The 288,358-nt window shown below is 40.4% G+C and overlaps 2 protein-coding genes and 1 pseudogene across 3 annotated transcripts in view; all 3 read right to left on the bottom strand.

Moving 5' to 3' along the window:
• Nucleotides 1-52,149: 52,149 nt before the first annotated feature.
• On the bottom strand, nucleotides 52,150-248,072 carry sorl1 (sortilin-related receptor, L(DLR class) A repeats containing). Of its 2 annotated transcripts, none has more exons than XM_072593453.1 (48): nucleotides 247,773-248,072; nucleotides 201,697-201,813; nucleotides 182,343-182,468; nucleotides 175,574-175,735; nucleotides 174,544-174,611; nucleotides 173,558-173,738; nucleotides 162,182-162,283; nucleotides 161,455-161,624; nucleotides 154,259-154,451; nucleotides 153,066-153,183; nucleotides 144,849-144,922; nucleotides 140,895-140,983; nucleotides 140,415-140,593; nucleotides 137,663-137,849; nucleotides 134,284-134,412; nucleotides 133,972-134,057; nucleotides 131,746-131,918; nucleotides 128,453-128,584; nucleotides 126,278-126,369; nucleotides 118,450-118,696; nucleotides 116,634-116,772; nucleotides 115,749-115,919; nucleotides 112,933-113,046; nucleotides 112,467-112,589; nucleotides 110,276-110,395; nucleotides 108,140-108,265; nucleotides 105,526-105,636; nucleotides 104,737-104,868; nucleotides 99,459-99,590; nucleotides 97,233-97,367; nucleotides 94,072-94,230; nucleotides 89,089-89,244; nucleotides 87,255-87,383; nucleotides 86,937-87,060; nucleotides 85,485-85,648; nucleotides 82,533-82,645; nucleotides 81,967-82,071; nucleotides 80,534-80,606; nucleotides 79,457-79,554; nucleotides 77,177-77,285; nucleotides 76,694-76,878; nucleotides 75,603-75,722; nucleotides 73,233-73,397; nucleotides 72,341-72,515; nucleotides 67,633-67,739; nucleotides 62,021-62,213; nucleotides 59,447-59,653; nucleotides 52,150-57,374 (listed from the first exon to the last, which is right to left on the bottom strand). In XM_072593453.1, the coding sequence occupies exons 1-48, from the start codon at nucleotides 248,070-248,072 to the stop codon at nucleotides 57,310-57,312; spliced, it is 6,675 nt and encodes a 2,224-aa protein (XP_072449554.1). In that variant the 3' UTR covers nucleotides 52,150-57,309. The 2 variants fall into 2 exon arrangements, with proteins under 2 accessions (XP_072449554.1, XP_072449555.1); XM_072593454.1 differs by having other exon boundaries at nucleotides 79,472-79,554.
• A 3,199-nt stretch (nucleotides 248,073-251,271) lies between these two features.
• On the bottom strand, nucleotides 251,272-251,380 carry LOC140494284 (5S ribosomal RNA; annotated as a pseudogene).
• Nucleotides 251,381-280,881: 29,501 nt separating this feature from the next.
• LOC140494015 (hyaluronan synthase 1-like) overlaps nucleotides 280,882-288,358 on the bottom strand; it is a 12,236-nt gene continuing 4,759 nt past the window's right edge. Inside the window, exons 2-4 of the mRNA XM_072592948.1 lie at nucleotides 283,512-283,737; nucleotides 282,168-282,300; nucleotides 280,882-281,557 (exon numbers count right to left, since the gene is read on the bottom strand). Of these exons, the coding sequence (XP_072449049.1) occupies nucleotides 280,882-281,557; nucleotides 282,168-282,300; nucleotides 283,512-283,737 (1,035 nt within the window). The remainder of the gene's footprint in view (nucleotides 281,558-282,167; nucleotides 282,301-283,511; nucleotides 283,738-288,358) is intronic.

The raw sequence follows: 288,358 nt of genomic DNA, 5'->3' as shown, positions 1-288,358 counted from the left end.
CCCACAGCTAGCCATTGGTTCCACTGGCATCTTTGTTGGGTAAATTTCCTTCCATCAGCCCTTCTCCTATTATTAGACAATGGAGCTTGCTAGAATTAAATTGTGAAGGAATAATCGCTACTAAGTCTTCAGCTAGAGAGGTTAATGCTTGAGTTAAAAAAAGTAATTCATTACATTTTTAAAATTCATGCATGGGGTGTGAGCATCGCTGACTGGGCCAGCATTTATTCCTCATCCCTATTTGCCCTTGAGAAGGTGACGAGCTGCCTTCTTAAACTGCTGCAGTCCATATTCTCTAGGTTGACCCACAGTGCTGTTAGGGAGAGAATTCAGAGATTTTGATCTAACAGTTACATTTACCTGAGACAAGGTTGACTATATTAACTCTAGGTAAGAGACATTGATGTCTTGTAAGAGACCTGTGATCTATGATTGTTGACTGTACAAACAACTGGAACCACTTAGAACTGACGAGCTCCTCATCATTTATATCTCAATGGACGGAGTTCCTTCAAAGCCTCTAAGTTAACCCTTCCACCGTCAAATTTGAACTAGCACAGGGGAAGCTGGACAAACACAGAGAGTGAAAGAAAGGTTGAAGAAAAATATGGTGCCGGTGTTCGTTGAAGGTGGGGTGGGAGGATGCTCATGTGGAACAGAAACACTGCCATAGAGCAGTTGGACCAAATGGCCTGTTTCTCTGCTGTACATCTATCAACTGGAGTCAGATGCTTATCTGAGAGAGATTATAACAATGCTCAGAATGAAAATTCACAATCTCCATACTTGAATAAATTACATTGTGCACTTATTGTGCTTCACCAACTTTCTGATAACCTTGATAGAAGTCAAAAATAAATATAACTACTTCTTCTCCCCACCCCTATCCCAGTGTCTCCACAACATCAATGTAATTTAGCAGCTATTTAGTCAAAGCGTTTGCTATGCAAACTCTTACCAGTGCTGTGTTCCTCAGCTCCCCTCTGAGGCCCCAATAAACCACATGGAACGCACTGATTTGTAATCTCATCTGTGAACATGATTAAGTGAAATGTCTTGGCAATAGCTAATGGGCTTAAAAGGAATGAGTGCACCAGGTAGTGTAAATAAACAAAACTGAATTCATTGTTTGGAGAACAGGGCTGATTTCCATCAACTTTTTCGTAAGTCCAATTTCCTAAGCGATATGGAAATTAAATTGAAATCAAGCAACAAATTTTTTTGTCATGGAGAAGAGAAACAAACTTCTACTCGAGATAAAGCTGCAAAAATGTCAATTACTGGATAGAAACTTCTTTTTCCAACCCCACTACTCCTCCCTCCTCCCACACTTATCCTCCAGAATGTGACCTTGCTGGGATATGATTCCACCTCCCCCCCACCCCCCCACCCCCCACCCCCACCCCACCGCCGGCAAGTTTTCCTTTACTCATACATCCTCACTATGACCATCATCTTAACGTAAGACGTGGGAGTAACAGATGCTGTATCATGGTTCTAGGTAATCTTTCAGGTGGAAATTATGACACAATTCTTGAGTCTGGTAAACCATTTGGTGAAAGATAATGCTGGAGCCAATCTGTACACAATGTTTACATTCATTTACTGAGCGAAACATACACCACCCAAATCAAAAAAATGCCCAGTTTCAATAAATGCTTTTTGTGTATGGTCAATGAGTACATCACCTCCACCTGTATATAAGTAAATATGATTCACCCATGAAGCAACTAGCGAACTGAAAATGTTTCTTTCTAAAATGTGAAGCATGTGCCTTGATCACCAAGATTGTAACAACCAACATCCATGAGCCATCATTAAGTTAGCAAAATACCCCTAAAATAGTTCACAGCAACAATTATCAATCAAAATTTGACAATGATTTACAGAAGAAAATATCAGGGCATATGGGCAATGAAAATCAGACAGACTTTCAGAAGCGGAGTTGAGAGGGTGGTGCTGGGAAGGCACTGCAGGTCAGGCAGTATTTGAGGAGCAGAAGACTCGACATTTCAGGCATAAACTCTTCATCAGGAATTAGCCACTCAATCCTGATGAAGGGCTTATGCCCGAAACACGATTCTCCAGCTCCTCGGATGCTGCCTGACCTGATGTGCTTTTCCAGCACTACACTCTCGACTCTGATCTCCAGCATCTGCAGTCCTCCCTTTCTCCTAGACTTTAAGAAGCAGATAGACATTAAAAAGCATCTTCAAGGGAGGAGAGAGTCGGGTAGTGAATTTTTGGGAGGAAACTCTGGAACTTTATATCTCAGGAAGCTGAAGGCATGGCAGTCAGTGGTGGAAGAATTAACATTGAGAATGCATAGGAGAACAGAATGGGAGGAGCAGAGAAATTTTGGAGGGTGGTAGCTTTAGAGGAAATGTCCTATACATTGGGGGGAGGCAGGGGGGTGATCCCATGAAAGGAGTTGTAAAGAGTGACTCAATAAATACCTCCAGAGGTAATATAGCTGGTATCAAAGGGCATGAATGCTGTGTCATCAGGCTGTAAGATTTAGCAGCTGAAAGCAGTTGTTACACCCAAGATGGAAGAAAGCAAATAGAAAGGTCATCTTCGATAAATTCAAACCTGTTGACTTTATACTTGTTGCTAATTGAAGAAACTCACCAACTTTACATCTTCTCAAAAATCTCAAACTTGTACGAATAAATGGTATAGACACAAAGTGGAGGAGTGCAGAGATTTTGGAAGCTATCTTCTCCTTGCAACCCCCATCACCTTTCTTTCTTCAGCAAGGTATCGGATTGTCTTGTAAATCTATCCATACCTGCACACTTCAGAAAACACAGAGAGGAGAAGCGATTCAAGACCCCTCCTTTGATTGCAAGGTTAACTTGTCTTCTACATAAATGGATGTGGTAACATAACAGTTCTGTTGCTCAAATGAGCTGAATGAGGCGGAGAAATGGGAACACTGGCAGCTAGAGAATTTATATTCAGTTAATTAAATAAATCTGGAATAAAAGACAAGCTTCAGAAATGGTGGCCATGATACATTCAGGTTGTCTTACAAACCCATCCAGTTCATTAGTAACCTCTCGGAATCAAGAAATCTGGCAGCGTTAGATTCAGGAAGGTGACTCAGTGGTAACTTCTCAAGGGCAGATGAATGGACAATAAATGTTGTCCATCCCGGCAGCACTCCTGCTGTGATTGCATTAAAAACTTACAAGCGAAAAGCAAGCCAGATACGGGCCTGAAGAGTTTTTGGAGCCACCTCTCCCAACATGGTGGCTTATTCAGTTGCTTGGGGATTGTTGGTAATAAAATAATATTTTTGAAATACTGATTACAGGGTTTTTAACACATCAAAGAAAACAGCATTATTACAACAATTCTAAGCACGTCAAATAAAAAACATCGTTTAGCAGCTCCCCCATGTGATCTGACAGTTAAATGTGTAGGTTTGAAAGGCAAGATTTCTTTAAGGTGAGTACTTTGTTGATTGCAGGTATGGGGATGGTTGCAAATCCAACAATTTCGTTCAGTGATTTCCATGGAAGGAAACAGATACCAAAAGGTTTTGATCGTGCCCACTATCCAAAGAAATTTGCCAGAAATGCTTTGTGTTAATATTCAATAAAAATCAGGTAACAATCTGCTTTTTGACACACATACCAAATCTTTCCACATTGGGCACAATCAGTGGTCAGGGCACAAACTGTGCCCAAAACTCCACCTGTTTGAGATGTGCTTTTCCCCTTGAGATTTGGGCCAAACTAATCAATTTATCACTTAACCCAAAATGTGTCAAATGCCAGTGTAACCAATTAGCAATTTAAATTTCACTTTTAAGTTTTAAAAAAATGCTTTAAAAAATACTTGTGATTTTAACAATGGTACAGTTTGCTCCATATAAATCAAAATGGTTTAGGAATGGGAGCTGGGGAAATGGGAATATCAAGGTAAAATCAATGACTGCAGATGCTGAAAACCAAATACTGGATTAGTGGTGCTGGAAGAGCACAGCAGTTCAGGCAGCATCCAACGAGCAGCGAAATCGACGTTTCGGGCAAAAGCCCTTCATCAATTATTCCTGATGAAGGGCTTTTGCCCGAAACGTCGATTTCGCTGCTCGTTGGATGCTGCCTGAACTGCTGTGCTCTTCCAGCACCACTAATCCAGTAAATGGGAATATCACTTGAGTAGTGATCCAGAACCCCAGGCTAATGTTCTGGAGATGTTCATTCAAATCCCAATATAGAAGATGGTGAGGTTTGAATTGGATGAAGATCTGATACAAAATAACCCAAGGGTGACCATGTGACTGTAGCTAATTGTTATTAAAAACCCATCTGGTTCACTAATGTCCTTAGGGGAAGGAAATCTGCTGTCCTCACCTGGTCTGATCTACATGTGACTCCAGATCCAACTCAGTGATTTTTAGCCATGCTCTGGGCAATAAATACTGACTTCTCAGCAGCGACAATGTTCCATGAATAAATTATAAGAAATAAGTGTGTTGGATCACCCAAAGAGCAATTTAAAACAACAAAGCAAAGGACTTTTGCAGAGCCATTTGCCAGTTATAATGAGGGACAGTAGTTAATTTCTTAGTAAATTTGATGAAGAAAATTACATTTTAAATATTCTTGTTAATGTTCTTGTATCTGGAAGAGACAGCTAATTTTTTCTTACATTTCCTGGAAAGTTCAGCTGTAATGAGCAGAATCTAGCCAAGCCGGGGGGTTGTCTTGTAGGTGGGGACTGCCAGTGATACTGGAAAAAACACAGAAACCTGATCTGTACTGAATGTACTCTGCACTTAATATTCCACGTGACTTCATGCAGTTTATGCCAATTTTGGGCAAACAGTGCAGAACAGAAATATCACTGAGTGGACATCCTACCCCGCAGTATTTAAAACTGTTCCCCTTTAAAGTGAAAAATCACACAACACCAGGTTATAGTCCAAAAGGTTTAATTGGAAGTACCCTAGCTTTCGGCGTGCTGCTCCTTCATCAGGTGATTGATACAATCACCTGATGAAGGAGCGGCGCTCTGAAAGCTAGTGTGCTTCCAATTAAAACTGTTGGACTATAACCTGGTGTTGTGTGATTTTTAACTTTGTACACCCCAGTCCAACACTGGCATCTCCAAATCATGACCTTTAAAGTGACACTGTCTTCAAGAGCTATGCAAAATTCTCAGTGATAAGTGCACACAGACTTAACAGTTTCTATTTTAAATTCATTCATTCCACCAGTATTATGTTGTAATGATTTGATCTCATGTACATTTAAACAGTAAGTCTTCTAGCATTTTAAGGAGCAGCTGGGAGATTCAACAATGAGGACTTGCAGTGCCACCACTGACAGGAAACTGCAACTATTGTGTGACATGTTTACATAGGCACTGACTAATGTAGCTACAGATTTAAGAATTTAGAGTGAGAGAATGTTAATATAAAAGAGGAAGATGAAACTGCAGCTAACAAAATAAGATAAAAAGTCCATTCCGATGTAACATTTCTAAAATAGATCTTTTTGCATATTGTTAAAGGAACAATGTAAATCATTGCCTCAAATCTGGACTGGTTTCCACCTGGAGTGGAGAGCACCCAACAAGATGGAAACATCTGGTCATGCAACCTGGGCTTGGCAGATCTCTCTGGGTTATTCTTTATGGGGCAGGGTGAGGAGTCTGTACGTAATGATTCATGAAGCATCGAGATTTCTGTGGGACAAGCTGAATAGGGTGGAGAATGTTTTCTAGTTTGATATTGTTGATATCTAACTCACCCATGTGGACAGTTTAGATATCTCAGCCTTAGAATTTAGAATAGGAGGGATTGGCATAGAATTGGAATAAGAACAGAAATTGCTGGAGAAACTCAGCAGGTCTGACAGCATCTGTGGAGAGGGAACGAGAGTTAATGCTTTAAGTCTTAATTTGACTCTTGTTAACTCCAAAGAAATATTTATCCTGTATCTCTCGCCAAAGGTGTTTCGTTTCTGATCTCCAGCATCTGCAATACTTCGCTTTTATTTGAGTGAGAATTCTAATTGACCAACCAGAGGTTATTAAACAGAGAAACCTCACTTTCTCAATAGACTAGGGATCTAATATTTTAAAGCTAATCGATTTCTTTACCCATTAAATCAGCAGCAGAGCTTAAGATCCCTTTCTTAAAAAGAAAAGAAATTTGCAAGAACTGGGATCAACTTTTAAGGTCTTCAACCGCTTTCCCATTTTTGTTTGAAGGCATGGCAAGCACTGGCGAAATTACTCAGCCCCCAGAGCCTGAGTGACAAAGCTGGACCAACTGCACAAATAATTACTGTTGAAGAGTAAAGAACAGCAACCAAATGAATTTTATTTGAAGCAGAGTAAAGTTGGGAGTTAAATGAAATCGGGAGAGTGCTATCCAGCAGCATTGAGAAAGAGGTGAGATTGAATGCCCTCCCAAATCTTGTGAGGGCCAGCTGTGCTGTTTACTGCATTGAATAAAATCAACTTGCTGGAATATTGTCTGTACTTTCGAATAAATTCATTCTGCCCCTTGCTTGCAAAAAGAGACCCTGATTATACAGCAGGGTATTCTGTGATTCCAAGCATGGCCTCTGTTGAGCACTCTGTTTTTGAAGTCCTGCACTGAATATGTTTATCTGGAGATACAATGATTATCACCCGGTTCCCTGATGTTCCCATGCCTAAGCTGCCAGGCCGCAATGAATGCTGGCTTTATGCGCCCTTGTTGCAGGTGCTGGGGGCATGTAATCACGAATGAATAGAGAACAGATCGAAATTCTCTCCCGGCCTGGCAGAGAGCAGGTCAGGCTTTAATCCTGTGAGAAACTTTAGTTTGTCCTGCTGCCCAACTTCCAAATAGGTTTCATCGGAGAGAGAAGAAACGACAAAAAAGTTAGCTTGGTCAATAGAATGCATTACATATAAATATAAATGTTCCAACTGGGTTATGAGTGGCTATTAAAAATATCATCAGTAACCACCCTTTAGCCTTATTATAATTGCCTCCTGCTCCTACCACAGCAAAAACCTCATTTCCCGAGATCCAGGCAGCTAATCATCATTCAACAATGTACAACATACTGAATCATGGATAAACATGTTTGCAATATTACTGTAGCTTATTCAATATGTACTTACAAATTTGAATGCATTTTACATATGCATATGTGAAGACATACAGAAATATTAAATATGCAAAAAATACAGGCACAGATTTTATTTATTCATATATAAAAAATACATTTATCCATATATGTTGCACTTTTTCAGATTGTGATTGTCAACAGGGACAATGGAACAGGAGGTTGTTACTATGGAGATAATGACAATACGGCACCAGAATGGCTTTTCATGACATCTTCAAGGACCAATGGTGACTTTGCTGTGAAATACCAGGGGTGATTGAGTATTCAGGGATCATGGTTGAGCTGTTTAGAAGCATCGAGGTTCGCACAGTGAACTCGCAGGATTGGATGTGAACTCAGCTTGCTGACTGGTCCAGGTGACACAGTCAGTGTATCATCTACAGGATAAACAAAAGATTCCTTGTTGTGGCCATACTTGATAATTAATATGAACATGTAGAATATAAAGTTGTTAACTGCCGAAATGTGCAAAATGCACATTCTTACTGATGTTAACACAAAACCATCTAATTTCACCAAGGGTCAAATACAGCATTGTACACACGAATCCTCAGGCTCAATCAGACTGACTCCTCTTCCACCGGAAACCTAAACCCAAATCCTTCAGTTAACATCTAAAACAGATTCATTGATCACTTTTCTCATTGTTTTATGTGGGATCTTGTTATACATGAATTGGCTGCTGTTTCCTACATTACAGCAGTGATTTTACTACAGATGCTCTGACTCTTCTACGAAGGACTCTGGGATGTTTTGAAATTGTGAAAGTTGCCATATAAATGTAAGGTGCTTTTTATGCTTCCTCCTGCTGGGTTGAAGAGGCTGTTTAAAAAAGGAATTTTACTGGCTCCTGTGGGCAAGTGCAGAGTGTCAGGTGAAGGAGACTTTTTGTGAGGAGGGTTTTAGATCAGCTGCAGGTTTAGGAGATGGGGAGATGGAGCTTTTCTGCTTCAGTAATGCAATGTAAAAGAAAATGGGATGGATTGGATCATGGAATTATAAAGGAGGAAGAGAGAAGCCATTTTGTTCACCACAATCACTTGTGTTCACTATTTTGCCCACTGATCACCAATGTAGCAGCTATTTGTGACGCAAGATTTCAGTTGTGATGTGATCAGTCAGCTCCTCACTGATTTACTTAGTTTTCAGAGAAAATTTGCCTGTTTTGAACATGCAAATGTGCTTCCCTTTAAATTCCATCTTGTTTATTTAGGATTAGTATTCAAAAACATGTCCCTCCCCTGAACAATATGCCCACTTATAATGTCTTTAGATTTCTTTTTAAGAGGCTGATTCAGTTTAGACACAGGTATTGATTTACATAACATGGCAGACAATTAAATGAGGGCAAACCAAGACAGTGAGAAACATCACTCAGATAGAGGATGTTGACTGCAGTGAGTCAGGGCTTGGAAGAATATCACTTGTCCCATTCCTCAAGCTGATACTTGCAGTTCAGAATCAAACCAGATAGTTTATGAGGAAGAAAAGCTCTCTCTCAGACACACAAAACTCACACAGAGACACAGACACACAGAACACACAGACACACAGTAACATACACACAGACACAAAGAAACATACACACGCCCACAAAACACAGATACACACATCACTCACACATCACACACAAACAAACACACAGAGACACACACACACACAATAACACAGACACATGGACACACATGGAGACACAGACACACACACAACACACACACAACAGAGTGTGTAATCCCTTGCCTGTTAACCCTCCCCAAGTGCATTACCTCACACTTTTCCAGGTTGAATTCCAATCATTACTGCTGTGCCGAGCTGACCACATACACACGAACAACACACAGACACAAGCACAATGCACACAGAAGCTCAGACACACACAACACTCAGACACACAAACAATGCACACACAAACTCAGACAACACAACACACACACAACACAGAGGCACACATAACACACACACACACAAACACACAAAGTACACATACACAAATCCACCCATCATACATCTGCAGAATTTAATAGTGGGTTCTGTATTATAGCAGTGCTGTAATATACCCATCCAATGAATGTTCTGCTGTTGGTTTCTGAAATGCTGTTGTATTTTACTTGCTTTAATGTTTAAATTCTGTAAAACTCAATTTGTACTCAATTTTCCTGCATTTTTAATCATCAAAATAGTGGCTTTCCAACTCCTGGGGGTGAAATGGAGGTATTCCCACCTTCCGAAGCACGGATGGAGGTTTCCTGCTTCTTCATGTGTAAAATGGAGGTTTTCCTGCCTTCCAGCCTAGTATACAATGCACATCCCTGCACCAACTTTCAAATCGATTTCTGCAGCTGCAGTCTTAATAAATCATCCTGCCAAATCCACCGCTTAAATTATGTATCTCCTGATCTTATCCCAGTCTTAAAGTTCTCCTAACTATATCCTTCTTTTAGACTCCATCTTCTAAATCTTTTAAAATGCCCTTTTGTCATCTTAAACCTGCTCGGTAAAAATTGCCAATCCTACAGCCACGATATCAATTAACTCAATGGCCTCCTGACTTTGCTGCAGACTGGTCAGCCAGGCACAGCAGTAATGGATGGAATTCAACCTGGAAAAGTGTGAGGTAATGCACTTGGGCAGGGCTAACAGGTGAGGGTTTACACTCTGAATGGTAGGCCACTGGAAAGTACTGAAAACCAGAGAGACCATGGTGTGTATCCCCACAGATTACTGGAGGTAGAGGGGCAGGTAGATAAGGTGGTTAAGATGATATGGAGATACTTGATTTAATTAGTTGAGGCATCAAATACAAGAGCAGGGAGATTATGTTGGACCTGTACAAAACACTGGTTATGCCACAATAGAGTACTGCATACAGGTCTGGTCACATGTTATCAAAAGCATATGATTGCACTTGAGAGGCTGCAAATGGGATTTACCAGAATTCTGCCGGGCCAGGAGGATCTGAGCTATGAGGAAAGATTGGATAGGCTGGGATTGTTTTCCTTGGAGTAACAAAGTTTGACAGGGGACTAGATAGAAATGCAGAAGATTATTACAGGTGTCAATAGGGTATATAGGAAGGTACTTACTCCATCAGTAAAGAGGTCAGTCTTTAACCAGGGGACATAGATTTAAGGTAAGAGATAGAAGACTAAGAGGAGAGTTAAGGGGATTTCTTTTCACTCAAAGGATAATGGGAATCTGGAACACATTGCCTGTGTTGTTGAGTTAGCCGCTCTCATAACATGTGAGCAGTTTTTAGATATTCACTTGTGTTGCTGTAGCTTCCAGGGCTATGGACTTAAAGCTGGAAATAGTATTAATGTAGTCAGACCTCTGTTGATGAGCATGGATATGATGGGCTGAATGACCTCCTTCTATGTTGATAGTTGTCTATGAGACTCTTGTAACTGCTCCTCATGGTGTCTGCTTGCTATGGCGATGATACTTTCTGTGATCAGAAAGGTGAGATTTGTTTGTTTCACAGCACTGATCTGACTGATAGTTTCTGATATTTGGGCTGCTCTCACTGATGATTTCCTGAGCACTTATGCTATTACTTAAAAAGTAAATAGATTCTGTTGTTGTTAATTCCTGCGTTTTGTTAAATAATGTTCTTTCAATAATTTTATTTGTTTGCAGATTGAAGCAATCACCAAAGGTTGTTAGAATTTCTTCAAATGTATCTGCATCTTCTTTAATATTTTGGCAATTAATAGTAGCGTCAGCGCCAGGGACCCTTCTCTACAGAGAAAGTGCACATAGAGTGAGATCAACATTAAATTTAGAATCTGAGAGGTCCATTCAGAAGTCTGATAACAGAGGGGAAGAAGCTATTCTTTAATCTGTCAGTACATCTGTTTAAACTTCTGTACATTTTGCCCAATGAAAGAGGTTGAGAGAGATTGATGTTGCATTAGATAAGTGCTGATAGCTTTATACCTTGTAATCTTGCATCAAAGCAATATTGCTTTAACTCTGTTGTCTTAAAGTCTCTTCAAACTCTTAACCTGATATAATAGAAATGCTGTTTTATATTTCAATTAATAACGCTTAAAATTCTTTATTATGACATTTCTGGAGTATTTTACTTCTTTCAAGTTTCAAAAGCCAGTAAACAGCAGTTTTGTATCTCTCTACTGCTTGTTGGGTATTTCTCTTTTTAATCTTCAGGTTGGTTGCACCCTGCCTTTTATGGGCAAACTGGAGATTTTCCCAACTTTGCAGCCTAGATATAGTGTCTCCCTGCTTCTTTCCAAGCAAAATGGCTATTTCCCTACCTTTTACTGTCTAATAACAGAGTACATATCTTTCTCTGAATTTTCAAATACATTTCCATGACTGCGGCTTTAATCAAATCTTCCCAGTGAAAGCACAGTTTAAGTCAAGAATGTTCCAATCACTTTACAATCTTCAAATGTTTCTACCTTCTTCTGTTCATCTTTGTGTTCAATTTTTTAAATTACCCTTTTGTTGCCTTAAATATGTCACCTCTCCACAACTGCAGCCTCAAGGTGAATTCATATTCTGTGCCTTGCTCTGTCTACTGAAACCTGTGCTTCATAGAACATGCTGCTAATGAAGGTGATGCTTGTTTGAAAAATATGTTCTGTTTTAACCTTCTATCCTTCCTAGTCTGGGCTCTTGTTATTGTAAAGGATTTCTTTTCTCCTCTACTGACAGGGATTTCTCATTTTAGTCCACACTGCTCCTTTCGATATTTCCTGTGAATTGTCTCCATCCCTTCCCAGTGTGGATAATTTTTATATATCCCACATTGTTTTTCCTGCACCAATAACCAGCTCTGAGGTGAAGGATTCCTGCTGGGGTGCTGCTTTCCCTGAAGTGCAATTCCTGTTTCCCAGTTTCTAGCTGCAGACTGCCTGACTGGGTCCTCTTAAAGTGGTAAACTCACCTTTCTTCTGATTTTCTTTTCTCTGGCATCAAATGGATTTTTGTTTCACTGACCTTGAGATGGTTCAGCAATGATCACAACCACTGAACTCCATGCCATGTGCTACCAACTACTAGTGCGTTGTGGTTAGGGAAAATCCTCCTGTCTATGCTGAGCCCAGGAGCCTGTCTAATTAGCAGTGGTCAACAACAGGCCACTAAGTAAGTTTTAGCAAGGAGGGGCACACATCTTACACATCAAGATTTGTTTTAAATTGCATCATAGTAATAGTTATAAGTTATATTGACTAGGTAATCATAATTATCAGGAGCCAGAGATGACATATCTGTCTCCATCAGGGCCTCATTCTGATATAAAACAAAGAACTGTGGATTCTGGAAATCTGAAATAGAAACAGAAAGTACTGGCAAAACTCAGCAAGTCTGGCAGTGTCTGTGATTCTGTATGGCAGTGTCATATTAGGTGGAGCTTAATGTAACTTCAAAAGTAACTCTTTGGGAGTGATTATCTTTTACAGCACCTTCTGCAGATGATAGAAAATGTGTCTGTTTATGTCTATCCTGAACTCATTTAAGGTTTCAGAGGAAAAATCTCTCTAAATACTCCCGAGAAAAACATCTCACACTAAAAAGGAGGTTCATTCAAATGAACATCAACACAACTGTATAGAATCCCTACAGTGTGGAAACAGGCCCTTTGGCCCAACAAGTCCACACCGACCCTCCCAACCAAACCTGATCCCCATTACTCTACCTTTATCCCTGACTAATGCACCCATCTGCACATCTTCGGATTGTGGGAGGAAACCAGACCACCCAGAGGAAGCCCACCCAGACACAGGGAGAATGTGCAAATTCACACAGACAGTCACCCAAGGCTGGAATTGAACCTGGGTCCCTGGTGCTGTGAGGCAACAGTACTAACCACTGAGCCACCATGTTGCCCAAGTATTTGCTGCAATGTGAACTCACTGACTATATGATTAGAATTAGATTATTTACAGTGTGGAAGCAGGCCCTTCAGCCCAACAAGTCCACACTGATCTTCCAAAGAGCAACCCACCCAGACCCATTCCCCTACATTTACCCCTTCACCTAACATTGTGGGCAATTTAGCATGGCCAATTCACCTAACCTGCACATTTTTGGAATGTGGGAGGAAACCGGAGCACCTTAAGGAAACCCACGCAGACACAGGGGAGATTGCGCAAACTCCACACAGACAGTTGCCCGAGGCAGGAATTGAACCCAGGTCTCTGGCGCTGTGAGGCGGCAGTGCCAACCACTGTGCCACTGTGCCGTGTTTGTGAATAACTTCTCTCTTGTGTTTCCTGAGTGACATTTCCTGGTCTTAAGTTCACCTTTTGTTGATGTGACACCAGTAATGTGATGTGATGCGACACTGTGTAGAATAAAGCAGCAGTGTGTACTACCTACAAGATGCTCTACAGAGCTTCACCAAGTTTCCTTACACAGCACCTTCCAAACGGATAAGCACTGCCATCTCAAAGGACAACGGCAGTAGATATATGGGAACAACACACTGCAAGATCCCTTCAAAGCCACTCACCATCCAGACTTGAAAATCCATCACCTTCCCTTCACTGTTGCTGGATCATAATCCTGGAATTCCCTCCCTAAAAGCATTGTGGGTATCCCTACACCAAATGAACTGCTGTGATTCAAGAAGGCAGCTCACCACCAGCTTCTCATGGACAACTAGGAGTGGGCAATAAATGCTGGCCCAGCCAGTGACACCCACGTCCCATGAATGAATGAAAAGTATATATAGGTTGTTCTCCTATAACACACATTTTGTCAACACGAAATGGCTGTAATGTGACTGGCGAATGGGGGATGCTGTTTCTAAAATGCGAACTTTTAAAACATGTGTTGGGATTAATGCGACTGCATCATTGACACTTTAAGTGCTATTTTTATTGCACGATTCTTATATAGCACAGGATCACACAAGAACGCAACCATCACATTAGAGACGAACTACCTGTGTTATTGGACCAAAAAGCTCTATGTAAGGATGAGTGAGGACTTTGAAAGGACGGAGCTATGGCTGTCACTTCAGTCTCTGAGTATTTGTTAAATGGCTTCCAACTGAACGTTATGTGGATCAGCATATTTCTTTCCATTTTGGTGAAAAACATTTAAAAATATCTCAAAATCAATGCATTTGCTATTTTCTTGTTAAGCATTAAGAACCTTTCTCAAAAAAATGACAAAGGCAGTTAGTGTGTTACAGAGTTTGTCCAATATTGGGATAAACTTAATTATACTCCATTATATTTTGCTCAGTCAAGCCATTCTTTTAGCTTAAACTCCGAAAAAAAATTGCTAACCAACAAATAAAATCAAATACTTGGACTGCAAGATTTGATTGGATTGTATTACAACAATGATAAGGCAATTGGTCAATCAGAACATTGACACCCAATAGCAAATCCTGCCTCTGTAATTAATTGGCTACATCCTGAACAGAGACCGTGGGATGGTTAAAAAGCAACAAGCATTCATCAAGGCCAGAAAAAACTATTTTCCAATTTCATAAACAGTTTTGTGACTGATTTCTGAAATGAGAATTTCTGTCCTCGCACTCAGAACCTGTTTACTGCATGTTTTAGATTATTTCTCTTCTCACTCAAAAATACTGATACACATCCTCATCTGAAAAACTCCACAAAAATCTTTCATAATAATGCCCAAGATTATCTGCACTGACACTGACATTTTGTGAAATTCTGAACCTTTAGATATTTTCTTAGTTATCATTCCAGGTTTTTCAACAGTCCCAATAAAAACATTAAATTTTGTTATGGAGGAGCATTTTTATTTTTTTTTAGAAAACACAAAATCCTAAGTGAAGGGTTGAGGCTGATTATGCAGCTCAAGTCTGGGATAATAGAATAAAAGCATGAGGCTATTCAGTCCTTTATGGCTGTTCTGCTATTCAGTTAGATCATGACTGACTTGTTTCTTAATTCCATCCACACACCTTGATTCTATAACATTTCAAGTCAATATCCAGCAAACATCAAAATCAACCAATCTTAGTTTTTAAAGATTCAGTGGGCCCTCCAGCCTCAATAGTATCTTAAGCAAGAGTTCCAGATATCTGCCTGCATTTCACCCTCACCCCAGCAAAAAAAATCCTGAAATGATTAGTCTGATGATGACTGGGTAACTTTTGTAAATTGTCATTGAAAAAAAAAACACCTGATTTACTAATTCCCCTTTCAGGAAGGAAATCTGCTGTCCTTACCCTGGTTTGGCTAGCAAACCACATAGTATCTAACACTAAAAAACACAGCCCTGTCAACCTGCAAAGTCGTCCTCACTAACATCTGGGGGCTAGTGGCAAAGTTGGGAGAGCTGTCTCACACATCAGTCAAGCAACGGCCACATTGTCATACTCACGGAATCATACCTTACAGACGATGCCTCAGTCACCACCATCACCATCACTGGATATGTCCTGTCCCACCGGTACATAGAACATAGAACACAGAACATAGAACAATACAGCACAGAACAGGCCCTTCGGCCCACGATGTTGTGCCGAACTTCTATCCTAGATTAAGCACCCATCCATGTACCTATCCAAATGCCGCTTAAAGGTCGCCAATGATTCTGACTCTACCACTCCCACGGGCAGCGCATTCCATGCCCCCATCACTCTCTGGGTAAAGAACCCACCCCTGACATCTCCCCTATACCTTCCACCCTTCACCTTAAATTTATGTCCCCTTGTAATACTCTGTTGTACCCGGGGGAAAAGTTTCTGACTGTCTACTCTATCTATTCCTCTGATCATCTTATAAACCTCTATCAAGTCACCCCTCATCCTTCGCCGTTCCAACGAGAAAAGGCCGAGAACTCTCAACCTATCCTCGTACGACCTACTCTCCATTCCAGGCAACAACCTGGTAAATCTTCTCTGCACCCTCTCCAAAGCTTCCACATCTTTCCTAAAGTGAGGCGACCAGAACTGCACACAGTACTCCAAATGTGGCCTAACCAAAGTCCTGTACAGCTGCAACATCACTTCACGACTCTTGAATTCAATCCCTCTGCTAATGAACGATAATACACCATAGGCCTTCTTACAAACTCTATCCACCTGAGTGGCAACTTTCAAAGATCTATGAACATAGACCCCAAGATCCCTCTGTTCCTCCACCTGACTAAGAACCCTACCATTAACCCTGTATTCTGCATTCTTATTTGCTCTTCCAAAATGGACAACATCACACTTTGCAGGGTTGAACTCCATCTGCCACTCCTCAGCCCAGCTCTGCATCATATCTAAGTCCCTTTGCAAACGACAAATGCCCTCCTCACTGTCCACAACTCCACCTATCTTCGTATCATCTGCAAATTTACTGACCCACCCTTCGACTCCCTCATCCAAGTCATTAATAAAAATTACAAACAGCAGAGGACCCAGAACTGATCCCTGCGGAACTCCACTTGTAACTGGGCTCCAGGCTGAATATTTACCATCTACCACCACTCTCTGACTTCGACCGGTTAGCCAGTTTTCTATCCTATTGGCCAAATTTCCCTCTATCCCATGCCTCCTGACTTTCCGCATAAGCCTACCATGGGGAACCTTATCAAATGCCTTACTAAAATCCATGTACACTACATCCACTGCTCTACCCTCATCCACATGCTTGGTCACCTCCTCGAAGAATTCAATAAGACATGTAAGGCAAGACCTACCCTTCACAAATCCGTGCTGGCTGTCCCTAATCAAGCAGTGTCTTTCCAGATACTCATAAATCCTATCCCTCAGTACCCTTTCCATTACTTTGCCTACCACAGAAGTAAGACTAACTGGCCTGTAATTCCCGGGGTTATCCCTATTCCCTTTTTTGAACAGGGGCACAACATTCGCTACTCTCCAGTCCCCTGGTACCACCCCCGTTGACAGTGAAGACGAGAAGATCATTGCCAACGGTACTGCAATTTCCTCTCTTGCTTGATTATGTGGTCTGCTGCTGGTAGACCTCTGCTGGTAGGACAGATCCAGCAGAGGAAGCAGCACAGTGGGATATAGTCGGGAGAGGGTTACCCTAGGAAGCCTCCACATTGACTCTGGACCCATGAATTCTCATCAGGTCAAACATAGGGAAGGAAATTTCCTCCCCATTACCATGAACATCCCCCTTCCCCCTCAGCTGTTAAATCTCTTTCATTTTGAATACCTCTCGGAGGAAGCTCTGAGGGTGAGAATGGACACTGGGTTGGATGTCAATGTCTATCACCAAGAATAGCTTGGCAGCAGCATTACTGATCAAGCTGGCCGGCTCCTAAAGGACATAACTATTAGCGACTATGTGCAGCAGATGGTGAGGGTAAAACATACCTGACCTCAACCTTACCAATCTGCCAGCTGCAGATGTGAATGACAATGACAGTATTGGGAAGAGTAACCACTGCACAGGAGAGACAAAGTCCCGCCTTCACACTGAGAATACCCTCCATTGTGTTGTGTGGCACTATCACCATGCTAACTGGGACAGGCTTCGAACAGATCTAGCAACTCAAGACTGGGCATCCATGGGCCACCGACAACAACAGAATTTACTCCAGCACAATCTGTAACCTCATGGCCCGGCATATCCCCCACTCAACCATTACCATCAGGCCAGGGGATCAACCCGGGTTCAATGGAGAGTGCAGGAGGGCATGCCAGGAGCAGCACCTGGTGAGGTGTCAACCTGGTGAAGCTACCAAACAGCACCACTTGCCAAACAGTATTAGCAGCAAGTGATAGACAGAGCTAAGCAATCCTGCAACCAATGGATCAGACCTAAGCTCTGCAGTTCTGCTACACCCAGTTGTGAATGGTGGTGGACAATTAAACAACTCACCGAGGAGGAAGCTCCACAAATATCCCCATCCACAATGGTGGAACAGCCTGGTACATCGGTGCAAAAGATAAGACTGAAACTTTCACAGCAATCCTCAGACAGAAGTGCTGAGTAAATGATCCATCTTGGCCTCTTCCAGTGATCCCCAGCATTAAAGGCACCAGTCTTCAGCCAATTTAATTCACTCCACGTGTTATCAAGAAACAGTTGGAGATGCTGGATACTGCAAAGGCTATGGAGCCTGACAACATTCCAGCAATAGGACTGAAGACTTGTGCTCCAGAATATGCCATTCTCCTAGTCCGCCCAACAATGTGGAAAATTGTTCAGTAATGTCCTGGACACAAAACACAGGACAAATTCAACCCTACTAGTTACCACCCCATTAGTCTTCCCTGGATCATGAGTAAAGTGATGGAAGGCGTCATCAACAGTGCTATCAAGCAGCACCTACTCAGCAATAACTTGCAGAGTGACGCCCAGTTTGGGTTCTGCCAGGGCCACTCAGCCACTGACCTCATTACAGTCTTGGACAAAAGGGCTGATTTCCAGAGGTGAAGTGAGAGTGACAGCCCTTGACATCAAGGCTGCATTTGACCGAGTGTGGTATCAAGGAGCCCAAGCAAAACTGGAATCAGCGAGCATCAGGGGGCAAATTCTCGGCTGGTTTGAGTCATACCTGGCACATAGGAAGATGGTCATGGTTGTTGAAGGTCAGTCATCTCAGTTGACTGTGAGGATGTAAGTGACGCTGGGAAATTGAGTTGAAAAGACAAAAAAGGAATGTTCAGAGACACAGTGAGTCAAATGTATTCAACAAAATAAACAGAACAATTCACGTTGTATACAGGAGAGAGAAAAATGGGGGATGTGGGGAACCAGAAGGAGAGGAGTGAGAGGGTAAATAATGATGAAAGGAGGTTTAGAAGGAGGGAGTGGATTGGGTGAGAATTTTGAAACTTTAAAACAGCTGACCTTTTCACTGCTGAACACAAACCAAAGAAAAGTGTAAGATTTAAATTCCTTTCAGCACTAAGCTTACTTGCAATTTCAGTCAATAAATAAATAGATAAGTTTGGGTTTAAAAGCGGGCGTTGGCTTGTATTGGTGGCTTAGAAAACCTGCCTGAGATCACAAAGACATATTGATCCCAACTGGCATTTAGCTTCAGCTTTGTAGAAACCTCATCATTCCCAAAGCTCTCTTGGTCTCTTGGTGGGTTTAATTTTTGGGCGGTTCAGTGTTATCTCATTGAGTCAAACTCTATGATTATGTTTTCAATTTCCTCCCTTTTGCTTGCAAATTAATCCTGGTAATAAGTGAGGGAGCTCAGTAGTGCTAGTTTGTTCATCAGGTTTTAACGGGATTGGAATTGCCTCAGTGATAGCTGATTGGCTTAGCCTCATCAAATGAATGGGTAAACACGGAAAAGTTCAAATGTCTTCACAGCTGCAACACGCTCTTTGCCGGCCTGTTATCCTCCCACTTTTCCTATACCTCTCAGAAACCACTTGGGCTCAGTTTGATAAAACTGAACCACCCAATCCCACAGACCCAAGGCTCCTAAGGCAGCACCTTCCAACCCCATGACCACTTCCATCTCGAAGGACAAGGGCAGATACAGATACATGGAAACACCATTCCCTGAAAATACCCCTCCAAACAACTCATCAACCTGTCTTAGAAATAGATCATCATTCCTTCAGTGTTGCTAGTTCAAAATCTTGGAATTCCCTCCCAACCTACAGCACATGGACTGCAGCAGTTCAAAAATGCAGCTCACCACCATTTTCTTGAGGGCAACTAGGGATGGACGGTAAGTACTGACTATCCATGTCCCATGAATGAATAATAATGAGCTCAACACAAGAACTCCCAACCAATTCACATCAGAAAGCTAAGTCTTCAGATGTCCAAGTGGATTTATGGTTAAGATAATGTGGAATCTATCGAAGTGGTCAGCAAGTTAACAGGAGAATGAAATGCTGGTTTGATGATTGATTTGAGTTTGTGAGAATGTTTAACACGTTGTCAATTCCCTGCTGCTGAAGCCAATCACTGATCCTCGCTGCAGCTGACAATGTTGGTGACCTCTCCAACGTTCTGCTACCTCAATTAGACACTCGAGAATAATTCAGGAGAAAGTTCTTCAGTTTATCCCATCTCATATTGACCTTGGAGCTGTCCTGCTCTGTCAACCTTGACCTGCATTTCTTAATTTAAAAGCTCGCATGACGTTGCTAATGGTATAATCTTCTATTTCTGGTTTATCTCTTTTAAATGTACAGTGAAACATGCTGTGTGCCCAAGTCTATTAAGTGTTAATTAATAGCATTGGCCTTCACTGCAGTTAATTAGCATGTTCTTGCACAGTGCATTCATCACCAACACCTTGAGAATAAATAACAGATTTAAATTTTAAATGTACAGCAATCTTAGATTCGTGACTTTTCTCTGCATAAACATCATGCTTTAAAACTATTCCCTTTTAAAAACAAACTTCTACACATGTGAGATGTTGCACTGTCCAGAGAAGGAGGTATTTACTGACTGCTGAGATTGGGCTAACTGATGAATCACTGGGGGTTGAGTGGACTTTGCTGAAGTTGGATGTGAAAGGTATCGTATGGTCCTCGTTCTCTCACAGCACAGACTGCCAGTTAATTCTATCTACCAATTGCAAATGAGGTTCCTATTCTAACTAAAGGAGGGATTTCCATATCTACAGCACCTATCAGAATGCTTGAAAAGCCATGAAGCAGTTAATGAGGTGCTGTCATTGCTGCAGAGCACAGTACATAGCAGGTCTGGACAAACGTGAGAATAACCAGATAATATGGATTAATTTTTACCAACAATTGGGTAATTATCATATCTGGGGAGTTTCATGGAGGGTTTCTTGAGATTGCTCTGCTACTCACCTCATTACATAGGAACAATGCCTTCACAGTGCTGCGTTTGACAACATTGTGCCCACCAACAGCAGAAGTATTTGTCACAACTGAGCCATTCTAAGATTGTCACTGTTGGCATCCTGCCATATCTAAAGTCCCAGGTCAAACGCTGACACTAGGAACTGCCCTCCACAGTGTATTGCTGCACCGTTCCTAAGGGCGTGCCTGGCAAAGGATAGTTGGTGGCCACTTCTTCCATTAGGGACTTGGGGCTCCTGGTGGAGTGGGTGGGAAGGGGGGCAGCTGCAGAGGAGGGTTATCTCTTCCTTCAGGACCACTAGAGGAGATCACGACACCAAAACCTGCCAAGCTGGTCAGGGGCTGCCACCTGGGTCAGTGTCATATTCTGGAGGAACACGCAGCAGCGCAGGACGAAGGTCAACGACCTTCTCCCCTCCCCCATGGTAACTGCCACCATCCTCTCTCTGTTACCTCTCACTCCCTCTATATCTGCCCCTGCCACTGCCACCAGCTCTCACCAAGTCTCATGGTTTACCACTCGCCAGCTCTCCTTTATGAGGGCCAGGCAATTAATGCTGGGCCAGCCAGCGATACCCATAATCTGTGAGTGAAAGTATAAAAGACTCTCACTACAGAATGTAACATCTTTCCTTAGTCACTCTTACTCCCTCACAACGCTAACCCCATGTGCCCTCTGTGCTCTAAGATACTGAAGGTACTGTTTCATCTGAAAATCATCCTCATGTTCTTACCCAGAGCAATGTTGCTGCCCTCATGAATCTTCACCATCCATCTCTTAGCCTCAGAGTGACCTTTAGTTATCCAGAGCTCAAAGCCCCAGGATCAAGTGTTGCCCTCTATCTGTACTTTTGGGTACTGCAGCATTCGCCCGTAATTGAACAATCAACACTTTGTCATGAGGAGCCCAGGTTGATGTTGAGGGTGGTGTTGCGTGGCACATGCACTAGATATCATGACCTATTCTTCTGACCACTCCCTTTAAGTAGGGTATGTAGCCACTGCCCCCCTCTCATCTGCACAAGGCTCCATGAAGGACAAGTCACTGGGTACCTCCAGCACCTCTGCATCATCATGAGGGAACTCTGCCTTAGCAGGTAGCTCCACCTCCACTGGAGGTGGGGGTCCGGGCAGCACACCCCTCATCAATTCCTGTGGAAACTCTCAAGTGTTTCTAAGGTTCTAATGATCCTGTGTGGGCAATAGCAGAAAGAAACAATCTTCTCAGTCACGTAACCATTCAGCAGTCACAGCACACATAAATAACATCCGAGTGACACTCTGTGCTTCACAGCAAATGCTGGGATTCACCGGGAATGTTGAATGATGTGCACAAAATTGGTGTGGCCAGGAATTTTAGACAACACAGGCAGTTAACCCAGAAGGCCCTCACAGAAACATAGAAAATAGCAATAGGAGTAGGCCATTCGGCCTGCTACACCATCCAATTCAATCACGGCTGATCACCCAACTCAGTTCCCTATTCCTGCTTTCTCCCCAGACCCTTTGATCCTTTAGCCCCAAGAATTATATCTACCTCTTTCTTGAAAGCCTTCTATGTTTTGGCCTCACCAGTTCCCTGTGGCAGAGAATTCCACAGGCTCTCCACTCTGTGTGAAGGACATCCTTCCCATATTTACATTGCCTCGTCTGATTAGAATTTTTGAGGTTTCTATGAGATCCCTACTCATTCTTCTAAACTTTAATAAATATAGTCTTAACCAATCTGCATGTCAATCTAGCCATCCCAGGGATCAGTCTGGTAAATGCTCTTTGCACTCCCTCCACAGCCAGAACATCCTTCTTCAGACATGGAGACCAAGATTGCACGCAATAGTCCGGGTCTGGTCTTATCAAGGCCCTGTATAATTGCAGTAAGCCATCCCTGCTCCTGTACTCCAGTCCTCTCACTATGAGCATTAACATACCATTTGTCTTCTTTTCCATCTGTGGCTCCTGCAATGCTAACTCTCAGCGCCTTCGATCTGAGGACACATATTGCAATATGTGATCACAGACAACGTTCTACCTGCACTCTGTGTCTGTTTTCTAATGCTATTGCCCTTTGAAGCACCTCCACTTCCTCACAAGTGGCCCTTGGCACAACCCCAGCTTGCTGTCTCCAATCCCCACAACCAACCTCCCAACATCCCCACTACCCTGTGGTCACCCCTGTTGACTTTCAGGGAACAAACAGCCGGGATTGAGCATGGCTCAGTTGCTGACTGAATTGGAAGGACATCCCTGACAGATGAGTGACCAGGCTGCTGACTGATGTCTGTGCGGCTCCCTCACTTCAGTCCTAGTCCCTGAGACTCTCTGATTCGCTACGCACAACTGACCACTGGCCACACCCAGATTATGTTGACCACTGACCCAGGTGTGTCTAAGTTCTTGCAATAATATTGGATGATACTCTTGACTGACTGTGTGGCACCCCCTGGTTTGAATAATGACTAATCCCTTTAGACTTTCAGACATGGTCATGGGGCTGAAGCGGCTGTAGTGTGTTTACCGCATGAGCTGGTGACAAGTGCAGTAGGTGGGACACTGATGGAGCATGGTCCCATACAGCAACACTGCCTTGACCAATCACTGACTTGGCCAATCACTGGCTTGACCATGACCAGCTGCCTGCCTCTGAGTGGGAGATGAAAGATGAGGAAAGACAAATGTCACAGTGAGGCTGTAAATTCTGAATGATGCAGCAACTTGCAGCAGGGCAAGGCAGAGACACTGTGAGCAACACAGTTGGGTCAAAGTGAGTAGATGTTAAGAGAGGGTGTGAGGAGCCCTGAGATTGAGCCTGTTCCAATTTGGGAGATGGGTGCAAGGTGCCAGGTATCAGCATTGGAATGGAAAGTGTTTGGTGAGCAGTATTGAAGTGCTGTCCCACATCCCGTCTCAGCTGGAGATGTTCTCTGTGAAAGTGCTGAGGCTGCCCAATGCTAACGTCCATGGATGAAGGGCGCAGGAGGTCTCTCCCCATGGAGCGTGCCCTGGATTTTGGGGAACACTGACCAAGACAAAGGCCTGGCAGAGCTTTGACTTTCAGGTCAGGAATGACCACTGTCCAGTTTCTCTCCATACCTGGGAGAATATCGAGCTGCATGTAAATGAGATGAGATTTGCTAACAATAAGATGTTAATGATTACTAATAGCGAGTGAGATTCCACAGTCACCCTTAAAAAAGGGTTGAAAATCAGACTGTGTGTTTTTCTCCAAGTTGAGAATCTCATTACTCCAAAGCTGTCATATTTTCTCAAATGACCTGTCAGCGCCCACATGGTTCAGGGGCTGCGGAAGTTCGCTCTAGTTTCAATACAACATTGTTGTAGGGATAACTATCAGGTCGGATACCATGGGGAAGGTACTACACTGGGAACACTGGTCAAGTCTCTTCACACCAGTGTCAAGATCTTGAACCTAGCAGCTTTCAGGAGCAGGTTAATCAGGGCTGAGACAACTATTGACTGAGCTATAGTTGACACTGTATTCCAATTTACTATGTTAAGTTTTGCATTTGATTATATTATACCTTCATTTCTATACTAGATTAGATTCCTTACAGTGTGGAAACAGGCCCTTCGGCCCAACAAGTCCACACTGACCCTCTAAAGAGTAACCCACTCAGACCCATTTCCCTCTGACTGATTTAGCATGGCCAATCCACCCTAACCTGCATATCTTTGGACTGGGAGGGAACTGGAGCACCCGGAGGAAACCCACGCAGACACAGGGAGAATGTGCAAACTCCCCACAGACAGTCGCCTGAGGCTGGAATCAAACCTGTAGCCCTGTCGATGTGAGGCAGCAGTGCTAACCACTGTGCCACCATGCCGCCCTGCTGTAAGTCATATTGTAAAACCTAACTAAGGCTTTGGTAAAGAGAGAAATTAATCAAGGTTCATTTTGCCAACATGCCTGAGGGATGATGTTATAACCGATAATTATGCATTACTGGAAACATTAGATTGTGAAACTGACAAGTGAGGACCGAACATGTTCATTAACCTTGATTGACTATCATTCCTTTCTGTAAACTAAACCTTCTGGCACTTTGGAACAATCGATCAAGGAAGAACTCCCAAACCAAGAGCCAGCCAGACCTGCCTGTACCTGATTGATTGCCTGTGAGAAAGTTATTTATTTTAATCATTCATGGGATCTTGACATTTCTGGCTGGGCCAGCATTTAACACACATCCATAATTGCTCCTGAGAAGGCGGTGGTGCATTACCTTCTTGAACTTCTGCAGTCCATGTGCTGTGGGCTCACCCACAATGCCATTAGGGAGGGAATTCCAGGATTTGGACCCAGCAACAGCGAAGGAATGGTGATATATTTCCATGTTAGGATTGTTATGGAGCAGACCAAACCTCCTTCAACTCCCACCAGAAGATAACTTAGACCCTAACTTTTATTTTATTTGGAAGCAAGTAAAAGGTGCAGCATTCCAGATGTAATTTAGTTGGTCATCCTACTTGGCTTTAAACAAAACTTACATTATTGTAACATTATAGTTAAAATACAAACAAAAGAATGAAGAATTGGTATTACTTTCTCTAGTGGAAATTTAATAGAATAATAGATTATTTAACTAATAACCAGTGACTGTCTCAATATAGTAACATCCTGCAAACACACCATTGGCAAAGGCAAAGTCAGTAAAATAGATTGTCTCACATGCAACGTTTCTCCAATCCGAGAAAAGAAGACCCTGAGAAAACTCTGGTAGCTTCCACAACCAACTTCAAAACTCCAACAACAACTGACAGCTAAACTAAAACCCGAGCTCTGCAGGAGCCTGACTCCACCCATTCAGGCTGCTTCAATTGTTTCAACTTTAAGAATAAAACTCAAGGCCTCACAAGTGGTTTACTTTATCAGCTTGAAAGAGACAGCTTGGTACCTATGGCTCAAAACCTCTCTTCAAACCAAAGGACAAAATGCCCCTCTTGAAGGTATCATCATAGGATGGTGAGTGGCTTGGAAGGAACTTGCAGGGAGTGGTGTACCCATGTAGCTGCTGCCCTTGTTGTGGGTTTGGAAGGTGCTGTCAGACGAGTTTGAGGAGATGTTCATATGGAGAGGAGGTTGGACAATGATTTGGCTTTGTCTAGTGCTAGAGAGGCTATACATAAGAGATTTATTGACTAGTTGAAGGTGCTAGGTGCCTAACATTCCTCACAGCCTGGGCAAAATAAAAAGATGGAGTTGAGCTCATAATTGAATCAGCCACGATCTAATTAAATGGTACATCAAGCTCAAGGGGCTAAATGGCCTACTCCCTACTCTGAATTTTATGATCAACTGTATCAAAGTCGTGCAGTCTTGGGGTAATTAGCTCTTTTACTGATCAGATCAAAACAAATTGCTAAAGAAGCTGAAAAATTCACTAGGAATTTCCCACATGAATTTTACACCATGTTTTTTTGAAAGTAAAGTATTTTCTAGTTAACTATTCTTTGTTAAGTATTTGTTAATAAGGGGAATTCTGATTTTGGTGCACTGTTCGGTGTTCTCTTTTCAGAATATCGAACAAAAGAGAAAATTAGCCCCGAGCTCTGACATGTTACAAAGCTGCATCATTTCCAAAGCCAAAAATTGTCTCTACCTCTTTTATTGAGTTTTTAAACAATTCAAAGTATTAATTTCCTTTAGAAAGCTCCATTTTTAGAATTAAGTTAACAGCTGATTTATTCTAACATACTTACTGTTGTTATGTGGACTTCTTTGGCGATGTTTATCTATCTGATGTATCTATCTCTGTTCACTCACTTGGTCTTTCCAAGTCCTCCTTCAATCCACCTCTACTTAGCATCAACAAACATGAATAGACAATTCTCTTTGCGTTTATCCAGGTTGTGAATACGTGGTGAAAAGCTGAGGAACTTGATAACATCACTTAGCACCTCTCACCATTCAGAGAACAGATTTTACATCCCTCTTTGTCTCGCACCTATCAACAAATTATCATACTGTATCACCTCCTCATCTTCAATTCTATGGTCCCTCATTTCCTCACGATCTCTTGGGCAGAGGTTTATCAAAAGCCTTCCATCCAACATCCATCAACACTCTCCAACCCATCACATGAATGACCTGTATAAAAATATTGAGCCAGATTGATCAGACATGACCTGCCCATCTGAAATTCACAGTGACTCTCCCTTGTATTTGTCTAAATGCTCAGTCAGCTTATCCCTGAGGACAGACTCCAGTAACGTGTCACAATTGATATTAAACTGATCGGTATGTAGCTACCTGGTTTACCCCTTCCTTTTTAAATGTTGTGGAATGATATTACAATTCCAGAGTATTTCAGTTGTTTCTAATGCATCTGCAATTTCCCACTCTATTTCTTTTAATACTCTCAGATGGAGACTATCAGGTCCTGGAGATTTATTTCTCTTCAATCCCTTTATTTTCCACACCATTATTTTTCAAAAAATCTTGTTTTTAGTTTACACAGCATTTCCTTGTGATTTATTTTTCAGTTCCCTTTAACATCTGGTACTACACTCTGTTCCTTCATTGTGAGAATAAAGATATAAATATTGTAAAGCCTTGAGCCTGGCTAGCTTTTCAGATCACCGCCAGCTTCACTTTCCTGCCATCAAACCCTTGCTTCTCACAGTGTTCAAGAAATCAATTGATCTTAATTTTGAAGATACTCAAGAGTTTTGTCTCCACAGTCTCTGGAGCAGAGAATGGGAAAGATCAAAATGTCGCGTGTTCATTCAACAAGCTTGCCATTCCATTATACATCCTCATTGGGCGGATCTTCTTTTCTGCTCCTTTTAATACATTTATTAAATAATCGCTGCCAACTTTTCCATCTCTCACAAGTCACTTTGTATTCCCAAGTGGCACCATGTTGGTCCCATTGCTTTTTCTTCGTAGCTCGGTCAGTCTGCTGGATTTCTACTTTTCTTCCAGATAAGCCTTTTCTTGTACTATTTCTGACCTCAGCTGCTTAACTATACACAAGGAATTATTTACAAAGACAAGTCTGATGTGTGACCATTGCCACTGGCCAAGAGCTCTGCATCACATTTGGACATCCTCCAACATATTCACCTCACTATAGGCAGCAAGTCCTTTAGCCATCTTTGTCCCAAGCTGTGGAGTTCCTTCCCTAAACTTTTCTGGGCTCTTTTCACTAACTTTTTTGTCTCTGATATTTTGATTACCTGTTCTGTGTTCCCTCTTGATTCAGTGCCAACGTTTGCCCAATGACCCTCCTAGGAATATGTTCCCTAGGTTAAAGTGTACTGTGTAAATGCAACTTGCTGTTGGTGCTTTTTTACAATGGTGAGGATGGGGAGTGGGGGCAAGGAGTTGAAGAGCTGTAAGATTGGAGGTGGTGGACTAACAACATGGGTCTGGAGGAGGAGACAGGAGTAGAACACAGTGAAGTGGAACAGAAACATTCCAGAGAATGGAGTGAATTGGATCCCATTTTAAGACTCTCGTCAATGAACTCATGTTCTGCACAAAGGGAAGATGGCTGCTACAACAATGCAATTCTCTTACTAGATTACATGTTAAATACACCTTATCCTCATCACTTTACTTTTAAATGTAGTTCCTCAGGCAGAGACAGAAGGACCGGTCGAATACATTTGAAAAGATTGCTTGTTCTGTCAGGAGAGAACAGATCTGAGAGCATCAGGTTAACGTGACATTAATGCCCAACTAACCTGCTTTAATTGTCCCTCAGAAAAAGTGGCATTGTAGGCCCAACAGGGATTCATCATCTTTATAATTATGTTTATTACTGTGTGGATGCTTTGTTCTGGTTTCAGGAGGATGTCAAAATTGATGCCTTTAGGCAGAACAGCATTGTCTTTTCACATTGTGTTGTATAGTACGATAGCCAACATACACCATCTTAACTCAGTGCTCCAAAGAAATTCTAACACATTCAGAAACCACAGTCCTTTCTAATTTTAGCTCACTGCAATTTTGAAACACAGGGAGGGGGTGAAGGAAGGAATTGTAGACATTTTCAGGTAGGAAGAATAAAGAATCGTTTTTAAATTCCACATCAAAACATCATTCCATAAATTGGGAAAAGGGGAAGGAAGCAGAAGTATTGATTTGAGGTGTATTTAATGCAATGAGAATGTCAGATGGCCACTAAAAATTAATTTTAAAATCGCACCACTGTCTCTGTAGAAGGTGTCAGGTCGGGGTGAGGTGATAAATTTGAATTAACGCAGGTTTGGAGCAATGTTCCAGAAGCAGGGCAGATGCTGCCACCTAGAGAACTTTTAATAAACAACACTTTAAAGAATCAATCAGAGTCCCCAGTGAGGATTGCAGATCATTGTTTTCAGGGGTTGTTACTCTCACCAATTCAGGTGGACAACTCTGCCACCTCAGCCTTCCTTCCAGAGATTCTGACATCACCACACTTGGCCAATATCAGCGATTCTGAATGCAGGCAGTGCTTTAGGTCAGGAAACTGCTTTTAGAATGTGGCATAGTACTGACGCAGACTGAGGGCTAGAGGAAAGAGACTAGAGCAAGGGTAACTTCCAAGTTACAATTGCATTCACAGCCATCTTCATCAATGACCTTCCCGCCATCATAAGGTCAGAAATGGAGATGTTCGATGGCGATTGCTCAATGTTCAGCACCATTCCCAACTCTTCAGATACTGAAGCAGTCTGAGTTTGCATGATCTGGACCACATTCAGGCTTGGGAAAACATCTGCCAAGTAAACTTCACACTACACAAGTGTCAAGCAATGACCATCTCCAACAAGAGAGAAAACCTCACCACCTCCCCTTCCATCACTGTATTCCCCACTATCAATACCCTGAGAGTTAGAAATTGAACTGCACTCGCGACATAAACACAGAGGTTACAAGAGTAGATCAGAGGCTAGGAATACTGCAGTAAGTAACTCACCTCCTGACTCCCCAAGACATGTCCATCATCTACAGGAACCAAGTCAGGAATGTGATGGAATACTCCCCATTTGCCTGGATGGGATGCAGCTCCAACAACACTCAAAAAGCTTGACACCATCCAGAACAAAGCAGTCCATTTTATTGGCACCACATTCACAAACATTTATTCCCTCTGTTTATTGCTCAGTAGCAGCAGTGTGTAACATCCACAAGATGCATTTCCAAACCCCCAACAAGGACAGGGGTGGCAGATGCATGGGAGGACAACCATAATGACTGCAACAGTTCATGAGGCTGACTCACCTCCACCCTCTCAGAGATAGGCAACCACCACAGACATTGTCAGGAACAGTCACGTCCCAAGAATAATTTTATGTAAAATCTAGAGCAACAACAAACTAACAGTTATAACGATCACTGACATGAAAGGTCTAACAAAAAGGGGTGCATACCTAAATGCTGAGTGATGCCAGCTTTATTTTTAATTGTTGTGTGTCGTGTTTTAATTAGTTTTGCATTGAGAAACCTACTGCATGCAGCTTAAAGAGTGACACAATATCACCCCCTCATGGTGATGAAGCACATTGCATGCTGGAGAGACAGAACATCATGCTTCCTGTGGTTCTAGACATGAAACCTTCCTGTTTCTGAAGTCGGATTAGCCATTGAGTTTTCAATACTCTATCATCGCACCCCCCACCCCCACCACACCTATCTTGTTGCTCAACTACTTAAAGTAGCTGCTGCTTAGTCTTGGGTTTCACAAATCTTGACACTTCTCATCTTAACCATCCAGTATGGAGGTATACAGGTGACTCAGGGCACACCCAAGGCACCTGCTGCTCCCAGGCCAGGCAAAGGTTATGGGTGGAGGCTGCTCTCAGGGTGATAGTCACCTGTTTGCCTGTCTCTCTTTAGCATCCAGTCAAAGCCTAGGGCCTGAGAGAGACAACACAAAGCTTTGCATCATTCTGGGAACTCCAATTATTATTTCTTTTCTGTTCATTCATGGGACATGGACATGACTAGTTGGACCAGCATTTATTCCCCATCTCCGGTTGCATTTGAGAAGATCTTGGTGATCTGCCTTCTTGAATCACTGCTGTGCATTTAGTGATAAATTTCCAAGTCAGAATGGTGAGTGACTTGGAGGAGAACTTGCAGGAGATGGAGTTCCCATGTATCTGCTACCATTTTCCTTCTAAATGGTGGCTCTTGTGCATTTGGAAAGTATTATCCAAGGACCTTCAGTGAATATATGCAGTGCATCCTGCAGATAATACACACTACTGCTGCTGGGTGCTAGTGGTAGAGAGAGTGAATGTTTGTGGGCTGCTTTGTTCTGGATGGTGAGTATTGTTGGAGCTGTGCTCATCCAGGCAAGTGGGGAGTATTTCATCGCACTCCTATCTTGTGCTTTGGAGATGATGGACAGGATTTTAGGAGTCAGGTGAGTTAATCGCCACAGTATTTCTAGCCTCTGACCTGCTCTTGTAGCACCTGTGTTTATATGGTATGTCCAGTTTAGTTTCTGGCCAATGGCAACCCCTCCCCCTTCCCCCCCACCCAAGATGTTGATAGTGACAGATTGAGTGATAGTAATTCCATTGAAGGTCAAGGGTATATGGTTAGATTCTCTCTTACAGAAAATGGTCATTGCCTGGAAATTCAGTGCCATGAATGTTGCTTGCCATTTATCTGATCAATCCTAGGTGTTAACCAATTTTTTTTACATCTGAGTATGGACTGCTTCAGTATCTGAGTTATTGTGAATGGTGCTGCACATTGTGCAATTATTAGCGAACATCCCCTCTTCTGACCTTGTGATGGAGGGAAGGTAATTGATGAAGCAGCTGAAGATGGTTGAGGACACTATCATGAGGAACTCCTGCAGAGATGTCTTGGAGCTGAGATAACTAACTTCCAACAACCACAACCACCTTCCTATGTGTCAGGTATGACTCTAACCATACCTGACACATATCAGGACAATGTTTTTGTCCTGATACCCATTGATTCCAGTTTTGCCGAGGCTCCTTGATGCCCCACTCGGTCGAATGCAGCCTTGATGTCAAGGGCTGTCCCTCTTACCTCCCCTCTGGAATTCAGCTCTTTTGTCCATGTTTGAACCAAGGCTGTAATGAGGTCAGGAGCTGAGTGGCCTTGGTGGAATCTAAACTGGGTGTCACTGAGCAGGTTATTGCTGAGCAGGTGCTGCTTGATAGCACTGTTGATGACCCCTTCCATCACTTTACTGATGATTGAGTCGACTGATGGGGCAGTAACTGGTTGGGTTGGATTATCCTGCTTTTTTACTACAGGGCATACCTGGGCAGTTTTCCACATTGTTGGAATGTTGCAGTTTATTTATAAAAGACACTCCCAAGCTTGGATGTGGCATTGTGATACTACAGAGTGAAAAGTAGCCTTTTCCTTGTGTAATCGGATGGAGAATGAAGGCTGATGTGAGGAGAAGGAGGAAACTGAAACCAAAAGCTGCAGATAGAAGTATGGGACCAAACCAGGAGACTCACTCTATTTTGGATGAAAAGAAAGAGTTGCAAAATGAACTTGAAGGAGTCTCTGACCGCCACACTTTACTCTTTTCATTCACTCCTCAAAACCAGATAAGTTTCTCGATGTTTCTGCTCATGAGGGTATTGAGTTACAGTTATATTGACACCAGCCAAAGAAAGGATGAAACTCATGCTAGTCCCTGTGGATCCCCTATTGTCTTCCCATAATGGAACCAGATGTCATATGGTGACTTTCGCCATATGATGGGTATTGCATGTACATACAGAGTAAACTGCCAAATCCACCTGATCCAGCTCAAATTTGGATTCTTCAATTTTTAAAATTACAGCAATCTTCAACATTCACATTGCAGAGTCCACTTTAAAGTATGGTTTAAAATTACTTTGCAAATGGGTGCCCTGTGCATCAAGCTAAATGTAGGGTTTTCTGAAATTAATAACCTTCTAATGGTCACATTCTATTTTGGGTGGGTTTAAATTTGTTGTTTAGAATTATAAACATTATCTGCCTACACGTGTAATTTATTCACTGCACAAAATCCAGTCTGCTGTCATATTGTCAAATCAAGAATACAGTTCCAAAAGAAGGAATAGGTTTTCAAAACTCCATTTCCCAGATGCAAGTGTCATTGGCAAACCTAGATTTATTGCCCATCCCTAGTAACCCTCAACAAGATAGGAGTGAGCCACCTTCTTGCGCACTGCATTCAAGGGTGCTCCAAGGCAGCAAGTTCCAGGAGCTTGACCTGTAAAAGAATGGTGATGCATTTCCAAGTCAGGATGGTATATGGCTTGGAGGGCAACTTGCAGATGGTGGTGGTCTGTTGCCTTTGTCCGTCACTGTGGTAGAGGTCATAGGTAAAACTGCCATTGAAGGAATATTGGCAAGTTACTGTTAATTTGGACCAGACCAAACCCTCTCAAAATATTTTAAGATAGCCTAGACCCTAACCTTTTCTTATTTTAGATGTAAGTGTAAAGGCATTGCATTCCACATGTACCTCAATTGGTCAAACTAGTTGACTTTATGCAAAACACACTATTTTTATAGTACAGTTAAAATACAGACAAACTAAAACAAAAGAATTGGCTTTGATGTAAATCTATCAAAATGTTCAAAATAATATATAAACAATTACTAATAAACAGTTACAATATAGTAACATCCCATAAACACACCCTTGGCAAATGCAAATTCAGTAAAATTGATTATCTCGCATGCGATTCTTGCAGCAGGAAAACAACCCCAGCTTTTACTGTAACAGAAAGAGGAATAAAAGCTTCAATATCCAGCTTGAAGACTCCAGAAAGCCAAAACTAAAAAAAATCTGTGGGAGTTTTAACGATGATTATTAAATTTTCTGGAAAAGTGCCCAATGGGTCTTTCTATCTTCTCAATGTCTTCCTGTAAGATTACAGCACTGAAACCCACTTCACCTGCATTGATAGCCACCTTGAATGGCTTTGCATAAGTAGATGTAGCTAATATTGGGGCAGTGGTTAACACTGCTTTCAGGCTGTCAAATATCTTCTGACTGTCCTCCGTCCACTGAAATATTGTGTACGTCTTCAATGTCAGTTAGTGGAGCAACCACATTATTAACACTCGGTACAAACTTTCAATAAAACACTCAGTCCCAGCAATTGTACTATTGCTGTCTTCAATGGTATGGGAAACTCCCCAATAGCCTCTGTTTTCACATCTTGTGGGGTAATCTATCCATTCCAATGATGGCTCAGAAATGTGGGCTTTTGTAAACTCACTCTCAGCCAGGTATAGTACCAAGCCTGCCTCCCGAAGTGGATCGAACGATTCCAATAAATTAGATTAGATTACTTAGAGTGTGGAAACAGGCTCTTCGGCCCAACAAGTCCACACCAATCCTCTGAAGAGCAACCCACCCAGACCCATTCCCCTACATTTACCCCTTCACCTAACACTATGGGCAATTTAGCATGGCCAATTCACCTGACCTGCACAAATGTGGGAGGAAATGTTTGGATTGTGGGAGGAAACCGGAGCACCCGGAGGAAACCCATGCAGACACGGGGAGAACGTGCAAACTCCACACAGACAGTTGCCTGAGTCGGGAAATGAACCCAGGCCTCTGCCGCTGTGAGGCAGCAGTGCTAACCACTGTGCCACTGTACCGCCCACTAATGTTGCAAAAATCACCAGGTCATCAATGTGTACCACACAATTGGTTAATCCCAAAATGACTTTATTGGTTAGTTTTTGAAATGTGGCTGGCACATTGTTCATAATAAATGGCATGACTTTAAACTGGTACAGTCCATTTGGTGTCACAAAAGCCGAAATTTCCTTTGCTCTTTCAGATAAAAGTACCTCTCAGTATCCTGTGAGCAAGTCCACCTTGGAAATATACGTTGCTGGTCCCATCTTCTCAACACAGTCTTCCAAGTGTGTAATAGGATATGAATAAGATTTTGTAACTGCATTGACTTTGGGATAGTTCACATAAAATCATTGGGTATGCTCTGGCTTTTTGCACCATTATTATGGGGAAGCTCTAGTTGCTGCAGCTCACTTGAATATGTTGTCTTAGAGCATGCGTTCAATCTCTTTTTGAACCTATGCCAAACTTAGAGGGCTAAATTTATAATGATGTTGCTTAATTTGGAATAGTCTTTCCTATGTCTACATCATGCATAGTCAGATTAGTACTTTGCAGCTTATTCCCAAATCTGTCCTCATGTGATTTTAGTAACTCTTTCAGGTCATTTTGATTTCCCTCTGGAAGGTAAACAATAATTTAGCCCAATTTTTGAGAACTTCCTCATTGTCCAACTTAATTTGAAGAATCTCCACTTCAGAATCATATGAAATTGGTTCTTCATCCAGGTTGTACCCAGTAACATGTTCTTCTTTTGCTTTCCTTCCCTCTAGAATACCTTTTGAGCATATTCACATGACACACACACTGAGATTTCTTTCCATCTGGCTTTCTTATCAAATAATTCACCTCCCTCAATCTCTTTTCAATTTGATAAAGCCCACTAAACCTTGTTTTTAAAAGTTCACCTTTACTGGAATTAATACTAACACTTTACCTCCACTGTGAGGTTTTGTTCTCTTGCCTATGTCCTGTTTCATCGTATGCTGTGCCACTTTCAAATGCTAGGTGAAAGTGAAGACTGCAGATGCTGGAGATTAGAGTCAAGAGTGTGCTGCTGGGAAGCACAGCAGGTCAGGCAGCATCCGAGGAACAGGAAAATTGATGTTTCTGGCAAAAGTCCTCCGGATGAAGGGCTTTTGCCCAAAACATCAGTTTTCCCGCTCCTCGGATGCTGCCTAACCTGCTGTGCTTTTCCAGCACCACACTCTTGACTATTTTCAAATGCTGTCTAGCCAAATCACACTTTCTATTTAACCTTTCCTTAAAATTTGACACATAGTCCAAATATGTGATCTCTGAACTCTGACTCACCAATTTCTCCTTAAATAATTTTAGTGGTCCTCTCATCTCATGCCCAAAAACTAATTCAAATGGACTGAATTTAATTGCTTCAATAGGTATATCCCAAATTGCAAAAAATACAAATGGAATTCCTTTATCGCAATCCTCTTGACAATAAGCCCTCAACATAGTCTTTAAAGTTTGATGCTATTGTTCTAATGCTCCCTGTGATTCTGAATGGTACGCAGTAGATTTAAATTGTTTTATTCCTAAACTATCCATAACTTAATTGAATAATTTTGATGTAAAATTTGACCCTTGATCCAAGTGTACTTCTGTGGCTGCTCTGTATCTAGTAAAAAAAAATTCAGCAATTCTTCTACAATCCTTTTCGCTGTGATACTGCGTAATGGAATGGCCTCTGGAAATCTAGTATATACATTCACTATGGTCAACAAATACTGATTCCCACTTTTTATTTTAGGTAGGGGTCCTATGCAATCAACTAAGACTCTTATAAAAGATTTCTCAAATGCAGGAAGGAGTATTAAAGGTGCTGGTTTTATCACTGCCTAAGATTTTCCAGTTACCTGACATAAATGGCATGTCTAACAAAATTCAACCACATTCTTATGCAGTCCAGGCCATAAACATGTTTTTGTATTTTCCCTAGTTTTCCTTACTCCCCAATGACCTCCTACTGGTAATTTATGTGCTATCTGCAACACCTCCATTCTATAACCCACTGGTAATACAACTTGATGAACTTCGGCCCGTTCCTCATCCACCTGAATATGTGATGGTCTCCATTTCCTCATCAAGACATTATTTTTAAGATAATAACGTTCTGGGATATACTCAGATTCTTCTTCTGCGTATGCTTTTTGATACAACTGCTTTGGTTTTTCATCTTGTTGTAATTCAGCTATTTTTCTGAAGTAAAAATATCCACATTGTCCTCCACCAATTCTTGTTTTTTTCTCTCATCCATTTGATCAAACACCGTTTCTGAATAACTGAACTTCAACTTCCTTACGTTTATTCTTTGATTTCTCCTTCTGTTGCCACCTGAGGCTTTGTGACCTTGTTACAACACAGTCAGAAAAAATCCCAGGATATACTTCCTGTAACACCTCATTTGCTGGTTGTCCACTGGCTTTTCAACCACTGTCACAACATCACTGCTACCTGTGATCCAGCTCTATCATTATCAACGATAAACTGTATTTCTGGAATCAAAAATTTCTCTATTACGCCTACCACTGCTTTTCACCGGACTCTCCAACTTCACTTGATACAATGGAACAGTGCTGTTCTCACCATGAATTCCACATATCACCAACTTTCCTGGCCATACTCCTTCTGAATTACATATCCCCTCAGCTCTCACCAAAGACGACCTGTTCCTGTATCTTTTAGAACCTTAATTTCTTTATCTATTTCTCCTGATATACATGAGTAAACCTTACCCACACAAGTACTTTCCTTAAAAAGAACTGGCATTTTCTTTTCAACCAACCCCTGACCAGATTGTACATTCTTTTGCAGCTTTTTAGCTTCCACTTCTTTTAGCTTCTCCTTTACCACTTCAACAAAACTCACTGGCTTATACTGTTCTTCCACCTCCATCTTCCCAAAGCCTTTTCTGAACAATGAACACTGCAACCTCATGTGTCCTCCTTTATTACAGTGAAAACACCTGAGCTTTTTTTTTTAAAGCTCTCTTTCCCCTTCATGAGCTTCCATTTTACCCTGTGGTAAATTTCTTTACTATCTTCAATGAGATGTCCTTTTCCCTTATCACCTGAGGATTTCTCTTTTCCCCAATTTAAATCCCTCACAGATTGAAATTGACGTCAGAAGCCAAACTTTGATTTACGGACCAACTCATAATCATCAGCCATTTCAGCTGCTAATCTTGCTGTTTTAACTCTCTGCTCTTCCACATGAGTTCTCACTACTTCAGCAAGTGAATTTTTGAACTCCTCCAAGATAATAGTCTCTCTGAGAGTGTCATAGGTTTCATCTATTTTCCAAGCCCTTATTCACCAGTCAAAACTACCTTGTTTGATCATTTCATACTCTAGGTATGTTTGACCAGGTTCTCTCCTTAGATTCCTAAAATGTTGTCTATAGGCTTCTGATACTAGCTCATATGCATATAAGATGGCTTTTTACACCTCATTATACTCTCCAGGTACCTCCTCTGATAGTGATGCAAATACCTCACTAGCTCTACTTACTAACTTTGACCCACATGGTCACCGGCCATTTCATTTGTTTAGCCACTTTCTCAAATGAAATGAAAAAGGTTTCTACATCCTTGTTGTCAAACTTTGATAACTCTCGGACATATTTAAATGGATTCCCACCAGGCCTTTGGCTACAATGGGATTGCTCTCCATCACCATCCTGATCACTCCTCTTACCTTTCACCTTTACCTCCGCCATTTTAATTTGACTTTGAGTTTTCGAGTCCAACTTCTGAAGTTCAAAACTCTCTCTTCCTTCCTGTCTTCTGCTAGGGCATTTCTTTCCTTTTCCTATTCTTTTTCTTCTCCTAGAGTTATTCTCTCTTTCTGCTTTCAATCATAATTCAAACTGTTTCACTTCCTTTACATGTTCAAGCTCTTTTATTTGCATTTGAATTTTAGCCATTTCCAAAGATTCCTATGGTATTTCTGGCAATTATAGATGACAAGCTATTGCTGCAGTTATCTCTCCTTTTCGCATGGACAAAAGCAACCCCGACTCCAGCTTGTCTGCCAATTCCAAAAACTTGGCCTTGCTCACTTTCTGTAAAACTCCCAAAGTGACTTCTTGCATCCCCAGGAAACTCTTAAGTGATTGAAAGAGCCGTTATTACACAAGGCACACCCTGTTTTGAATTGGACTGAAGTGAACACCCAAAAAGAGAACACCAACACTTATCACTCCTTGCTTTCTGTCCAATGACACTTATCACTCCTGTCCAATGATCCTAAACCCAAACTGGAATTAAAGATTTTGATCCCAAGAGCCTCCCCATTTGTTATGGACCAGACCCCTTCAAAATATATTAAGATATCTTTAAAACAAGAAAAAGCTAGAGTTTAGGCTAAGTGTAAGGCATTGCATTCCAGATGCAATTCCATTGGTCAAACTATTTGACATTACGCAAAATACACTTTATTTTTACACTACAGTTAAAATACACACAAAATAAAAGAATTGGCTTACCTGTAACCCTATCGAAATGCTTAACAAAATTATATACACATTAACTACTCCTAATTAACTGTTCTAATATAGTAACATCCTAGAAACATACTGTTGGCAAAGGCAAATTCAGTAAAATACATCATCTCACATGCAATTCTAGCAGCAGGAGGAGATCCTCAACTTTTAGCTGTAACAGAGAAAGGAATAAGAGCTTCCACATCCAGCCTCATGACCTCAGCAACTGCTGAAAGCTAAAACTAAAATCCTGGTTCTGTGGGAGCTTGACCCCACCCATTCAGGCTGCTTCTACTGTTTCCAGCTTTTAAAACAAAACTCAAGGCCTCACATGCTTTATTTTATAGGCTTTGAATAAACTGTTTGTGCCTCTATCTCAACCTTTCTTCATTAAAAACAAAACCTGGACAAAATACACCTCTTAAAGCCATGGAATCGTCACACTGTGTGGATTATACACACTGCAGCCAGTGACGCAAGGAGTGAATATGACACGGGTAAAGCCATTCCCAGTAACTGCATCAGATCTTCCAAAAAATTCATTCCCTTGCTCTTGAACTGCAGTATAGTATTTTTTTGAGAGATATGAACACGTTCCTTGACTGGTTCTGAAATCTGTATATGCATGTGTTTCCATCAAAGACAGTTGGATATCTTTCTCATATATTAACATAAAATCATTGTAACCCTGACTTTTCAAAACCTACAAGTCTTCCTCCACCTGCATCCTTGCCACCTTGTGATCAGACCCAACAAACCACTCAACCTCACACTCTTTGCTTCAATAATCCACAGATTTAGAGGCCAATTGAATATATCTTACCTACCGCCTGCAGGTTGACCTTCTCCTCTTCCTTTAACAGAATCCTGACTCCTGAATCATATGAACTGTGATTCTTTATGATTTTATCCCTGCAACATTCTCTTGTGGAGTTACAAAAACCAAGGCCATCAACAAAATGGTTGCCATTTGTAATCAATGCAAAACCTTTCTAAAGAGTAAGAAATAGGTTGTGAGCAACATTTCCTTTGTGTTGAAGCAGTGCACTCTCCTCCCTATCCTCAAATTTGGAAAATCACAGAAGTATCAACAGAGTGTTCTGGTGCAAGTTCACTATAAATGGTCCATCCAAACTGGATGTCATAGTAAGATACAATACATTAAGGAAATTATGGTGCAGTGGCAGTGTCTCTACTTCTGAGGCAGGAGATCTGGGTTCAAGTCCTACTTGCTCCAGTGGTGTGTCAAACCATCTCTGAGAAGGTTGATTAAAAATACCTGTAAAGGAGACTGTTCAGTTCATTCTCTCTCTCTTATAACACCGAATGCTAACACACAGGGACAGCAGGTAATCAGGAAGGGCTAATGGAATGTTGGCCCTTATTTCAAGGGGGTTGGAGTATAAGGAAGGGAAATCTTACTGCAACTGTACAAGGTGCTGGGGAGACCACATCTGGAGTCCTTTGGCAGTTTGATCCCCTTATTTAAAGGTATTATATTATTTCATTGGAGGCAGTTCATATAAGGCTCACTAGGATGATCCCTAATGTGGAGGGATTGTTTTATTAGCAAAGGACTCTACTCACTGGAGTTGAGAAGAATGGGAGGTGATCTCATTGAAACATATCAGATTCTTAAGGGGCTTGACAGGGTCAATGCTGAGAGGATGTTTCCCCTCACGGGTGAATCTCGGACCGGAGGGCACAGTCTCAGAATAAAGTGGAGCTGATATGAGACTGAGATGAGAAGGAATTTTTTTCTCTCAGAGGGTGAGAATGTTTGGAAATCATTATCACAGGAGAACTGTGGAGGCAGCGTCCTTGTGTATATTTAAGACTGAGATAGAGAGAATCTAGCTTCCATGGGAAAAAACACAGGAAGGTGAATGTGAGGATCCTATCAAATGGTGGAGCAGGCTTGAATGCCAAATGGCCTACTCCTGTTCCTTTTTCTTATGATCTTCTTAAAAAAAACCTTGGTGAGTTGCTCGAGACACAGCACCCGCAGAGCAGAGAGTGGATATTTAGGTTTGTGAATGGGATACTGATTAAACAGATTCCTTTGGCCTGGATGGTGTTGTGTACTTGGAATGTTGTTGCGACAGCATAATTAGCCAAAGAGCAGAGAGGCACACTATAGTCTGCAGTGAAGTGCGGCGAAAATCTAAACAGCCTTCAGCCTGGATGCTTGCAATTGGGAAGGGGAGGTAGGGGGAAGAGAGAAAGCACTGTCCATCAAAAGTTGCAAGTAAATAGGAAAAACTGTTTCCAACTGTGTGGGTTTAATTGGCAGATAAAGCAGTGGAGGGTGAATTAGGAGATTGTTTGTCGGTTGTGTAAAACAACCGGGCAGCCAGAGTTTGGATTCATCTCAGTTACCTCCGAAGCTTCCAGCAGACCACATTCAAATGTTTACAACAAAACCTGTTAGACAAAATCGTAAAATTATTTTTGTAACAAAGAGTTGTTTATATTCTGAAGTGAAGAAACTCTGAAGAGGAGAGAGAAATGTCACACAAACATTGTTCCTTGTTATACGAGGCACGCAATGTTCATTAGTCAGTCTCGGCAATTTGGGATTCCGTTCCTCAATTATAGATTATTTATTACCCCTCCAATGTTACAAAAAGTCAGGCAGCAGCCTCCCTGATTACTGAGCCAGTGCTGTATCCAATGTTTGTTTCATCCTGGAAACTTGCTGATTGAACTCTAAAATCAAAGTCATAGAGACTTTGGCAAGAGATTGTCATTCAGCCGATCATGTCTGTACTAGCTTAACATCGGATTTTTTTTGGTTTTGCTAGTTAGGCTAATGTTTATTGCTTGAATCCTAAGCATGCTGGAGTTGGTAATATCTACTCCCATTTTGCTGAACCCGACTCATGTACCTTTAACAAAAGCAGAAATTGCTGGCAAAATACAGATCTGCCAGCACATGTGGAGAGAAAGCAGAATTAATGTTTTGAGTCCGGAGACTCTTCATCGGAATAGAATGACTTCCAAGAGTTCTAAAGAAGGGTTACTGGATTTGAAATGTTAACTCTGTTTTCTATTCACAGAGGCTACCAGACCAGAGTTTCTCTAGCAACTTTTGCTTTTGTTTCAGATCTCCAGTGTCCACAGTTCTTTGTTCTATTTTCATGTACCCCTTTCTCTACCTTTTGTCAAATGTTAAACAATTATTGTGATATTGAGGGTTTTAGAGGGCAAGACAAACACTCATTGCACTGGTAAAAATATTTTTAGTAACTCTTATTTAAAGGAACCGTTCAATATTCTCCTCTCTGCTTCTCATCTTAAACTTGCACAGAAAATACAGACAAGTAGGAATCTTCCCTTGAGAATCTTGTGCATGCAAGTGCAGTGGATACAGGTATCCTTTATTTTTGTAAATGTACCAAATCTCAACACCTCTTCAGCCTGTTCTCAAATTTAAGTTCTTAGATTGAGTATCACTGTTTAGGTGAAGAAAGAATTAAAGAAAGCTTCATAGTAATAAAAGCAGGAGTACGCCATTTGGCCCATCAAGCTTGCTCCTATTTCATTAAGATCATGGCTGACCTATTCATCGTCTCAGCTCCTTGTACGTGCAGTATCCCCATAATCCTTAATTCCCCTCCCCTGTAAAAACCACTCCCACTAGCTCTTGCATATACTTAATGAAGCTGCCTCTACTGTTTCCTTGGGCAAAGAATTCCATAGATTCACTACTCTCTGGGAAAAGCAGTGCCTGTCTGTCCTAAATCTACTCCCCCTAATCTGATGCCATGTCCCCTAGTCTGAGACTCACCCACTAGTGGAAACAACATGCCAGCCCCCATCTTATCTAAAGTTTATATGTCTTGATAAGATCCCCCCTCAATCTTCTAAATTCTAGCGAGTACAGTCTCAGGCAGCTTAACCTCTCCTTATAGGGTAATCCCCTCATCGCCGGAATCAATCTGGTGAACTTCCTCTGCACCACCTCCAAAGCCAGTATATCAATTGTCTGATGAGGGAAGGGGCCATATTAGACCTGGCATTGGGGAATAAGCCAGGACAGATGGTAGAAATTGCGGTGGGGGATTTCTTTGGGAACAGTGACCACAATTCTGTAAGTTTTAGATTACTCATACACAAAAATGAAAGTGGTCCTAAGGGACGAGTACTAAACTGGGCCAAGGCCAATTATATCAAAATTAGGCAGGAGCTAGGAAATGTGGATTGGACACAGCTATTTGAAGGGAAGTCCACATTTGAGATGTGGGAGGCTTTCAAAGATAGTGCAGGATAGGCATGTCCCGTTGAAGGCAAAGGATAGGAAAGATTCGTGAACCGGGGATGACAGGAGAAATCGTATGACTAGCCAAGAGGAAGAGGGAAGTGTACATAAGGTCCAGGCAGCTAAGAATAGAATGGGCCCTGGAGAAATATCGGAAGAGTAGGACCAGTCTTAAACGAGGAATCAAGCGGGCTAAAAGGGGTCATGAAATAGCTTTAGCGAGCAGAATTAAGGAGCCCAATGCATTTTATTCTTATATAAGAAGCAAGAAAGTAACTAGAGAAAGGATTGGTCCACTAAAGGATAATGAAGGAAGGCTGTGTGTCGAACCTGAGAGAATGGGTGAGATTCTGAATGATTACTTTGTATCAGTGCTCACTGAGGAGAGGGACATGATGAATCTTGAGATTAGAGATAGACGTTTGATTAGTCTGGATCACGTTGACATAAGTAGGGAAGATGTGTTGGGTAGGCGAGAGGTTATTAAGTCGGATAAATCCCCAGGACCAGATGGGATCCATCCAGGTTGCTGAGGGAGGCAAGAGAGGAAATAGCTGGGTCCCTGACAGATATTTTTGTGGCATCCTTAAACACAGGTGAGGTGCCGGAGGACTGGAAGGTTGCTCATGTTGTCCCCCTGTACAGGAAGGATATTCCAGGTAACTACAGACCAGTGAGCCTGATGTCAGTGGTGGGAAAGTTGCTGGAGAAGGTACTGAGGGATAGGATCAATTTATATTTAGAAAAGAATGGGTTTATCAGTGATAGGCAAGATGGTTTTTTTTTTGGGGGGGGGGGGAGATTGTGTCTTACCAACTTAATAGAGTTCTTTGAGGAAGTGACCAAGTTGATAGATGAAGTAAGGGCTGTTGATGTCATATACATGGACTTTAGTAAGGCATTTGATAAGGTTCCCTATGGTAAACTAATAGAGAAACTAAAGTCACAGTGTGTAGGGTATTCTAGCTAGGTGGATAAAGAACTGGTTGAGCAACAGGACACGGAGAGTAGTAGATCAAGGGAGTTTCTCAAAATGGAGAAAGGTGACCAGTGGTGTTCCACAGGGGTCAGTGTTGGGGCCACTGTTGTTTGTGATATACATCTGGAAGAGGGCACTGTTGGTATGATCAGCAAGTTTGCAGATGACACGAAGATTGGTGGAGTAGCAGAAAGCATAAGGGACTGTCAGAGAATACAGGAGAATATAGATAGACTGGAGAGCTGGGGGGAAAAGTGGCAGATGGAGTTCAATCCAGACAAATATGAGGTGATACACTTAGGCAAGTCTAATTCTAGAGTGAATTATACAATGAACAGAAGACCCTTGGGAAAAGTTGATGGGCAGAGAGGTCTGGGAGTGCAGGTTCATTGTACCCTGAAGGTTGCTGCACAGGTGGATAGAGTAGTCAAGAAGGCATATGGTATAGAACATAGAAGAATACAGCGCAGTACAGGCCCTTCGGCCCTCGATGTTGCGCCAATCAAAGCCCACCTAACCTACACTAACCCACTATCCTCCATATACCTATCCAATGCCCGCTTAAATACCCATAAAGAGGGAGAGTCCACTACTGCTACTGGCAGGGCATTCCATGAACTTACGACTCGCTGAGTGAAGAACCTACCCCTTACATCAGTCCTATATCTAACCCCCTTAATTTAAAGCTATGCCCCCTTGTAATAGCTGACTCCATACGTGGAAAAAGGTTCTCACTGTCAACCCTATCTAACCCCCTAATCATCTTGTACACCTCTATCAAGTCACCCCTAAACCTTCTTTTCTCCAATGAAAACAACCCCAAGTGCCTCAGCCTTTCCTCATAGGATCTTCCTACCATACCAGGCAACATCCTGGTAAACTTCCTCTGCACCCTTTCCAGTACCTCCACATCCTTCCTATAGTATGGCGACCAAAACTGCCCACAATATTCCAGATGCGGCCGCACCAGAGTCTTATACAACTGCAGCATGACCTCAGGACTCCGGAACTCAATTCCTCTACCAATAAAAGCCAGTACGCCATATGCCTTCTTCACTGCACTATTTACCTGGGTGGCAACTTTCAGAGATCTGTGTACATGGACACCAAGATCCCTCTGCTCTTCCACACTACCAAGTATCCGACCATTAGCCCAGTACCCCATCTTTTTGTTACTCTTACCAAAGTGAATCACCTCACACTTAGCTACATTGAACTCCATTTGCCACCTTTCTGCCCAGCTCTGCAGCTTCTCTATATCCCGCTGTAACCTGCCACATCCTTCCTCACTGTCTACAACTCCTCCGACTTTCGTATCATCCGCAAACTTGCTCACCCAACCTTCTAACCCTTCCTCCAGGTCATTTATAAAAATGACAAACAGCAATGGTCCCAAAACAGATCCTTGCGGAACACCGCTAGTGACGCCACTCCAAGATGAACCTTTGCCATCAACTACTACCCTCTGTCTTCTTCCAGCCAGCCAATTCCTAATCCAAACCTCCAACTCACCCTCAATGCCATATCTCTGTATTTTCTGCATTAGCCTACCATGGGGGACCTTATCAAACGCCTTACTAAAATCCATATATACCACATCTACCGCTTTCCCCTCATCTACCTCCTTAGTCACCTTCTCAAAGAATTCAATAAGGTTTGTGAGGCACGACCTGCCCTTCACAAAACCATGCTGACTATCCTTGATCACATTATTCTTATCCAGATGTGCATAAATCCTATCCCTTACAATTCTCTCTAAGACTTTGCCCACAACAGAAGTGAGACTCACTGGCCTATAGTTACTAGGATTATCCCTACTCCCCTTCTTGAACAAGGGAACCACGTTTGCTAGCCTCCAGTCCTCTGGCACTACTCCTGTAGACAAAGAGGACACAAAAATCAAGGCCAATGGCTCTGCAATCTCCTCCCTTGCTTCCCAGAGAATCCTAGGATAAATGCCATCAGGCCCAGGGGACTTATCTATTTTCACCCTTGCCAGAATTTCCAACACCTCTTCTCTACATATCTCAAAGCCATCCATTCTACTTATTCGTGCCTCAGTATTCATATCGACAACAATGTCCTGTTCCTGAGTGAATACTGACGAAAAGTATTCATTCAGTGCCTCCCCAATCTCTTCAGCCTCCACACGCAACTTCCCATTACTATCCTTGATTGGACCTATTCCTACCCTAGTCATTCTTTTATTCCTAACATACCTATAGAAAGCCTTAGGGTTTTCCCTAATCCTACCAACTAAGGACCTTTCATGTCCCCTCCTTGCTGCTCTTAGCTCTCTCTTCAGGTCCTTCCGGGCTACCTTATAACTCTCAATCGCCCCTATTGAACCTTCACGCCTCATCTTTACAAAGGCCGCCCTCTTCCATTTAACAAGGGATTCCAATTCCTTATTAAACCACAGCTCCCTCACACGACCTTTTCCTCCCTGCCTGATAGGTACGTACTTATCAAGGACACTCAATAGTTGCTCCTTGAACAAGTTCCACGTATCAATTACGCTCTTGCCTTGGAATCTACTTTTCCAATCCACACATCCTAAGTCATGCCTCACTGCATCATAATTTCCCTGCCCCAAGCTATAACTCTTGCCCTGTAGTACACACTTATCCCTCTCCATCACTAGAGTAAAAATCACCGAATTGTGGTCACTGTCCCCAAAGTGCTCACCTACCTCTAGTTCTAATACCTGGCCTGGTTCGTTACCCAGAACCAAATCCAGTATGGCCTCACCTCTTGTTGGCTTATCTACATATTGTGTCAGGAAACTCTCCTGCACACATTGGACAAACACTGACCCATCTAACGAACTTGAGCTATAGCTTTCCCAATCAATATCAGGAAAGTTAAAGTCCCCCATAACAACCACCCTATTACTGTCACTCTTCTCCTGAATCATCTTCGCAATCCTTTCTTCAACGATTCTAGGACTATTAGGAGGCCTGTAAAAGACTCCTAACAGGGTGACCTCACCTCTCCTATTCCTAACCTCAACCCAAACTACCTCAGATGGCAAATCTTCGTCCATCTTCCTTTCCACCGCTGTAATACTATCTTTGACAAGCAAAGCCACACCACCCCCCCTCTTTTACCCCCACCTCTGACCCTACTAAAACATTTAAACCCTGGAACCTGCAACAACCAATCCTGTCCCTGATCTAGCCATGTCTCCGTAATAGCCACAACATCGAAGTCCCAGGTACCAACCCTTGCTTGCCTTCATTGGACGGGGTATTGAGTAGAAGACTGACAGGTCATGTTAAAATTGTACAACACATGCGGTTCAGCCGCACTTAGAATACTGTGTACAATTCTGGTCGCCACATTACCAAAAGAATGTGGACACTTTGGAGAGGGTGCAGAGAAGGTTTACGAGGATGTTACCTGGTATGGAAGGTGCTAGCTATGAAGAGAGGTTGAGTAGGTTAGGTTTGATTTTTTTTAGAAAAAAGGAGATTGAGGGGGGAACCTGATTGAGGTTTATAAAATCATGAAGGATATATAGACATGGTAGATAGAGATAAGCTTTTTCCCAGGGTGAAGGATTTAATAACGAGAGGTCATGCTTTCAAGGTGAGAGGTGGAAAGTTTAAGGGGGATACATGCGGCAAGTACTTTACACAGAGGGAGGCAGGTGTTTGGAACGTGTTGCCAGCAGAGGTGGTAGAGGTAGGCACGGTAGATTGATTTAAGATGCGTCTGGACAGATGCATGAGAAGGTGGGGAGCAGAGGGATACAGATGCTTAGGAATTGGGCCACAGGTTTAGACAGTAGATTTGGATCGGATCAGGCTTGGAGGGCTGAAGGGTCTGCTCCTGGGCTGTAAATTTTCTTTGTTCTATATCCTTGCTTAAGCAGGAGACTGCTTACATTACTCAAGGTGCAGCCTCACCAACACCTTGTACAATTACAGCAGAACCTCCCTGCTCTTAAATTCAATCCATCTCGCAATGAAAGCCAATATTCCATTTGCCTTCCTGATTATCTGTTGTACCTGCAAATCAACTTTCAGCGATTCATGTACGATCACTCCAGAGTACTTCTGCACAACAGCATGCTGCAGTCTTTCACCAATTAAATAATTCTCTGACCTATTTACCAACTCCATCTGCCAGACCCTTGCCCACTCATTTAACCTATCTAAACCTCTCTGCAGACCCTCCACATCCGCCGCAGTTTGCTTTTCCACACAATTTAATGTTATCAGCAAACTTTGATATGTTACACCCTGCCTCCTCTTCCAAATCATTTATATACATCATGAACAGTGGCAGACCCAACACAGACCCCTGTGGCAACCTGCTCACTACTGATCTCCTTCAAATTCCAATAATTTATTAAAGGAATGTCGCTCTGATAAATTATCATCATTCCAGCAGCCTTGCAAAGCCTTTTTGTGCTTATTCAGTGTGTACACTAAGAACTAGGATAAGGATTCTTTTGCAAAATCAAAAAGCTTCAGAATTGCTGTAATCCATTTCATGTTTAGGGGTGCAAGCCTATTTTACTCTAATCCAATATCACTCCTGTATTTGTTAACCTCTTTAGGTCCCTGGTCACTAACACAATTGACTTTAACCAGCTTTTTTTAGTTCACCTATCCCTCTTGGTAATCCTCCCTAACACTGTGGCTTAGTTGACAACCCCAAGTCCATTGCAATTCATATACCCACATCCAACCTCCCATAACCAAAGCCATACAAGCAGATAATAACGGAGCCTTCAATCATCACCCTTCACGCAATGAAATTCATTACCTAAATTATTTGAGTTTACTGCATCTTGCACCACTTTCAAAACCCTTCAAGACTTCTCCACCCATATTTTGACATCTTCCTCAAATCCTTTCATCGTTCATTACCACTGCATTCCTTTGCTTTCCCAGTAAGTACTGCTGAATATTTTGCTTATGATAAAAGTAAACTACGATAGCAAGTGTCAGTTGTTTATAAACAAGTGTGCAGATTTGGCACTACACTGGCAGATTACCAGCTTTGGACATGAAGAGGAAAACAAGCAGTTTAAGCCAAAATCTAAAACCGCTCTTACCTGGAATAGATTGGCATCTGCTGGGAGAAACACAATGAACTGGCAGGAAGAGTTAAACAAGAGATATCAATTGCAATGCAGATGCTCAGGGTGTAAAGCTCATATGGATCTTGCCTAGTTTGCACTCCTCACAGACATACCTCAAAGCACTTACAGGCCAGAGTTCATGAAAAGCTGCATCAGAAGTGAGTGCCCATTATGGCCGAGAGCCAACTGTATAAGCAGAGATGTGTTTCCAACAAAATGTAAGAATACTTTTCCGCACTTTATTAGAAACAATTCTTTTGAATTTTGATGTTACTGGACATTTACAACCTGTGGAATCTGCCTGAACAGCAAGATCTGAGAAGTTATTTCCAGGAAATATCAAGTTCAGTTCATTTATTCAAAACACAAGTTATAACAAAACATAAATTGGGGCTACTCTCTCTCCATAGAGCCAAGATCATGTTTTAGAGTGTAAATGTGCACATTGGTCCCAGATGCGCACAGAGATTATATTATAGATAGTACAAAACAAAGAAATACCAGACAGGTAAAGACACGCTAAGTCACATTGTCTCATTTAACTGCAATGTCTGTGCTTTATGCCAACAATCTTCTCTGCCATATCCCACACTTCCTCAACACCTGACAGGTGAAAAGCCACATCAAAAAAACCCAAGGACAAATGGAGGAAAAAAAAGAGTCTGGAAAATGTGTATACTATCCAGCTGGATGAGCAAAACTACTCCAGTCTACGGTCCATGACTTCCCTCATTCTACTTTTCCCATACCATGACCTCTGCTTCAGATGGTTAGCTAGGCCAGGTTCCTCTCGAAAATAAGTGTAGCAAATTAACATTCACCAGGCTGCTTGAAATTCCTCTTAAACTGCTAAGTCCATCTAAATAACTTGTCACAATCCAATCCTTCCATGATTTTATGAACCCTAAACAAATTCTACCTGAGGGAAGTATAGTTTCAAAATGCCATATCCAAGAATTTGAGATTATTTTTGTGGTTCTCTGAACTTCTTCTAAAGCCTCAATGTCACTCACTATGGAGGGGGTTAAAGCTAAAACTAATATTCTAATTGAAACTTACTCATGCTAAATGGTACATTCCATCTTGTAGTGAATAGTGCATTGAAGTCAGCCTACTACACAACATTTCAACTGGAACTTCATGATATAACTCTCCCAATGGTTTAGGAGCAATGCATCAACATAACAAGAGTTATTTTCACCAGTCTTCAATTCTACTCCTCATAAGGTAAAATAGTGAGCTTGCTGTTACATCTACTCACCTGCTTAACATACTTCTCCTTTCGCCAAATTAGAGCCCATTTTGTTCATTTATATCTGTTTGCATTTATTTAACCTGTTCTGTTGTTCCAACACCTGCACAAATCTTTGCAAAATCGGCAAACATTACCACAAAACCTTTACCCATGTTTTTAACCAGTTTATAAAGAATTATGGCCCTAACACAGATCCCTGCATTAACAGGGTGAATAACCTATTAAGGTAACTTCTGAAATGGTTTCTGGAAATATGGATGGACGGATGATAAACACAGGGTGATTAAAACATAAAATAAGGCCACTCAGCCAGTCATGTCCATGCAGAGGATCTCGACAGAAGCAGTTCACCCAGTTCTGCATCCATTCCTTTGCCATGTAGCCTTATTTTTCCTTCAGATAATTATCCAATTCTCTCTTGAAACCAATGATTGACCTTCAACACTTTCAAAAAAGAACCTTCCTACTCCCTGAGTAAAATGATTTTAAAAAGATAAGCCCTTCCCCCAAATGGGAACAGTTTGCTCCACCTCCCATCTCCTTGCAGACCCCTCATGACTTTGAAAACTTCTATTAAATCTCCTTTAAATCTTCTTCCCAAAGAGAACAGCCCTACAACATATGCAATCTATTTATGTAACTAAAGCTCCAGATCGCAAATCCCTGTGAATCTTTGCTGTACCTCATGCAAAGCCTTCACAGACTTGGTAAAATGCAATGACCAGAACTGGACGCAGAGGTGTCTGGACTTGCAAAGCACATGCTTCATCATCTCTTCATAAACTCTTAGGTGAATATCATGAAATGGCATATTAAGGCAATTTACAAAAAAAAAGTATAGCAGAGCAATCAAACTTCACATAAGACATATCAAAGGATAAAGACGGACTGAATTAAAGTTGCAGGAAGCACATTAAAGCAAGCAGAATAAATGGATTAAAGCGACAATTGGAAAAATTCCTATAAAAAAAAGAGGGGCTTAAGAGATATGAAATGGGGACATGTTAAATTGGAAGAGGAACTGGTGATCTCAATTTAAATCAATGTAATAGGAACCCTTTAATCCTGAAATTCACTTATTCCCAGTGCATATTATTCCATTGTTTACACACACAATATCGGAATGGCTTTGAGGCAATTTCAATGTTGTGAAACCTTGGTTAACTTCAGGGCACTAGAACTTCAGTGCTCTCATTGCCAATTACAAGTCATGGTCCCCTGCTGGAAAATGACCCATATAGACAATGAGTGAACACATTGCACTGCAGTGATAAATGTTTGAATAAGGTTACTCATGCTCTGTCCAAAGCTGAAGTGACAAATGGTTGCGGTATAATAGACAATAGAACTGCTGAGGTTTGTCAGTTAAACAAAAGCTTACATTTTTTTGAGAAGAGAAGGGGACAGAAAAAAAATAGGGTGGATGAATGAAGTATTAGGAAGTGACAGTGGGAATGAAAGCAGCAGTTGGGCAGGAAACGAAAACATCAAAACATATACAGCAATAAAAGGCAGTAACAGCAAGAGGCTATCTATGACAATGCTTGCTAGTTACTGAACACATTGAAAATTAGAAGACTTGAAAAATTCTTGACCCAAATGAGATTTATTAAGTGAAAAAAATTCACATTTAAAGCACATGGCACCCCTTCCAAAAGTTTACAGCAATTGGTGTTTAAAGAATTCAGAGGTTTGTTACACAATTTGTCCAATATTCTATTAGTGCAAAGTCTCACAGCACAACAGCCTGAAAATCAAAAACAATGAAAAATCGGAACCTGACTTCTTCAGTACCATTAATATGGTTGATTTCTGGCACAGCTATGCTTAATTCAAGATTTCCTTTGTTGCATTTGTTTTTACAAAGAACATAATGTGTCACACAAGACTTATGTAGTCATTATATTGAGGTACCCTCGACATTCCCATGCAAACAAACAGTCTACTGTGCTTTAGTTAAACACTACCAAACATAAAAATAGATCCACAGCAATATTTCCCAAAATTTACATTTTTTAAAAACATTTTCCATTTATACAAAACACCCCATCGTTGTACATTGTGCATTGTACAATCTGCAACTTTGGAATTTGATATGCATTTTCCTTCTCTACGAGTTGAAGCAATCAATTTTTTTTTATAAAAATGAAGCATAACGGACACACCAAAACTTTTTAGGCTCTGGTGGCTGGTTGATGGAGTTGAGCATGTGTATCCATATGTGCAATTCAAACGTTGGAATCATTGAAGGCTGATGCACAAAATTACAGACACTTACGTTTTACTCAGTAAGGCAAATATGGCAGAATGATTAAAGGCTTTTAAGCATTTTCGTAAAACAAAACTCCAGTTTTAAGGCAAAAAATTAAATGAAAACACAAAACTTTTAAAAAGTAGTACCATGTGTTAAAACAAGCAGCCCTGCTGGACTTTCCCTCCATGCACCCAGCAGTAAAATAGTACATTCATGTGACTTAAATAAAATGCAAACAAATTCTAGATCAATAAAAATGGCTCCATTTCAGATAGTAACTATAACACAGACCTAAACACTACCACATAGTGAAGCTAAAGTAATGCAAGATAGCAGGTTGTCAGCAATCACGCGATGGTGTGCCAGCTCAAGAGGAAACACAATTACCAAAACAGCATTTTCTTTTTCCTTCACATAATGCACATTTGGCAAAATTTCACACAAGTTGTGATCAAGTTCAACATTACCAAACAACAGGGAAGTGACCAAGGCTGTGTGTTAGTGTGATCCAAATTATATACTTTGATGTTTTTCAAAAGGGAGATTAATTTAGAAAATTCTTTTGAGACTTCATATTTGTTAATCCAAACAAATCCCACTCATTTGAGCAAAATTATAGTTAAAACGACTTGTCATATGTAAGTTCTTTTTAATAGTTTACAGCTATGCTCAAGAGACAAAGTGACAAAGGCTCTTGATTGACAGTGAAAGTATGAATTACTAATTAGATCAAATCTAATCTTTAAAATCAAGAAACATGCTAAGAGAACCAATTGCAATTCTCTGGCCAATTCTCGATTTGTGACACATTATTTGCTGGTTTGCCAAAATATAATTGAACAGTAAATGCTTTTTCACAAAGAACATTAAAGTTGTTGACAATTCAAATAATGTAAACATACATGAAGAATTACATTACACGGTTAATAGGGTATCAGGGCTTATTTCCAAGTAAAAATAGGATTCAGAACTACTGCAGAACCACTAAAATCTGGAAAAATGGGTCTAAATGCTCCCTTAACAATGTGCAATTATGAAGGAGCATACTGGAAAATTCTGTAATTTGGTTTATGATCAGATATTTTGTTTTGGTCTGACAAAAAGCCAATTGCAATTCAGTTGCTAGAAGAGGGAGGCTTGGAGATCCAACCAACAATGCTTTAAGAACTGCAACCATCATGTGCACTGTAAATTAAGAAGTGACTAGGACAACATACTTTTACAGATTTTGCATTTGGCCTTTACTGGTAGCATAAATGCTTCCTCATACTTTACAGCTGGGGTTGAATAATAGGCAGAGAAATACAAAATTATAGCCCTCTGAATGTTTTTGTGGTGTTGACTCATGGAATATTTGGTCCATTGAAGGGAATTAGTACCAGCTTGCAGCGGGTGGGCAACTGTTTAAAATTTGAAGAACCGTACCCTTCTTTAAATCTTTTAAGACAGTAAAATAATTAAAATTTTACTAATGTTGAAACCATGATCAGAAAATGACGCAGAATTGGAAACTCCCAGCAGCCTTGCAGCAAGATCAAAATTGAAGCTGCACTCCGTTTCTGATGGCCAATCTATCATCATGCCTCTCCAAATAAAACCTAAAGCTTAAAATGAACTCAATCATTTGGCCTCAGTTATTGTTTAATCATGTATCATTACATTTACAGTCTCCATTACAAACTATGGACAATTAAAACCAATTCTACGAAGCTCAATATGTTTGTCAATTCAAAAATATAACCCTGGAATTCATAATGTCTCACTGTAACAAGGTTTGTTTGATTTTTGAAAATGAGAATTACAAAGCATTAATTTGATGCACGCAACTTACGGATGGTCCATGAACTTATTCCAGTTAAAAGGGTATCTTAAATTCACAGGTATAGTCTAGGTGTCGATGTGAATTGTGAAGGAGTTTGGTCAGCATATTGAATTTTGGGGCAGGGCAGAGAGAGAGAGAGAGAGAGAGCGCGCAAGCGCTCGGTTGGCCGTAAAAGAATAATAATAATAATAATCTTTGAAAGAACAGTTCTATTTCAGTTATTAGTTGAAGACAAACAGAACTGGAATATTTATTTTGACCTATCTGCTCATACACAAGTTCCTGGGCTACCGAGAAATCCTACAAAGGACACAGAGACTTTTTTTCTCCCAATTCTGGCTTATAGCCAACCAAAAGAGCTATTGCTCCAATGCCATCAATTAGCGGGCAATTGCAAACTTTTCAGACAACCACGTCTAGCTCAGAAGTGCAACAGACTGGCTTATATGCAGGTTTTGTGGCTGAAGAGAGATTCTAAAAGGTGATTAGATTGAAAAAAAAAACATATTTTGGTTAATATTTTCAAGAGCACATGAAGTTGGATTAACAAAATGAAGGATTTGAGAATACTAAAATATGTCATTTAATGACAGGATTTGACATCTGAGTGAAGACATCAGGAACACACGCAGAACATGAACTGCCCAAGATGGATTGATTTTTTTCTTTTTAACATAAATTTAGGTATCCCTTGAAAAATACAATGTTCCACAATAAACAGTACATTTATTCAAAAGCATTCTAGTAATTGCTATGAAAAAGTCCTTTTACTTTCCTTCATTTTGAATCATGAACCAAATTTGAAAAGGGCCTTTTAAACGAAGGACTGAAAGAGGAATCAAGTAAATTTAAAAACAAAGTTACTGGAACTCATTGAGAGTCGTGTTTTCACTGTTTCTTTTGCTGTTGAAACAGTTGTGTGTGGAAATGGTGTCTTAGACACCATGGCACTGTGGGTATGCGCACAGTGGAGACAGACTGATTGGTTTGTGCAACCGGGACCAGGTGTGGTGGCCAAGAGTCAGCATCATGACAACTCTTGATTAGTTCCTGGGCAGGCAAATAAACAGCATGTGAAGAATACAGTGACAGAAGCCTCCTGACTGAACCAGGGAAACGGTGTCTCTCTCTCTCTCTCTCTCTCTCTCTACAGTGAAGTAATCAAAATCTGGATGATAACTAGTGAACTCCTCTCGCCATTTCCTAAAAGCTACTGCTTCTACCAATGACTGAAAAACTGAACAATTGTGTTAACTGGCCGGGGCCTGCAGTCCAGAACTGAAAAATCTTGGGAAAGAATAAAACAACAGGAGATCAGAAAGGTTTTTTTGTTTGTTTGTGTCTGATTATATTTGTGTTTAAGGAGAATTTCAGCTTGTGGAGTTGTATGTTTTGCTTAATTGTGGTTAGAACCAATCTCTTTGTAATAAATAGCAGAATTTTGTTAGTACAGAAGCCTGGTCAGAACTTTCTGTTAACCTGACTCCATCAGACAGGTAAATTGGGAATTTGAAGGCTCTAATTTAATCTTTAATGTCTGTGACAACACCAAGGCTGAAGAATTGGTGCACTTTCCCAAGTGACACTGGCAGAAGAATCAGTAGCAAGTTACGGAAAATTTTATTTCTTCTTTAAAGAAAGTGAGTTACCATGATCTGATAGGTGCTACCTGAAAGGGTGACAGAAATAGATTCATGGGTAACTTTCAGAAGGGGATGGGATAAATTGTTAGAGAAAAAGAAATTAATGGACTTCAGGATTAATTGGATAGCCCTTTTTAAAGTGCAGCCCCAGGCTCAATGATTTCTTCTGTACAGACTCATTTTAGGATTGTACCCCAGATTCAATCAAGTCAGCAACTGGAGATGTTTTTGTGAAACTGAACTTTGGATATGCATTAACTAGATTAAAATATCATAATTTAATAAGCAGACTATATTTGCAACTTTTCTGTTGTTGGAAATGATTCTGTAACTTACCCAACTCCCTCTTTCTTTTTTATATTAATTATTTGATCTGTTTGCAGTGAAAAATTGAGACAGTTTTAAGTCCAAACAAGGAAGTAGTGAAAATATTAAATGCACTGCCCGACTGAACTACTCAATTTCCATAGAAGATTCTGTTGCATCATGGATCAGATTTTCCCTTTTTGGTACCTAAAACTATTTTTAATTTTGAAGTAAAACCATTTAGCAAATTCAATTGCTGTAATCACTGTAGCAGTTTTAAAATCATTTGTGCAACTTTATTTTATTTCACTAATAATCCTATAGTTTTTAAAACATGATTTAAATCAATATTGATGTCTTGGAAAATCAGATTTAAAATTGAAACCTAATCTTTGTGTATGCAATGCCATCTATAGACCATCAGAAAGAGAAACTGCAGCTGTAACATCCACCAAGCAAATAACCTGAAAATTAAATGGTGCCTGAAGGCGAAGAACACAAGCACAGCTCTGCAAAAGCCTACAGTCAGGGACCAGGACTGCACTATTCATCTTGCAGTCTCACCTAGGTATTACAGCTTACTGCAATAAATTTTAAATTTTGGTCCATATAAAAATAATGTATTGCAACTCAGAAAAGTGCATTTTTAAAAAGGGTTTTTTCTTCCTGCTGCTGAAACATCTTCAAAGAATTCTTGCACCTGCTTGGACGCAGCAAGGTATTCATGCCAGTACCATCGGTACATCATCTGAAAAACCATTAATCAGTGGTGCATCTTCATCATCGCCTAAAGCAGGAAAAATGTAAAAGTCAACTGTTCAGTGAGTGAAAAACAAATCTATAAGAAACAAAATTAAGAAATCCATTCCTCTATCCCTCTCACCAATCTTTTGAGTTCTTCAGTGTCAAAGGCCCCTATTCAAACTGTTTAAGCAACCAGTCTCAGCATCATTTTGTACATATTTTGAACACAATGAAGGAACAATTTCCCAATCTTATTTTACGGCTGTGGCAGAACTGGGGCAGGGAACGTAGCTGCCAGAATACCAGGCAGATAGGCTGAAACCACTAGATATTCTTTCCCATCAACGTGCAGCTGCCATTTTCTGGCAGTTTAATGTGTGCAGCATGTTGGGGAAAAAAGTCTGTTGCTGCTTTACAAGACCTTGCGGAGAAAGATTTGGTAATTTACTACTAAACACGTCTGAACAGTTATTGGCTCACCTGTTCAATGGAACTTTACAAGAATGAAAGAACATGAAGTCCCACACTTTAATTCAACCTTTTGTATGGATTCTAATATCCCTCGTTAAGATCATGAGAGAAAAAAAAAGAGGGGGGCATGGTGGCTCTGTGACTAGCATTGCTGCCTTGCAGCACCAGGGACCCAGGTTCAATTCCGGCCTCAGAAACCCTGTGCTGTTGTCCCAGGGTTATAGTCTGTGTGGAGTTTGCACATTCCCCTCACGTCTGCACCGGTTTCCTCCAGGTTCTCCAGTTTCCTCCTACAGTCCGAAGATGTGCAGGGTCGGTGGACTGGCCATGCGAAATTGCCCACAGTGTTCAGGGTGGGTTAGACATGGGAAATACAAGGATAGGGTCTCAGCCTTGAATATACTCAGCTATATACCAGTCAGGCTCTATTCTGTCTGGCACTATATAGTTCTTCCATTTTGGTTGTTATGACCCTCTAACAGCATTGTGTGTGTATTTATATTAGATGGTCAGTAACGGTTCAAGAAGGTATCTCACCACTACTTTCTCAAGGGCAATTAAGGATCAGCAGCAAATGCTCAGCTTGCTAATTGTTTTTTGAAATTCACTCATGGAATGAGGGCATCACTGGCTGAGCCCAGCATTTATTGCCCATCCATAGTTGCCCCTTGAGAAGGTGGTGGAGAGCTGCCTTTTTGAATCACTGCAGTCCATGTCCTGTAGTTAGACCCACAATGTCCTTAGGGAGGGAGTTCTGGGATTAAGCCAGCCACAGTAAAAGGAATGGTGATGCAGTTCCAAGTCAGGAATGTGAGTAACACCCGTGTTCTGCGAGAAAATAAAAAATCTGAACAAAAGTGCTTCTCCTTGTCAATTTTAAATGAATGCCCATTCATCCCAAGTTTACAACTCGTCTCTCTGGCTTTTATAACCAAGGATATCAGTCTTTCAGCAGGCAATCTGTTTAATCCTTGCAGCATTTTATGGAATGCTCTCTCATTCTTCTCAACAGGGTAGTACACAGACCCAGTCTATTCATTGGAAAACTAAAATCAGGAATCCAAATGAACTTTTGTTCTACCACCTCAAGGCACAGATAGTCTGACTTCTTAACATTTAAGTCAACCTAGAAATGAAACTGGAAAGCTTCTAACAGATTGAGCAATCACCTGGTTTCATGTCAAAATGAATGATATTGTAGAGAATCCAAGGGTTCTGCAAGCAATGGTGTCAAAACCTCTTAATATTCTTTTGCAATAAGTTTATGCTAATCTCAGTACTGACATCTTTAAGTACCACTGACAGTGCAGTATTCACTCAGTGCTGGAAGGAACTTCCAAAACAGATTATGTGCATCCTTAGGAGTAGAGATGGAACCCACAGTACACAGAATCAAAAACGCTAATATTAAACCAAGGCAGGCACAAAAGCAAAGTAAAACAAACAACAGCGCCTTGCACATGCTCTAGGATCCAAAAGTACTTTATAAGCAGTGCCTCAAGATAAACATTCAGCTCATCAGAATACCAATGGAAAACATGGAACACATTAGCAAAGAGCTTGTATCAATAGACTTTTGTGCATAGCTGCGATTAGGATGTTTGATGTAAGCAATCTACTCGTTTAAACTGAGAAAATCCTTACCTAGCTCATCACCTGAAGAAAACACAGCCGATCCTAGCCGAGAATTATAGTGACTATTGGCAAAAGCTGTAAAACTGTTCTGGAGCCTTCGATGACGAACATATAACACTATAAAGCCAACACCTAACATCACCAATAACAGGAACATTACTGGTACCACAATAGCCGCTACATCTGTGGATTTGGGATTGTTGGAAGCTGATGGATCTGTAATTTGGGAAGAAAAAAACAAAATAACAAAATGTCATAAATGGTATTCCAATTTAGAGATTCACCTGAAAAGGACTTCAGTTATTTTTTAAAACCAGTCAATAACATGATCCCAATTGGAAGTAAAAATACAGAATACATGTATAATATGATATTCTACAAATAGTCATCAGGTCAGTCACTAGCTGAAAGCAAAAGGCAAGTTATTACTGAGTGGAACTTTGCATTCTTAAAAAAAAAATGACACCGAAGAAGTCAGCTTCTCTTTCACCGTCATACTGTCCGAACTGCTAATCAATAGTTCTTCCAAATTTCCTGATATTCAAATTTAGTTTTGTTTAAAACATCATCTGAGTCTATTAAGCAAATGCAGATTACCACCAAAGGGTATTTACATTTTAAAACTGTGGCCTAAACTAAAATTCTACTGTTTCTTCCAAGTGCTGTCTCCTAATTATACTGGTGCTCTTATCCCAGGGTTGTAGTATAAACTTGGGAATTATTTTCTAGTTTTGTGTAGTCAACATTCTAAACAAGTTGTTCATAAATCATAAGGAATGAAAATCATAAATGCAAAACACAAATCAGTAGAGACTCAAATCAAACATTATTAGATAGTCAACATCACTTGTGGCTTGATAATCCAACTTTGTAGTTCAAAACCACTAACCATTTGCTTTAAATCACATCATTGTGTCAAATCCCTAACACTATCAAACCATCTTAGACGACTGAATGAAGGCAATATGGATACGTCTTGAGGGGCATCACTGGAAATAATGTCAACTTCAGATGAGCCAGAGGACAGTTCTCCCCTCCACCCAGATCACTGAACAACCTGCTGAGTAATATATGTCCTATTTGCATGGTTTCCCAAGGGCTACAGTCATTCATCGAGGTCAGTGGCTCAATAACCAGGGTGATCCAAGCAGGTACAAAAACTGACTTTTCTATCATATGGAAACTCCAACAGTTACTAGAATGTCGGAAACTCTATGCTGTATAATTAGAAAACTGCATTACAGAAGCGCTCAGTAGAATTATTTTGCTCGATGGAAAGTGCTTACATATAACAAGTGGATTTTGTTCTTTATTGTTCACTTTAGTGGGGTGCGGTTTTCAACAGATACGCAACAAATCACAAAAGGTATGAATAATATACAAAATGCGAAGTGAATTTTCGGATGTAGAAATTGCAAAGCTTTCCCAAATAAAAAATGGAATATGTGTGATCCAACATTAAGCAATTTTGCAAAAACTGGCCAAAGATGCAATGAATCTGTCTGTTTAATCAAACACAATACATTTTCTTGCCAGCAAGATTTAACAGATCCTGGTTGAAGCTTAAACAAGGAATGAGTTACAGTTATGTAGGGAACACTTCATTGAACTAAGATTTGAGGTTTGCATTTGTGTCAGTAGTTCAAAATAGATGTGTGAAATGTAACAAACCTAAAATCAAAATGAGTGGTTGACCAGGGAAGGAGGGTGGAAGAGAGAAGGTCAGTGAGGAAATCCTGACAGATATTGATAAATTTAAGACAGAACATTAAGATTATGACCCAAAACTATCTAGGATCAAAGCAGTAAGGAGTGTAGTTGAGTAAAACTTCTGTCATTTTTAATTTGCTGAAAAGTAAAGAATGAAAATTCCTATAGTCTAAACTAAAATGAGAGTTAACATTTAAGATAAACAGAGCAGATACAATCAAAAACCTCTACGAGGGCTAAAATCCTAATCAACAACCCACAGATGGGGGCAAAGGAACACACTTTGTTACTGTTCTCTCTAAAGGCTCAGTTAATTGTTGCTCAGCATTAGTGTGATTTTAAGTGGAGAGAAATAAAAAGACAACTTGTTTTTAGAAAGTACACGTTAAAATAAATTCTAAAATAACCGGATGGGAACATAAAAACTAAATTTCATTCCCTTAAGACTTCTTGTTGAAAATAGATCTAGCAACTAAAAAGATAACTGTGAAACCAGGACATTTCCTTCATGACTACGAGATAGTATTGTACAGCAAGGTCTAGGCAGGAGACCATATAAAAGGTCTAAGAATACCAATTTAGAACAAAATGAGATCCAACATTCATGTGTTAAAGGGCACAAAACACATAGCATTTCAGTAAAAATTCTACACAGAAATAACAATTAAATGTTCTGGTACAAGAACAAAGCAAATACTGTCAAATGCTCAAGTATCCAAATGCATACTTGGCTGGGTGTAGGAAAATACAGCATCATAGCCAAGTATTATTTTAAATGCATATTAGACTCTTGCCTTCTAGGCTAACTGGGAATTAGTTTAATGCTGTATAGTTGGGTTCAGTGGTTTAGTTATCAAATTTTCATGACCTCACCATTTCCAAGTTCATCGTACAGCAGGGAAGCAGGTTCGCCACAAATCTGCCCATTGTACAAACATCTGGCTTGCACTGTGAATGTGTAGTTATGGCCAGGCTTCAGATCAGAGATCTCGAAGATGTTTTCCGTTGTATTCCCAAGGCATATCGTTGTATTAGTCACATGATCAAACATGTGGATTTCATATCCCTGGAGGTCAAACAAAGGACAAAGTATTAAGTTATGTGTTTTCTCTCAGTGCCAGCCTTCAAGAGATTTTGCAGGTTCACGTGGCAATCAACAGACTTCCTACCCAAAGCGCAGAAGCAAAGGCTTTTGGAAATCTCTGCAGCCTATCAAAAATGTTGAACAGGAGCAGACAAAATTTATGAAGTGAAATTTAGTGCTTTGTCACCCAAGGGAAACACCTTTAAAAACACTATGATAGTGCAGATGGGAAACAGAACAAAAAGGCTCTTTTCTATTCCCCATATAGAATGTCTGTCCCAGACATAGGAAAGCTCAGATTTAGGATAGAGACTGGAACGATGCAGATTCATTCAACCTATATTTGTGATGAAACTCCATTCTTGAGCACCAATTTTAGCCATTCCTGTGATTATTTTTTAGAAAAACAAACATTATGAGAAATCATACAAACATAACCAACTTAACTATATTACGGGCACGTATATACAACCCAAATAAACTACGAGCAAAATATTTAGAAACACAGATTAGATCAGTGCCAATTCAGATACTGTTTTGCAACAGATAACTGTTATTCAATAGCTCAAAAGGCTGATTGCCCAGAATGGATTACAATAAGAAAATGTAGGATTGGTCCTGCTTTCCATAAATTAGAGAACAATTACTATCCACGTGCAGTCAAACTACTTTCATTCTCTAAATGAAAAGTGCCTATGATAATATTTTAGGTACTTCGGAAAAGATAAAATCAAACTGGGAACCAACAAAAAAAAAGCAAAGAACAGGTACAAGACTGACATCCCAACAATTTTTACTCACTGCATTGGCTAATCAGCTTAGCAGCTCTCCTGGGTTTGAGAAAACAAATTTATTTTAAACTTATACCCTTTTTTCTTCTCTTGCCCTACTAAAAAAAAATTATTTGGGTAAGTTTCTCAGTAACTGAAAAACAGATCATTCAGGAATCACTTCACTGTTCCTATGTCAGATTTAACCCTTTTAGATGATCACCAGTCAACAGGAAGAGGAATAGTAGATTCTTCAATTAGCTGTGATACACTCCTCACATTCATTCACTCCATTAGCATCAATGAAAGCAGGGAGAAGCAGCCCTTAAAAAGATAATCTATTTTGGAAATTCATTAAATCTTCTAAAATATAAAATATCTCAATGACCACATGGGAGCTATAAACCAGAAACACTTCTTTACAAAGCTTTTATTTAGTCATCCAGCATATTACTGTTTACAAAAGAGTAATTAAGTGTGCTGAATTCCATTCAATCATTGTAAAGAAGAAATGCCCTCGAGAGAATGGTTATTCTGCAACACGGATGCAAGAGTCTGACTCATCCTATACTATATGTAATTCACTGATTCATGCAGAGCTGTTAACACTGGGGAATGTTAGCAAGAAGATTTATAGCTAAGAGAGTGAGACAGATCACAGGTCCATAAAAATAAATGGCACTCTGATTTAAAGAGTGAGGGATCTCAAAATGTGTTGCTTGCAAACAGACAAGTATCACTGCAGAAGAATGCAATTTTTCGGTGGAAAAGATTGACATAAGACTGTTGCTTTAATATAAAATATAGGCACTCTTGAAGACAAAAATAAAAGCACCAACTTTAAGAATTTGAAGATAAAAGATAACAGAAAAATATGTTTTTGAAAAAGGCTTCAGATTCAAATACAGCATTGTTCAATTTTACTGGAACTTCCTCATTGCAGCACTATGGCTAGGCTGTAGTTTCATTAGAATACTGAAATCAGACTTCAAATGATGGAAAGAAAAACAAACAAACAACAGGGAGCAGAATCAAGGGGAAGCAGGTTTAAAAAGAAGCTCGTGAGTGTGTAAATAGATGCAAGAAAGTGCTCCAATCTGGAAATAGTTTTGAATGGTATTTAGGACACAAAGTAGATTTCATTTTTTAAAAATATTTAGTGCTGCAAACCAATGTCATTCACTAACAGTACATCCTTCTTTCATTCTATGTTTTAAAAATTTAATTCTCCTTGTGGAGAATATTTCCATGAAATGTTATTATTTTATAAAAGGCAGCCATTCAGCCTATCTGAAAGAGTTATCCACTTTGTCAATTTCCATTTTCATGTTTCACATGCTTTAAATATTCCTTTTCTTTACCAAATTTTAACTACTTCATTCATTGCATTTAATAGGAAACATTTCCAGAAGCAGTCATTAAGACATTATTAAAACCTGTCTCCTATATGCAATCTTTCACCCAAATAGTTACCTGGCATTTATCATGTTGTGCCATGATCAACTATCGAACAACTGTGTGGCACTTTAGTAAATGCCATTTAAAACATCCATTAATTTCGTCTGTCCATAAATTTTTATTTCCACAAACTACTCATTTGCATTTTTTCAGATGTTCTTGCAAATCTATGCTGACTGTCCTTCTTGAACAGAGGTGTAGCATTAGCACTTTGGTGTTTTGTTTCCTATCCAAAGAGAGTTTCCATGTCATGGAAAATTCACAGTATTTCTTCAGCTAGCTCGTCAGCAATTAAAAGGTACAGTACGTCAAAATCAACATAGTGTTTCTCAGCAGCACCTCTGCATCCTTCAGCAATTTGGTACCACCACTGGGGAACAGTGGGCAGATGGGACTTCAACAAGAGACAGGAGGAAAACAGTCCTCATCTCTAGATGTTCCAGCAATCTCCAGTGAGTGGCTTCAGAATAGCTAGGGTTTGCAAGCTGTGGGTGTTTTAATTAGAAAATAACAGGGCGAAGCAATAGATTCGACAATTGATAATTCTGATTGTGTATCAATCTCTTAGGGAACAGAGCATCAAAGAAACAGTTAGATTTTGGATGTAGGTTTGCTCGCTGAGCTTGGAGATTCATTTCCAGACGTTTCGTTACCCTACTAGGTAACATCTTCCGTGGTCCTCATGCAAAGCATTGCTGAAAATTCCTGCTTTCTATTTATATGTTTGAGTTTCTTTGGGCTGGAGATGCCATTTCCTGTGGGGACGTTATTTCCGGCGAAGTCACTTCCGGTTCAATTTCTCGGGGGGGGGGGGGGGGGGGAGGGGAGAAAGAGCGGTAGATGGGGTCTAACTCGATGTATTTGTTGATAGTGTTCTGGTTGAAATGCCATGCTTCTAGGAATTCTCACGAGTGTCTTTGTTTGGCTTGTCCAAGGATGGATGTATTGTCCCAGTGGTGTCCTTTCTCATCTGTATGTGAGGATACTAGTAAGAAAGGGTCATGTCTTTTTGTGGCTAGTTTGTGTTCATGTATCCTCGTGGCTAGTTTTCTGCCTGTTTGTCCAATGTAGTGTTTGTTACGGTCCTTGCACGGTATTTTGTAAATGACGTTAGTTTTGCTCATTGTCTATATAGGGTATTTCAAGTTCATTAGCTGCTGTTTTAGTGTGTTGGTGGGTTTGTGGGCTACCATGATGCCAAGGAGTCTGAGTAGACTGGCAGTCATTTCCTAGATGTCTGATGTAGGGGAGAGTGGCTCGGGTTTCTGGACGTGTTTTGTCTGCTTGTTTGGGTTTGTTGCTGAGAAATTGGCGGACTGTGTTCATTGGGTACCCATTCTTTTTGAATACACCGTGTAGGTGATTTTCCTCTGCTCTGCGTAGTTCCTCTGTGCTGCAGTGTGTGTGTTGGCTCGTTGAAATAATGTTCTGATGCAGCTTCGTTTGTGGGTGTTGCAATGATTGTTTCTGTAGTTCAATATTTGGTCCGTATGTGTTGTTTTCCTGTAGACGCTGGTTTGAAGTTCCCCATTGGCTGTTCGCTCCACTGTGACATCTAGGAATGGCAATTTGTTGTTGTTTTCCTCCTCTTTAGTGAATTTTATGCCAGTAAGGGGATTATTGATGGTCTTGAAGGTTTCCTCTAATTTGTTTCGTTTAGTGATGACAAAGGTGTCACCCACATAGCGGACCCAGAGTTTGGGTTGGATGGTTGGGACAACACATCCATCAGAGACAAGCCAAACAAAGACACGCATGAGAATTCCTAGAAGCATGGCATTCCAACCAGAACTCCATCAACAGAGTAGACCCCATCTACCACCTCCTGAGAAAAGGAATAGGAAGTGATTTTACCTCAGGAAATAACATAACCAACCCAAAGAAACCCAAACATATAAATAGAAAGCAGGAATTTTCAGCATGTTACCTAGTAAGGTAACAAAACGTCAGGAAGTGAACCTCCAACCTCAGCGAGCAAACCTACATCCAAAACCTCAACCTGAGCTACAAATCTTCTCAAAACTCGGTAAAACAGTTCAATATTTTATTGGAATAAAAAAGGTTCTTTCATGCAACAATCCGACACAAGAAAATCGCAATTCATGCTGTGCTCAAAAGTCAGGGTGCAACTAAAATTTTACCAATTCTTTGTAAGGGCTGAATCTTAACAGATTCCAGAAGATAAAAAGGCAAACTCACTGCACCAGTCACTTTCCCAAGTTACACTAATGTGGGATTTAATGGGGTACATTTATTCAGACAGTAGCTAATCAAAACTAAACATGCTAATCATGTAAAATTATCACTAGTGGAACATCCCTAAACACAACTGCTCTGTACTCCTGGAAAATTCAAATCATCAATGCAGATGTTAAATCAAATCAATTTGAGTGAAAATGTGCAAAAACATTTTAAAGCATTTTTTAAAGCATACCAGAATAAATTATCAATGTGACCATGCATACTTGGCTTATTTTCCTGAACGGTTTGATGCTGAGTATAAAAGCAAGGAAGTGATGCTACGTCTCTGCAAATCATTGGTTAGACCACATCTGGAGTATTGCATTCATTCTGGGAACTTTATTTAAGAAAGGATGTTAAAGCCCTATAGAGGGTGCAAAGGAGATTTACTGGATTGATACCAGGAATAAGGGATTTCAGATACAAGGAAAAATTTGAAAAACTAGGCTTATTCTTCTTGGAGCAGAGAAGAGTAAGAGGTGACCTTATTGAAGTGTTCAAGACTATGAACAATTTTGATAGAGTAGAGAAGGATATTCTGTTTCCACCAGTTGGTATATCAGTAACGAGGGATTCACAATTTCAAGAATGTCAGCAAGAGAGCTCGGAGTGAGATGAGGAGAAACTTCTTTACTCAGAGTTGTTAGGATTAGGAATGTGCTGCCTGGGAGAGTGGCAAAGGTGGATTCCATTGGAGGTTTCAAAAGAGAGTTGGATTTATATGTGAAAGTGATGAATTTAGAGAGCTGTGGAGATTGGATTAGAGGATGGGACTGGCTGGGTAGTTCTTTTGGGAGCTAATAAACACATAATAGGTTGAATGGCCTCCTTCTATACTGTAAAATTCTATGATTCTATAATTCTAATTCAAATTAAAAATGGAGTTAGCTCAATATAAATAGCAGCAATGTTTGGTCATATTTTACACTCACCCTGCTGTCATTGAAGTTCTTTTCTTTCAATTTGAGGCTTTTCCAGAACAGCAGGATGTGGTCTTTCTCTGGTAAGATTTTCAGTGACTCTGGTGCCGACAGAGGAACTGCCACAAGAGAACACAAAATAAAAATATGGATACAATGAGTTATTCAGGCTATCAAAATACCAGAATACCACCAGCTGCCTCCTGCAAACCTCCCAACAGACAGAACTCATTGTTCAGTGCATTCCTGATACATTTTTCAAGCATGTCTGGCCCCTGAGCAACAATCTTGGTCAAATTTCTTTGGGTCATTGTCACCATTCCTGTGGCACATAAACACGAGGAAAATTCAGCTATGCACTGATGGATTTTGAAGTAATTTGGCAGAACCTAAATATTAGCAAGAATTTTGTGGGATCAGTAGGGTTGAAGGTTGTCAATGGTTTAGTCTGTTTTTGCACGCATACATGTAATTAACCCTCTGAGAATTGAAATGTTCTTTGTTTTAAAAGCATACAAGGGTAACACTCTAAACCGAGGGAGGAAAAACTCAGTATTTTCTACGGAGTTCATCATGAATAGAATTAAATTCAAAGAATGCAAGATTGTTTGGATATACCTGACAAGAAATCTAATTTGGTTAAAAATGGGATCTCATCGTAATTTATACTCAGGACCATTTGGAAGCTATCAAAATGTTAACTGTATTCATTGAAACACATCCGCAGAATGCATGTATTCATCTGACACAAAACAGAAAAGGAAAAAGGGAAAAAGAGAGCAAACCACCCAGACCATTCACTGTTGATGCTTGAAAATGGGTGGCGTGGTGGTTAGCACTGCTGTCTCACAGCACCAGAGACCTGGGTTCAATTCCCGCCTCAGGCGACTGACTGTGTGGAGCTTGCACATTCTCCCTGTGTCTGCGTGGGTTTCCTCCGGGTGCTCCGGTTTCCTCCCATAGTCCAAAGATGTGCAGGTTAGGTGAATTGGCCATGCTAAAGTGCCCGTGCGAAATTGCCCGTAGTGTTAGGTGAAGGGGTAAATGCAGGAATGGGTCTGGGTGGTTGTACTTCGGCGGGTCGGTGTGGACTTGTTGGGCCGAAGGGCCCGTTTCCACACTGTACGTAATCTAAGTAATCTATTCTAATCTAAACGTTAAAGTACAAGATGAAATATATGGAATGGCAGAGTATCATTTTATTAAGGATTTGTAAAAATTCAGATCTTTACCAAAGTACCAAATAAAATCATTTACCACCACCATGCTTTACTCAGGTGAAGTTATAAATTGACATCTTACCCTCTACAATGCATTTTACACGAAATATTCTTACCATCCCCAACATTTACTTGCACAAGTAGGTGAATCATTAGTTCCTTGAACTCTATTAACACTACTCCAAAGCAGTTAAAAAGTTCACTGTTTTGCATTTGGCAAAGAGATTGCTTTATGTTCCACTATGCAAAGAAACTTTGGCTTCTATGTAACAACCACTATGTCAGCCCTGCCAAGATCAGAGATTTAGCACACACAAGACTGAACCTGAACCTGAACCTGAGTCCTACTGCTGTTCCTTACAGCCCTCATTTGTTAACATTGAGCTCTGCTATTCCACTAGCAGAAGTATTTGTATCATCTATAACCACAGGTGAGGTGTCAGAGGACTAGTGGGTGGATAATGTTGTGCCTTTATTTAAGAAAGGCTGAAAGGAAAAGCCTGGAGGCTAATAGCATGCTGGCCTTCATAACAAGAGGGATTGAGTATAGAAGCAAAGAGGTGCTTCTGCGGCTGTACAGGGCCCTGGTGAGACCACACCTGGAGTACTGTGTGCAGTTCTGGTCTCCAAATTTGAGGAAAGACATTCTGGCTATTGAGGGAGTGCAGCGTAGGTTCACGAGGTCAATTCCTGGAATGGCGGGATTACCTTCCACTGAAAGACTGAAGCGACTGGGCTTGTATACCCTTGAGTTTAGAAGACTGAGAGGGGATCTGATTGAGACATATAAGATTATTAAAGGATTGGACACTCTGGCAGCAGGAAACATGTTTCCGCTTATGGGTGAGTGCCGAACCAGAGGACACAGCTTAAAAATACGGGGTAGACCATTTAGGACAGAGATGAGGAGAAACTTCTTCACCCAGAGAGTGGTGGCTGTGTGGAATGCTCTGCCCCAAAGGGCAGTGGAGGCCCAGTCTCTGGATTCATTTAAGAAAGAGTTGGATAGAGCTCTCAAGGATTGTGGAATCAAGGATTATGGAAATAAGGCAGGAAGAGGATACTGATTATGAATGATCAGCTATGATCATATTGAATGGCAGTGCAGGCTCGAAGGGCTGAATGGCCTACTCCTGCACCTATTGTCTACTGTCTATTGACCTGTGGGCCTTAGTGGTGGATAAGTTGTCAGGGGGGATTCTGAAAGATAGGATTTACATGCATTTGGAGAGGCAAGGACTGATTAAGGATAGTCAGCTTGATTGAGTCTTTTGAGGAAGTAATCAAAAAGTTTGAGGAGGGCAGAATGGTAGAAATTGTTTACTTTGACTTTAGTAAAGCCTTCAACAAGGTTTCATATGGTACACTAATTAGCAAAGTTAGATCACATGGGATTCAGGATTAGTTTGCCAATTGGATAAAAAATTGGCTTGATGGTAGGGGACAGAGGATGGTGGTGGAGGGTTGTTTTTCAGACTGAAGACCTGTGACCCACAGGAATTGGTATTAGGCCCACTTTCATTTGTTAACTATATGAACAATTTGGATGAGAATTCAGAAGGCACGATTTGTAAGCTTGTGGATGATACTAAAATTGGTGATACAGTGGACAATGAAGAAGGTTATCTAAGATCACAAAGAGATCTTGATCAATTGGGTCAATGGTCTGAGATATGGCAGATGGAGTTAGGAAGACGGGGTGGTTAAGAAGGTGTTTAGTACACTTGGCTACATTGCTCAGACCTTTGGAGTATAGGAGTTGGGACGTCATATTGACATTGAACAGGACAAGAGTGAGGCCTCTTCTGGAGTACTGTGCGTGGTTACGGTCCCCCTGTTGTAGGAAGGATATTATTAAACCACAGAGGTTTCACAAAAGATTTACCAGGATGTTGCAGAAATGTTTTATAAAAATAGGCTGGAAATGCTGGGATCTTTTTCACTGCAGCATAAGAAGTTGAGGTTTTAGAGGTTTATAAAATCATGAGGGACACAGATAAGGTGAATAGCAATGGTCTTCTCCATAGAGTGTGGGAGTTCAAAACTAGGGGGCATAGGTTTAAAGTGATAGGGGAAACATTGAAAAAAAAGTGGCGCAATTTTTTTTTTGAAAAGCACAGAGTGGTTAGTGTGTGGAATGAACTACCAGAGGCGGCGATGGGTGCAAGTCCAACATTTAAAAGGCATTTCCATAAGTACAAGAATTGGAAAAATTTAGACAGATATGGGTCAGGTGCAGACAAGTGGGACTAGTTTAGTTTGGGAAACTTGGTCAGCATGGACTAGTTGGACCAAAGGGTCTGTTTCTGTGCTGTCTGACTATGACTTGCGACTTCAGAAAGTGCTTTGAAGTACAATTTTGTGTGGTGTTTTAAACGTCTTTTCAGCTTTTAAACAGTGTTCTTCTGAAGTAGAACACAAACTAATCCTTGTAGCTAATGTTGGTATACAGATAATTCACTTTAGCTGCATTAAGTCATAAATATTAGCTGTAGCGTTGAGTTCCTACCACCAGACGGCACCAGGCTTTGTTAACATTGGAACTTGGGATGTGCATAAAACATGCAATACCCTGAACGTCTGTCAACTAGCCATCTGCTGGTTTAACTCGGTCCTTAAAGTTCTACTTCAAAGACTTGAGTGCACTTTCTGGTCCAAGACTTTTTTTTAAACATTTATTCACAGGATAAAGGGCATCACCGACTAGACCAGCATTTATTGCCCATCCCTAATTGACCAGAGAGCAGTCAAGAGTCAACCACATTGCTGAGAGTCTGGAGTTACATGTAGGCCAGACCAGGTAAGGATGGCACTTTCCTTCACTATATGACAGTAGTGAACCAGATGGGATTTTCCCAACAATTGACAATGGATTCATGGTCATCATTAAACTCTTAATTCCAGATATTTATTCCTACCATGGCAGGATTCGAACCCAGGTCCCCAAGACATTCCTGAGTCCCCGGATTGACAGTCCAGCAATAGTACCACTGGCTATTGCCTCCTCTGAGCACAAAGAAACAACCACTACACTATGTCTGCATTTTGTGCTGTCTTTTAGAACAATTCTCATCTGCTTGAGCTGATGGCTGAGGTGGACATTAAAAGACCTTGTGGACTTATTTGGCAGAATTCTCCCAGCACCCAAGTCAACATTTTCTCTCAGCCAAAAGCGTCGCTGATTTACTAGCTGATTATCAGTGTTGTTGAGAGAGAAGGTGTGAGATCATGCTATGTTCAAAGAAGCTTCCAAGTTTGCCTGTCTCATAATAGGACTGCACTGCACTGCAAATAAAATTTTTGAATGTAACCTATTTTAAAACCCAAAGGATGCTGGCTGTAGAAATGAGATCTCTATCAAGTCTGCATTAAATTTTACTGGTACAGTTAAGATGTCTGATTGCCTACAAATGTTCAATAGCAATCATAGGGCTTGGGGAGTATATCATCCATCCTTAAAAATATTTTTGTTAAATCAGAGGTCCCACAATTGATCTTACCTGGGTTTAGAGAAACAGTTGCTTCCTTGCTCATGTTAAGCAGTCTGATGACAACACTGTATTTTCCACCTGGTTCCAGTTGCTTCACTATATATTCTACAGTGTTGTTCGTTGAGCTCACTTTGTAATTCTTCTCACTTTTACGGATGGTATCTTTCACAAGGACTGCATAGGTCTGGGTAAGGTTAACAAATATGATCAGTAAACTGCATTTGTGATTTAATTATATTAGTAAGAAACCACATTTCAAAACAAAAATGTGGAGTTAAACACAAGTGTTTAAAGAGACTCAGTTTCCAAGGCTGGATATCCACATGGCATTTACAGCATCACAGAATGAAGGCAGCTCCTGTTCTGGGGATGTAGCCGGCTGCTGACAGGGGTGGCTGCATATGGAGCCAGGAACCACTCATTCCCCTTGGGCAACATTAAAATGCCACTATTAATAGTAAGTCATTTTTAATAAATACCTGTAATGCTATGCAAAGTAGTCTCAAATCACAACATGCTCATTAACCCACTGCATGCTAGCAGCACTTTAGCACACCAAAGCCAACAATCCCTGTGTTTTTCAAAAATATTTTAAACTTTAAATTCTACCCAATTCATGCACATTTCTGGTCTTTTATCAAATAAAGTGTGTTTTTAAGGAGCCTAATATTCTTTAGCAAATATAAAGATGTGAAAAAGTTACAGAATGTGCCAATACTGTTAATAAAAGTAAAATATCTCAAGTCATTTTGGAAAAGAAACATGGGATCCCTGAGCCGGCTTCTCTCCTGTGCCTCAGCTTTAAACAAAGGCAACAGTTTCTCGGTGCAAAGGTCAAAGAACAGAGGCAATCGTAAAGTAAATAAAAACCTTCTCATTTCATCCATGTGAAGGTACTCACTAAACGTTCATTCAGCAGGTCATATGGAGGTTGCCACTTTAGTACAGCAAACGTCTGGTCCTCTTTCACCACATGCAAGTGACGAGGTGGCAATCGGTTGTCAGGAATCATCTTAACAACAATGTATTCAGAGGGTGGTCCGAAATACGGGTTAACAACACGGACCTCGATGAGAAAAGAAGTGAGCTCAGTCAAAGCGCTCCATTTTGAACATCTTACAGTTCACACACAATTCAGATCAAAATTTCTGCATCAAAGTAATCATCAGGAGAATAAAATAGAAAACCTACATTTCAACTGATACTAAGTCAATCCAAAGGTACAGGCATAAATCTGGGCATTAACTGCCTCTCTCATAACATCTTCAAATGTATTCATTAAACACAGCAAAGGTCAGATGGTGCAGTGCCTGCTTTGTTGGTCAGATGTCACATGACACCAGGTTTTGGTCCAACAGGTTTATATGAAATCACAAGCTTTCAGAGCGCTGGTCCTTTGGCAGGTGAAAGAGCAGCGCTCTGAAAGCTTGAGATTTCAAATAAACCTTTTGGACTATAACCTGGTATTATGTGACTTCTCACTTTGTCCACCCCAGTCCAATACTGGCCCCTCTGTACAATGCTTTATTAGTGTAAATCCAGGAGCTATACTCCTAATTTAGCATGGAACATGTGCCAAAGACAAAGGCAACTGTAATGCCATTGTTGCTTGTGTCTGAAAAAGGACATTAGGCTTGTCGCATGGTTAAAAAACAGGGAAGCCTACTTGAGGCCATCTGTGACTGGCTCCACTTTGCACTGCACATGTGGTCAGTAATTTCAGGTGTTTGAAAGCACCCAGTGAAATATTTGAACCACCAGAGTCATGAGATTCAGATATAAAGACAGCTTTCCATGTAGTTTCACAAAAGGACTGTCCTTTGCTGCCCGCCCCATGTACACCTCCCCATGTAACCCTTGCTGCCCGCCCCATGTACACCTCCCCGTGTAACCCTTGCTGCCCGCCCCATGTACACCGCCCCATGTACACCTCCCCGTGTAACCCTTGCTGCCCGGCCCATGTACACCTCCCCGTGTAAGCCTTGCTGCCCGCCCCATGTACACCTCCCCGTGTAACCCTTGCTGCCCGCCCCATGTACACCTCGCTGCCAAGCCCATGTACACCTCCCCGTGTAACCCTTGCTGCCCGCCCCATGTACACCTCCCAGTGTAACCCTTGCTGCCCGCCCCATGTACACCTCTCCATGTAACCCTTGCTGCCAGGCCCATATACACCTCCCCGTGTAACTCTTGCTGCCCGCCCCATGTACACCTCCCCGTGTAACCCTTGCTGCCCGCCCCATGTACACCTCTCCATGTAACCCTTGCTGCCCGCCCCATGTACACCTCCCCGTGTAACCCTTGCTGCCAGGCCCATATACACCTCCCCGTGTAACTCTTGCTGCCCGCCCCATGTACACCTCCCCGTGTAACCCTTGCTGCCCGCCCCATGTACACCTCTCCATGTAACCCTTGCTGCCCGCCCCATGTACACCTCCCCGTGTAACCCTTGCTGCCTACCCCATGTACACCTCCCCGTGTAACCCTTGCTGCCCACCCCATGTACACCTCTCCATGTAACCCTTGCTGCCCCGCCCCATGTACACCTCCCCGTGTAACCCTTGCTGCCCGCCCCATGTATACCTCCCCGTGTAACCCTTGCTGCCCGCCCCATGTACACCTCTCCATGTAACCCTTGCTGCCAGGCCCATATACACCTCCCCGTGTAACCCTTGAAGTTTATTGCTGAGTTTCAAGAACTAATGAACTGAGGTCGTGGCCACATCTGAAACCTGCAGATCGCCAGAAGTCAGACAGCATATTTATCGTGTTCTTTCCACCAGGTTTACTTGGCAGATATAACTTGTTTCACATCATAGCTAATCTATCTCTGAGCTGTTGTGGATTTGAAAGAATCGAATCCAATTTGAGAGACCACAGGGTAAGCATCATGGAGACTGATCCAGAACTTTCAAATCAAGTGTCCATGTTATCAGACTTCTATATAATGGATTCCTCCAGGTGTTCTGGTTTCCTCCCACAATCGAAAGAAGTGCAGGTTATGAGAATTGGCCATGCTAAATTGCTCATAATGTCCAGGGATATGTAGGTTAGGTACATTACTCAGAAGTAACTGTAGAGTAATAGGGTAGGGGAATGGATCTGGGTGGGTTACTCTTTGGAGGGTCACTCTTCGGAGGGTTGGTGTGGACCTGTTGGGCCAAATGGCCTGTTTCCTCACTGTAGGATTCTATGATAACTGTTTCACATCACACAATTTTTTTCTAAAATAGATTACTAATGATACCATGCAATAAAAAAGGATATCTACCAAAAACAGGTACTGTTCATCACTGCTCACAGTCACGGTTAGGTTGTTAATGCTTGATGTTACATCTTTTGGATTTCGGTACAACTCCAAGAATGAAGTAGCAAAGAAAACTCCATAAACCTGTTGAGAAAAGAAGATGTTTACTGTTGAGGAAATTCTGTACAAGTATTTGTTAAAAGAATCTAAGACTTACTCAAAAGTTGCACTGAGGACATAAGGACATCAAAGTAAAAACAAACATCCTAATTAGTGACGGTTATTCTAATTAAGCTTCTGACTAAAATAATAAGCTTAATTAATTTCTGCTGTTATGGGTTTCATTTAAGTATGACAGTCTGCAAACAATTAATGTGGCTTAGTAAAGGCAGCATTAAGGGCAATTTAAATAATAGTTAAAAGTATTTATAAATTCTTCAAATCATATCATGTATCAATATTTACCAGATGTAAAAGTATTTTATTTCCTCAACTCTGGCATAATGCCTGAAGGCCCCAACAGGTCATACAGATCAGTAAACCTTGACTCAATTTCCAATATGGACAGTTAGCTGATTGCAGTAGAGTACAATAACAGCACATTCACATAGCACCTTCCACGAATGGCCAAAACCACTTCATAGGATTGCTACAGAATTAATTAAGATCTAGTTAGGCACAGATACCTTTGAGGGTTGCAGGGCAGGAGAAGATTAAAACAATAAAAAGGAGCAAGACAATGGAGAGACTTGAAAATGAAGATGAGAATTTGAGGCATTGCTTAAGCAGGAGCAAACGTAGTCAGTGAGCACAGGATTCAATACATCTCTATGCTCGAAAGGTCTGCTAATACTGATTATCCAGGGTCTCCACTTTGATGAGGTTGGCAGCAACTGGGAGACCATTTCTGCTGCAACAAAACTTTAGTTTTTAATCTTTTACAAAGATTTATCAAAAAGTCTTTATGTTCTGCATGATTTCAGAGGATCATGAGAAAGGGCTTTTTATGAGGTTTCTCCAGTAACGCTGCGTATATTTTTGAAAGGTCAATAAAAACACTGTACTGACAAATGTATCTACAAGATCTGAATCCTAGAATAGCACAAGATACTCACCACATTCTTTGGGCCATTCCAAGAGCAATCCACAGCAGTCTGATTGATTGGAATTGCTTTAAGTTTTGGAGGAGCTGGACTGGTTCCTTTCGTTTTAATACGTACAAAAGAGATTGGGCTATCGCCAGCATCAGTACTAGCCCAGGTGGAAATCTCATAATTTGTACCAGCAGTTAAATTGGAAACTGTACAATAAAAATGAATTATAATTTACAAGTGTATAAACACAATCTCCTCTAATTAAAAGGTTCAACCATGTATTCAATCAAGAGGCCCTGACAGTTTCACTGTCTTCCCGTTTTTCCATATAAATTAGAAACACTATCAATTTTTTTAAATTAGTAGGCCTTTGCCAACTAGATCACACCTGCTAAAGATTGAACATAATTTCACCCTGTGTCAAGATCTGATAGGCAATCACAAATGTTATGGAATATTGTTTGTATTGATGTGACCTCATGTTTGAATATATAATATACGTACTGGGTAAGTGAATTGGCTCAGCCTTTTGAACTCCATCAACATGCAATGACCGGTTCTCCTTTATATGTGTATCAAATGTCCATGACACATCGACTACATAGCTTGCCACCTGAAAAAGGGAAATAAAAAATAAGTACTACAGCATTTCAAATTTTAATCTATAAGTTACATCCAACAGAAAGATGCAAAACGCTGTGGAACTCCGATACTCCAGTAATTAAATACACCAGTGGTCAGCTGCCAAATGTTTCAGAGAGAAATCAAAATAAGTTTAACTACTTGAAAAAGAAGTACACTGTTGGCACCTTTTATTCCTCTTTAAGTTATCTGGTTTGGATGTATTGCTCAAGGTATTAATAATATCCATGCACGTAACTTTAATTTAGGTCAAATGTCCAAGGTGATTCAAATGCAAGGGAAAAGAAGAGCAAGTATAGAAGCAGTTAATATTTCTTACTTCCTATTGTGAAGCTAGATTCATTATTTATAATCATTGAGAAAAATATAAAATCTTTTTGAAATAGAGGGGACATGGAACAGACGATAAGGCATCATTCAGATAATTCAAAATACATTACAGTAAAGATTGTTAAAGAGAAGCGCTTTATGTGCTGCCATATTTGCTGGTGTATAAATATTCAGGTTACACATACAAGTCCCGCTCAAAGTTATTTTGAATCAACCAGTTTGGTATGACATACATCTGGGGTGAGTGGGACTTGAACTTGTGCCTCCTGGCTCAAAGCACAGAGCATTGCGCCACCAGAAGACTCCAAGACCTGTATATGTCGAAAAAAATTGCTTAAACTTTGTTCTGAATTGTGCAATAATTAGAGTGATTCCTTAGATGGGAGGAATAATGAGTAAAGCGAAGTAGAATAAGCTTCCATTCTCTGGAGTTTAGAAGAATTGATGCATATAACATTAAGGTCTTAAATAAAAACCGACCTGCAGATGCAGTAAATCAGAAACAAAAACAAATTGCTGGAATAGCTCAGCAGGTCTGGCAGCATCTGCGAAGAGAAATCAGAATTAACGTTTTTGGTTGAGTATTCCTTCCTTAAAACTCAGGTTGCTGCCAGACCTGCTGAGCATTTCCAGAATTTCTGTTTTTGATTCTTAAGGTCTTGTTGCGCGTGGTGTAATTTTCTTGCCTTGGAGCCAAAAGCTCCACATTCCAAGTCCCACTCCAGGACGTGATTGTCAAGAAGGGGTGTTCATAATACCATCAAACAGGTTGCATGTTCTCTTGCCCCACGCGAATGGCAGGCAGAGACAACAGGATGGATTTCTGGTTAGCCATGAGATGGAAGTAAATTGGAGCTTCTAGGTGGTCAAAAGCTTGTTGAGAAGTAAATTTTAAGGTACATGTCATGGGATAAAGAGACAGCGTTTACTATCCATAGCTTCAGCCTGCAAAATTGCATCTCAAGCATTGTGTAGGGTCCCACTGGATGGATGGCCAGTGTGGATCAGATTGGTGTCAACAGCACATGGTTCAATTCCTGATCGGGCAGGAGTGGATTCAGGACCTGCCTCCTTGCATGCAGTTTGAGACTTCAACCTATGACAAGCAGCATAATATAGAGTACTTGTAAACCACAACACTGAAACACAATGACCCTTGTTGAGATAAAGTTTTAACTACTGAGTAGATCCTAAACAAACAGCATTACTGCCATTTTTAATTAAACCTTCCAATGAAATCTGCCACTAACTATATCATGGTTTATCTTATACGTCATGAGTCAAATTTAGATGACACAAAACTCCAGCTGAATCTAAACTGTCAGCCATCCCTGCCAGCAGAATAGCAAACCCAATAAATCTGTCTGTGATATACCAAAATTCTCCCCTAGTAACTCCAGCTTAGCTAAACTTATGCAAGTGCATCATACATCATTCCAAACTTGTGCTGGAGCTCATTGCTGATGTTTTCAATGCCTCATAGGAGGTCACACCACTGCAAAATGTGAATAAAAACATGTTTAAGACACCTACTGCTTTACAGTGTTTGCATTTGGCATTTTCTTAGGCAGAGATTTTTTTTTGTAAGGGATTTGGGTCCTTCGCATCTATCAACCATGATTGAATGGCTGAGTAGCCCCAATGGGCTGAATAGTCTGCTCCTATACCTTAAGGAAATTCCATGTAATGCAACATTTGTGGGAGCATTCCCTAGAATTTGATTCAGCAGGATTTTGTTGCAATTGCTGAAAGGGAGTTAGAATATTTACTTCATGCTAAAAAAAAGATAGCAACTTTGTCTTAAAAACTCGCCTGCATAATTTGTACCTTAACATTGGTGTCCATCTGTAATGTCAAGTCAATAGCATCTTCCTTTATACTTGCGACTGTAACTGTTGGCACTGGAATTGCTATTAGAGAAGAAAAGCAAAATCAATATTCACATCTACTTCAACAATTTCAGATATCTATGCTTAGCCTATTGCCTTATGTATTCCTCACAGAAACATGATTGACAAAAGTTTCATGAGCAAAATAAATTGTTTCAATATATTAACAGCGATTTTAGGCCATTTGAAGACTTAAGTTATAACGATGACTTATTCATTTTGTTCGAGTTAATTTCTGGCACTAGAGTAATTCATATTTTTCCCAAAATACAACTCTGAAATAAAATTTAAAGAAACAAAGAGCTTTTTTTTTCCCCAGAAAAGGTGCAGCTGTCATTCTCCCAGCATGCATCGGGTAACAGAGGGTCAAAGCTTACCTGAAGCTGGATGATAGGCTTCATTTCATATTGTCAGACAGCTGCACCTCCACAAGAACTTGCTAGTTTGGAATCACTATTTAGAAAGAGCTAAGGCAAGTCCAGTACATCATGTCAGAGTGGGAGGAGACAATAAACAACTGGGTGGGCGACACGTGGCACAGTGGTTAGCACTGCTGCCTCAAAGCACCAGGGTCCCAGGTTCAATTCCAGCCTTGGGCGTCTGTCTGTGTAGAGTTTGCACATTCTCCCAGTGTTGAATGGGTTTCCTCCAGATGCTCCGGTTTCCTCCCACAGTCCAAAAAAATAATGTGCAGGTTAGGTGAATTGGCCACGTTAAATTGCCCGTAGTGTTAGGGGCAGAGGGAAATGTAGGGGAATGGGTTGCGCTTCGGCGAGTCAGTGTGGGCCTGTAGGGCCGAAGGGCCTGTTTCCACACTAAGTAATCTAATCTAATCTAAACTGGGTATTGGGGTATGCAGGGAAGTAGAGGTGACAATTAAGTCGGCCTACTCCTGTTCCTAATTCTTATGTTTGTTTTTGAATGCCACTGTTACAGTAAAGTACAGTGCATCTTGTAGAATATTACATATAACTGGTATCCACATTTGGAAGTACTGTACCTTGACCTTTTTTTGTCATAATACTTTTGGATTCGCTCCATTTGCCAATCCCATAACTTGTGACAGCTGCAACCTGTAAATAATGGAATAAATGTCATTAAGAATCTGTTGTAATATATGGCTCTACTACCCACTCCAAGCTCGGATTTAAATTAATCCCATGAATAGCTTACAAAACTTAATTGGCAACATTTAATATTAGCATTATCTCACTACTGTCGATCAGCAGACATTATCCAGCTTGGTATGAATAGTCAGTTTCTACACTATAAATATTATACAATGGAGCATCCATTGTAAATTTTAATTCCCCATATGACATTACAAAATAAACATCTGAGCTATGAATTTCAGGAAGTTTACAACTTTGCAAAACTCGTTAAGCTTAGCCAACATGGCTACAGTTCCTAGAGTAGGGATCAGAGATTTATCATAGAACATGGAACATTACAGCACAGTACAGGGCCTTCAACCCTCAACGTTGCGCCAACCTGTGAAACCAATCTAAGGCCCATCTAACCAACACTATTCCATTATCATCTATATATTTATCTAATGACCACTTAAATGTTCTTAATGTTGGCGAGTCCACTACTGTTGCAGGCAGGGCATTCCACTCCCCTGCCACTCTGAGTAAAGAACCTACCTCTGACATCTGTCCTATATCTATCACCCCTCAATTTAAAGCTATGTCCCCTCATGTTAGCCATCACCATCAGAGGAAAAAGGCTCTCAATATCCACCCTATCTAATCCCCTCATCATCTTGTATGCCTCTATAAAGTCACCTCTTAACCTTCTTTTCTCTAACAAAAATAGCCTCATGTCCCTCAGCCTTTCCTTCTAAGGCCTTCCCCTCCATACTAGGCAATATTCTGGTAAATCTCCTCTTTACCCTTTCCAATGCTTCCACATCCTTCCTATAATATGGCGACCAGAACGATATGCAATACTCCAAGAGTGGCCACACCGGAGTTTTATACAGCTGCAACATGAAAGTTTTGGACAGCCACAACTGTCAACCACTTTCGACAGTTCCCACTGAATTCAACTAAAATGCTATCTCATCTCTAATAGCTGCTGAAAATTACTTATTGGCTTTCAGTGAGGCTAGTCACTGATGTTCTCCATATTCGAATCGCACATTGATGTTCTCCAGTAATAGCTGCCTGTATGAGCAATAGTCTAGCAAAGCAGTTACACGCGGAAGGGGGAAAATGACAGTGGAAGGTGGTAAGGAAAAGAGAAGAGAAAAAAAAAGACAGGCAGGAATAAAACCAAATTAAATTTCAAGAACTCCAGAATCAAAACATAACTGCAAAGGTGTAGTCTGCCCAAAACAAAATTTATATTATAATTTGGTTACAGAGCAGAATTCAAGCAGAACAAATTGAATATTGAAAATAGTGTCAGTTGCCAATCCATAACACTTACCCTGACTACATACATAACATCCATCTCAAGATTTCTAATGTTTATGTGGTTTTCAGTGCATTCCAGTGAAGTCCACACATTCGATTCTTGCTTGCTGTACGATACCTGGAGCGGAACAAGAAAAAGTTCTAGGTTTGACGGTATTCTCATCTACAACCCCACAGAAAGCTTTTTCCTTGTAATTCCATTGGAGAAAAAGTATCTAGCTCTGCATTCAGCTTCAAAACTCTTTTAAAGTGCTGCTTTAGATCAGGTGCAGAGTAAAACTTCCCAATTAACAACGAAATGTGTTGAGCTTTCATTAGAGGTCAAAATGGAACCTATCAGCAACTTTCCTAGTATTTGGGACGATGAAATATTCACATCAGCAACGTTATGGTGACATAAACAAAACATATTTCTCTGGGGCAAGAAAAAAAGTTTCACATTTTTAGTTCAATGGCAATGAATGCAGAAACTCAATGCAATGCAATGAGGCATACCCTTGCATTTTCTACTCAAAAACTACAACTAATCAGATATTGAAGACTTTCACAACTTCATTTTCATGATTTGTACAAACTCACAATATACTCCCGAATAAGACCATGTGCATTGATAGGGCGACTCCACTGGCAGGATATAGTACCATCATATATTTGGCTATAAGACAGCTGGAGATGTTGTGGTGGATCCGGTACTGCAAAGAAAAATGAAGTGAACTGATTATTACGTCAGTATGATTTGGCTTCCTCTTTTACTAAACCAAAATCAAGTGGACATATACAAATGTGAAAGTTAAGTAGGATACTATTAACATTCTACCAATACAGGACTCTAATACAAGTTACTGTTACATCATGGCCAATATGTTCCAAGTATTTTAAATGCATAAACACAGATTTCAACTATGATTTCTGCAAAACAAAACAGAATCAAAATAACATGGCCTGACCTGCCACACTCATCTTTACATAAACTTGAGCTCATCCAAAAGTCTGCTGGTTCTGTCAGAACAGGGGAATCCTGCTCCCTCACTGGTGAGCATTACCTATCTCGCCTCTTGGGTTCTGCACAGTCATAAATAAATTCTCAACTTTGATTTTAATTCTTTCCATGGGTCTCATCCCTCCCCCTCCCTAATTTTCTCCGGTCTTACCAAATCTCAGTTGTCTGTGCTTCTCTAATTCTGCCTATTGTCCACCCCCAATTTTAATAAACCAAACATGGAACCTTTAGCTGTCTAAACCCTGGGATATGGAATTCTCTTACTAAACCACTCTCTTCCTTAAAGATTCTCTTAAAACTCTCTCTTTGATCAAGCTATCAATCAACAGTCCTGGTTTTGACAAGATTGAAGTACATTTAAGATTTTATTTCTTTAAGAAAGGGTCCTATGAAATTGCAAGCTGGTTGGTGTAAAATTCAGATCTCTCAATGAAGGTCATAATGCTGAAAAGGTAACCTTGTGAGAAACAAAAATAAGTAACGAGAAAAGGAAAATATGAAATAAGAAAAATAGCAGGCATAACCATCAGGCAAAATATTTTTTGTACTTTCCATCACAAAATCAATGTCTACCTATGGAAAAATAATAATGATACCACAAAAGGTCTTAAGGACAAACAATTGTTTTCTCTTAGGTGGAAATGTTCATGTTAGATCTTAGTTTAGGATATTTTATGAATAGCATGAAGAATGGAAGAAGATCTTCACATAGAAAAATATAAGTACAAATAAGCAATGGAATAAAACTCTAATTAGCTTGTAAATGGACTCTATTAGAGGTCTTATTGTGAAGAAAGCAATTAATGATGACTGACTGTTAACTGCCAATCCTTCTTTAAATTTGGTAGGCTCAATGATCGTTCAAATCATTGCCCTCAAAAATGAACCAGACATGTGCATCTCCTTTTGTGGAATTGAAACAGGGAAAGTCAGTGGCATATTCTGTCTGTCTTCAAATACCAGAGTTGGACACAGCTTCCATAGTCAAGTGTGCCACACTAACTGACAATCCTAAAAATGTCTATCAGTGTAATTCTTTAATTATAAGTCAATCATGGAATCACATCAATTTTAAATGCATTTTAAAAAATCAATACTCCACAAAGAATACTTCAGAAAAGGCTCATAAACTTATTTGAGAACCACATCACCAACTCTAATTTCTTTCAGCAGAATATAAAGTTAAATTGTTTTGTAGTTTGAAAACAGGGGGAACTAGCCATTTGGATACAGAACTGGCTGAAAAGTAGAAGACAGAGGGTGGTGGTGAAGAGTTGCTTTTCAGACCAGAGGCCTATGACCAGTGTGCCACAAGGATCGGTGCTGGGTCCACTGCTTTTTGCTATTTATATAATTGATTTGGATGGGAAGATAGCAAGATAGTAAGTTTGCAGATGACACCAAAATTGAATAGTGAAGAAGGTTACCTCAGAGTACAACGGGATCTTGATCAGATGGGCCAACAGGCTGAGGAGTGGCAGATGGAGTTAAATTTAGATAAATGGAAGGTGCTGCATTTGGAAAGGCAAACTAGGACAGGACTTATATATTTAATAGTAAGGTCCTGGGGAGTGTTGCTGAACAAAGAAATCTTGGAGTGCAGGTTCATTGAAAGTGGCGTCGCAGGTAAATAGGATAGTGAAGAAGGTGTTTAGAATGCTTGCCTTTATTGGTCAGAGAACTGAGTTGAGGAGTTGGGGTGTCATGTTGCGGGTGTCCATTGGTTCAGCCGCTTTTGGAATATTGTGTGTAATTCTGGTCTTCCTGCAATAGGAAGAACTTGAAAGGGTTCAGAAAAAACTTACAAGGATGTTAACAGGTTTGGAGGTTTTGAGCTAAAGTGAGAGGCTGAATAGGCTGGGCTGTTTTCCCTGGAGTGTCGGAGGCTGAGGGGTGACCTTATAGAGGTTTACAAAATTATGAGGGACATGGATAGGATAAATAGATGAAGTCTTTTCCCTGGGGTGGGGGAGTCCAGAAGTAGAGGACACAGGTTTAGGGTGAGAGGGGAAAAATATAAAATGGACCTAAGGGGCAGCTTCTTCATATAGTTAGTGGTATGTGTATGGCATGAGCTGCCAGAGGAAATTGTAGAGGCTGGTACAATTACAACAACATTTAAAAGGCAACTGGAAAAAGTATAGAAATAGGAAGGATGTGGGACAAATGTTGGCAAATGGGACGAGATTGATTTAGGATATCTGATCACCTTGGACAAGTTGGACTGAAAGGTTTATTTCCATGCTATGTATCTCCATTACTCTAGTTTTAGTTTACCATTCATCACAGCTCTTCTGTGTGTCAGGGTCATTGCAACGATTGCAGTGACCTTGATGTACTCATATTCAGAATGCTACAACACACAAAATAAGAACCCATACTAAACATCTGCTTCTCAGATTTCAGCATCAAACAAACTAGATTAACAATATGATTGTGGACTGCATGATAAGGGGTGTGAAACCAGCTCAAGGACTTTTAATCTTAGTGTATTCTGTAAAGAACAGAAGTATTTGGAAAATGGTACTCACAGCCCTCCGGTGTACGCAATATAATACTATCAGTTGGGCTGTAGGTCTTAAGAAGGCAGTGCACTTGTACTTTCAGCTGGTAGGTAGTATCAGGTTTCATAACAGTTATAACAAGAGTTGTTTTGTTACCAGCGTCTAAGCTCTTCCAATCATCACCAACCAAACTATAAGAGAAAGAAAGATCATCACCGAAACGTATACCACCAAGTCCCAGAAATTCTTGATATGTTAGTTACTGTAGGAATGCATCTGTCCAAAATCACTGGATTGCAAATCAAGTACTGAAATTCTCAAATAACATTGACAAGAGGACTTGAAAGTTCATGAATACTCTTTGCAACATTTTCTTAAGTACAAGTTCAATTTCTAGAACTAAAAATAATGCCAAACAACAAGTAATTCAACACTAAAGAACTTCTGAAGTATTAATAAATCCCATAGTTTTCAATTATTAAAGCATGAACAAATACAGGAAGCTGCCCACCTCTCAAAAACAGACCTTTCACATTAACCAGTTTATAAGTATAAACATTTCCCAGAACTATTATATCATTGACCTTGCTCTCCTGATAGCTGCTAGCAATCCATTTGTTAAATGAAACCTCAAAAACTTAAATTTTACTTTGAAATTTGTGTAAAATTAGAACCTCTTCACATCTTTTACAAACATCTGAAAGTAAGTGTGTAAGCCAGTACAGGTAGTTGTTCTAGAACACGATTGTTGCATTATAGAACAATTGCACTTTGGAAACAGCGTTTAAAGTGTTGGTGATATCATCACATTATAGCCAACACATGTTTTAAAAGTTCGTGCTTTAGACACAGTGTCCCCAATTGCATTATAACGAATTTACATTAACAAAATGCATGTTATAGCATAATAAACTGTACAGATATGGCAGCTATTTTGTGAACAGCAAGATTCCACAAAAAAGCAACAATGGTCAGTTCGTCTTTTATATTACTGTTGGTGGGAGCAGAATGATGGACAGAATATCTGACAGACCTTCCAAGAGGGTCACGGGACAACTACAGATAACTACTGGAGTAAATCAGAAGTCTAGTAAGCTTCAGTATCCAACATCCTACTTTCCAATCAAAAGTCAATGTTATACGTGGGAGGAATAGTGCCCGTAGCTGGTCTATCAGAACACATCTTTGGGACTTAAGGTACAGACAACATGGTGGTGAAATTAAAGTTCCAGCCTTCAACATAAAAACAAAATACACCCTGAAGCACATAGCCTAAGTTAACAATATTAAGAAGTTTTTACTCTTATCCTAATAAAAGATTGCAAATTACATCACTATGGGCCCAAAGGTGAATTCTTCATTCAGGTAGTTAAATGCTTGAGAGCTGAAAACAAATGTCAGATCCAGGTCCAGTTTGTACAATCGTTTTGGAAAAGAATGGGGAATGGTGTAAAACCGAAGGAGTTATAGGATTATTACCTGTACAGTACAACATAGGTACATGATGGTGGCAAATTCTTTGGGCTCTCCCACATTAAAGAAATTGCGCCACGAAAATCAACTGTCCAGCGGAAATTTTGAACTTTGTATGATGAACTATCAGCTGAAAATAAAATCAAAAGTATACAGTCAGTGCCAGAATTTTTATAATGCAGTACACAATCAAAATTAAAAATATAACACAACCCTTGAAAACTGGCCATCATGGATAAGTTCATTTCAGACATATAGAAATACCACAACAATCCAGCCCAGATACTGCTTCAAAGTTTCTGAACTTGTTCTTTAGGGAGTTACCTGAGCAGTTCTTCTCATCACTTCTATCAGAGCAGTCCAGAAATCCATCACAACGTTCCAGTTGGCTTATGCAAGTCTCTCCATCCTCACAAACCGTCTCATTCAAACACCGCAATGGAACGTGGGTAGCTAAGAATTAGATTCCAGAAGAATGAAAGAGCTAAAGCTTAACAAACATTAAAGTTTGATGCACTGAAAATAAAACATTGAACACCTAGCAAGCAGCAGGTTAATAAACACTTGAAAGTTAAAAGGCTAACATTTATCACATTAATTAAAAAGTTTAAACATGCAAGTTTTATCTTTCCCTTCCTCTTTCAGAAACCATTAACATCTACATTTATAGTTTTCTGCATTTTTAAACTTGCAATTTTCTACTCATTTCTATTTTTCTAATCAACCTGTTCAGAGATATTCTTACACACCACTGCAGCAGGTGGGTCTTGAATCAGGGCCTCCTGGTCCAAGGGTAGGGACACTACAACTATACCAGAGAGAGGGCTTCGACTCACTTCTACTGAAGAGAGCTTCTTTTAAAAAAAATTCATGGGTTTTGGACACCACACCCCTAATTGCTCTGGGCAAGTTCCTTCTTGAACTCCTCTGCACTCATTGGGGCTCCCACAGTGGTACTGGGTTGGTAGTTCCAGGATTTTGACTCAGCTATAGTGATGAAATGGCAGTATAGTTCCAAGTGACAAGGGGCACATGTGGGTGGTTGTGTTCCCATATATTTGCTGCTGTGTCCTCTTAGATGGTAGAGGTTTGGATGCGGTGTCAAAAGAGTCTTGGCTTTTTTTTGCAGTGTATCTTGTAAATGGTATGCACCATTGCCATGTGCATTGTGGTAAAGGGAGTAAATGCTGGTGGTGGACAGGAAGCTAACCAAGCAGGCCGATTACCCTAAATGATTTCAAGCTTCTGGAGTGTTGTTGGAGCTGCACCTATTCAGGCAGGTGTTCAGAATTCCATCACACTCCTGACTGGTGGGTGTAGACGGTGGACAGCTATTGGGGAGGTAGGAGAGGGGTTATTTGCTGTACAATTTGTAGCCTCTGACTTGTTCTTGTAGTCACAGTATTTATCAAGCTGCTGCAGTTCAGTTTCTGGGCAATAGCAAGCCCCAGAGTGTTGATAGCAAGGGATTCAGCCATGGTTATTTCATTGAACTTTAAGGGGCAAACATTAGATTCTCTCTTCCTGGATATGGTTATGTGTGGCACAAATGTTACAAGTCATTTATCAGCTGACATTGAATATTGTCTAGTTCTTGCCTCATATGGTCATGGTCTACTTTGGTATTGGAGAATTCATTATTAGTGCTTTCACAATTTAAAAACAGATACACCAGTTGACTCTCACAGTTATCTGTATTAATCTCTAATATTATGGATGGTATCTCAGGCAAGAAAACATTTAAACAATGTGTGAAACAGAAGATTCCAGTATAAGATGCATAGTAGTTATTTCTTTGGCTTTTCACAATATAAAATACACTACCTTTCATCCTTATATGCCAACTCACTAACTCAGCTTCTCTGTTACAGGGAAGCAAATTAACAAATCCAGTCCTCCGAAATCAATGGCAAGGTGCATACAGAGACATGATGAGCAAGACAAAATTTGAAACAATTGTAAATCCTTGCATTGTTAGGCGGTTGGGTGGAGGAAGACAGAGGCAGCTGAGAATAGGCTAAGATTTTTGATTAGCCTCGAAACCAACTTGAACATAGATTAATTCCTACTTCTGAAATGAAGTATTTTAAGTAACCTTATTAGCAATTTAACTCAATAGCTTCCAGTGCAGGAAGTTTAATTTGGTAGAAGTACTCACGACAGTTGACTTCATCAGACCCATCACGGCAGTCCCTGTGGCCGTCACACTGCTTCCAGTTGGGGATACAGTTATGGCCTCGAACACAACGGAACTCGGAAGGGCTACACTTTCCAGCTGGATGCACGGTGGTGGTGGAAGTAGTTGTTACGCTTGCTGTTGAGACAGGACAGAATTATAAGAGCTCATAGATTCTATGAAACTTTAATATTGTGTTTACGGGAAGAAAGTAAATTCCACAGATAGTAAATCAAAGCAGGCAGTCTATATTTATAAATAATTAGAAAGCATCTATAGAAAATAATCTGTATTAGATCACAATAGCCCATATTCTCATCATAAGGCATAGGAGCAGAAGTAGACCATTCAGCCCTTCAAGTCTGCTCCATCAGACGGCACGGTGGCACAGTGCTGCCACACGGCGCCAGAGACCTGGGTTCAATTCCCGCCTCAGGCGACTGACTGTGTGGAGTTTGCACATTCTCCCAGTGTCTGCGTGGGTTTCCTCCCACAGTCCAAAGATGTGCAGGTCAGGTGAATTGGCCATGCTAAATTGTCCGTAGTGTTAGGTAAGGGGTAAATGTAGGGGTATGGGTGGGTTGCGCTTCGGCGGGTCATTGTGGACGTGTTGGGCCGAAGGGCCTGTTTCCACACTGTAAAGTAATCTAATCTAAATCTAAAACCATTCAATAAGATCAATGATACTCCTCAACGCCACATTTTGCATTTTCCTATAATCCATGTTTCCCTTACCGATTAAAATTCGGTTTGTCTATCTTGGCTTTGAATAAACTTAAATGACCCAGCCTTGGCAGTCCTCTGTGGTGCACAGTTCTGGAGATTTGCAGCTCACAGAGAAGAGATTCCGCCTCATCTCTGTCTTATAAAATGTGTAACCTCTCATTCTGAGATTATGCCTTCTGGTCTTAGACGTTCCCACAAGGGAGAGTCATCTATTCTGTCAAGTCCCCTGAAAATCTTGTATATTTCAATAAGGTTGCCTCTCATCCTTCTACATTCCAATGAAGACAGGTCCAACTTATCATAAGGCAGTCCCTCCACATCCAGGATCAGCCCAGTGAGTATTCTCTGAATTGCTTCCTCTGCCAGTATACCTTTCCTTACAAAAGTGGCCCACAATAGTTCACAGCATTCCAGCTGTGTCTGACTAGTGCCTTGCATAGTTTTAGCAAATCTTCCCCATATTTATACTCTATTCCTTTGAAATTAAGGCCAACATTCCATTTGCCTTCCCTGTTACCCATTGAACCTTGATGTTAGACTTTAGTGATTTATGCACTAGGACTCCCAAATTCTTCTGTTCTGTAACTTTCTACAGTCTTTTTCCATATAAATAATATTTTGCTCCTCTCATCTTCCTACCAAAGTTCATAACCTCACATTTTTCCACATATATTACATCTGACAAGTTTTTGCCAGTTCACTTAAACTGTCAACATTCCTCTGTCGGCACTTTTCTGTCATCCTCATCAACTGCCTATTTCTGTGTCATCTGAAAAGGAAGCTACAAATTCATGTTCTTTCCTCATTCGATTAATTAATATAATGTAAATAATTGTGGTCCCATCTCTGATCCTTGTGGTATTCCACTAGTTACAGATTGCCATCCTGAAAATGTCCCCCCTTATTCCAAATCTCTGCCTTCTATTGGTTAGTCAACCATGTACTCTCGCTAATATACTACCTCAAAAACCATGAGCTCTTATCTCATTATGTATCTTATCAAACACCATCTGAAAATCCAAATATATTACTCCACTGCTTCCTCTTTATTGATCCTGCTTGTTACCTCCTCAAGTAATTCTAGTAAATTTGATAGGCATAATTTCCTCTTCACGGAGCCATGCTTACTCTTCTTGATCACATTATGTATTTCTAAATGCTCCACTATTAGATCCTTTATAATAAAGTCTAACATATCTCAATAACAGATGTTAAGCTAACAGGCCTATCATTAATGTTTTAAATCTCCGTCACCGTTTAAACAAAGGTGTTTCATTAGCAGTGGTCCAGTCTTCTGGGACTTTTTCAGAATCTAAGGATTCTTGGAAGATTACTGCTTGTAGACCGAGAGGTATTGGACCCATTTCCTTTAACATGCTAGAATGCATCAGAACGTAATATTTCCATGTTTGCAGATGACAAAGTGGAGTAGGAGAGAGAGTTTCTCCTCAGATGGTTGTGGATTTTGTGGAATTCTCTGCTGCAGAGGGCTGTCAAGGCTGGGAATCATTATCCAAAAAGCTGCTCTGTTAGGATGCCACATCCTTGTGCTTTGTAATCCTACATTTCTGCTTTTTGCAAAACCTTTACCCCCCCTACTCTCAGTTGTGACAAAGAGTCACCGGACTTGAAACGTTAACTCTGCTTTCTCTCCACAGATGCTGCCAGACCTGCTGAGTTTCTCCAGCTATTTCTGCTTTTGTTTATTTACCCTTTACCAGTTTGCCTGTGGCTCAGGTAGTAATTCAAAAATTATTACTTTAGAGGTTCTGCTTTTCAATTTAACTCGCAAGTCTTCAGAATATTCTAGCAAAACCTCCTTTCTAGTCATACCAATTTCGTTATACCAACGTAGATGACAACCAATGGATCCCTCCCCTTCCAAGTTCTTTTCCAACCCGGAGGAGATACCTTCACCCTGACACAGGGGAGGCAACACAGCCTTCCTGCTCACGGCTGCAAAGAACAATATCAATTATACTGTCCCCTACCAAATCTATATTCCTATTTCCTCACCTCAATTGAATGGTTCCCTATACCATGGTCAGTTTGTTCATTATCCCTGCAGTCCCCATTCATTTTGGTAGGAATGTCAGAAAAATAGATTATGATCTAAATGGTGAAAAAAATGCAGAATGCTACTGTGCAGAGGCACCCTGGTGTCCTTGTGCATGAATCTCAAGAAGTTGGTTTGTAGGTGCAGCAGATAATTGAGAAGGCAAATGGATATTATCCTTCATTGCTAGAGGGAGGGAGTTTAAAAACAGGGAGGTTACACTGCAGCTGTATGGGATGCTGGTGAGGCCACACCTGGAATAATGCGTACTGTGTTGCTCTTGCTTGAGAAAGGATGTGATGGCACTGGAGGGGGTGCAGAGGAGGAGTAGGCCATCTGGCCTATCAAGCCTGCTCCGCCATTCAATAAGATCATGGCTGATTTTCTTTTGTGCACTCAGCTCCACTCACCCACCTGCTCATGATCACCCTTAATTCTTTTACCATTCAAAAATCTATCTTTGACTTAAAAAACATTCAACAAGGTAGCCTCAATTGCTTCAATGGGCGGCAAACGCCACAGATTCATGACCCTTTGGATGAAAAAGTTCTTTCTTAAATCTGATCCTCATTATTTCGAAGCTATGCCCCCGAGTTCAAGTTTCACTCGCCCTTGAAAACAACATCCTTGCTTCGATCTTATCTGTTCCCTTCATAATTTTTCTCCAAGATCCCCCCCATTCTTCTAAATTTCAATGAGTACAGTACCAGTCTACTCAATCTCTCCTCATAAGTCAACCACTCAACTCCACAATCAACCTTGTGAACCTCCTCTGCACCCCCTCCAGTGCCAGCACATCCTTTCTCAAGCAAGAGCAACACAGTACGCATTATTCCAGGTGTGGCCTCACCAGCATCCCATACAGCTGCAGTGTAACCTCCCTGTTTTTAAACTCCCTCCCTCTAGCAATGAAGGATAATATCCTATTTGCCTTCTCAATTATCTGCTGCACCTACAAACCAACTTCTTGAGATTCATGCACAAGGACACCAGGGTGCCTCTGCACAGTAGCATTCTGCATTTTTTTCACCATTTAGATCATAATCTATTTTTCTGACATTCCTACCAAAATGGATGACCTCACATTTACCAACAGTCTACGCCATCTCACTCACTTAACCTAACCCCATGCAGACTTTGCATGCTCTGCACACTTTGTTCTACCACTCCTCTTCGTGGCATCTGCAAACTTTTACACTCTACACCTGGTTCCCAACTCCAAATCATCTGTGTAAATTTTAAACAATTGTGGTCCCAACACTGATCCCTGAGGCATACCACTAGCCACTGATCGCCAACCAGAAAAAGAAACTTATTTATCCCCACTCTTTACTTTCTGTTAGCAAACCAATCCTGTATCCATGCTAATACATTACTCATAGCACTGTGCACCTTCATCTTATGCAGCAGCCTTTTGTGTGACACCTTGTCGAATGCCTTCTGGAAGTCCAGATACACCACATCCACCGGTTCCCCACTCAATGTCTTCAAAGAATTCCAGTAAATTAGTTAAACATGATTGGCCTTTCAAGGACCCATATTGGCATATGCCCGATGGACAATTTCTATCCAGATATCTTGCTATTTCTTGCTTACTGATGGATTCAAGCATTTTTCTCACTACAGACGTCATCAAGCCTATAGTTACCCGTCTTTTGTCTAGCTCCTTTTTTTAAAACAATCATTTTTGCTGTTTTCCAATCTGCTGGAAAACACAGTCCATTGAGTTTCAAAGTCATGATGTTTAACATCTTATTAACAACTGTTGGCAGTAGCACAAACTGAATAAGCATTCTCACCTTCAACAACATTTTGTAGTGATGAGTTAAAAGTGAGAATGATATAAGCTACAACGTCCCACAGTACACATCAAAAATTCTCAGGATAACAACTTATCTTTTAAGCATAAGCATTTATACTCAATGAGCACTGAGTATTGTCTGAAACTGTTGGGACAAATTTAAAGTTTCCTTGATCAAAACTAATATGACAATATCAGTGCATGAAACAGAATTTGCTTTGTACTTTCTGAAAATGGATAGGCATTTCCAATTCAGATATTGCATAAAAGGCGTTTTTACAAAAAACACATTTAACTATATGCAAGCAACCAAAAAAAGTTCCCAAAGTAGCCAAAATCTTACACACTGCAAAGATGGGCTGCCCATCCAATTTTGATTTACCTGGAAAAGTGGGGCAACCTTCCTCATCTGAACCATCCACACAGTCTTCATATCGATCACACACCCAACTGTTTATAATACATCCTCCGACATTACAGCGGAAGTGGTTGGGACCACAACTCAAGGGAGTCTCTGTTGTACGTTGAACAGGTCCCCAACCTAAAACAATTGCAAACACTTCAGTAACAAAGCATTTAGGCTTCTGATTAAGAAATAAATTCTGGTATCTGAAGTAAAGCAACAACATTAGTTTTCCCTTCTCCCCCATTTGAAATCATCCCTCTCTCTTAATGATATGTCTGCCCCCCTCCGTTCACCAAGTCCCTCATTCATTGCTCAGTTGTGGTTCCATCATCCTCAGTTGAGAGGGGAAAGCAGGAAGACTTTTTTAAAATCATTTGTGGGATGCGGACATCATTGGTTGGCCCAGCATTTGCCTGTCCCTAGATGCCCTTGAAGATATATTGGTAAGCTGCCTTCTTGAACTGCTGCAGTCCGTCCATTGAGAGTTGACCCACAATATCATTAGGGAAGGAATTCCAGGATATTTCCAAGTTAGGACGGTGAGTGGCTTGGAGGGGAACTTGAAGGAGGTGGTGTTCCCATATGTCTGCTGCCCTTGTCCTTCCAGATGGGAGTGGTATTGGGTTTGGAAGGTGCTGTCTGTGGATGTTTGGTGATTTTCTGCAGTGCTTCTTGTAGATAGTACACACTGCTGTTACTGAGCGTTGGTGGTGGAGGGAGTAGATGCTTGTGGATGTGGTGCCAATCAAGCAGGTTGTTTTGTCCGGGATAATGTCGAGCTTATTCAGTGTTGTTGGGGCTGCTAACAGGGAGTATTCCATCACTCTCCTGACCTGTGCCTCATGGATGGTGGACAGACTTTGGGGACTCAGATGAGTTACTCTCTGTAATCACATACGGAACAGTTCAACACATGTCGTAATTTTCTTAATGATGTCTTATGAGAGTTTCTTCCCCAACCTCTACCCCAAAGAAAGTGGTCCATTTCTTTTATGAGAAGAAAAATTACTGCTTTACATCCCATTTGTCATCTTCCTCTGAAAGCACATGCTTGGATAATGCTGACTGATGCACAGTAAGAAGAATTTGATTACATTCTACTGTTCTTTAGATTTCTCCTAGTGTTGTGAAAAATACCCTCGACTCAATCATCAGATTTACTGTGGACATACAATGCACAGAAGTACTATTCTTTAATACCAAAATACTATGAATGAACTGAAATAAACTAAAACAATGGCTAAGGTTTACAATCCAGTTAGTTGAAACACAAGTGCAGAGAATGGATGGGAAGGAAGTTACAGAGCTGGATTTGGTTTTCTGCACTAACCAACAGAAAAAAATTGAAATTCTTTCAAGGTGGAAGGTCTAGAAATATGGAACAACAAACTTAAATCCATTATCTGGACCTTTGCAGCCTCAAAGAAAATAAATGCCCTGAAGAGGGTCCAGTAAAATTAAGTATTCATCGAAGAAGACAAACTTCTCTTTCTTTGCCGATCATTCGTGCCTCCTTCACAGTCACTCATCCTTTTGCTTCTTGTTCCCGCCCTTCAATCAGATAACTGGGCTGAGGATTCGCAAATGCAATTCAATACAGATAAGTGTGAGTTGTTGCACTTAGAAAAGTCAAACCAAGATAGGACTTGTACAGTAAATGGTAAGGTCCTGAGGAACAGAGGGATCGAGGAATATAAATACATAGTTCATTGAAAGGTAGACAGGGTGGTGAAGAAGACGTTTAGCATGCTGGCCTTCGTTGGTCGGGACATTGAACATAGGAGTTGGGACATTATGTTACAGTTGTATAAGTCATTGGTGACTTGGAAGTATTGTGTACAGTTTGGTCAGTCTGTTACAGGAAAGACATAGTTGAACTGGAAGAGTGCAAAGAAGATTTACAAGGATGTTGCCAGGACTAGTAGGCCTGAGTTATTGGGAGAATTGGCCAAGATAGGTCTTTATTCCTTGGAATGCAAGAGGACGTAAGAGAAGGTGACCTTATTGAGGTGTATAAAATCATGAGGGGCAGAGATAGGATGAATACATATTTCCCAGTGATGAGGAATTGAAATGTAGAGGGCATAGGTTTAAGCTGAGAGGGGAAAGATTTAAGGAGGACCTCAGGGGCAACTTGCTCATGCAGACAGTGATGAGTGTATGGAATGAGCTGCCAGATAAGTGGTTGAGGCAGGCACAGTAGCAACAATTAAAAAACATTTGGATAGGTAAATAAATGGGAAGGGTTTAGAGGGATATGGACCAAATGCAGGCAATTGGAACTAGCTGAGTGGGCACCATGGCTAGCATGGACCAGTTTGAGCCAAAGGGCCTGCTTCCATGTTGTACTACTCTATGACTCTATGATAATCATCCAAATTGAGTCACAGGATAAAGAGACAAAAAGTTGAGCAAATAAAGTAAACGGAGGGTCCCTTGTAGTACAGTGGCAGATTCCCTACCTCTGAGCCAGGAGGCCTGAGGTCAAGCCACACCTGCTCCAAGTTGATTAGAAAATATCTATAATGTAAGCTGAAACTTTAGTCCAACAGACTGCTGCTCTGTCAGAGAAGAAGCTAGGCTAAGATCTCAGTTACCTCTCCAAGTGAACACAAGGAACCTTACTGCACAGCTTGAGGATAATAGGGACATTTTCTCAGAATCCTGCCTAACATTCCACCATTAAACCATCTCTATCAAATTTTAGCTAAAAATACTTGGCCACACAGTGAGACCTTACTATCAAACTGACATACATCAGGGCTTGAAACGTAATCTATATGCTAAGAATACCGTAGATGCTAAATAATTATACACACTAACTCAACATTCATAAATAAGTTTTACCCAATTCGTCGTTCCATATTTCTAGACCTTCCACCTTAAACGAATTTCAATGAAAGTGACCATTTTCATTACAATACGGAATTCTGTTATTCAACTGTAATTAATTTGCAGCCATACAGCTAAAGAACAAAATAAAAACAAATCAGCAGCTGTTATGCGGTTATAGGAATGCAGAGGTACCTTCAATTTTTTAAAAATGCAAAATTTGCAAATATTTTCAGTCAGTTTGGAATTGTACATCCCACCCACACCACATGCACACTGTCATTACTTAGAGTGAATGTTTATACCAGGACAGTTTTCTTCATCAGACCAGTCTCCACAGTCATTTTCTTGATCACACTTCCACCACGTTGGAACACAATTTCCATTCTGGCAGGTGAAATGAAAATATCTTGAGCAAGAAGGAGCTTCAGTTGGATTTTCTGCAGCGATAGATGACAAAATAATAACTGATAAGCATTATTTTTTACAGTGATACATAAAGAAAATGATTTACATTGTTGCGACTCCCTTAAAAGAACAACTGCCAATAATGGATCCTTTGATTAGAAAGCAAAACAAATAATTAACTTCCAATTAATGGCCCACTCAAACTACACTTTGGTGAAAGCTGACTGGAGGACAACTAATAATTGCCCCTAAATAGAATCTTCCTTTGCAATGCATGAGAAGTAGACAGGACATTAATTCTCCACATTCCTGGCAGTAAATATCAATACTACACAATTAAAGAATGCATTAAACTTCAACGTTGTACTTCAAATGTTTGAAAGGCTGAGCACCACAATGAGCCTTCTTGAGCCTTAGGTGACTGTGCCAGGGGTTTTATTGTATTCAGACTAACCCAATATTTCAGCACGGTAGTTTCACATTACTAATGGAAACGTTGATTATTGATCTGAAATCGGGTTCATTAATGGCAGCTCAAGAGGCAGATGGGTTAGATCAGTCAATGGGGCTGCAATTCTTCTCACTCTGTTCCAGATTATCTTGCAAGCCCAGCCTTGGACGATAGTACAGACAAGCAACACGATCTTTATCGTGTACATTTTTATCGCTCATTAACCTCCAACAAATCTATTCTGTACACCAAAGTCTGCTAATCATGATCATACATCAAAAACTCTAGATCTTGTTGATAGACTGCGGAAGGAATGGAGCAATGTCTCTCTCAGGACAGTCCGCGCAATCAATATTTACAGATTCTCCAATCAAAAAAATTTTAATAAAGGCACAATTTACTTCACTACGCTGAAAATCAAAAAATTATGAAACATAATTCAACCTTAGTAATGTACCTACTATGGTAAAAACAATGACTGCAGATGCTAGAAACCAGATTCTGGATTAGTGGTGCTGGAAGAGTACAGCAGTTCAGGCAGCATCCAAGGAGCAGCAAAATCGATGTTTTGGGCAAAAGCCCTTCATCAGGAATAAAGGCAGAGAGCCTGAAGCGTGGAGAGATAAGCTAGAGGAGGGTGGGGGTGGGGAGAAAGTAGCATAGAGTACAATGGGTGAGTGGGGGAGGGGATGAAGGTGATAGGTCAAGGAGGAGAGGGTGGAGTGGATAGGTGGAAAAGAAGATAGGCAGGTAGGACAAGTCTGGACGAGTCATGGGGACAGTGTTGAGCTGGAAGTTTGGAACTAGGGTGAGGTGGGGGAAAGGGAAATGAGGAAACTGTTGAAGTCCACATTGATGCCCTGGGGTTGAAGTGTTCCGAGGTGGAAGATGAGGCGTGATTCCTCCAGGCATCTAGTGTTGAGGGAGCGGCGGTGAAGGAGGCCCAGGACCTCCATGTCCTCGGTTAGAGTGGGAGGGGGAGTTGAAATGTCGGGCCACGGGGTGGTGTGGTCGATTGGTGCAGGTGTCCCGGAGATGTTCCCTAAAGCGCTCTGCTAGGAGGTGCCCAGTCTCCCCAATGTAGAGGAGACCGCATCGGGACCAACGGATACAATAAATGATATTGGTGGATGTGCAGGTAAAACTTTGATGGATTATGGAAGGCTCCATTAGGGCCTTGGATAGAGGTGAGGGAGGAGGTGTGGGCGCAGATTTTACAGTTCCTGCATGGCAGGGGAAGGTGCCAGGATGGGAGGTTGGGTTGTAGGGGAGGCATGGACCTGACCAGGTAGTCACGGAGGGAACGGTCTTTGCAGAAGGCGGAAAGGGGTGGGGAGGGAAATATATCCCTGGTGGTGGGGTCTTTTTGGAGGTGGCGGAAATGTCGGCGGATGATTTGGTTGATGTGAAGGTTGGTAGGGTGGAAGGTGAGCACCAGGAGCGTTCTGTCCTTGTTACGGTTGGAGGGGTGGGATCCGAGGGCGGAAGTGTGGGATGTGGACGAGATGCATTGGAGGGCATCTTTAACCACGTGGGAAGGGAAATTGCGGTCTCTAAAGGAGGAGGTCATCTGGTGTGTCCTGTTCCACTGGTCCCCACTATACTGACCTGCACGGTTTAAGCATATTCACAAATGACCAGATTTTAGGCAAGTATTTTCTCCCTCACTTACGGCAATTTGCTTCATCTGAATAGTCTCCACAATCATCGACTCCATCACACTTCCATTCCATGCTAATGCACATCCCATTCAAGCATTTGAAACTGAAGGGGTCACAAGTTCTGTTGAACTCTCCTGTCTGTGCTGTAAATATAAGCATGAACAGTAAAGAGTTAATATCACTATTTATAAATGACAGCCTGCTAGATTACAAAAAAGCCCAATAATCTAAATGTTTGGCATAGTCAAAAAAAAATCACACTGGCAAGTTACAGATCCTAACACTAATTTTGTGGGGTAAAACAATGACTGCAGATGCTGGAAACCAGATTCTGGATTAGTGGTGCTGGAAGAGCACAGCAGTTCAGGCAGCATCCAAGGAGCAGCGAAATCGACGTTTCGGGCAAAAGCCCTTCATCAGGAATAAAGGCAGAGAGCCTGAAGCGTGGAGAGATAAGCTAGAGGAGAGTGGGGGTGGCTCAAAGTGTGTGATCCTATGTGATTCACACCAGGAACAATTTAACCAAAAGAACTTTCAGATTTGCAGAACTACTTTGATTACATACATTTAAACCATTCATATGATTAAAAATTAATTAATTAAATCAAAGTTTAAACAAATAGGTCGGGATGGAAAGATTAGGAAGATTCTTCACTAGTTCCAAAAACCCAGAATGATCTTTCTTTCTTGATTATATACTCTCATATACCTTTAACTTACTATTCTCAAATTCTAGTCTTCACAAAATGCCAAACCTCAAAAGTTTTACCAATCTTGTTACCATTAAAGAACTGCGAATGTTGGAGATCTGAAGCAAAAACAGAAATTCTTGGCAAAATTCTGCTGTTTTCTCCCTACAGGTGCTGCCAGATCTGCAGGGTTTATGTTTTGAGTCCAATGACTCTTCATCAGATGTGCTGAGTTTTGTCAGCAATTTCTGCTTTTGTAAATCTTCCTTAAAAGAAATATTATTTCAGGTTAAAGTCATCCGTGAAACTAATGTTCCCTAGTCTATGGAGTATTTCCAGCATTTCCTTTTTATAATTCAGACTTTTAGCATCAATACTTTGCATTGTGAACTTAATTCTAATTTCTATGCATGGGGAGGGTTTCCCATCTCTCCCACCCTTTCAGGCAAGCTCCAGATACCTACAACCCTCTGGATGAGAAAAAGTCCTCAAATCCCTTACCTTAAAATTGTGCCTTCTGGTTACTGATCCCTCGAACATGGGGAAAGGTCTTTCCCCCATCTGCTCTGTCTCTGCTCCACAGAACCTTGTAATTCCCAACCAGACACCCTCTTTGCCTTCTCTGCTCCATAGACAACAATCCTGGCTGATCTAGTCTCTTTACTGCTGAATCTCTCCATCCCAAGCAACATTCTGTCGAATGCCTTCTGCACCCTCTCTAGTGTAATCACATCTTTTCTATAGTGTAGTGACCAAACTGCAAACAGTAATCCAGTTGAAGACTAATAAACATTACAATTACAGCTCCATCATAACCTCCTTGGTTTTGTATTCAATACTTTGACTAATAAAGACAAGTATCCCAAATGACTTCTTAACCACATTATCTACTGGTCCTACCAACTTTAAGGATCTAGGGAGGTGCACACCAAGTCCCCCGGTCCTCTGTATTTCCAAGGGCCCAGCCACTCAATATGTACACTTTTGCCTAGTTAATTCCAAATAATCACAATTCACTTTCCAGGCTTAAACTCCAGAAGCCGTTGCTAAGCCCCTACATCATCCAGTACTGTAAGGCTTTCCCCTCCTCTCTATTTATCACAGCATTAAAGTTTTGCCTCAACTGCGAATTTACTGACCATATCTCCTACATTCACATCTTCTGCACAGACAGAAGCTCCCTGAGGTTCAGATATTGCTAGCCTGTACAGCCATGATTTGGAATGAGGTGGAGATGTGCTCCCATTTAAAAAGAGATCACCCTCAACTGGCTAAATCTGTGAAACTTTTCAGAAGTTTAGCTGGGTGACTAAGTTTGGCAATGGACTTTCACCTGGGTAAAGCCCAGGCAGATGGAAAAAAGTTATTCCAGCATTTTGTCTTTATTTCATTTTCCATTTCAGATTTACAATTTTCCCCTTTTAAAAATCTGTCTTTTCAGAAAACTAGGTTGTTGCAGGTCCTACATCCCTGCTGGGAAATCTTGAGTGTTACACTCGTGTCAAAAATTGCGATTCAACTATTTTTCCCTAAGAAAAGCTAGAATGGGAAATGAAATTATGTTTTTGAAATTTACTTTTTTCTATGTATTCTTCCAAATTCCAACTGCCCAGTCAGTATTTTACCAACTACCTTTGTTATCCTGGGATAGAACATAGAAAAATACAGCGCAGTACAGGCCCTTTGGCCCTCGATGTTGCGCCGATCCAAGCCCACCTAACCTACACTAGCCCACTATCCTCCATATGCCTATCCAATGCCCGTTTCAATGCCCATAAAGAGGGAGAGTCCACCACTGCTACTGGCAGAGCATTCCATGAACTCACGATTTGCTGAGTAAAGAATCTATCCCTACCATCTGTCCTATACCTACCACCCCTTAATTTAAAGCTATGCCCCCTCGTAATAGCTGACTCCATACGTGAAAATAGGTTCTCATGGTCAACCCTATCTAAACCCCCTAATCATCTTGTACACCTCTATCAAGTCACCCCAAACCTTCTTTTCTCCAATGAAAACAGCCCCAAGTGCCTCAGCCTTTCCTCATACGATCTTCCTACCATACCAGGCAACATCCTGGTAAACCTCCTCTGTACCCGTTCCAGTGCCTCCACATCCTTCCTATAGTATGGCGGCCAAAACTGCACACAATACTCCAGATGCAGCCGCACCAGAGTCTTATACAACTGCAACATGACCTCAGGACTCCGGAACTCAAATTCCTCTACCAATAAAAGCCAGTACGCCATATGCCTTCTTCACCGCACTATTTACTGGGTGGCAACTTTCAGAGATCTTGTACATGGACACCAAGATCCCTCTGCTCATCCACACAAGTATCCGACCAGCCCAGTACCCCATCTTTTTGTTACTCATACCAAAGTGAATCACTTCACACTTACCTACATTGAACTCCATTTGCCACCTTTCTGCCCAGCTCTGCAGCTTATCTATATCCCGCTGTAACCTGTCACATCCTTCCTCACTGTCAACAACTCCACCGACTTTCGTATCATTCGCAAACTTGCTCACCCAACTTTCTAGCCCCTCCTCCAGGTCATTTATAAAAATGACAAACAGCAATGGTCCCAAAACAGATCCTTGCGGAACACCGCTAGTAACTGCACTCCAAGATGAACCTTTACCATCAAGTATTGCCCTCTGTCTTCTTCCAGCCAGCCAATTCCTAATCCAAACCTCCAATGCACCCTCCAAGCCATACCTCCGTATTTTTTGCAGTAGCCTACCATGGGGAACCTTATCAAACGCCTTACTAAAATCCATATACACCACATCTACCGCTTTACCCTCGTCCACCTCCTTCGTCACCTTCTCAAAGAATTCAATAAGGTTTGTAAGGCACGACCTGCCCTTCACAAAACCATGCTGACTATCCTTGATCACATTATTCCTATCCAGATGTTCATAAATCCTATCCCTTACAATTCTCTCTAAGACTTTGCCCACAACAGAAGTGAGACTCACCATCCTATAGTTACTAGGGTTATCCCTACTCCCCTTCTTGAACAAGGGAACCACATTTGCTATCCTCCAATCTTCTGGCACTATTCCTGTAGACAACGAGGACATAAAAATCAAGGCCAATGGCTCTGCAATCTCCTCCCTTGCTTCCCAGAGAATCCTAGGATAAATGCCATCAGGCCCAGGGGACTAATCTATTTTCACCCTTTCCAGAATTTCCAACACCTCTTCCCTACATACCTCAAAGCCGTCCATTCTAATTAATTGTGACTCAATATCACATCGGCAACAATGTCCTGTTCCTCAGTGAATACTGACAAAAAGTATTCATTGTCTCCCCAATCTCTTCAGCCTCCACACGCAACTTCCCAATACTATCCTTGATTGGACCTATTCCTACCCTGGTCATTCTTTTATTCCTGATATACCTATAGAAAGCCTTTTTGTGTTTTCCCTAATCCTACCAAGGACTTTTCATGTCCCCTCCTTGCTGCTCTTAGCTCTCTCTTCAGATCCTTCCTGGCTACCTTATAACTCTCAATCGCCCCAATTGAACCTTCACGCCTCATCTTTACATAGGCCGCCCTCTTCCCTTTAATAAGGGATTCCAATTCCTTATTAAACCTCGGCTCCCTCACACGACCCTTTCCTTCCTCCCTGATGTACTTGGTTTGAGTTTAATGTTTTTCATATGCACAATAAACATAGCTATAGATTATAGTCCATTGTAAAAATAATCTTGAAACAGATATTTGTTCCATATTCAGTTGCACAGAAATGTCTTGTATGGCAAACAATTATTCTCCTTTTTAAACTGCACAATTGATGCTGGAAAGTTTCATAAGTGAACACAGATACTTAGGACTTATACTTTTTTGTTGGGCAAAGCCCATAAAACTGGCATAATATTATACCAGATTAGGAAGTCTTAGATTTGATTCCTGCAGTGTTGAATTTGCTGATATCAGCCAGGTTAGAAAGTACGACACTATAACTGTCTCTAGTCCCCTGGAATGCTCTTGGGCAAGAAAGGTGAAAATGTTACTTGTTTTCATTATTCACCTAAACAGACTGAAGGATTGGTGCACACATTTTACGTGAACTAAAATATAAGTCTCTGATGTGATGCCAACCATAGTTGAATGAAGCAGCTTACCAGTCAGTGGCAAGTTCATACATTATACATGACGCATCAGGTAGCATAAAGCACACCTTTCACATCCCTAGTACGACACTATAACTGTCTCTAGTCCCCTGGAATGCTCTTGGGCAAGAAAGGTGAAAATGTTACTTGTTTTCATTATTCACCTAAACAGACTGAAGGATTGGTGCACACATTTTATGTGAACTAAAATATAAGTCTCTGATGTGATGCCAACCATAGTTGAATGAAGCAGCTTACCAGTCAGTGGCAAGTTCATACATTATACATGACGCATCAGGTAGCATAAAGCACACCTTTCACATCCCTCCACACTTTGCCCCCAAATCCACAAGAACAAGTGACTCACTCTGACTGCAGCTGGTACAGCAGAAATGCTCGTAGTAAGTCACTCTGAAGGAGAGTTTTTTTTGCTATAGCTTTAATACGGTACAGTATTGCTAAATGTAAACCTACAACAGTGTGCATAGTTTGGATCTTCATCTGAACCATCTTCGCATTGTGGAGCTCCATCACACACCATGAAGCTGTGTAGGCACCGACGCTTGTCCTTGCAGACAAAATCCATGTACTGAGAACACGATGGATCTATGAAGGAGACAATTAACCAAATAAAACACACCATAAATCATCAGATTTAATCTTTAAAATTACTAAAAACAGCAACTCGCATTTCCACAGCATTCAAGCAAAAATATATCCCAAAGTTAAAGATATTAGTCACAAGAAAGTTCAACAATTTATCCCAATTGATCCCAGGGGGAAAATGGGGGTCACAAATAACTGCAAATCCCTTTCAGTTTAGGGCAGCAAGCATTATCTAAGCTTTAAGTCAGTAACTGAGTGAATTTAACCTATTTAAAAACAAAAGAAAGGGAAAAAACCTTTTGACCCAAGGATATAGGAACAAGATTTCTACATCAATCCATATTGGGAAATAAATTATACACAATAGTTTAACTTTGTAGAACTCAGGTCAAAAATAATTGTTAACTACAATAATGGAGAGAGATGCCACCCAGTTGTCTTTGAGCAGATGTCTGGCCCTTTTTGCTCATGCACAAACACTCAGGCATCGCTTATGCATGCAGCCAAAATAGTTAACACTCAATTGTTCGCTAAATGCAAGGGATTTTTTGCTTTAGGGAAATACCATGTTCAAGCTCTAAATTTTATTGCTTTGTAGAGTTTTCAAACTGAATTATTCAAATTTAATTACAGCTGAGGAATATGGAAAATACTCACTGCAGTTTTGTTCATCTGACCCATCTGAACAATCTGGTATACCGTTGCAACGCTTGATCATCGCAATACAGCTACCATTGTCACAGCTAAATCCATTACAGGGAGTCTTACCTGCACCAAAGAATGAGAAAAGATGAGAAGATCTCATAATTAATATAGATTAATAATATACAATCATCTCATGTCTTAATCCAGTCATGTCATTCATCTTAAGACATTGAACAGATTGATTAGTACTGTTAGAATACAAGGCAAAAACAATGACTGCAGATGCTGAAAATCAAACACTGGATTAGTGGTGCTGGAAGAGCACAGCAGTTCAGGCAGCATCCAACGAGCAGCGAAATCAACGTTTCGGGCAAAAGCCCTTCATCAGGAATAAAGGCAGTGAGCCTGAAGCATGGAGAGATAAACTAGAGGAGGGTGGGGGTGGGGAGAGAGTAGCACAGAGTACAATGGGTGAGTGGGGGAGGAGATGAAGGTGATAGGTCAAGGAGGAGAGGGTGGAGTGAATAGGTGGAAAAGAAGATAGGCAGGTCGGACAAGTCAAGGAGTTAGTAACTGAGCTGCAAGTTTGAAACTAGGATGAGGTGGGGGAAGGGGAAATGAGGAAGCTGTTGAAGTCCACATTGATGCCCTGGGGTTGAAGTGTTCCGAACTCTGCTGGTTTAAAGGTGGTCTGGAGTCCGTGTGGAATGAGTTGGTTACGGAGGCATGCACTGAGGAAGCAAATGTGGCTGTGGTAGCGAGTTTGTTTCACAACATGGTTGAAGAGCTTCAGAGCAGAGGAAATGACCTGGGAGTTGCAGTGGGAGAGGGACTCCCTGAGATTCTTGTAGAGAGAGGAGGAAAACTTCTTCAAGGCAGGCATCCTTGCAAGAGGATTCGCAGTAGGGTTAAAATCAACAAGGCAAAAACAATGACTGCAGATGCTGAAAATCAAACACTGGATTAGTGGTGCTGGAAGAGCACAGCAGTTCAGGCAGCATCCAACGAGCAGCGAAATCAACGTTTCGGGCAAAAGCCCTTCATCAGGAATAAAGGCAGTGAGCCTGAAGCATGGAGAGATAAACTAGAGGAGGGTGGGGGTGGGGAGAGAGTAGCACAGAGTACAATGGGTGAGTGGGGGAGGAGATGAAGGTGATAGGTCAAGGAGGAGAGGGTGGAGTGAATAGGTGGAAAAGAAGATAGGCAGGTCGGACAAGTCAAGGAGTTAGTAACTGAGCTGCAAGTTTGAAACTAGGATGAGGTGGGGGAAGGGGAAATGAGGAAGCTGTTGAAGTACACATTGATGCCCTGGGGTTGAAGTGTTCCGAACTCTGCTGGTTTAAAGGTGGTCTGGAGTCCGTGTGGAATGAGTTGGTTACGGAGGCATGCACTGAGGAAGCAAATGTGGCTGTGGTAGCGAGTTTGTTTCACAACATGGTTGAAGAGCTTCAGAGCAGAGGAAATGTTAGAATACAGATAAGTGTAACACTGCCTTCCCAAATAACTGAGCACTAATAAAATTGTATTCAATAGAAAAAGCAAATGTAGGTGAATCAAGGGCTAAATGACTCATGTGTATTAGTCGGCATCAATGGTGCGGACGGTTGAGAGCGTCAAGGTCCTGAGAGTGATGATCACCAATCTGTCCTGGTCCAACCATGTCGATGTGAAGGTCAAGAAAGCACATCACCTCTATTTTCACAGCAGTCTAAGAAAATTCAGCATGTCCACAAACACTCTTAATTCTCTCTGTAATTTCAAGATCTATAATTCCCTCCATCCACCTCCCTCTGCTTCTCTGAGACATTTCTCAACTTTTCTCTCTTTGATCTATCTTTAGTCAGTTGCCAAACATCTATGTGGCATGCTACCATACACAATAATCAATACTCAAGTCGAGTACCCATTATATAATTTAAGCAGCCAGAAGCAATTTTGATGCACCTCCTATGTGGAGAGGCACGGTATTGAAATCACGACCTCTGCATTTTTATCTTTGTATATCTTGAATGGTGGAGAAATAGCTCAAACATTTAGCTGTTCTTCTATCAAAAGCGCAAACTATTAACTGGGCCACTGTTTTCGATAAAGAAAATTAGCTATCCAATGTTTCTTTGTCTATAATTTTGCATTAATATACCCCCTTTAAAATAATAAAACATCTCAAGGCTCTTCAAAAGTCTTGATTATTGAACCTCATACTCATACTCAATAATCAAGACTTTTGAAGAGCCTTGAGATGTTTTATTATTTTAAAGGGGGTATATTAATGCAAAATTATAGACAAAGAAACATTGGATAGCTAATTTTCTTTATCGAAAACAGTGGCCCAGTTAATAGTTTGCGCTTTTGATAGAAGAACAGCTAAATGTTTGAGCTATTTCTCCACCATTCAAGATATACAAAGATAAAAATGCAGAGGTCGTGATTTCAATACCGTGCCTCTCCACATAGGAGGTGCATCAAAATTGCTTCTGGCTGCTTAAATTATATAATGAAAACTCGACTAAAACCTGGCTTCAACTGTTACGCCAAATAAAATCACATCATTTTAGAATGCAGTATTAGGTAAAACAGAGAGAGAGAAATATAAGGAGAACAAGCAAAACAACTCTTAAACTTTTACCACAGAGAGTTGAATCTTCATCAGATCCATCACGGCAATCATCATCCCCATCACAAATCCACCTACGTGGGATACAGTGTCCATTGCGACATGAAAAGTTGCTGGAGTCACAGGTATGTTTACTTGCTGTAAAAAAAAACATTGTGAAGCATTATAGCTTCTTCTGATAGGCCAGCAATATAGTAAAAAAATGTGCCGCTGGAAAAGCACAGCAGGTCAGCATCCGAGAAGCAAGGGAGTCGACATTTCAGGCATAAGTCCTTCATCAGGAATGAAGGGTTTACACCTGATACATCGACTCTCCTGCCCCTTGAATGCTGCCTGACCTGCTGTGCTTTTGCAGTACCACACATTTCGATTCTGATCTCCAGCATCTGCAGTCCTCACTTTCTCCTAGGCCAGCTATTACAACCTCCAGAGATAAAATGCATCTCTGCTGTGCAACATGCTAGTTAGATGTTTCTTAGTTAAACATCATTCTTTAGAATTGGAAAGCAGAATTTCGAAAGCTTCATGTTCTACTTGCAATTCTTCAAAATTTTAATTTGAGTAATTCATAAACAAAATTCAAAAAATTGTTTGCTTTGATAATGTTGTTTTTAATTCAGAAAATTAAAAGGCTTTAAATACTAGAATTCCCAACTTAACATGTTTTCGAACACCATATTCATTCGTGCAACACCTCCCAATCAATTAAACTGCTTTGAAAATACCACAAAACACTAAATTATCAAACAATGTTCCTGGACTGTTTACTCCAGAACAATAAAATAAAATTACTAGCTATGCTATATTTCAGCTAATTCACTCCTCTTGAGACTTTTATAGCACTTGTGTTAACACGAAACTCAATCAAAATGCTGCATAGAGTCATAGAGATGTACAGCATGGAAACACACACTTTGGTCCAACCCGTCCATGCCAACCAGATATCCCAACACAATCTAGCCCTACCTGCCAGCACCCAGCCCACATCCCTCCAAACCCTTCCTACTCATATACCCATCCAAATGCCTCTTAAATGTTGCAATTGTACCAGCCTCCACCACCACATCCTCTGGCAGCTAATTCCAAATCCGTACCACCCTCTTTGTGAAAAAGTTGCTCCTTAGGTCTCTTTTATATTTTTCCCCTCTCACCCTAAACCTATGCCCTCTAGTTCTGGACGACCCAACCCGAGGGAAAAGACTTTGTCTATTTACTCTATCCATGCCCCTCATAATTTTGTAAACCTCTGTAAGTCCACCCCTCAGCCTCCGATGCTCCAGGGAAAACAGCCCCAGCCTGATCAGCCTCTCCCTATAGCTCAAATCCTCCAACCTTGGCAACATTCCTGTAAATTTTTTCTGAACCCTTTCAAGTTTCACAATATCTTTCCGATAGGAAGGAGACCAGAACTGCATGCAATATTCCAACAGTGGCCTAACCAATGTCCTGTACAGCTGCAACATGACCTCCCAACTCCTGTACTCAATACTCTGACCAATAAAGGAAATCATACCAAACGCCTACTTCACTATCCTATCTACCTGCGACTCCACTTTCAAGGAGCTATGAACCTGCACACCAAGGTCTCTTTGTTCAGCAACACTCCCTAGGACCTTACCATTAAATGTGTAAGTCCTGCTAAGATTTGCTTTCCCAAAATGTAGCACCTCGCATTTATCTGAATTAAACTCCATCTACCACTTCTCAGCCCATTGACCCACCTGATCAAGATCCTGTTGTAATCTGAGGTAACCCTCTTCGCTGTCCAATACACCTCCAATTTTGGTGTCATCTGCATACTTACTAACTTTTGAACAAGTTAGTAAGTATGCAGATGACACCAAAATTGAAAACCATCAATTTTTGTTTATTTATTTTAAATTATAGCATTAAAGCCTAGTACTGAAACTAGACTCTCCTGTTCATTTTGGAAAGTTTTACAAACAAACATATAGCACTGACCAATTGTATAACCAAATGCACTGACAATGAACTCTGGTACTTTGCTCATCTTTAGAATTTTTCATTCAGCTTAATATTTACCAGAAGTGAGACATCACATTTTCTAGAGAAAACAAAATCCAAGAAACAAAGAAGAACAAATTAAATCCCAGTGAGGCTCACAAAAATAAATGAATGATTACTTACAGGTGCAGTTCAGTTCATCTGACCAATCTCGGCAGTCATTGTCCCCATCACATCTCCAAGATAAGCGTATACACATGCCAGTGGCACAAGTAAACTCACCAGTCTTACAGCTGTTCAAAGCTGGAAGGGTTTCAAAGAAGAAGAATTACAATGCCAATAGTTAGATAAGATTTACGCGAAAACAATACATTTGATATGTTTGCATAAAATGGATTGACCTTTGAAAACAAGAGTTCAGATGTCACAATGTGACTTGACAAGAAACATTTTAGTGTGCAGGTAATCTCAATTCCTTTATAGTAATAATATTTTACCTAAAATGAATTTACAGTCTAATGTAATTCCTTAGCATATTTTGCACTGTAATTTATGCGTATGCAGACAGTCTATTGATTGCCAATAACTAACTGCTTTGGAGAATACTTCCATGCCAAAATCAACCATTAGAAGCTTTGAGAGTCATGCTTCTAAAGAATTAATTCTGTTCAAAGCAACAAATTCTTTGCAGCAAGGGCCCACTTCTATCTAACCAGAAACTAAAAATGTACTTCATGTAAGAAGGTGGAAGTGGAAGCACATTTCCAAATTAGAATAAAACAGTCATGGATATTAGCAAAAATAGCTTCTTACAAAAAAAAAGGTGCTTTCATGAGTTAGCCAGGTTTAATATCCTAAAACTTTGGATTCCAGATCAAATAAGAGTATGCTTCTCTATTGTATGCTACAAAATGATTAGTTGTCTTTCAGATCCGGAAACACAAAAATCCAGATAGTTAATGGCCAATCATGAGGGTAAAAAAAAAACATGGTCGAGCACTCTAATATCTCCATAAAACCTTTGTATTAGTTACCCAAATTTCACTGACTTGGATTGGGATAATATCAGCCCAACTGTATGAACACAATAGCCATCTAGTTTTAGATACAGGTAGTTCTTCTATAACACAATGGTTACATTCTTATGCAGCCCCGCATTATAGAAAAATTGAGCTTTAGAATGTTACAACACAGGTAAACCCTCCTGCTTAATTTAAATTAGCGACACAAAAAATTTACCCCATGCAGTAATCTATGAAAATTCAGGAGACCAAGAACTATTTAAAGTAAAAATTAACAACTTTATTTCTTAAAGTGCAACAGAGAATAATTAACTAATAACTATTTACAACTCCTTCCTCTAACCTATCTTTTACTTTCCCCTTCTATAATACTATCCGGATAAAACCCCGCCAAGAAAGATTTACCAAAAATTCATGTTTAAAAACCAGCCAGCTGTCAAATCTTCCATTTGTATCTTCCTCTGTAGATTTTCTTCTTCTTAGGGATTTTTGTTTCACAGATCATTGATAGGTAAAGGTACCTTTAAGAGAGCTGTGTTTCAGGCAGTCTGTATATGCTAGTTGCTTGGCAGTTCTCCCTTCAACTGTTCAACTTTTCCCAGTCTTATACACAAAGCATCGGATTATTTCAATTTTAAAAATATTGTCAATATACTAAATTCAAACATCATTGGAGGTTGGTATTTGGGGCATGATTGGCTGAATTTGATTTTGTTTTTTTTGTCTCATAGCAACTCACCCAGTGCTAGCTGCTGGACCAAATGTTACACTGTAATTCTCCAGCTCTCAGCATGCTTGCTGAGTCCTTCACTCTCTTAAAGGTACAATACACTTTCACACCTTGATAACAAGAAACAGCGCTTAAAGTGTTGGTGCTGTAATCATATTACAGTCAACACTCATTTTAAAAATTTGCACTTTAGAAACAATGCCCCAATTCATCAATTGCGTTACAGCAAATTTACATTAATGAAACGTGCATTATAGCAAAACAACCTGTACACATATTGAATTGATAATGGAAAGGCTTTACCAATTTCAGTCACAGGTATCTAAGCAGATTGCAATGGAGGCCAAGGTGGAATGGGAGTGCAATGGAAGGGAAAATAAATTCATTCAATTAGTGCAAATTCCCTCCAGTTAGTTCCGCAAAAGTCTGGGTTTGGCTCTCCTAGAGACGAAATGGCAAGTGATTAACCAATCACTTGAACAAGCTCAGGGAAATAATTAAGTGAAATACACTTTCAGTTTACTTGGGATACTATTAAAAGGTACCAAAGTGAAGTGACTGGATGCAGGCATTGCTACAGCCAATTAGGTAAAAGTAGGCTAAGGCTCTTTAAGTCACTTACAGCACTGTTCCTCATCACTATCATCCCCACAGTCATCTTCACGATCACATCTGTATGAAATCGGAATGCACATCCCTGATGACCGACATTTAAACTGAGAGTCAGGATCACAAGCAGCCGTTGCTATGAAGAAAAAAAAGGGGAAAATACTCATGCTTACTAAAAATGTATTCTGTAAGTAATAAACTACAAAATAGCACATCCTGTATCAGTAAGCAGACAAAATCCAGCAAGATAACCAAATGTAATTATTAAAAATAAACTTGCTTGACAACAGGAGTCATGTTCAAGGTAAAGATTAACCCTAAATGAGAGGAAGGATAACCTTAAAAATTAAACAGATGAGATATTTCAATAAATCCCACATCTAACAAACATCACAGTGAAGTATTATGAAATGTGGCATTGTACCACAGAGATAACTGCACAACACTTGGCATGGTCATGAAATTCCAACAGTACTTACGGCAATTTCTTTCATCACTATAGTCACCACAGTCATTATCGTTATCACATTTCCAAATGCTGCTGATACATTTTCCATTGGAGCACCTGTACTGGTTAGGCAGACAAGTATGTTCTGTAATAAAATTAACACATGTTTAAGAAACAGTTGAACAGTTCTAGGTTGAAGCAAAAAAGTTCTAATGTTCTCAGGAAGGCAGAGAAAATATAGATATCAGGTAATTTCAAGCTGCTAACAAGACTGGTGATAGCACTGAATAATAAACAATTCTCTCTGCAAGACACTCTTGCTGTTCAATTATTATGTTGGAGTGAGTAGGAGGAGGAATGGGAATGGCAGCATGGAACAAACAAGGGTAATGCATGCAAGGGAAGGAAGAAACAGCCAGCGAGCGAGCGAGTAAGAAGGACATTCCATCAGTCCAGTTTGCTGCACCGTCCACATCTTTGATGAATCATTTTCAAACAAAAAATAGGTTCCTTCTTCTCAACAAACATTAGTTATTTCACTATCTACAGTACAACTGCTGTAGTAAAAACAGAAATTGCTAGAAAGGCTCAGCAGGTCTGGCAGCATCTGTGGAGAGAAATCAGAGTTAATGTTTTGGGTTGAGTTCCTGAGAAGGGTGACTCAACCCAAAACATTACTTCTGATTTCTCTCCACAGATGCTGCCAGACCTGCTGAGCTTTTCCAGCAATTTCTGATTTTGTTTCCGATTTACAGCATCCGCAGTTGTTTTGGCTTTTTACAACTTTAATAATGGCAGCAAGCAGCTTTACCTTAAACTAACATTGCAACTGTGCAGTAAAGGTGAACTTGGAGTTTAATATATTGTAACCTCTCTGGTCTGAAACTCTTGCTCAGAAATTGTTTGAGTAGATCTTAACTGACCTAGGATTATTTTAATATAGTAGTATGGGAGCAGCAATGTGAAGTTACATGTTTGGACAACTAGATTAGATTCCCTACAGTGTGGAAACAGGCCCTTCGGCCCAAAAAGTCCACACCAACCCTCTGAAGAGTAACCTACCCAGACCCATTTCCCTCTGACTAATGCACCTAACACTATGGGCAATTTAGCATGGCCAATTCACCTGACCTGCACATCTTTGGATTGTGGGAGGAAACCGGAGCACCCAGAGGAAACCCACGCAGACACGGGGAGATGTGCAGACACCCGAGGCTGGAACTGAACCTGGGACCCTGGTGCCGTGAGGCAGCAGTGCTAACCATTGAGCCACTAAAACAAGTTTTATTTGCAAAAATATAGTAAAGCAGTACTTCACTTTCAGGTAAGTAAACATTTATAAATTTCCCAATTCATACACCTGTGGTTAGGTATTTGAATATCATTGTCTTAATTTTCTGAATTGTACAAAGTGAGGTCTGCAGATGCTGGACATCAGAGTCAAAAAATGTGGTGCTGGAAAAGCACAGCCAGCCAGGCAGCATCTAAGGAGCAGGAGAATCAACATTCCCTGATGAAGGGCTTATGCTCGAAACATCGACTCTCCTGCTCCTCGGATGCTGCCTGACTAGCTGAGCTTTTCCAGCTCCACACTTTTCAATTCAGAAAATTTCAAAGTTCAGAAATTACTTAGTCTCACACATTCCAGACTAGAGATGCTTCAGTGTAATAGGATTCTACACTTTAAAGATGCACTTGTGTGTTCACATCTGCATTGCTGTTCTGTGACTTCCAATTGGCACAGATGCAAAACTGACAGGATAAAGGAAAATAGATTCTTTATCCAGGCTACTTCACAGTACTTTGTACTGACATAACTTAAAGACTAGCTCCGCTGCCATCTTTAAATCAGGCTTTCTAATGAGTTATCAAACATTAAACAAAAACCACCTGAACTATGACCTCAGTGAGTTAAAATCTGTCCACATGCCTCTCCCTCCACAATCACAGTGCAAATTAGAGCTGAACAACATATACAAGACATTGCCTGCTCCTAACTGATACTGTAACTACAACTGATTTGAGATTGCTAATTAAAGTATAACTAAATCCTCACATTTGTTGCTTCTTGGTGATAGTGACAGAATAATTCAAAAAGTATATTTTAAAAAATTCTTGTATGGGATGTTGGTGTCACTGATAACGCAGCTTTTGTTTCCCATCCCTAAATACCCTTGAACTAATTGATTCGCTAGACCATTTCAGAAGGCAATTAAGAGTCAATGACATTGCTGTGGGTTTGGAGTCACATGGACGTAAGGCCAGGTAAAGACAGCAGATTTCCTTCCTTAAAAAGAATATTAGTGAAACAGAGCAGTTTTAAAAACAATTGATAGTGGTTACGTGTTCACCATTAGGCTAGCTTTTAATTCCAGATTTTTAAAAAAGTGAATTCAAATCTCACCATCTGCCACACTAGGATTTTAACTTTGGACCCCTGATCATTAGCCTGGGTCTCTGGATTGCTAGTCCTGTGACATTATCCTCTACCTCCCCTAAATGTTACACAAGTGTCAAATTTTTATCCATTGTCTGCATGTGAACAGCAAAAGTAAATAGATGAGTGACATAATTAAGTTCAAATACATCACCCATTGAAATTCAATCCAAATCTTCATAAGAGCAGAAAATGCTGGAAACACCAACTAAGGTCAGGCAGAAATAAAACAAAACTTCTAAAGAAATTCAGTAGGTCTGGTACTGTCAGTGGAGTGAGAAATATAGAGTTAACATTGAGTCCAATGTAAATCCAATTATAAGTCTTCTTTTGAATGGAAAACAAACAGTTCATGTGGTCTAGTAATCAAGAAACATTGTCAGATTGCTAACCACACAATAAGTTCTCACCTTGTTTCACACAGATGTTATTTGTTAGTAAGTAGCCACGCGGGCACTCACAATGAATATCTCCAGATGGCAAAACTGTACTCTTCACTCCCTCAGGGCAAACACATCTCTTACCAAAGGGTTTGGGAAGACAAAGCAAGCTGCAGGTCTTCTCCAGACATGCATTCTCCCCTTTAAAATAAATACAAGTTAGTGAAAACCGCATAGCACTTTTATGAACTATTAATGATGGGTGCCAATTTAATATTCATCAGTCTTTTCTCTCCTTGTGCACACGTAAATTTGTTTCATTTCAATATACATTCCTTCTCTGTAGTAACATTCAGGTATGCCAGACAATTTAGCAGCAGCAGAAATAAAAGCAAATACAGTGAAATGAGTCACTAATAACGATTAGTTAAAAATTCCGAAGTGTCATGGTGACCATGTCTCCATGTCTAGCACAGCCATCCACTGTTTTCAGGAAGCCAGCCTTATAAACTATCCTTATATTCTTCCTTTCTACACCTCCAGTCTGGTCTTTCATCTCACCTCTTACCCCTACTTCGTGACCTGGGAGATCTTAGAGCAGAGTATTTATTTGCCTGGAGATTACACCAATGCAACAGACAGTCAGGTGCTTCACTTGGCATAATATTTCAGTTTGTTAGAAACAAGCGTGTAACTTTTTTGGCTAACCCACTATTCACCTCAAAAAAAAACATGCCATTTCAGTCCATGGACATTAAATGGTCCACTGATAATTTGCTCAGCTTATGATTTCTTCCAGCCAGCTAATTTTTGTGTTGACAAAAAATTCTTGGCCTAAATTCAGCTTCTATTGGAAAGCAACAATATACATAACAATCCAATTGTACAGGCCAGAAACACTGCAATGGCTGCTACCTGTTGTCTTGTCTTTGTAGAAAACCTTCATATCCATGACTCCAGTTAAACCAGTAACCAGGGGTTCCACATCTGAGCCATCATGCTTATTTGCTCTAAAGATGCTCATTTCTGACCAATCATCCCAGTAGATCTGATTCTGAAAACAGAAAAATTATTTTCTTAGTCTCACATTAGCAGGAGCATGCCATTCATTCTTAACAAAAAGAATATGCATTTATTTGAGCATGGTTTCAGTCTCAGAACATCACAAAGTACACTTTATATTTGTGAATCACTTCTGAATTACTGATGCACATTGTGCAATAGGGGATTGAAATGTGTAAAACAGGGTTACATAAACAGTAAAATGGAATGAATATGTGTAGACATTGGTTGAACAAGGAAGGGCGGCACAGTGGCTCAGTGGTTAGCACTGCTGCCTCACAGCACAAGGGATCCGGGTTCATTTCCAGCCTCGGGCGACTGTCTGTGTGGAGTTTGCACTTTATTCCCATGTCTGTATGCGTTTTCTCTAGGTGCTCCGGTTTCCTCCCACAATCCAAAGATGTGCATGTGAAGTGAATTAGCCATGCTAAATTGCCCAGTATGATATCTACTACCATAGCGTTAGGTACATTAGTCAGGAGTAAATGTAGGGGAATAGGTCTGGTTGGGTTACTCTTCGGAGGGTCGGTGTGGACTTGTTGGGCTGATGGGCCTGTTTTCACCCTGTAGGGAATCTAATCTATTTGGCACACTGGGAGTACTCTGTGCTACTGATTGGAACCCAGTCCAACATCTCATCGCTCCATCAATCAGTGAATCAAAATCCTGAAACTCCTCTAAAAGTACATTAAAGTAACAACACAACAGGGAAAGCAGCAGTTCAGTGATGCTTCATCACTGCCTCCTAAAGGGCAATAAATACTGGTCTCACCAGTGACATCCATATCCCATGAGTGAGTGAAACAAGTTGCCAGCATCCTGCAATGCAAAATTCCATCAGCAATGCGCCTATATATCAGGTGAGTTTATTTACTTAAAAGTAATGCACGAGGGAATCTCAAAAAACTGTTCTGAAAATTCTGATACTTATGAAGCTAAACCTGCGCAGATCTCAAGAATAGAAATTGGGGCAAACCAAGAGCTAATTAGGCAAATATAAAATTAATATTTACCACACCTAACCATTTAAATTTTTAAAATGAAATTCAAAGCTTTCATTGCTGTTCTATAATTACTGATGTATCAGGCTTAAACAATTAATGACAGTTGGACAGCAAATGCTTAGATGTTTCATTTCTGTAAAACAGTCTTCATCAAAACAGATTTACTTGTCTGTGACAACTTATGGAAGTTAAAAAGACTGCTAAACAGAATTACAAAGGACTAATTCTACTTGTATTGCTTTTCGCCTTGCGTTCAGATAGACTCAAGAAAGCCAAATTTTAAAGGGAGGAACACTGCATTAGGAAAGTTCACTGATTGTTGTTTGTCATGAAGAATGCATCAAGGAGCTGTTGTCCCAAGCTTTTATTTAAATTTTGAAAAATAGGAACAATGCCTGAACGTCCTTTCTGCTGCAGAGGATAGGTCCCTGCATATGAATACCGGTACCTTCCAGCAAAAGCAACATGTTTCTCAAAAGATGTAATTCCATGATAGAATAGCATATTTTGAATAACCTAGAGTATGTTAGTAAGTACGCTAAATCAAGATCAGGCTTATATACATTCAACATACTTTTATTGGGCCTAAAATTTATAACAAATACAACCTTTGTCAATCTGGTTTGCAAGTGACAATGATAGGCCCAGAATGGCAAATCACATACCTTAAAAACACTAATGGCATATGGATGGGGAAGGTTTTGTATCACAACAGATCTCTGATGACCATTGAAATCTGCCCGTTCAATTCGGTCAACATAGGCTTCAGTCCAGTAGATCCAGGTGCCATCCACTGTAATGCCATTAGGCCATTTAATGCCAGTCATGATGATTCGAGTGACATTAGATGCATCCATGCCACTTCTGTAAATGCCTGGTGCACTATCACCCCAATCTGTCCAAAACATCAGGCTATGGAGGAAGTATCAGAACAGAGAAAATTATTTGCCTCACAATATATTACAAAACTAAACCGAGCTGCACTAACATTTTCTATAGCTAAGAACAAATGTCGTTTAGCAACAACAAAGGAAAGCTACTTGCAATGCAGCTTTAAAAAAAACTAAAAACAATGACTGTCCCCTTCCATTGTCTTTGTTCATAATGACTTGGCAGCATTATGTACTTTTAGTTTTCTATGACATTCAAATTTCAGTAAATATGCAAAATGAGAGGACTTTTAACCTAGATTACTTACTAGAGTAACCACAAGTCTACACACTTCCAATGAAAACAGATGGGACTCTGTGGATCAAATGGACAGATCAGCAACACTTCCACCATATAACATCCTCTAAATCAAGTCATCAAATAACAGCAGGCGGAGACACAATCCCTTGCAGACAGGGAAGTAAATCTGGGGTGCGAGTCTGTCTAAAGTCTAAAGCAGCAGTAATGCAGTTTCCCTGGGATCACTGCCAGTCTCTCATATGAAGCACAGAAACCATGGGCACAAGAGGACAAGTCATGACCACATGTTTTAGCTTCTGCTAACTGCAACAAAATCTCCAGTTATTTACAAGATGGTGTGCCAGGTCACATTACCATTTAATCAAACATGTTTTCCTCATCTGCACTGGCTGTGATTTATGGCAATAGCAGAAAGGAAGGTTAAAATGACAGAGGGGTGCAGTGCAGGTTAGCTTTATATTTCAGCATCTGAAACCCTAATCAAAAAAGATTCTAATAAAATGTAAAAATGGTCTCCTGCAGTGCCCTCATTAGACTCATGCTAAGCAGTGAGTTGAGACCTGGAAGGAGACCCCTGCCTGTTTCCTGAGCCTCGAGGTAAAGCAACACAACTTAAGGGAGGAAGAAATTATTCACATGAGGCGATCCTAACTGAATAACAGGTCTTACTGAAACAATATCCTGTTTCATTCTGCTACAGGATCGCTCTGTCATAACATCACTTTGCATGGTTTGGGGTCAAATTTTGTTTGGTAAATCACGTCAATAAAATGCTATGGGTTATCTGACTGCATCAAAGATGGTATTTAAATGCAAATTGCTCGAGGAAGAATCTTCCTTTTTTGCCAAGTCTAAAGCAAAGCGCAGGGCTCAGAAAAATGGTATGCAAATGAGCTTTATTGTATATTGATACAAGGTCATTCAATAATAATTAAGCTGAACTTCGTAGGAATACCACTTACAGACGCTGCAAGGAAGATGCAGGCACAGAAACCCTATCTGGCAGTGCCAAGCAACTGATTAACCTGTCCTCCAACCAGAAGGTTAGTGTATTTAGCTAGGTTTCTGGTGTTTACTGAAAGAATGGCTACTGGAGTCACCAGGCTGAACAGCCACTGCTCCCAAAACATTGGCCTCAGCAGGACCATCGGTGCACGTGCAATAAGTGTGATGTTATTACTTAGGGAGTGTAGCGATGCTGGTCATGCAAGCATGGATCCAATTTCACCCATGGACGCTTGCTGCTGTAATTAACATCACTGGGACCATCTGTGCATGTGACCAATTTACTGGCCTTCTTTGTAATTATTGTGGAATGATAAGCACAAATGCAAAGATAGAAAAGTGACCATTTATTTCAATGCAAAATTAGTCTATCAGGGTTATTTTGAAAATTTCTGTACATCCGACTGGGAACAAACAATGGGTCAATGAGCTGGAAATTCTACATGAGAAAGCCACAGCAATAGATGGAGGACGGGAAAAATTTCTGGCTGTGAGAGCTGCTCCTTTTTTTGAGGTACTTTAGGTGTTGGAGGTGATTTCCTCGAATTCCAGGAGCAGCAATTACTGTTTTATATGCTGGTGCATTGTTTTGGAACTTTGGAAAAAGAAAGTCAAAACAACAGCAGTTTTAAAAGGGAGAAGAGCAGACAAAGGAAGCATATGGTGAGGGCAGTGCAGGAGACAGAGAGAGAGATAGAGAGAGAATCTGCACAGTTACCGCCTTTGCTGTTTGAATTTGTGGATTGCTGGACATCGGAATGCATCTGGGAAAAGTAATAAACAGTGAAATTCACAACTAATCTTGGAGGAACTGTTGGGCGAAGTTCACAGCACAGAATCAGATAAGTTAATTGTTGTTTTAAGTCTGTCCAAGAGAAAGGCTGCAGTAGTGAGTACAGTGGATTCTTTCTTGATTATATCTTTTTGGAGATAAGTCTCTTGATTAAACTTAAAATATAAGCCATAGCTATTAATTTAACCTGGGGCAGTGTTTGTAGAGGAATAAGACGGTGTCATTTTCTGGGTCTGTAGATTGTGAAGGAACAAAAATGGCCTTTGCAGTGATATGTACTTCTTGTCAGATGTGGGAGATTAAAGAGAGTTTAAGGGTTACTGCTGATTATATTTGCCATAAATGCTGTTAGATGCGAATCTTATCAGATCGAGTGGATCGGTTGGAGAGACAGATAGAAGTGATGAGGCATTTGCAACAGCAACGTATGTGATGGATGGCAGTTATAGGAAGGGGGGGCAAGTCTCAGATGCAGTCACATAGATGGGTTAACTCCAGGAAGGGTGAGAGAAGTCAGCATCTAGGGCAGGAGTCTTTTGTGAATATACCCATTTCAAACAGGTATGCTGTTTTGGAAAATGTAGGGGGTGATGGATTCTCAGGGGAACGTAGCATGAACAGCGAAGTTTCTGGTATTGAGACTGGCTCTAATGCAATGAGGGGTACGTCAGTTTCCAAGAGATCAATTATGTCAGGGAATTCTGTCATCTGAGGTACAGACAGACGTTTCTGTGGCTAGCAGAGAAAAAGCAGAATGGTGTGTTGTTTCCTTGGTGCCAGGATGTCTCAGGAGAGGATGCAGAAAGTTCTCACGGGGGAGAGGGGCTAGCAAGAGGTCATTGTCCACATTGGAACCAACGATATAGGAAGGGAAAAGGTTGAGATTCTGGAGAGAGATTACAGAGAGTTAGGCAGGAATTTAAAAAGGAGGTCCTCAAGGGTAGTAATATCTGGATTACTCCCAGTGCTACGAGCTACTGAGGGCAGGAATAGAAGGATAGAGCAGATGAATGCATGGCTCAGGAGCTGGTGTATGGGAGAAGGATTCACATTTTTGGATCATTGGAATCTCTTTTGGGGTAGAAGTGACCTGTACAAGAAGAACAGATTGCACCTAAATTGGAAGGGGACTAATATACTGGCAGAGAAATTTGCTAGAAGTGCTTGGGAGGATTTAAACTAGTAAGGTGGGGGGACCCAAGGAGATAGTGAGCAAAGAGACGGGTACAGCTGAGAACAGAAGTGAGTCAAACAGTCAGGGCAGGCAGGGACAAGATAGGACTAATAAATTAAACTGCATTTACTTCAATGCAAGGGGCCTAACAGGGAAGGCAGATGAACTCAGGGCATGGTTAGGAACATGGGAATGGGATATCATCGCAATTACGGAAACATGGCTCAGGGATGGGCAGGACTGGCAGCTTAATGTTCCAGGATACAACTGCTACAGGAAGGATAGAAAGGGAGGCAAGAGAGGGAGTGGCATTTTTGATAAGGGATAGCATTACAGCTGTGCTGAGGGAGGATATTCCCGGAAATACATCCAGGGAAGTTATTTGGGTGGAACTGAGAAATAAGAAAGGGATGATCATCTTATTGGGACTGTATTATTGACCCCCCCAATAGTCAGAGGGAAATTGAGAAACAAACTTGTAAGGAGATCTCGGCTATCTGTAAGAATAATAGGGTAGTTATGGTAGGGGATTTTAACTTTCCAAACATCGACTGGGACTGCCATAGTGTTTAAGGTTTAGGTGGAAGGGAATTTCTTAAGTGTGTACAAGAACATTTTCTGATTCAGTATGTGGATGTACCTACTAGAGAAGGTGTAAAACTTGACCTACTCTTGGGAAATAAGGCAGGACAGGTGACTGAGGTGTCAGTGGGGGAGCACTTTGGGGCCAGCAACCAAAATTCTATTCGTTTTAAAATAGTGATGGAAAAGGATAGACCAGATCTAAAAGTTGAAGTTCTAAATTGAAGAAAGGCCAATTTTGACAGTAATAGGCAAGAACTTTCGAAAGCTGACTAGAGGCAGATGTTTGTTGGAATTTGGGAAGCCTTTGGAAAGGAGAAGCCTTCAGAAATGAGATAACAAGAATCCAGAGAAAGTATATTCTTGTCAGGGTGAAAGGAAAGGCTGGTAAAAAAGGGAATATGCTGGATGACTAAAAAAATTGAGGGTTTGGTTAAGAAAAAGAAGGAAGCATATGTTAGGTATAGACAGGATAGATCGAGTGAATCCTTAGAAGAGTATAAAGAAAGTAGGAGTATACTTAAAAGGGAAATCAGGAGGGCAAAATGGGGACATGTGATAGCTTTGGCAAATAGAATTATGGAGAATCCAAAGGGTTTTTACAAATATATTAAGGACAAAAGGGTAACTAGGGAGAGAATAGGGCCCCTCAAAGATCAGCAAGGTGGCCTTTGTGTGGAGCCACAGAAAACGGGGGAGATACTAAATGAATATTTTGCATCAGAATTTACTGTGGAAAAGGATATGGAAGATATAGACTGTAGGGAAATAGATGGTGACACCTTGCAAAATGTCCAGATTACAGAGGAGGAAGTGCTGGATGTCTTGAAATGGTTAAAAGTAGATAAATTCCCAGTACCTGATCAGGTGTTCCCGAGAACTCTGTGAGAAGCTAGAGAAGTGATTGCTGGGCCTCTTGCTGAGATATTTGTAAGATTGATAGTCACAGATGAGGTGCTGGAAGAATGGAGGTTGGCAAATGTGGTACCGCTGTTTAAGAAGGGCGGTAAAGACAAGCCAGGGTTCTATAGACCGGTGAGCCTGACCTCAGTGGTGGGCAAGTTGTTGAAAGGAATCCTAAGGGACAGGATGTACATGTATTTGGAAAGGCAAGGACTGATGAGGGATAGTCAACGTGGCTTTGTGAGTGGGAAATCATGTCTCACAAACTTGATTGAGTTTTTTGAGGAAGTAACAAAGAGGATTGATGAGGGCAGAGCAGTACATGTGATCTATATGGACATTCTTGTCAGGGTGAAAGGAAAGGCTGGTAGATATAGGGAATATGCTGGATGACTAAAGAAATGTGATTTATAAGGTGTTCGACAAGGTTCCCCATGGGAGACTGTTTAGCAAGGTTAGATCTCATGGAATACAGGGAGAACTAGCCATTTGGATACAGAACTGGCACAAAGGTAGAAGACAGAGGGTGCTGGTGGAGGGTTGTTTTTCAGACTGGAGGCCTGTGACCAGTCGAGTGCCACAAGGATAGGTGCTGGGCCCTCTACTTTTTGTCCTTTACATAAATCATTTGGATGCGAACAGAGGTACAGTTAGTAAGTTTGCAGATGACACCAAAATTGGAGGTGTAATGGACAGCGAAGAGGGTTATAACAGGATCTGGACCAGATGGGCCAAAGGGCTGAGAAGTGGCAGATGGAGTTTAATTCAGATAAATGCGAGGTGCTGCATTTTGGGAAAGCAAATTTTAGCAGGACTTATACACTTAATGGTAAGGTCTTAGGGAGTGTTACTGAACAAAGAGACCTTGGAGTGCAGGTTCATAGCTCCTTGAAAATGGAGTTGCAGGTAGATAGGATAGTGAAGGCGGCGTTTGGTATGATTTCCTTTATTGGTCAGAGTATTGAGTTGGGAGGTCATGTTGCAGCTGTACACGACATTGGTTCGGCCACTGTTGGAATATTGCGTGCAATTCCGGTCTCATTCCTATTGGAAAGATGTTGTGAAACTTGAACGGGTTCAGAAAAGATTTACAAGGATGTTGTCAGGGTTGGAGGATCTGAGCTACAGGGAGAGGCTAAACAGGCTGGGGCTGTTTTCCCTGGAGCGTCGGAGGCTGAGGGGTGACCTTATAGAGGTTTACAAAATTATGAGGGGCATGGATAGGATAAATAGACAAAGTCTTTTCCCTGGGGTCGGGGAGTCCAGAACTAGAGGGCATAGGTTTAGGGTGAGAGGGGAAAGATATAAAAGAGACCTAAGGGACAACTTCTTCACGTAGAGGGTGGTACGTGTATGGAATGAGCTGCCAGAGGTTGTGGTGGAGGCTGGTACAATTGCAACATTTAAGAGGCATTTAGATGGGTATATGAATAGGAAGGGTTTGGAGGGATATGGGCCGGGTACTGGCAGGTGGGACTAGATTGTGTTGTGATAGCTGGTTGGCATGGACGGGTTGGACTGAAGGGTCTGTTTCCATGCTGTACATCTCTATTTACTCTAAATGGAACAGCTCTTTCTTGACTAAGGAGGTCTGCAGATACTGAAGCTCCTGCAATACAGTCTTGTGCCACTTGATGGCATCAGTACTTCTGATTTTAAATGTCAGTGCCTGTCAGCCCCCTCTAGCGTTTGGGACATTCAGCCTCAAATCAGTCACATTCACAGATACTAAAAAGAGCAATCCACCCACAGCTAACATTTATAACTTCATTTCCCAATAACAGCCAATGCTAAGAAGTGAACTCTCCACATTCTGCAAGTGTAGCTCTCTCATGAGAAGATACCAGGCTTAATTCTCAAACTAGAGTTAATCTATTTTAGCTGCAGCAGTGCTTTATAACACAGAACAGTACAGTACAGTACAGGAACAAGTCCTTCAGCGCATGATGTTCTGCCGGACATGACACCAAATTAAACTAATCCCTTCTGCCTGCCCTTGGTCCACATCCTTCCATTCAGAGAGCCATGTAGTACAGAAACAGGCCCTTCCTGGCCCAACCACTCCATGCCAATTAATTCTTTGCATGTTCATGCACTTATCTAAAAGTCCCTTAAACACCCCTGTCGTACCTGCCTCCAGACTTCTACCACTCTGTAAAGAAAATTTGCCTCTCACATTTACTTTGAATATTCCCTCCCCAACCTGAAATGCATGTCCCCCAGTATTAAGCATTTCGACTTTGGTAAAAAAGATTACTGACCATCAATCCTATCCATACATCTCAATTTTATACATTTCTATCAAGTCTCCCCTCAGCATCTGCCGGCCCAGATAAAACAACCTGAGATTTTCTCGCCTCTCCTTATAGCTCATACTTTGGTATTCTTTGCTAAAAGAAGGACAAAGTTGGGTGCATGGTTTAAAACTTAAGGGCTGTCCTTTTAGGATGGAGATGAGGCAAAATTTTGAGGGAACACTCTGCCTCAGAAGACAATGGAGGTGGAGTCATTGAATCCCTTTCAAGGTGGAGGGAGATAAATTCTCGTTAGATAAGAGAACCAAAAGGTTATTGGGGGGTAGGTGGGAATGTGAAATTCAAAAGACAAACAGATTGGCCACAAATTTCTACTGAACGATGGAGCAGGGTCAAAAGGCTGAAAAGCCTACTCCTGCTCTTAATTCATGTGCTATAATGTTCCTCAATACTATCATGGATTGGAAGCTATATATGACTATTACTGGTCATTGTTTCTTATTAGAAATTGCATCTCAAAATGGACCTTTGAATTTTTCTGACAAACTGCAATATTAAACACAAGGTTAAGCTCATTTCCAGAAGCTCACCCTTCATTAGGAACTAGCACAAGTGCCCGTGGATGGTCTAATACAGTGGAATTCAGCAGAGTAAGACGAAGGTCTCCATCAGGGTTTGAAACCTAAGAAAATAAATTTTAAAAAGAAACAAATTATTTATCTTTACTTGGACCCAAATATCATTCTCTGCCAAAAGAAGATTTGTAAGAGTAAGTGCTATTATAACAGATTGATACGAAAAACATTGCACTGGACTAATTTACTGGATTTTTTTTGAATAAACTCAATTCAGCTACAATAATAAAATTCAACTTCAAACCACTCCAAAATTAGGTAATAACTAGTTCACGCAGAGTCAATGTTCCAAGTTTGACATTGATAAATCAAATCAGAATACACTGGTTTAATTTTTGTAGAATTTTATGTTAAGGTGAACACTGAAGAACATTCATTAATACTTCTGTTTCACGTGAAACATACTAAAACATACTAAAAGTCCCTCCATACAACACAAGAAACATCTTTACTTTGCAGTAGGATGTGCCATACACATGATTTGCATGTTGCAAACTAGTCATTTTATGGAACAATTTTTAAAAAATGTCAAGTTATATAGTAATTACAATAGAAATTTTGGTGCTGTGGAAGTATATCCACTTAGGATTAGGTTAAAAAAACCCACTAAATATATCGCACTTGGGACTTTGAGCAGTCTGAGAAAACCAATATCAATGCAATCTGGTCATTTTGTGAAAGGTTGAGAAATAGTACTTTTGGCTATGACATTGTTTTGTTTCCTTTCCTGTCTAATAAGGGAACATGATCACGTTTCTAAAACCATATTCAAGGCCACATAGCAAGACAGCAGAGTCTGCTGTTGAGTCATAAAATCCATGGGTCTATTCCACCAGCAGAAAGTAGGGTCTAAAGGCAGAGAAACAACATGTTAGTCGGAGTCTGCACTGCTGACCACTGTTCACAGCTCTTTGTTGAATTGGAGGAATTAAAGGCAGGACCAGATTTGTACTTTGCTGATAAATTAGGAATGTGCTATTTGACTAGCCAGGCTGAAGAAACTGTAATTCACCATAAAATCTCAAACTTCAGATCAGAAAGAGGAACAAAAGGTTTTTTATGTTTAAGAAAAAGTCAGTTATATCTCATTTCAGTTTCTAAACCATGTGGTAGTTCATTCTAATTTTTCTTCACATACTAGCAATATTCAATCATTTATATCCATTCATGGAATATGGGCAAGGTGGCTAAGTCAGCTTTTATGGCTTATCTCGAATTACCCAGGCAACAGGTAAGAATCAACCTCATTGCTAGGAGGTCTAGAATCTTGCATAGATCAGTAAAAATAGCAGATTTCCTCCCCTAAACGACCTTAGTGAACCACATAGGTTTTATAACAAATCAGCTGCCAAACCCTGGTCACCAGTACGGTAATATTTTTGACATACAGATTCTTCTTGAATTCAAATTTCACCATCTGCTACGGTGGGACTCGAACCAGTGTCCTCAGAACTTTATTCTCAGTTTACAGGCTAACATTCCAGTGACACAACCACTATGTCACCACCTCCACACTCGCTCCTCGGACTGATTTAATGCACGGTTTTCACAACTCGCTCAGCAAGCAAATTAAAAAAGGCTAAACTTCAGCTTTCAAATAAATTGCAGTCAATTTAATGACAAACAATTTCACAAAATTACTTGTTTACATATAACATTTTGGACGATAAAGACTATATTGACCTTATTTCAAGTGCACCTTAATGGCTTCACAGAAGTCATACTGATAACATTACCTAGCATGGTGACAAAACGTCTGCATGACAACCCACCAGCTTGGCAAACACCTAACAATCGCAGATCTTAATCCATTACGGAAATGAGAATTAATCTAGCATTAATTATACTATTTGCTGGCATACTATAAATTATGCTGTAAAGTAATTTTACCCAGCCCTTTCATTCACATTACATTAACTCATATCACTTGCAATGGCTTAGTGGATTAATACAATGCCACGTTGCTACCATTGACACTTTGGGTCCTGTTATTGAGATGTTAAGTTATAGGCCAAGAACAGGTTCCATTCAATCACTTTGCCTTATAGGGATGAGCCTTGCTCAGCTTCTAACCAATGCTTGAGTGGGACATTGGCAATAAACAGTGAAATTAAACTACATATTACTTGCCTCGAGTTTCTTAGCTCCTGCATCTATCCAGTAAAGAAGTTTGCTGATGGGATCAAAGGCCAATGCTTCCACAGTTTGTAGATCATCTTTGATTATTATATCCTGGCTTGTGTTTCCATTTAAGCACAAACGCTGTTTAGAGAAGAAAAATGTGATTAGGTACCTCAACAAGTTGAGAACTACAATATAACAAAGCATCACTGGATTACCATAAAAAAGCTTTCAATCCCTTTTGCACATCAGTAACAAATCTTAAAAATGTAAATCCTATGTGAAACTATATTATTAATGCAGAGATTAAACTTATGCCTTGGTACCCACAAGTAAGAGAAAGTCTGGATTATTATATTCATTAGATCCAGAGAGCAGAACTTGAAAGACAAGTTAAATGAAAAGTTGCAATTCAAATTTTCCATCTAACAAAAGGGAAAAAGAAAAATTTGCGGTGCCATACATCTCAAAACAAACTCTAAAATATTCAATTCCATTTCCGGGTGATACTGGGGTTTCAAAATTCAAGGCAATAGTCACGATATCTGTAGTTCAAAACCAGTTTAAGCTTGACGTTAAACTGTGCATGCTCTATAATTTGAATAGGGATTAGCATTTCAAATATGACCAGCATCAATCTCTTAAAACGCAAGCAGTGGCTGGAGTTCAGCTAACTGTAGTCCAGATGTGATCAGATTCCATATGCCCAACTAAGGTAACAAAACATTAGCTACCAATGCAGTTAACGTGTCAACAAAATTCTATATGAATTTCTGTTCATCCAATTGTGCTTTTTTTCCTCCCTTTCTTGTTTTCCCCATTCCTCTGGGTGTACCTCTCTACCTCGATAGCACAGGATCCTCCTCCATTCTCAGATCAACACAACTGTATTTCCTCAGTGCTGCTACAAAACTGATGACTAGCTATGCATGTGTTGACACAACAATGCAATAACTACAGATCTTGTGGTCTCAAAGAACAAGGGACCTTTCACATCTTGTTATTAGGCATGTAGAGTAGTTCAATAAAGTTTTATAGCAGAAAACTTTACTACCTGTAGCATATGAAGTACTATAAAATGAAAGTTTACACAGTCAACCTTATTTCACTCATGAGGGAGTTAAAGGTCTTGCCTCTTAACAAAACTATTATTGATGCAACGTTCTTGACAATATTAAGGAAAGAATTAAAGCCGGTTACTGAAAATCTAGGGTTAACATGATTCAAATAGCGCTGTTAAGAGTCAGGGCTTTGTTCGTGATTTTCTCTTTGCTAGAGGTCACGAGAAGGGCAAATAAGTATACAAATTGACCTAAGAGTTTCTTGACCCCTACTTTTCCTCAGCAACTAAGTCCTGGACAAGCAAGTCCATGAGCAAACCTTCTCAACCGGAGGTCTGTAAATGAGCAATTGACAGCCAGCTAAAGGATTCGACTCCCCACAGGCCAGAAGACTGGACCGCGTGGCAGGTGAAAGAAAAAAACCAACAGGGAAATCAGGATGACGTGCCTGGCATGTTAGAGAAGTTGACTGGCCAGCAGCCTCCTGGGGGGTATGACTCGCGCGGACGAGAAGGTTACTGGACAGCAATGTAAGTCTTTATTTGGTGTTTGATCGGTTAAGCTTTCAAGCAGGTAGGGTTGGGGAGTTATTGCCCTTCTCCACACTCATGCACTAAATGTCAAGCAGAGGAATCTTTTAGGCCACAGGAGGAAGCCATTCAGCTGAACAAGTTTGTGCTAGCCCCAAAAAGGAACAATCCTGTTAGTCCCACTTCCACAATCAAACTTAAACTCCAGGGATCATTTCTTTAAAATGCACAATTTCTGTTGGAAATTACTGACTGCTTTCACTTTCACTACCTTGGTCAGCAGCAAGTTCCAGTAATTATCACTCACTGTGAAAAATATCTTCCTCACACTTCCCTTGCCCAAAATCTAAATCTGTACTCCCTAATCCTGTACCAAAAACTAATGGGAAAAAAAATTCCTTGTCTAATTTATTTAAACCTGCAAAGGACCATTTTTGTAACATTGGAAATTATCTAACATGAACATGCATGATATTTATTAAAGTATTCAAAATGAGTCAATGTATGCAACATTCACAATCAAAATAAATAACTGCCCAAATGTTTCTCCAAACTCCCTCAAAATCTATGCGAGACATCTAACAAGTGATCATTAACAGGATAAAAGATAAAATTTCAGTGTATGATAGCACAGTGGTGCTATTACTGAACTAGTAAGCCCAGACTAACACTCTGGAGAAATGAGTTCAAATCCTACCAAGTAGCTGGGAAATTTAAATTCAAATAGTTTCAATAAATTTTTGACATAAAAAGTTAGTCTCTTAATAAACAAAGCAGATGCCATCCCGCCAATGTGAAAAACCCAATTAGTTCACTAATAAAACCACAAGTTATAGGAACAGAAGTAGGCCATTCAGCCTCTCAAGTGCACTCACCATTCAATAAGTCATGGCTGATCCAACATTCCTTACATTTATGTAACGTTTTTCAGGGAAAGAAATCTGCTACCCTCATCTGGTCTGACCACGGGACTACAGATCCACAGTAATGTGGTGAACTCTTAGTACCCTCTGCAAACCACTCCAGATAGTACTTTACCACATGCACTGCAGCAAATCAAGCTGCCAACTCACTCTCAAAGACAATGTGGACGAGCAATAAAGTGCTTTGCCAACAGCACTCTCAGTCCATGGAAAAAAAAACTAGCTTACAAAAAAAAAGAGGGCATCAGTTGGAAAATATTACATTAAAATATTAAAAATCACAAAAGCACTAGCAATGCTTCCAAATAAATCTGTTGGACTATCACCTGCGGTTGTGTGATTGTTAACTTTGTATACCCCAGTCGAATACCAGCATCTCCAAATCATCATTAAAATATAATTTACTTGCTGCATTAAAATAAATTAGCATGCACCACACACAAAATGCACGACAGCCACTCCCAAGGCTCTTCACCAACACTTTCCAAACTTGAAATCCTTTCCAGACAAATGGAACAGATGTATGGAATCATCGGAACTTGCAAGCTCCCCTCCAAATCATGGACAATCCCAACTTGGACCCAGCACCATTCATCTGTGGTCACTGGGTCAAAATCCAAGAACTATTACCATGTGGTCTGCAGCAGTTCATGAAACTTGCTTTACACCATCTTCAGGGAGAATTAAGAATGGACAATAAATGCTAGCCTTAATAGAGAAACTCACATTTCAAAAAGTCCTAAAACTTTACATACTGTTATACTCTCACCTCAAGACTAGGTGCTCACCTGGATAACATCCTGTGAAATATCTGCCCAATATATGCAGTTGTTTTCATAATCAAAATCCAAAGATACAGTGCCTCGCAGACCCTGAAGTGGTAGTACCTCATCTGTGCCCTTGGAAAGATCATAGCGATGAATAGAGCTCCTTAGAGCATAAAGTAGGAACTCATTTTCCTCTGCAATCAAAAACAAATGTTAATGCCTTAACTATTTAGATGATGCAAAGAGAGAGAATATAAACTCTCCAATAATAAACAATTATAAAAAAGCTTCGTTAAGGATATTACCTTTGTAACTTGTATTCATTCCCGCATGCAAACACTTCGCTTCCTGCTGTTTTGGTTTGCCTCCTTTTATGCCCCTGTAAATGGCCTCTCCTTGGACCCTCCCAAATTCTCATCTACATGCTGCCCCTCAGCTACATTATTTCAAAATAACAGGCTCTTCAGGTACACTGATAGCAATGCTCAGCTCTCCCTCACCTGATCCTTCCACTATACCAAACTATCACCCTGCATTAGTTTGACATCTAATGATGCAGAAGCAGAAATTTTATCCAACTAAACATGGACACTAGCTTCAGCCCCACCACCAACTGCCCAAGCTATCAACTTTATTTGTCCTGACCACACTGGTGTCATGAGTTTCTGATCACTTATCCATTAAGACTGCCTAATCCATTCCCGTAAATTGTCCAATTCAACTATTGAGTCAGCTCATCTACTGCTAAAGTGTTCACCCATATCTTTATTAGCTCTAGCCATCATTGTTTGAATGCTTCCCTTACTGGTCTCCCATCTTCACACTACAAAAAATTGAGGTTAAACAAAATTCTGCTACCTGTTTTCTGAAGTGTACCAAGTCCCAATCACACATTACTCCTGTGCTTGCTGACCTTCACGATTGCCAGCTAGCAACACATGGATTTTGAAATTCTCACTCTGATTTTAAAAGCCCATCATGGTCCAACCCTCCCCTGTCTTGGTAAATTACTCCAGCACTTTGTGCTAGTCCAACCCTAGCTTCTTATGGATACTCCTGATTTTAAGCTGGCTCGTGGTGGTAACCATCCTTTTTGTTACCTTGACCACAAGCTCTGGAATTCCCCCATAAAACTCTGTGGCTCTTGACCTCATTATTTTCCTCTAACGTACCCTTTAAATGCCCACCCTTTGACCATGGTTTTGCTCTCCTGCCCTAATATCTTTTTATGCAGTTGGATTTTAATTATTTTAAATAACACTCCTGTGAAGTAGCCTAGAATATTATACTGCACTGAAAGGTGCTACACAAATGTAAGTTGCTGTTGTTTTTACATTGGCCATTTAATTTCTGCTCACTGACAGTACTCTCAGAAGAATAGGTAAGCTTTCCCTTTCAACTACATTTACAAGACTCTGTGGAGATCCAGTTATTTATGATGACAACAGTAAGAGCACTACCCTCCCCTCATGTAATGACACAAATCTTGCTAACTGTTACTATGTGACCTTCAAACCATAATTTTTTTTCTCTTAATATTTATGTTGGGGCATTTGCAGACTCCTGAACAACTGGAGGAAGTGTCTGTCAATTTTGTCTTGTAAATAGTTTCTGCTCTTCCATGGAAAGCTGGCCATAAAGGTGACGTTCCATTGTTGGTCATGCTGCAATTCTGCCTCATACTTCACCACGTAGAAGTGCAGGATTATTACCCATTGTCTACAGGTAACATCTCATGCATCTCACCCTCCAACTTTCAATCAAGAAAAGACAGCATCTGAGGAGCAGGAGAAGGACAGAAGCCCTTCAACAGAAATGGGCTTCCTGATGAAGGGCTTATGCCTGAAACATTGATTCTCCTGCTCCTCGGATGCTGCCTGACCTGCTGTGCTTTTCCAGCACTACACTCTCCACTCTAATCACCAGTATCTGCAGTCCTCACTTTCTCCTTTCAATCGAGAAATTAAAGCATAATCCAAATATTTAAACTGCTCCATAATCACTTTCCTCCTCCCACAAAATCCAACCTTAGCTAGTTGCTTTATCTCCCGGATATAACAATTACTTTTATGTGGCAAAGTAAAAGTTACATATGAACAAGTGACATTTTGATGACATAATAAGAGTAAACAGCCACTGAACACATTCCATCCAAAGCCAATTTAACCAGCTCTATTATTGCTGCACCAGGTTATTACGTACTATAAAACTTTTTTTAAAATTCTAGGAACAAAAGTGAATGGTTACCTCCCACAGGACAGGGCAGCACTTCACCCTCCAAACGAGCCTCAACATCACCTCCACTACAGGTATCACCTGAAATCTTTCGGTAACTGGAGAAACAATAAAGATACACATCTTTTCACATTTTGACTAACATTAAACCACAAGGCATTTCCAAAACCCATTAAATCCAAAATAAACTAATCTTCAGTCAAGGCTTGAATTATAATAGGAACAAGGCTTTAAAAACTAGTTCATTAGGTGCAAAGTACTTTAGGATGCCCTTAGGTTACAATACGTAACTTGTCAAAGGAAAACTAGTGACTGAACATTTACCCTTTTGTTCGCTTGTATGTGGAGCCAATGGGGCAGGACACAGGGGGTGCATACATATTGCCCGTGAATTCTGGATCAGGGGTGCAGACCTCCGATGAAAAGTCCTCACTCAGCTTGAAACCAAAGTCACTAAAAGGAAATAAGCATTAAAACACATTAATTCACAGGAAATTCAAACGCATATTTAACAAATTATCATATGGAAATAGTAAGGCAGGCAAGAAAAGCTATAAATATGGGATTGGTTGTAAAATAGTCAAAAGGCCATGTAGAAACACTTGGCTTTCAGACAAAAATTATGTATAAATTTGACTAAACACTAGCTCTCACGTTTTGCACAAAAATTAAATTCCAAATCCCAGATATACTCACCGCTACTGATTTCACTTTGCTTTTCCTCAATACTAAACAGGCACTACATCCTACAATTAAATAAAAGCTATCCAAATGGTGTTCTTATATAAACAAATACGTATACAAATACTTATTTAAAACAAACTACTTTCTTATAGGTCTGCAGTAGAATAATTACTTCATAAACAGAGGATGATTTACTCAATTTAAAAGTAATGGGAAGTAATTTAATTCCTGAGAGACTGCCCTCAATTAGATAGTGATGATTTGTACCTCAATTCCATTTACTTACCTCCGTTGTCTATCCTTCCATACCTTCACACAACAAAATAAAACTAAACTGCCGAAACCCCTATTTGATGATTATATTCACATTGTTCTTTAAAAAGAGAAAGTGAATTTCAAATGTCTACACTACTTGGCATATGCAGAAAACTAGTTCCAGTTTCCATTTTAACATAGAATGTACAAGTGAATAATTTTATGATTATCTAATTTGTTGTGCTACACTCACCTTTAATTAATTTAACATCTGTCCTAAAAAAATTACTGGAAGTGATCATTAGGAATATTAAGGCAGGGCACACAAATCTCACTTCAGACAGGCAGAGTCAACATGGGTGTGATAAAGAGAAGTTGTTTTTGACTTGTTTATTAGAGAGTTCTTAGAAGAAATAATAAGCCAATATAGATAAAAAGAAACTTATCAATTTGGTGCACGTGGATTTTGGTATCCTTGTCCAGAATATCAGACTAAGTTAGTATGCTGCAGCACGTTATTAGGAAGGAAAATGGAATGTTGGTGCTTGCTGCAAAGGGAATGGAATAGGAGAGTAAATGATGCTTTGTTGCAGTTTTCCAAAGTATTGGTGAGAACACCTCTAGAGCTTACAGTGTACAGTTTTGGTCTCCTTATTTAAAAGGAGAAAATAGCTACATTAGAAACAGTTCACGAGAATGTTCATTCACATGATTCCTAGAATTATAGGATTATTTTAGGAGTAAGAGTTGGATTGGTTGGGCCCATACCAATGTTAGTATGAGAGGTGATCTTGAAACCAGACCTTGAAAAGGTCTCGACAGGGTAAATGCTGGGAGATTGTGGGAGACACTAGAACTAGGAAGCACAAGTTAAAAATTGGGAATTTACCATTTACAGTGGATTTTCTTTCAGAGTCAATGGATGCTGGGTCACTAAATACTTTTGAGGCAAAGGCAGATAGATTCACAATGAACAAGGAGCCAAGCATATAGGCAGGAAAGTGGAATAGAAGGGCACAAATCAGATCAGCCAGGATCTTATCAAATGACAGAGTTGGTGCAATGGGCCAAATGGCCGACTGCTGCTCCCAATTATATAGCGAGTTCAACATCCCCCAGTCATTTCAAGGTCAACAAGTATCTGGTTTCATAAACTTTCTTGGCAACACACTATTAATTTTCAGTGCTGATGGTCAGCAACTTTTGTCATATTTGTACTAATATGCAATTAGGCATTTGAAGATAAAACAAAGTTTGATAAAATCCAAAATGAGCACCTCATTAAATTATCTTCCTGCCTATATTTCCCTATGCTTTATTGATAGAAGCCAACCGCACACCAGATACAGTTCTGCAGAAAATGACTACCTTTGTGTTTCACCTAAAAACCAATTTTTTTTCACATACCCTAAACAGCAAACATCAGCATACCTCCCCAGTCATGTGGTGGACATTATTGCCAAATCCAACTCTGTCATAGCCTCAATGACCACGCGTACAGAATTCTAGTAGGTCAGTGATAACCCCACAAGAAATCAAACCTAATTTCTGGCCCTGACCATCTGCAACACCCTTGCCATCACCTGCTGAGATCAGCTCCATCAACATAAACCAGAGATCAAACCTGGAGCTTTCATGTGGCTGGTGCCACTGTCCTCACTACCCTGTGGCCGACCACTTCCACTCCCCCCTCCCACTCCCCCAGGTCCTGGGCATCCTCCACCATCGAATCCAAGCCACCTGACAATTGGGCAAAGAACATCTCATCTTCCACCTTGGGACCGTCAACCACACGGCATCAACATTGACTTCACTAGTTTTCAAATCTTCCCTCCCCTGACCTCATCCCAGATCCAAACCTCCAACTTGGCACTGCCCTCTTCACCTGTCCTACCTGTCCATCTTCCTTCCCACCTGTCCACTTCACCTTCCTCACCAACCTATCACTATTATTCCCCATCTGCATCTACCTATTGCCTTCCCAGCTATCTTCACTCCAGGCCCTTCCCCCTATTTAGTTCTCAGCCCCCTTCCTCCTCCACATCATGATGAAGGGCTTATGCTTGAAACATTGACTCTCCTGCTCCTCAGATGCTGCCTGACTGCTGTGCTTTTCCAGTGTCACACGTTTAGACTCTGGCCCTCCAGCATCTGCAGCCCTTACTTTCTCCTAGTAACTATCGTCAGGCAAGGATGATCTATTACTATGAGTAATCTAGATTCAAGTAAATAGAATTTCTTGATAGTTATCAGGGATGTTTAAACCACTACTAATAAACCCATATGTATCCTGAAAGAGCATTTGATGCATTCTGATACATAACACATTCAAATAATGCGCCCTGCCAACAGGACTTTTGCCATAACATTTAAAATATAAAAGTTAAATTAGTTCTTTTCAGGAAGCAACCTACGTCAAGACTAGCAAAAGTCACAATTAGGCAGTCTCCCTTCCTCAGCTAGGAGATTCATTTCATATGCATTATATATCAGAGACTTGCATTAAACCTCTACAAGAACAGGCTTAAGGAAAAGTTCATGATTCATTCACAACATAAATGATTAAATCAAGTAAACAAATGCTCAGGTACTCAGAGAATAAGGTAAAATTGTCATGGATGAATCGATAAATATAAATGATGTTGGTAACCTAGATAAACGGTACGGACTACTACATCTGCAGTCTGATGTAGTTACAAAGCTCATCACTAGTCATGGCTATCTTTTTTCAAAAAAAAGAGAAAACTTGATTTAATTAGTTTACCATTCATAGTCTTCTCTTGTACAGGAGCAGTTGCTGACTGTAATTGGCCTGTCAAAGTCTTCACCATTAAAGCAAGTAGCATGTGGAGTTCTTCGTTTGTAGACAACTTTCCGACCAAGTAAACATTCATTGCCGTGCTCATCAGAGGGAGACCACAGTTTGTAATCAGTCTCAGAACAAGGTACTCCTTAAAACGGGAGAGGTAAAGAGAGAACTTACTTTTTATTTTAAAAACTTCAAATGTATTGTACTTCAGTTGATTCGCAATTGTGAACAGCCCTCTAGATACACAATTCTGTGGCAATGAATTGATCACAGGCTTTGTTACTAGACTGCATTGATACATTATCTGTGGAGTATACTGATCCCCAATGGAGAGTACAAGACAGGCAATTTTAGATAAAGTAGATAAATGTGAACTGGTAGTCAGCCTCTTCCTGTATGGATGCACGACAGCTCCTCACATACAGGCTATTTTGTAAGAATAATAAAAAAAATGTGGAAAGAGATTTATATTGCAGGATTTCATGATCCTTGTTGAGAGCAGAGTGAGTGAATATGTGAATTAAATTCACAACCTCACAATTTCTCCTATTCAAGGACCTGTCAGCAAATAAACATTAATTAAAAGATTAAAGGGTAGACCATGTTATGAAGTTGTAGATGTGTACTGTCTTTTTAAGGGAGTTGAAATTTCTGGTTGGCACAAAGTGTTCTGAAAGATTTTAAAATGTAACAGTAGGTGAAACAAACAGCTGGAGCCATGTTGTCATGATACAAAAACAAATTCAAATTCAACCAGTTTAAATTATGCCCCAGATACCAAAATCTAATCAAATTTGCATTTAGTATTTTAACAACAGCAAAGAAATGAAATGATCTGATGTTTCGGCTCATATAATCGGGCATTTTGAACAGTTGGAGGGAGAACTGCCAAGAAAACAATAAGTATAGACTTCTGGCAAATAGCTCTCTGAAAGGTTCATATGAAAGACCTGAGAAACAGATTACTGAAGAAAAGACAACAGAGGAAAATCTACAGATAAAGATACAAAAAAGAAGATTTGACAGCTGGCTGGTTTTGAAATGTGAATTTATTTTGTAAATCTTAATCGGGGTTTTTAAATCGGACGAGAATTGTAGAGTGGGAAGGTAAAAATAGGTTGAAGAGAAAGGAGTTGTAAATAGTTGTTAAGAAATAAAATTGTTAATTTACTATAAATAGTATCCTCTGGGATAGTTCTTTGCCTCTCAAAATTTAACAGATTACAGTGCGAGGTGAGCTTCTCGGTGTGTTGGGTTTAAATTAGCAAAGGGCTTTACCCTGTGTTGTAGCAATTCTAACACCCTGAAATAGGTTTATCTATGTAAAGATAGGTAGGGAATTGGCCACCTTACTTCTGTTTTGAAGTGCAATCTTCAAAAAAAGCAGATCTTTTATTTTTAAATGGATACAGAAGAAATACTTAAATCATTAAAATACAAAGCAGAAATATAATTTGTTTTGCATGCATTTATCCAAATTTCTTTTAAATGTTGTAACTGTATTTGTATCTACCACCTTCTCTAGAAGTTCATTCCACACATGAAACACTGTAAAAAAGTTACTTGTGCTTTTCAAAAGTCCTTTTTCCTCTCACCTCAAAAAGTATTGAACTTCCCCATCCTCGGGAAAAGATACCTGCCATTCACCATATCTATACCGCTCAATTTTATAAACTTATATAAAGGTCACCCCTCAATCTCCTACCTCCAGTAAAAAAAAGTCCCATCCGTGGGTGGCACGGTGGCACAGTGGTTAGCACTGCTGCCTCACAGCGCCAGAGACCCGGGTTCAATTCCCGCCTCAGGCGACTGACTGTGTGGAGTTTGCACGTTCTCCCCGTGTCTGCGTGGGTTTCCTCCGGGTGCTCCGGTTTCCTCCCACACTCCAAAGATGTGCTGGTCAGGTGAATTGGCCATGCTAAATTGCCCGTAGTGTTAGGTAAGGGGTAAATGTAAGGGTACAGGTGGGTTGCGGGTCGGTGTGGACTTGTTGGGCCGAAGGGCCTGTTTCCGCACTGTAAGTAATCTAATCTAATCTGATCTAATCTAGATCGCCTTATAACTCAAGACTTCCATTCCTGGCAACAATTTCAATATTTATTCAATGTTCAAGAACTGCTTGATGGGGGAGGTAACAAACAGTACCCTTGTTTGGATTTTCTTCAATTTTTGTTAGTTTCTTCAGCAATTCTATTCCTGCTGGCCCCATCTCTCTTCGGGTCATTGTAAGTGATGTCACAATGAAGCGGTGACATTTGTTTTAGCATTTGGTGAAATCTTGGCAATGCTAAAGTTGTTGATTGTTGCTCCTACCCACAGTGTCAATCCCAGCTAGTCATGGCAACAGTAACCCTGTACTGTACATATTTTTCACTTCCAATAATTCAGAACAAAGAGTCACTTCATGCCTGAAAACACATGCACAGCACTGATGAACAACCATCATGAGAAAGCAATAAACGCCTTCATTCAAGGACATCAAGATAAATGCAGAATACTTCACTGCTTTAAATATCTATTATATGATTGTGTAATTGTCTCTGAAAGAACAACTAATAAAAATAACAGACATTAGAGACGTTTGATAAATCCTTTATGTGGGATTAGCAAATATTTAAAGCTGTACTCTCCTTTCCAAACTGTTGAGAAAACAGGAGGAGAGAGTGAAATTTCATTAAAAAGTAGTGAAAGATCAACACAAACTTACCCAATGCCAATGTTGTATTGATCTGTAGTATTAGCCAACTGTGGGACTGCTGGGCATATGACCCAAAGATTGTGAAGACAGTGCTTTTCTCTCCAGGCTCAGTAAGTAATCCATATATAACAACAGTCTTTTGAGTGAAGTTAAAAATCTTCCACGTCTCCCCCTCATTGGTACTGTACCTTTTCATTAAAAGAGATTGCATAAGTAAAACAATGTTGCATTTGGTTGTTTACAAACAGCTAAATAATCTTCCCATTGACACATCTCTACTATACATTAATTTCATACTATATTGGAAAATACAAAAATAATGCTTCAAAAAATACAATATAATCCAAAACTTTAATGAAACGCTACAATAAAAGAAGGGGATGAATAAAAAAAAATTATAAAAGTAACCAAAAGTAAAGATTTTCAAAGAGATAATACTAGTCATTTTCTTAAAAGTTAAAAAAAATACACTGTCTTTGGTTTACTCACTTCAGCTGGGTGGTAGGGGAGCCCTGAGGGATTGCCAATAGGATTCCTCCATGGTCAGCCCAAGAATAATAGTGGGGACCTTCAAGGGCCTGAAGAAACAACAAAAGACAGAACATAATCAAATCATCTTCACAATGCCATTCTCCCCCCAGTTTCACCTGGACGCTCTTTTCCGATCATTCTCCAAATGGGTTTGAGTGGCACTCCTTATACAGGCAACTGGTTGGACAATCCAAACATTCACCGCTTTATAATCATTCACTTCAAAAATGAATCAGGAAGACGAATTAACTGTTCCAGTCTAACTTTCCCACAGGAATGAAGGAAAAATATCTGTTATTCAGGGAAAAACTTCAAAAAGGTCAACAGAAAGACAGAAAAAGAGCTATAAAGAAAAGATAGGACATAGAAAAAAAAAGCACAGAATATAAAGACACATAGCAAAAGTGTCTACAAAAATAAAATGAAAAAAAAGTGACTTAAGTAAACATTGGTCCTTCAGAGGATGAGAAGGTCATTTAGTAATGGGATATGATGAAATGAGCAAAGCACTGAACAGGTATTTTGTATCGATCTTCACTGGAGGACACTAATAACATGCCAGTAATTGACAAAGAGACAAAGGTAGGTAAGGACCTAGAAACAATAATTATTATGGAAGAGGTAGTGTTGGGCAAGCTAATGAAGCTAAGGATAACAAGTCTCTTGGCCCTGATGGAATGCATCTCAGGGTACTAAAAGAGATAGTGGGAGAAATAGCAAGTGTACTGGTGGTAGCTTCTCAAAATTTGCTGAACTCTGGGGTAGTCCCAGCAGATTGGAAAACAGCAAATGTGACACCATTGTTTAAAAAGGGAGGTAGACAGAAGATGAGAATTACAGACCAGTTAGCTTAACCTTTGTACTGGGGAAGATGCCGGAGTCTATTGTCAAGGAAGAAATAGCAAGGCATCTCAATAGAAATTGTCCCATTGGGCAGACACAGCATGGGTTCATGAAAGGTTTAACAAATTCTTTGGAATTCTATGAAGATATTACGAACAAGGTGGACAATGGGGACCCAGTACTTAGATTTCCAAAAGGCCTTCAACAAGATGCCACACAACAGGCTGCTGTGTTACATGTAAAGTATTAACATAGATAGAGGATTGATGACTAACAGGAAGCAAAGAGTGGGGATAAATGAGTGCTATTCTGGCTGTCAATCAGTGACTAGTGGCATGTCTCAGGGATCAATGTTGGGACCACAATTATTCTTAACTTATTCAGAAGATTTGGAGTAGTGGACCATGTGTAGTGTGTCAAAGTTTGCCGATGACCCTAAGATGAGTGTGCAGGCAAAGTGTGCAGAGGACTGTGAAACTTTGCAGAGGTACACAGATACATTGAGTGAGTGGGCAAAGGTCTGGTAGATGGAATACAATGTTAATAAATGTGAAGTCATCCATTTTGGTAGAAGTAACAGTAAAAAGGATTATTACTTGAATGGTAAAACGTTGCAGCATGCTGCTATGCAGAGGGATCTGGGTGTCTTTGTTCATGAATCACAGAGGGTTGATCTGCAGGTACAACAAGTAATTAGGAAGGCAAATAGAATTTTGTCCTTAATTACTAAAGGGGTTGAGTTTAAAAGCAGGGAGGCTATATTGTAGCTAAACAGGGTGCTGGTGAGGCCACACCTCGCATTCTGTGTGCAGTTTTGGTCTCCTTACTTAAGAAACGATGTACTAGCACTGGAGGGAGTGCAGAGGAGATTCACGAAATTGATTCTGGAGTCGAGGGCATTGGCTTATGAGGAGAGACTGAGTAGACTGGGATTAAATTCATTGGAATTCAGAAGAATGGGGGAGGTGGGGAGATCTTACAGAAACATAGAGAGGATGTTTCCATTGGCAGGTGAAGCTAGGAGAAGCGGGCAGAGCCTCAAGATTAGAAGGAGCAGATTTAGGACTGAATTGAGACGGAACTTCTTAACCCAGAAAATTGTAAATCCATGGAATTCCTTGACACTACTTCAGTAGACATTTTTAAAGCTAAGATTGATTTTCTTTTGAACAATAAAAGAATTAAGAGATACAATGAGAGGGTGGGTAAGTGGTGCTGAGTCCACAAAAAGATCAGCCATGATCTTACAGAGTGGCGGAGCGGGCTCAAAAGGGCCTGATGGCCAACTCCTGCTCCTAGTTCCTATGCTCTTGTGTAAGACTCTCACCTTGTTCTAGCACATTAACGTTTACTATAATAGGTTTATGGAAGCTCATGTATTTTTAGACTCTCTGTCAAACATTTGACATAGCAGAGAATTCCAAGACCACGGACGCTGTACATGATAAAGGTAAAAGGAACAACCCATTGATTCAATCAGCATCACTTGTTTGGATGAGTGGGAAAATAAGTAGCCTGTAAACTTTGCAACAATACTCTAACTGATAATTAGCATTTTAGTATCATCTTTCTCATGTCTGGGTTTGGAACAGGAAAAGAAAATCACCAGGTATAGGGAAAATATCAGATTGTTGCTTGAAGTTACCAAAGCAAAAGGCAAAAAATTTTATTTCCATAGCTTCCTCAAGCCTTCAGGATGTTTCAAGGTAGGTACAACTAATTAAGTCTTTTTAAAATGCAGTGAAAGTCTGTCATAATCCAAAACACAAGACTGCTTAGCAATAAAACTAATTTTTAGCTAGCAAAATGAAGATTTAAACAAACATTTACCTATTTTTGGGAACTATGAGACCCCTGCGCTATAAGAAAATATTTTGGATACCAAGTATTATAATATTGGACATCCAGTGTAGCCATTGTTGTAATGTGGAAAATGCAAAAGCCATTCTTCATACAGCAATCCCCCAAAAAGAACAATTTATTTTACTTATTCATAATACAAATCATTGTAAGGCCAACATTTATCTCTCATTCTTAAATGCCCTTGAAATGAGATCATGATCAGATACCACTTTTTCCTGTGGTATTGGTTGAGGCTAAATATTAGCCAGGAGGACTTTGGTCCTCTTCTTTGAATATGTCATAAACACATGTGCCTTTCAGAACAAAATAATTTGGCATTCAGAACCAACTTCAGATACTGTCTAGATTGGTTACTTATTGTTGTTTCATAATAGAGTGAAATGCTTAGTAATCCATATACAGTTTCCACGGTTGTTACCACAGGCAGCGAGAGGTTAGAATCAGTGATAGGGGACTCCCTCAATGTATAGATTAATAATAAATAATAATAATAATAATAATAATAATAATAATACCTATATTACCTCAATCTTTAATTGCAACAATGCAAAAAACTAAAACACACTGCCACATTTTCCACATTCTTTGCCATGCTGCCCTTCTTGGTGGATCCAATTGTCCAAATACAATACTCTGCACAGCCTCTCATTCTGGAACCTTAAATTTTAGGATCTCATTTGCCCTTTCTACCAGCATCACACATGATTTAAAGGTATTTTCCAGTGAAATGGCAAGCTAATCATTCATCCTCCATGTCTCCTCTGGACAATCCCCTCTTCCTTTGTACTTTTCACCTTTTTATGTTCAGTTCATGCCTTTCCATTTTCCTCATAATGAAAGCTGCAATATTTGGCCCAAATTCCTTACTCAGACTCTTCAGCAACTGTTTTATTTCAACCTTACTATTTATGATCTTCTCAATATCAGCTACGATCAAATGGTAGAGCAGACTGGATGGGCTGAGTAGCCTAATTCTAATCCTATATATTGCCTTATGGAATTAGCATGAAATTCAGCATTTTACTGCAATGCTTTCTCCAATATGCATCAAATAAAACAAAATTAAACCACACTTGTTGTAATGTATTAATTGCCAATTCTAAAAGCAACACTTCTGCAATTTTTTGAATGATATAATTTGAAAGTGTTTTCTTTTCATTGCAGTTAGCTTTACATAATAAAACTAGTTTTACAAAAGCACATTACCTCACGCCATCGAGCTCCAGCGCTACTTGAAACATAAACATTTGGTTTGTTTGCCAAGTTCTTGCCAATGGAACCTGTGGGAGAGAGAAATTAGGGAAGCACAAATGAAATCACTGCTGCATCCTTTGATGAACAACAACAGCACAGTCCAAGACAAAATACTTGGTTATTAATGGTTGTAATTTGTGTATTGTTATGTGCACTTTCCTCCAAGCTGACCAAACATCAGGATCAGTACATGAATCAAACAATTAATCTTGGATCAGCACATCTTTAAATTTGGTAAAAACAAGGACCGCAGATGCTGGAAACCAGAGTCTAGATTAGAGTGGTACTGGAAAAGCACAGGTCAGACAGCATCCAAGGAGCAGGAAAGTCGATGTTTCAGGCAAAAGCCCTTCATCAGGAATAGAGGCAGGGTGCCTGCAGTGCCTCTATTCCTGATGAAGGGCTTTTGCCCAAAACATCGAACTTCCTGCTCCTCGGATGCTGCCTGACCTGCTGTGCTATTCCAGCATCGTTCTAATCTAGACCCCACATCTTTAAATTTGCCGAATGTTGCCAAGGTTATAACTGTAATAAAATATCATAGTTAGTTTATAATTACCTCATCTAAACAGAAGCATAGCTTGAACATGAAAACAGCAGGTGGGAGGGAATGGACTTGGTTCCCCATTACTAAAAAATGATAAATTGCTTTGCTGTAGAATTCAAAGCATTTTGTAATTAGGTTGCTGATTCAATATTGATAGCAGCAGAATATTAATTATCTTCTCCTTTGTCTGCCCATGAAACCAAGGAACACAGTGGCAGTAGAGGACAGTGTAGCAAGGAGGATTGACACTACTCTCAACAAAGCACAAGTTCAGATTCTTACGACACCTGCCCAGTGCCACAATTTGGGAAATTTGTTCAGGGCTAGGGATTAACTTGAAGTGGGAACGGTGGGTTGAGTCATCGTGGACCATGTAGATACCAAAGATATAGGCAGGACAAAAGGAAGATCTGCAGAGCCGTTAAGAAGAACTAAGCAAACGCGAGGACTGCCAATGCTGGAGGAATTTAGAGTTGAAGACTGTGGTTTTGGAAAAGCACAGCCAGTCAGGCAACAACCGAGGAGCAGGAGACTCAACATTTAAAGCATATGTCCTTCATCAGGAATGAAGGCTGCACCGAAGGATGCTGAGAGGTAAATGGGAGGGGGGGGGGGGGGGAGATGGGCTGGTGGGGGGGAAATGCGATGGGTAGATGAAGTTGGGATTGAAGATGAAGGTGGAGAGGTTGGAGCAGATAGGTGGGAAGGAAGATGAACAGGTAGGACAGTTCAAGAGGGTGGTGCTTGGATCTGGGATAAGGTGGCTGGAGAAGAAATTAGGAAACTGGTGAAATCAACATTGATCCCGTGTGGTTGGAGGGTCCCAAGGCAGAAATAAGGCCTTCTTTCTCCAGGTGTCGGATGGCTAGAGTTTGGAAGTGGAGAAGGCCCAGGGCTTTCATGTCCTCGGCAAAGCGGGAGGGGGAGTTAAAGTGTTTGGCCACAAGGAGTGGGGTTGTTTAGTGCATATTTCCCAGAGATTTTCTCTGAAATGTTCCACAAATTAGTGTCTTGTTTCCTCAATATAGAGGAGACCACATCGAGGGCAATGGACACAGTGGATGATGTGTGTCTAAGTACAGATAAATCTCTGTCAGATGTGGAAGGATCCTTTGGGGCCTTGGATGGAGGTGGGGGCGAGCTCTTTGTGGGCACAGGTTTTGCACTTCTGGTGGTGGCAGGGAAAGGTGCCGGAGTGGACAGTGGGTTGGTGGAGGGGGAGGGGGGGCGGGGGTGCGCAGCGTGTGGACCTAACAAGGGAGTTGCAGATGGAATGGTCGCTATGGAACACAGACAGGGGTGGAGAAGGAAATACGTCTCTGGTGGTGGGGTCTATTTGTAGGTGGTGGAAAATCGTGGTGGATGATGGGTTGAACCTAGAGGTTGGTGGGGTGGAAGGTGAGGACCAGGGGGTTCTGACATTGTTGCGATTGGAGAGGTGTGGTTCAAGGGCAGAGGTGTGGGAAGTGGAGAAGATACGCTAGAGGGCATTATCAACGACATGAGGGGGAAATTACGGTCTTTGAAGGAGGAGCGCATCTGGTGGAATTGGTCCTCCTGGGAGCAGACGTGGCAGAGGTGGAGGAATTGGGAATAAGGGATAGTGTTCTTACAGGAGGAAGGGTGGGAGGAGATGTAGTCCAAATAGCTGTGCGAATCGGTGGGCTTGAAGTAGATGTCCGTGTTGAGTCGGTTGCTGGAAATGGAAATGGAGAAATGGAAGGGGAGGGAGGTGTTTGAGATGGTTCAGGTGAACTTGATATCAGGGTGGAAGGTGTTTGTGAAGTTGATGAACCATTCGACCTCCTTGTGGAGGAGCTCGTGGTGACGCTGATACAGTCATCAATGTAGCAGAGAAAAAGATGGGGAATGGTGCCAATGTAGCTGCAGACGATGGACTGTTCCACGTACCTAACAAAGAGGCAGGTATAGCTGAGGCCCATGCGGGTGTCCATGGCTACCCCTTTGGTCTGGAGGAAGTGGGAGGATACAAAGGAGAAATTGTTCACGGTGAGGACCAGTTCAGCCAAGTGTGTGTCAGTGGAAGGGTAGTGGGAGAGGAACAAACGGAGGGCTTGGAGGCCTTCATCATGGTGGATGGACTTGTATAGGGTCTAGATGTCCACGGTGAAGATGAGGCATTGTGGGCTAGGGAAATGAAAGCCATGGAAGTGGTGGAGGGTCCCGAATGTAGGTAGGAAGATTCTGGACCAAGGTGAACAGGACGGTGCAGAGGTAGGTTCGGTGGGGCAGGAGCAGACTGCTGTTCCGTAGAGACCATTCCTTGATTGACTCCCTTGTTAGGTCCACATCCCCCACCAATCCACCCACCACTCCCAGCATCTTCCCTTGCTACCGCAGGAAGTGCAAAATCTGCATCCACACCCCGCTCACCTCCGTCCAAGGCCCCAAAGGATCCTTCCACATCTGACAGAGATTTACCTGTACTTCCATACACATCATTCACAGTGTTTGTTGCTCTCAATATGGTCTCCTCTACATTGAGGAGACAGGACACTAACTTGCGGAATGTTCAAGAAAACATCTCTGGGACACACGCACTAAACAACCTCACTGCCACGTGGCCGAACACTTTAACTCCCCCTCCCACTCCACCAAGGACATGCAAGTCCTGGGCCTCCTCCACCGCCAAACTCTAGCCACTCAAGGCCTGGAGGAAGAAAGCCTCATCTTCCACCTTGGGACCCTCCAATTACATGAGATCAATGTGGATTTCACCAATTTCCTAATTTCCCCTCCCCCCACCTTAGCCCAGAGCTAATCTTCCAAGTCAGCATTGCCCTTTTGAACTGTCCTACCTGTCCATCTTCCTATCTGCTACATCCTCCTCTCCAATCTATCACCTTTACCCCCTCCTTCATCTACCTAATGCACTCCCAGTACCTTACCCCCCCAGCTCCACACCCCCCTTCCATTTACCTCTCAGCCCCCTTGGGCCATCCTTTCATTCCTGATGAAGAGCTTATGCTTAAAAAGAAGAGTTAAGTGCCAAGTTAAGCAGAAACTCAAATCGCTGCACACACATGGTAAAGGGCAAATCAGATGAGAGGGGGAAATGCATTGCAAAAACATAATGTCTGACAGAAGTGGGTTCTGGTTCATGAAACATTGACACTGACATTGTGGAAGAGCAGTCTGTACTGATTGGGATGGTCTTTATGGCTAGGCCAGTGTTCCTGCCAACCAAATAACCAAGGGAGTAGAGAATTTTAAAGTAAATAGCAGGCCAAGGGATCAAATTTGTGAAGATGAGGTGCATCAAAAGAGTTAAAATCAAAGAGAAAGGTATTAACACAGGAAATGATACACAGACTGTAACAGGAAGGACAGAAGTGAAAATCCATGAGTAAGCCAAATGATACAACTAGAATTCACAAATAACAAAAGGCTAAAGCTAACAGCTCTGAATACATATAGCATTCAAATCAAAATAAAGACAGGAAGTGCACATAGAAATAAGGGTGATCTGATATAAAACAGGAAATGCTGAAGAAACTCAGCAGGTCTGGCAGTATCTGTGCATAGAGAAACACAGTGTACATTTCATGTCCAGTCTGACTTTTTCAGAAATGATAGCCATTACAGAGACATATCTTTGGCCTGAATCTTTGAAAGGTACAGGAAATTTAGGAAGGACACAATGCTAGGAAAAGGTGCACCATTGACTGTGTTAGCTAATAATGCTATTAGCACAATAGGGAGGGATGAACCAAATTCAGGAAGCCAGGCTGTGAAAACCATTTTGGTAAAGATTAGAAATGACAAGTACATGGAGGAGGTCAGTTAGCTCAGTTGGCTGGATGGCCAGTTCGTGATGCAGAGTGATGCCAACAGCATAGGTACAATTCCTGCTCAGGCTGAGGTGACCATAAAGGATTCTCCTTCTCAAACTCTCCTTTCATGTGAGGTATGGTGATCCTCAGGTTAAACTCACCAACATAGAGTCATAGAGATGTACAGCATGGAAACAGACCCTTCGGTCCAACTCGTCCATGCCGACCAGATGTCCCAACCCAATCTAGTCCCACCTGCCAGCACCCGGACCATATCCCTCCAAACCCTTCCTATTCATATACCCATCCAAATGCCTTTTAAGTGTTGCAATTGTATCAGCTTCCACCACTTCCTCAGGCAGCTCATTCCATACACGTACCACCCTCTGCGTGAAAAAGTTGCCCCTTAGGCCTCTTTTATATCTTTCCCTCTCACCCTAAACCTATGCCCTCTAGTTCGGGACTCCCCGACCCCAGGGAAAGGACTTTGCCTATTTACCCTATCCATGCCCCTCAATTTTGAAAATCTCAGCCTCCAACGCTACAGGGTAAACAGCCCCAGCCTGTTCAGCCTTTCCCCATAGCTCAAATCCTCCAACCCTGGCAACATCCTTGTAAATCTTTTCTGAACCCTTTCAAGTTTCATAACATCTTTCCGATAGGAAGGAGACCAGAAATGCATGCAATATTCCAACAGTGGCCTAACCAATTTCCTGTACAGCCAGAACGTGACCTCCCAACTCCTATACTCAATAGTCTGACCAATAAAAGAAAGCATACCAAATGCCTCCTTCACTATTTTATCTACCTGCGACTCCACTTTCAAGGCGCTATGAACCTGCACTCCAAGGTCTCTTTGTTCAGCACACTCCCTAGGACCTTACCATTAAGTGTATAAGTCCTGCTAAGATTTGCTTTCCCAAAATGCAGCACCTCACATTCATCGGAATTAAACTCCATTTGCCACTTCTTGGCCCATTGGCCCATCTGGTCAAGATCCTGTTGTAATCAGAGGTAACCTTCACTGTCCACTACACCTCCAATTTTGGTGTCATCTGCAAACTTACTAACTGTACCTCTTAAGCTCACATCCAAATCATTTATGTAAATGACAAAAAGTAGAGGACCCAGCACCGATCCTTGTAGCACTCCACTGGTCACAGGCCTCCAGTCTGAAAAACAACCCTCCACCACCACTTTGTCTTCTACCTTTGAGCCAGTTCTGTATCCAAGTGGCTAGTTCTCCCTGTATTCCACGAGATCGATCTCTCTCTCTAATGAGAGAGGTGGCCCTATGTTCTGGTAGGACTTTGGCAAATTTATCTTTTACATACCTGGTATTATATTAGCACTGAAGCTCATATCAATTACTCATTTGCATGATAGGCAGGACATGGTTTTGGATTGACAACAGCATCCTGTTGGTGTAGAAAACCACTTCTTCTCAGCTTACTGCATTGTAGAACCACAGGACAACTAGTTTCACCTGTTGTTCAAACTTAAGAAATCTCCCCATTCTAGGGTAATTGGAGATAGAGCAGGGCCGAAAGTGATAGATATAAGCTCTTTCAGGAATTTTCATGATATACAGCGAGTAACGGTTTGATCACAGCATGTCATCATCCAGTATAATTTTGATGTGCTCTCATGTCGTGTTTACGTGATAAGTAGATTTAAATCTGCATTTAGACACCCTTTATTAAATAACCTGGATTACACCAAGGGTTATTCTGACAACCAATTCCAATTAAAGATCATCATTGAATCATAGAGCCCCTGCTGTGTGGAAGCAGGCCATTTGACCACCAAGTTTGCAGTGACCCTGCGAACAGCATCTCACCTAGACCCACACCTCCACCCGATCCCCATAATCCTGCATTTCCCATGGGTAATCCACTGAGCCCACACCTCCCTGGACACTATGAGCAGTTTAGCATGGCCAATTCACCCAATTTAGCACAGCCAAACCATCAGTCAGACTCAGGGTCATATTTTATTTCTGCTAAAGGTAGTAAGATAGAGTCAACTGTTCTTGCTGCACCTCCAAGCTTGTAATGCCCTAACCAATCAGCACCCTCTTCTCATTCTGTTTAAAATGTTGACCCTTTCTCAAGTCTATTTCTTAAAGCCTGGTTCTAATGAATGCAAAATAAAAACCTTAAACATCTTGTCTCCTTAAAGCAATGTTTAAGTTATGTACTATCAAACACAAAATGTGATCTCATAATGAAGGTGTTACTTCATATCAGCAATCAGATGATGAAATTTTATCAGTTTGAGGGCAGAAAGGAAAGTACATCAGAGACTTTTACTTTATGTAAAAAAGGGCAATTATGAGGATATGAATTCAGAACTAGTTAAAGTGAGACGGCAAATTAAGTTAAAGAATAGGCTAATAGAAATAGAATAGCAGACATTTAAGGGGATATTGCAGAATATACAAAATGGATACATTCCAACAAGTGAGAAAAATACCAAGAGGTTGACTTTCTATCAGTGCTCAAAGAGAAATGTTAAAGTCTGTTTTAAACTTAAAAACAAAACACTGCAAAGAGGGTCCTGTGACATGGTTGTAGTGTCCCTACCTCTAAGGATACCCAAGTTCAAGTCTCACCTCATTCAGAGGTGTGTAATAACATCACTGAACAGGTTGATTAGAAAATATCTATAATTGTGCAAAGACAGGTGACAGGTCAGGAGATTGGACAAAATATAGAAAACGTAAAGAAAAAGTGAAAGGGAGAGAAAAAGTACCGAGAAAGGTAGCCCAAAATATGAAAACAAATATTTACAGAAAGTCTTACTATTTAAAAAGAACCAAGTTAACAAAGTAAGCACTGGTTTTATTTAAAAAAAGTGAAGAGAATTAAAAATGGAAAATAAGGAAATGGGAGATAAATTGATTGGCTTTTACATTGGCCTTCACTATAGAGGATACAAGTAACATATGAGAAGCAAATCAAGTCAGGAAATGGCAGGCAGGGAGGAACTCAGGAAAAGCACAATTAGAAAAGCGGCACTGAGTAAGCTGTTAGAGCTGTGGCTGACAAGTGCTAGGGTCCTGAAGGACCTCATCATGGGATCAAACGAGAAATAGCTAGTGAGATATAGGATGCATTGGTCTGAAATTTTCCAAACTTCACTTTATTCAGAATAGTGCCATTAAACTGGAAGATGTTAAATGTAAATCTTTTTTAATGCAACGTGGTAGAGGAACAGAAAATAGGAAACTACAGACCAGTTGGTCAAAGAGAAGATGTTCGAAAGTATTATTAAATATTATTAAATAGTGGGACATTCGGATAAGTTTATGGTAATTGGCATAGTTTAGTGAAAGGGACTGCAACAGTTTTTTAAACTCATTTGTGGGATAAGGGCACTTCTGGCTGAACCAGCATTTATTGCTGAATAACCACATTGCTGTGGGTCTGAAGTCTGTCAGCCTGACTAAGTAAGGATGGCAGCTTCCTTACCTTATGGATGTTAGCGAACCAGACAGGTTTTTCTGACAATCGGCAATAGTTTCATGGTCATCATTAGATTCTTAATTCCAGGTTTTTTTTTTAAACTGAATTCAAATTTAATCTTCATGGCAGAAATCCACCCTAGGTCATCAGAATATTACCTGGGTCTCTGGATTAACAGTTTAGCGATAATACCACAAGACCATCATCTCCCAGAGTTCAAGAAGGCAGAATATCACCACATTTAAGGGCAACTAAGGACAGACAATAAATGTTGACTGACCAACGACACACACATCCCACAAATCAATAAAATGAAAACATACATAAGAGTCCCTTCAGTAAAACAAACAAAAACCATTACCTGTAGCAATAATCAGGCCTGGTGCTGACTCTTTGGAAAGAATGGGCATTCTGCGGAGCTGGAAGTTCAGCAATTGACTGTAACGCTGTGCTAGGTGGAGTGAACATTCTTGGATTAACTGTAAAGAGGAAAAACATAACCTTCTAAAAGTTCCAACTTCTAGTTTAAGAAAAGCTGAATCATTATGTTTAGAAATTAAACCTGGGCACTGATTGTTAATTGCAATAAGTAATTCAGCCACAGATTTTGGGGGGTGGGGACATTTATTACTTTAAAGGCACTTTATAATGCAAGCTATTGTTGGTCCCATCCACTTCTAGTAATCCCAACTTCTAGTTTAAAAATAGATGAACTATTACAATCAGAAATGAAAACCTTGGATTCTCTGTGCCCTGAATGTTAACTACATAGGACATTCACCACTTTAAAATGTACAATGTGGTGCAAGTTTTCATTGGTGCCATTCATCAGAGTTTACTAACCTGCTACAACAGCAATAGGCTCAGAGCACCTCTGAGTTTGGACAGATAAAAAGTACGAAAGAGAAAAATCAGTCAAGGCAGCTATCCACTGACATGTTCCAAAATATTTTTGTGGGGATAAAGCTTTACTTAAGAATCCTCCCATCCCATCAATCTCTTCCAACAGGCTAATTTTCACTGACAAGGTAACTTCAGTGACAAGATAGAACCATGACCAAAGAACTTTGCATCTTAAAGAGAAAAGGCAAATGACATTACAGCATTATGGTGAGAAACTTGCACAGTGCCACTGTCACTATATCAGTGATCCAGAAACTCAGACCCATACACTGGTTGCACAAGTTCCAATGCTATCAAAGGGTTCGATGGAATGAAAATTCAATTCATAAAAAAATCTGGAATTGAAAGTTAGTCCCAGTGATGGTGACTAAGTCAGTTATCAACGATTGTGGAAAAAATCCATCAAGTTCAGTCATGTCCTTCGGGAAGGACATTTGCCATTCTTATCCAATCTGACCCGACAGTGTGCATCTGAAGCCACAGAATTGAGTTAACTCTTACATGCCTCTGAGCAAGTTACCCAGTTCAAAGACAATGAGGGATGAGCAACAAACGCTGGCCTTGTCAGAAACAGCCACATCCCACTATAGAATAAAATTTTATTAAAAAAGTGCAAATGACGTCTGTGATTTTTTTTTTAACTATCCTTACCTCACAGTCGATTTTAACGCCATCACTGCCAAAGGCTGGTGCCCGCAACAGTTCCCAGGTTCCACCTTTATCAAAAGTTATCACTGATCTCATGTTCTCCTCTGTGTAAGACCCATTCATCTGGGTGGCAATGTAGACACCCCGTAATCCTTCTACACGATGAATGTCTGCAAATGGCTCATTTGCAAAGTATCTGAGAATTTAAGGGAAAACATAACCTTTAGCAGGCAGTGGTGCTTTTTAGCGGATTAGCTTAGCACTATACATATCAATAAATTATCACTGGGATCTGAGTTTTATAATGAGATGCAAGTAGGAATATCAGACGGAGGACAGAAGTAACTGACAACCCTCATTTCAGCAATCTTTAGTTTTGAACAGACATCATAGGAGTTATATGTCAGGGGAATGAGAAAAGAAAAATAGTCAGTCAGTTTGGAGTCACATTTTACTTTGATGTGGCCAAGACAAAAGGGACACAAATTAATATTAATTAAAAGGTGTGTGGGAAATATTACACCTGATATCAGAGCTTCAGCCTTCATGTAAAGACGATCATGGGATAGCTTTCCAGACAAAGTAGTGGACGTGAAAACCCTGAAATCACTGAAAGCCATTAACTGTGCAAGAGGAGGAACTGTTCAACCAAAGACCCTTCCACCGATCACACATCCTCTCCATCACTACACTTCTATCATGGCATTGCCAGCCTCTGACCTACACTTCTAACCCAATTAAAACTCTACCTTCCCACTTCTAGACTCAGCTACTCCAAGATTCCACATAGTTCACTCTCTAAACTTCAGCTCATCCAAAACTCTGCTACACATAACGAATCTTACCTAGATTCCAGTTGTCTATTACCTACGCCCCTGCATTGGCTTCCAGGTCTCTTGCAAGACTTCAACATTTCTAATTTGAAATTCCTACTCACATGTTAACATTCTTCATTAATGAGGGGTGCAGTGGTAATGTCACTAAACTTGAAATCCAGAGGCCCAGACAGTTAGTTTCCTTATCTCAAAAAATATTATTGCCATAGAAGGAGTGTAACAAAGATCAAGAGACTTGTTCCCAGGATGTTGGAATTGACCTTTGCAGAGAGATTGGACAACTGGGCCTGTAATCTTCAGAATTTCAAAAGAATGAGAGATAAAATATTGAAATCTACAAAATATTTAAAAAGGATGGACAGGGTAGATACAGGCAAGATATTTCCCTTGGTTGGGGAATCTAGAACCAGGGACACAATTCTAAAATAAGACATTGCCATTTAAACCCAAGATTAGGAGAAATTATTTTACTCAGAGGGTTGGGAATCTCAGGAATTCTCTACCTCAAGGAGCTCTGAAAGCTCAGTAAAAGCAGAGACATTTTTGATTATTAATGGCATAAAGGGTGACGGGAAATGTTATGGACGAGACGAAACTTCCTCAAAACACGTCAAGATAGCCTAGATCCTAACCTTTTCTTATTTTAAAAGGCAAGTACCAAGCGTTGTGTTCCAAATGCATTTCGACTGGTCAAAATACCAGCCGTGAAGCAAACTACACTTTATTCATACACTGTCGTTAAAGTGTAACAAAAGAAAGAAGAAATTGAAATAACTTAAGACTGTTTAACTACGAAACAGTAATTGTTCTAATATAGTAGCATCCCATAAATGTGCCCTTGGCAAAGACAAATTCACTAAAATAGATTGATTCATAGGTAATTCCCCTGCCCAGGAAGGGAAAAAAAAATCAAAAGACTCAGGGACAGAACCAGATAGAGATGTACTGCAGCTTCAAAACCTAGCTTCAAAGATCCCAGCAACTGCTACGGAAAAATACAAACTAAAAATCCTGGTTCTGTGGGAGCTTGACCCTACCTATTGTTCCCACGTTTTTTTAAACAACCCCAAGGCCTCACAAACGGTTTATTTTATTAACTCTGGAGCATACTGCCCATTACCTCTGTCACAAATATATAAATGCAACTCTTAAAGCCACTGTATCATCACAGAATAGAGTGGGTAAAAAGCATTAAAGTATTCGATGAACAATGATTGTATAAAATGAATCAGTGGACTGGACAGCTTGAATGGCTTACTCTTGTTCTTATGTTTTAACATTCTGGGAACACTGTTACAAATCCCACCATGGCACCTGGTGGAACTTAAACTCAATTCAGCTGGAACATAAAAGCTAGTCATTACGATTGGGTCAACCAGCATCAGTTTTAGTAAGAACCCAAGTTATACACCAAACTGTTCTTTTGGTGAACAAATCTGCCACCCTTAGATTTCAGACCTACTATAAAATGGTCAGCTTTTAAGTGACATCTGAAATGGCTTTGCAAGGTACTAAGTTCAAGGTCAATGATATCCACATCCAAGAAAGAGAAAAAAAACCCCTTAAACCGCTTTTAGCCCTATATTCCTTCCTGAACACCATTTCTTAGACTCTGGCTTTGTGCATACCCGTTTCCCTTTGTTTTGCACTGAAAGTTTTTCCCTAACCCTCCCTTCTCTTTCTCTCACTTTTTGAAACACAAAGGTTTTGTTTATCCCACCTCCTCCGCTGGTCCAGTACCCAGTTTGGTCCAAGCATACCTCAAGTTCCTTGGGGATATTTTTCTACATGAAAGACACTGAAGAAACTGTAACATGTGGTGTCTTTCGATTTGGATAAATCAAGATGAACTGATCTTATGAAGAGGTTTGACAAATTTTCAGCTCACTTGATCTCTTGTTCCCATTACAATCTTAATGTCCACCTGAAAAATCAGGTAGATTTCAGGTGACAGATAAAAAGACTGCATACTTTTTGCTTTTTTCTAAATAAAATGCCAATGACTCACTGCAGTTTAATGCAGATTACAAATATCTTCACTAAAGCTAACAGATACCATCTTGAAAGGTCATATTGAGACCGTTCAGTGCTTCATGTGTGCACCTGGGGGAAAAGAAATCTCTTGCCAATTTCAAATCTGTTGAAAGGAAGGAAAATAAACAGCCTGGTAATGCAGCTTATGTTAAGTACTGCATTCAAACCTCTTTCTTTTGAGTATATAAACAATACAGCAAGATTAAGAACACATTTTAACATCGTCTATTCAGGGTCAGTGGGCAGTTTTCAACCTGGGCAGACAAAAGAGACTTTGTTTAACTAAGTAGCGTGATTACTCTTGCAGTAATTCACAGCTCTACCACAATGACTATTCCCCCATTGCATCACACAAATAAAGCAGATTTAACTTCGAGATTTTGCAAACCCTCAGCAGAGGGGAGGAGTGTGGTGCACGAACAACCATCTGAAAATGAACTGATATAACTGTGGGTCATTTGACAGCTTGTTTGTTGGCTTTAAAAATTCTGAACTCATCAATAAAACATACATCTCTATTATTTGCTCAGTTTGTGCTTCACTGCTAAAATAGCTCAAGCAAAGCTCTTAGGGTCCTGCAGTACACTCAGTTGCAGAAAAGTGCATCAGAACTCAAATGAACAAAAGCCAACTGGTCAAAAAAATGTTATCCTTGGATATCGAACAAGATCAAGACTTCATTTTAATATGATCTACTTACAGGTATAAACATTGGTAGAACGGAAGCTTTAGTGGAAGAATAAAGGAGGCCAGATGCTCCTTAAAATAAATCTAAGTGAGCTAGGAATAGAAATGCACACATTATAGAGCAAGACAGGCTGCAAGGTGATTTTTAAAAAATGCAAAGCAGCATTGGAGTCTATTGCTACAGAATGTGAATTAAACAGCAGAGATGTTCAATTTGTATAGGGACCTTTAGCTAAGCTTAGCTTAGCTGAGTATTTCGTACATTTCTGCTCTTGATATTTTTAGGAAAAGGAAAGAGACACTAAAGACGGTCCAGTGGATGATATCTGAATGATATCTGAATTCAGAATATAAATAACAGGAAAGACCGAACAAAACTGGGGGACTTTCTTCCAGAACATTGAAGCCTGAGGAGTGACCAAATAGAGATCTTTCAGAGATCATAAATTGTGTCCAAAAGGTAGGAAGACAAAGATTAGGTCTAAAAACTGGGGAGGGCAGGGGGGAGGGAGGTCTGGTGGTGCAGGACAAAATCTGGGGGTCACAGATAAAAGATAGTTATTAGTAAATTCAGTGACGACTTGAGGAGAACCTTGTTTATAAGAGTAATCTAATATTTTGAACTTGCTACCAAAAACAAGATAAACAGCAATGATGCATTTAAGGAGAAAACTAGACAATTACATGAGGAAGGAATCAAAAGATACACTGATGGGTCAAGAGCCAAACCTAAATACAGACACGGAACAGACGGATCAAATGGACTCTTTATGCTATACTGTCTACATAGTTCTCTAGATCCACACTACAATAAAGAGGTATAGTATTGTCCTTACTACTGCCTGGTTGGAGGAAAGGAAATTATTTGAGCCAAAAGATTTTGATTATCCAGCCCCAGTATAACTGTACTTGTTTACAGAGATGGGATAAGTATAGGGGGCATGTTCATCATACAGCAGCATGCCAGTATTCAAGGATAGCTAGAATTTCCAGATCCATACTTTATAGAAACCAATCCCTGCAGGAGAGGTATACACAACAAAAAGAATAAAAATAGAGCAGCACATGACCATCCACAAACTTAAACAGTTCTTTTACTTCATTAAAATCTGTCCATTCCACATCAATCCACCCAACAGAATTTTCCAACCTTTAAACTAAATCTCAGCAAATGGAGTCGAAAACAAAAAGTCATCATCAAACCTACTATTACCCAGATGTTAATTTAACACTATTATGTTTTACAAAAACAGAAATCACTGGAAAAATTCAGCTGGTTTGGCAGCAGCTGTAGAGAGAAAATTGAGTTAATGTTTTCAGTCCATTGACCTCTCTTCAGGACTGAACAGATCCTTCAGAACAGACTCTTCTAGTGAAGGGTTACTAGATCCCAAACATTACCTGTGCTTTCTCTCCACAGATTCTGCCAGACGAGCTGAATTTTTCCAGCAATTTTTGTTTTGCTTTTGATTTCCAGCATCCACAGTTTTGTACTTTTTTTAGCGTTTATTACATGCAAACAAACTCCTGCACTACACACAAATACTGACTCAAGTTAAAATGGATTTATATAATTTTCCCATTATTAACTGCACTGGAGTCCTGAAATGTGACGATATCTACATTCAATTACCATTGGTGGCAATGCTTTCAATTGCAAGGGCTTGGGCCCTGGAATTCTCTCTCTAAACATTTTTGTCTCACTGTCATCCTGTAATATACTGCTTGGAATCCACCTCTGACTTAACTCTTGATCATCTGACTCTATCACAAGTGGCTCAGTTTCAGACTTGGTTTTATAATGTACTTATTCAGTGCGATGAAATGTTCATTACAAGGTATTGTTATTCTAATCTTGAACTAACTGCAAGGTGGTATAAGAATGTTTACTAACTCCTTGACCTTTTTCCTGAGAAAATACCCAATATCCACTGCCTACTTCCCTACATGATTTGGTCAGACCAATTAGTTTACTGAAACTAAAATTGTTCATAGCCTTTCACACATTTAATTTCATAACTTCCTTCTTTAAAGCAAGATTTAAGCATTTTAATTATCAGAGGTGTAGTCAAAAATGCACAAGTTTATAATGCAAACTCCATAAAAGAAGCCAAAATTATAAAATTAAATCGTTGTGCTGGCACATTAAGAGACCTAAGGGGCAACCTTTTCAACAGAGGGTGGTACATGTATGGAATGAGCTGCCAGAGGAAGTGGTGGAGGCTAGTACAATTACAACTTTTAAAGGCATCTGGATGGGTACATGAATAGGAAGGGTTTGGGGGGAAATGGGCCGGGTGCTGGCAGGTGGGACTAGATTGGGTTGGGATATCTGGTCGGCATGGACGGGTTGGACCAAAGAGTCTGTTTCTGTGCTGTACATCTCTATGACTCTACTCTAAGCGAAACCAATGTCATTTACAAAATACCGTTCAAGAACTGTAACAAATACTAATTGGATAAACAGGCAGAAAACTAGCCACCAGGATACATGAACATCAACTAGCCATAAAAATACATAACCCACTCTCACTAGTATCCTCACATACAGATGAGGAAGGACGCCACTTCGACTGGGACAACACATCCATCCTAGGACAAGCCAAACAGAGATACACACGAGAATTCCTAGAAATATGGCATTCCAACCAGAACTGTATCAACAAACACATCGATTTGGATCCTATTTACCAACCTCTGAGAAAAAGAACAGAACTGACATCAACCACCCAAGGAAACCTAAACACATAAATAAAAAGTGGGTCACTAACACCAGTGCTTCACCAGACGCTCACTGATGTTACATCGTATAGTGATGAAACGTGTGAAAATGAACCTTCCAGCTCAGCGAGCAAACTTCCATCCAGTATTCAACCTAATTTGTTTTAAGTGGGTCAGGGAGGTGTTGGTGCAAGAGATAATACTTCTATATTGTAACACCATCAATTTGAATTCAATTAATTAGTTATATTTCCATCACCTTGAAAATAGGCTATTCAAGCCATAATAGAACAGGATTGAATTAAGATAGAATATCGCTATTTTAACCAGCATAACACATTTCAAATATAGATCAGACCCTTAGCCAAAATGGCACAATACGGCATCATAAGCATTTTTGGGCAACTAAATTCAAACATAAATGTCACATTTTCTTGTAATACGTAAGCCAAAAAGAAAGTTTACCAGTATGAGAAAAAGAACTGCTCAGTATTCAAAAATTGCTGATAGCACATTGTGCAATCATACTAGAGCAGCTGTGGACAATGTAATTTTAACCAAAGATTCTTAGTGATGTAAGGAGGTGGTATACTCTAGGTCTCATATTCAAATCTGGACAAAAAGTGTAAATCATGCAAAATTTAGGCAATCTGAATGCAGGTCTTTGCAGGCAACATCAAGCCCACAGCATGAAATGGACAATCAATAAAAAAATCTATGAAATATAGCTCTTACATTTTAGAGACGGGTATGTTGCTCAGCATCATCCCACAAAGTCTAGCATTTTTCCTAATTTGTGCTCGGTTCTCAGATTGGTTGCACACAGACAGCATCAAATAAATAATATTTTTCAGTGAAAATGTGCATATGTAATACATGTTTTGTTTTTATCCTTGCAAGCACAAAGGTTTATATACGTACCTCACAAGAGTCGTACTTCCAGCACCTTCTGGACTGTAATACAGTACATTTGCCAGAGAAAGGGAAAATTTCAGGCCCTCTGCTTCAGAGATATAGAGATTGGTCACATTACTGTTGACATTGACACAAACAAACACCTGATCTTCTGACGCATCAGCCACATAATACTCCTGAGGAATGTACAAAATAAAAATTGGATCAACATTGTTTCTACAAACCAAAAATAATATTTATATTTTATAATTTATACTAAAAGGTTTTATTTATTTATTGCGAGAAATATGCAATAGCAGGTTACAATAGTAAAGTAAAGTTGGTAAAGATTTCCTAAGAGGTAAGGGCACAGATTAAACTCTTGCATGTTGGCAAACATAATTAGAAGGAAGAAAGAGGTGAGAAACAGATGAAATAAAAATGGAGAATGCAACTCAATTTCTTAACAAAAACAATCCTGCTCAGTTTCACACCTGCTAAGGTTTTTAAGATGGTGCTTCAATTATGAAACTTTTCAGTAGCACCGTACTGAACAACAAGAAAAAAAACCTAGTAACTCAGGACATTAGTGCATCCATGTGTATTATTAACCATAGTGTGCATAACCTTGTATTTTTGGAATGGCCTTATGTTTTCAGGCAATTATGTTTCTCAAGTCTGAAACAGATTTTCAGCAAAGGACGCATATTAACTCTTATTATTACATTAGATGTTCATATTCCTCAACACTCACCTCTATATGGTATCTTGTGAGGAAGTGCGCTCGTTTCATGGGTGTCCGATTATATGACACCCATAACTGTACTGTTACTGGGTCACTGCTTCCTAGGAGATGCTACAAAAAGAGAAATAGTGGAATTTCAACTACAACTGTAAGGGAACAGTAATTTACCACCCCCCACCTTCAAAGAGATTAACTATAGCAACAGTTATTTTCTCACTGTATAGTTTAATTTTTATTTCAAGACAAAGTAAAATTTCTTGATTGAAACATGTAATGTCACTTGAAAAAGAGTACCAAAACTATTTGGCTTCAGGATCTATTTAGCTGCATACTAACAGAATCTTAGAACCTCAAGTATTAACATTTTTGATGCTCTGGTTCAGCATTGTAGCAGTTTTATAGGTTCAAAAATTTCAAAACAGGATTAAGCAGTAAACAAGGAATAATCACAAAACAAAAATAAAGTTGCTTGGGCTTGTAAACCAAATTGCCATTGTTTCCTGTAGCCTACAATCTCTGCAGGAGTCCTTTGTTTTGGAGGGGTGTGGAGGCTCGATCTTTAGAGGCAGGGTGCGTTTCAGGTTCCCTGCTTTTGCGTCATATTTTCCACTGGGTAGCTGTGCATGGCATAACAGAATTTACTGTACTCTTCTCTATTGAACAGTGCAATGGAGGACACAGTTGAAAAAAAACAGAATACTCAGTAAATCTGGAACACAGTGAGACAAGATTCAGTGTGGATTTCAATGGCAGAATGAGGGAAAAAATGAAAAGGGTATCATCGTTTTGAAATAAAAAGAATAAAAATTGCCTGTTAAGACTTGGAGGTCAGGCAACTCCTGTGGAGACAAACAGAATTAATGTTGCAGCTCAATAACCTTTCTTCAGAACTGGAGGGAAAAAAAATGCAGTTGGCGGTGGTGGCCGGGGAGGGCTTGGGGAAAACAAAAAGAGAAGCTCGGTCATATGGTGGAGGCCAGGAGACCTTAATTACCAAACTATTCCGTGGTCCAACAGCTAAAAAATAAACTGGTCATGAATACACAGTGCAGAAATGAAGGAGGGCTGATGTCCAACAATGTTCCAAGACCCCAAAACACACTGAAGATGTGAAATGTAAAATTAAAATGCTACAATTAGACCCTACTGATGCAAATTACATGGGAGATTTTACAGCACAGTATGTAGCATTCCCACCATAGAGCCACAAAATCCAGTTCATGTCAGAGACCAGCTTCACACTCAGACAAGCTTAGATTAGATACTAACAGCAAGGTAGTTTCCTGGTCAGCCATTCTTAATGCAAGCGGTACCCCTCAAGCTACAGCCTCTGATTACAAGTTCACAACCTGTTTCAGGCAAAATCGAGTTATGGAAACAGATGCAAGCATGTACAGTGTCCATTTCATTTGTCACTAGGTGGGAGAAGGGAAACCTACACAGTAACTACAATATACCTATCTTGCAGAGGTGAAGCATTTACAATATTTTTCACAAAACTATTTCATCTTGCAGCTGATTAAGAATGGCAAGTTTACTCAAACATCAAACAAGCTTGCAACGTCATTAATTCATAACTTGCAGAAGATTGAGCACAGAATCAGTTAAACCCCAATTGAAATTAATCACAACTAAACCACCAGGTGGCACTCTAATGACAAAATACTGTACATTAATCAAACCAGCACTTGCTTCATTTCCTAATAAAGCCAATCTCAATCATGAAAAATAACTGCATCTCAGACTGTTATTGGTGGTTTCATTAGGAATAAAGCAACAAATGAAAAAATAAGCAGCTTGAAGTATCAATCTGCTAGGAAATAAGATAGTTTGCAGCCCAATCTTACAATTGGCAGCCACTTTTATCAGAGTTAAGAATCACAACACCAGGTTATAGTCCAACAGGTTTATTTGGAAGCACTAGCTTTTGGAGCCCTGTTCCTTCATCAAGTGGCTGTGGAATATATGTATCATAAGACACAGAATTTATAGCAAAAAAGTTTAAAGCGTGATGTAACTGAAATTATATATTGAAAAAGACCTGGATTGTTTGCAAGTCTCTCATTTTTTAGAATGAACATGTTGGTTTCAGTTCTTTCATATGTAAGTCACAGAACTTTTTAAAAAGTTCCATTCTCAAGTGAACTTGAGCAATTGGTATCATGTCAGCCCAGATAATGCTCTGAAGGTGCTCTATGTGAGACGGTCTGTGCCACAACGTTCAGACTGATTCTCATCTAAAAATAGATTTAAAGAATCTTACATGGAATCATGCAGTTTTGAGCAAAATAAAATGTAGTTCTGCAAGTACAAATTCACCCCACAAACTTGTGTGCGCGTGCGTGCGTGCGCGCGCATGGGATTTATGAGTGTTTATGACACAATGTATGTATGTGTGTGACTGCAAGTTGTAAAGGGGTATAAGTCTTTGAGAGGGTGCATGTGTGAGCATATGAGGGAGAGCTTGTGTATGAGAGTGAGGGAGTGTATGCGTCTGTAGAAGTGTGTGCATGTATTAGGAGAGCATGCGCCTGTCTGTGAGTGCACGTCTGTCTGTAAGTGAGCACCTGTCTATGATTGAGTGTGGTGCAGTGGGGTCACCTGTAGTGGGACATGAACCCAAGATCCCGGTTGAGGCCATCCTCGTGGGTACCGAACTTGGATATCTGCCTGTGCTCGGCCACTTTGCGTTGTTGCCTGTCCCAAAGTCTGTCTTGGAGGATGGTCACCCAAAGGTCCGAGATCAAATGCCCCAGACCGCTAACGTGTTCTCCGACTGGGAGGGAACATTCCTGTCTGTTGATTGTTGTGCAGTGTCCATTCATCCATTGCCATAGCCTCTGCTTGGTCTCACCAATGTACCATGCCTCAGAGCATCCTTGTCTGCATTTTATGAGATAGACAATATTGGCTGAGTCACATGAGTGCCTGCCAGGTACACGGTGCGAGGTGTCCCTATGCGTAATGATAGTATCTGTGTCGATATGTCTCGCAGTATCTACCGTGACAAAGTTGTATGGTGTTGCCCTGAAAGCCAGGCAGCTTGCTATGAACAATGATCTGTTTGAGGTTTGGTGGTTGTTTAAAGGCAAGCAGTGAAGGCATGGGCAAGGTCTTGGTGAGGTGTTCATCCTCATTGATAATGTGTTGCAGGTCACGAAGAACATGGCGTAGTTTTTCAGCTCCTGGGAAGTACTGGACAATGAAGGGTACCCTGTCAGTTGCAGCCCGTATCTGTCTCCTGAGGAGGTCATGATGATTTCTTACTGTGGCATGTTGGAACTGGCAGTTGATGAGTTAAGCATCGTACCCAGATCTTAAGAGGGCATCTCTGAGCATTTCCAGGTGCCCGTCACGTTCCTCCTCATCTGAGCAGATCTGGTGTACGTGTAGGGCTTATCCATAGGGGATGGCTGTTTTAATATGTTTCAGGTGGAAGCTGGAGAAGTGTAGCATCGTGAGATTATCCATGGGTTTGTGGTAGAGTGAGGTGCTGGGGTGCCTATCATTGATGGAGATGCATGTGTCCAAGAATGAGACAGATAGTAGAGAGTAGTCCATGGTGAGTCTGATGGTGGGATTAAACTCGTTGATATCACTGAGAAAACTACACAGTGACTCCTCGCCATGGGTCCAGAGGAAGAAAATGTCATCAATGTACCTGGTGTATCATGTTGGTTGGAGGTCCTGCACAGAGAAGAAGTCTTTTCAAACCTGTGCATGAAATTTTTGTCATATTGGGGTGCAAATTTGGTCCCCATGGCTGTCCATGTGTCTGGATGAAAAACTGGTTGTCAAAGGTGAAGTTATTGTGGTCGAGGATAAAGCGGATGAGTTGTAGGATGGTGCTTGGAGATTGGCAGTTGTTGGTGTTGAGTACTGAGGCTGTTGTTGCGATGCTGTCATTGTGAGGGATGCTGATGTAGAGTGCTGACACGTCCACTGTGACAAGGAACGTTCCCGGTTTGATTGGTCCATGGGTGCTGAGTTTCTGTAAGAAATCTGTAGTGTCAAAACAGAAGCATGGGGGTCTCCTACACAATGTGTTTCAAGATGCCTTCAACATAGCTAGAGAGGTTCTCACATAGGGTCCCACTGCCTATACAATGGGACGTCCTGGTGTGTTGGCTTTGTGTATCTTTGGAAAGCAGTAGAAGTCACCTATGTGAGAAGCACTTCGGATGAGGGCACGTAGGGAGCTCTGAAGGACTGGATCCAAAGTCCTGATCAATGTCTTTAGCTCATGGGTGCACTGTTTGGTTGGATCAGCTGGTAGTTGCCTGTAGTGTTCCTAGTTGTCCAGTTGTCGGTACACTTCCTTGGTGTAGTCTGTTCTATTCTGAATGACGATGGCTCCTCCTTTATCTGCTGGTTTGAGAACAATGTTGTGATTGGTTTTGAGAGCATGGATGGCGTTGCGTTGCGATGCGAATGGGTGATGTTCTGCTCTACCTTGTGGGTGTAGCCAATGAATATATATTTATATATTTCTCGACAGTTTGAGTATACCTGGTAAAAACAATGACTGAAGATGCTGGAAACCAGATTCTGGATTAGTGGTGCTGGAAGAGCACAGCAGTTCAGGCAGCATCCAAGTAGCTTCAAAATCGATGTTTCGGGCAAAAGCCCTTCATCAGAAACGTCGATTTCGAAGCCACTTGGATGCTGCCTGAACTGCTGTGCTCTTCCAGCACCACTAATCCAGAGTTTGAGCATACCTGCCAAGGAGTAGATTTGCCCAGCGTAGTTTTGACATTGCACAAAAACAGATGTTGCTAGAAAAGCTCAGCAGGTCTTGCAGCATCTTTGAAGCAAAATCAGAGTTCATGTTTCAGATCCAGCGACCACTTCCTCAGAACTCAGCATGGGGAAATACATTTATTCCCCAATGCACTCTCCATTGTAATGTCTTGATCAAAGACAGTTTTCCAAACAAACAAACAGCAGCCCTTTCTCATGCAACACAAACTGTTGCACCCTTCACAATTTGACATTCTTGCATCTGTCCAAAGCATATAAGATAAAAAATATTCTTTCAATGTCTCCCTTTTCAGCAAAATCAAATTCAGTGCTACCAAGCAATTATTCCTTTCAAGCTTCTTTGCTTAATTCCATCTATATTTTATTAGAATCAACAGCCTTGGTTCAGTGGTAATGATTAAAGCGGAGTAAGAAATTTATAGTTCACTCCAGAGTTAAAAGCACTTTTGAAATATGCTTGGGACCACAAAGTGTCTTATGATATTTTATGTCCGAGAAAGATACTGTTATTGATGTTAGCTTGAGGACAACTTCGAAAGTCTATTAGACTGATACCTAGGGTAAGTACAGCAATTGACTCCAGGAGGATGATTATGCCCCACAGCATTACAGTAGTTAACATACATTTTATTAGCATACAATATCCAATGTTCAGAGGAATAGATAAACATGCTCTGTGACAGAATCAAACTTTCAGCGAAAGCACTCAGCTACAACAATGATTGTCAATTCTAATGCACACTTTGGAACTACCAAATTAAATTTCATTTTTAAACATTCACATAAAATTTCAGCACAGATGGGAAGATATTCATCCTTCTAGCAACCATTTCAAAAAAATCTGGCATTACTTGACTCAATTCAGCAATAAATTGTGAACATCAAATTGCTCAGCGCAATTAACAGCATTTTAACCTTCATTAGCTATTTTAAGTGCATTACATGAGCATTTTAAGGAGCTTGTTTATATTGAATGAATATAAAAATCAGCTAGAGATTTTATAGCTGTTTATCAAACCCTGTGTGCAAGAAGAATAAACCAACCTTTTTAATTAATGAGTCTTTATTTTTGTCCCAAATTCTACCTGACAGGCTTAGAGTATTACTGGTCTAAGTAGATAATTATGCACTGTAATCAGAATGCAAATTTTAATGTTCTATGCAAGCTGGGAATGAAATGGAATAGTACTTCAAGAAACACACAAAAGGAAGCTTAGTCCTTAAATCCACCTTCTACCTCTTTTAAATGGGCATGAAAATATAGAAGGCTTCTGTTTATTCAAAACTGTTCTGAGTTTGACAGTGCCATATAGAAGAAGAAAGTGAGGACTGCAGATGTTGGAGATCAGAGCTGAAAAAAAGTGTTGCTGAAAAAGCACAGCAGGTCAGGGAGCATCCAAGGAGCAGGAGAATCGATGTTTCAGGCATTAGCCTGAAGAAGGGCTTATGCCCGAAACATCGATTCTCCTGCTCCTTGGATGCTGCCTAACCTGCTGCGCTTTTCCAGCAACACATTTTTCAGTGCCATATAGAGCCAAACAGTGAAGAGCAGTTAAAGGGTTGCTAGGAGGCTGTTACTGATTGACATAGTGACCTATATATTTACTACAAGTGCTTTTGTTTAAACACTATTGTAAAATACAAACATGCATTCAGCAGCTAAATGTTCTCAATATCTTTTCTCTACGAACTTGCAAACTGAGAAAACAATATGAGGCCCAAACAAAAATGGTATGAAATGCTGAACCAGTATTTATAGCACTCCCAAGAGTAAATTACTGTGGATTTAATCAGTATGAGAAGATAAAAATAATATTTTTGTGCCACTAATCTTGAAAGTTAGTTTTGTACCCACTCCAGTCCTTACTAGTTATGAAGGAATATTGACAGCCTTGTGAAGTTAGCAGAAATGCAAGTTATGAAGTGAAAGCAGCAATGGTTTCTAACATAAAAAGTCTAAAAAGGAAATGCTAGCAAGTATGTCACATCCTACAATAAACCACTTCTGTAAGTTAGATGTGTTTTTATTACAGCATTGTATTTGCTGTCAACAACTGTACCTGACAAGATGGGCTATGGAACAACATTAAGATGAAAAATCAGCAAGCTCGTACATAAATAAGCTCCAGAGGAGCCAAATGAAAGTTCAGCAAGGGCTTCTCATGAAGTACAGCACATAAACCCTCTCAACTCTGTGTATACAGAAAGAAATGAAAAGTGGTCAAGTATAGAAGTATACAGCTGGAAACAGGTGTAAGCGAGAAAAGAAAGACAGCAAGAACAACTAAAAGTGTTAAAGCTGCCACAAGACCTCCAGCCAGTCTGTTTCCATGAGGGTCATGTGCTGTAGTGATAGCATCCCTGCAGCTGGGCCAGAAGGTTTTGATTCTATTCCTATCCTGTCCTGGCATGTCAGAACATGTCCAAACAGGTTAACGAAAATAAAAATATGCTGAGCACCACAGCTGAATGGGTTAAACTGCTTGCCTAATAAATAGGAAATCCTCAGTTTAAAATCTCAGTAAGTTATTTATCAGGATCTTACAGTACAGTTGCAGTGTTCCTACCTCTGGGCTAGAAAATCCAGGTTTGGTTCCAGCTGCCCAAGATGTATCACGACAAATTAACTAGGAAATTGTTTTCTTCTTGTCTGTTCTTTTCTCAAAGCTCTCCAATGCCTGTTAAAAGCTGTTAGTTGATTCTTGTCCATGGTGTCATGGGCATTCAAATCCTACTTATTACAGGTGAGTCTACAGAATGAACCTTGGTGTGCTAATGGAGCCTCAATGAATCCACATCCAACACAACAACCAAAAATGCTTTCTGTCAGTTTTTAATCGGCAAATAAAGAAATTTGACTGATTTCCCCTCCTGTGGGGGGAGTGATATTGAAGCATCTTCAATATCGCCTTATCTGGAATCTGCCAGTTCTGTACAAACCAAGAACTGACCTCAAGAATATCTGTTTTATGCACTCTGCTAACCACTGCCTTTACCTAATGAATGAACTACTGCTTATTTACAGGTTTTGATTGAATCTTATTTTTTAAATAGCGTGTTTCAGAACAGAATATCAGGCCACATGCAACTCATAACTAAAGAGCAAAACACAAAGTGTAGGTGGTGATCGAAAAATGCTTCATGGTCACAAAGAAACGGAGCAACACAGGAATAACCAAAAACAGGAGCAACAGAATTCTTTCAAAATATCTTTGAAATTCAACTATGAATTGACATCTAATATTTATCTTTGAAATCAGACATTCTAGCATCTCTCAATTTCTGAGTCAAAAAGAAATTCATCAATTGCAAATTATATCTCAGTCCCTTAGTCTTTACTTCTATCCCTCAATATTCAACAAAAAGTTGTTGGCTACAGTATTGAAAATTTCTGACTAATCTGGCATGCAAAACCCCTTAAGGGCGAGTTACACAAAGTTACAAAGCTTACCAATTTCCATTGTGTATGATCCAGCTCAAACTTAAGATCTGGAATTTCCCCCATGGGAAGCAGTTTTGAATTCTATTACTATTTAAGATGCTTTAATCAGATTGCACCTCAAATGGTATAAAAATTCAAGAGAATATGAACTAAATTTATGTACTGGATTAGTGGTGCTGGAAGAGCACAGCAGTTCAGGCAGCATCCAACGAACGTCTGCAGTCATTGTTTTTACCTTACTAAATTTATGTAGCCTGTCCTTTGTTACTCCTGTAAGATCTGGTATCATTTTGGGTGATCTTTCTCTTGAGATGCAATGTTCAAAGCTGAACAGGCAACAATGGACTATTGGGGACAGGCAATGAATGCTGGCCTAACCAACAACACCTACATCCAAAAATACCTAATTTCACCCAAAATAAAGACATAAACAGAAACAGGAAACCCACTATTTACAGCTGTATCGGGCAATAAACATCACAATGATGTGCCAAAGTTTGAAGCTTTAATATTAATGCTATGTAGGTTGCTTTAAAAAGCCATTTAAACATGCAAAATACATAAAATTTTAAATCCCCTCTTTCTGTACCCTTCAACATGCTAAAGCGGATTACAATCAGAGCTGTTAATACTCAGCATAAAATGCTATGGGAGTTGGGAGATTTCAAAGTAATCTCTCCACCTCTTTTTATGTATATCTGTATTAAAGTGTGCAAATTACAAGTATAGAAGTGAAAGGAATTTCAATTGCCAATTTGAGAACCCTTTTAATGCATTCATGTTTAGGCGCTGTATTAACCATGTTACTTCCAGTTTCCACACCACAGAATGCAAAGTCATTAATTGTGAAGGCTGAGAAACTGGACATTATAAAAAAATCAATTTCAAACAGTCCATTTAAAACTGCTGTCTTCCACAGATGCTATTAAAAAAAAACCGCTTCCCCGGGGGAAATTGGTAAGCTTTCCACAAAGCGTTGTACTTTGTATAACTCCTCCTTAAGAAGGGGTTTTGCATGCCAGATTAGTGGGAAATTTTCAGTACTGTAGCCAACAAATTTTTGTTGAACAATGACGGACAGAAGTTCTATGGCCATGGCTCAATCCAGCTATCTTTACCAGCACTGCATTGTACCAGAAACTCCAGAATTGCAGGAAATTGAGGAGCAGGAGGGGGAATTCCCTCTACAAGGCAGCTTCTAATCAACAAAAGATGTCCTCCACACCAGGTTTGCACAACAGGTCACAGTCAGAAACTCGAGAAAAGTTTTGTTAACTCTATTTCTCTCTCCAAAGATTCTTCTAATACCTGCTTAGCATTTTCCAGCATTCTGTTTTAACTCAGATTCTTTCCTTAGCCACTGACCTGAAATTTGCCAACCTGGGTCACCACATAAATATACCTCAGTTACTCAGTTATTGTGAACTCAATTAAACAACACTTGAAGTGATAGTAACTGCAGTAGGCCTACCTACCCATCTTAGTTCTATATTGTGATTTTAGCATTAGAGCAGAAAAATCGCTTGCGAATTTAATTCACAGTTTTAACTTAAAAATTACCTCTTTCATAAGTTCAGTTTTTACTGAAATGCTCCACGATATGAGGCATGGTACTAAAAAATACATAAAAGTTAAATGCTGTCAGCAAAAGTTAAAATAGACTGCAGCCTGGAATAGTTGGCGCAAATTCCTTTTGATAAACAAGAAAGATCGAGGACATCGTAGCAGGTTTATGCAATCAATTAATGAGCTCAGCAAGATGAAAAGCTGTATCAACCTGCAACAAGCTATTAACAGAAATTACTTCACATGGCCGTTCATTCATCTGCTTTACAGATAAACATTTTCACATTCCCATCTCTCTAGCAGCATCCCAAAGGGACCATTCCCCCCCCACAACACTCTACTAAACTCCTCAGTTACCTCCGGCACCTTGTCCCACTACCATACACAAAATTTGAAATAACAACAAAGAACTAGAAATGCACAGTTCTCCATAATACTATTTAGATGCTGACTAACGTGCAGTATATTTCCAGAAAGCAGTTTTTCTGCTGTTTTTCCTGTTTATCAGCATTTGTTATGAGTGTGTTGCTGGAAAAGCACAGCAGGTCACGCAGCATCCGAGGAGCAGGCGAAGCAACGTTTCAGGCATCAGCCCTTCATCAGGAATGAAGCTCATTCCTCATTCCTGATGAAGAGCTGGTGCCCGAAACATCGATTCTCCTGCTCCTCGGATGCTACCTGACCTGCTGTGCTTTTTCAGCAACACACTCTTGACTCTGATCTCTGGCATCTGCAGTCCTCCCTTTCTCCCAGCATTTGTTATGGTCTTACAACTCAATATCTCTTTCTGCAGTTTGTTAACATTAATTCACTCAAAAAAAAAATTGCTGAGCAGAGCAGATAAAATGGGAGGAGAAAAAAAGATCCCATAACATTTGAACTGACTTGCCTTGAACAAAGTCAAAGGGGAAGGAAATATTTCAGCTTGAAGGAAAAAAAAAAGACAGATTTGAAATGAGAACAATTCTACACGTAATTGATGCTTTGCTCTCTCTTCTCAAAGATCACATTACTGGAAAATCTTCAATTGCATTTGAATTTGTTCATACTACAGTTAAGCACCAAAACCAAGGGGACACAGATATGTAGCTCATGGCTGCCTTAAAATCAGACATTGTTCTCTTAACCCACAGAACAAGGCAAATGTAAGGAAACAAAAAGAATAACTGCATACTCTTTGAAACACAATGTGGTTGTACGAATGCTTACATAAACCGGATCTCTGAAACGGTTATATAACACTTATCAGTACTTACAGCACTGTCAATGAGCATTTTGAATACAGGGACTAACACGAAGCACTCACCACTCCAAAAACATTTCATGGATTAACACAGATGTCCAGAAAGGACCACCAATCGCAGAAACAAAAAGTCAAACAATCTCAAACAAGTTCAGATCTTTGAAAGTAAAACACTTAAAATTTTATCACTGGTCTGATCTCATTTGAAAAAAGAGCAGGTAATTTAAAATCTGGAGAGTCCAAAGTTTAGCACAGTTTTCAGTCCTCAGCTTACCAGATTTTCAGCATCAGATCTGTATTTTAATAGTAAAATTTTTCTTATACTTCCCTTTTAAGAGAAAGCTTTGAGAAAGTATATTCACAGGATACTCACCACTTTCTTTGTGGCAAACATGTATTTGTCTTGTAACTGAAAGTCATCTACTCCTTCCAACAGAATCTCACGTTTTTCATCAGTCTGAAAGAAGTCTGTGCTTTTAATGATACTGGAGGAACCCATTGGCTCATGTCGTTCAACATAAACTGTGGTAGACAAGTCATATGGTTCCACACCCCTGGAAAATTAAACACAAAAGTATATCTGCAGTTTCCAAATACTGAATTAGTTTGCATGTAGATTTTGGTCTAGTAACTGACAGGTGCAGTGCCACTAAGAAAGACAGTTTTACAAATGAATAACCACATTCTGAAATTCTTCAGGTTAACCCATACTAAATCACCACAAACTACCTGCGCCTCCCTCTCAACCAGCCACATAGCCTCAGTGAAGACATGGTGGGGAGAGACACATGGTATACCATCACTCTGACAGCCCTGAAAAAGCTAGGGTAAACAAAGCAGACAAAATGTTCAAAGGACTTATCATTAATACATCTTGCCCCAGTTGCAACTTGTTCTCTGCCAAGAACAATTACCAGGCTTAAGAGATCCCAAAGTGTAAAGTTCTCCAGAAAAGCTATGACTTAATGTAAACTTGGCAAAATATTTTTTAAAAAAAGGACCATATCAGGCTAACCTATTCCAAAGCAAATTTTCTTTCAACATAGCAATATCATCTGATTCACTGAATGGCCTTTAAGGGATGGGAATCTGCCATTTTTACCTAGCCTGGCCTACATGTGATTCACAGCAATGTAGCCGACTTTGAACTGCCCTTAGGGCAAGTAGGGATGTGCAATAAATGCAGGTCTACCCAGTGATACCTACATTCCACAAACAAATAAAGTGATATATCTACACTAACTGTAGCCTTACAGCAATGTGATTAAATCTTTACGTTACTTGCTTCAAACTTTAAAAAAACGCCAGTAACATGCACTTTGGAGCATCATTCAAAATAGATTATGTAAATATGCATACCAGTAGAAAGATTTAACATGCTCTTGAATCAAAATCCAAGTTCGTCCAAAGTCATCTGATTTCCAAAGCTGCAAGATAAAAACATACTTCACATTGGACATGCAACACTCAAATAAAAAAGGATCCTTAACAGATATCTTCAATAAAAATCATGAATTGCACCATTTCAACTGTAGTGCATACATCCCAAAGATTCAAATTTCAACTTGGCCTTTTGACAGAAACAAAACTGAGGAAGCAGTGAAAAACACTGGGCAACTTAATCACTCCATTCCTACCAATAGCAATTTTAAATTTGTAAGCATCACACATCTCCCAAGCCAAGGCAGTTATCTTTAAGATGATGATTGAGTTCCAATTGACTCAAAGGCACTGTCTTTTTAACTCCAGGGCTGAGAAAGGAGCCATAGTGGCTTTGCAACCAAAAACACTTAAATCCCAGAAAAGGACTCAAAGTAACTTTTCAACTTTATATTTTGGTTTTAGAGGAGGACTGATGTTTCTCTGGGTCCACAACAAAACAGTGTATCTCAGCTACTGCAGACTTTCTTCTCCTCTCCCGAATGACTTACTGAAAATTGTACCTGCTGGGCAGACTCCTTGTAGCGAATGAGAACGTATATTCCTCACTTCAGGGAGGCTACATGGTTTCCTTTAGCTTCCAAAAAGTATTCAATTTTGTTTTTGAGTCCAATTGCTACACTTACGTATTATATGTTCTTGCTTGCAGGTGAAAGCATTTGGATTAAATTCTACAGAACATCCATCTGTTATAGAATCATAGCATTTTACAGTACAGAAGGAGGCCACTTGACCCAACATGTCTGTACAGCTCCTGTAAGAGCTACCCAGCTAGTCCCATTCCGCAGTCCTATCTTCGTAGCCCTATACATTTGAATCTTTCAAAGATATATTCATATTCTTTCCACTTCAACAGTATGTCTTTGCTCCTTGAACTCTACTCAACCAAGCTAGCATAGCTGCAATCAACAATCCCATAGGTGCAGGTCCTGGCCAAAAATAACAATACCTGTTTGTTTGGATGAGAACTGTCATAGCCCAGCACAAGATTGAAATCCCGACTATGCATAAGAAGATCAGTAGGACTGAATGGAATTTGGAAGCCTTGAATATCGTTGCAAAAGTTGAAAGTGATCCACAAGTAGTGATTTTGGATATCTGCAAACATGTACTAAGAAAACAGAAACAAAACTTATGAATATGTGTATTTTTACCTTTCACAAAATAATCATCACAAAGCAAAAATACATTAACTGCATCAATAAGCTATTACAATGTACTTACTGCTATAATTATTACTAAAATGTATTTTTTTATTTTCAAAAATGGCATTTCCACAATATTGAAATGAGCAGTCCATTAGCCGTAACACTTCAGGATCAAATTTCATAATGCAATATTGTACTTCCAACATTTAAAATTGTTTCTTTGGCACATTTAGACTAATTATATTTAATTTAAAAGCCACTAGAAGTACAAGAGCTCTTAAATGAGTACTTTTAAAATAAGCTATTCTACAAGATTCTTTTTGCTTCCAGTACAGGGGTTTATAAAATCATGAAGGGTATAGATAAGGGTAATGGTAGGTGAGTTTTCTTTAGACTGGTGGATTTCAAGACTAAGTGGCATGTTTTAAGGAGAGGAGAAAGATTTTGAAAAAGACATGGGGGCTTTTGTTTTTTTTTAACACACATTTTGATGGTGGGGTTATAAATACATATTGATGTATTTATATTTATATATATATATATTCTGCAGTGTATAATAAATAGTATCTAAAATAGTAGCTGGTAGAAACTAGTAACTGAAATTTACTAGAGTGGGTGGGGTTCGCATGTGGAGTGAACTTCATGAGCAAGTGGTGGATGCAGGTACAGTTCCAATGTGTAAAAGATATCTAGATAAGTACACGAAGAATAAAAGTTTTGGAGAGATATGGATCAGGAGCAGGCAGTGGGACTAGTTTAGTTTGGGATTTTGTTCGGCATGGACTGGTTAGACCAAAGGGTCTGTTTTCATGCTGTAAGAGTCTGAGTATTGAAATCTAGACAACTACAAAACACATATGGAGTAGAATAAAAGATAAAAAAACATTAATTATGCTGGAAGATATCTCACCAACAATAACTTTTCAATAGCATTTTTGTGACAGTAGTTTCCTCAAAGTGCTCAAGCAGAAATACCTCTACAATTACCTGTTTTGGCAGATTAAATTAGGTTAGATTACTTACAGTGTGGAAACAGGCTCTTTGGCCCAATTAGTCCACACCAACCCTCCGAAGAGCAACCCACCCAGACCCATTCCCCTACATTTACCCCTTACCTAACACTACGGGCAATTTAGCATGCCCAATTCACCTAACCTGCACATTTTTTGGACTGTGGGAGGAAACCGGAGCACCCGGCAGAAACCCACGCAGACAAGGGGAGAAAGTATAAACCCCACACAGACAGTTGCCTGAGACGGGAAGTGAACCCGGGTCTCTGGCGCTGAGTCAGCAGTGCTAACCACCGTGCCACCATGATTTTTAAATTGTTAATACACTATTGGTTCTACTGGGTGTTTTGAAAGACCTATAGATTGGACATCTGCATATTGCAACCGTTTTAGCAGGAACTCCTAGATTCAGATAACTTAATTTTGAAACAACAATAAAACATTCCTCATGTTGAATAGAAAATTATGTAAATATAGGGCTTTTGCCCGAAATGTCGATTTTCCTGCTCCTCGGATGCTGCCTGACCTGCTGTACTTTTCCAGCACCACTCTAATGTAGACTCTGATTTCCAGCGTCTGCAGTCCTCACTTTTGCCTATTATGTAAATGTAGCCAACCCAACATCAAAGTGATATAAGAATTTAATAGTTCTATTTAAAATTTCAGTTACTAGTTTCTACCAGCTACTATTTTAGATAATATTATACACTGCAGAATATATAATATATATATAATAAATACATCAATATTCATCTTTTACCACTGTTGAACACTTTCAGGCTCCGTTTGAATAACTAGATTACTCACATTTTCATTGCACACAAATAGTGTGCAAGTAGGTTGTCATGTCACTGTGTAATTTAGTCATTTCAATTAACTGTGCATTAAGCTCTTAAAAGATAGGAAATTGAAATAAATTTATGGCTTCTTTCAACAATACAAAAGACCCCTCCCCACCCCAGTTGTACTGTCTTCAACCCTCTTCCGTCAGAGTTTGACTACATATATGAACAGATTCAAGAACAGCTTCTTCCCCACAATTATCAGACTTTTGAATGAACCTCTCAAATGTAAACATTGATCTCTCTCTCTGCACCTTCTCTGCGGCTGTAACACTGCATTATGCACTCTGTATGGTACAATCTGCCTGTATAGCATGCAAAACAACACTCTTCACTGTGTCTCGATACATGTAATAACAATAAAATGGCATTCCAGGTGCTACTTAAAATATCGACTAGCAGAATGAAATCCAATCACAAGATGCAATTCTGAAACCAACATATGACAAGCATGCACAAATGAGGTAGCTGAGATAAACACCATTTATGAATGACTAGGCATAAATCTATGAAAACTAAAATAAATTCATTACAAAGATAAACTAAACTGGATTAAGGGCTAAAATTTCAACATATGAGTCTTGGGTCAGGCTGTCACATAGTCATACAGCATGAAAACAGACCCTTTGGTCCAACTAGTCTATGCTGACCATGTTCACAAACTAACCTAGTGCCACCTGTCTGTGCTTGGCACATTTCCCTTCTACCCTTTCCTATTCATGTACTTACCCAAATATCTTTTAAATGTAACTGTACCCAAATCCACCACTTCCTCTGGCAGTTCATTCCACATAGTAACCATTCCGTAAAAAGGTTGCCCCTCGTGCCATCTCCTTTTACCTTAAAAAGACCCCTAGTTTTGAAGTCCACGCCCACCCCCGCCCACACCAACCTTAGGGAAAACAGCTTTGGTATTCGCCTTATCTATACCTCTCATGATTTTGTAAACTTCTATAAAGGTCACCACTCAACCTCCTACATTCCAGTGAAAACAGTTCCAGCTTGTCCAGCATACTTTTATAACTCAAACACTCCATTTCCCAGGAATATCCTAGTAAATCTTTTCTGAACCCTTTAATATCCTTCGTATAACAGGGTGATCAGAACTGCATACTCAACTCCAGAACAGGTCTCACCAACATCATGTACAACCTCAATATAACATACTCAAGGTGGTCTGAGCAATGAAGACAAGCATGCTAAATGCCTTCTTAACCACCCTGTATACCTGCGATGCAAATTTAGAAGATTTACGTACCTGAACGTACCTGATCACTTTGCTCTAAAACACTATCCAGGGCCCTACTATTAATTGTACAAGTCCTGCCCTTGTTAGTTTTACCAAAATGCAAGACATTCACATTTATTCAAATAAAACTCCATCTATCACTCCACAGTTCATTGATCCAATTGATCAAGATCCTTTTGTAATCTTAAATAACCTTCTTCACAGTCCACTATACTACCAATGTTTGTGTCATCTACTAACTATGCTTTCTATATTCTCACCTAAATCATTTCTATAAATGACAAACGAACGTGGACTCAGCACTGATCCCTGTGGAAAACTGCTGGTCACAGGCCTCCAGTCCAAAAAAAACAATCCCCCACCACCACCCTCTATCTCCTACTGTAAAACCAATCACATATGTAACATATTAAAAGATCAAGTCATAACTTGAAAACAAAAGGTATTTTCTCCCAACAGATGTATAAACTATTTATTGGATTTAAGAAAATGTAAAAGCCATTTGTTTGGCCAATATCTACCCATTGCTTGTAATGCAATATTACAGAAAAGTACTATGGTAACCACATTCTCTATTTAAATGTCTGTTTTCAGGGACAACATTGCATTTCAAGACCATCCTCTGAGGCTGAATTTACAATTAGCAGCCCCTGACAAGTGAGTGCACATTTCAGATATTAAAAAAATGAAGAAAGAATATTGCCTCCCAGCTGGTGGCACTTACACAATCAAAGAAAAAGTACAGTATAGTGCACAACGACACACATTCTTCATTCTCAGCTAAATGCCATGGGAAATTTCCAATCTCAGCAAGTCCTACAGGAAAGTATTTGGTCCTTCAAGATGAAAGAGTTTCAGGTTTCCCTTTTCCATATTCTAAACAATAGTCCAAGCTGCCTCATGTTCAATCCTCTGAAATAGAGGGCTATGCTAATATGAAAAACATAATTTAATACTAGACACTAAGGTAGCTAAAAAATGGCAATCATAACCACACTTAATCAAAGATTTGTATACCTTTAACATTCCCTCTACTCATACAGTAATGCCCTTCTTTATAAAATCTTCAATGGCAGACTATTGTTTAGCGTGAACTTAGCCCATATAGAGAATGAAATTGAAAGGGAGAAAGAACGAATGTAAAAAGATAGTCACTGAACAGAGGGTAATTCTGATAATGCAGCAGCCCTTTAGCATTGGAGTGAATGTGCTCAAGCATCTATTGTGGTGCTCAAATTAACAACCTTCTAACCCAAAGATCAGCTAGCTAGCAGAAAATGAAAGATACAAGAGAACCTGTAGTAATTAGGAAAAACAGACAACAAAATAAGAAAGCAGAAAAAGCAATGCCACACAGCTAATTAAATCTATCCTGTATTAATCTATGGATTTAAAAAAAAAATTACCCACTATTGAATCTGAAGTTCCAGATAGTTCTCCAATTTGTCTATACACATTCTCCAGTTTCTCACATCAAACTTTGATCACCTTTCCTTTATCTCTTTCTCTTTTCTCTTTCACGTTTCTCTTTTTATTCCAATTTGTGCAATTTTATTTGCACTGGTCATTGTACGAAAAGGTGAGCTCCAATGCTTTCATGGATCAGATCAAGATCAATAGAGTCAAGAAGGTATCAGGTACTTTCCTCCAATTCTATGCCTTCCTGATTGTGTAACCAGGACGCAGCATGTACCGATATTATATCTTTTAATGCTACTACGTCATCATTTTGCCAGAGGACTTTTTGCCAGATATTTGACAGAAACAGGTCATTCAGTCCAATAGCACCATGCTGTGTTTCTACTTTTCACAAGTTCCCTCCCACTTTTTGCATCATGGGTCCATAACAAAATAAGCTTGCTCCCTAGTCATCTAATTATCAAGCTAGCCCCTAAATGCATCCATCTATTCATCTCACAAGGCACTGAGTTTCACTTATCACCACTGAATAATAATAATTTTAAAAAAGCTTCTCTTGATTTCCTATGAGATTTTAATGACTAGCTAATAGTTACAGCACATTTAAAAATGGAAACACCTTCGCCACACCTACCCAATCCCTTCATTTAAAATAGCTGCCATCAGGTCACTCTGTGGCCTTTACTGAAGGAAACAACCCATTAACTGCTGCACTCCAATATCCACTCCCAATTCTTCCCTGCCTTCTGTATTACTGTGGCTTCCTGCAATTCTTGCACTTTCTGTTGCAGTCCTTCATTCTTGTTTTGCAACCTGTCAACATTCCATAACATTGCAGACAACAAGTCCTGGCAAGATCAATCAGAACCAGCATACAGGAGGGGAGGAATAAACAGTGAGCAGTTGATGAATGAGGAGATGAACTAGTGGCAGCAGAAAGCAAGGTTAAAAGCTTTGGCCTAATTTTACACATGTAAGGTGGATGATTTGGAAACGATTCTCTTAGTTTGTAGGAGAGGTGAAGAAGGGAAAAAGGATATTGAGAACCAGCCATGCAATTCAGGTAAATTTAGGACAACTGCAGTAAATGCAAATTAACTCTTAATGCAGCTAAATAACATACATTTCTAGCATTTCACATATCACTTATCACATTGATTAACAACATCAATAAAGTTATCATCTTGCAGCTAGCCCAAATGTCTTACAAGGAAGTTCACATGGAGGATCCAAAACACAGAATAACAAAGTTTGTGTAAAGATTTGTAACTCAGGTGCCAGATGTCGTAGCTGTAGGTATGTTCGCTGAACTGGGAAGTTGATTTGCAAATGTTTTGTCCCCCGTCTAGGTGACATGTTCAGTGCTTTGGAGCCTCCTGTGAAGCGCTGCTGTACTCTCTCTTCTGGAATTTATTTGGTTCTGTTCCTGCTTTCAGTTGCCAGTTCCGGTGACAAGAACCACAAATTCGACTGGGGCGACACAACAATCATTGGACAAGCCAAACAGAGGACAGCCAGAGAATTTCAAGAAGCATCGCATTCATCCACAGACTCAATCAACAAGCACATTAATCAAGACCCACTATACCAGCCACTACAATGAACAACCAGAACCAGCAACCGGAAGCAGCAGGAACAGAACCAAATAAATTCCAGAAGGCATAGTACAGCAGCGCTTCACAGGAGGCTCCAAAGCACTGAAGGTGTCACCTAGACAGGGGACAAAACGTCTGCAAATCAACTTCCCAGCTCAGCAAACATACCCACAACCATGACATGGAGTAACAGTCAAGAAAAAATTATACTAATAGCTACAAACTTTCTATCAGACAGGGAGGCTGTGCTCAAGAATTTATGGAAATAAATATTAACCCAGGTCTAGAAAACACTTGCAGAGGAATGAAAGGAAGTCATATGATGCAATAACCAAACATCTTACAAATTTATAAGAGCTGTCAATGAACTAGCAAGATATTTCAAATGGTGCCCATCTTCATTTCACAATAATGGCTCAAAATAGTTTGACAATATTACAAGAAATAATCCTTACCCGTTTGTTATCTACTGGACTATGGTAAAACTGAGCAATAACGGTTTGGTTTTTTGATCCATCTTCTAGCTTGAACTTCTCATTGATCCTCTTGAAGGTCTTTCCATAATTATATGAAACGTACACCTGTGGCAAAGAGGAGTAGAATTACATCAAAAGGTGACAGCACAGAGAAAGGTCACTAGGCAAACTGGTCTATGCTCCAAAGAGTTTCCTCCAAGCCTTCATCATCCAATTCCATCACCACAACCTTCCATTAGTTTCTCCCAGTTTCTTTTTCAAGCATCAACACTATTTGCAACAGCTATTTCCTGGAGGTAGCAAATTCCTCGTTACACCAACAGATCATCACCATACAAAAGGTCAACTCTTTCTTTCTCCACAGATGCTACCTGACTTGATGACCACTTTCAAAATGTTCTGTCTTGATATCAGTTTACTCATATAGCTAGCTTTTTAATAATTACTCTACTTATATACTCTGAGAGAACTAAAAACTGTAGTTGTGCAAGCTAAGAATGAACATCTATACATTTCAGTTAGGGTGTGAATATTGGTGGATATGAAGTGTTGCATGTCACTCTGTTTACCCTATTTGCTAGACAGTGAAGTAATGACAGGGAGACAGTGTAGATCATTGTTACTCTTCTGAAACGATCAACAATTTCTGGAAACCACACATGCAGACCGATGATCTTCCAGAGAATGCACCGTGCAGAACACCACCACCACTACAGCCTCCTCCACCAAAAATGCAATTATTATTGTTGAACTAAGAAGAACATCCACTAATACACTCTCTCCCGTTTCCACACCCTACCCACCCCCATGTGGCTTTTACAGCTGAACTAATCAGGTCACATTTTGTAGAAGACTTAAATCAGTGCATTAAAATTCTACATTATTGTTGAATAATGTCACTGGCTCTTTGGAGAATGTTGAAAGGATATTTGATAGAGGTTCAAAGATTCAATCTTGGTTCACTATCAGAGATGATTGATTTCCTGATTGCTGGACACCTGGAATCCCTCTAACTTGTGCCCATGTTCAAACAAACAGGACAGGAACTAAAAACAGAAAACACTGGAGAAACTCAGCAGGTGTGGCATCATCTGTGTAGAGAGAAGCAGAGTTAAATTTGGAGTACAACGTGACCTTCCTTCAGAACCGAACTCAAAACGTTAACTGTTTCTCCACAGATGCCGCCAGACAATTGTTTTTAATTCCAATTTCCAGCACCCAAGGTATTTTGTTTATTTTATTTACTGGGATAGGAACATAGGATTAGAAGTAAGAGCAGGTCATTCTATATGATCACAGGAAAGTGGATTGGACGTTACAACTAGAGCAGTTATCTGGCACGGAACCAATAAAATCCTTGAATAAATTCAATAACCCAGCTTCCACTGCTCTCTAGGCAAGAGAATTCCACAGATCAACAGCCCTCAGGGAAAAAAAATCTTGTTCAGTGTCCCCTTGTTCTATTCTCTCGGACAACAAGAAACATCCTCTCAGAATCCACCTCAAGTCCCCTCAAGATCTTCTAGGTTTTCAACAAAAGCACCTTCCAATTCTTCTAATCTCACATCAACAAAGGAACAACCCTTTTTCCTAAGTCAGGTTATTTATCCCAAGAATGGAAAAATTCACGGACATTTGTGGTCTCCTTTCTTTGCTGCTTTGCCATAGATCACAGAAATACAACTTGTTACATTTTGAAAATAATGAATTCCAAAAGCTGGTGAGCTTGTAATTCACAACAGGATCATAATATTGAGACAGTGTGCAATTTTGCAGTACTAACATTATCTGATCAAACTGATATTTAGTTTCTTAACTTAAGCAGTTCTCACACTTCCTGCCTCCCAGTGGCAAAGTATGAGCTGTTATACTGCCATAATACACCATATCTGCACAGGTGTAAACAACATACCACTCAAACTAACCAATTGTCTGCATCCTTTCTAGCAGAGGGATGAAAACAAGTTAAACCACTCAAGTGAAAATAAAAAAAGGTAGTAATATTCACATTTCCTTCAGAAGTGATCAATCCAGACCAATCTCTACCAGTGAAGTCATAGCACAATCCAATACTCTTCAGAATACCACATCGGGCAAGCATATATCTTGGCTTAGGGGTCTCCATTATGAAATACAGACATCCATTGTACAGTAGGTGAAAAGTGAAGTCAGCTAGCATGCTGACCCGCTATTGTTTCAGTTCACCCTCATAATAAGCAATTCTATAGATTCTTGGCCGATGGTCTGATATTCTGACCAACTTTACTCTCCTCCAATTTAATGGGAATTGACCAGCCTTTTTACATCACCCCATTAAGAGAAGATGTGCCTTCGAGGAGGAATGTTCTAACTTTCCTATGTAGAAAAACAAAGTACCCTCGAAAACCCTTAGAAGATGCTGACAGGACAAGCATCAAGAACTCTTAACATCGCAGTGGATGTTTCAACATTCATCAAGATGATTCACCAAGACTACACAATATCCTTCCCATGCAAAAGCAATATGTCGCAAATCCAGGAAATTCAAGTAAACATTGGAAATATTCAGCAAGTCTGGTAGCAAACAGTGTTGACATCTCAGGTTTATGACCTTTCAAAAGGTACAGGAATTAACAAATACAATCAAGACAGCTCCCCCACATTCCAGAGTCCCATTCACACAAAACCAGTTTGGTTGCATTGTCAGCTAAACGGCAGTATTAGTTAACATGAAACCTGCTTCTGTCCCTGATCTCCAGCAACTGCAGTCCTCACTTTCTCCTGCTTCTGTTTTTGTCTTCTAATTCTAACTGTGATCTGGGAGCAGTTGTGGGTAACTAATTGAAAACCTTGCAACAAGCCTTGTCCCTATTGCTTGTGATTTCCACCAGCTGCGGGCCTACACAGTACAAATTGCACAGGAAGAGAGATTTCACATTACATATTATGCCAGCCCTGATTGCTTATATGGGGTGGGAATTAGGAATAATCAATGTGTTCCTGTTTCAAATGTGTAAGGCCTATTCCTGTGGCCACATAGGACATGAGATACATTAACTTCTCTCCTGACTAGAATTCCAATCAGTTCACCAATGACCGTATCACGCCTTCCAAGCTCCACATTCTCTATATTTATCACTTATTACCCTACTTTTGACTCCTCCAAAAAAAAATCACAAAACAAATTATATTTAGGCACTGCCTCTAAATTGTTTCGAAACACTTCACAGCCAGAAATGCCACTGCTCTGTTGTAGGAAAGCTGCAGCCAATTTGTACAGAACATTGTCTGAAAAACAACAGCAGGTCTTAATTTAACAAAAAAGGGATAAACATTGAATACAATATCACATGAATGTATCTGCTCTTCAAAATAGTGTCACACGATCTTTTGCATCCACCGGAGGGGCAGAAAATTCAAATCTGAAATTGAAACTAAGACTAAAAGAGCAAAGAAAAAACACAATGAAACTAAAGAAAAACAAAAACAGAAAATGTGCGTCTTAATATCCACACACAATCTGGGGGAAGGAAGTCAAGGGGAAGTCTTTTCCAAGGTGGGGTGGGGGTTGGGGGGGGGGGGGAGAGAGAAAAGAGTCCAGAACTAGAGGGCATAGGTTTAGTGTGAGAAGGGAAAGATACAAAAGGGACCTAAGGGACAACTTTTTCCACACAGAGGGTGGTGTGTGTATGGAATGAGCTGCTAGAGGAAGTGGTGGAGGCTGGTTCAATTACAGCATTTAAAAGGCATCTGGATGGGTATGTGAATAGGAAGGGGTTGGAGGGATATGAGCCAAGTGCTGGCAATTGGGACTAGATTAGGTTGGGCTATCTGGTTGGCATGCACATTCTCCCTGTGTCTACGTGAGTTTCCTCCGGGTACTCCGGTTTCCTCCCGAAGTCCAAAGATGTGCAGGTCAGGTGAATTGGCCATGGTAAATTGCCCAAAGTGTTAGGTGTATTAGTCAGAGGGAAATGGGTCTGGGTGGGTTACTCTTCGGAGGGTCAGTGTGAACCGGTTGGGCCGAAGGGCCTGTTTCCACACTGTAGGGAATCTAATAAAGTGTATAGATAAAGGATTTTCCCATTTTAGATTACTTGATACACAAGCTAGCTAACACTTGCTCAGCTATACTTTTTTAACAAACAAAAGATTTCCACTGGCTACATAAATGCAAAGTTGTGTTAGTCTTCAAAACGATCTCCTCAAATTATTAGAAAGACCCAATGGCTATCAAACTCTTTTACAGCAGAGACTTATCTATCCAACCCCATCAAGTGTATGGCAAGAAAGAGAAATAGCACAGAAATTATGACTCATTGCCCAACTCTAAGGAAAATTTTAATACACATGAAGTACAAGATGGAATGTTTAAAACTAAACTACTTTTGAAACAAAAAAAAAGAAAGAATTGCTCATGATAAAAGTTAGGAGTAAAGATGATCATGAGGTGAATATAGAAATATAGATCAGGAGGTCAGAATCTAGCTTAAAACAAACTGAACATGGCTGTGGTACAGCCACTTCATGCTGTCATTAATCATGATGAAAATATACAGTCATCTATGACAATTAATTGCACTTTCCTACCAAAATTCTTAACCAAAAACCTACAAATATGTCACTTTCTGCACCAACTGCAGCAAAACTAAAATACTAGTGACTAGTTTTAGTGGAAGCACCTCTACTTCACTTTGTGTACTGCTTTATTGGAAAGTTTTGTTTTCAGATCCGAGCACTTTCAAGATATGGAAATGTGAAAGCAAAGAAGGATTTTGAAATGTACGGTTCTTAAAGATAAAGCCTGTGGGAAAGTAACTTTTTTGTGCAGTTTCATACATGCATCAGTAGAATAGCCATACCACAAGCTGGCAGTACCTTACTACACCCTCTCCTCACATCCAATTCATTAGTAAATCTGCTCTTAGTCAACACAAAGCAATGCAAAGTGTTTTGAATAAAGGGATGGTGGTCTTGGCAAAACCAAATACAGACTTATGTGAAGTGGTCAGTGAGAAGTGTACCAGGTTTCATTGCATGACTTGTAAGTGGAATTTAAAAATAATTTTCTGAAAACAAATTTATCTAAATTATGCCTTCATTCTAAATGACATCTTGGTATCTAACATTGTTTAATAATAGACAAAGGACCTTGGATAATTTATTACATTAAGGAGCTACATAAATACAAAATTGTGAACTTTTATTTAAATCTACATGTTGAATAGCTTGTTGATTAATGCAAGAAATATTGCTGAACTTCTTCAAAACTACATCCTTCACTGCAACACTTAATTCAGCAGTTGTTAAAACACCTTGGGAGATTTTGAAATCATACAAGCTGTTATATAAATGCAAAACTTTCTTTTCCACTTCATGGGTGAGGCAGTGGAAGTTTAAAACTCTACATCTGTCAGAATACAATTTTAAGGCAAAATTAACCAGCATACAGCTTTAAAACGGAGACAAAGATTGCATGCACACACAAGAGATCAGGAACATAGACAAGGATTGATTTATTTCCTTGCATCTTTGCGTGAGGTTTATAAAAATACCATTGGGATTATTTAGGGCCCACTGTGACCTTAACCTGGCAAACTATGCTGCAAAAAAAACAATTACTGTAACTTGGAAACAGAGCCCTAAGGAACGTACATGCAGCAAGGGGATACCTTTGGTGGTTCAGCCTTCAACATCACTGTAGATGTAAACAAAAGCTTTTGCAGACATGCAAACAGGCAAGTGGGTCGATTTATTTAAGCATAGAAGTAATAATAAACATATTGTGATTTCTCCAAATCTGCAGTTAGGATTCCCTGCTCTGTTTCAGTGATAGTGTGGATGCAAGATGCAGATTAAAGAACCCCCAGGTTTTGCCTTATTTTAAAAAAGCATACTTTATTAACAATTTAATGCTTATGTAAATTAAAATAAAACTTCATTCCTTGAATAACCAAAATTATTTATGTGCATAAGCAATAAAATCAGACCAGACAACATACTATTGTAAGCCATTTAATTCTGCAAATTGAAAGCGTCAATCAGCTATTTCAATGTCGTGGCTTCTATTTTTTTTTGTCTGGTCCATGAAAAATTGATTATTCCAAACTATAATAGTATAATTTGGTTTAGCATATGGGGAAAATTTTAAATCTGGTCTGTGCGCAGAAAACAGCCAAGTTTGCATGCAATCTTGTACCCAACCTGTTATTTTTTCTCTTGATTAAAAGTAAATGGAGACTAAACTCAGACAAAGCGTGAAAAATAAGATCAGGCAGTCAACCCAATCCAGCCAGTGAATTTCCTCTCGGCAGGTTAGATTGAAACTATTCCCCAGAAATTACTGCCATTAGTTTGGAAAGACAAGCAGAAAATGGCACAGGAATGTGTGACCAAAATTTTACGCTTTATCACATTAATTATCAGCTTAAGTTTTACATATGGAGAGAGGGAGGGAGGAAATCTAATAATGGTATGAAGGGTTACAAACAGCAATTAGGTTTATGAACTAATTATTTTAAACCACAATTTGCAGAAACTGCAATTCGCCCTAGAGTTTTGAAAAAATATGACTCAAAATATCTAACTGTTGAAGGACAAAAACAATTTAGAATAATCTTCTACATCACCTTTGAAACCTCTCTCTTCAATTCATTTACCGGAGTGTAAGACTGTTCATCAAGTTACAGATAGTCTTCGATTCTACTCCACTTCCAACAGCCAGTTGAACCCTTGCAAGAAACATACCTTGGCAATATGACCACTTTAGTATTAACATGGGTAAATCTGCTCAACAGTCACCTACTTCCAGTCAATTAGATTTAAGAGGACAACCAGTCATTTCACTTGCAGTCAACACATACTCTCTCTCTGGTATGACCAACATGCAATGCCACAACAAATCCAATGCCATGCAAAGCAGCCTTTCTGAACAAAATCTTCACCTCTGACATTCTGATAATTAGAGAGTTACTTTTAGAGTAATTTTCAGGTTTACTCCCATTTAAGCCTCCTACCAAATTGTGAATTTACTGCAGGGCATTTTAAGGCTTTTCATTAGCAAAACAAAGGGGTGTGACCATTATGACCTTGCAGAATGTACCAACGGAAATATTTTCTAATTAACCGGTTCAGAAATGCTATTACGGATCTCAGGAGCAGATGAGAGATAAACCCAGGTCTCCTGGCTCCAAGTAGGGATATTACCATTGTGCCACTACAGCCCAAAAGGGAAACATTACACAAATGAAATACTTGCTGTCTTTACCCTTGTAATATTAAAAGTTCAGATCTATAATTCCCAATTTAGACCTCAACTGGGCAAAGCATGCACACAACTGAAGATGCAGCATATTATCCAGCTTCAATACTGACCTCAAGGGCTCCAGACCCTTACTGTAGATTAGATTAGATACTCCACAGTATAATACACCTAACACTACGGACAATTTAGCACGGCCAATTCACCTAATCTGCACATTTTTGGACTGTGGGAGGAAACCCTCGTGGACAAGGGGAGAATGTGCAAGCTCCACACAGACAGTACCCCGAGGCAGGAATTGAACCCGGGTCCCTGATGCGGTGAGGCAGCAGTGCTAACCACTGAGCCATCCCACTTTCCCAGAGGCAGGGGTTACTGTATGTATAATTGGTGGAAAATCAGCTGCTGGAAGGATGGAAGGTCACGTTATGACAAGAAAACACATCAGTACAACTTGAGAGGGTGTTGTTGGAAAAGCCCAGCAGGTCAAGCAGCATCCGAAGAGCAGCAGATTCCTGATGAAGGGCTTATGCCCGAAACATTGATTCTCCTCCTCCTTCGGTGCTGCCGGACTTACTGAGCTTTTCCAGCAATAGTCTCAACTCCGACCTCCAACATCTGCAGTCCTCACTTTCTCCAACATCAGTACAACTCCCCATCAAGTTGAACTTTATCAAAGTATAATACTAGCAAAGCAGTCAGCATCCTGAACGTTAATCTAAAACTTTTTCTTACACTAGGCTTGAATTACTGTAATAAAGTGGTCAAGTTCCCCAGTTTCTATTTCTTCTGGTCTTAACTAATAACTTATTAGCACATCCTGAATCTTAATTATCTTGAATTTCTCTCAATTGTGCTTCCCACTATGGCATATTAATATTATCTTCACTATTCAACCAACACTGCACAGATGTACCTTTAAATGTATAACATGAACAAACGCTTTTGCTCTGTTAATATTATTTTGTCATTGTATGACAAGTATATTTAGGCTCCATGAAACATCTGCTCGATGTACCACTCAATATTTACTCAAGTGTGGGAAATCCATGCTCAGTAATTATGATCCAAGTTAGTAAATAGCATTTTGTGAGCCTGTAGAAATTTAACAAAAGGAAACCAATTACAGCAGTGCCAGCTGAACAAGAAGCTTGAGTGTGGAGTCAGGTGTGACTCTTCAGAGATTTGCTGGGATAAAAAAAGGATGAATCTTTCTTTTTGATATTTGTAGTGAAATCGTTCCAATAGTTCATGTCAAGTGTAATAAACATATTTCTCTTGTCAGCCTCATGAATATGTTCAGTGATTGATCTTTTTGTCCTGCAAAAGAAAACAAGAACTTATGGTCTATCAAGCCAAGTTTCACTCCATGATCCAAGCTGTCCAGTCTTACTATCAGTTGGGTTCATAACTTTATTAGTTGCTGCATGGTTTACGGACGTACTGAGGTCATGAAATCTCCATAGAAGTGATAGTATTTCTTTAAATAGAACTGAAGAAGACTTCTCGCTCTCATTTTCCAGATCATTGACTTGTTGTCACATTATAGGACAGTCATTGGAGAATATTCTGTTATTATAAATTGTGCAGATAGGCGGCTGCCAGTGAGTTAAAAAAATGTTTTTTCCCTCATTTCCAAGATATTACCATTACCTATCACATTATGAAGAAAGTGGAATGATCGAGAATGAGACGGCACAGATTTTATACAATTGACAAAGAAGCAATGGAGACATAAGGAGAAACGTTTTGATGCAGTGAATGGTTAAGATCTGGAATAGGCTGCCTGACAGTGAGTGTGGTGGAACCAGGTTCAAAGCATTCATAAAGGAATGGAATTATTTTCTGCAAAAAGGGAAGGTGGTGCAGGATCACAGGAAGGTGATTGAGCAGTGGCATTAGGTCAATTGCTTTTTCAGACAACCAACGCAGACACAAAAGGAGCTGAATGGTCTCCTCTGTGCTTTAACATTTTCATGATTCTGTGAAAATTGTCACGCCACACTGGGCACAGCATGCTAGAAATTAAGGCCCCACCACTCCCAGGGTCGTCACAAAAGTATGAAGCTTTTTTTAAAAGTACAGAAAATTCCCCAATTTACCTGACTTTTAGATCCAAATTAACAATACAAGGTTCAGCTTTTTTGTATTTAACAAGAATTATTATTTAATACAAATAAATAAATTCTAGCTACAGGTATACTCTTATAAACAGTCAACATATAACTCTACTGGTTAAAACACACACATAAGACACTTGGCTGGACATGACTGGCAAACTGGGAAAGCAATTCAATGTCCCTATCTACAGGGTCATTGAGATGATCCCCTGGCTTGCCTCTCTTTGACAGCTCTTCTCCATGTATTTTCTGCAGCTTGCAGGAGGCACTGAGCAACTGATTCACAACTTATAAAGACTCTGACTTATTGGTTAAAAGCAACAGCTTACAGAAACTGGCAAGGAAAAAAAAGACAGACACTAGGCAAGAGAAAGGACACCACTTCTCTATTCGAGGTCTAAAGGCTTTTGACCTATCTCATTCTCATAAAAGTTATTCAACTACCTGCAAATCAATCTCATGGTTGTTGGCAGACAGAAGGTTTTTAGATTTTTTTTTTAGATTACTTAGTGTGGAAACAGGCCCTTCGGCCCATCAAGTCCACACCGCCCCGCCGAAGCGCAACCCACCCATACCCCTACATCTACCCCTTACCTAACACTACGGGCAATTTACCATGGCCAATTCACCTGACCTGCACATCTTTGGACTGTGGGAGGAAACCGGAGCACCCGGAGGAAACCCACGCAGACACGGGGAGAATGTGCAAACTCCACACAGTCAGTCGCCTGAGGCGGGAATTGAACCCGGGTCTCTGGCGCTGTGAGGCAGCAGTGCTAACCACTGTGCCACCGTGCCGCCCACAAGTTGTCAGTTGTCAGTAACAACTGGTCATCACAACACAGATTTATCAACTATTTGTTACTGGCTGAATCTCATTTTGTACACACTCCCTGGTGCCAGTTTGCACCCCCTCCCCCAAACATCCCCTTGACAGCCCACAGTTGAACAAATAAAAGTGTAAAACAGCACTTACAACAACTGCTGGCAGCTTGATTTAATAAGCTATAGCAATACCTTCCTTAATCCTTGATTTTTAAAGACAGCCCTTTTCCTATTTCAGTCCACAATCAAAAATACAGAATTTTGTTTTTAAAAACTGTCTTTACAAGATCTTGTTAAAATAAATTGGGGAAAGATAGTGACAGAATAAGACAGAGGGACAAATTCCAGATACAAGATGATTTGTCTTGTTAAAAATGGTTTTTCGCAGGCAAACCTGTGAGTTCCTGTAATCCTGTACTGTTACATTATTCAGATTTTGCCACTGCTTATGGGGGGGGGGGCAGAAAATAGTAAATAAAACTCAGGACTACAATGCTGTGGATGATGCTTAGGTTTTCCAGTCTGGCAAACTGAAGAAGTGCAGCAACATAAGCATTATATTTATTTCATTTCAAGGACAGAATAATCATGGAACTTTAACTTTATGATTGAATAACAGTTCTAAACGTTGTGCTTTGGGAAAATTCATTTAAACACTACAGTACATGTTAAATGCCGAGAACTCCCAACTACTGCTGTTTATCCTCAACTTATTTCAATTAAGATTGCCCACATAAAAATATGGACCCACACAGGAAGCTCCCAGTACAGCAATCCACTTATTTCTGACACAGCTTTTTCCAAATTCGGCCACAAAGTTAATTCAGTGGCGTTCCAATCTGCCACATATGAAACACAGTATACTATTCAGCTTTCTCTTCATTCAATACGACCCAATTTCACCCCTTTCTTCCTAATTTTATTTTAAAAGGTCTAATTTTTAAAATTTGAATGTCAGAAATGAATTTAATGCATCCCAACTCTCTACCTCCAAGTCTCCACAAACGTGTTAATAAGTTGTTACATTTGGCACGACCACGTGGTGCAGTAGAAACTGGGTCAAACTACACTGAGTAGGAACATGCAATTAGCAGTCCTCATCAACTCAACCACATTCAAAAGGACAACACTGGTAAGAATGCCTATTGCCAAGTTTTTAAACTGGCACATTGCTGAAAATCGTGATAAGCTAACCCACGTCAACAATGTTAATTAAGCTCCTTTACTAAATTCATACAAATAATTATTCTTTTGGTCTGTGTTGTAAGCTGTCTACATTAGAGTTGTCTCCCTATGGAATTTGAATGTTTCACATAATCCACTACAGCAGTTTTACTTTGCATTAGTCCTCTCAAGTACAATCAACAGCTTTCAGTAAATTGCTACTTATTTTCTTTCACCTCATTTGACAAGGACAATGGATAAATAAAATTACTTCACGCAGAGCAAGATTGCAAATTTCTTCTACATTCATACCTATACATTCTATTTTTACAGCTGTACCATTGTCTACTTGGCATGAAGATTGAATTTCTTCTTGAAGTTTTACTTCCGTCAGGTCAAGTCAGAATTATAAAAGCGGTTTAAACTTACAAGACAGTTAGCGGAGGTGCAATGGAAAATAGCTGGGTTGGTGACTAAGTATTTAAAATATTAAATATATAAAGAAAATGTAAACTTCTCTGAAAATTATACACATGGCGTAGCACAATCTTGACTTGATAGTCGAAATGGAGGAATGCATAGGGATTTACACATATAGAGAACATATTGACAGCTAAAACAATTTACAATGCAGAAAACCAATCTACTACTGTTGAATAGATTTCCAAAGTAGTATTTGATGACAATTTGCAAATTTTTTGAATTATTCTTGTCAAATTACCTAAAAATTTGTGACAATCAATTAGAATAATTTATACTATAAAATTGAGCATTTTATGAGACTTTGTTATGCTAATGCTGTATAAATTCAAGTTATTATGCAGAAATAAAAATCTGCTCTGGATTTCTGAGGAGATACTTTGACAGACATTTGAAACTTTTGGAACAGGCCCTAAAAATTGCAAAAAAGCACAGTTAGGTAAGGCATCAAGCTGAGAACTGTAACCATCAGAAAGAGTCATAGATGTCTACAGCATGTAGAGGGGCCCTTCGGCCCATTGCCAATCCACACTGGTCAAAAACAGCTACCATTTTCCAGCACTTGGCCTATAACCCTGCATGCTTCCATATTGCAAGTGTACTTCAAAATATGTTTTTGATGTCTGACGTCTTCTGCCCTTCCCGCCCTTACAGTTAGTTCCAGATACCCCATTCCCTGGATGAAAAGGTTTTTCCTCACATCCACTCTAACCCTCCTGCACCTTCCCTTGATGGAGGAATCAATAGCATGGGGGCATAGGTGACATGGTGGCTCAGTGGTTAGCACTGCTGCTGCACAGCACCAGGGACCCGGGTTTGATTCCTGCCTCGGGCAACTGTATGTATGGAGTTTGCACATTCTCCCAGTGTCTGCACGAGTTTCCTCCAGGTGCTCCAGTTTCCTCCCACAATCCAAAAGACATGAAGGTCATGTGAATTGGCCACACTCAATTGTCCATAGTGTTAAGTGCATTAGTCAGCGGTAAATAGAGGATAGGTAAAATGGGTCTGGGTGGGTTACTCTTCAGTGGGTCGGTATGGACTTGTTGGGCTGAAGGGCCTGTTTCCATACTGTAGAGAATCTAATCTAAATTTAAAGGGTGAAAAGCATGGGCCTGCTTCATTGGGTCCAGCAGCTTTAAAACACTACTGTGTTAAAACCAAACGAAAGCAAATCAAACCAGAGATAAGCTGAGCTGGGAGCACTAGCCACTCCTCTTTCATTGTACAAGAGTTTTGTTTAAAAACTTGAAAGCCTTTTACTGAGGCAGTATCTGTTAGCTATCATCAAACTGGCCCTAAAACCTGTTCAAATCTAGACTTTTTGGAGTCTGTGTCTTTATGAACTCTCTGAAAAAAAAAAGCCAAGGACAACATAACCTTGTTAAAGGAGCATCATCACAGCAACACTGATCCCTGTGGAACCCCACTGGACCCAATCTTCCAGTCAGAAATACATCTCTCAAACATCACCCCCTGCTTCCTAACACTTGACCAATGCTATATCCAATTAGCCAGATTTATTTGGATTACCTGGGCTCTTATGTTTGCTATCAGTCTCCTATGCAGACCCTTATCAAAAGCCTTGCTAAATCAAAGTAGATTATCAAAAGCGAACCCTAATCTACACACCTGGTCACCTCTTTGAAAAATTCAATTAAGGTGGTCGGACAAGACCCCACCCCCACACTGTAAACTTAACAAAAAGTATGTGACTGTCCTTGATTAGTCGCTAATCTCTAAGTGCAGAATAATTCTGTCCCTCAAGATGCTTCAAATAGTTTCCCCACCAGTGAGGTTAGCCTGATTAGCCTGTAGTTTCTGGTTTATCCCGAGCTCCCTTCTTGAATAATGATATCATATTGGCTGTCCTCTTGCGCCTCTTCTGTGACTAGAGAGGAAGTGAAATTTTTGCAAGTGCCTCTACTAGATCCTCCCTTGCTACACTGTTGAGAACAGCAGCAGTGCAAAAACAAAAAGCAATCTATCCAACCTGGAAGCAACTGCTGAGACATTCATGCACCAAATTAAGTGAATCAATACCATTACACTCAGTTAACCAGATCATTTATGGAAAGAACAAAATTTACCTGAATACAATTAAGTTCTTATTACTCCAACCTCTGAAAAGAGTAAGGGTTTATAGCACAAGTATCATAATCTTAACTTAAGAATGAATTGAACTTTTTAAAAAAAATGTACTGCTCAAAGTCTTGCTGGGGACAGGCCCATCATCATTTATTGTCTCTCACTACTTCCTCTTGAAAAAAGTAGTGATAAGCAATCTTACAGAGTCATAAGGATGTACAGCATGGAAACAGACCGCTCAGTCCAACGCATCCATGCTGACCAGATATCCTATAGCAGCGGCCGAGGAAAAACGAACCCGGGAGACTACAGCTAAGGTAAGACAGTTTGATTCAAAATTACTTACCTGTAGCGGGCAGCGGAAGTGAGGTTGGAGCGCATAGCTGGGCGGGAAGGCAAGTGATTAGTATTTGAGTGGGTGTGTTCTAGACCCCAGGTCCTACTTTCGTAGGGCCTCCTCTAACCTAACTTTAAAGTCCACAGGTTATTGACTCAGTGTTCTTGTTTTTGGAGACAGTGTACAGTCATGGCAGCGCAGGCAGTGGAATGTTCCTCCTGCAGGATGTTTGAGGTAGGGGTGACCACCGATACTCCTGCCGACTTCGTGTGCAGGAAATGCAGTCAGATCCTGATCCTCACCGAACGAGTTAGGGAACTGGAACTGGAGCTGGATGAGCTGAGGATTATTCGAGAGGCTGAGAGGGTGATCGATAGAAGCTACAGGGACATAGTTACGCCGGAGAACAGAGGTAGCTGGGTAACAGTTAGAGGTGGGAAGGGGAAGAAGCAGGCAGTGCAGGGTTCCCCTGTGGTCATTCCCCTAAAAAATAAGTATTCAGCTTTGGAAACTGTTGGGGGGGGGACAGCCTTGCAGGTGTAAGCTGCAGTGAAGGGGTCTATGGCTCTGAGATTCAGAAGGGAAAGGGGGAGAAGAGGAGAGCGCTAGTTATAGGTGACTCTCTAGTTAGAGGGACGGACAGGCGGTTCTGTGGACATGGGCGAGACTCTCGGATGGTTTGTTGCCTCCCGGGTGCTAGGGTCCGAGACGTCTCGGACCGTGTCTTCAGAATCCTTAAGGGGGAGGGTGTGCAGCCAGAAGTCGTGGTACACATTGGCACCAACGACATAGGTAGGAAGAGGGGTGGGGAGGTCATTCAAGAGCTCAAGGAGTTAGGCTGGAAGCTAAAAGCTAGGACAGACAGAGTCGTCATCTCTGGGTTGTTGCCAGTGCCATGTGACAGAGAGGCAAAGAATAGGGAGAGAGTACAGTTGAACACGTGGCTGCAAGGATGGTGTAGGAGGGAGGGCTTCAGATATTTGGACAATTGGACTGCATTCTGGGGAAGGTGGGACCTGTATAAACAGGACGGGTTGCACCTGAACCAGAAGGGCACCAATATCCTGGGGGGTAGGTTTGCTAGCACTCTTCGGGGGGGGTTTAAACTAATTTGGCAGGGGGATGGGATCCGGACTTGTAGTCCAGCAAGTAAGCTAGCTGTGTGTCAGGATGTCCAAGACTGTAGGGAGGCTGTGGAGAAGGTAGCACTGACAGGGACTACTTGCGGACACAGAGATGGGCTCAAGTGCGTATACTTCAATGCAAGGAGTATCAGAAATAAGGTGGGCGGACTTAAGGCGTGGATCAGTACCTGGGACTACGATGTTGTGGCCATCACGGAAACATGGATAGATGAGGGACAGGAATGGCTGTTGGAGGTTCCTGGTTACAGATGTTTCAGTAAGATTAGGGAGGGTCTTAAAAAAGGAGGGGGGGTGGCATTGCTAATTAGAAATGGTATAACGGCTGCAGAAAGGAAGTTTGAGGGGGATCTGCCTCTGGAGGTAGTATGGGCTGAAGTCAGAAATAGGAAAGGTGCAGTCACCTTGTTGGGTGTTTATTATAGGCCCCCCAATAGCAGCAGAGATGTGGAGAAACAGATTGGGAAACAGATTTTGGAAAGGTGCAGAAGCCACAGGGTCGTAGTCATGGGTGACTTCAACTTCCCAAATATTGATTGGAAGCTCTTTAGATCAAGTAGATTGGATGGGGCGGTGTTTGTGCAGTGTGTCCAGGAAGCTTTTCTAACGCAGTATGTAGATTGTCCAACCAGAGGGGAGGCCATATTGGATTTGGTACTCGGTAATGAACCGGGACAAGTGGTGGGCTTGTTAGTGGGTGAACATTTTGGTGATGGTGACCACAATTCTGTGACTTTCACCTTGGTTATGGAGAGAGATAGGTGCGCACAACAAGGAAGTTTTTACAATTGGGGGAAGGGAAATTACGATGCTGTAAGACAGGATTTGAGGAGCATACGTTGGGAGCATAGGCTGTCAGGGAAGGATGTGGTGGAAATGTGGAACTTTTTCTAGGAGCAGATACGACGTGTCCTTGATATGTATGTACCGATCAGGCAGGAAAGAAATGGTCGTGTGAGGGAGCCTTGGTTGACGAGGGAGGTTGAATGTCTAGTAAAGAGGAAGAAGGAGGCTTACATAAGGTTGAGGAAACAGGGTTCAGACAGAGCAGTGGAGGGATACAGGATAGCCAGAAGGGACCTGAAGAAAGGGATTAGGAGAGCTAAGAGAGGGCATGAAAAATCCTTGGCGGATAGGATCAAGGATAACCCCAAGGCATTCTATGCGTATGTGAGAAACCTGAGAATGACGAGAACGAGGGTAGGTCCGATCAAGGACAGTGGTGGGAGACTGTGTATTGAGTCGGAAGAGATAGGAGAGGTCTTGAACAAGTACTTCTCTTCAGTATTTACGAACGAGAGGGACCGTATTGTTGAAGAGGAGAGTGTGAAACGGACTGATAAGCTAGAAGAGATACCTGTTAGGAAGGAAGATGTGTTGGACATTTTGAACAACTTGAGGATAGACAAGTCCCCCGGGCCTGACGGGATATATCCTAGGATTATGTGGGAAGCAAGAGAGGAAATTGCAGTACCGTTGGCAATGATCTTCTCGTCTTCACTGGCAACGGGGGTGGTACCAGGGGACTGAAGAGTAGCGAATGTTGTGCCCCTGTTCAAAAAAGGGAATAGGGATAACCCCGGGAATTACAGGCCAGTTAGTCTTACTTCTGTGGTAGGCAAAGTAATGGAAAGGGTACTGAGGGATAGGATTTACGAGTATCTGGAAAGACACTGCTTGATTAGGGACAGCCAGCACGGATTTGTGAAGGGTCGGTCTTGCCTTACAAGTCTTATTGAATTCTTCGAGGAGGTGACCAAGCATGTGGATGAGGGTAGAGCAGTGGATGTAGTGTACATGGATTTTAGTAAGGCATTTGATAAGGTTCCCCATGGTAGGCTTATGCGGAAAGTCAGGAGGCATGGGATAGTGGGAAATTTGGCCAATTGGATAGAAAACTGGCTAACCGGTCGAGGTCAGAGAGTGGTGGTTGATGGTAAATATTCAGCATGGAGCCCAGTTACAAGTGGAGTTCCGCAGGGATCAGTTCTGGGTCCTCTGCTGTTTGTAATTTTTATTAATGACTTAGATGAGGGAGTCGAAGGGTGGGTCAGTAAATTTGCAGATGATACGAAGATAGGTGGAGTTGTGGACAGTGAGGAGGGCTGTTGTCGGCTGCAGAGGGACTTAGATATGATGCAGAGCTGGGCTGAGGAGTGGCAGATGGAGTTCAACCCTGCCAAGTGTGAGGTTGTCCATTTTGGAAGAACAAATAAGAATGCGGAATACAGGGTTAATGGTAGGGTTCTTGGTCAGGTGGAGGAACAGAGGGATCTTGGGGTCTATGTACATAGATCTTTGAAGGTTGCCACTCAGGTGGATAGAGTTTGTAAGAAGGCCTATGGAGTATTATCGTTCATTAGCAGAGGGATTGAATTCAAGAGTCGTGAAGTGATGTTGCAGCTGTACAGGACTTTGGTTAGGCCACAGTTGGAGTACTGTGTGCAGTTCTGGTCGCCTCACTTTAGGAAAGATGTGGAAGCTTTGGAGAGGGTGCAGGGAAGATTTACCAGGATGTTGCCTGGAATGGAGAGTAGGTCGTACGAGGATAGGTTGAGAGTTCTCGGCCTTTTCTCATTGGAACGGCGAAGGATGAGGGGTGACTTGATAGAGGTTTATAAGATGATCAGAGGAATAGATAGAGTAGACAGTCAGAAACTTTTTCCCCGGGTACAACAGAGTGTTACAAGGGGACATAAATTTAAGGTGAAGGGTGGAAGGTATAGGGGAGATGTCAGGGGTGGGTTCTTTACCCAGAGAGTGGTGGGGGCATGGAATGCGCTGCCCGTGTGAGTGGTAGAGTCAGAATCATTGGCGACCTTTAAGCGGCATTTGGATAGGTACATGGATGGGTGCTTAATCTAGGATAGAAGTTCGGCACAACATCGTGGGCCGAAGGGCCTGTTCTGTGCTGTATTGTTCTATGTTCTATGTTAATCCCAATTGCCAGTATTTCACCCATATCCCTCTAAACCCTTCCTATTCATATACCCATCCAGATGCCTTCTAAATGTCATAATTGTACCAGCACCCACCACTTCCTCAGGCAGCTCATTCCATACACACCACCACTTGCTGCATGAAAATCCCTTTTAAATCTTTCCCTCTCACGTTAAAGCTTTGTCCTCCAGTTCTGGACTCCCCTGCCCTTCGGAAAAAAAACTTTGTCTATTTACCCTATCCATGCCCCTCATGATTTTAAATCTCTATGCGGTCACCCTTCAGTCTCTGACACTCCAGAGAAAACAGCCCCAGCCTGTTCAGCCTCTCCCTATATATAGCTCAAGCCCTCCATCCCTGGCAATATCCTTGTCTTGCTGAGTCACGGCAGGCTGTACTCCATCTGCATATCTAGTGCTGCTACTCGTTCCATGCTCTGCATGAAACAAAAACATGATATTGTGTAAAAATCTCAGAGTTAATATTCCTATTTTGTAAAAGGTCAATCACAGGCTGTAGCATTTCAGGAAAGGCCAGCATCTATTGCCCATCTATCATTGCCATTTATGACTTCAACCCCAAGTAGTTTGCTAGGTCAATCCTAAGGGCAGCTAAGAGCAACCACACTGCTATGGGTCTGGAATCAAATATGGACCAGACAGGTCATGGGAAGCAGATTTTTTGCCTGCAAAAGGACACTAACAAACCAGATAGGAATTTACAACAATGTACACACAAAGCACATTTTACATATAAATGCACACAAAAATGCCTTATTTGAAACTTTCAATCGATTTTACTAAAATTGGAGCAACTTGTTACATTTAACATTGGAACAAATGCCAACAACTGATAAATAATACATTTATCACAGGATAGTTTTGTTTTGTTTTAAAGAATCCAGAAAATCTGCATGATCTTCCACATCTTAAGTGTGATACTTGGCAACATAAGCCATCTTGATATACATAAGTGACATTTTAAACATTTCACTTACAGCACTAGTGTGAGGTCCCTGCAAAATTGGACTGTCCCGGGCAAGTGCCACGATCACATTGCTCTTTTCTCCAGCCCAGTGAACAACCATTTGATTGTGTGAATCATTGAGGTTCACCTACAATAAAATCATGATGTATCATTAATAATCAGTCAGTCACTAAAAATACCACAATTAATAATTCACAAAATAAAGCAAATAGAATATCATTATTTCTTGCAAGGGAAACTGAACCAAAAAACCGGGAGGTTATGCTTCAATTGTACGTAGTATTGGTCAGGCCACAGATGAAGTAATGTGCACAATAATGGTCTCCTTACTTAAGGATGGATGCAAATGTGTTGGACGCAGTTCAGAAACGATTTCTGGACTATTACTGGAATAAGCAGATTATCTAACCAAGAGAGAGTAGACAGGCTCAGTTTAAAATCTGCTGAGATGAGTTGAGAAGAGATGACTTTATTAAAGTATACAAGATTGTGAAGGGTTTTGACAATGGAATGTAGGTTTCCTCTTCAATGAGGATCTAGAACTAAAGGGTAACTGCTTCAAAAGAAAAAGAAGTTGACCATTTAAAGACAGATAAGGAATTTGTTTTTTCCCCTTTCAGAAGGTCTTTTTAGCAACTTCATTGCTCAAAAAGGTGATGGCAACAAGTCCTTGAATATTTCTAAAGAAAGCAATAGATGGATTTTTGATAAGCAACAAGTGAAAACGCAGGAAAATGGAGTAATTAGATCAGCGATGATCTTATTGACTAGTGAAGTAGGTTCAACAGGCCAAGCAATCTATTGTGCTCCTATTACGTACACATTTAGTGAGAGTCTTTAAAAAAATTAAGCAGTTGCATCAGAAGTCCCCTTACAAATATTCAGATGTCAACACCAGCATGCAAACACAAAACAAGGTCAATGGATAGCTTACTTTATAATATCCCAAACCTATTTTCACTACAGAAATTGATGCAATATTTGCTATTTCACATGGAAAATTTATTTTATATTACAGCATTAAAAATGGTCGCACGCTGCATTCAAAAAGACAAAAAAAAAAGTCTGTGGAAGACAATGTCTGAGCAACGAAGTCACTATAGCAATGAATGCAAGCATTTTCTGCCCAGAATTCTAACTAGCAAACTGCAATCTTACATAATTGCAAATCACTGCTTAAATTAACGGTTAACCAAAGTGAATCTTATTGTTCTGCTCGCAGAAATGTGAAAATCTATTAAAATGCACAGATTGTTCCACCACCTGTCTTTTTCTATTCACCATAAAAACAATTTTGAGACAGCCGAAGGTTATAAAGAGCAGTCAATGCAAGATTTGTTTTTTTGTCCTGATTATATTGATATACATCAAATTTGGACTTTTATAATAACCTGGTTAGAGAGAGGGATATTTAGTGTGACATAGGTGAGACTTTCCTCGCTCAAGATTTTTTAACGGCGAGGAGAAGGATTAAAATTCAAGACAGCACAAAATTTGAAAAGCTTTGAACATAAGGCTGAAGATATTGAACAGGTACTGCGAAGAATGCAAGAATCGAGTGGATCTAGAAAAAGGAATAACAGGCTTTTCCGGAAGAGCAGGCATTTGGTAGCACTCTCACTTTGCAATCAGAAGCTCATGAATTCAACCCCACTACGCACTCAAGCACATTAGGTCAGGCTGCTGTTTCAGTGATAGGGACTTTTGCAATGGTAGCCCAAGATCAAAACTTGTGCCATTACACAATTCCATACGTTTTGTTTTATTTCTGGAACATGAACTCTGCAAAACAGGGATGAAAAATTCTTCATCCCTATCTAGTGTTTTCCGAAAGGCACTTCCCAAGGTCATGAGTAAACTATTACATTTTATTTGTTTCATGCTTTGGAATACTGAAACAACTTTTCATCTTTAAACAAGGAAACAAATGTCCATTCAAAATGTTAAATAAAAACCAAAAGAACTGCAGATGCTGTAAATCAGAAACAAAAATCAGAAGTTGCTGGAAAAGCTCAGCAAGTTTGGCAGTATCTGTGGAGAGAGATCAGAGGTTCTGAGGAACGGTCACTGGTCCTGAAACGTTAACTCTGCTCTCTCCACAGATGCTGCCAGACCTGCTGAGCTTTTCCAGTAACTTGTGCCCATTGAAAATGTTGTTTGTCTTCCAATATATTCTCACTCAGTAATAATCTTTAAATGCAAGACAGACATCTTAAAATGCTTTACAAATATAAGACCATGGATGCACATTTGAACATTCACCATTTGAAGTTTACACAAAATAAAATTAAAAATTAGAAATAAATGTTTGTCACATTTCCTCAAAAATGCCTACCCCCCAAAAAACAGAATTCCTTTTTCAGTGTTGCATTCTTCCCCATGGGATTTTCATACAGCTGGATTCCTTCCAACAATTGTATATTAAAAATGTTTCACAGCCCAGTGGCTCAGTGGTTAGCACTGCTGCCTCTCAGCACCAGGTACCCGGGTTTGTTTGCAGCTGTGAGCGACTGTTGTGTGGAGTTTACACATTGTCACCGTGTCTGCGTGGATTTCCTCAGACAGTCCAAAGATGTGCAGGGCAAGTGAACTGGCCATGCTAAATTGCCCATAGTGTTCAGGGATGTGTAGGTTAGGTGCATTAGTCAGGGGTAAATGGAGGATAACAGGGTATGGGAAGGAGTCTGGTTGGGTTACTGTTCAGAGGATTGGTGTGGACTTGTTGGGCCGACAGGCCTGTTTCTACACTGTAGGGATTCAATTATTCTAATCCAGAAATCTTTCATATTTAATTCTTGTTCCTCTCTACTTCCTTTGCCTATCCACCCACACCACAATACACATCAGAAAATGTTAAACACGGCCAATATTTTAGATTTTTAGATGAAAATACTTTGACTTCTCCAAATTAAATTGGCAAACAAGGACCTAGTCGTCATGATGACGGAGGAAGTGACAATCATTAACTAATGCTGGCTGGAAAGCCAACTGAAGCTGCTCTAACGTTTTTAGATCGTTACCCGCACTCTGCAGTGAGTGAATAACACAATCCCATTTTTGCTTCAATTCTTCATAGGCTGTGGGCGCCACTGGCTGGGCCAGCATTTATTGCCCATCCTTAATTACTGAGAGGGGGTTTAAGAGTCTACCATACATTGTTGTGGGTCTGGAATCACATATATACATGAGGTATAAGATGACAGATTTCCTTCCCTAAAAAGACGTTAGTAACCCAATTGGGTTTTTAAACAACAAAGATCAACAGCAGTTATGTGGTCAGCATTAGGTTAGCTTTTCTTTATTCTGGACTTTTATTAAATTTAAGTTTCACCATCTGCCTCAATGTTGAATTTGAACCCATGACTCCACAACATTACCCTGGGGCTATGGATTACGAGTCCAATGTCATTACCAATACATCACTGCCTCCCCATTTGCTGCTCAAAATTACACAGTGAGAATTGAACTAAGAAAAGAATTACAGGTGGCCTATAAGAACATAAGCAAGCTGTGTACAGCTTTCAGATCTGTACAAAATATTCTGTAGGATACACTTTAGACAGCAGTATCATGCTGCTGTCCAGTAATTTTAAAAATTGAATATTTTGAAAGGTTAATTCTCAGAAACAGCCAGTGTCTTTGCTTAACTCTGTCAAGTCAGATCCCTAGTAGAAGGCCGTTTGTCCAGTGTTAGGATTAGACTCAACTGTGATACATCCAAATAGCACAATAACCCAATTAACACCTCAGGTTAAAAAAATGCAAAAACCTCAGGTATCATAAACTATTTTACAGTCAGTAAAATAATGCATTTCTTCAGGAGAATAAAGATTGGTAGTGGCAGAGCATTAATCGCTTTTGTAAAGTGGCAAGCAATTAACGCATGGCAGGAACCCATTAATAAAAACATGATCGTTTTTTAAAGACTCTGCATTATCATTTCAGCTAAGGGATAAATTTCCAATAGGGCATGAGGAACTGCTCCTTTGGAAAATGCCTCCCACATTTTACGAACAAATACATTTATTTAAATTTTTTTAAAAATCACTCACTATGCTCATCTTGCTAGCCAACAATTGTAACATGAGAATGACACCATAGATAATTCTGGTAGGGCCACCACCTTACAGTTAGGAAGCACGTCCATTAGAATTCTGCTTTGATAAGGTGGTGAAAACTCTAATGGCTGGTCGTTAGAACAAACATGCCAATGAAACAAATGCTCCCAATACTGTGCTATTGGGAATTTTTGTTCCCCCATGAAGTAAAGCTGGTTTCCAGTTCAACCTATCCCACTAAAGGAAAAATAAAAGAAAGATAGCAAAACTGCTTCTCAAGGATTTGCTGGCTGTTTAGTTTTAGCGATGCTTCATTGGAAAGAACTCTTGGTTTATATTGTAATGACAAAAACCACAGACTGAATTGGCCTCTTGAGGAATACCATTTCATCAATTTATTGTAGTTAAGTGGTGTAGGTTATCGGTACTGAAAACCAATACTCCCAGTGGAGTTTTTAACAATTGGAAAAAAAAGGGAGATATTTGAAGATGGAATCTCTCCGAAGTCAGTCAGTCACTCGCACAGTTGGACAGCTTTTCTCCCAAATGTTTTACTCAGACTTGAAAATGGCTTATTTTGGATTTTGGTGTATTGTATTTTGGAATTTTGAAAAAATGCTAAAGAAGAATGCTAACTTAAAAATCTGGATTCTTCATTTGGGTAAAACATAAAAACTTTTAAACTGAAAAATTACAAGGTATTTTGGGAAGGATAACCAATTCAAAAGCTTATTACTTGAACTCCTTCAGACTATCTTAATTAACAGTTAAAACCATGTAATTTTCAGACTTAAACACTGATTAAAGATAGCTGTCTGGCTAAAACGAAGGAAACTGTAGAAGTTGATCTCAGATGTGATCAAACTGCTTTTGCTTCAGACACTATAAACAGTGAAACATGTAAAAAGCAGCCAATTTACAAGACTAAACTGAAAGAAGATCAAGAAGGTGTTAACAGTAGAACTCATCTATCCCAAAGAAAAATAAATTTGTTCAGAGTCTTCAGTTGCATGCATTTCTCTCTTCTCTGTAAACTGTTTGTGTTTTACTGTCAGAACATTTTAAAGCCTCAATTAATCTTTATCTCAATTACTCTGAAGAAAATAACATAAGTTCAAAAAAAAATACTTGTACAAATTCTGATGAAAAAAAGTCAGACCTGCTGAGTGTTTCCAGCATCTTGTGTTTCAGACTTAAAGCATTTGCATTTTACTTTTTATGGAATTGTCTAAATTATTTAGAAGTGCTAATATTGCCAGACCGTAAAATATAAATATCAGTCAACAGGTTAGCTTATTTGTGCGATTATTCACCACTCCGATGGTGTAGAGAATCGATGTTGTTTGTGAAATTTAAATAGATGATTTTTAAAAATACATTCACAGGATGTGGGGGTTACTGACCAGGCCAGGAGGGCCGTTGAGAGTCAACTACATTTACTGTGAGTCCAGAGTCACAGGTAGGCCAGACCGGGTGAAGGTAGCAGATTTCCTTCTCTGAAGGAAATTCGTGAGTCAGAAGGGTTTTTTGGACAATCGGCAATGGCTTCGTGGTCATTAGTAGATTCTTAATACGCTCCATCAAAAAAAAATGGAATTATAAGAATATAACATTGTGATGAAAAGATGCTTATTTGATCCACAAAAAATATGAATCGTAGTCATGACTAAAATGGACATATCAGATTAAAAAGTGAAAACAAAAAAAACTTTATACTATCTGTAGACTTTAGATTGTTAGTTGATGTCCCAGGCCAATAGTACATATTAGGATTGCGACGTCTGGCTCTCCATTGAAAGAATGCGAGATTCTTTACCTCAAAATATTGCTCAATGGTTATAAAAGTAGTACCTGCCAAGGTGATTGAATATAGTAATCTTGCTTTGCTTTAGATGATTGCTTATGGAGGTTTTGGTTAACTTTTCCAATTTCTTTTCTTCCCTTAAGAGTATCTATGAAACTCACCATTTTTTCCTTTCAACATATTTGATTCAGCATCAATTTCTATCAGGATTACACAAATATATAGTGTATAGCTTAGTGAAAAAAGGTACTGAAACCGTATTGTAATGTTTAAAAGGGGGAAAAAAAATCATTAGAGAACTTTCTGAAGACAATAACAATAAAAAAACACAGAAAAGTAGTGAATGGAAGTGCAAGTCGGAAGAGCTTTGAAAGCAAATGTCAAATTTGATAAATCTACTGTGATTCTTGAAAAAAAACAAAGGTAGTGAGCAAAACAATGATATATTGTGTTATTAGATATTAACAAGACTTTGCTGGTGTCACGAAGATTAGAACAGAAAGCAAAAATGGTGGGGGGGAAAAAGGGACAGGCTATTATTTGAAGTCAGAGAAATCAAACGATAATATAAAGCTGCACCAACATGAAAGAAGCTGGTTTGTCAACTCCTGAAAGATCAGGGTTCAGGTTACTATAGATTACAAAAGGTACAAATTAGAATTTGTTGCAAGGGCAGTATTGTTGACATTTACATGCCAGCTCACTTTTTATTTATTCATGAGATGATGGTGTTGCTCCCTAGGCCAGCATTTATTGCCCCAAAGGACAATTAAAGTCAACCATATTGCTGTGGGTCTGGAGTCACATGTAGGCCAGACGAAGTTACGGATGGCAGCTTCCTCCCCTGAAAGGGCATTAGTGAACCATAGAGTCATAGAGATGTACAGCATGGAAACAGACCCTTCGGTCCAACTTGTCCATGCCGACCAGATATCCCAACCCAATCTAGTCCCACCTGCCAGCACCCGGCCCATATCCCTCCAAACCCTTCCTATTCATATACCCATCCAAATGCCTTCTAAATGTTGCAATTGTACCAGCCTCCACCACTTGAAAAATTTGCGAAAAAGTTGCCCCTTAGGCTCCTTTTATATCTCTCCTCTCTCACCCTAAACCTATGCCCTCTAGTTCTGGATTCGCCCACCCCAAGGAAAGACTCTGTCTATTTATCCTATCCATGCCCCTCATAATTTTATAAACCTCTATAAGGTCACCCCTCAGTCTCCGACGCTCCAGGGAAAACAGCCCCAGCCTGTTCAGCCTCTCCCCATAGCTCAAATCTTCCAAGCCAGGCAACATCCTTGTAAATCTTTTCTGAACCCTTTCAAGTTTCACAACATCTTTCCAATAGGAAGGAGACCAGAATTGTATGCAATATTCCAACAGTGGCCTAACCAATGTCCTGTACAGCCACAAAGTGACCTCCCAACTCCTGTACTCAATATACTGACCAATAAAGGAAATCATACCAAACGCCTACTTCACTATCCTATCTACCTGAGACTCCACTTTCAAGGCGCTATGAACCTGCACTCCAAGGTCTCTTTGTTCAGCAACACTCCCTAGGACCATACTATTAAGTGTATAAATCCTGCTAAGATTTCCTTTCCCAAAATGCAGCACCTCACATTTATCGGAATTAAACTCCACCTGCCACTTCTCGGCCCATTGGCCCATCTGGTCAAGATCCTGTTGTAATCCGAGGTAACCTTCTTCGCTGGGAAAAAGTGAGGACTGCAGATGCTGGAGATCAGAGCTTAAAAATATGTGTTGCTGGAAAAGCGCAGCAGGTCAGGCAGCATCAAAGGAACAGGAGAATCGACGTTTCAGGCATAAGCCCTTCCTCAGGAATTCCTGAAGAAAGGTTTATGCCCGAAACATCGATTCTCCTGTTCCTTTGATGCTGCCTGACCTGCTGCGCTTTTCCAGCAACACATTTTTAAGCTCTAACCTTCTTCGCTGTCCACTACACCTCCAATTTTGGTGTCATCTGCAAACTTATTAACTGTACCTCTTATGCTCATAGCCAAATCATTTATGTAAATGACAAAGTAGAGGACTCAGCACCAATCCTGGTGGCACTCGACGGGTCACAGCCCTCTAGTCTGAAAAACAACCCACCACCACCACCCTCTATCTTCTACCTTTGAGCCAGTTCTGTATCCAAATGGCTAGTTCTCCCTTTATTCCGGGGAACCTTGTAGAACGCCTTACTGAAGTCCATATAGATCACATCTATCTACCCCTTTGCCCTCATCAATCCTCTTTGTTACTTCCTCAAAAAACTCAATCAAGTTTGAGAGACATGATTTCCCACTCACAAAGCCATGTTGACTATCCCTAATCAGTCCGTGCCTTTCCAAATACATGTACATCCTGTCCCTCAGGATTCCCTCCAACAACTTGCCCAACATTGACGTCAGGCTCACTGTTCTGTAGTTCCCTGGCTTATCCTTACTACCCTCCTTAAAAAAAGTGGCACCACATTAGCCAACCTCCAGTCTTCCACACCTTACCTGTGACTATCAATGATACAAATATCTCAGCAAGAGGCCCAGCAATCACTTCTCTAGCTACCCTCAGAGTTCTAGGGTACACCTGATCAGGTCCTGGGGATTTATTTACCTTTTCAAGAAATCCAGCACTTCCTTCTCTGTAATATGGACATTTTGCAAGGTGTCACCATCTATTTCACTACTTTCTATATCTTCCATATCCTTTTTCCACAGTAAATACTGATGCAAAATACTAGTTTAGTATCTCCCCCATTTTCTGAGGCTCCACACAAATGCCACCTTGCTGGTCTTTGAGGGGCCCTATTTTCTCCCTAGTTATCCTTTCTTCCGTAATGTATTTGTAAAAGCCGTTTGGATTCTCCTTAACTCTATTTGCCAAAGCTATTTCATGTCCCCTTTTTGCCCTCTTGATTTCCCTCTTAGAGTATAATGGCAGTAGGAGTATACTTAAGGATTCACTCGATCTATCCTGCCTATACCTTACATATGCTTCCTTCTTTTTCTTAACCAAACCCTCAATTTCTTTAGTCATCCAGCATTCCCCAAACCTACCAGCCTTTCCTTTCACCCTGACAGGAATATACTTTCTCTGGATTCTCGTTATCTCATTTCTGAAGGCTTCCCATTTTCCAACAAACATCTACCCCCAGTTAGCTTTTGAAAGTTCTTGCCTATTACCGTCAAAATTGGCCTTCCTCCAATTTAGAACTTCAACTTTTAGAGCTGGTCTATCCTTTTCCATCACGATTTTAAAACTAATAGAATTATGGTTGCTGGCCCCAAAGTGCTCCCCCACTGATACCTCAGTCACCTACCCTGCCTTATTTCCCAAGAGTAGGTCAAGCTTTGCACCTTCTCTAGTAGGTACATCCACATGCTGAATCAGAAAATGTTCTTGTACACACTTAAGAAATTCCTCTCCATTTAAACCCTTAACACTATGGCAGTCCCAGCCTATGTCTGGAAAGTTAAAATCCTCTACCATAACCACCATATTATTCTTACAGATAGCTGAGATCTCCTTACAAGTTTGTTTCTCAATTTCCCTCTGACTATTAGGGTGGTCTATAATACAATCCCAATCAGGTGATCATTCCTTTCTTATTTCTCAGTTCCACCCAAATAACTTCCCTGGATGTATTTCCAGGAATATCCTCCTTCAGCACAGCTGTGATGCTATCCCTTATCAAATACACCACTCCCCTCCCCACTCCCTCCTTTCCTCCCTTTTTATCCTTCCTGTAGCATTTGTATCCTGGAACATTAAGCTGCCAGTCCTGCCCATTCCTGAGCCATGTTTCTGTAATTGCTATGATATCCCAGTCCCATGTTCCTAACCATGCCCAGAGTTCATCTGCCTTCAATCATTAGACTGTTAATCTCATATTTTAAAAAAAATTCAAATTCCCCCATCTGCTGTATGAACTGTTGCTCATAATAAAGAGGGTGTTGACACCAGCCTTCAAACACAGGAAACTTCTGGGCCCATTTGGTCTAATGTGGAAGAGAAAACTCACTTTATACTTTAACTAGAAGAAGTCTCTTGTAGATATTTGAAATCAACCTGTTCAGAGATGTCATTACACCTCAGGAGTAGGTGGGTCCTAAACTCTAGCCATCTGTTTCAGTGATAGGGATACAATCACTACCCAACCTCAAAAGTCTCTCACAGTTAACGTACAGTTGATGCATGTTAGCAACTACTTAGAACTTACAGTGAGATAATTGTGACAGAGACAAGATGCTAGGTTCCACTTCTTCAAGATCCTAAGTTAGTCTAATTACAAGTCTATAATGACATCATAATATTATGGCACTCTTTTTAGACTCATATGCAAGAAAACAAAGTTAATTTCTAACATGGACGTTAAATCTTCATCCCTCTTGAAAGAGGAATAGAATTACATCCAGAAGTGAGAGTGACAAATACCAAGTGACAAATAAAAAGGTTGACAAATCCAAAGAAGTGCTGAGAAGCGAGCAAAAGTAAAACTGATATTATTCTGTGACCTAATTTGCTGGTCAAAGGAAATAAGTGCAATAAATGTATCCCAGTTTAAACTGTTATAGATTTGAAAAATCAAACAACTAAGGGAATAAAAAGACAAGTGTCCATAATCTCAGGAAATTAACAATCTCGTTTGGTGTACAATTCTCTTCTCCGTAAAGAAAATACCAAAGGATAAGTAAAGGAGAACTAAACAGACATAACTTCATGTTTGTTTATAAACTATGTAATGACAATGTTTGAATGAGAGTCAAAATCAACACCAGAAAATTAAAGTCCTTTAAAGTACCTATAAATTATTTTAAAAACTGATCAATTTCCTAATAAAGTGAACCTGTAAATAGACACTAGGTGCAGGAGCAGGCCATTTGGCCGTTCGAGCCAGCACCACCATTCATTAGGATCATAGCTGATCATCCACAATCAGTATCCTGTTCCTGCCTTATCCCCATAACCCTTGATTCCACTATCCTAAGAGCTCTATCCATCTCTTTCTTGAAAGTATCCAAAGACTTGGCCTCCACTGCCTTCTGGGGCAGAGCTTTCCATACACCCACCATTCTCTGGGTGAAGAAGTTTCTCCTCAACTCTGTTCTAATTGGCCTACCCCTTATTTTTAAACTGTGTCCTCTGGTTCTGGACTCACCCATCAGCGGAAACATGCTTCCTGCCTCCAAAGTGTTCAATCCTTTAATAATCTTATATGTCTCAATCAGATCCCCTCTCATCCTTCTAAACCCGAGTGTATACAAGCCCAGTCGCTCCAATCTTTCAACATATGATAGTCCCGCCATTCTGGGAATTGACCTCATGAATCTACGCCGCAATCCCTCAATAGCTAAAATGTCCTTCCTCAAACTTGGAGACCAAAACTGCACACAGTACTCCAGGTGCAATCTCACTAGGGGCCTGTAGGGTCTTTGCTCCTATACTCAATTCCTCTTGATATGAAGGCCAGCATGCCATTAGCTTTCTTCACTGCCTGCTGTACCTGCATGCTTTCTTTCATTGACTGATATAAAAGAACACCTAGATCTCATTGCACTTCCCCTTTACCTAACTTGACTCCATTTAGATAGTAATCTGCCTGTAGGGAGATGGGGAAATAGGGAAAATGGTCTTGAATCTGAATGAAATATCCACCCTTCTGAGCTTAATTAATTTTCACAAAAGATGTGACTATTACAGAACAGAGATAACAGAGCTAAATCATAGGAAGAGAAAGTAGTGTGCTTTACATCAAACTTTGTTAATGATGACTTCAATTTCTTGTGCTAGATTCTAAATTTAAAATTAAAGTCCAATTACGAGTCTTTAATTCCAATTAACAAAAGTTAAAAATTTTGTCAGTAATTATTATAATGCTCTGAAGTAGGTCAGGAAACTCTAGGGATTACCTCAAAGTAGCTTTAAACTACCTACAGAGGAGTGTGTTCGGAAGAAAGAACCCAACTAGCTTGGTTGATTGGCTAACTGAATAAAATTACAAAAATAGATCATTTTACAATATCTTAGGGCAAGCCATTTTATGATAAAAAGCCAAACTTTAACAACACTAAAGTTACAGATTAGTAAGTACTAAAATGCCTGACCGTATTGACAAATTGACTAGGTCTACAGAAATATGTCAGAAGCTTCAGTGAATTCTCGTCCAGCCTTCATGCAAGGTTATAAATTTACTCGAGTTAAACTCTCTCTTTTATGTGAACTTGCTTGCAGGATTAATCAGTTTTCTATACTTTTATATTGTGAAGGAAAACTAGCTCTTTACTACAATTTTGGAAATAGGTTTAGCTCAGTTGGCTGGATCGTTGGTTTACAGAGCAGTGTGATGCCAACAAAGTGCATTCAATTCCCATCACCGGTTTGAATTTACCATGAAAGACTTTCTTTCTCAACCTCTTCCCTTGCCAGAGGTCTGATGGCCCTCAGGTTAAATCACCACCAGTCGCTTCTGTCTAATAAGAGAGCAGCCCCTATAGTCGGGTAAGACTATGGCAACACAACTACAATTTTGTAATGACAGACACATTAGGGGATGAAACTATTTTTAAACAATAATTTCACTTTTTTTTATTTTTGAGTTTAAAAATTAGTTTACAAAAGTAATAAAGAAGTTGGATGAAAATAGAACAAGACTAGTTTCTTGTTTCACTGTGCCTCAATTGATATATTTTCTGTTTTGCTGGCAAGACTGTTGTTAACTGAAATTATATAATGTCATCTGTCACAAAAGTGATACAGCATAGATTACTGATTGTCAAATATGATGACCTGTTTTTAATGCTTGGGACTTGAACTGAAATGGTTTAAAAATAAAAAAAGGAAAAAAAATACAGACTTAAAAGGACCACTGGTTGGCCACATCATGACACCAAAGACAGTCTGGATCAAAATTACCATTTCATCAGAAGGTACTAAAATCAGGCCTAAGAAAGCCTAATCTCAGATTTTGACATATATTGGAGCTGAAAGATATTGTCTATGATCATCAAGCTTGTAAACAGTGAACTGCAGCATTGAAAATTAACAAACCAACTGTATTTTAAAGGAGGCAGTTTTGGCAGAGCATAAGAGATGAACTTATGTCTAGAACTAGCTGCCCAACTCCAACACAGAGAAACGTCCAGATATTGAAAACTAAAGAAATCGGCAACATTTGCTGTACTGACGATACAAGTCACACAACACCAGGTTTAATCCAACAGGTTTATTTGGAAGCACTAGCTTTTGGAGCGCTGCTCCTTCATCAGGTGGTTGTGGAGGTTAAGGTCATGCTCACAGAATTTATAGGCAAAAGTGAGGATTGCAGATGCTGGAAATCAGTGTCTAGATTAGAGTGTTGCTGGAAAAGCACAGCAGGTCAGGCAGCATCCAAGGAGCAGGAAAATCGACATTTCGGGCAAAAGCCCTTCATCAGGATGAATGAATTAATTTATAGCCAAAGGAGTCCAGTGTCATGGAGATGTGATATAGTAAATAATAGACAATAGGTGCAGGAGTAGGCCATTCTGCCCTTCAAGCCTGCACCACCATTCAATATGAACATGGCAATCTTAGACTAAAACTTCCATCTTTCATAATGGAATATGCTGGTTTCTGTTCTTTGATATGTTCGTCCCAGAACTTCTTTTAAATTACATTCTCAAGATAGCTCAGCTTTTTAAAGAACAGGTATGAAGTCTATCTGTGTCCCGATGCTATGTCGGACTGATATACCCTTTACAGAGTTTTACATGGATTTATGCAGTTTTTGAGCAAAATAAAATGTAATTGCACAAAAACAAATTCACCCTATAAGCTTATATGTGTATGCATGTAGGAGTGACAGATTAGTGTGCGTGTAAGTTTTTGATCATGTCGGAGTGTGAAGGGGTATGTGTGGGAGGGTGCGTGTATGTGTGTGCATATGAGAGAGAACTTGTGTATAAGAGAGGGTTTACGTGGGTATGTGAATATGTAGGACAGACAGACAGAGAGAGAGAGAGACAGAGAGAGAGAGACAGAGAGACAGAGAGAGAGAGAGAGAGAGAGAGAGAGAGAGAGAGAGAGAGAGAGAGAGAGAGAGAGAGAGAGAGAGAGAGATAGATATCCCGGTTGAGATCATTTCCATAAGTACCAAACGTTGCTTTCAGCTTCTGCTCAGCCACACGTCCTGTCTCATATGCACACACATACACCCCCCCGCACTATCAACAGCATACACACTCTCTCACTCACACTTAATCAAAAACTTACACACACACACACACACACACACACGATCACATGCATTCACATCCACACACACACACATGCACAGAGCAGAGGTGGGTACTGCAGATACTGGAGATTAGGGTCTAGATTAGAGTGGTGCTGGAAAAACACAGCAGGTCAGACAGCATCAGAGGAGCAGGAAAATCAACATTTTGGGCAAACGCCATTCATCAGAAAGGGCATTTGCCTGAAAAGTCGATTTTCCTGTTCCTCGGATGCTGTCTGACCTGCTGTGCTTTTCCAGCACCACTCTAATCTTGCCTCTCTCACATGCACACAATCTTTTGCTCCTACATACGCACATATAAGCTTATGGGATGAATTTGTCTTTGCAGAACTATATTCTATTTTGCTCAAAAGCTGCATGAATCCATGTAAATCTCTGTAAAACTATTAAGAGGGTATGTCAGTCTGACATAGCATTGGGTCACAGACAGACTTCATACCTGTTGTTTAAAAAACTGAGCTATCTTGAGAATGTAATTGAAAAGAAGTTCTGGGATTTACATATCAAAGAACAGAAACCAGCAAATCCCATTAGAAAAGATGTAAGTTTTAATCCAAGATTGTTTACTGTATCACATCTCCACGACACTGGACTCCTTTGCCTATAAATTATGTGAGCATGATCTTAACCTCCATAACCACCTGATGAAGGAGCAGTGCTCCGAAAGCTAGTGCTTCCAAATAAACCTGTTGGATTATAACCAGTCCAACACCAGCACCTCTTAAGTCCTGAAGATACAAGACATTCATAGAACTCATAAAAGTCATGCAAGACAGAAACATCAACTGAACAACTGTGGCCTCGGGTCAAAACCATTTATGCCGCAAAGAACACCCTAAGTACTTAAAACTGTATTATTTTATCTTCTTTTTGTATGAGTCACCATTCTTCTAACTTTGTACTGAGATGACAGTGTGTGCAAATAATTGTTCTTCCGCTCAAGACAGCTTTGTAAGATGGTTCTTTACAGATCCAATAAACATTGGGTAGATAAACTTTCATTAGAGAGATATAACTGCTTGTTAAAAGACAAAACAAAAAGATTTTTTTAAAATTGTTGTGGCTAATGGGTAATGCTGACGAGGGGAACACATCTCTTCTCATTTGCAGAAACATCAGAACGCAGATCTCATGAAGGCCAAGTTAAAGATTTAGGAGAAAGTGAGGACTGCAGATGCTGGGGATCAGAGCTTAAAAATGTGTTGCTGGAAAAGCACAGCAGGTCAGGCAGCATCCAAGGAGAAGGAGAATCGACATTTCGGGCATAAGGGCTTCTCCTTTGATGCTGCCTGACCTGCTGCGCTTTTTCAGCAACACATTTTTAAGCAAGTTAAAGATTTGCCAAGAACAGAAAATACTTCAGAAGTACTTGATCTACCATACATTTCTTTGGATTTCCTTTAGTTGTGAAAGCTGCAATTATATACCTGCGCTTTTTTAAAAATTTAATCTCATCAAAATGCATCAGACAGGACAGCAGCGAGGATGCCCTCCACTTCATCTCAGGATGGAAGGTGGAACACAATCCAGTTACACTTGAAAGAATTAGTTTCAAACTTAGTTTTGCTTTTGCTTGTGAATTTGGATATCTGACATTTTGACTCAAGAGCTACTCCAGAAATCATAAGAAAACCACCAAATAAATAATTAACAGTTTAAAAATATGTAAAAAGAAAATCAGGAGGATTTGCCGTTGCGGAACCTGCCTCAATAGAATGCTGTAAATTAATCATTCCAGACACGATGCTTTTACTGCTTACTACAAAACATGCATTTGTTCGTTGTGAGCAAAATGATTTATTGCACAATTCAATTTAGTGGGCTAACATTGCACATCAAATTAATTTGACATGCAAAAGTAGATGTTGATGTGCACATTTATTTGAGCAAAGGAAGGAGGAGTTTTTTAAAAAATCACTTGCCAATTTATGAAATCAATAGAAATTTTGGAGGGATCCTGTCTATTATGTAGACTTTAAAAATTATTTTTCTGATCACTTGTTGGAGATTGCATATGATAAACGCAATTGTTGGTGCTCAGTTGAATGAGTTACTGAAGCCAAGGACAGAAAAACAAAAAATAAAATCAATAACAGTTGAGCGACATAAAATGCAGTTCAGCATTAATAGCATACGTTCACTCACTCATGCTGCCAGATTCAATCATCTGAGTTAGACAAAAAGAAAAAAAAATGACACATGCTTATTAAGAGGTTATAATTAATTCTCTGTAATTAATTCTTATAAAACAATAAACCCAGACAGCATGAATTTTCTTTCTTAATTCACTCAAAGGACATAGACATCATTGACAAGGCCAACATTTACTGAATCCTTTGCTCTCCATTACATTAATCGTTTTATTAAACTTAAATGTACAAATGAAAATACAGAAGTAGTCAAGGAGCACTTGAATTTGAAAGAACTTGACTTCTATGCCATGTAACTAGTTTTCTTCACAATGAAGACAATCCTCATAACTGGTTCCATTTGTGAGCAGACAGAATGACCAGAGAACAAAGGAGAGAGAAAGAAAAGCTTTAAAAAAATGCAAAAGAAAGAGATCTGACTGAAGTGTGACTGACTAGCCACTCACCACCTACATCTCTAATGGCAATAATTGCTCATCATTCGAAATGGACATAAATTGCTTTGAACAACTCATACTGCTCTTCACAGATGATGATAAAAGGCAAAATACATGTAATGCACACATGCTCTCATCTGTGTATTGACTGGTAAAATTCTAAAGGAAAGAAAACAGAACCAGAGAGTATTTTTTTTAAACTGCTGTGTGGGCTTCACTTCTTTGGTTTTGCTTACAGTGCATCTGCTAAAATAGTATGCAGAATGGCTGACAATAGATTTCAGCACCCAGATATTTCAACATCATATGTCGGGACGGTGGAGCAGCTCAAATCACTCAAAATAATTGAAGTTCACAAAAAAACATAACCCCAACCAAAACTGAGTAACTCCTACAGGGCAGGTCAGAGCAAAAAGGTCAGAGCTGCCAACAATATTCAAGTTGGAAAATAAGCACGAGTCCAACAGATTCTTTGCAAGCCAACATAATTAGAATGCACTCCAATGAAGTTAAACTGAAGTACTGCTTGGTACAGCTGGATAAAAACTGAGCTTGCATTAAGATGCGTTATGCCATATTCAGACCAAAAGTGCAAACTTCAGTCAAGGATTGGCAGTTTAGTACTCAAATGGTCGTAGATGTTTTGTTCAGCCGGTATGCACATGAAATGCAAGGAACCTTTTATAAATTAATATACGATTAAAATACTGGTACTTGTGGCCACGCAGATTGAGCACTAACAGAAGCAATGCAGATTATTGCTTTTCTTTTCTTTGCTGGATCTGTCAACTTCAGAGACAAACAAATATCAAACATCAGTAACTCAGACCTTGGGGGAACATATATCTTTGCTGTTATTCAGGGCTGTAACAGAACAGTTATAAAAGAGCAGCCAACTCAAACTTGTATCCAGAAGTTGCAGTTTGACAGATTTTGCTCCAGAGGTTTCCATGCTGAAAACCCAGCCAAGATTAATTTGGGCTAACTGCTCTATATCTTCACCAATATATATTTTCATTCTTTTATGGGATCTGGTCATTGCTGGCAAGGCCTGCATTAGTTGCTAATTCCCAATTGCCAATTCCCAATTGCCCCATGAATTTCATGGCTTCTTTTCATCCATTCATAGGGTATGGACATCTCTTGCTAGGCCATCATTTATTATCTATCCTTATTTGCCCAAAGGGCAGGTGAAAGTCAACCAAATTTCTGCTATTGGTCTGGAGTCACATGCAGGCCAGACGAGATAAGGATATTAGTAAATGAGATGGATTTTTAAATGACAAAGTTTACATGGCCACCATTCAGTCAACTCTTTATTCCACATTTTATTGAATTCAAATTTCACCATCTACTATGGTGGGTTTCAAACTTATGCCGACTGAACGTTGGCCTGGGGTTGTAAATTGCTAGTTCAGTTACATTATCACTCCAGTACTACCTTCCTTTGTTAAAGCAGTAGATAGATGGGAATATTCACCATCTTAACTTGGAATAGATCAGCATGACTTCACTGTCACCAGGTCAAAATCCTGGAAATTCCTCCCGAACCACATTATGGATATACCTACATCCCAAAGACTGCAGTCATCCACCATCACCTTCAAAAGCAATTAGTGATGAATAATAAATGTAAGATCAGCCAGAGAAGCTAACAACACACAAATGAAATTTGTTCTGAAAATCACTATCACCTTTTCTGGGTGTTCCAGACAGATACAAAACCTGATCTGGAGGGCAGTCCCACAAACATGCAGCATTAGAACACAGCTGGCATCCCTGTTAATCATCACTCCAACCACCAACTTGGAATGGTTCGGTTCAATATCCCAATTCCAGATTGCAATATCCAGATTCCAGATTACATACTTGGCTAGAGCTAGGTGATCACCAAATTATGTTACCATGGGAGAAACATGCCAAGGCGCAAAAGAAAGGAATGTGGAAATAGATCCTTGATGACACTGGTGGGAAGAAATTGTCGCTGTAGAAGTTGAAACTTTGAGTTCTTGTCTTCAAAACGAGAAATGCTAAAGCTCATTACAAGTTTATACAATTGGCAACCAACCAACTATAAAGAATGCTCAAGATATTATGTAATTATGCATGCGTGAAATTCTACATTGATAGAGAACATAAGTAAATGCATAATTTCAAGGTTACTTTTAAACAAGCATGTACATCAAAAGGTGGACTGCTACTTGTTATTCATTGAAACTATAAATATACAAGAAAGTTACAAAAACATTCTAACTGCTTTGTTTAATACACAACACTATGCAGGTAATCTCAAGGGGAACATACAATATATCGTCATTTTGTACAATTTTTAACTGCAACTAAACAGTGAAAAAGTTAACCTGCACTTTCATCAACAATGTTGGTTTTCTCAGCGCAATGTTAATTTCACGTTTTTAACCGATAGGAGCACTGTTAAGGAGATGGTGTGCGAACCTACAGTTTGGTAAACAAGGAGTTTAGAAGTGTTAGTTTTGTTTTAAAAATCTAATCTAGTCTGTAATTGGCAGTAACTGGAAGGAACTGTGTAAGCAGACCAAGTTTCTTTCTGCTTTGCAGCTCAGACAGAATAAACATTGACAGCCAAGTAGTTAATGAGCTACTAGTTGATTCTGGTTTATCTCGGCCCAGTTCAGCTGGTTATAAACACAGGCTTGTTTAGTGTAGCCAAGCAAAACAAGTGTAGTTAAGGAAGCTAAATGCAGGCCTGGAATTTAGCAGGGGTCCGGAATAGGTCCTCAGCAAAGAGTCACACAGCATAGAAACAGGCCCTTTTACACATCATGTCTTTGCCAACCAACAACCACTAAACTATACTGGCCATGTTTACCTTCACATGGTCCAGAACTACTATGCCTCAGCATTTTAACTGCTCATTCAGATGGCTTTTAAATGCCAAGCCTTACTGAATTCTTTGAAGATGCAACAAAACACATTGAAGGTAGAGTAGTAGATGTGGAGTTTAGGAAGGTGTTTGATAAGGTTCCCCATGGTAGGCTCATTCAAAAAGTAAGGAGGCATGGGATACAGAGAAATGTGGCTGCCTGGATATAGAATTAGCTGGCCCATGGAAGACAGAGGGTGGTAGTAGATGGAAAGTATTCAGCTTGGAACTCGGTGACCAATGATGTTCCACAGGGATCAGTTCTGGAACTTCTGCTCTTTGTATTATATATTGAAAAAGACCCAGGTCTTACAATCCTATTCTCCACAATCACCTGATGAAGGAACAGTGCTCCAAAAGCTAGTGCTTCCAATTAAACCTGTTAGACTATAACCTGGTGTTGTGCGATTTTTTAGCTTTCTACACCTCAGTCCAACACTGGCACCTCCAAATCAAAAATTCTATTTGCCTTCCTAATTACTTGTTGTACCTGCAGACCAACCCTCTGTGATTTATGCACAAGGACACCCAGGTCCTTCTGCACAGCAGCACGCTGCAACATTTTACCATTCAAGTAATAATCTATCTTACGGTTACTCCTACCAAAATGGACAACTTCACATTTACTAACATTGTACTCCTGGAAAAGCGGAGCAGGTCAGGCAGCATCCAAGGAGCAGGAGAATCAACGTTTCAGGCATGAGCGCTTCTTCAGGATTCCTGTCTGACCTGCTGCGCTTTTCCAGCAACACATTTTCAGCTCTGACTCCAACATCTGCAGTCCTCACCTTCTCCTAACATTGTACTCCATCTGCCAGACCATTGCCCACTCATTCAATGTATCTATGTTCCTCTGCAAAGTTTCACAGCCCTCTTCGCACTTTGTTCTGCCACTCATCTAAGTGTCATTGACAAATTTCCACACTGTACACATTGATTTGGAATTGGGGACATCGATATCAATTTTAAATAATTGTGGTCTCAACACCGATCCCTGAGGCACACGAGTCACTGATTGCCAGCCAGAATAGCACTCATTTATCCCAACTCTGCTTCCTGTCAGTCAACCAAACCTTGATCCATGCTAATACTCTACTCCTAACACCATGTATCCTTATCTTACGTGTGCTCTTGCTCAAACTCATGAAAAGGAGCTAGCCATTTATTGTGTATTTGGCAAGTGGTTAAGGTCTCAGTGGTTTAACAGTGTACAAATTGATGGGAAAGTTAAAGTTAACGTATTAAACAAAAAACTTAAATAAGTGAATAATAGTTAACCAAATCTCACTGAGGAAAGGTGATGTGTCAAGGAAGCAGCATTTGACAACTCATGGAAACCATCATGATCCAGGGCAATAATGTCAGCAGCAAGTGTTTGAGCTTTATGCAAGTCTGGCTCAGAGCTTGAGAGGGAGACTAAGTACAATTTAATCTTTTAATATTCTTTCTGGACATTAATGTAATGTTAAAGGGTTAAACTGTACTGTCTTTCCCCAAGAAGCTGAGCATTCTGGAAGTGGATGGGGGCGACATTGTCTCACAGACAGCATGTAGGAATGTAGATAACTATCCATGTAATCCACACTATATTCAGGCAGCCATTTACTACTATTCTACTGCTATTATCAAATTAACTTTCATTCAGTCCGTTCCATTCAGAAATGCTTTCATATCCATCCCCCAGCCAATCAAATTCATTTGCGTAATCATCCCCTGATTCTGAAACATATCATACCTCCATTGTCTTGGGGAATCATGGAGACAGGAAATCGGTTGCATAACCATTCCCCAGGATTAGGGCATTTCCATCATCTCCAAGTATGACCTCACCCTCCCGTTGTACTTGGGGTAACATGTGGTTTACCTCAAGGGTTGAGGGGGTTTGGGGGGGGGGAATGGGGGAGGATAGCCAGAGTTCCTGTGAGCATTACCTACTGACCTGTATAAAAAGAGGGATGTGTTTCCTTTGCTCGGGGCCTCTTTGACCTGACTTTGCACGCCTGTGAAGAGAGTGTCACAGGTGTCACCTAGCTTGTACAGGCTTTAATAAACCTTAACTGTTTGTCGTAAATTGGTGTGTGCAAATTGCATCTAGTGTGTGAAACCTGACAATGCCAGACACTGTGACACATCGCAGTGGGAGAGTTACACAGACTCTTTGTATTCAGAGACAGTCAGACCATTTAGGAGAGGGTCATCTGGGTCAGTGGTCAAGGGCAGGAATGCATGGTTACAAGTGATGTAGATATGGGGACACAGATAGCAGAAGTATCAGCCTCTGCAGTTGTCCAACAAGTTTGAGGTTCTCTGAGCTTGGTCAAATGACAGCAGGATAGATGAGCAAATTGATCATGGCACCATGGTACAAAAAGCCATTCAAATGGGAGCTGGAAAAAGCAACAAAGAATTAGTGATAGTAGAGAATAGTATAGGTAAGGGGATTGATAAAAAGGTGCCACATCAGAAGTTTATTGTGTAAAAACAAAGCTCACATTGTAGAGGATAGCATTAGCATGGGAAGATAAGTTTGCTGGATAGCAAAATACAGAACATACAAAAAAATGAGTCATCACCTGATTGGCAGAACAGAAGGAGTCTGCAAGGGTTTGTTAGCATGAAGGAGTACAGCACAAAAACAAGGTAGCTTATGGGATCCTCTCCTCTTATTAGGAGAGGAAATGAACACACAAGCACAAAGCTTTGACAAAGGGTCAGATAGACTTGAAACATCAGCTCTTTTCTCTCCTTACAGATGCTGCCAGACCTGCTGAGATTTTCCAGCATTTTCTCTTTTGGTTTCAGATTCCAGCATCCGCAGTAATTCACTTTTACACAAGCATAGATATTGTCCAAAACATTAGGGAGACCACATCTCAAGCACTGTTTGCAGTTTTGGTCTTCTTATTTCAGAAAGGATATAAATGCATTGGGAGGCGATTCAGAAAAAAGTTGACTAGATGGACAACTCAGTCACTCCAGGTTTCTTCAGTGGGAAATGTACAGCCAGACTAGACAAGTTTCCACCATTCCCTTCACCACCAATGCTCAGCAGCAGGAGTACGTACTGCAGAAATTCACCTGAGACAGCACATTCCAAACCTAGGTCCACTACTATCTAGAAGGACAAGGACAGCAGATACTCACCTTGCCACTCACCATCCAAACTGGACATATAGTTACCATACCTTCAGCGTCACGGAGTCAATTTCCCAGAACTCTCCCTAAACGGTATGGTGTGATGCAGCGGCTGAAGGAGGCAGCTCATCACCACTTTCTGAAGGGGCAATAAATTATGGCCTAGCCAGTGATGCCCACTGCCCATGAATTTTTTTTTTTAAAAAGTATCAAATATTCAAAATGTTAAAATGTACATAAAATTCATATGGTACTTATTGCAGCTATAAAATTCGAATGCTCAACAAAAAAAAAGCAACAGAGTCTAAGGCCAACACAATCACAATGTGACCTGAGTCATTACCTGTAAACATCAGCTCACTTTCATCCCACTAGCCAATAAACCAGTCAAGCAGAAGAATGCAGCCACTTAAATCTGCTTTTAATGTTCGTCACATCAAATAGAATTTAACAAAAGTTAGGAGAGGAAAATCAGGAGAGTAGTAGTCACAACTCAGCTTTTATAAAAGCAAAAGCAAAATTCTGAATGCTGGAATTCAGAGATGAAGAAAGAAAAATGTTAGAACTACTCTGGTTAGGCAGAAGTTGCGAAAAACAAAGTAAACATTCAAGATTGATAACGTTTTTTTCCCCAGCCTTGACAAGGTTAAGAGACAGCAACAGATTTTTAGCAAACATTAAAGCAATGAAATGGGAGAAGCAGAAAAACCAAAAAGAAAAACCTACAATCAGGTGGAAGCTGAAAAAGATTAAAAAGGGAAAGAAAAAGGGGACCATACTGCAAGGCATAATGGATTTTTTAAAAAATTTACTCATAGGATGTGGCCATTGCTGGCTGGACCAGTACTTTTTGCCCCTCTCTATTTGCTCTCGAGATGGTGGTGGCGAGCTACCTTCTTGAACCGTTGCAGTCCATGTGCTGTGGGTCGATCCACAATGCCATTGGGAGTGAATTCTTGGATTTTTGAGCCAGGAAGAGTGAAACAACACAAGTAAAAGAACCAAATAAAAAATTTACTGATCTACAGAAAGTGCAGTGAGCATAGCAGAATCAACAGCTGAGGTCTGAACTAAATTGGGAAGATCACGTCCTTGTTATGTCACAGAGACAGACAGCCCAACCAAATTCAGCCTACCACTATGTTGCAAATACAAACAAATTTAAAAACTTCCAAAGAAATCCCTCAAAATTGACCTCAACGGTTCCTAACCAGATTTTTTGAATAGCCAAATCTGGACTTTGCAAATAAGCAATTCCATACAGCAGTTTATACATTTTAAAAATTCACTTGCAGGATGAGGCTATCGCTGGCTAGGCCAGCATTTATTGCTCATCCCTAATTGCCAGGAAGGCAGTTAAGAGTCAGCCACATTATTGTGGGTCTGGAGCCACATAAGGATGGCATTTTCCTTCCTTGAAGGATATTAGTGAACTAGATGGGTTTTCTGACAATCAACAATGGATATATAGTCATCATTAGACTCTTATTCCAGAGATTTATTTTTCTTGAATTCAAATTCCACCACCAGCCATGCTGAGATTAGAACCTGAGTTATATCAGTTTCTAGATTAACGGTCCAGCAACAATCCCAACTAGGCCATCGCTTCCACTTTACTTAAATAAATAGCATAACAATTCTTATTAAAACAATACATTTAACAGCGCACAGTTAAACAAAATAATTTAAATTGATTCATGTCATAAATCCTAAAATCATTGTTCTCAGCCCCATTAACACAAAAGACAAACAAAGAGTTGAAGGGTAAAAGAACAATAAAACTGGTCACATTACACAAGTTGCTGGTATGATGGTTTCTTAGTTGATTTTCTGAAGATGTCCATCAGGGTTACCTTTTCACTTCACTCAGATAAAGGCAATAATACCTATAACTTAGCTTGCTATTCTCTGAATTTCCAAGAGTTAATAAACGGTGGTTATGCAGGGAGCTTTCAAATCGTCATGCTATAGCATCAAACAACAGATTCCTTTTCAGAGAAAACATTGTCCAAAACCCAGACCATTCCCTGACAAAGTGATCATCTCTTCCACGAGGTCCCAGATACCATTCAACATCTGCCATCTGCTTCAGCAGAAGGTCTTTCCCGGACTTGCTGGAACCAATTTCCAGATACTAACCTTTCTCATAGCCATCTTCTGCTTCCCTGGTGACGAACCATCTGCAGAACCTCTTGCTCAGGAACTAACCTATAATTAACTTCCAGGCCTGACCTCATGAATAAACACAAATGCTTGATTGGTCTGTTCTCCTTTCAACACAAACGGTTACCCACAGTCCAAAAGTCTGGTTTGATGCTAGCCAGGACACAGCAACTCACTCGATTCACATGCCATCTGCAACAGTTACTCCCTTCAACACTCAAAGCACCTGGAGTACATACCAACTTCATGATGCATTGCAATAATTCATTTATGGCTTCTTTGACAGTTGTTTCCAAACCCAAGATCTCTACCACCTTTTAGAATGGCAAGAGAAATAGATAGGTGGGAGCACTACTATTTCCAAGTTTCCCTCCAATACTACACCAACCTGACTGAAACAATTCCTTTACCATTGATGGATCGCAATCTTCTAACTCTCCCTTCCTTTCTAATAGCATTTCTATACCCCAAGAACTGTGACAGTTGTAGAAGGTAGCTCACCACCTTCAAGTGCAGTCAAGAAAGGGCAATAAATGGTTGTCAAACTAATGACATCAACATTCACAGTGGTTAGCACTGCTGCCTCACAGCGTCAGAGACCCGGCTTCAAATCCTGCCCCTGGCAACTGCCTGTGTCGAGTTTGCATGTTCTCCCAGTGTCTGCGTGGGTTTCCTCCAGGTGCTCCGGTTTCCTCCCACAGTCTAAAGATGTGCAGGTTAGGTGAATTGGCCATGCTAAATTGCCCGTAGTGTTAGGTGAAGAGGTAAATGTAGGGGTTGCTCTTCAGAGGGTCGGTGTGGACTTGTTGGGCCAAAGGGCCTGTTTCCACACTGTAAGGAATCTAATCTAATCTAAACATTCCATGATCCAATTTTTTAAAAGAAAGTGATATGGCAGGATATGGTCAATAAGCAGTGGGAATGTAAGATGCACTTTACTAATCTACAACACCAGAGGAGGAGATGGATTAAGATGATGTGTGGCTATCTCACTGAAGTTATCAAAGTTCACTTCCCTGTATGTCACAGCAGTTACGGTAAAGAAAACAGTATCGTTATTTGGATATGGCAAGAAGTATTGAGCTCAAAGGTTGAAATGATTGAATTTTTATCAAGCTTTTGTTTTATTTTCACCTGAATATGTAGACTTGTCTTGGATTCTTCTAATTGGGTATGTGGTTAGTTGATATTAATATCTTGCATGGGCTTGTAACTCATGACTGTGTGGTCACATTTCATCTGAATTCCATCTGTAAGTTTACTGACTACACCACTATGGGAGGCCAATGATGAGACAGAATACAGGAAAGAGATAGAGTGCTTGGTGGCATGGTGCAAAGATGGCAATCTCTCCCTCAATGTCAGCAAAACCAAAGAGCTGATCATCGATTTCAGGAAGCAGAGTGGAGGGCATGCCTGTATCTACATCAATGTAGCTGATTTGGAGATGGTAGAGAGTGCCAAGTTCCTAGGCACCAGCAACCTGTTCTGGACCATCTGTGTTGATGCAATTGTCAAGAAGGCATCTCTTCCTCAGAAGGCTAGGGAAATTCGGAATGTCTATAAGAACCCTCGCCAACTTTTACAAATGCACCATAGAAAACATTTTATCTCAGTGTATCTAGCTTGTTATGGCAACTGCCTCTTTCTTTCTGGGGAAAGAGAATTCCACAGGCAACAACCCTTTGGAAGAATCTTTTTTTCTAACCTCCTCCTGACCCCAAGTTCTAGTCTTTCCTACAAGCAGAAAAGACTTCTCCATGTCCATCTTATTAAGACGCTTAAACTCTTATGTGTTTCCATGAGATCACCACTCACTGTTCTAAACTCAAAGAATATAGGCACAGCCTGTTTGGATAGTTGGTGCTGTAGTTCCTCACAGATTTCCTATGTATTTTGGGTTGTTTCCACTGTGACTCATTGTTTTCAGTTGTTTGACACATACTGGATTCAAGGTCAACAGTTGTTGATCAGGCATATGGGACCGCTACACATGTCTACAAATACGTCGCCAACTTTATCATTCAATATATATAATTGATTGAGTGTTGCTTTTGAAAACCCTTCTGAGTTTCAAGAGGAGAATGTTTGTTTTTTTTAAGGGAAACCCTGGTCATATGGAAAATCTTTAACTCAGTGATTTATTGTCGTCACATGTCGTGAGACAGCAAAAAGTGTTGTTTTGCGTGCTATACAGGCATACAAAGTGCATCAGGGTAGCGGAACATTCACCTTGGCCTTTCAGAGATGCAGTCTTCTAGAGATGCCTTGAAACGCACACACTCATCTGCGTATCTATTTCTAACTTAGTTCTTAATACTTTCTTGCAGATAGAGGATTTATTTTATTATTATTTGCTTTATTTTGTGCCTCTTGAATTGCTGTTCTATGTTTTCATGAACAGCAAAATGTACAACCTGGGAGACTGAGTTTACCAATGTACATAATTCACAATTTGCATCTGTGCTAAACTTTTGGTATATAATTAAAATACAATAATTCTGAATTTACTTTTTGATTATTGTCTTTTTTTTTGCATTTTGAGAAAGTTTCGGTTCTTTAACTGGTTCAGAATAAATTGAAGAATAAGAAATAACTAAAGTTTTCTTTTGGTGAGTTTATAGTTTGGTGTTTCCTTAATGAAACCTACTTTTTTATTGGGCCTAAGTTGAAAGGTGTCTGGGTTAGTATAAGCTCTCATCTCTGTGCTATGCCCATCTTGTTGTCAACCTGATCTCTATTGAATTTTGATAGGGTAAGCATGGAGAAACTGGTTTCTATTTGTGGGTTGAGTCTAGAACTACGGGTTATTAAGATGACCATAAAGGGGTGAAATGAAAATTTTAGGACCAATGTTTTTTACACAGCAGTTGATAAATTTGGACTTTATACAGTGGCTTTGTACAGAAATGGCATAAATTAAATAGAAGGATATGGTCTCAGGATGGGGAGAGTTAGAGACAGAGCTAGTGTAAAGTAACAACCTTGACTTGGATTGCTTGGGCGGAATGATTTAGTTTGTATGCTGTAGATTGTGCATAGATCCAAAAGTTACTGTTGAAAGAATGACACTTGCTGTTAATGTCACTGAAAGTGCCACATGTATTTTGCTGATCTCTCTGACGTTTTTCAGTAATTTTGTTATCTTCAATGCAATGTGACCTACAGGGACAAGTGCGGTGAGTGGACAAGATAAGCAGCAATGATTGAAATCATATTTCTCTTAATTGTATTTAATAATCCTCACTGGGATACACTGTGATAATAAAGAAGAATAAAACAAGAAGTATAAATGAACTTGAAATCATACAAAAATGAACTAAAGTTTACTAACATCCCAATGGGAGTTGACAGAAAAACTTCAAAGAACTTTAAGACTTTTTTTGATGGAATGAGGTTCAGCACTTTTTTCAGGGGTATCAGACTATCTGGAAAGACAGAAAAGAAAGGAAGGTCTTGGAGCTTTGATGTTTAAGGATGACACGAGTGAGAGACTATACTGGTTCTATCGAAAAATGTTGAATCTACGAGGATTGAAATTAGAAATAGTCAGGGGGAAAAGTTACTGATAGGTGTAGTCATAGGCCACCAAGTAACAACATCATGGTAGGGCAGGCAATAGAAGAAATAACTGATACATGTAAAAACAGTATGGCAATTATCATGGGGGATTTTAATCTACATATTGATTGTCCAAACAAAGTCGGTCAAGGCAGCCTTATGAAGGAGTTCATAGAATATCTCTGCTATAGTTTCTTTGAATAGCATATAATGAAACCTACAAGGGAGCAAGCTATCTTCTATGTGGTCCGTAATGAGACAGGAATAATTAATGATCCCGTAATTAAAGTACCTCTCTGAAGGAGAGATCACAGTATTAGCGAGTTTGGAGGTTTGTAGGTCACGTTGAGGTTCTGAATGTAAGTTTGCTCGCTGAGCTGGAAGGTTTGTTTTCAGATGTTTCGTCACCATACTAGATAACATCATCAGTGAGCCTCCGGTGAAGCATGTGTTATGTCCCGCTTTCTATTTATGTGTTTAGGTTTCCTTGGTTTGGTGATGCTACTTCCGGTTCTTTTTCTCAGAGGGTGGTAGATGGGATCCAAATTGATGTGTTTGTTGATACAGTTCCTATTATAATGCCATGCTTCTAGGAATTCTCATGCATGTCTCTTTGTTTGGCCTGTCCGGGAATGGATGTGTAGTCTCACGAAAGTGGTGTCCTTCCTCATCTGTATGTAAACATACCAGTGATAGTGGGTCATGTCTTTACTTTTGTGTGGCTAGTTGACTATCCTCGTGGCTAGTTTTCTGCCTTTTTTGTCCAATGTAGTTCTTGCAAGCTATTTTGAAAATGACATTAGTTTTGCTTGTTGTTTGTGTAGGGTCTTTCAAGTTCATTAACTGCTGTTTTTATGTTGGTGGGTTTGTGGGTTACCATGATGCCAAGAGGTCTGAATAGTCTGACAGCCATTTCCAAGATGGCTTTGATGTAGGGGAGAATGGCTAGGGTTTCTGGGCATGTTTTGTCAGCTTGTTTAGATTTGTTGCTGAGAAATCGGTGGACTGTGTTCATTGGATACCTGGTCTTTTTGAATATGATGTAAAGATTGTTTTCTTCTGCTCTTCATAGTTCCTCTGTGTTGCAATATGTGGTGCCTCGTTGAAGTAATGTACCTAATGCATCTTCGTTTGTGGATGTTGGGGTGATTGCTTCTGTAGTATTTGGCCTATGTGTTGTTTTTCTGTAGACGCTGGTTTGAAGTGCACCGTTGACTGTTTGCCCTACTGTAAAATCTAGGGATAGCAGTTCGTGGTTTTCTTCCTATTTTGTGACTTTTATGCCTGTAAGGATATTATTGATGGTCTTGAAGGTTTCCTCTAATTTGTTTCGTTTAGTGATAACAAAGGTGAGAATTCCTAGAAACATTGCATTCCATCGAGAACTCTCTCAACAAACACATCGATTTGGATCTCATCTACCACCCTCTGAGAAAAAGAACAGGAAATGACATCACCAACCCAAGGAAATCTAAACACATAAATAGAAAGCAGGACTATTGCTTCTCTGGAGGCTCACTATTATTACCTAGTATGGTGACAAAATGTCTGAAAAACTAACCTTTTAGCTCAGCGAGCAAACTTACATCCAGGCGACAGTATAGTTGAATTTAAAGTAGAGTTGGAGGCTGAGAAGGTAAAATCCAATACCAGTGGCTTGTGCTTAAACAAAGGAGATTACAGTGGGATGAGGGAGGAGTTGGCTTAGGTAGGCTGGTAGTAAAGACACTACAGTGGGACAATTGAGGAACAATGGAGGGCTTTCAAAATGATTTTTCACTGTGCTCAGCAAAAATATATCCTAGTGAAAAGAAGGACTGTAGGAAAAGGGATATTCATCCATGGATAAGTAAGGAAATAAAGGAGGGTATCAAATTGAAAGCTAATGCATACAAAGTGGCAAAGCTTAGTGGGAAACTAGAGGATTGGGAAATCTTTAAAGGTCAACAGAAAGCCTCCAAAGAGCTTAAAAGAAAGGTAAGATAGATTGAGAGTAACTAGCTCAGAATATGAAAACAGATAACAAAAGTTTGTACAAGTATATAAAATGAAAGAGTGGCTTGGTGTGAAAGGTAAACATTGGTCCTTTAGAGGATGAGAAGGGAATTTAATAATGGGAAATGAAGTGGCTGAGGCATTGGCACAAAATATCTGTTCAGTCTTTTACAATGGAAGACACAAATAACATGCCAATAATTGATAAGGAGGCTATGGCAGGTGATGATCTAGAAATAATTATTATCACTAAAGAGATAGTGCTGTGTAAGTTATTGAGGCTAAAAATAGACAAGTCTTCTGGCCCTGATGGAATGCATCCCAGGGTACTAAATGAGATGGTGGGAGAAGTCTCAGATTTAGTGGTCGTAATTTACCGAAGTTCACTGGTCTCTATGGTGGTTCCGGCAGATTAGAAAATTGCAAATATGACGCTGCTGTTTCTTTTCCTTTTAAAAAAAGGAGGTAGACAAAAGGTGGATAACTATAGGCCATAAGCTTAATTTCTGTGATGGGGAAAATGTTTGAATCTATAATCAAGAAAGAAATAGTGAGACATTTGGATAGAAGTTGTCCCATTGAGTAGATGCAGCAAGGGTTCATGTCTAACTAATTTACTGGAATTCTTTGAGAACATGACGAGTGTAGTGGACAATGGGGAACTGGTGGATGTGGTGTATCTGCCTTTCAGAAGGCATTTGACCATGTACTGCACAATAGGCTGCTGCATAAGGTAAAAGGTTTATGGTATTATGGGTAATGTATTAGAACAGAGGATTGGTTAATTAACAGAAAGCAAAGAGTGGGGATAAATTTATTGAGTTATTTTAAGAAGGTGACCAAACAGGTGGATGAGTGTAAAGCAGTTGATGTGGTGTATGGATTTCAGTAAAGCGTTTGTTAAGGTTCCCCACAGTAGGCTATTGCAGAAAATATGCAAGCGTGGGATTGAGGGTGATTTAATGGTTTGGATCAGAAACTGACAGACTGAAAGACGACAGGATGGTGGTAGTTCAGTTACTCGTGGTGTACCGCAAGGATCTGTTGTGGAGCCACTGCTGTTTGCCATTTTTATAAATGATCTGGATGAGGGCACAGAAGAATGGGTTAGTAAATTTGTGGATGCCACTAAGGTCAGTGGTGTTGTGGACAGTGCGAAAGGATGTTGCAGATGATTGCAAAGGGACATAGACAAGCTGCAGAGCAGGGCTGAGAGGTGGCAAATGGAGTTTAATGTAGAAAAGTCTAAGGTGATTCACTTTGGAAGGAGCAACAGGAATACAGAGTACTGGGTAAACGGTAAGATTCTTGGCAGTATGGGTGCATAGATCCCTGAAGGTTGCCACCCAGATTGATAGGGCTGTTAAGAAGGCATATACCGTGTTAGCTTTTATTAGTAGAGGGACTGAGTTTCGGAGCCATGAGGTCATATTGCAGCTGTACAAAACTCTGGTGCGGCTGCACGTGGAATATTACATACGACTCTGATCGCCGCATTATAGTGGACGCAGAGGAGATTTACCAGCATGTTGCCTTACATGAAGGGAAGGCCTTATAAGGAAAGGCTAAGGGACTTGAGGCTGTTTTTGTTAGAGCAAAGAAGTTAAGGGGTGACTTTAATAGAGACAATACGAGATGATCAGAGGATTAGATAGGGTGGACAGTGAGAGCCTTTTCCCCTGGATGATGATGGCTAGCATGAGGGGACACAGCTTTAAACTAAGGGGTGATAGATCGAGGACAGATGTCAGAGATAGGTTCTTTACTCAGAATGGTAGGGGCGTCGAATGCCCTGCCTATAACAGTAATAGACTTGCCAACTTTAAGGGCATTTTAAATGGTCATTGGATAAATGGAGCTGCCCTCATCCAAGAAAGTGGACAGTATTCCAACACACACTTTTGGGGAGATAGGAAATAAATTATTCACTTCAGAATCCCCTGCCGCCTGACCTGCTCTTATAGCCAAGTATTAATGACTGGTCCAGTTCCATTCACATAGGAGATGGTGATGTCATTGAGTTTCAAGAGAAGAAGATGCTCATAACCTGGCACTTAAGTGACCCCACCTAAATTCCCACTAACTTCAGTTATGTTAGGGCTCCTAAATGTCATGCTTGGTCAAGTATCAAGTACAGTCACTCTTTGATCCAATCCAGAATTCAATGCATTTGACCATGTTTGATTAAGGCTGTAAATTCGGTCAAAAGCTATTTGGCCCTGGAAGAACCCAGACTGAGCGTCACAGAGCAGATTATTGCCTGAGCAAATAGTGCTCGACAGCACTGTCAACAACCCCCTTCTATTGCTGATGATCGAGAATAAACTGAAAAGGGCAGTAACTGGCCAGGTTGAATTGGTCCTGTTTTGTGCACAGGACATACATGAGTGGTTTTCATGGTGGTAAGTAGATCCCAGAGGTGTAGCAATACTGGAACAGCTTCTGGAAAAAAAGTACAATTGCTGAAAGGGTGTCAGGATCCACACCTTCATAGTATCCTCAGCCTCCAAATATTCTTTTCTGGATATTATTGACAATACTCGATAAGCTCAAATATCAGCATCTGTTGCCAGACCTGCTGGGTTTCTCCAGCATTTATTGTTTTTGCTTCAGATTTCCCAACATTCACAGTATTTTGTTTTTATTTTATAAGGATCACCTATTTTGGACTTCTGGCTGAAGGCAGATGCAAATGCTTCAACCCTGACTTTTGCACACGTGTTGGGCTCCCCCATCATTGAAGATGGGAATAGAAACATGGAAGATAGGAGTAGGCATATGCCATTTGGCCTTCAAGTCCACTTCACCACTCACTAAGATCATAGCTGATCATCCATCCAGACCACCACTCCCCATTCTTCAAACCCCTCAGCTATAAGAATCATATCTAACTCATCCTTGAAAGCATTCAATATCTTGGCCTAACCATTCTCCATGACAGAATTCCACAAGTTCACCACCCTCGAGGTGAAGACATTTAGAACATAAGAACGAGAAGCAGAAGGCAATTAAGCCTCTCAACCTCGTTCCCCAATTTGATACAATCATCGCTGATTTCATCTTCATCTCAACTCCACTTTTCTGCCTGCTCTCGATAACCCTTTAACCCACTACTGAATTAAAAGTATATTTTCTTCTTTAAAATGTAATCAATGTCCCAGCATCCACTGTTATGGGTAGTGAATTCCATAGATACACAACCCTTTGGGGAAGAAATTTCTCATCTGTTTCAAATCTACTTGCTACCCTTCATCCTAAAACTACCACCTCTTGTTCTAGATTGCCCAATGAGAAAACATCCTCTCCATGTCTACTTTATCAATCCCCTTTTGCATGTTATAAATACTTCAAATTGATCTCTTCTCATTGTTCGAAAAAATATAGGCTTAAATTGCTCATACAAATTAAATTGCTCTGGCATCAAACCTAGTGAATCTAAAGTTTCTCCACAATCTATCCCGTATCCTTAGGCTGTGATCAGTGTTTCTGGACTTTCCGTTTATCAGGACTATCCTGCCTGCATGTATTCTGTACAGTAATGTTAGAATTGAAGTTTCTGAGCGATCTCCCCACTCGTCTCTCTTTTCTAAACTCCAGTCAATATAGCCCGAAACAATTGAGTCTCTCTTTATATGTCAATGTTGCCATCAGTCCAGTCAACCTTTGTTGCACTCCCTCCATAATTTGAACATCCTTCCTCAGATAGCACTGCTGCCTCACAGTGCCAGGGTCCTGGGTTTGATTCCCGCTTCTCTGTGTGGAGTTTGCATATTCTCCTCGTGTCTGCGTGGGTTTCCTCCGGGTGCTCCGGTTTCCTCCCACAATCCAAAGATGTGCAGGTCAGGTGAATTGGCCATGCTAAATTGCCCACAGTGTTAGGTGCATTAGTCAGGAGTAAATAAAGGGTAGGGGAATGGGTTTGGGTGGGTTTCTCTTAGAAGGTGCGGTGTGGATTTGTTAGGCCGAAGGGCCTGTTTCTACTCTAGAGAATCTAATCTAATCTAGAATCTAATCCCTGCTCCTGAACTCAAATCTTCTCATGACATACCATTTACCAATATAGAGTCAGAGATGCACAGTGCAGAAACAGACTCTTCAGTCTAACTTGTCCATGACAGCCAGATATCCTAAATTAATCTAGTCCCATTTGCCAGCACTTGGCCCATATCCCTCTAAACCCTTCCTATGCATATACCTACCTAGATGCATTTTCAAAGTTGTAATTGTACCAGCCTCCACCACTTCCTCTGGCAGCTCATTCCATACACGCACCACCCTGTGGGAAAACGTTGCTCCTTAGGTCCCTTTTAAATCTTTCCCCTCTCACCTTAAACCTATGCCTTTTAGTATCACTTGCCTTCTCGATTGCATGCCTACTTTCAGTGACTGGTGTACAAACATCACTGGGTCCTATTGCACTTCCACCTTTCCAAATATGTTGCTATTCAGATAATAATCAGCCTTCATGCTTTGTGCTACCAAAATTAGATTATCTATTTATCCACATTATACATCAGCTACCGTGCATGTGCTTACCACTCAACGTGTCCAAATTACAATGAAGCATCTCTGCATCCTCCTCACAGCTCACACTCTGACCCAGCTGTATGCCATCTGTGAACTTGGACAGATTACATATAGTTGTCGCATCTGAATCATTAATATATTTTGAGGGGTCCAGGCACTGATGCCTGCAGTACCTCACTTGTGCCTGCCAGTCAAAATTCCTATTCTTGGCTTCCAACCTGCAAACAGTTCTCTATCCATGTCAGTACACCACCCACAGTTCCAAGCACACATATCCCAAAAATATGGGTCTTGGACTCTGGATCACTAGTTTAGTGTCATTACCATTGCCTTCCTTACGTATTATTGCCACTATATTGTCTCTCACATATTGAGAAGAATGTATAGAATCATAGAGATAGATAGCACGGAAAAGTAGACTATAGAAAGGCTTTAAAAAGATGTTGAACTAACTCTTTCAAATTGATATTATATGCAGTAAATACTCAAGCTTTGTGAAGGAAAGTTTAGTATTTCCCCATTTAGACACAGCTATTTTATAAAACTGGGGACATAGTTGTACAAGCTGATACACAAATTGGATAAGATAAAATAAAAATGTCAATTTAAGAGGGTTTACGTGAAACTAATACATTTCTGAATCACCATGTAGAATGAAAAGTAAACTTCCCAATTTTCAACTGAGGTTTTACAGTCCAAGTTGGTCATCTTCCGAGATATCCATTACTCTTGAACAGAAGGCCATTCACTCAGTGAACTTCTCCATTAGCATCTGCCCACTTGGCAATTTTCTTGCATTTACTTTGACAACAGGTTGCAGTTTAAATTGATAAATCAAGAGCTTCAAAATTTGTTTTAAAATGATTTTTAACAATTACTTTGAAATACACACTATCCTAACTTGAATTACATCACCATGGCAAGATGGTGGTAATGGTGACTGGACAGGAAATCAAGGAGGCCCAGACTAACTCTAATACAAAGGCCATAGGACCAAATACCACCACAGTAAATGGAATTCGGACATGAAAGGTCTCACCATCATAGATTGCCATTCACAATGGAAAGAAATCTGCCACACTTATTTGTCTAGCCCACACGTGACTAACTTAACTGCCCTCTGAAAGAGTCCAATAAGACAAGGCATTTAGCACAAGGGAAATTAAATTCAGACAATAAATGATGGCCTTGCCAGTGACATCTACATCCATGAATGATTTCTTTTTCCCCCAATTATAAAATGATTGGGCACTGAAGTAAAGGGTTTTCTGGTTATTAGAGATATAAAACTTGGCCATGCAGCAAGACAGTTTGGATTCTAATTTTGTAATATATGCATTAATTTAAAAAATAAAAGTCAAATGAGCTAAAACATCTTGATTTTTTTATTTGAGAAAATTGATTATTTCAGGTCACAGGTCTCAAGCTTTGGACACAGATCTAGCTGGTTATAAAACAATGGTAAAGTCACCATTGTCCCAGAGGATCAGCAGGTTGCTCCCTCATTAGTGAGAGCGAGAGCACTAGAGAGAGAATGAATAAATAAGCAAGTGAAAAAGAGGGAATGTAGATGACTGGTGTTGATTTAACTCAAGAATCACTACCCATCAGGGTGAGGGGTGAGGTTGAGAAGGGGAGACGAAGTAGTAATTTTGGATTTCAGCTATTCAACAACTAATCAAGCAGTAGTTTGAGTTTCAAGCAGACATCTTCCAATTTTATGGTGCAAGCTGCAATTTCATTATGGTAAAAATTAAAAATCACAACACCAGGTTATAGTTGAACAGGTTTATTTGGAAGTACAAGTTTTCAGAGCGCTGCTCCTTCATCAGGAAGCTAGTTCATTATGGTAGACCAGGAGACTGGTTTGTACATGCTAGGAGTACAGGCCACATTAGACTAAACTTAGATTAATTGCAGATGAGTTCAAATGTTCCCAACATTCAAAAGGCATTAGAGCTACATGGATTACTATTCATTTAGTATCAAAGTACGTGGCATCAATCCATATGCACGATTTCTTCCAGGGTCTGTTAGGTTCCTGGTTCCAAATTTACAGTGAAAAATCGGCATCAAAGCGAAAGAGAGAGCTTAATTACCCAAAGGGAAATTCTGCATAAACATTCCCTGATCCTCAGAAAAAGGTAATTAAATAGAATGCCAGATTTCCACATTGCAATTAACGGAGCTTGGTTATTTGTTTAATACAGATTTATGAAAAGAAACAAAATAGCTAAACAGTACAATTTCTTCTGTTTCCTAGTCATAAATGAAGTCTCCACTTTTCTTTTACAATGTGGATCATCTGGTCCTGTGATTAAGGTCCAAGCAAAATATCCTGTTCACATCCTTGGATGGCCTTATATGAGAGCAACTCATCCACCTTTATCTTCTTAATCTGATTATTCCTAATGTGCAACAACTGACAAACATAATTAGTTTCCTGCAACAATTCTTTAAATCTCTGAGGTGAAAGATATAAAAGGGACCTAAGGGTCAACTTTTTCATGCAGAGGAATGGTGCGTTTATGGAATGAGCTGTCAGAGGAAGTGGTGGAGGCTGTGACAATTGCAATATTTAAAAGGCATCTGGATGGGTATTTGAATAGGAAGAATTTAGAGGGAGATCAGCCAAATGCTGACAACATGGGACTAGATTAGGTTAGGATAAATGGTCAGCATGGATGAGTTGGACCGAAGGGTCTGTTTCCATGTTGTGCATCTCTATGACCCTATGCTGGAAACACTCAGTAGGTCTAGCAGCGTCTGTGGACAGTAAAAAGGTTAACATTTCAAGTGATGATCAGAACACATTTTCCACTTGGGCACTTTACAGTCTCTAAGACTCAATATTGATTTCCCCAACTTCACAGCCAGACTGGATGATGACAGTTCTCCATTTTTTTCTTCCATTCTTTCCCCATTCAACACAAACACAGCCTTGTCTTGTTCATGTTTTGCTTACTTTGCTCATAGTAGATAGCAACCATTCTCTCCCTTTCACTGCAATTTTACATCACCCTTTCTCTTTGCCTCTCCATCATTTGCTCCCTTTGCCCCTGCTCTGCCTCTAATTTTCAGTTCTAAAGGCAGAGTCATACTTGACATTGAACTGCTTCTCTCTCCACAGATACTATCAAACCTGTTGAGTTTTTGAGTCCTGTGTTTCTAACAGAAAAGACTTTTTTCTCATATAGCTGGGGTTTAGTCTTAATCTTGAAGCACTGGATACATCTGCAATTCACAGAACAATAGGCTTGATACAAAGACAAGAGAAAGACAAATAGCTTGGCCAAGTTTAGAATACAAAACTAAAATGAAACCAGACATCTTCCTTTTTATTATGACTTAAAATCTGAAATACAGACACACCAAAACCAGGGTGTTCCAATATTTAAATGGAACATGTTTATAAGGAAAGTTGAAATCCATTTTGAAGAATTAAAATCAGAATGTTGTTTCTTTGATTTATGGTGCATGTGTAGTTTTCCCATCCATCAATTTTCTTCCTTATCTCATGAAGCTACCTACAATCAAGGTCTTGCTCCACTGGTCTCAAACTTTGATAATCTTGACCGAAAGTTAGATCACGAGAATAAGAAGGTTACTGAGGACACAAGGAACAGGAGTCTGCCATTCAGTCAGTAAAGCCTGCATCAACAATATTGCAGAAGAACACGTTAGATTCAACACTTCTTCACCTTTTACGGCCATCCATAACACTACGCCACTGAGAGATTTCTGATTACTAATCTTTACTTTAAACACACCCTTGAGTAGAGAATTCCAATGACTCTTAATTTTCAGATTGAAAATGGATAAGAAAAACAGAAACCTGGCTGATCTTTATCTTTTCCTAGCCGAGAGGCACTCACTCAAAAAATGCCAATGCCCAAAGGGTGCCCAAATTCAGTTCAACTCGTGCAGAGCAAACCAAGTGTATACCTAACAATAATTTTACTGGTGCCAACCTCTTTCTGACAATTTAAAAGTTCCAGCTATAGAACATGAGTTAATTGTGTTGAGTTTACTGACTAACCTACTGGTAATTAATTTTTAAATGCTTGGATTAATATTTTCCCCAGCTATTTCTTTAAACCCCATGACACAAGATTCCTTTACAGTTTAACTGTTTCATTATTGCAAAACAAACATAAAAAAGGCTCTTTTTTTTTCTACTTTTTAAAAATTTAAATTAAGTATTTTTCTAATCAACCTGTTCAGAGATGTTATTACACACCTCTGCAGCAGGTAGAATTTGAACCCAGGCCTCCCAGTCCAGGGATAGGGACATGACCACTGCACCATAAGAACCCTTCTAAATTTTCTACTGTCACCTGTTTTTATAAATTTATATCAGTTGAGAGGCAGAACAAAATGAATTGGACATCTTTAGATTCTCATCAACAGCCCGGAGTTGTGAAGCAATTAAAAGTGCAGTGATCATTACAGATTTTAATTTCAATCCCAAAATCTTGCATCATGAAGTGGAATAGAACATGCCTTGAATCCTAGTCAAGATTAGGCTGGATATCCTTAAAGGGTTATCTATGAAAACTGACAAGATATCTTTCGTGTTCACCATCACTTGCCCAGCCCCAATTCTGAATGGCCGTCATTTTGAAACATAGATGTTGTGCCTTTCAACCCCAGTCTCTTTGAAAATTCAATTGCTCCAAACTTCTGCAACCTACAATGCTGACTCACACTACTTTCCACTTACTCAAGAATACTTATATTGGCACTCTTGTCAATATAGAATACAAGTTATTCATTTTTAAAATATTCCTCAATGGCCTCAATCTACTCCAATAGCCTGCTCCAGCCTTACATCTCACTGTTGAGATTAGAGTGGTGCTGGAAAAGCACAGCAGTTCAGGCAGCATCTGAGGCGCAGGAAAATAGACGTTTCGGGCAAAAGCCCTTCATCAGGAATACAGGCAGAGTGCCTGAAGGGTGGAAAGATAAATGAGAGGAGGGTACATCTCACTGTTGGTTGACATAGTCGAAAGTGTGGCTCCTGAAAATCAAATCACTACAAATACAGTACAAAAATTTTAAAAAGTACAAATCTGTGTTGTAAGGTTCCCCTTTCCACCACTACCATATCCCCACCTCACGGGAGTACCATCAACTCTTCTGAACTCCTTTCCTTGTCTCTCTTGTCTATGTTTCCCATTAAAATATGCTCACTCAAAAAAATTTCATCTCCAACTAAGCATATGGTCCTAACTCTGTGGAAGGAAGAGACTGGAAAAATTCCCACAGGAGTTGCAGAATAAAAATACCCTGTAAATGCATGCTGCAATTATTAATTATTTATTTACTATAAAATACTCAACATCAAAACTGAAAGAACTCCACAGAGGCCAGTAGCCCATCACCAAGTCACCTTTTATTTACATGGGGAGTTCTCAACACTGACCCAGCTCCCTCAGAGCCAACTCTGAGTGTGAACAGGGGATCTGACATTCCTGTTCACATCTATCAGCCAGGACTCCCTGATTGGACCAGATTAACTGCCCTAATCCAACAATGATTTTGTTATAATCACTACAAAAATATGTATTTAAAGCATTTAGACTCAAACTGTCTTATACATAAAAGGATATCACCACAAGCAGCTTTTAACTAAGTTTTCATAAGTGTGTAATTGCTTCAAAATGTAACTTCAAAAAATCACTGCAACAACAATAGCAACTTCAAAACCAGAATTTCACCATTTTTTCACAAGTTCAATAAAATGCTGAAAACAATTTTGACATTACAAGCACGCAGGTGTTGTTTACACAAGGTAGTGCATGGAAGAAACAAAAACAAAAATCAAGATAGCAAGAAAATCATTTTAAAGATTTCCCCCCCACCCACCCCAAACATATTTTATGAGACTAAATGGAGAAGTCAGTGGAGAATGTGGTGAAACATGGACCTCTGTCCCAATTCTTTCAGTTGTGAGGCAGCTCCTTGTTCACTGCAAGAGATGCAACTTAGACCAGGATTTCAGCAAACTGAACTGTTTTCCATTCTTGACCTAGTTCAGAAACATTTAGAATGCAGACATTCAAAGGCAAGAAAAAACAGAATTTTAAAAACAATATATGTTCAAAAAAACTTTAGTTGTTTGGAGCTGAAATTGTTGCTTAAGATGATTAGGGATCATCATTTCAAAATTGGGTCAGAGATCAAGGGGAACCCTGTCTGTTTTTATGTGGTATCACAATCGTCCTCTTTTCATAATATTATGCAATTGCACAGATTTATAACCTAGCAGCGTTGTCCAAAGCATTTCATAACATTAGACAAAAGAAGGTGGGATACAAAGTGAAAATGGTAAATTTCAGCAAGCTTTTGAAAAAAAGAGGTACAGCAAGATACGTTTAGGGAGAGAATTGCAGAGTATGTTTGAAAGCTCTGCCACCTCCAAATGCCAATCCTGGTCTCAGAGGTAAAAACAATGACTGCGGATGCTGGAAACTAGATTCTGGATTAGTGGTGCTGGAAGAGCACAGCAGTTCAGGCAGCATCTGCAGTCATTGTTTTTACCTCGTTGATTTTAACCCTACTGCGAAACCTCTTGCAAGAATGCCTGCCTTGAAGAAGATTTCCTCCTCTCTCTACAAGCATCTCAGGGAGTCCCTCTCCCACTGCAACTCCCAGGTCATTTCCTCTGCCCTGAAGGTCTTCAATCATGTCGTGAAACAAACTCGTTACCACAGCCACATTCGCTTCCTCAGTGCCACTCCACCCTCTCCTCCCTGACCCATCACCTTCATCCCCTCCCCCACTCACCCATTGTACTCTATGCTACTTTCTCCCCACCCTCCTCCTCTAGCTTATCTCTCCACGCTTCAGGCTCACTGTCTTTATTCCCAATGAAGGGCTTTTGCCCAAAACGTCGATTTCAAAGCTACTTGGATGCTGCCTGAATTGCTGTGCTCTTCCAGCACCACTAATCCAGAATCCTGGTCTCAGCCCAAAATAATAATAAACAGGAGTTACAATTTAGTATTGAGAAAGGTGTGGGCAAGCATTTAAGAGCTGGTATGGTGAGGTCACGTTGGTTAAATGCAGCCCTGTAATTTACTGCGAATTATTTCAAAAGTGTTAGATAAACCAATGAAAACACTTGTGAAAAAGGAGTTAAGTAAATAAACCTTAATCCCTACAATTTTCTTAAAAAGATGACAAAATTGATACAACAGAAGGTCATTTGACCCATTTTGTATCCACCAGCCAACAAGGTGTCATAAAGTCAGAGAGATGTCCAGCATGGAAACAGACCCTTCGGTCCAACCCGTCCATGCCGACCAGCTATCCCAACCAATCTAGTCCCACCTGCTAGCACCCGGCTCATATCCCTTCAAATCCTTCCTACCCATTTACCCATCCAAATGCCTTTAAAACGTTATAATTGTGTTAACCTCCACCACTTCCTCTGGCAACTCATCCCACACATGTACCACCCTCTGCATGAAAAAGTTGCCCCTTAGGTCTCTTTTATATCTTTCCCCTCTTACCCTAAACCTATGCCTTCTAGGTTTGGACTCCTCGACTCCAGGGAAAAGACTTTGACTATTTATCCTATCCATGCCCCTCATAATTTTGTAAACCTCTAAGGTCACCCCTCAACCTCCGACACTCCAGGGAAAACAGCCCCAGCCTGTTCAGCCTCTCGCTATAGCTCAAATCCTCCAACCCTGGCAACATCCTTGTAAATCTTTTCTGAACCCTTTCAAGTTTCACAACATCTTTCCAGTAAGAAGGAGACCAGAACTGCACGCAATATTCCAACAGTGGCCTAACCAATGTCCTGTACAGCCGCAACATGACCTCCCAACTCCTGTACTCAATACTCTGACCAATAAAGGAAATCATACCAAACGCCTACTTCACTATCCTATCTACCTGCGACTCCACTTTCAAGGAGCTATGAACCTGCACTCCAAAGTCTCTTTGTTCAGCAACACTCCCAAGAACCTTACCAATAAGTGTATAAATCCTGCTAAGATTTGCTTTCCCAAAATGCAGCACCTCGCATTTATCTGAATTAAACTCCATCTGCCACTCCTCAGCCCATTGGCCCATCTGGTCCAGATCCTGTTGTAATCGGAGGTAACCCTCTTCACTGTCCACTACATCTCCAATTTTGGTGTCATCTGCAAACTTGCTAACTGTACCTCTTATGCTCACATCCAAATCATTTATGTAAATGACAGAAAGTAGAGAACTCAGCACCAATCCTTGGGGCACTCCACTGGTCACAGGCCTCCAGTCTGAAAAACAACCCTCCACCACCACCCTCTGTCTTCTACCTTTGAGCCAGTTCTGTATCCAAATGGCTAGTTCTCCCTTTATTCCATGAGATCTAACCTTGCTAAACAGTCTCCCATGGGGAACCTTGTCGAACGCCTTACTGAAGTCCATATAGATCATATCTACTGCTCTGCCCTCATCAATCCTCTTTGTTACTTCTTCAAAAAACTCAATCAAGTTTGTGAGACATGATTTCCCACGCACAAAGCCATGTTGACTATCCCTAATCAGTCCGTGCCTTTCCAAACACATGTACATCCTGTCCCTCAGGATTCCCTCCAACAACTTAGCCACCACCGAGGTCAGGCTCACTGGTCTATAGTTCCCTGGCTTGTCTTTACTGCCCTTCTTAAACAGCGGTACCACATTTGCTAACCTCCAGTCTTCTGGCACCTCATCTGTGACTATCGATGATACAAATATCTCAGCAAGAGGCCCAACAATCACTTCTCTAGCTTCCCACAGACTTCTCGGGTACACCTGATCAGGTACTGGGGATTTATCCATCTTTTCATCTTTTATCCATGTTACAAGACATCCAGCACTTCCTCCTCTGTAATCTGGACATTTTGCAAGCTGTCACCATCTATTTCCCTACAGTCTATATCTTGCATATCCTTTTCCACAGTAAATACAGATGGAAAATATTCATTTAGTATCTCCCCCATTTTCTGTGGCTCCACACAAAGGCCACCTTGCTGATCTTTGAGGGGCCCTAATCTCTCCCTAGTTACCCTTTTGTCCTCAATATATTTGTAAAAACCTTTTGGATTCTCCTTAATTCTATGTGCCCTCCTGATTTCCCTCTGAAGTATACTCCTATTTCCTTTATACTCTAAGGATTCACTCGATCTATCCTGCCTATACCTTACATATGCTTCCTTCTTTTTCTTAACCAAACCCTCAATTTCTTTAGTCATCCAGTATTCCTTATACCTACCAGCCTTTCCTTACACCCTGACAGGAATATACTTTCTCTGGATTCTTGTTATCTCATTTCTGACAGCTTCCCATTTTCGAGCCATCCCTTTACCTGCGAACATCTGCCTCCAATCAGCTTTCGAAAGTTTAGATTACTTACAGTATGGAAACAGGCCCTTCGGCCCAACAAGTCCACACCGACCTGCTGAAGCGCAACCCACCCAGTCCCTACATTTACCCCTTCACCTAACACTACAGGCAATTTAGCATGGCCAATTCACCTGACCTGCACATCTTTGGACTGTGGGAGGAAACCAGAGCACCCGGAGGAAACCCACGCAGACACAGGGAGAATGTGCAAACTCCACACAGTCTATCGCCCGAGGCAGGAATTGAACCCGGGTCTCTGGCACTGTGAGGCAGCAGTGCTAACCACTGTGCCACCGTGCTGCCCAATACCTTTCTTATTTCTCAGCTCCACCTAAATAACTTCCCTGGGTGTATTTCCAGGAATATCCTCCCTCAGCACAGCTGTAATGCTATCCCTTATCAAAAATGCCACTTCGCCATCTCTCTTGCCTCCCTTTCTATCCTTCCTGTAGCGTTTGTATCCTGGAACATTAAGCTGCCAGTCCTGCCCATCCCTGAGCCATGGGTAAATGTGCTGATCTTAAATCTTTAAGAAATGAGATTTTTAAATATCAAATTCTCTTTCAATATCCTAAGTTGGATTTAAGTGTAAAATAAACATGCTTCAACTTTCACAGATGTTAAGTTAAATTCCTAAGAAATGCACATTTAGCACAATAAGCAGACAATCCAAATCATGACATCAGCTGTTTGACAGACAGCCCTCTTACCCAAAGTGAGGTTTCAGGGCAAAAACACTGCTTTATTCTGGGAAAGGCATTACGTCACAGCCCATCCAAAAGAGGAAATGTTGAAATGTGTTGTGTACTAACAAACTATCAACTACATCAGAAAACGTCTCAAACCTACAAGGTGTTTCTTCAACTTGAAATAAACTTGACTAAATTTCTCATTTTTCAGGTCACTCAAAATATTACCAAAAAAAAACAAAACATGGTAACAAGTTATTCACCCCACCATAGGTTCTAAATTTTAAAAAATTCACAGCACACAAACCATTCAACACAACTGTCTGTGGTCCCTCAACCAAGACTTTTTCTGTAAGTGAAAGGAAGGACACGTCTCTTATTTTCGCGACATAATAAAACGATATCCTGCAATGACACCCATCCGCCCTAACACATTTCTAAACCAAAAACACACAAACCCAGGTATATCCGCATAAACAGATGAATATCACTTTAGCAAAAACACAACGCTCGAGCATCACCTTACATTTTAACAACAAAACATTACACTTGCTGTCTACAATGCTGGTTTATCCCAATATTTGCACAAACGAAAAGGTTATTCTACAAGCACAATCGGTGCATTCAAAACGGAGTGATCATTTAGAAAACAGTATTAGTTGAAATTGAAACGAGGTGATAATTTAGTAATCAGCAGAATGGAAAGATCAATTTAAAGGGGGGGGGTTGACACCTGAAAGAGTTAAAAAAAAACCAAAATTACATTGTGTTAAAAAGCAAGGTGAAGGAGTAATTTTAGAGAAAAGCTGTCGGTAACTTCCGCCTGTGATCATCAAGTTAAGCATTTGCAGGAATACGATTAGTATGATTTATGTGGGAATGTGCAATAGATTCATTCTGAAAAGGATTGAAAATGTGTAGGCAGTTGGTGACAAGTGTGTGATGGGTCGGGTGGGTGTTTATTTTGGTGCTGGGTCTGCTGTCCTCCACCTACCTGTCCGAAGACTTGCAGCTGCTCCTTTCCGTCGATGCTCCTGCGCCACCGGTGCCGGTGGTTCAGCGCCCTCAGGTTGCTCCGGCCGTCGCCGTGATCCGGCAGCACCGTGCCCGCACCTCCATGCTTGGAGCCGGCCGCCACCGTGAAGAAGCCGCGCTCCTGAGGGTCGCCGGCCCCGGCGCCCCCGCCGAGGTGCAGCGTCTGCGAGGTGAAGAAGGGCCGCCGGGCCGCGCCGAGGGCCAGCAGCAGCTGCAGGAGGCTCCAAACACACTGCACTCTAACACCTCCCGCCGCCATCTTAACGCCGCTGGTGATCACTGCTGGATTGTTTTTTCTCTCTCTCTCTCTCTCTCTGACGGAGGATTTACTTCTCTCTCTCTCTCTCTCTCTCTCTCTCTGGCCGCCCCCGCCCCTTTAATTACCCGACGCTGGCCATTTTTGGGGAAGAGAGGCGGGGACTCTTGGTTGAGGCGGAACGGAGGGCGGACTGAAAGAACAGAAATTGCCGGAGAGGCTCGGCGGGTTTGGCGGGATCTGTGGGACAGAGAGAGAGAAAGAAAGAAAGAAAATAGAACCAGAGTTAATGTTTGAAGTTTGGTAATAGCCTTACTTCGGAATTCAACAGCAGGGTGTGAAGGCAGTCAGTCAAAAAAACAGCGAGGCGAGCTGGAGGACCAACATCTCATCTTTCTAATTTTCAGGACTCTAATATCATTTTAGAGCAAGAACACCTCATAGAAGAATATAGAACAGTACAGGCCCTCGATGTTGTGCCGACTTTTTATCCTACTAAAATCAAATTAACCTACATACCCTTCAACTATCATCCATGTGCCTATCTAGGAGTTGCTTAAATGTCCCTGATGTATCTGACTTGCCCTATTACAAACATCCTCAATGCATGCAGGACCCTGCCCCCAACTTGGCTCCTCAGAACACATTTCTCTGTTATGCTAATTCCAGCATGCAGACCACTTGTCAGCTGTGTCAAACCGGTTCTGAAGCAGGTGAAAAACTGGCCACCTCCTCCTAGGTGGTGCGCCCTGGCGATGTGTTTTTTCCACCAGGTGCGTAGCCTTAATTATGACACGCAACTCCTGTTCGTCGACCGTGACGGTTTGGAGGTCACCCTCAAGACGCTGCCTGTCTTTTACCAGGACCTGATCACTGTTTGGAACATGGTCGAATCGCGCTGCGCCTACCCTCCGGCTGGAGTAGCGGCTGTCGTCAGGAAGCCGTTGCTCAGGAATCCGCACCTCCATACTCGCAGTTTCGAGTGGCTGTCAGAGGGGAGGGCCATGGCGGCGAGGGTGACCAAGGTCAGGGACGTGCTGGGCGCCGGGGGCCTGGGCTGGACGCTGCCACAGGACATAGCGAGCAGGGCAGCGGTAGACATCTGGTATGTGGCCACCGCCATCCGACGCCTTAAAACGGCAGTGCTCGGACCCGACTTAGTGCACCTGTTGGAGGATGCTCAGGTGTGCGGTGGGATCCCGTCCGCGCTCACCCCAGCCCGGACGGAATTTCACATTGGCCCCAAGGTCCCGTACTTCCCGCGGGAGCCTGTGCCCCACAACCTGAGCCGCCTTCAAGGATATAAAAAGGAAGGCCCTATACAGACTGCTGCTGCACACCATCCACCTCTTCTCCCTCATCCACTGTCCGGACACGCCTTGGCGTGCCCATTTGCCACCGGGCGGTGGAGATCCCCAGTGGAGGGCTCTCTACGCGGGAGTCCTCCCCCTTTCTCTCGGGGATCTGGGGTGGAGGGTGCTGCACGCAGCAGTCCCCTGCAACCGCAGATTGCAGTGGTTCATGGACTCCCAGCCCAACTGCTTGTTCTGTGGAGTCAGTGGACCATGTATATATTGGGTGTGGGCGTTTGCACTCCCTTTTTGATTTTCTTAAAAACCTTCTCCTCTGCTTTTGGCTGCACTTCAGTCCCACGCTCCTGATCTTCGGGCACCCGGTACGGAGGAGGGAGGGCAGGTCCGAAGACCTCCTCGTGGGTCTACTCCTGGGCCTGGCCAAACTGGCCATCAACAGGTCCAGGCAGCGGGCCGTGGAGGGGGTCGTTAGGGCCAACTGCCTGCCCCTCTTCCGGGGTTACGTTAGAGCCCGGGTGTCCTTGGAGAAGGAGCACGCGGTGTCCACCAACACCCTGCAGTCGTTCATGGAGAGGTGGGCGCCGCAGGGAGTGGAGTGTATTATTTCCCCGTCCAACTCTATTTTGATTTAATCCCTACCCTCCCCTTCACCTTTTTGATCACACAGCGTTGCCCTTTGGTTTGAAGGGCAGTGCTTGTCACTAGCCACTCGGGCGTTTTCCTATCTTCCTTAAAAAAAAAGACCATCACTTCTTGCCCTAACCAGAAGCCGTGGAAGTGTGCACTGTTGACAATCCGTGATTCTACCTTCAGAGCAGCTGATAAGGCGGCCCTAACAACAGCGAGGGCCAATCTGTCCCAGGCCATCAAAGAGGCATAGCACGCATACACACATAGAATACACAGTCTTTTTCAGGAAAATGGTGATATGTGGAGCATGTGGAAGGGTGTTCCGGCTATCACCAACCACAGAACGGCAGCGCCTGCTTGTGCTGATGATGTCTCCCTCCCAGCTGAGTTGAACAATTTCTGTGCATGATTTGAAACATGGAATGACATGCATTGAGGAAGACCATCTCCCTCCCAATGACCAGGTGTTGTCTTACCATTGCTGATGTGAGGAAACACTATGCAGAGTCAACCCATATAAGGCTGATGGACCAGATAACATTCCTGGCAGAGTGTACAGAGGATGCTCAGACGTGCTGGTGGATGTTTTCACGGACATCTTTAACATCTCCCTGAGCTGTGCCATAGTTCCAGTGTTTCAAGACTGCTGCTGTCATCCCCGTGCCGAAGAGGTTTTCATTGTCCTGCCTCAACAACTATTGCCCTGTTGCGTTAACACCCTTCATCATGAAGTGTTTCGAGAGGCTCATGATTAGGCATATTAAGACCCTGCTGCTCCCCCCCTCCGCTGGACACCCTGCAGTTTGCGTATTGTCCCAACCACTCAACAGATGATGCCATCTCCACCACCCTCCATCTGGCCCTCACCCACCTGGACAAGAAAGATATCTACATCAGATTACTGTTCATAGACCTCAGTTCTGCATTTGATACTATCATTCCTCAGCACCTGATTGATTAGATTACTTACAGTGTGGAAACAGGCCCTTTGGCTCAACAAGTCCACACCAACCCTCTGAAGAGCAACCCACACAGACCCATTCCCCTACATTTACCCCTTCACCTAACATTATGGGCAATTTAGCATGGCCAATTCACCTAATCTTTTAACTGTGGGAGGAAACCAGAGCATCCGAAGGGGACTCACGCAGACACAGGGAGAATGTGCAAACTCTACACAGACAGTTACCCGAGGCAGGAATTGAACCCGGGTCTCTGGTGCTGTGAGGCAGCAGTGATAACCACTGTGCCACCCCAAAAGCCTACTGCACCTGGTATTCCCAGGTGGTCTCCCATCCAAGTACTAACCAGGCCTGAGTCTACTTAGCTTTCAAGATCAGGCATTTTCAGACTAGTATGGCCATAGGCAAATGGAAAGCTGAGTCTGCTGGACTTTAATACCTCCCTCTGTAACTGGATCCTGGACTTCTTGACTGGCAGTCCTCAGTCAGTCAATCTGGATTGGGAACAGCATTTTCAACACCATCACACTGAGCATGGGGCCCCCCAGGGCTGTGTGATCAGTACACTGCTGTCCACCCTGCTGACACGACTGTGCAATGATGCACAGCTCGAATTATATCATTACGTTGATGACACAACGGTAGTGGGTCTCATTAGTAGGAACAAGTCAGCATACAGAGAAGAGGTACAGTGGCTAACGGACTGGTGCGGAGCCAACAACCTGTCTCTGAACGTGGACAAAATGAAAGAGTTGGTTGTTGACTTCAGGAAGACATGGAGCAATCACTCTCCGTTGGACGTCAATGGCTTTCCCCATGGAGATTGTGAAGAGCACTAAATTTCTTGGTGTCGTCCTGGCGGATTATCTTACCTGGTCCCTCAACACCAGCTCCGTAGCCAAGAAAGCCCAGCAGCGTCTCTACTTTCTGTGTAGATTGAGGAAAGCTCATCTTCCACCCCCATTCTCACCACATTTTAGAGGGTTAATTGAGTGTATCCTAAGCAGCTGCATCACTGCCTTGTTTGGGAATTGCACTCTCTCAGATTGTAAGATCCTACGATAGTGAGGACAGCTGAGAAAATCATCAGGGTCTCTCCTCACCACACACTGCATCCACAAGGCTAACAGCATTGTGGATGACCCACACATCCTTCATTCAAATTCCTCTCCCTCCTACCATCTGGCAGAAGATACCAAAATATTTGATCTTTCACAGCCAGACTGCAATAGTTTCTTCCCCCAAGCCATGAGGCTCAACACTGCAGAAGGGCTTATGAAAATCTGGAGCTCCCCAATATAAACATGGAGCAGGCTTTCCTGAAGAAGGGCTTATGCCAAAAACGTCAATTCTCCTGTTCCTTGGATGCTGCCTGACCTGCTGCGCTTTTCCAGCAACACATTTTCAGCTCCTCAACACTGTATGATCACACACTACTGCATTGCAATTTTCAGACAACTTTTTGAATTGCTGCTAAAATAATGTTTTATTAATGATCATTCATTGTTACAATGTAATTTGTCCACCACTGTGCCTTTTGTCTTGTCTCATCAGGAATTACTGTGCTGTCTTGCACTTTATGCTGCCCTATGTATGACTGTACTCTTATGTATTCTGTGTGTTCATATAACACCTAGGTCCTGGAGGAACACTCTTGTTTTTATTGTACCAGCTGTGTGCGGTAGAAACAAATAAAGCTACTGTACTTTACTCAACTCTGACTTTACTACCACTGCTGGCAATGCATTCCATGCACCCATCATTCTCTGTGTAAAGAACCTACCTCTGACATCTCCCCCTAAACCTTCCTCCAATCACCTTAAATTATGCCCCCTTGGAATTTCCATTTCTGCCCTGGGGAAACGTCTCTGACTATTCACTCTATCTATGCCTCTCATTATCTTTACATCCCTATCTAGTCACCACTCATCCTTCTTCACTCCAAAGAGAAAAGCCCTAGCTCCCTCAAACTTTCTTCATTAGACATGACCTCCAGTCCAGGCAGCATCCTGGTAAAGTTCCTCTGCACCCTGTACAATTACCCATGAGTTGAAGATGATCAATGTTAGGTTTAGGGAATACGTTGCAGAGCTATATCGGTCAGAGGGGGCAAACACGGTACAATGGGAATGCAGTCCTTTTTTGAAAATCTAGAGCTCCCCAATATAAACACGGAGCAGGATTCCCTATTGAATGTGCCTATAACGGGACAGGAAGTGCAGGAAGCAATAAACTTCCACATCCTTCCTATAATGAGGTGACCAGAACTGAACACAATATTTCAAGTATAGTCTAACCAGGGTTCTATAGAGCTGCAGCATAACCTCATGGCTCTTAAACTCAATCCCCCTGCTAATTAAAGCCAACACATCATACTGCATCTTAACAATCATATCAACTTGGGTGGCAACTTTGAGGGATCTATGGACATGGACCCCAAGATCCCTCTGTTCTATCACACTGCCAAGAATCCTGCCTTTAACCCTGTATTCTGTATTAAAATTCGACCTTCCAAAGTGAATCACTTCATACTTTTCCAGGTTGAACTCCATTTGCCAATTATCAACCCAGTTCTGCATCCTGTCAATGTCCCGTTGCAACCTACAACAGCCCTTCACACTATCTACCACTCCACCAACCTTCGTGTCATCGGCAAACTTACTAAGCCACCCTTCCACTTCCTCATCCAAGTCATTTATAAAACTTCCTGCCATGTTTATTACCCACACCACCTCCTGCCATAATATGGATTGTTTTCAGCACAGCCAAGGCATTTTCACCCACTCATGGCCCTCATCATCACCTATCATACTTCTTGCAGAAACTCAGCAGGTCTGGAAGCATTTGTGGGGAGGGAAAAACAGAGTTAACATTTTTAGTCCAGTGACTCTTTAGGAACAAAAACAAATTGCTGGAGAAACTCAGCAGGTCTGTTAACACCTATGGAGAGAAAAGCAGAATTAATATTTGAATTCAGTGACCCTTCTTCAGAATTCAACGTTAACTGTTTCTCTCCTCACAGATGTGGCCAGACCTGCTGAGTTGCTCCAGCAATTTATTTTTACATAAAACATAGAACAGTACAGCACAGAACAGGCCCCTCAGCCCACGATGTTGTGTCGACCATTGATCCTCATGTAAGGTAAACCTAATGTACAAACCCTCAAATTTCTGTGACCATATGCATGTCGAGCAGTCTCTTAAATATCCCCAATGACCTCGCTTCCACAACTGCTGCTGGCAACGCATTCCATGGTCTCACAACTCTGTGTAAAGAATCCCCTCTATACTTTCCGCCAAACAGCTTAAAACTATGACCCCTCGTGTTAACAATTTCTGCCCTGGGAAAAAGTCTCTGGCTATCAACTCTATCTATGCATCTCATTATCTTGTACACCTCAATTAGGTCCCCTCTCTTCCTTCTTTTTCCAATGAAAAAAGTCAGAGCTCAGTCAACCTCTCTTCATAAAATAAGCCCTCCATTCCAGGCAGCATCCTGGTAAACCTCCTCTGAACCCTCTCCAAAGCATCCACATCTTTCCTATAATAGGGTGACCAGAACTGGACACATTATTCCAAGTGTAGTCTAACCAAAGTTTTATAGAGCTGCAACAAGATTTCACGGCTCTTTTGATCCAGATATCCAGTATCTGCAGCTTTTTGGGTTATTTCAGTCTTCTCTACTTACCCAGCTTACTTTCTCAATTACCTTGTCTTGTTAACTGCTAGACCATGAGCCTGGTGACCAGGCATGAGGCCCCTTAATTTGCTGCTGGAACGAAAGTCCCCACTCTTCAGTGCCATTTTGCCTCCACCAACACCCTCGCAGGACCTTGCCAATGCAGACACCAACCGTGCCCCCAGGCACTGCACCAGTCCAAACTCGATTCCACTGTCACAGCCATGAGTTTGCTTTGGGCCTACCTTGCCAATGATGCTGGGTCTCATAGTGGGCCCAAACTTGCCTCTGCTGCAGCAGTCATGAGTCAGTGCTAGGGCTACCTCATCAACAGAGAAGGCTCCAGGAACCCAAACCCGCCTCTGACGCTGACGTGACATGTCCATACTGCACCTACTCAAGTCTGCGCTGAGCCCACTAGCCACCATCATCTTGCCTGAGCTCTTCAACAAGAGGTAAGTGAAACATAAGAGAATAAAAATGAGAAAAGACAGAAAAAGAAACAGAAAGCAGACAGAACAGAAAAGCCCTTGGCTTAGAAGCCCTACTCCACAACCATCCAGCAAGAAGTACTATTCTATATTCCTATGCACTTGCGATGCCAAGGCATACAAGGTCAATTGCTAATAAATGGAATTAGAATAGTTAGGAGGCTGATTTTGATGAAGGGTAAATGCAATGGGCTGAGAGACCTTTTACCATTACACACAAAAGCATAAATGCTCGGGAAACTCAGCAGGTCTGGTAACATCTGTGGAGTGGAAGTAGAGTGAACATTTAGTGTCCAGTGACCCTTCTTCAGAACAGCCTTTTTCTGTAGATATCAACCAATTGTCTCTACATAACCCAACTGGCCCTCACACGACCCCTCCCTCCTACATGAAACTGTCTCCCCTAATCAAACCTTCCCCACACCCACCCTCCATCCATATCAAACCTTCCCCACACCCAAACTCCCTCCATATCAAACCCTCTCTTCACTCCCTTCCCCGAATCAAACCTCCCCCTCACACCCACTCTCACCAATTCCTAATTCCATGTCAAACTCTCTCTCCCCCAATTAAACCTGCCCCTACAACCCCTCCCTCTCCCATTATGCTCACTCTTCCCCCCAATTACACCTTCCCTATACACTCCCTCCTTCCATATCAAACTCTCCCTCCCAATTAAACCTGCTCCTACGCCCCCTCCCCCGTCATTGCCACACCCAATCCCCATCAGCCCCTCCTCCAATCAAACCGCTGTAATTTGGTTAGAAGGCTCTCAAAAGTGGTATGGGCGAGACCCCAAGCCGACGGCCAATCCCCGTGTGGATTAAGCTGTCAATCTCCCGGCCTGCTGTCAGTGCAGGCGGCAGCCGTAACGTTCACAGGCGTCTCGAGCCCAGCCGCGGGAAGGGCGACGCTTGCGGTTCAGCCAATCCGCTTGGAGAGTGCGGGGTAAGGGCGGGCTACCAACTGTCAATCCACCGACGGTTCCTCGGTGTGTAGTGGGATGGGCACGTGGAGGGGAAGGGGTGATGTTAATGTCCCCGCTTCCCTCCCTCGATTACAGCATCGTGTGAGAGAGCAACACTTGTTGTATGCCTCTGCATCTCTCAAATTTGCAACTCCTTACTTCACCAATTGACTCACTTACTGCTTTCCCCGGAATCAAATGGAACTCACCGCAGGAATCAGCCCCTCGAACCCATTCCAGAACATAAGAGCTGAACTGAACTTTGAGTCAACTCCATTTCCTCAAACTGCTTTAGGCGAGAAAAAAAATCTTTTTTTATTATATAATATTATTAATCGATCTGTTCGGACATGTCATGGTACACCTCTGTGGCAGGTGGGTCTTGGACCCGAATGTTCAAAAGATTATAATATCAATTTTTAAAATTAACGATTATCATTAAACAGAGTTCCATTCTTATTATCCTTTATGGCAAAAAGACTTTCCTCATTTCACTCCTGAAAGGTAAATGTGAGGTGCTGCATTTTGGAAAGGCAAATCAGCGCAGGACTGAGACACTTAATGGTAAGGTCCTGGGGAGGGTTGCTGAACAAAGGGACTTTGGAGTGAAGGTTGACAGTTCCTTGAAAGTGGAATCACAGATAGATAGGGTAGTGAAGAAGGTAATCGGTAAGTTTACTTTTATTGCCCACTGCAATGATAAAGGAGTTGAGAGATGTACAGGGCATTGGCTATGCCACCTCAATTCTGGTCTCACTGCTATAAGAAGGATGTTGTGAAACTTGAAAGGATTCAGAAAAGACTTCTAAGCATGTTGCCAGGCTTGGACAGTTTGAGCTATAAGGAGGGGCTGAGTAGACTGGGACTATTTTCCCTGGAGCGTCTGAGGCTGAGTGTTGACCTTATGGAGGTTTATAAAATCATAAGGGCCATAGATAGGTAACTAAGCAAAGTCTTTTTGCCAAGGTGGGGAGTCTAAAACTAGAAAGCATAGGTTTAAGGTGAGAGGGGAAAGATTTAAAAGGGATCTAAGTGGCCAGTTTTTCAGAGGGTGGTCTGTGTATGGAATGAACTGCCAGAGGAAGTGGTGGAGTCTGGTACAATTGCAACATTGAAAAAGCATCTGGATGGATAGATGAATAGGAAGGGGTTAGACAGATATGGGCCAAATACTGACAAGTGGGACTAGATTTATTTAGGATATCTGGTTGGCATGGACAAGTTATACCAAATGGTCTATTTCTGTGCTGTATATCTCTATGATTTTAAATAGGCTGAATTCCATCACTGCTGGAGGAATTATTTTTTAATGATAAAATCCTAATTGAGTCCAAATATTCACAGTTTCCACACAAGTTGAACACAGTAAATAGGGAGTTAAGATAAATCAAGAGATAGTGAGGACTGCAAATGCTGGAGAGTCAAGAGTCGATAAAGTGTGGCGCTGGAAAAAGCACAAAAGGTCAGGCAGCATCTGAGGAAAAGGAGAGTCAATGTTTTGGGTACGGCTCTTTATTGAGTCTTGATGAAGAGTCCTGCCTGAAATGTCGACTCTCCTGCTCCTTGGATGCTGCCTGACCTGCTGTGCTTTTTCCAGCACCATACTTTATCAAGTTAAGATAAATCAACCAATCTGCTTGTATGTGACATAAAATTGAAGTGCTTTCTGCCTGATCTGGTGGATGTTAACGATCACACAGATTTGCCATAAATCTTGCCTCAGAACTACCTTCAAAACTAGGTTGTTTTGCCACTTGGTTTGGGGCGTGTGGGTTTCTGAAGTGACTTGCATGTCCTTGTTCATGATTTATTAAAAACTACTGTGCAGGTACAGTAAGCAGTCAGGAAGACAAATGGTTGTTGGCCTTCATCACAATGACATTTGGGTACAATGCAGGTAGAGATATCTTGCTGCCATTATACAGCTATAATGAAATCTCACCCAGAGTATTCTGTACAATTTTGGTCCCCTCATCTAGGGAGATTTTTAACCTAGTGTTGTGTAATTTTTAGCTTGGTCCACCCCAGTCCAACATCGGGCACCTCTGCAGTCTCCTCAATCTCTCCTCATAAGACAGTCTTGCCATCCCAGGGATTAATCTGCCGAACATTTGTTCACTTCTTCAGTGGCAAGTATATCTCTCGCCCTATTTGAGGTGGAGGTGCCAGTGTGCCATTTGAATTGCATTGAATGATCTACTATCACTTGCATTTTGCAGTGAAATGCAAAATTCAACTGTCGCTAAAAGAGGAGCACTGCTGGTGTATAATTCCATTTCCCAGTATTTCTCCCTCTGCCATCATATCCCTATCTGACAAAAATCTTCAGTATTTACTGTGGAAAAGGACATGGAAGATATAGAATGCAGGGAAATAGACGGTGCCATCTTGGAAAAAATGTCCATATTACAGAGGAGGAAGTGATGGAAGTCTTGAAATGCATAAAGATGGATAAATCCCCAGGACCTGATCAGGTGTACCCTAGAGCTCTGTGGGAGGCTAGGGAAGTGATGTAAAAGTTGAAGTTCTAAATTGGAGAAAGGCCAATTTTGACGGTATTAGGCAAGAACTTTCGAAAGCTGATTGGAGGCAGATATTCGCAGGTAAAGGGACGGCTGGAAAATGGAAGCCTTCAGAAATGAGATAAAAAGAATCCAGAGAAAGTTTATTCCTGTCAGGGTGAAAGGAAAGGCTGGCAGGTATACGGAATGCTGGATGACTAAAGAAATTGAGGATTTGGTTAAGGAAAAGAAGGAAGCATATGTCAGGTATAGACAGGATAGATCGAGTGAATCCTTAGAAGAGTATAAAGGAAGTGGGAGTATACTTAAGAGGGAAACGAGGAGGGCATAAAGGGGACATGAGATAGCTTCAACAAATAGAATTAAGGAGAATCCAAAGGGATTTTACAAATATATTAAGGACAAAAGGGTAACTAGGGAGAGAATAGGGGCCCTCAAAGAACAGCAAGGTAGCCTTTGTATGGAGCTGCAGAAAATGGGCAAGATACTAAATGAATATTTTGCATCGGTATTTACTGTGGAAAAGGATATGGAAGATATAGACTGTAGGGAAATAGATGGTGACATCTTGCAAAATGTCCAGATTACAGAGGAGGAAGTGCTGGATGTCTTGAAATGGTTAAAGGTAGGTAAATCCCCAGGACCTGATCAGGTGTACCCAAGAACCCTGTGGGAAGCTAGAGACGTGATTGCTGGGCCTCTTGCTGAGATATTTGTATTATCGATAGTCACAGGTGAGGTGCCAGAAGACTGGAGGTTGGCAAACGTGGTGCCACTGTTTAAGAAAGACGGTAAAGACAAACCAGGGAACTACAGACTGATGAGCCTGACCTCGGTGGTGGGCAAGTTGTTGGAGGGAATCCTGAGGGACAGGATGTACATGTATTTGGAAAGACAAGGACTGATTAGGGATAGTAAATATGGCTTTGTGTGTGGGAAATCATGTCTCTCAAACTTGATTGAGCTTTTTGAAAAAGTAACAAAGAAGATTGATGAGGGCAGAGCAGTAGATGTGATCTATATGGGAGACTGATTAGCAAGGTTAGATCTCATGGAATACAGGGAGAACTAACCATTTGGGTACAGAACTGGCTCAAAGGTAGAAGACAGAGGGTGGTGGAGGGTTGTTTTTCAGACTGGAGGCCTGTGACCAGTGGAGTGCCACAAGGATTGGTTTTGGGTCCTCTACTTTTTGTTATTTACATAAATGATTTGGATGCGAGCATAAGAGGTACAGTTAGCAAGTTTGTAGATGACACCAAATTTGGAGATGTAGTGGACAGCGAAGAAGGTTACCTCAGATTACAACAGGATCTTGATCAGATAGGCCAATGGGCTGAAAAGTGGCAGATGGAGTTTAATTCAGATAAATGCAAGGTGCTGCATTTTGGGAAAGCAAATCTTAGTAGGACTTTTACACTTAAGGTCTTCGAGAGTGTTGCTGAACAAAGAGATCTTGGTATGCAGGTTCATAGCTCCTTGAAAGTGGAGTCGCAGGAAAATAAGATAGTGAAGAAGGCGTTTAGAATCATAGAGATGTCATAGGAGTTGGGAGGTCATGTTGCGGCTGTAAAGGACGTTGATTAGGCCACTGTTGGAGTATTGTGTGCAATTCTGGTTCCTTCCTATCGGAAAGATGTTGTGAAACTTGAAAGGAGTAGGAAAGGATTTACAAAGATGTTGCCAGGGTTGGAGGATTTGAGCTATAGGGAGAGGCTGAATAGACTGGGGCTGTTTTCCCTGAAGCATTGGAGGCTGAGGGGTGACCTTATAGAGGTTTATAAAATCATGAGGGGCATGAATAGGATAAATAGACAAAGTCTTTACACTGGGGTTGCGGAATCCAGAACTAGAGGGAATAGGTTTACGGTGAGAGGAGAAAGATATAAAAGAGACCTAAGGGGCAACGTTTTCAGGCAGAAGGTGGTACGTGTATGGAATGAGGAAGTGGTGGAGGTTAGTACAATTGCAACATTTAAAAGGCATTTGGATGGGTATATGAATAGGACCGAGTGCTGGCAGGTGGGACTAGATTGGGTTGGGATATCTGGTCTGCATGGACAGGTTGGACCGAAGGGTCTGTTTCCATGCTGTACATCTCTATGACTCAACTGTGAAACAATCAACTGAACCAGCATTCATAGCCATTCGAAGAAGTTTTTGATTTTGCACTTTAGCCAATACAATAAATCAATGTAATTTGTTACATGAAATGTAGTTTGAGACATTAAGAGAATTACATGACACTATTAGATGCCTGGCCTTTCTTTCTTATGGTTAGATGACAACAAGGTTATGTTTGAAAAATATACAAGTTGCAAAAGTAAGGAAGGGCAGGTAAAGGTGCAGATTTGAAGTGTTGGGAGAATATATTGGAGTCAGAAATACAAATGATTTTGAAATTGTGATCAAAGTTGGAGATTTATTTTCCTTCCATCAGAATAGAGATAAAAAGAGAAGAGATTTAAAAGGAAGTGGAACAGCTGAAACTATTTTGGGATAAAAGAAGCCTTAAAAGAGAAAAAGGATTAAAAGTTTAAAAAGCTGAGAATAAGAAATTAATACTTCAGTCAACATTTTGAAAAAGAAAATTTCAAAAACAGTAAGGTGAATTTGATAAAGCTATCCTTTCAGGAAAACATCTCAATTCTGATTAATTGTGTATCACTAAACTAATATTGTGTTGTCTTTTTTGAAAATTAATCTTGTTCAGAATCTTTATAGCTTTTCACTTCTATGTGATAATATTGTTTTAAAATCCATGGGGCAAAAGGAAATAAAACAAACAGTATTTTTTTCAATGATGTGGAAAATTATAATTACCAGCTAATTCCCATGTTGATTATTTATTTTCTACAGGATTGCTGAGAGCATCTGCTCCTGGAGATTGTGGTGTTTCGGGCATAAGAGTAACAGGTGCTGCTCTTGTTCCACGTCAGCCAATTCAAACCAAAAACAGCTTCTCTTCCCTGCTGGATTGTTGTGATACTTGTCTACTTCTATATTTAAATGGTGAGCAATAATTCTAAACTTAGGCAGATTTTTAATATAAATATGAATAAGTACAATTTGAATCCAAATATCTATTAAAAGCATTCTGGAATAGTTCTCAAGACAGCATTTGCCACTATATCCCAGGTTTTATTTGTTGATTTAGTGAAAATCAGTAGAGCTAGCATTTGAATGGTACAGTTGGCCTCAGCTGCCTGAGCTGGGACAAATCAGCAGGTATCTGACTGAGGATTTGTGTTCAGTGGCTCTAGGAGGAACATGCATGTGCCTGAATATCAATTGGTTAGGATTATATAAGACTATGATACCCGGGTGATTCATGTGAATAATAGGTGAAATAATTGAATGTGCCTGGTACACACAGGTTGCACCATAGAATGAATAAGTACCTTCAGCAGAAAAGGGAAAGGTTTGGAATCTGTCACAAGTATCCTGATAAGATACTAGGAGAAAGTGAGGACTGCAGATGCTGGAGATCAGAGTTGAGACTTTGGTTCTGGAAAGGCACAGCAGGTCAGGCAGCATCCGAGGAGTAGGAGAATCGATGTTCGGATGCTGTCTGATCTGCTGTGCTTTTCCAGCACCACACTCCTGATAAAATAATAGAAGCATTGTGTTACTTAGAAACATTCAGCTGATGAACAACTAGTGAACAACAAATTGCACCTGTATTCCCACCAATCTTTCAGATTATTTACAATAATACAATGCAAGTAACAAATGTTTACATGTTTTCATCTTTGTAATTGCCTAATCGTGCTGTTTTGTGCACGTTTCTTACACACAAAATGTTAATACCAGTCTGTTTCACTAAATGAAACCCCATGCTCAATTCCTCAATTCCCACAAATGATTTCTTAGTGATCATTTCTAAATTGGAAGTGGTTGTGTAAAATCTGTTCCAAGAATGGCCACTTGGGCAAGGTACTGAGTGGTGGGCAGTATCTGAGAATTGACCGATAATCAAAGCCAGCACCTTCAGATAAGGAATGGAAAAAATACATCATTATACTTTTGTAATGATTCAATTGTATTATATGTAATTTAATTCTCTTGGTGTATACTTTTAAATATTATTTGAATAATAGATGCAAGGTCAAACAGGGTGATTTGATGTTATTTAAGTAAGATTGCAGAAGATATAATCCAACTTGCTAGTTTAATTGTTGTGCAACTTAGTAATTAATTCAGTCTGTTTTTGTCTCTAGTTGTATATTTCCTCTACTATGCCAGAGGAAATAGTAGAAGCAGGTACAATTACAGCCTTTAAAAGACATTTGGACAGGTACATGGATAGGAAAGGTTTAGAGGAATTTGGACCAAATGCAGGCAAATGGGACTTATTTAGTTAGGGAAATCTGATTGACATGGATGAGTTGGGCCGAAAGCCCTGTTTCCATGCTGTATATCTCTATGACTCTATGACTTTGGATGCTCTTAATCTCCACTGCAAAGCTGTTCACAATCTTTGGTACACATTAGCAGTATTTTTAAAGAGACTTAAAAGTGATGATGCACATTCATTACTATATCCAGCCTATAGAGACTTAAGTGCCTGTTCGAAATGTAAAATTTAGGACACTGATGGATCTTTTTTTTGGTTTTTCCTTTTCCACTCCTCTGATCCAGGTTATCCAATTTCAATCCCAGTCTTCCTCCAATCCAAAGTCTATTTCATCAGCTTCTTCATTAATCATCTATTTGATCAAAAGTTATATATTCAAGTTTCACTACACTTAATTGTAGGCTATCATTTCACAACATTGCCAATGAAGCATTGCATCAGCACAAATATTGTCTGTCAAACAAGGTATTAACTTTAATTTCAGTTCCTACGTTCAAAGAGCAGTTTTGTTCTTCTGAGATCCTTGCTAATGTGTATCTCTGAACTAGCACTACCAAAACATTAACATAATCATTTAACTATTTGCTACTTTTGGGACCAAACTGTACGCACACATTATTTTCCTGTATTTACCTACAAATTGCTATGATCACAGCTGATGTTACTACTGTACAAGTCAGATCCCAGGCTTATTTTTTCAAAAGTTAATGTGATGGACTTTCACTGACCCACATGCATGCAATGCTGTAAATTTGTTTTTAAAAATAAAATTGAATATTATTATAAAAAAGACATGAAGGTAAGATAGAACAAACCAAATTATTTACATATAACATAGCTTGAAAGATTTCAAAAAACACGCAGAACAAAATCCCATCCAACCCAACCACATAATTTTACAGTATTCAAATACCAGAGAGAGTTCCCTTCTTTAACATCTAAGAATTAATTTAATTTTTTCTTTCAATTCCTGGTCTTCAGAATTTGTTAGTCTTTTCCTTGACTCAACTGACTTTTTTAGCATCAAACAACCATTTAATAGCTCTAACCAAGCATTTCTGGTCTGGCATTTTCAAACTAATACTCTTACACTAGGGTACCCTATTTTCTAAATGTTCTGGTCTAACGTCTTTCTCCAGGAAAAGTTGTTCTTACATCTAATCCCAACCAGGTCTTTTGCAAAATGATCTAAAATCTTCACAATCTATGGGCTTTTCCTGAGCAAAAAATCAATTTTCAGTCATTCTAAACCAAAAGCAAGCTGATGCCTTTTGGTGTTTGTCTTCTTTGATCATAAAACTCTCACAATGCATACAAATTGACATTATCACTCCAGGAGAGCCCGAATCACTTGCTCTCTAATACATCCTGATTTGAAATGATGACTGTGGAAAGAATCAAATTGATTATTAAATCCCCCTAAACAATCCCCTTAGACCAAAAACACACCTGCTCCTGTTCAAAATCCAAGTTCCACAATAAATGATAATACTATACATAAATGACATACCTTGAATCACAATAATAGCAATTCACTACATCTCAGAAATAGTTCTTTTACTGTGAAATACATTGGGATATCCTGAAAAAGGGCTATATAGAATGAAGTTCCTTCTATATTTCAGTCCAGAAACTTTATACAGTCAGTATTTTAAACTGCTTAGTTAATGAACCTGTACTATACCTTTTATCAGATTTGCTCAATACAATCCGTGGTATATGCAACTGCAATTACTGTGCTGCAGGTTTTCAATGAAGTCATGAAATTTACTTCACAAGGTTATAAAGAAGGGGTACCAGCCTTAAAAAAAGAAAAAAATTCTGGTCCTGGGTTGTTTACATGGTGTTGACACCAATTAAAAGCTTCATGCGACAACAATAGGTCTGCTCCATTCAAGAGACTCATTACATATGTGCCTTTTTCCTGTAGCAATATGCTTTACCCTGTGTGATAATTGCAGTTATAATGAACCTAAAGTCAAAGTATTACTTGAAACAACCGAGTAGATATCTACTCTTGGACTTAAAGAAGTAATGGCAATAGCTGAACCATACAAAAAATAGTTTTCAATGATGTGCACGTTTTCTGAAAGGAAAAGTGTTCAACTTTGTTGATATTTTGTGGAGTATTTTTATGTTTTCTCCACTTTCTCTTGAAGCACCCACTCTTATTAAAGTAGTGTTTTGCATATCTTCAATTATCGTCTATTATATCATTCTAGTAACCATTGTTTAGGTATGAAAGTGCACTGAGTATTGCCAGTTTATTTCATTATGATACAGAGATCTGGATAAGAATACTTGATTCTCCTAACAGTAGACCATGTATCAACTCTCCGTACTGTTTTGTAGCCATGATGTGGAGGAGCCGGTGTTAGACTGGGGTGGACAAAGTTAAAAATCACACAACACCAGGTTATAGTCCAACAGGTTTATTTGGAAGCACTAGCTTTCAGAGCACTGTTCCTTCATCAGATGGTTGTGAAGCAGGACCATAAGACACAGAATTTAGAGCAAAAGATTACAGTATTATGGAACTGAAATGTTATATTGAATAAACCTAGATTGTTCAATATATCATTTCAGTTCCAAGACACTGTAATCTTTTGCTATAAATTCTGTCCTTTATGGTCTTGCTTCACAACCACCTGATGGAGGAGCAGTGCCCTGAAAGTGAGTGCTTCCAAATAAACCTGTTGGACTATAACCTGATATTGTGTGCTTTTTAACTTACTATTTCGTAGGATTCAGGATCAATGTAACTTATTTTGGTAAAGCTTGGCCTTAGATTATCCTCCCGTGACCATTACGAAGGTTTTGTTTGAAAGACTGCATCAAAATCCCTTTCCATAAAAAATTAACTGATACCACCCAAATTGTTGACACCAAATTGTTCTTTTGCTGGTACATGCCCTTACAAAATACTTTTGCTTTGTAAGGGGAATATATCACAAAATTTTAAAAATCAATATACGGTACATCTCCAATGTGATCTCCACCAGACTTTATTCTATATTCACTGATTCCCGCATTACCAAGAAGGGATGTAATTATATTCTCCAGCTTTAGAAGGTCTACGTGACACAATATCAAAATTAGACAGAAGAAATGTAAAAAGTGCTAGGAATGTTGTGGTTTTGTTCGCCGAGCTGGGAATTTGTCTTGCAAACGTTTCGTCCCCTGTCTAGGTGACATCCTCAGTGCTTGGGAGCCTCCTGTGAAGCGCTTCTGTGCTGTTTCCTCCGGCATTTATAGTGGCCTGTCTCTGCCGGAGGAAGAGCTATAAATGCCGGAGGAAACAGCACAGAAGCGCATCACAGGAGGCTCCCAAGCACTGAGGATGTCACCTAGACAGGGGACGAAACGTTTGCAAGACAAATTCCCAGCTCGGCGAACAGAACCACAACAACGAGCACCCGAGCTACAAATCTTCTCCCAAACTTTGAAGTGCTAGGAATGCCAGTTGATCCTTCATCCAGTATATACATACCTTGCTGTTTGTGCATGCCCAGGCACATGTGTTGCTGCCAAACTGAAAAAAAAAGCTATTTGTATTTGACTTAACACACACTTGTATTAAATGCTAAGAACAGTGCTTTACCAAAGTGGCCAAATTGCCTTCTGTACAAACTCCATGTTCTCCCTAAACTTTGTGTTTAGACAATTCATATTGTTGCAGAAGTCTGAATCATAATGCATATGTTTTAGAATGTAACTTATTTTTAGGAATTAGCTCTAGAGACATTGGGTATCTGGTTGACAGACTGGTAAGATCAATTCTAATGTAAATGCAGCTCAAATAATCCTAGATTTATTAGACTTAAAAGTTGATTTGTTTTGATGTGCAAGGTCAGAGTGATCGTGAAAAGCCCTTAACATGAAATGGTCAATCCCTAAGCTTGTAATGAACTAGGCTGTTTGGAGAAAGATTCCATAGACATAAGACATAGGGACAGGAGTCTCCCATTCAGCCCAACAAGTTTACTCCATTATTTAATAAGATCATAGGTGATCTGATGATCCTCAACTCCACTTTCTGGCCTTTTCCCCATAACTTTTGATTCCCTTACAGATTAAAAATTATCCATTCCAGCCTTGAATATATTGAATGACCCAGCTTTAACAACCATCTGTGGCAAAGAATTCCACAGATTTGCAAACCACTGAGTGGAGAAATTCCTCCTTAACTCTGTCTTAAATGTGTGATCCCTTATTCTTGAGATAATGCTTTATGTCCTGGAGTCTTTCACAAGGGGAAGCACACAGTATGTACCTTGTCAGGCCCCTGAGAATCTTATGTTTCAAAAACATCACATCTCATTCTTTTAAATTCCAATGAGTACGGGCACTACTTTCTCACCTCTCTTCATGTGAAAATCCCTGCAAACCTGGGATCAACCTAGTATACCCTTTTTGCATCTACCCTGTCAAGTGTTGAAGAACTGTTTCAATAACATCGCCTTTCAATCTTCTATGATCCAAATACAAGCCCAATCCATTCAATCTTTCCTCATGAGACAGTCCCTCCATAACTGGTATCAGCCTAGTGAACTTTCTCTGGACTTTCTTCAATGCTATTATATATGTTCTTAAATAGGGGTTCCAAAACCGTCCATATAAACAGTAGCTCAGTAGTTAACACTGCTACGTCACAGTGCCAGGGACCTGGGTTCAGTCCCAGACAACTCAGGCAACTATCCATTTGGAGTATCCACATTCTTCCCATACCTGCTTGGGTATCCTCCAGGTGCTCCTTTTTCCTGCCTCAATCCAACCATATGCAGATTAGGTGGATTGGCCATGCCAAATTGCCCATAGTGTCCAGAGATGTGCAGGCTAGATGGATCAGTCATGGGAAATGCAGGCTTAAAGGAATAGGGCAGGGGTTTGGTTTGGGTGGGATGCATTTTGGAGGGTTAGTGTGGACTCGATGGACAAATGGCCTGCTTCCATACTGTAGGGATTGTATGATTCTGTATGGCTGCAGAATCAAAGAGTTGCATTTAACATAAGATTTTTGCATATTTTTGTTTGAACCATTCCAAGACATACCATAATGCCTAAAATGGTAATTCAAGGTGGAGCCTTGGTTAGAATGTTCCTTTATTTAGCTTTTCTTTGTATTTACTGTCTAAAGCAAACAGTACAATTTGGGATTAGACAGGATTTGCAATTTTGGCCTTGTATAGGCTGCAATTCAATGAGTTTAAAGAGTCAAAGAAAATAAATGCTGGTGAAGTATGCCTGCATTTCAAACAAAGAAAATATTAATTGCATCCTTCACTACATGGAATATGAGTATGTCTCGATCTAAGCTTGGATTTTGTGAACAGAAAATAGCTGAAAGGTTTGTGCTAGTTGGCAGCTAATGGAAGAAATTTGCAATGGTGCTTACAGATCCTTGTTGCAGAAAGCAGCCTGTAAAGTTAGTTTAGAAAGCTGTGGAAGCTAGTTGAGTATCTGCGAACAATCCAAACAAAGAACTGAGTCATTCACAATTAAGAAAAGATAGAAAACTGTGCAATCAAAATACAACGGAAGGACTACCTCAGAAGATAGAATACTGAGGAGAATTAAACCGCATTCCTGAGGGCTGTGAAATATCTTTAGATTAGTCCAAAGAAAGTGAAAGCTTTTAGAAAGATTCAAAAGCAACATAGCTCATTAGCAACCTTGGCAAAATGGCATAACAACTCATTGTCAAGGGGAAGAAGATGTGCCAGACAAAAATTAAGAAGGTGGAAACCATGAACCTGCTGGCAGATGACGAATCAACTATTCACCCAAGCCACGTTTGATGGCTTTTGAAATGGAGATATTTCTGTATGAGATATGACAATGAGATGGTTGGTATTTTGCCTGCTTTTCTGTACTATGTTCAAAACTTTGCAATGTAGTAAGGCAGTAGAATCAGGTTTGAGATTGAGGGGCAGCATGGTGGCTCAGTGGTTAGCACTGCTGCCTCACAGCGTCAGGGATCTGGGTTCGATTCCCACTTGGATGACTGTCTGTATGGAGTTTGCAGTTTCTTCCTATGTCTGTGTTTGTTTCCTCTGGGTACTGCGGTTTCCTCCCACAATCCAAAGACGTGCAGGTTAGGTGAATTAGCCATGCTAAATTGCCCACAGTGTTCAGGAATGTGTAGGTTAGGTGCATTAGTCTGTGGTAAATGTAGAGTAGTAGGGGAATGGGTCTGGATGGGTTACTCTTCAGAGGGTCAGTGTGGACTTGTTGGGCCAAAGAGCCTGTTTCCACACTGTAGGGATTCTATGATGATTAACCAATACCAATACCAATACCCATTTGTGCCAGGCAAATGTAAAAGTGCCTTCAAATACAGTTAGTGGCATTGTTAATCACCAATTAGCTTTTACTTGTGAACTCTGGTATGCTTTATTTCATGCAATATTGGGCTATTTCTCAACAGCGATCTAGCATAAAATGTACTTGTACCTTCAGATGTATCTGTGTGACAAGGTCTAAGAGAATTGGAGACTCCAGATGGATGTTCACCTGTGTGAGACCTCAGTCCCTATTTACTATTGTAAGAGTGTTGTTGGTGGTCACAAGACACATTCTATACATGGATCTACAGGGCATTCTTTTGTCCAGCTCTTCTTACAAATCCATCAAAAGCAGGATTCAAATTGGAATGTTCATTGCCGTCAGCAATGATGCTGGAAGCAGAAAAGAAATTAAAACAACTAGCACAAAAGCTCACTTGACCTTAAGACTGCTTAATATCTTTTGTACAGAGCTTAAACTTACGTTTGAATATAGGGCAGTGCTATGCAACCCCAGATGGCCAATCTGTGTCAGCCAAAATATTACTATTGAAATGAATGTGAGGCAAATAGCAGTTGCAGTTCTTAATGTGCAAATGTCACAGCAAGTTCAAGCAAAAACAGATGCATGAGTAAATACAGAAATCAAAAACTTTCTGTTCAAGATGCATTGTTTTGCCACTCGCTTTGCAAAATCAAACTCACCATCTGGCTCCCAATTCAAATATATTGAGCAGTGTGAAGTTCCTGTACTTCCACAGTAGATATTAAGTGAACTCACCACAGAAAGTTGTGTCAGGCCATTCCAAGTTTATGTACCCTTTTGCTGATTGTATAAGTGATATGCTGACCTCATTAGACACTGAAAATGAACAAATACAAGTATGGAAACTCATTCCTTCAGGTTTTAATTGTTAGAGATTATTAATTAAGTAAAAATAAAATGTTATTTTTACCTTTTCTTTTAGACTCTTTTTTTCTCTCTGTGGACCAATTTTTCTTTCCCTCTTTATTTTTCTTTCTGTACCTGTGTGACAATATATTCAACATTCTAATTCACATTTCCTCACATTTCTTGTTCTATTATTTCCATAGTACTCCAACCTAATTTACCTCAGAGCTACTTAGGTGCTTTTCCTAGATTCCTATATGCCATTTCCATCCATCATGTTCAGCAGTTTGTCACATAAAATATCATGATAATTGCACAGACAAGGAAAACCTAACAAATGCCAACCACAGCTCATTGACCAACTGCTTAAACTTTGTGGCATGGTGATGAAGAAAGACAGTTGCAGAATGTAGCATTCTTTGTCTGTCAGTTAAGGGTTGTTTGAGACACAAGGATCAGCCATAATAAAATTGTAACATTAGCATTCAAAGGGTATCACAGCCAAAGCTAATATGTTTTCATCTCACGTCTATGCTCACTTTTTCAGCAGTAATTATTAGATAGCATTCTATAAAGTGGGGTCCTGTTTCTAGTAGAAAGCCAGCCAAAAGCCAATGAGATGCCTGATGGATGGGAGGTCCAACAGGCTTTCTCACTTTGGTAATCCACAGGTTTACCTCTTGAAACTCTTGAGCAGGAAGATCTTAGCCGGTACTTTTATCATCCCGCCCAGCCGTGCAATTTAGCATGACTGATTCATGAGGGTGTATATTATTTAGAGAAGAGGAAAGCAAGGGACAATGCCACGTTTTTAGTGAGGTTTTCAGGGTACATTATGGTAGCATAATGGGTATGAAATTGAAGTGGTACCTCAGGGGTTATAACTTGATGAAAACCTTGCAATTTCCATATTCCTATGAAGGACAAGGGCAGCAGATATATGGGAACACCACCATCTTTAGGTTCCCCTCCAAACTACTCACCACACTAACATAGGAATATTTTGCCGTTCCTTGACTGATGCAGGGTCAAAATCCTGAAATTTCCTCCCTCATAGCCTTGTGGGTCAACCTACAGCAGGTGGACTGCAGCAGTTCAAGAAGGCAGCTCACTACCACCTTCTCAAGGGCAACTAAGGATGGGCAATAAATTCTGGCCCAGCCAATGACAATCACCTCAAAAAAATAATTGAATTAATGTGCCTGCTTATCACATCCTTAATAATAAATCCTAGTATTATCATGCTATCATACTCATGCTATGATGAGTTAATTTCAAATTTTATGCATGTGTATCCTGTAATTACTAACTGCAGTGTCCTATTTTTGTTTGTACCATTTATATCAATTGTTCCAGCAGGACTTCTGTCTGGGGTTGTAATTCTGATAGAAAGTTGAAAATTAATACAGTAAATTTGTTAACTTGTGAGAAGCCACCTTGGGAAAAGCCTTGAAGGCTGTTGATTTATCAATTGAAGCTCAACTAGTTTGCTATTGTCCTCAGAAAAGGTGTCTTTCATCCTACATATAACTCCTTTCTAATATTAAAAGATCAATTCCTAATGTCACCTGTAAAGTTTGGACTCATTTGGATTATGAGGAAAAAATAGTAAAGATGGCATTCTAAATTAAGAGACCAAAATGCCTTAAGTGCCTGCACCATTCAAACCAAACTTATGATCATGATCTCAGTCCGTTTCGGCTTTGTTCAGCCCAGACCTGGTAAAAATTAACTAGGCGAAAGTGGGTACTGCAGAAAGTGGGTACTGAAGGGCTTTTGCCCGAAACATCGATTTTCCTGCTCCTCAGATGCTGTCTGACCTGCTGTGCTTTTCCAGCACCTCTCTAATCTTGACCCCAGGTCTGGTCAAGCTATCCTCAGTGAACCTCATCTGCGACATAAACAAAATGGAAGAAAGCAGAGGAAATGTAATGTTTTGGCTACATATTATACAAAACTGACAGCAACCTTCCATTTATAGGCTATACCCCTGACCATACCTTTAGCATCAAATGAAGATAGGCAAAGACAAGTATTTTCAAATGAAGTGAGGCAGAGGAAAGATGATTGGATATAAATCAAAGAATTAACTTATTGTTTCCTTTTCTAAACAACTTTTATTTGTTCATTTCCAATAATTCTTTGATATTATTATTTTGTTACGACATGGGGTAAACCCCCTCTGCTAATTTAAACCAGCAACACAGAAAGGATTTACCCCATGCAGTAATCTGTTAAAATTCGAGAGGCCAAGACCTATCCCAAAGGTCACCATTTAAAGTAAAAGTTAACAACTTTATTTTTTTAAAGTCTAACAGAGAATAATTAACTAACAACTATTTATAACTCCTTTCTCTAACCTATCTTTTACTTTCCCTCTACAATACTAATCCAATAAAACCTCCCAATTAAGATTTACCAAAATATTCAAATTTTAAAACCAGCCAGCTGTTGAATCTTCTCTTTGCATCTTGCACTGTCTTCTTTTCTTCTTCTTAGGGATTTCTGTTTCACAGGTCAATAATAGATAAAGATACCTTTAAGAGAGCTATTCTCCAGGCAGTCTGCAAATGTTGGTGGCTTGGCAGTTCGCCTCCCTAACTGTTTAATTTCCTGCGGTCCTATACCCCAAAGCATTGGATTGTTTCATTGGTCTTTAATATTGTCGACATCCTAAGTTCAAACTTGATTTGGAGGTTGGTGTTTTGGGGTATAATTTAAAATGATTGGCCGAATTTGAATTCATTTTTGTCTCCAGGCAACCCAGCCAGTGCTAGCTGTTCTAAACAAAAAGTTACATTATAAATTCTTTAGCACTCTGTGTACTTCTTTAGGTCCTTGCTAGCTTTCAACTTTCTTAAAGGTACAGTATCCTTTACACCTTCATAACAATTTATACAATATATACTCATATATAAGCTGACTTTTGAAGACCACTTTTTTAGGCTGAAATTAGGGGCTCGACTTAAACAAAGAAAATTTACAGCCCAGGAACAGACCCTTCGGCCCTTCCAAGCCTGAACTGATCCAAATCTACTGTCTAAACCTGTCGGTCACTTCCTAAGCATCTGTATCCCTCTGCTCCCCACCTACTCATGCATCTGTCCAGACGCATCTTAAATGAATCTACCGTGCCTGCCTCTACCACCTCTCCTGACAACAAGTTCCAAACGCACACCACCCTCTGTGTGAAGTACTTGCCACATGTATCCCCCTTAAACTTTCCACCTCTCACCTTGAAAGCATGACCTGTCGTTATTGAATCCTTCACCCTGGGAAAAAGCTTGTTTCTATCCACCCTGTCTATACCCTTCATGATTTTGGAAACCTCAATCAGGTCCCCCCTCAATCTCTTTTTTTCTAGTGAAAACATAAACCTAACCTACTCAACCTCTCTTCATAGTTAGCACCTTCCATACCAGGCAACATCCTCATAAACCTTCTCTGGACCCTCTCCAAAGCGTCCACATCCTTTTGGTAATGTGGCAACCAGAACTGTACACAGTATTCTAAATGTGACCAAACCAATGTCTTGTACAATTTTAATATGACTTGCCAGCTCTTATACTCAATACCTTGTCCAATGAAGGCAAGCATACTATATGCCTTCTTGACCACTCTATCCACCTGTGCAGCAACCTTCAGGGTACAATGGACCTGCACTCCCAGATCTCTCTGCCCGTCAACTTTTCCCAAGGCTCTTCCATTCATTGTATAATTCGCTCTAGAGGTACTGTTTTCAAAGGGATGAAATTCATGCTTGGCATGAGTCAAAAAATGGACAAACAAGAGCCAGATCTCTATATAACATAATAAACAACAAAAGGAAAAAAAATTATGAGCATTATTAAATATTTATCTGCAAAATACTGTCTCCATTCTGCCTGCTATGGTAGAACAGTACTGTCATGTCATATTCCAGTTACCTGTACCGTAAAGTGCATGTAGGTCTACACACGTGTACAAAAGTTAATAGACAGACCAGCAGGTGGGAGAAAGTGAGGACTGCAGATGTGATTCAGAGTTGAAGATTGTGGTGCTAGAAAAGCATAGCTGGTCAGGCAGCATCTGAGGAGCAGGAGAGTCCATGTTTCAGGCATAAGCACATACCAGCAGGTGGTCAGGCCATCTACCATGGGTATTTGTACAACACACAATTCATGAAATAACAACAGAGGAACAATAAAAATAAAAAAAAAAGTTTGGTAATATATTATTAAAATAAGACTGCATGAGACTGTTAATAATATACAATAAATACTTTGCATCAAAAAAACTGACATTCACAGCAAAACACTTTTCTCACTGTCTATCACAAATACTATGAGATAGCTGCTTAAAACAAAAGTTACTGTACACGCAAAAGTCCATTAGAATCCATCAAATTTATTGTCCTCATCGGTTGCACCACTGAATAATTCATTCCAGTCATCTGGGTCAAGCATATCATCATATGGATCATTTATTTACTTCTGCATTCTCAAGGGGATCATCAATTAATTATCATCACTTCCATCTGACCATAAATAGTCATCCTCCATACCATCTAAAGTATTAGAAATTCCACATTTTTTTAAGGCTTTCAGAATAATTTCAGTTTTCATCTCCTTCCAGGACTCAACAATCCGCTCACATACAGTTGCAAGTAATGGACATCCTTTATGAAGCTTTTTTTGTCCTTCTTGCATCGAAATGACCAAATTCTTCTGTACTAAAAAGTTAATTGAGCCTGGCTGCACCAGGCTCATAAGGCGTCCAGGAATCATTGCAATGGCAGTATTGTTGGCTCGAATTTCAGTGATAATACTTTTCACTCTGTGTGATCTGAACATATCGCAAATCAGTAAGCCCTTTTCCTGTCTAAGTCCACCTGGTAGCATATTCCAGACCTTCTTAATCCAAGTCTTACAAAATACCTTCATCCATTCACCCTTTCTCATGGATGAGGACAACAATGCCTTTCGGAAATGTCTGTTTGGGCAGGGCTTTCAGCTTAAAAATCATCGTCGGCTTTAACCTTGTTCCATCTGCGGTACAACCGAGTACCACAGTGAATCAACTCCTTTCATGGCCAGTAGTCCTAACTAAAACTGTTTTTGCTCCAGTTTTGTCCACAGTTCTGTTCCCTGGCATATCAAGGTTCATTGGAGTTTCATCCATATTGCCGATGCATGAGAGCCTGAACCCGTTTTTTTTTTGGCTTCTGATTACAAAGTGACAGAACTCTATTAACTTTTCATTAAGTTCTGCGGGTAGATGTTGAATAATCTTGCTTTTCTATCTAAGCACTGAATCATACCTTTTCATAATCATACCTTTTCCAGCACTGGCTTTGAAATCACTGAATCCATCTTTTTTTGCTTCATTTTTGGCGTGTATTCTGATGCATTGTCGAGTTACTATGCTTTCATTCTGATGACATTGAATTACCCAGTAAGCATCTTTTCTTCTAGTTGTGGCCACTGGTTCAGCTTTCCTCGGTTGGCATACTTCTATTTTGACATAGCCTTTAACTGTGTGGCTTTTTTCCTCCAATCTCAGACAAGATTTTCAGAAACACAGAACACCCTTGCAGCTATGCTATTGTTGCTTTTCTCCGCAACTTCAATAACTTTTAGTTTAAACTCTGCTGTTTACTTGTTTCTTCGTGATGCCATTTTGTCTTACAGTATGTTCAGTGCACAACCATATGAGACACCTACTTTTAAGAAACTGAGGCAACAGCAGGAAGACAAGGCTGCCATAAGATACTGTAGAGTATTTGCATGCACAGGTTAAATATATGTCTGTAATGTATACTGTATATATGTATGTAATATATACTGTATATATTTATGTAATATTTGTTATACAGTATATATAGTTATCAACATTCAGTTTAATGATTTGAAAATCACATTGTGCAAATATATACTGCTGCATGTAACATGTGATGACGCAGGTATTTAATCAAAAGTATGTATTTAAATCAAAAGTGGACAAATCATGTCCTGTAAGGGTGCATATATGGTCGGGAAGAGACCTCTGAAATATTGGGGTCGACCTATACACAAGGTATATGAAAAATACTAGACCATGGGTAGCACGGTGGCACAGTGGTTAGCACTGCTGCCTCACAGCACCAGAGACCTGGGTTCAACTCCCGCCTCAGGCGACTGACTGTGTGGAGTTTGCACATTCTCCCCGTGTCTGCGTGGGTTTCCTCTGGGTGCTCCGGTTTCCTCTCACAGTCCAAAAATGTGCAGGTTAGGTGAATTGGCCATGCTAAATTGCCCGTAGTGTTAGGTGAAGGGGTAAATGTATGGGTCTGGGTGGGTTATGCTTTGGCAGGTTGGTGTGGACTTGTTGGGCCAAAGGGCCTGTTTCCACACTGTAAGTAATCTAATCTAATTTTGACCCAAAACAAGGGTTGAACTTATACACGTGGTCAACATATACATAAGTATATAGGGTATTTCAATACCCTGTGGCATTTTTGAAGCATAGGAATAGAGCTCATTGGAGTATAGGCATTTTTCTGCTGTACCGGATAAGGTGATGCAGAACAAGCTTGAGCTACCACTGACAGGTGCAATTACCATTTACAATGTGATAAGTTTGCTTAGGCAGTTTCATTATATTTGTGGATGCAGAAATCTGTAATGGAAAAATTGACATAAAATGGTCCAACAGAACAAAGCCATGTGCAAGTGTAAAGGTAGTATGATAATTCTAGGATTTATTTAGTGGGTGGCACGGTGGTTAGCACTGTTACCTCACAGCACCAGATACCCGGGTTCAATTCCCACCTCAGGCGTGGAGTTTGCACAAAACGAGAGGACATAGGTTTAAGGTCAGAGGGGAAATATTTAAAAGGAATCTGAAGGGCAACATTTTCACACCAGGTGGTGCATATATGGAACAAACTACCAGAAGAAGTGGTAGAGGTGGGTACAATTACAATATTTAAAAGATATTTGGACAGGCACATGGATAAGAAAGGTTTAGAGGGTTATGAGCCAAATGGGCAAATGGGACTAGTTCAGTTTAGAAAACCTGGTCAGCATGGACAAGTTGGACAAAAGGGCCTGCTTCTGTGCTGTATACCTCTATTACAGTGAGAATCAAGGCAGAGCTGTTAACGGTTGACATCTGTTAAAATGTTTTAGGAATTATGATTAGCAAGATGGATATTGGGGAAAACCATGATTATAGTGTAACTGAAAGATGTTATCTGAGGGGTATTTACACAGAATTGAACCAATAAGATTGCACATAATACAGAGTAAGAAAACATGCTTTTTTAAAAAAAATTGACAGGCTGTAACCATCACAGTGATCAGAATTGGGACCTCAACTATTTACAATCTAAGTCAAAAACTTTAATAAAGGAACCAAATGTAAAATAGCCAAGTTTACTATTTTAAACAATTGGGAAAAGTTGGATGCAAATAGGCTGCAGGGGACAAAGATGTAGGTTAATTGAGTGGGAAAGAACTTTGAAAGTAATGCAGAGAAATGCAAAGTTACCCACCTTGGTTGGAAAAATAGAAAAGCAAAATATATTTGAAATGACAGATGAATGGGAAATGTTTGCAAAGGGACATGTGTCCTTGTAAACTAACACACATATGCAGCAATTTGGAAGGCTCGTGTTTTGTTAGTCTTTATTATAAAATTTGAATACAGGAGTAAAGTATTACTATTACTGTATAGAGTTGAGAGTGTGGTGCTGGAAAATCACAGCAGATCAGGCAGCATCAAAGGAGCAGGAGAATCGATGTTTCGGGCATAAGCCCTTCATCAGGAATGCCTGGTGAAGGGCTTATGCCTGAAACGTCGACTCTCCTGCTTCTTGGATGCTACCTGACATGCTGTGCCCTTCCAGCACCACACTCTCGACTCTGATCTCCAGCATCTGCAGTCCTCACTTGCCCCTATAATTGCATAGAGCCTTGATCAGACCATACCTGAAGTACACGGAGTGCTGATTTGGTTTACATAACTGGAGATAGATATAGAGATACTAGCCTTGATGGAGGTTGAGAAAACAGGTTTCTGGAATGAGGAGTATTTTTAAGGCAGAGGTTGATTGGATTGAACCTATATTACCTAGAATTAAAGAGGTTTGATGGTTTATACACAGGGACGATGTTTCCAATTGCGGAGAATTACAGAATAAGCAATTGGCCATGCTACCTATGTGGACACAGACAAGACTTTTCCAGTTGGGGAGAGTTTCCAAAAGGAAACCCTGTTGCCTCCCAAGATGAAAAAGCCTGCAAGATTCTCTGACAGTCAGGCAACTGATCAGTTTATACCAAAAGTAGGACCCCAGACCGGGAAGTCAGACCAATCTAAAGCTACTGGTCAAATAGAGGCTGGCAGTTCCAAACTTGGCAGTGCCATAGCTGATCACTGAACCCTTAGGATGGAGCATTACAAACTGGAAAGATAAGTATTAGTACAGGGTATGGACTTCTGCATGAGGATTATGAGGTAAGAGGCCCAGGAATGCTAGAAGCAAAGGCAAGGGTCTGCTCTCAGCAAACCTTCACCTTCCAAAATCAGGTCCAATTATTCATTTTAAACAAATTAGTGCAGATCGAGAGATTTCCACTCCCAAAAAAATGATAGCCTTCCCACACGGAAAGCCAGTCTAGTTGGCTGACTATTTCTTGTTCTGCCTGTAAGTAATTGCACTCAAGGTGGGATGAGGCTGTTGAGTAGGCCTTAATTGACCACTTAGGGCCTCAATTGATGCTTAATTAGGGCAAGGTCTGGCAGGCAGCAAGGTTCTGGCCCTCCATCACCCAACTAATTAACTTTACTACCACCTCCAGACTTGCTGCCTTCAAGCCTGGTGGTTGAGACACCCAAAATCTTCCTTGTCAAGATATTGCACCTGCATCTTAATCGATTGAGCTGTACTCCACAAACATTTTTAAAGGCAGATTGTTTTCAAATAAAGGTGCTACAGGGTGAGTGCTAACATTTTCCACAGTTACCACTGATGATAGATATAACATTGAGGAGGAATACCTTTTTCATTAGGACTATGGAGTTGACATTCATGTCATACCAAGACTTGCCACAGTGTGGCAAAAGTAAATTCAATTTCACATTACAGAGGATGGTGATGCTATCTTGTGGAGGAAAAGGGGAAGTGCAACCATCTGTTTTTTACATAATCAACTCGGTTACTTCCGCTTTCCCCTTAATTATTACTTTTCAGTTATAGGGTGTCTCTTTTCTAGGGGTGTGTACAGTTTGTGCAGGAAATAAGGAGCACTTCTGGAATCAATGTATTCAATTTATATGATTTATATACTTGTCTAAGATTTGTTTTCAAATGAGAGCTGAAGTGAATGGTCTAAAGCAAGTACAGTTAAAATGGAATAGAGATCATTCCCAGACTGTTCATGGACCAATAAATGCTGGTTCCCCTTTCGCTATCATTACTGGTATTGTCTCCTGTGTTCTAATGAGTAGAAGGTTTACCCAATTTGAAGAGCACATGACATAAGTCTTGGCAAACATTATACAAAAACAATTTTAAAAAGCGTTTAAACTGCAACTATCACCTGCATCAAGTGGATGACATTTAACATCTGCTTACTTTTGGTATCTCATTGGCGATACCGTTGTGAAATATTCTAATTTTAAAACTTTTCTGTAAGAGCAAGCATAGTGATTGATTCTCATGGTATATAGCAGTACCTTCGTGGATCATAAAGGTGTGCACCATGAATCCTCAGCAACCATGTTTAAAGTTCACATCTGTATTACATCAATTTACTGATACAATTAGAAATTTGAATAGTGATTCAGAATTTGTACAGCATGAGATGATAGAAAATTGTTTTACAAATTCACAACATTTAAAATAAGGCAAATCAGCAGATAAAAAACAAATGCAAACTGTCTGGCATAATGGAGGTTGATTCTCAAAAATGTAGGGCCACATGTTATTCAAGCTAAAGTTTATATAGACTTGATGTTAAAATGTCAGTCTGTAGTATGTTTTTATTTAATTATTATTTATACTAGCCTTCCATTCTTAAAGCATAATGTACAGTATTATATCTCAGATCTAAAACATTGTACACACATACCTTTCACAAAATAACACTGCCCAAAGGCTCATTTACATTCTGTCACAATTATAAATGTATTGTTTTGTTTTAAAAAATGTTCCTCCTCTCCTATATACGTTGGTTAGCGTGGAGTATAACTTGATGAGAAGTGTTCTTTTGATATGATGCAAAACAATGAGTGTTAACAGGTTATGCTGGTCATTGTGAGCATTAGAATCAATTCCCATTCTCAGCCAATACATTCCAATAAGTGTAATTGGACTACACATGATCTGTGCTGTTAGTATAAAGCCATTAAGGATAGTTATTGTGCCCTATACTTTCGTCTTGAAGTAAAATCCTTCCCAATCTGTTTGGATCATCATCATAATCTGAGTTTTTACCCATTAATCTGATGAAGAACTGGCAAAATATGATGTTGTTGTTCTACTGGCTGACAGAATGAAATTAACAGAAAGGTGGAAGATAGTATTGTTGCTGTTCTTCTGACTACAAAAGATGCACTGTCCAGGACAGACTGCAGAGAACTATTATGTCAGGAACAAAATGCAAAACCTCTAAGTTTATATTGTATAAAGTATGCTTCAAAGTACTAACTATTCCTCAAATTTTCCATGAAGTGATTTAGACAAAATCGGTCTACACTTCAACACGGTACATTGCAGTGTTTCTTCTGCACCGCTGCCATGACCATATATGATAAATTGCAACCATAGATGCCCAGTATGTAAACAAGGCCAGTGATCCATAGAGTGCGTAGTCTTTATACAATGGCTGTTCAGCATGGATCCAAGATCTTTCAGTCTCTGTGAATACAGTCTCAATTAAACCCACAAGGAGGATGAACCCCCAAATAAAGAGTGGAAGCAATGGGATGTAGTTTTTGACTTTTTCTTTGCGTCCAGATGTTCCCCAGCTGGTATTGGTAATGGTAAGAAGTGAAAAGCATTTAATTGGCAGCAGCCCACTCAGGTAGATGATAGGATACAGAGATATTAACATCATCACCATACCCCCATTCAAGCATGCAGCATTGAATGCTTTGACCAGTGCAATGCAATGAAAGGAGAGGAGCACCCAGAGGATATCCCAGAGACACCGGTGATAGAATATCTTGACAATGGCCACAATCAAGAAGAATGGCAACATTCCCATAACTACAGACTCATATGTCATCCACAGACTTTGTTTATGCCACCAGAGAGAACTGTAGAACCATTCTATGAAGAAAGACTTGGACCATCGTATTTGTTGGTTGAGCCAGCGCAGATATTGAGCTGGAGTTTCTGTGTAGCACCATGCTTTGGGTGTATACCTGTTGGAAACGAGTATGAGTTTTCATTAATTAACTTCCTTTACTTGTGTATTTGGTTTTAATTTTACAGTAATCACAGTTATGAGGCCTGTTGTGCGGGGATTGGGAGAATGAGCTCAGGTACTTGCAGGTCGTTGTATCAAGCTGCCACTGGGCAAAATAAAAATATCAATAGACAAATCACCCAGAATTGAGCTAGGCACTGAACGTGACAAAGACACATCCAGTCAAACTTCAATGCCCTCTTCACATCTGGAAGCTTGCACCAAAATTGGGAAAGCTGTCCCAGGGACTATTCAAACATAGTCACTCAGAAAATCATTCAATCTCCCTGACTTTTCCATCACCACCTATAAATGTATTCTAAGGGTAGCAAAGGCAGAGAAGTAACTCTGGGTGGGGACTTTATTTGGACTGTATCACAGCAAGAAGCAATGTCTTCCAGCTAGAAGGAAAGAAAATTAGGGAAATTGAATCATTAAAAATGTAAAAAAATGCATTTTTAAAAATGTTGTCCAGGAAACTGTTATTTGTAGAAATAACAGGTCTTTTTACAACATAATTGTTAAATTGAAAACAAAACTGATCAGAAAATAGATTCACATCTTACTTGGTGGAGTAACCCAGACTAAGCACCCTGTTAGTCAGGTGACGATCATCCCCAAACGTACACCGGATTCCCAAGAATCTCTGATTATACCAGGGCTCTAGTAACTGTTGAAGCACGTTATTCCTGTACATCCCTAAAACAGAATGTCATTGTTAGAATTGAAAACATAATGGACTTAGTCTGGTCAAACATTTCAGTATGTATTGATGGATGGTTCTCAAACCAGGACAGAGTTAAAATTAAGGAAGTTAGACATAAGGTAATTCTGCTGAGCTATTCAGAAAGCCAGACTGGGTAGCAAAGCTCAACAACTGCTCTCTAATGGTTTACCAATACCTCAGGGGTTAGTTCCCCATCTGAACTTTTGTCCCTTGCTTTACTTTTTAAGCTCTGATATGGTTCCTTTTTCCTGCTTTCTCATGGTGTTGAAATTAAGATTTATCATACCAGACCAGACCCCCTCAAAACATTTTAAGAAGGTAGCTTAAACCATACCTTTTCCTTATTTTAAAGACAAATGTAAAGTGTCTGTTCCTGATGTAATGCGACTGGTCAAACTACTCGATGTTAATCAAAACAATTTATTTAAACACTGTAGTTAAAATACAACCAAAGAAAGAAGAATTTAGAACAACTTAAATCTACTGGAAACTTAACAAAGTAATAATGCAGAAACTATTACAATGTAGTAACATCTCACAAACACACTACTGGCAAAAAAAGAAAATTCAAAAACAGATTCTCCCATGCAGCTCTTCAATCCTGGAGTAAAAGAAATCAACTGAAAACTCAGAGAGTAGTAGCCAGGAGGCATTCACTGAAGTTTCTAATTCTGTTGAGACCCCAATAGCTTCTGATGCTACTGGAAAACCAAAACCCAGAAATCCTAATCTGTGAGAGCTGAACACATCCATTCAGTCTGCTAAAAAAATCTAAGGCCTCCCAAGCTGTTTACTTAAGTGATCAAGAGCTAGCCAGCTCAACACCTCTGCCTTGCAAACTCTCTCCAAAAAAATAAGAACAGGGCAAATAACCTCTTAAAGCGATAGCATCATCACATTTAAAACCATCAAATGTGTAACTTCCCTCATCTTTTTTTTTCTATACTACAAATGGCTGACTTTTAAAACCCAAATATGATGTTATTATTGTGACCTCTATTCTCTTTGACTCTTATTCAGCCTTAGCATTTCCTGGAAAATTGTTCTTTGCCCTGGTTGTCTAAATGGTAAAGGCCATGACCTGGGCTTTCTCTCCAGTATTGGGAAGATATAAAAGAGATTATTTTTAAAACTATCTTGAATGGCATCCTCCAAAAGAACCTGATTTGTTCACATTCCTTACCTAAAGGTCCACTGATACAGGACACACAGTCAAAATAAGACTGGCAGGCTCGTTCTATATTGAACGTGATCCAGTAACACAGGCTGCTAATGAAGCTAACAAATGAGTCGGTAACATTGAGTACTCGGACTTCCCCTCCAACTGCTCCATAGTTTTCCTTTGAATCTAAGACTTTAACAAGTTCCATGGTTGCACGTGAGTCAAGTTTTGTATCAGAATCGCAGACCTAAAATGTGGACAATTACACAATCCATAGATGAAGATACACAATTAATAGCTAAAGATAAATAATCTATTGATAAAATACATGAGCTCATTTGATAAATTCACTCTACTAGCAGGGATCATCATGTATAAGCAGGGAATATCTGTATTTCAAGCACACTGTTTTCATAATTTTATAATAATTATTGCTAGTGTCCCCAGTATGCATTGCTGGTAAGCCAAGATCCCATAGGGCTCATAAAAGTTTCCCTGCATTATGTTAATCATTCATTCAACTATATCTGGGCAGTTGTCCCCAGTACTACACTGAACTTAGCTAGATAAATAATATTGGACCATTCTTAAAATAATCTGTATATCCAACTTTAGAATTATTGCAAAGGCTGTCTTCAGATATAGGGTGTAGGTTTGCTCACTGAACTGTAGGTTTGATATTCAGACATTTCATTACCTGGCTTTGTCCATGGGTTGTACTGGGTCTTTTAAGTTTGTTAATTTTTGTTTGAGAGTGTTGGTGGGTTTGTATGCTACTAGGATTCCGAGGGGTCTTAGTAGTCTGGCTGTCATTTCTGAAACTTCTTTGATGTATGGTAAGGTGGTTAGGGTTTCTGGCTGTGCATGGTCTGCTTGTCGTGGTTTGTTCGAGGAATCTGCGGACTGTATTTTTAGCGTATCCATTTTTCTTGAATACGTTGTATAGGTGGTTCTCCTCTGTTTTTCGTCTGTGCTGCACACACTCTATCTATCAACCCCTCAGAAAATGAACAGGAAATGACATCACCACAAACCCCAGGAACCCCATCCAGGACAAACATATAAATAGAAAGCAGGAGACAACAGCTTCGCTTCACTTTGAGGTCGCCACTGATGATGTTACCTAGCCAGGTAATGAAACGTCTGGATATCAAACCTACAGCTCAGCAAGCAAACCTACACCCTAAACCTCAACCTGAGCTACAAACCTTCACAAACTTTGTCTTCAGATATACGGAATGATCTAGTCATATCAGTATTCTAAACATTGGTATTTGATACACGAAGTGTTCATCAACCAAAACTACATTGCAGATGTGAGAATTGAAAGGACTAAACATGAGGGTGAATGGTGTATAGTCCATCATCTAGTTCATTGTGCATTAATTCTTACAGTACAACTCCAACAATAAAGCCAGACATGTTCCAAACATCATCCAGGTTTTGCTACATTTGGACATGGATTGCTTCAGTATCTGAGGATTCACAAATAGAGCATTGTGCAATTTTATTGCAAACATTCCTATTTCTGACCTAATGATGAATCAAAGATCATTGATGAAGCAGCTGAAGATAGTTGGACCTAAGAGACTACACTGAGGAATTCCTGCATAAATGTCTTGGACCTGAGATAACTAACTACTATTTTCCTTTGCGCGTAGTGTGACTCTAACCAGCAGAGAGTTTTCTCCCTGGAGTCAATGAGAATTTGATCTCCTAGAGTTCCTTGATGCCACACAGTCAAAAGTAACCTTGAGGTCAATGGCTATCACTCTCATCTCACCTCACCTCACCTCTGATCCAGCATTTTTATCCATACTTGAACCAAGGCTGTACTAAGGCCAGGAGCTAAGTGGTTCTGATGACCCAAAGTGAGTGTCAATAAGCAAGTTATTGCTGAGCAGTTGATGCTTGATAGTACTGTTGATCATGCATAGAATGATGGGACAGTAATTGATCAGATTGAATTTGTCCAGATTTTTGTGTACAGAACATAACAGGATAATTTTCTAAAATCTGAAAGAATTGCAGATGCTGGAAATCAGAAATATAAACAGAAATTGCTGGAAAAACTCAGCAGGTCTGGTAGCATCTGTGGAGAGAAGGCAGAGTTAACATGTCAGGTCCAGTGACCCTTTAGAAACTTTTTTCATTGTCAGGTAAATTGCTGTACTGGAACAGTTAAGCTAGGGGCATGGCAAGTTCTGGAGCCTAAGTCTTCAGCATTGTTGCTGGAATGTTGTCAGGATCCACAGCTCTGCAGTATTCAGTGCTTTCAGTCAATTGTTGATATCATATGGAGTGAATTGAATTGGCTGAATACTGGTATCTTGATACTGGGAGGGGATTGATACAGGATTGGAAAAATCAAAAAGGAAGGTTATGGCAAATACTGACGGCTAAGGGAGTACAGAATGTGCAAGGGGAAACTTTAAAAGGAAATTTGGAGAGGAAAAGCAGGGCATGAATAATGGCAAGTAAACCAAAGGAAAATCTTGTTATTTTACAAATACATTATGAGTAAAAGAATAACTAGGGAAAGACAAGGATCCATTAAGCAATACAGTGGTAATTTGCACATGGAGCCAGAAGATGTAGGTGGTTTCTAAATGAATACTTTGTGTCAGTATTCACCAATTAAAGGGATGATGTGGGTATAGAATTCAGGGAGAAGAACTCTTATAAACTTAAAGAAACTGTCATAGATAGAGAGGATGTTCTGAGTTGTCTAGCAAACATAAAAGTAAGTAAATCTCCAGGGACGGAAGAAATATTTCCCAGGCTGCTGAGTGAGGCAAAGGAGAAAGTAGCAGGGGCATTAGCAATAATTTTCAATTGCATTAAATTGAATTGAATCATTTATTGTCACATGTATTCAATATAAAATACAGTGAAAAGTGTGTACCGTCACCATTAAGAGGCACCATTCACATTGACTTAAAATAAAAAATAAAGAAAGATAACTTAAGAGAGTCCAACTTTTCCTTCGCTGCTACAGTCCACTCCAGGCTTCCCAGCCCATGCCATACCACCACCAGAGCACCTCTCTGGGCTTCTCAGCCCATGCTACCGCCAGAATCTCTCTTTGGGTTATACCAGCCCATACTATGCCGACACTACCATCTTGCTCCAGGCTACATCAGCCCACATCATGCCATCACAAGGGGCCCACTCCTCGCAGAAGAAGGAGTCCCACTCCAGGCTTCACAGGCTGGTTGTCACACTGCTTCTCTGAACACAGGAGAGGTTCCAGCGAACTGGAGGAGACCCAATATGGTACCGGTATTCAAGAAGGGAGCAAAGGACAAACCAGGAAAATACAGGCCAATTAGTCTAACCTCTGGTGTGGAAACTTCTGGAAGCAATTTTGAGGGACAGAGTTAATCTGCAGTTGGAGAGACAGGGATCAATTAAGAACAAACAGTACTGTTTTGATATGGGGAGATCACATCTAACCAACTTGATTGAATTTTCAGAATTCACATCCATCTGGACTTCAGCAAGTCTTTTGATACGTTGCTACAGGGGAAACTGATAGTGAAAGTAAGAGCCCATGGGAAACCAGGAAATTTGGTTACGTTGATCCAGAAGTGGCAAGGTGATTGTCAAAGGGTGATTTTTATCTGGAAGCTTGTCGAAATGGGGTCCCACAGGGCTCAGTGTTAGGTCCCTTGCTGATACTAAATTAATATTTCACATTAGATGAACAAGGCAATGGGCCAAGTGCTGGAAAATAGGATTGACCAGCACAGACTTGATGGGCTTTTTCTGTGTTGTAGACCTCTATGACTGTGATTGGAAGTGTGTGAATGTTATACCATTATTCAAAAAGTGGGTAAAGAATAGGTAATAATTATGACCTCTGTGGTGAGCAAATTACTGGAAAAGATTCTGAGACATAGGAATAACTGTTACTTAGAGAGATGTGGATTATCATGAATAGTCAATATAGTCTTTTTAAGAGAAAATAATGTCTTTTTAACTTAATTGAATTATGTGAGGAAGTATTAATGAGTGTAGAACAATAGATGTTGTCTACATGTATTTTAGTAAGGCATTTGACAAGGTCCCAAATGGCAGACTGTTACGAAAAATTAAAACCTATGCAATATAGGGAATGTGGAGAATTGGACAAAATTAGCTCAGTGACAGGATACTGAGGATAGTTGTCAATGGCTGTTTTGCAAATAGAAGGCAGTTTCCAGTGGTGTTCCACAGAGCTCAGTTTTGAGTTTGATCTGATTTTATTTGATTTATTTTTGTCACATACCTAGGTACAGTGAAAAGTCTTGTTTTGCGTGCAGTTCAGGCAGATCATACCATACAGCTGCAGAAAAGGTGCACAAAGAGCGAGGTCAATATTAAATTTGAAATTTGAGAGGTCCATTCATAGATCTAATAATAGCGGGGAAGCAGCAGTTTTTGACTCTGTTGGTACATGTGTTTAAGCTCTTGTATCTTCTGCCCAAGATAAGAGGTTGGGAGAGATTGTAACCAGGATTATGATTATGTTGGCTGCCTTTCCAAAGTAGCAGGAAGTGTAGATCAAGTCAATGAATAGAAGGTTGGCTTGCATGATTGACTGTCCAGAACAACCCTCTGTAGTTTCTTACAGTCCGTGGCAGAGCATTTAGCATACCAAGCCATGATGCATCTGTAAAAATTGGTAAAAGTCTTTGTGGGCATGCCAAATTTCCTTAGCCTTCTGAGGAAGTTGAGGCTTTGTTGTACTCTCTTGACCATTGCATCAATTTGAGTGAGCCAGGGCAGATTGTTGGTCTCTGTCACTCCTTTGAACTTGATGCTGTTGACCATCTCCACTTCAGCTCCATTGATGTAGATAGTGGTGTGCCCTCCAGCTTGCTTCC

Source organism: Chiloscyllium punctatum, chromosome 23 (genome assembly GCF_047496795.1).
Source record: "Chiloscyllium punctatum isolate Juve2018m chromosome 23, sChiPun1.3, whole genome shotgun sequence".
Lineage (NCBI taxonomy): Eukaryota > Metazoa > Chordata > Chondrichthyes > Orectolobiformes > Hemiscylliidae > Chiloscyllium > Chiloscyllium punctatum.
Note: the sequence above shows the minus strand (reverse complement) of the source record. Positions and strands in the feature narration are given on the sequence as shown.

What these genes read in the sequence shown, in the direction of transcription:
- sorl1 (XM_072593453.1), bottom strand. Translation starts at nt 248,072, where the DNA reads ATGGCGGCGGGAGGTGTTAGAGTGCAGTGTGTTTGGAGCCTCCTGCAG. An exon ending in AGCTGCAAGTCTTCGGACAG is followed by an intron (nt 201,814 to 247,772) that starts GTAGGTGGAGGA and finishes ATTTTATTGTAG; the next exon opens with GTGAACCTCAATGATTCACA. An exon ending in AGGCCTGATTATTGCTACAG is followed by an intron (nt 144,923 to 153,065) that starts GTAATGGTTTTT and finishes TCTCTCCCACAG; the next exon opens with GTTCCATTGGCAAGAACTTG.